Here is a 282,781-nt window from a genome sequence, read left to right on the forward strand (position 1 = left end):
CTACGACTCAGCTCCTTATGACCAGCTCCCAACGACTCAGCTCCCGACAACCAGCTCCCTACGACCAGCTCCCGACAACCAGCTCCCGACGACTCAGCTCCCGACGACTCAGCTCCCGACGACCAGCTCCCGACGACCAGCTCCCGACGACTCAGCTCCCTACGACTCAGCTCCCTACGACTCAGCTCTCTGCAACCAGCTCCCCTCGACCAGCTCCTGACGACCAGCTTTTGCAATTTTCCTTGTAATAAACTGCTCAATCTTTAAATCCCGACTCCACATCCTTTGATCCACCCGCAGATACGACGCACTGTTATCGGGAGTAAACGTGTGGTGTAAATGTAACTACCACCTCTGCTCGCACGAATGACACATTATAATAGACATTTTGAAACAGGTTTAAAAAAAAAAAAGGGTCATATATAATCACTGAAACGTGCAGGTCTAATGTTCTATTCAACACGTCCACGACACGTTTTATCGAATATTGTGCCACATCTAATGCATAACAAATCAGACTCTCTCCTCGCTGCTTCTTTGGTCATTCTGATTACTTCATTACGGCCAATACAGCCATACCAAGTCTCATTTATCATTTATGCGGCTAGATTAAACCCAACCCCGACGCCTTGAATCTACACACACTCTACTTTGTAAAGCAGCGACTTAGCAGCAACATCCCTCCCTCCTTTTCCAAGATAGAAATGCTAATCACGTTTTTATCCCCGCTCCAATCTGTCCGCTTATCTCTGAAGATGCATAAAATCTGCGACTAACAACTTTACAGCGCCGTAAGCCGACTTAACATGACAGCAAACAGTATCCGCGTAATGTAACATCCGCGTACCGCCGCTTGTCTCCCGAGCGACCGCTTTCGTTTTGTGTTTGCTTAAATCGGGATGTGACAGATATCAGGCCACGAGTGTTGTTTGCACAGCAGTGAGTCACCATAAGAAGAAGGAGAAAGCAGCAGCTGTGTGAGGAAGCGTTAGCACAGAAGCAAACACGTCTGAATCATAAATGTGTGTAGATGCTAAATAACAGAAGGGGGTGGGGTCGCGATGGAGCGGCGGCGTTGGTCCACAGCACGGCCCGGTTTTCTATAAGACGATGCATTTCTCAGGATGTGCACAGACTGTTGAGGTGACATTTTAACATCCTGCGTCAATGGACTTATCTCAGATCTTGACCTGGGCTTTGTCGGGAGAGTTTTACCCATGAGTGGAGCGAGCGCTGGAGTAGAACCTTCAGTCAGTCTGTTGCGTGCCGCTTGGTTCAGGGTTGGTGGCGACACGTAAACGAAATGACGTTATAAAAAAAGGGTGTGGAGCAAAACGGGAGCGTGGAGACGTGGTCCAAAAATGATAAATCAGATTTTATTGTCACGAAAATAACGCTCAAAAGGGTGTACAAATTAAATCACTGGGTAATATAAAAATAAAAATAAAAGATGGTGCAGCGGAGGACGCACTGGTCGCTGATGTCTCACCTGGAGAATATAAAATGCTAATGCTAATGCTAAGGCGCACAGGTAAAGTTTACTAAAGGAGGCCAAGAGATGTTCATTGAAAGAAGGTAAAATAGCAAAATATTAGTTCGAAATAACGCAATTAGACCAGTTTAACTTAAAATCCAACTATAAACCCTTATTAAAACCCATCTGTTGTAACCCAGCTCGTGTGGGGGAAGGGAAGCAACAAAAAGAAAACCAAATAAAGTAAGAAGTAATTTAATTAACAGGAAAGTAAGAGTAAACTAAACATGTATAAACAATGGTTCCTTGCAAGGGGTTAAACCAAATAAAACAAAGGTAAAGTGACAAAACACAAATTTTACAGGAACAAAATCTCAAGAACAAACACAGTCAGAGTGTCATAAAACAAAACCCCCAGCAGGTGGCCCCAATCTTCTGAAATGAAAAGGGAGGCGGCTGGAGGGGAAAATGTTCCTCCAATCACGGCCCAGGGATCCGGCAGCCATGTTTAAGGGGGAAAAAGAAGACTTGGGGACACACACGATAAATAAAATATACAAACACAAATAACAAAAAGGAACCAACCGGACAAACAAACCAGGGAGATGAGACGTTTCTGGACGGGAGGGAGGGGAGTAAGTGAGGAGGAGACTTAAACGTAAATAACAAACGGAAAATAACCACCACCTGAACAAGAAACACCAACAACACCAGACCAGACACTCCTGGAAACAAACATCAGAATTAAAATGGGAGTTTTCAATGATATTTCTAAAAATAAATACACCCGAAAAACAACAACAACAACAACAGTCCAAATACACAAGTCTGGGAATAGTCCGTGTTCAGTGAATTGTGCCACTAGCCCATTGTCAGATAGAGCGGTAGATCCAAGGCGAACGGACGCACACAGCCTTTCAACGCGGTGCCGGTGGACCACGTGCACAGCGTACGGCGAGAACGAGCAGCGGGCAGTAAAAGTAGCAGTACAACAGACAGGATAAGCGAGTATAACGTCACCCACAGCGTTCAGCTCCACTCAAATGAAGCTAATTGAGGCTAGCAGTTATAGCGGCTGAATTTGGAGTCGAATTCTACATTTGGAATCTGAAATCTGGAACGCAAGTGTCATAGCAACGAAAGAGCCAATCAGGAGCGAGGCTGTTGAAGGTAACGCCTCTTCCTGGCCGCAGCGCTTAGCAAAACTGTCAATCAAACCTATTGCTAGCGCTAACGGGAGGGACCTCGGGGAAAGAAGGCGCCTGATTTGTGTGTTATTAATGTTCTTGATTTATGGAAACAAAAAGGATCACGTAGAGCGGGTTAATACGAACATTTAAGACCGAAACGGAGAGTCTGACAGCAGCAGTTACAGAGAGAGGGGACAGTTTTTCAATACAAAGTGGATTGGAGCCAGAGTCGATCACTTTCTAGTCGGAACGCCGCGGCTAGCAGGTTAGCTATGTTCGTTTATATACAGTCTATGGGTAAACGGGACTAAACCGGCTCAGAAATGGAGAGGATCACGCAAACTCTGCACAGATTCAACGCAAATCTGGAACCTTCTTGTTGTGAGGAAAGAGTTTTAGCTGCTCAGTGGGTCAGATGGACGACTGTAATTAATAAAATGCAAAAAAACTATAGACTATACGTTTTAAAATTCCAAATATGTGAATCTCCAACCTTTCCGTGCCACATTCACACTATGCACGATGAAGGACGCAGCACAACTCAGGATCTGCGCGTTAAACATGTGTGAATGAAGAAAAAAACACAAGTCCGGGTCTGTTTTTGGATGAGGAAACAACATAAGATACATCAGAAAATAGTTGTACGATGTGTCGTTTCATCCGGCTGTCAGTCACGCCCTCTGAAATCGGGAGACAGGACGTGGCTCCAGATCCACTCGTCTTTGTAAAGTTTTGTCAAAGCAAAGATTTGGCGGGGCAGGTGAGTCAGAAATGGGGTCAAACGGTAAAAACGGGTTAAAAAATGAACTCTACTGACGGCCTCCTTGTGGTACAATCGCTAATGTCTCATAATTACAGCAGATATTGACTAATTAAATGGATTTAAAACAGGACTAACGATGGATTAAATGCAAAATCTACATAAAAAAAACCAGCTTGAAACCGAATTCATGTGCGAGAAACCAGCCTAAACGAGCCCACTCCAAATTTATTCTATAATTGCAGTGTCATTCATTTTGTCAGCCAAGGAAATACAAATCAGCAAAGTTTTGACAGCGAGCGCAGGTGTGTGTGTGCGTTGTGTTTTCTCCTCCGCTCGCAGCAGAGATGTTGGACGAGATGCAGAGGGGGTGTATCTGACAGAGCCTCCAGTCATTCTGAAGAGGCTTTGATGCCTCACGGAGCGGCGGGAGGGGGAGCTGCTTATGACGGACACTGATACGCCACTGTCAGCAAACAAGAAAGACACGAAAACGCACTTGTTCTTAAGAGCTGGATATCGCGCGTTATGTAATTAAGCAAACGCACGGTGTTAAAAACGTGAAAAACTGGACTAGTGCGTTCAGGGGATAGCTAGTTATTCACAGAGATGCATTTATAAGCACGTTTCACAGCTTTCAGAGCGGAGTTTTGACATCAGGGTAACTAATATGCTAACCGCGCACTTCCTCTTTGTGTATGAATGCTTTAAACCAGGGGTGTCAAACTCATTTTCACCGAGGGCCACGTCAACAAAATGGTCGCTCTCAAAGGACCAAATGTAACTGTAAGATAAATGTCACTATGTTTTAATTTTGTTAATTAACCGTTTCTATATTTATTACAAATATTACATATGGATTTGCATAGACATGAAAAAATATCTGTTTAACTGTGTATCTCCTGATAAACTGACATTTTAAGACAGTCATACCTTTTAATTTACTTTGTCACGGGCCGCATAAAATGATGTGGCGGGCCGAATTTGGCCCATGGGCCTTGAGTTTGTGTGCTTTAAACCTTTTAAATCTTTACTCGTCCACAGAAACTACCCAACACAGAACATGGAACAAAAACACTGCAGCAGCAAACCAAACATTATGAACGTTTTCTTCAACAATGCCATACTCTGGGACATTCCAAAGCTGTGATATCTCCATGGAGACAAGCAGGTGATGGACAATCTGCTGGAAAAGTTACGCAGTGCAGAGTTTTAAATGGCACTGATCGGAAAGTGTTTGTATGTGTGATTACCTGCAGAAATCTAAAGATAAAATAAGTCAGAGAGAAGCTGAACCCAACGGTGAACAACCAGAACACAGTAAAACACACACACTTAAACACACGCACAACTACACACACACGCACAGGGGGGTCATCTGTTCAGGTGAGGGACGGGAGGGTCCAGCTCCACGGAACAGGACGAGGGACAGAGGATCTAAGGGCCGGTCAGTTCCCCTCCCCAGAGAAAAGTGTGACAGGGAACAACATGTGAATAACAAAGAGCAAACTCCAGGTGAACTGAACTGGGAATGTTGTTGACAGGAAAAATAGGAGGAAACGGAGGATAGTCTCAGGTTTCCAGAGCTGCTCCTACGGCAGCTTCATTAAAACTGCAGGTTTTACTTCTGCTCCTCACTGTCCTGGTCTGGAGCTGCTCACTCAAAGACGAGATGATTCTATAACAGGAACTGGGAGCATTTTAACTCAAATCCTTCAGACTGATCCTAACCTTTTTTTTTGTTTATTTCTTTTTTTTTATGGTTTGCCGTGCTCCACTTCCAACTTATTCCTCACGAACGCATTCCCAACATCCTAATTATTCACTGAGACGAGTTAATAAGCACAGAAAAAAACAAAACAAACAACAAAAAACTCCAAAAACTTGAAATTGTAAATTGTGTTGATGTATTTTTGTGTCTGGAGCCCCTTGTATCAGCTCAAGTATCACCTGTGGAGTTTCTTCTCACACGACTTTCATAGAAGTAAAATGTATGAAGTGTTTTCAAATGTTTTATGAATAAATAAATAAATACAACAGCACATCAGTCTTATAGTTACTGGTTCATGAACGATAAAAAACCCTTAAAAATTGGACAAAAGGGATGTTTTTTAGATGGATTTCACTGGATTTCGCTTCCCACAGTTTCATAAATACAACAGCTAACACACGCTAACAGCACACATGCTAAAAGTCGCACACACATGCTAACCGCTCTCATGCTAACAGCGGCGCGGCGGCTCACACAGGAGCTCTGCAGTGTTTTTCCTCTTGTATATCTCAAACCGGGGCATCTGGAGTGTTGTGGGCGCGTCATCGATTAGCACAGCGGGCCGTGTCGGGAGGGCATCTGTGGAGCACTGAGTCAACGTGGTGAAGAGCTGATTCATTGTTTTTCGCGAGTTATTCAATTTAGTTGTTTCACCAACTCGTGTCTCATCTCGTCCGCAGAGGAGGTCAGACCAGGCGAGCGTTTTAAAAGAGTAAACGCCGCAGAGATGATGATTGTTTATTATTAGAGCCTCCAGTCGAGTTTATAGTCGTGGACTCGGCTGTGAACTACGTGGGAGCGGCTCAGATCCTCGGGGACTGTTCAAAATGCTAATTACCAGTGGTTTATTTGATACTGGCCAAAGTAATAACGGACTGCAGCGTTTGTGCGAAGGTCGGCGTCTTTTTAAAAATATTATCTGTGAAAAGTTTAAAATAATCCACTGATTCAAGTCAAAAGGGTCACACAAGGACTCACTCATGTTCACACGTGGACAAACTCATTATTTATTGAAAAACAAACTGCACCTGATGTTTAATCTTTTCATGTGGAGACAAACTAGTTTTGCTTAAACACAAAATCTGGAACAACTCAAACTTGATATTACAGAGAAATTACATTTGAAAAAACAGATAAAAGAATAAAAGAAAATGAATTATGCGTCTCTCATTTGACTGAAGTGATTTGTAGCTCGGTCGTTAATGAGTCTTAACAGAAAAGGACGAGCACTTTCTGGTCTCGACTACACGTCAGCGTATGAGCAAAGCACTCTGGGATTTGTAGTATTAGTGGTACGTGAGCTGTATACCGGCGGGCCAGCTCTAATGCACATGTGATATGATCTCACGGGCCAAATATAAGTACACTGCGGACCAGATTTGGCCCCTGGACCTGAGTTTGACATATGTGATCTCTGGAGAGAAACAAAAACAAATGTAACTGTCAATGTCAGTGATTCCAAAAGTAGTGTCCAGAGTCCTAAAAACACTTTACTATGTGAGTTTCTTTACAAACTTTGAATCAGCACTGAGCCCGTGGGTTTGTTAATGTTTGTAAAGATGCAATGTGGAACTTTTCTGATAGGGGACATCTCCATGGACACCTGCTGATGTTGGTTTGCATGAAGTTGAGCAGGTCACGCAACGAGACCAAGTTACACGTCAAAATGCACGATTTTTGAGTCATAAAACACTTGTGATAATGTAGGTAAGATGAATACTTTTAATGCTCATCTGTGTAACATTACTGGCAAAGCGACATCATCTGCAAAGAGACAAGGAGGTGGGAAGATGAGTCATGGGTTTTCTCACCTTGACTGTATGAATAACTTGTAACGCAAACGCTTCACTTGAGACTTTTGATACAAAAAAAAACAAAACAGATTTATTTCAACTATACAAGGCAAAATATGTATAAAAAAACAAGTATAGTATGAAAAGAACTCGACATGTACGTGACACAAAAACGCCAAAACAACACCTGCCGTCGTCTGAACGCGGATCTGCTCCTACAGTAAAAACACTTCTTCTCTGGGAAAATCTCCGGATGACAAAATCTAATGAGCGCGGCTTGAAAACGCTGACATCACATCGTTCTGACAGACAAAGGCGGGAAGAGAGAGAACGGAGCGGAGTTTAGTCTAAAGGCGACAGATAAGGTATAACAGGATTGGGTGTGCGGGGACGCGCCGGAGGTTCGGGTGCGGGCGTGCGCGTCGGATGTTGAAAGTCTGAGAGACACGAGGAAGTGAAGCTGGAGCAAAAAATAGCACCGGCTCAATTTCTCCACCTCCACCTGTCTGCCTGTCGCTAATTATCGCCGCGAATAGCTCCAGACGAATTCCTCTACGATTTTTGTGTACGTTTCTTAGCGTCACCGAGCGTCGTGATTGTGTGTTTGGGGGGGGGGGATTATAGCTCTTCAGTTAACCACCTGGAGAGCGGAGACGAGCTTAAGGACAACCTAATCCCCGGCTTAATGTGACAGCAGCGTTTTCACACAAACTAGCGTCGTTACTAAACTGTTGAGCTTTGAAAGTAGAACGCGTTTACGCACACGCAGACAGACGTTTCAAGGGCGGGAGATGCAGCTACCAGTGGGCTCGTGTGTGTGTGTGTGTGTGTGTGACTTCTTAGGCGTAATGTAGGTCAGGCGTATTGTAAACCAAATGCTACCGAGCGATTAGGATGCAGACAGAGGCAAAAAGAACCAACAAAAAACGACGCGCAGCCCAAAAAGAACAGCGCAAGACGACAATGTAAAGGGATTTTTGAATCTAGGTCACAAAGTAAGACTCGGCGTGACGTCATTACAGCGACAGAGTTTAATCTGTTATGAAATAAAACGCCGTCGCTTCAGAAAAAAGTGCTCGTTTGAACGCAACAGTGAGCCCGATGAACGCGGAGGGCATGCGTCTGAAGAGTTGTTGGTGCAATTCCCACGAGTAAAAACACTTGAGCTTCCGTGTCCGCGCAGTACGAGGTCGGAGGAGTGAGTTTTGTGCTGGTCGCGAGAGGATTCTGCAAACTGCGACGTGAACGAGCGAACGAACTGAAATTAATATTATGTTTGCAGCTAAATCAGTGTTGCCCGAGTGGATTTAAGAACCTAAGTCGTGTTTTTGGTTTTGATTTGGAGTAACGTTGTTGTAATTGCTTTTAATGTTTGTGTCATGATCCGCATTGTCTGCTCCTGGTTTTCCTCCCTGTGTGCTCTTCCCCCTCCCTCACCTGCCTGTACCTGGAGCTGGGCGGAGCTCTCGGCTCCTCCCATGCACACCTGCTCCCCATCTGGCTAATCACCACACCTGCCCTGGATAAGAGGAGACGGGGGAAGACACTCGGGGGAGATCGTCTGTTTGGACTCACCCTGTCTGTGCTGTGTTTGTCGTCCTCACTTGTTCCTGTCGTCCCTGTGTTCCTGTCGTGCTCCGGCCCTGGATGTCTCCTCTGCTCTGCCCTACGCCCGTCTGGTCTGCCTGTTCTTGTGTTCCTGTGTTCCTGCTCCCTGCTCACCTCCGGATCACCTGCTGTTCGTACTTTGTTCCATTATTACAATAAATAATGTAAATCTGCCCCGAGTCTGCATCCCTTGGTCCGCTACACACACCCGTTACGACAGTTTGATTTTATGTTGTAAATTTTGTGATATTTTATTCTTGTTTGTATTGTGAAGCGACTTTGAGTATCTTGAAAAGCGCTATATAAATAAAATGCATTATTATTATTATTATAATTGTGAAGGAAGAGACTGCAGATTAGGTTAGTTTGTTAGTTACTTTATCGTAAAAAAATGCCATTTACACACAATACCACACAAACACATCACATACACTGGACAGACCCAAGGCAAGTAAATAAATAAAAGTGCATCATAATAATCAGAGTTTCGTGGTCTATAGATTGTTCAGGTTAATAACGGCTGTGGGTATGAAACTATTTTTGAAACGTGCTTTATTACGTCTGAGAGTCCTGTATCGTCGACCTAAAGGCAGTAGAGTAAAGTAACGGTGCAGTAGAGTAAAGTAACGGTGCAGTAGAGTAAAGTAACGGTGCAGTAGAGTAAAGTAACGGTGCAGTAGAGTAAAGTAACGGTGCAGTAGAGTAAAGTAACGGTGCAGTAGAGTAAAGTAACGGTGCAGTAGAGTAAAGTAACGGTGCAGTAGAGTAAAGTAACGGTGCAGTAGAGTAAAGTAACGGTGCAGTAGAGTAAAGTAACGGTGCAGTAGAGTAAAGTAACGGTGCAGTAGAGTAAAGTAACGGTGCAGTAGAGTAAAGTAACGGTGCAGTAGAGTAAAGTAACGGTGCAGTAGAGTAAAGTAACGGTGCAGTAGAGTAAAGTAACGGTGCAGTAGAGTAAAGTAACGGTGCAGTAGAGTAAAGTAACGGTGCAGTAGAGTAAAGTAACGGTGCAGTAGAGTAAAGTAACGGTGCAGTAGAGTAAAGTAACGGTGCAGTAGAGTAAAGTAACGGTGCAGTAGAGTAAAGTAACGGTGCAGTAGAGTAAAGTAACGGTGCAGTAGAGTAAAGTAACGGTGCAGTAGAGTAAAGTAACGGTGCAGTAGAGTAAAGTAACGGTGCAGTAGAGTAAAGTAACGGTGCAGTAGAGTAAAGTAACGGTGCAGTAGAGTAAAGTAACGGTGCAGTAGAGTAAAGTAACGGTGCAGTAGAGTAAAGTAACGGTGCAGTAGAGTAAAGTAACGGTGCAGTAGAGTAAAGTAACGGTGCAGTAGAGTAAAGTAACGGTGCAGTAGAGTAAAGTAACGGTGCAGTAGAGTAAAGTAACGGTGCAGTAGAGTAAAGTAACGGTGCAGTAGAGTAAAGTAACGGTGCAGTAGAGTAAAGTAACGGTGCAGTAGAGTAAAGTAACGGTGCAGTAGAGTAAAGTAACGGTGCAGTAGAGTAAAGTAACGGTGCAGTAGAGTAAAGTAACGGTGCAGTAGAGTAAAGTAACGGTGCAGTAGAGTAAAGTAACGGTGCAGTAGAGTAAAGTAACGGTGCAGTAGAGTAAAGTAACGGTGCAGTGGGTGAGTGTGGTCCTGTGTTATATACGAGTAATGGCTTTAGAGTTTAGCTGTGACAGACCGGGAGGAGGGAGACCAATGATTTTTGCTGCTAAGTGGGTTATTTTTGTGAAAGAATTCGGGTTTTTAACTGTGAGCGCGATAAGAAAACACGGTGGACAGTACAGTAGGACAGGTTGGACGATGCTGGTGGACAGAATACGCAGTAGATGTGGTGAAACATGGAGTCCTTTTAACTTACGGATGACAGAAAGTCTTTTTGAAATGTCCAGAGTGTGAAAGTCAAAAGTCAGTTTATGATCAATTGTGAGTCCAAGATATTTGAAATGTTGAAATGAAAGGTAGAGAGTTGAGAGTCAAGGTACAAACATCAGCACGTTTTACATCACAAATGAGCCTTTCCAGTACTTATACTCTGAAAAAGGTACTATGTATAGAAGGATAATTGTACATACTGTCCGTACAAGGTCATACATGGATAAACTGTTAACTGTTACCAGAAGGTAGAATACATCCCTGAAAAGAATCTCACTGAAAAGATGTATCTCAAAAACCTCTTGGTGTCACTGAGCACATCTTAAAATACACATATGCAGTATTTTTACTCAGAAATAAGTTTATCTCAATGTCCCAAACTCACAGTATTTAACACAAGGTTTAAGAGTAAAGAAATGAAACAAAAATCATGCTTTCAGTTGTATCTAAGGCGATTTTGGACAAAACTAAATAAATTGTTTCTATTTGAATTTTAATAATAATAATAATAATAATAATAATAATAATAATGATATAATATTTTTTTCTTTTCTTTTCTTTTTTTTTTTTTTTTTTTTTTTTTTTTTTTTACATTTTAACATAATGATAACACTATTAGTTAGGATCACTATGTTAAAATGTCAACCTCCATTTTGAAACTAAAGAAAAGGCTTGATTCAATACTTAAAGTAAAACAGATCTGTTCTGCAAAATCAACTTTTCAGAGCTTTTAACTGTTATAGTTGTTTCTCTGTTGTAACGTTTGGCACGAGGGACCAAAAGGACAGAACTCAGGGAAGTTTTAACAGTGTTTATTTACAAAAAATGCAAAAAGGCAAATGACGGTAGATCAGACGGTGCGTCGGGAGCGAGGAGTTTGCCGTGGTCCAAGGGAAAAGCGTGAGCAGCTGAGTCAGAGACGGGGAGAACAGAACCAGGACAGGGAAGCAGGGTCGAAGACGGGAGAGCCGAGCTGGTCCAAGGAGCGGAGGTGAACACGTGGACGATCTGGCGCCGAGTGTCGGGTCCTGGCTCCTCTTATCGACCGCAGGTGCAGCTGATGATGATCCAGGTGAGCACGGGAGGAGCCAAGATCTCTGCCCAGCTCCAGACTCAGACACATGAGGGAGGGGGAAAGGACAAGAAATACGACAGGACAGACAGGGATCGTGACATTCTCCTTCTCGTTCACCTTCTTGAAGTCGTATTTGGAGTGATTCAGGCGTGTTTGAGCACTCTGTAATCACTTATTTTCAAGACCTTATCGCCAATCAACCCCCGTTTTGTGCAAATTATAACAAAAAGATCCATGACTGTTGTAGATTATAACTATAGAGCAGCTCGAGCACGGTATGTTCTTTAAAAAACGTTTCATTTTATCATTTTCAGCCCAAAATATTAATAGTTAAAGCAAAATATTATGTGATGATGTGGTTCAAAAACGATGTAATTTATTCCTGCTTAAATATTTCCAATACTAGTTTATCTGTGAATTGATTTATTTATTTTTCGACGACCAACGACCGGCTCTAATCCCCCCTCATCACTGTCCCGTCGAGCTGCCGCTGATTCTCCACCCAGCTGTTTTCTTTCCATCCATCTCTTTTGTCCAGCGCTCCACCCACACACACACACACACACACACACACACGGACCCTCACTATCGAGACGGAGGCCTAAACTACACCCAGTCCTGATGGATGAGTGAAACACCTTCAGGAGACAAACGCCGAGAAGGATCCGGACATTAGCTCGCCGTGATAAATCGCCGTAATGACCGTAGTAAAGCGGCAACTCAAGTCTATCCGTCATAACCTAATTTCACTAATAGGATTTGCATTGCTATTAATGTTAATTTCGACGGGTGGTACGTAGCAGCAGGCGCCGTAATCGTGCTAATGTATGTACGCTAGCTCAGTGTAGAGTGAAAACTGGAGCTTAAAACAAAGAAACGAGCGCAGGGCAGTTACACTTTATCTAGGAGAAAATTTATAGTTTGGAGTAGTTTTTTTTTTTTTCATGAAATCTGAGCCAGCTGTCCTGTCCTCCAGTAGATTATTTTTAACTGCACTTGGCACAAAGGCTCATATAAACTATTTTCTATTTTACTTTTTCCACAACTCAAATGCTTATCTTCTGCTTGACCAATTAAAACAATTAGAAAGTTTAAGTATTTAATCTACACTCTTAAAATAATCAAATTTTTAACATAATCCTGGACTGAACCAACAAGATTTGACCCAATTTGCAACATTGGATTAAAGTTAAACCAGTTGTTGTTGTAAACCAGTTCCACTTTTGCTGTAAAAGCTTCTATACGGAGCTTTCTTTGCTGTGGCTCTTCAGGTTAAGTGTGAATCACATTGAGAATTTGGGAAAAGTTTTGCTGCTAAAATCTGACATTTAGTTTGTGTCAAATGTTTAATGTTTGACCCACAAATCAACAATGCACTGATTCTCTGGAGGCTTTAAAACGACATTGTACATCCAGAAATTATTTACATTTTTTAAAATTTTCTGTCAAGATCAGCAGCTCCTGTGTAAAGTGATACAACCTGAACACGACAGCGCCCACGGAAACTCCCACAAGAAGAGGTTGTCTATTTTAAATATTCGATTTCAGTCATGTTTTAGAATTAAACAAACATTAATTTACTAATATAGTGATTAAAAAGATTCACACAGGATAATATGACTACAAATATTACTTTTAAAATTTCAGTAAAATGATGTGTAAAAGTGATCAGTACATGTTGTTTTCATCGCTGTTTGTCTGTTTTCTTACAGTTGATGTATTTTGTGCTGGTATAAACTGAACCTCCTGAGGCCCGAGCTCTGGCAGGACTTTATTTTGCAAAAACTATTAAGAGTTTGAACACAGACATTTTGTGTAAAAAAACAAAATGAGAAACAATTGTGCCTCTAGGAACAATGTGTCTCATTTGTGCTGCTGACAGGAGCAGGAAGACATATGCCTTTAAATAAAAATAAAAATAAAATGTAATTATAAAAATAAATAAATAAAATAAAAAACAAATTAAAATACAATAAAAAAAAGTAAATTGAAAGATAAAATAAAAATACATAAAAATAAAATGTAATTAAAAAATAAATTTAAAATACAATAAAAAATAAATAAAATAAAAAATATAAATTGAAAAATAAAATAAAATAAATACAAATAAAACAAATAAATAAATAAATATTCTAAACTCTTAGAAATATTCAAAATTGAACATGTTCTTGTTGCTGTTCTTCTAAAAATTTGCACTGTGGCCTAAACAACCCAAAATGTGTTGTCCACAGATGAGGACACCAGGACTCAGGAGGTGTGAACCTACATTCAGTCACACTTTCCTGTTTTAAGAGTAGCCTACCGAGCCTACTGAGCCAGACCCGCCTCTTTTCAGCAGGTGGAGGGACAGAGCTCAAGGCTGTGGTCACTTCAGTCTGTTCATATTTACATTAAGTGCAGTTTATTTATTTATTTATTTATTTAGTGCATAAATATCGTCCTTACACGAGCTCAGGCCTGTGCTGTCACATGATGGACTGTACGTCGTAAATCTGCTGACACTTTTCTTAATGACATATCTGTTTTCAGTCACTGCTGCTGACAGTTTGCCCCGGCGGCTCTGGGTGAAGGATGGGTCAAATGCAAAGTGTGAATTTCCCTCACGAGAGATCAATAAAGTAATATCTATTCCTCATCTCGGGTTAAATGACTGTTTAGCTGAAATTTGATTGAAACAGTGTCCTTCAGTTTCCTCTGACGCTGCACGGGGAATTTTTATTTGAATCGTTTATTTAATAGATATTTTGGAGTAATTATGTCACTTACTGCCACTCAATTTAATCTTTTGGAACAATAAAGTTACGTCAACATGTCTATAATATCACAGCTGTCATATTTATGTTTCATTTATAAACTTTATGAGGATCATTATTGTAAGAAAATGCTGTTGTGGTTCTGTTCCACCTCCGCGACACTTCAGATCCATCAAATATTAAACAAATCAAATAAAAAATAAACAGAAGTGCAACATGGACATTTTAACAGAACAGTCACAGATAAACGCTGCATAAAACTGTTTCTCTAAATACAAAACTCTGTCCTTAACGCCGCTGCCTCAGTTTTATGTGAATTCAAAACATTTTACAAAACCAGAATTATTTTAGGCGAGTGTTTTTTTTTGTAAAGATTTGTTTTTCTGAGTAAAACCAGATTTAAACCAGATCTAATGAGTCACAGATCAAACCAGGGACGATAATCTGATCACTCCAGAAATCAGATTATGATCAGATTTCTGGACACTCACAGCAGGACGGTTCTTATGTTTTAGTTCTGCTGCGACACAGAGGAGTAAGTTTTACATTATTCAGCTTTTTTCGGCAAAATTAACCCATTTCATTGGCTCTAGAATCTTTGGGAATAAGAAATGAAGCACAAGTTTGAGAGGAAAAGAATGTGGTCATCATTACTCACTGTAGAAGGTTTGCACTGGTACAGGTGGAGATGCAGTTTATTGGTGGTCACTTTGTTTAATGTCAATAAAACAATAAAACAGAGGGAGGGATGGAAAAAAAAACAGGAGCAGAAGGAGCGAAGAAACCAACTCCAAAAGAAATCACACCCTGATTATTACCATCAGTTAAAAGAGACATGTCCCAAACACAAGTGGGACGTGTGTGTTGTTTTAGTGTGTGTGTGTGTGTTGTTTTGCTGTGTGTGTGTGTGCTGTTTTGCTGTGTGTGTGTGTGTGTGTTGTTTTGCTGTAGGGGTGTGTGTGTGTGTGTGTGTGTGATGTTCGTCCTCTTCGTCTCTTCTTCTGTGTGTCTCCCTGAGCTTTTCTCTCTGAGTCTGAGGACAGAGGACGTAAACAGAGTAAACGACCTCGTGTCGCTGCTTCATTCATGTTAATTATTTTCACTGGTGCTAATTTGATTCTCCAATGAAGGTATTAATTAATTAATTGAGGTTTATTAATTAAGTAGTTATTAAGCATGAAGCCTGTTAAAGCCTGAGAGGATCTGACAGGCAGAGGGCGCTGTTCCATAGTGTGGGCCACAGAAAAGGCTCTGTCTCCTCTCGACCTCCGGCTCTGGGTGGAGCATGTGGCAACAAAACCATATTTCTATATATTTTGACTGAAAACCGCTTCACTGCGTCGGCCTCAAGCGGGAAAACTTCACCTGGAGCATATTTTGGACTGAGGAGCGGCTTTGGCGGCGACGCAGGGTCCAGCCGTATTACAAGTCAATGCACTGGATCAATGCAAAACTTTATTAAACAGACAGTTAGCTCCAGTTGGGCTAAAGCAAAGACTTTTTACACATTCAGATTAGACTTTTCTGCGAACTTCAGCACATCTTTATTTTTACGTTAGCCTGTTTTATGAAAATGTCCATCTTAAGGCAGCACTTCTGCTCATTTTGTTGGTCATAAGTTTGTCCTTTTGTATTGAGAACAGTAAACCCAGGACGAGTTACTACGACTAACAATTATTTAACAAACAAACAAAAAGCAACTTCACAAACATGTCCATCAGTCCTGCCTCACAGCGTCTGGTCTCAGGTTCCAGTTTTTCCCCCATCAACCCAAAACATACACGACAGATAAACTCTTAGATAATTATACACCATTTTATAATCAGGAGGTGCCGTGTTAGCATGTTACTTGTTGTTAGCTTTACTGTGACTCCGCTCTGGTCTGAAAGTTGTAAAAAAAAATCACTTATAAACTAATGGTGTTGGATCATTTGGACACTTTGATGCATAAGGTAAATGAGGAATAACTCTGGACACTGCAAACTGTTTCAAATGAACTTTTTAGTCGTTTTTAAGACGGTAACGATCAGGCACAGCGTCTTTTAACAAGCCTGAACATTTCCTCATAGGTCGGAGTCTATGAGATCTTCTTTGTGCAAGTTTAAAGTTTAAAAAAGTCAAATATTCAGAGCTTGTACAGAAGCATTAGTCCCCACGGGCTGCAGGTGTGGCCTCAACTGCCTCCTGCTCCTGTAAAATAAAAACTCTTCTCCTCCTGCGCTGCACACGAGAATTTATCGTCCTCTTAAAATAACAGGGATTTCCATGTTGTTCATTAAATCCAGGCCCCGCAGTGTAAATCAATGAGTCTGTTACTGTGGCACTTCAGGAAACATTTGTCATCTTCTCTCAGATCAGGGCTGAGAGTTTTCTGTTTCTGTTTCTGTTCAAAAAGTGAGTTTTTCTCCATCATTTCTCCATTTCTCCGTCATTTGGCTCCAGTTTTACAGGTGAAAATCCGTCACTGTGGCATTAAAATGTTAAAAGTGTGGTACTCTTTGGTCGTCCTCGGGAAATTCCTTGTCTGTTGTGGTCCTTTCTTGTCTCTAGTTCCTCTTTGGCTTCGTCTCTGCTCTGAGAAAACCCCCTGACTGAAAAATAATGACGTATTTAAAGGTGCATTGTGTAACTTTTCTGCTTGGAGATTGAGCTGTTTTGCCTGGAATGTCCCACAGTACATCACATTTATTTATTTGCTCGTAAATATCTTAAAAATGTGCGTTTATTTCTTACTTTCTGACCGTGAACGGGGCGGCCTCGGCTCGTCTCCATGGAGATAGATCGGTAATGCCACACACTGGAGCATCTTGGCAAAGCAGTAACATCCTCATGGAGACAAGCAGACGGTCGATCCTCCACCAGAAGTTACACAAAAGCATCTTTAGCAATACTTTTCGACACCACGGCCACAAAAATATGTAGAACTGAAATGTCTTGCCCAAGGACACAACAGCAATACACACTGACTAAAGCTGGGATTGAACCAACAACCTTTCACTCTGCGCACTCTTGCTACACAACACAATACAGTGGCACAATCTGCATAACTGAAATGTCTTGCAGAAGGACACAACAAAAACACTATACACTGGTTCCAGCTGGGATTGAACCACCAACCTATCGCCGTACACAGCCTGTTTACACCAGAACACTAAATTGTAGCACAATCTGCGTAGTTTAAATGTCTTGCCCAAGGACACAACCACAGTGCACTATTTAGCCCTGGGATTGAATTACCAACACAACTCAACATTAAACTCTATCATAATCTGACTAAAACTGGGATTGAACCACCAACCTACTGCCGTACACAGCCTTTTTAAGCCAGAACACTAAACTGTAGGACAATCAGCATAATTTTAATGTCTTGCCCAATGACACAACAACGATACAGACTGGTTGAAGCTGGGATTGAACCACCAACCTTTCACTCTGCACACCCTTCACACACAACACAATACAGTAACACAATCTGGATATATGAAATGTCTTGCTCAAGGACGCAAAAACAATACACACCCGTTCCAGGGGATTGAACCACCAACTTATCACCTGTTTACGCCAGAACACTAAACCGTAGCTCAATCTGCGTAGTTTAAATGTCTTGCTCAAGGACGCAACAACAAAACACACTGGTTGAAGCTGGAATTGAACCACCAACTTATCGCCGTGCACAGCCTGTTTACGCCAGAACACTAAACTCTATCACAATCTGCATAACTTAAACGTCTTGCCCAGGGACACAACAACAACAACACACACTCGTTAGACCTGGAATCGAATTATCAACCTGTCGCCAGCACAAACTGTTTATACCAGAATACAAAATGTCTCGCCCAAGGACACAACAACAACAACAACACGACTGATCACCGCTGGAATCGAACCACCAACCCCCACCGTTAGCTTACGCCCGAACACGTTAGCGCCGCACAATCCGCGTCACCAACATTAGCGAGACGAATGGCGAATGTGGAAATTGGTTTAAAACGCGAGCGGGGTTCACGGTCATTTTCCCGCCTGATCCGTCATTACGCACAAAGACACATCAAAGACTCCCGTTTACGCCGCGCTCGCTATTTCCTCCTGCGATAATTCAGCGTGACAGGTAGTTTTTTTTTTTTTTTTTTGGCGAGTACGCTCCAAATGACGGCGTTTTCCCTTCACGACTTTACGGGGAAGATAGGAGCCCGGCGAAAGTCCCGCTCGCTCTGTTAAAATCCCATTGTCGGAGAGATAAGGCGAGGAGCGAGGGATGATGCGGAGGAAGAGAAAGCGAAATAGAGGAGCGCATTAGCGAATCAATGCGAGGGTTTGTTAATGTCGGTCGCCGTGGTGATGGCGTATCTGCGGAATGGGGTTTCTGTTGGACATAATGAACCGATTGGCCGTTAAAAGGAAGAGGGTTTTTGTTGGGAATTGTGATTTATTTTTGATATGACAAATGGAGCGTGACGTTTTATCAGACGTTTTTTTTTTTTTTTTTAATCTGTGCGGATATACAAACTTGGATTATTTTTAAAGGTGCATTGCGTAACTTTTGCGGTTTAGTTTCCGTACGGCTGCTCATCTCTGGTCCGTGGGAGTGGGACATGTTCAGGAATTGACCCAAAATACAAAAAAAAAACCCTGCTATTTATTAAAAAAACGCTCCCTTACGTAAATTAACTTAAACCAGGCATAACCAAACTGCGGCCCAGGGGCTAAATGCGGCCCTCAGACCAATTTTTCTTGGCCCTCGCGCTTCCAGGTGAATTGGCCCATATGACCTTAAACCAGGGGACTCAAACTCTCAAACTCAAATTATCTGGGGGCGGAGGAGGCAGAGTGAGGCGGGGCTTATCCGGTATTCCACAAAAAAAAGCTTTGTTAAAATTTCCTCAAACATCGTCGCTGTTTTCAACATATTCGAGGAAATATCCCAATTCTTGTGGATTTTACGGATATACGTCTTTATTCGTTGAATCTTTTGCGACAGGAGGACACAGCGCGAGTGACACACGGTAAAGCCACACTAACGTTAAACTTTCATATTGTCCCGCGGGCCACATAATATCCTCTCGCGGGCCGCAATTGGCCCCCGGGCCGCGAGTTTGAGACCCCAGCCTTAAACAGAACTTTTGACTTTACTGAACATGAAGAAAAGTCGAGTGCAGAGGAGTTAAACACATTTTCACTGAGGGTCATATGAGCAAAATGGCTGCCGTCAAAGGGCCAAATGTAAAAAAAAATATGTTACTACTTTTTAAAATTATTAATTAACTGTTTCTGTATTTTTTTACTTCAGAATCAGAATCTTCAGACTTTTACTGCCGTTGTCAGTGAAAACAACTCACAAACTAGGAACTTGCTTCAGTGACAAAGTGCAACATAAAACACTGAATAATAATAATAATAATATAAAAAAGTAGAAATTTAGCTATTAATAAAAAATATACTAATAAAAAATATACACAACAACATCAACAACTTCTACTTCTTCAAGTTTACAAATATTACATATGTATTTGCAAAGATGTAAAAAATATGTCTGTGTAACTGCGTATCTCCTGATAAAACGGCATTTTAAGACCATCATACTTTAATTTACTCTGTCGAGGGCCACATAAAATGAAGTGGAGGGCCGCGTTTGGCTCGTGGGCCTTGAGTTTGACACATGTGGTCTAGTGGTTCAGTCGAACTTGTAATAATAAAAACACAGATTTGAAGTATTCACTGTATTTGTGACGACTCTATGGCCCTAAATCGACCCTCAGCTGAGTCTGTGTTTTTATACGTGGCCCTTGATAGAAAAGTTTGGACACTCCTGATTTAAACGATCCCAGACGTTCCAGATGTTCCAGATGTTCCAGATGTTCCACAGACACATCTCCAGATCAGGAACGTGAACTCACTTTGACACATTAAGGCCTTAAAGGGGGGGCTGTAAGGCGCACGAGCATCGAACAGTCCACACCAGATCCCACACTTTTTCTGATGAGTTCTGCCCCCGTTTGTTTCCATGGACGTGTTATTTCTTTGCCTGGAATGTTCCCGCAGTAGAGCATTAACTCAGACTCACCCGGTCCAGCTGTGGCTCCTGGTTTTGAGCTTTGACCTGAGACGTCCACAGGTTTAGACACTGGCTGGACTTTGCTTTTTAAAAACATTTATCCTCCTAAAACCTGAGCTCTTTCGTGGATTTATTAATTTTTCTTTGTTTTTTGGGCTGATTGGACCTGATGATGTAAAAACAAAGAATTACCTTTTTACATGATGTAGATTCTGAGAAAAATGTGAGAATATTTCTTCTATGTTTTAATAATTTTGATAAAACATTTGAATTTTAAGGATTTGCACAAACTATTTATTAAGAGCCTGAACAGACATTTGTCCTGATGTAAAAACAATTGTGCCTCTTGGAACAATGTGTCTCATGTGAAGAGCTGCCTTTATAAAAAAAAAAAAAAAAAAAAAAAAAAAAAAATAATAAATAAATAAATAAATAAATAAATAAATAAATAAATAAAATATATATATTCTGAACATTCTAAACTTTTAAAAATACGTTCATGCTCATCTACTAAAAATTTGCTTTGTGGCTTAGACGAACCAAAATGAGGCTCCAGGTCCCAGGACAGTGGCTCTTGTTGGACTGAACTCTCCAGTTTCATCTGCACATTCACCGAACCCTTGTTTATTGAAAAATGAAATATTATTTTTTTCAAATTCAAGACATATGTGTTTTACTGGTGCACAAAATGAATCGTGCATTAACATCACTGTGTTCAAAGAATAAAACCAGGACAACAGATGACACACAATTACATCACAGAGACATGACCTTTTTTAACACTACCACACTGAAATTATTTACATTTTTAACCTCATGTATTCCAATAATGAACTTATTGTATGTGTGGTATTTATTGATATTTTTGTTGTGAATTAAGGTTGTGATTTAAATGGGTTTTTATCTGTGTCTAACAAAAAACATTAATTATGAAGATTATGAAGTAATAGCTGTTTTCCGAATAGCCAAAATTCCATCCGTTTCATTCCCCACATGCTCCACACAGGCCCCATTCCCTGCTGCTCCTTTCTGCTCCTCCAGATGTGACGAGAGCGTGAGCGATGAGGACATTTGGCATTTCCGGAAACAGCAGACGGGGTTTCCTCTCCGTACACTACAGGGATATTGGAGTGCTCTGTTGCAGCGTTGTCCGCACACTCATTGATTTCCGATGCCTGCGTCAGCACAGAGGTGGACAGGAGCCAAGGCAGCGTGCGGTTTAACCAGTGGGCAAAGTGTCAGGAATACACAACAGAGAGGATCAGACGAACGAGCGAGAACGAGTTTATAACAACTGTCTGCGGCTGGATATAGAAGATTTACATGTGAACGCAGCAGCTGAGTTTGTTTACTTCATACAGAACTTTGGCAACCTGAGCACTATCCTCTACTTTGCCCTATTTTCTCATCAGCAATGCTATTCACATGTTGTCCCCTGTCCCACTCCCCCTGTGGAGTGTATCTCTTTCAGATGCCCCGATGACAGTTGGATCTCCTCCTTGCCTGGCTCTCCTCCTCCTCGCCCGGCTCTCCTCCTCCTCGTCTGGTCTCCTGGCCGATTTCTTATGTTGTCTGATTTTTCCTGTTGTGTCTGATTTTTCTTGTTGTGTCTGATTCTTCCTGTTGTTTTGTTTTTTGTGTCTTGGCGGCACGGTGACTGAGTGCCATCACTCATGTCTCACAGCAAGAAGGTTGGTTCGATCCCCGGGTCACCAGGCCTTTCTGTGTGGAGTTTTTCATGTTTCTCCCCGTGTCTGGATGGGTTTCCTCCGGGTACTCCGGTTTCCCCCATCAACCAAAACATGAACGCCCTTCGAGACAACTGTTGTTGTGATTTTGGGCGTTACAAAAATAAATGAATTGAATTGAATTGAATTGAACTTTAAATATAACATTTTAACCTCCTGAGACCCGGTGGACTCATCTCATTTTGGGTTGTTTAGGCCACAGTGCAAATTTTTAGAAGAACAGCAACAAGAACATGTTCAATTTTGAATATTTCTAAGAGTTTAGAATATTTATTTATTTTTTATTTTTATTTGTATTTATTTTTTGTTTTATTTTTACTTTTTTTAAAAAATTATTATTATTATTATTTTTTTGTATTTTAATTTATTTTTTCATTTTATTTATTTAGGCCTCAGGAGGTTAAACAGGCCAAACGGACAATTCTAAAGTGAAAAAAACCCACAGATTTTTTCCTCTTTTAGTTAAAGATGCACTATGTAACTTTTCTGGAGGTGTGTACCTGCAGGTCTCCAGATGTTATTGCTTTGCTTGGAAAGTTCCACAGCACAGCATTAAACAATTTTCTCCAAGGAACAGGTGAAGTTGAAGTTGAACAGGTGAAAGCAGGTCAAGTTACAGGCCAGATCTGTGGAGAGGTGACCCTGCTGACAGTAGAAATGTAAACCTCGTAAAACCCCAGTAAAACCTCAAACTTTAACCCTAAACGAGCCCAAACCCTAACCCTAACGCTAACCCCTAACCTGGTTCAGTCTTGGTTTAGTCCTGGTTTAGTCCTGGTTTAGAGCTGGTTTAGTCTTGGTTTAGTCTTGGTTTAGTCCTGGTTTAGAGCTGGTTTAGTCCTGGTTTAGTCCTGGTTTAGTCTTGGTTTAGTCCTGGTTTAGAGCTGGTTTAGTCTTGGTTTAGTCCTGGTTTAGTCTTGGTTTAGAGCTGGTTTAGACCTGGTTTAGTCCTGGTTTAGTCCTAGTTTAGTCCTGGTTTAGAGCTGGTTTAGTCCTGGTTTAGTCCTAGTTTAGTCCTGGTTTAGTCCTGGTTTAGAGCTGGTTTAGTCCTGGTTTAGAGCTGGTTTAGTCCTGGTTTAGTTCTGGTTTAGAACTGGTTTAGAGCTGGTTTAGTCCTGGTTTAGACCTGGTTTAGTCCTGGTTTAGCCCTGGCTCAGTCCCAGTTTAGTCCTGGTTCAGTCTTGGCTTCCATTAATAAACTTTATAAATATTTTCTTGGATAGATGAATAAAATTGATTGGGTAGATGATAAAACTTGATTAAATTTATGTCGAAATGTTCTTAAATATTTCAGAATCACTTTCTTTGTGCTCCCAGAAATATATACTATTAATTTATTCTGAACAACTGATTTTACGTGTTGATTTAGTCAGAATTACAAAAAACACTTTGGTTCTCAAGCCAATTATCCAAAGACAAATCAGACTGAGGTTGACACTTTGAGTTGCCAGATTCTACAACTGAAACCAATGCAAAAGTTGTATTTATCATATGATGGAAATGTCTTTATAGATTCCTTTTAGACGCCCTGATCACATTATTCTATCGTAGCAGAGTTTTGTTAGCAAGTGCAGAATTACTTAACATTACGTTGGGAAAGCAAAATCTATACATCGCCTCATCCTCCCACTGTCCTACTTCCACCGTTTTACGCTAATTAGCTCCATTTTATGTCTTACAAGTGGCACGAAACGAAAACTAATAATATTCCCCTGCAAACCTCAGCGCTAAAACGTTAATCACGCAAATGACGGACAGACAGGACGACCACCGCGGCGCCATACGTCTTCGGCAGCGGGCAATGCGGCATGCGGCCCTCGAAAACGCTGACACAGAACTGGTGAAGAAGAGGAGGAGGAGGGGGGGTCGGAGCGCACGAGCTAGCATTGAAAAAATACTCATTAAAGCTATTAGCATCCGCGTGACCTCATTGGCTTTGGTTACGACACGCCGCTATGCTAACGACTTACGCTGGGAGGAGAGGGAGAGGTTACAACACCGCGCATTATTTATACCACGGGAAACGCGGCCGATGTGCGATTATTCCCCAAGAAAAACGGCGAAAAGATGAAGCAAAAAAGTAAACGCAAGACCAGAAAGTGGATAAACGGTGAGAAGGTGAAAGGCTATATTTAGAAGAGGAGATATTGTTTTCAGGTTAGAGGAGAAGAGAGTGGGGGAGGTGCCAGATTTGACAAGTTTTTCTCTCTCTCCGAGCCGCTCCGAAGTGTAAAGTCGTTGGGTACGTGCGAGAAAAATAAACCGCAGAACAGATGCGCGACAACGAAAGCAACAGCCTGTGCAGGAGCAGCTGGGCTCTGATGGTGGGATTCTCAACGGTGGAAAAAAAAGAAGACAAGACATATGCGTTTTTTCTGGTGTTTACGGATAAACTAGCGCATAAGTAGATTTATATTTGTGTTTTATTAATGGAAAATGTGATATCGAACACAAGTCGATGAAAACAACTCAGATTAACAAATGTCTTTTCGTATTAAGGCTGTGGATCCAAACATCAAGTTCGTACGGGAAGAAGCCAAGGAGAACGATCTGGTCTTCTTAGATTGTGCAGGAACAACAGGAGAGGACCGGTGTCTCCAGGTAGAAGTCTTCAGGAAGTCCACACAAAGTGATTCGGACACTACAACACGGAGCTCGAGTGGTTCGTACAAGCGCAGAGGGAAAAGTGAAGGAGGAACAGCACGTGAACAAAGCCCTCTTGACTTGTGGATGTCCAAAATGGGTCTTCAATAGATCTAAGAGAGCTAAAAAAAACAGGACAACGGGGAATCTGAACCAAGAAGGAAAAGTGTAACTACCCCTACTAACCCTCCAATACAGACAGACAGGGGACACTTACAACACAGTATAACTAAAATAACTAGTGCCAGACATTAAAACATTAAAACACCCCGGACTACAACTCTCAGTCAAAATGTACAAGTAAATACTGCAGAGTCACATACTGCACTTGCTCGAGTATTGCACTGTGATAAAAACAGCGGGTGTGTCCGAAAAACTTCAGAGAATCTTCAGACAGTGTGCGATTCCTGTTTTTGTTCAAACCTACAAACACTTTAAGACAGAAGCTGGTTCACCCAAAGGACAAAACCCCGAGTCATAAATAAAGAAATGTGTCTGCTCCATTCAGTGAAGAGTGAGCGTCACACTGGAGAAAGAAACACCGAGAGAGAGCAGCTCAGGACACAGTCTGCTGTTCATCTGCATCTCAAAGACGCTAACCACAACTTTGAAGAGGGAGAGGTTCAATCAATCAATCAAACTTTATTTGTATAGCACTTTACAACAGCAAAAACTGAACCAAAGTGTTTTTCAAGTGCAGTAAAATGTAAAATGTAAAAACAACAACAAAAATTCTATATACAAAACAACAAACAATAAAAACAGTCATTAGCTGAAGGCAAAAGTGAACAAACGAGTCTTTAGCTTTGGCTTTGAACAGAGACAAAGTAGTGACTGAGCGTAACTCCAGGGCCAAAGTAGTGACTGAGCCTAACTCCAGGGCCAAAGATTTCCAAAGTCTGGGACCAGCCACAGAAAATGAACGGTCACCGCACTGTTTCCTTTTGGTTCTGGGGACGTCCAGCAGGTGTCGACTGGCCGACCGCAGAGCTCTGTTTGGGCGTTAACAGCTCGCAACCGTAAACAGCTATTTTCAGTTCAGATCTGAGCCAGAGAAAAGAAATGGTTTTAGAGGAGAGTTAAAGAATGGATTTTTGTTAGGAAAGACAATCCTTCCTTGAACCAATATATAACTCCATCCTTAGACCCAAAGCAAAGAAATGAAACAAAGTGAACAATAGGTGGGCCATTGTTGAAACTGGAGAAAATATCTGTTTACGGTTTCAGTGTCGTTAGCGCCTCCTCCAGACAGATATAAGGCAGTGTCCAGCAGGAATCTGACCAGAACTGAAGAAGAAGCAGTTGACAGATTTAAACTTCGTCTTTTGCGACAATAAAATAATAAATAAAAAGTTTACACAAATCAATGTACCTTTATATCATGTTTTAGCTGCAAAACCTTTTCCCAAATTCTCAGCTGAAATGAATGTGATTCCCGGTTTGGAGCATTTAGATAAAAAAGTGGGCGGGTCAATAACATCCAATCCAATCCACTTTATTTATACGGCACATTTCACAAACAAAAGTGCTGCACAAATACATTATAAATAAAAACAACATTTAGACTAGAATCAAATAGCAAAATTAAAATGATAAATATGTATATAAAAGCAATAAAACAATTACCAATAAAACAATAAAATCAAATAAAACAAGCGAATAAAATCAAATAAAACAAGCGAATAAAATCAAATAAAACAAGTGAATAAATTCAAATAAAACAAGCAAATAAAATCAAATAAAACAAGTGAATAAAATCAAATAAAACAAGTGAATAAAATCAAATAAAACTAGCAAATGAAATAAAATAAGCGAATAAAATCTAATAAAACAAGCGAATAAAATCAAATAAAACAAGCAAATAAAATTAAATAAAACAAGTGAATAAAATCAAATAAAACAAGCGAATAAAATCAAATAAAACAAGTGAATAAAATCAAATAAAACAAGTGAATAAAATCAAATAAAACAAGCAAATAAAATCAAATAAAACAAGTGAATAAAATCGAATAAAATCAAATAAAACAAGTGAATAAAATCAAATAAAACAAGCAAATAAAATCAAATAAAACAAGTGAATAAAATCAAATAAAACAAGCGAATAAAATCAATAGGAACAAATCAATAAAAAACAACAGAGGACCATACGACTCACGCCGAGTTAAAAGCCACAGAGTAAAAGTCTAAGGGTCTTAAGACGAGACTTAAAACTCTCCACAGTGGAGCTGTTCAGACGTGACGAGGCAGAACATTCCAGAGCTTTGGACCGGCCACAGAAAAGGCTCCGTCTCCTCTGGTTTTAAGTCTCGTCTTAGGCCCCACGAGCTGGAGCTGGCCCTCGGACCTCAGTGTCTCAATTTGGATGAGGTCCGAGATGTACGGTAATCTGGGGCCGGTCCATTCAAAGCTTTAAAAACAAACAATAAAATCTTAAAAATCAATTCTAAAATGAACAGGGAGCCAGTGCAAAGACGCGAGAATTGGAGCGATGTGTTTGTTTTTTATTTCCTGTTAAAAGTCGGGCAGCAGCGTTTTGGACTAACTACAAGTGATAAAGAAAACACGAGAAGAAATCGTTGCTTCGAGACCTTTGCACGTTTGAGTTGTAGATTTGATTTGTCCGTGTGACCAACATCATAGTTTGTTCCCAAAAAAACCCCACAAAACCAACTCCAGTCTTACTAATGAAACTAACTATTCCACAGCACTAAATATTCAGTGTGCGATGTCAAATCTTCGCCCTGTCGCAGCTTGTCCAGTCGCTTATTAAAAATGTATATGACAGTTTCGTTCTAATCATTTCGTGCCCAAAGGAATGTCTGGCGGCTCTGGGTCTCCAGGCTGGGACTCATCACATTAATATGACCATTATTCAGCAGCTGACCTTATCCACGTGTGATTTATGGTTTCCGTCCCGCGCGATATTACTACGAGGCTCGCCCATCGCGCTGATCCGCTCCCCGGGCAGATCCTCAGTCCTCTGTTCTTATAATGAGCCGCCTGCACTTTGGCTGGACCATTAAGGTGTTACTGTTACACAATACGAGCGGGCGTATTGTCTCAAAACATTTTCCAAGTATATATATCACACAGGATCTAATTTAAAGGTCGTGTCTGTTTCTGCGTTAAAAAATAAATAAATAAAAAATGACTTTCTTTATTGTCAAAGGTCACAAGGGCAAAACATTGTCTGGGGGATTTGATAAATATTTATAACAGATGCTTCTCTTTTGAAAACTTTGAGGAACACGCAATTTTTTTTATATGCTTGCATGTCGATAATGTTGTAAAATGTTACTTTAACGTATAAACAGGACCGGCTACCATCTGGTTAAAGGGCAGATAATGATACTGCATGTGTCACAGTTGTCCCTGCTTGAAAAAATATACTGTATTTTTCAGATTATAAGTCGCAATTCTGCCTCCTGTGTTGTTTCCCTCTGTGCTTTTCCCCCTCCCTCGCCTGCCTGAACCTGGAGCTGGGCGGAGTTCCTGGCTCCTCCCACCACCTGCATCCCATCAGCGCGATCAACGCCACCTGCCGTGGATAAGATGAGCCAGGACAAGACACTCGGTGCCAGATCGTCCGCGTGTCAAACGTGACTATTCCTGCTCGTCTTTTGTACTCTCGTATTACCTTTTTGATGCTGATTGGATTTTTGCTGCTCCCTGGACCGTCCCAGCTCCTCTGTCTCTGGCTCTGCTCCTAACCCCGTGTTCCTGCTCCGTTATTGTCTGTTTTGTCTCCACCTCCTTGTCTCGTCCTGCACCCCGGCTAACTCCTCGCCTCCTGCTCTGGTTCCCGCTCCCTGCCTCCGTTACCCCCGGCTCCGTCCCTGTTCCTGTCTCCCGCTCCGGTTCTGGTTACTCCCTGTTCCTGTCCCCGCTCTCCGCGACGCATTCCTGGACTCTGGCTCGCACCCGGCACCTCGCCCCTCGCCGGTCTAACCTATACTTGTCTGATATTTCACAAACTGTAAATAAACACGGTAAACTTGCCCCGAGTTCTGCACTTTTTGGTCCCACCTGCACCAGCGTTACGACAGTTTTGATATATACGTGTGTTGCGCCTAAGAAGCTTTATTACTTGATATATCTGTCACAATCCGCACTTTTCAGTTCCTAGTTTTGCCTCCTGCCTTGTTTTTCCCTCCCCCACTGACCGGAGCCGGAGTTGGGCTGATTCCTGGCTCCTCCCGCGCACACCTGCAGCCCATGAGCGCAATTACCTCCACCTGCTGCCGTGTACAAGATGGACTGGCTCAAGACACTCGGTGCCAGATCGTCCGTGTGTCAACGTGACTACCTGGTTAAAGTAATTTTGTTTTGTCTCCTTGCTTCTTTGCTGACTGGATTTTTGTATGATGCTCTTCAGATTACGTCTCCTGGCTCCTCCCAGCTCCTGCGCTCCCGGCTTCCAAGTCCTGGTATAGTCCTGTCTGGTTCTGCACATCTCTGGTCTCCGTTCCGCACCCTGCTCGTCCTGACTCCGCCTCTACTCACCCCGCTCCCGAATCCCGGCTCACACTTGGCAGCTTCTCTGGACTCTGGCCTGCTCCTAGCCCCCTGTTCCCCGTTAGATCTACCCACTGTCTTGTTTCACTTTTCACAAACTGTAAATAAACACCGTAAAACTTCCCCGAGTCCTGCACTTTTTGGTCCAAATATCCTTCTCCAGTTACAGATTTTACATTTGGCTTTTACTTTGGATCAGACCTGGACGACTGAGGATCACACAGACGCACAACGCACAACAATAACACATAAAACCGACAACGCAACTTGATTTTATGTGAGGGCAACGGGGAAAAAAAACAAGTGCAATCTGAAGCTAATTAACTTTTCGTGTAATCTACGGTCGCGCGCAGACACGTCCACAAACAGAAACATAAACATAAACTTATACAAACGTGTTGCGTTTCACCTCGTCCAAAAGTGAGAGCCGAGCTGACAGAACAAATTAAAATCTACAATAACAGAAAGCTCGTACCTTATGGGCACATGCTCCTCTGATTAATAAAGTGTTTGTGTGTAAAGATCTGACATTTATCCCGCGGCAAAGGAGACCCGCCGCGCAAATCAAAAGTTTCAGCTGAATAGTTTGAAAACAAAAAGTGCAGTAGATGACGTCTGCGTGTCCTTTTCACTACATTACTCACAAAACGGCTCCTTATTTCTCCTTTATTTTGCATCTTTGTGGCATTTTTCATCTTAAAGGAAGTACACACAAACATCTGAAGTGAGCTCGGTTAAGTGTCTTGCCCAAGGACACAATTTGACTTGATAAACTTGATAAATACATGACCTGGTAGGTGAGGATAATGCCATACTGTGGAACATTCTAGGCAAAGCGATTATTTACTGTTTTTTTTGAGTTATTTTGTAGTTTGTTTAGAGTTTATTCGGGGTTTTTTGGAGTTTAGAGTTTATTTGGAGTTTATTTAGACTTTATTTTTGAAGTTTATTTTGAGTTTATTTGGAGGTAATTTGGAGTTTATTTGGAGTTTATTTTGAGTTATTTAGAGTATATTTCAAGTTTATTTCTGAAGTTTATTTGGAGTATATTTTTGAAGTTTATTTAGAGTTTATTTGGAGTTATTTTGAGTTTATTTTGAGTTATTTTGAGTTTATTTGGAGTTTATTTCTGAAGTTTATTTGGAGTTTATTTTTTATTTTATTTTTTGAGTTTATTTACAGTTTATTTGGAGTTATTTAGATTTTTTGGTAGTTTATTTAGAGTTAATTTCTGAAGTTTATTTGGAGTTTATTTTTTGAGTTTATTTACAGTTTATTTGAAGACATTTAGATTTTTTGGGGGAGTTTATTTGGAGTTTATTTGGAAAAGTAACAAAGAACACATTTAAATCACCATCAGATGCAGCCGACCTAAACATATCTCACTTTTACAAGCAGTTTGATCTTATTAAAAACATTACCACAGCGACAGATACTCTTGGGCGTGAAGGACAGATTTTTCCCGGGTCGAACGAGGAGACAGAGGAGTGAACCGAGCGTGACGCCACCTTCACATGGATAAAGTCTTTAGTCTTGGGGCCAATCGGGGCCAAGCTGAAGCAAACTGCTGGAGGAGCTGAGGGAGGAAGAGCAGCTGCAATGAATAATACACTCACTGGAGCCTGAAATCACCCCAACACATTTATTACCTACACTATTTGACGTGCCGTAACTCACTAACGCCCGTACGCAGGGTTTGAGGACTTCTTACGTGCACTTATGTTGTGACGATGCAAAATCAATGCTGAAGCGGTTCAATAGATGATGCAGAGTCCCGTCAGCGGTGATGTCTTTGTGCTGTTCAGTTTCTCGTTCCAGTCCTTCCTTTTACTTTCTTTACAATTTTGGAGTGTGACACAAAATCGATCTCCACCCACAGACATTAAAATCTGGCGTCGCTGCAGAGGACCGCCCCAAAATACAATCGTTTGAGCGAAAGAGCGAGATCCTCACATCAGCGCTGGACATGTTTTTATGGGTTTAAGCTGTGGTCCGTGTAAGAAAATGGTGAAAAAGTGCAACGTGTTTTATTAGACATTTTTCACAAGTAAATGGAATGTTTCACAGTTTATAGAGTTTATTTAGAGTTTATTTGGAGTTATTTTGATATATATATATTTTTAGTTTATTTGAAATTTATTTAGAGTTTATTTGGAATTCATTAGATTTTTTGGAGTTTATTTGGAGTTATTTTAATTTTTTTTATTTTATTTATTTATTTTTTTAGTTTATTTGGAGGGTTTTTTTTGTTTAATTGGAGTTTATTTACTGCTTATTTGGAGTTTAATTTAAGTTATTTAGATTTTTTTAATTTTATTTGGAGTTTAGGTTTTTTTTTAGTTTAATTGGAGTTTATTTACTGCTTATTTGGAGTTATGTTGATTTTTTTTTTTTTTTTGGCGTTTATTTGGACTTAGATTTTTTTGTTCATTTTGAGTTTATTTTGAGTTTATATAGAGTTTATTTAGAGTTATTTTAACTTTTTTGGAGTTAACCCCGGCAATAAACGAGGGACCACTGTACCCATGTTTTTATTGCTCAAAAATCTCTAGAAAAACACGTCTTTGCGTAGATCTGACCTGTTTCCTGGTGGTATCATCTGTTGTCTCCATGGAAAAGAGTATTTCTTCTGGAAGACTTTCTACCAAATTTACTGCCACGTTTGGCGTAAAAGCCTGTAGCATCTCAGAGATCTACAGACTCCACATGCTGCAGTTTTTAGACGATTAAAATCCCATAATACAATGTTAAAAACTGAGCTCAAAACGCTAAAAGCTTAAAAAAACGATAATAAAAGTAAAATGACAAAATGAAACTTGAAAAACCTTGTCCCTGCAGGAGAAATACAAACTGTTTAAGCAAATTCCTACGAACTTCACGTGTTATTGAAAAGACGCCTGAAGAAACGCAGGAAGTTTGACCAAATTAGCTAAAACGTAAGATTCTGAGACGCGCTAACACGAGTGCAGCAGGAGCATCTCTACAAACTCTCCAAGGAGCGGAAAGCGAGTACACAGCTTATTTACTTAAAGAAAGAAACGAAAGAGATTGACAGAGACGGCTCGGGCGGCGTTTAAGAGCTAATCGATAGCATAACGTTTGGGCTGCACCACATCGTAAAGCCGTACGGGACCGCTACACCGTCTCCCTTTAAACTTCCTTTGCGACGCGTATCAACTCACGCCGTGCTGCTAATTAATTTACCATCGCTAATTAAAGTGAAAGGCACCTTCTCGGTCCCTCTCGTCCCGTGTTGTTCGTCATCCGTGGCTCTGATTCTGCGTTAGCGCGAGTTAGCGAGCGTTCACGCCTGACAGCTGATGCTATTATTGTGCTACGTGCCTCGAGCTAAAACTGAAACATCTTGGTATTTGTATCTTTAAATGCTTCCACCAACAGGGAATTGTTAGCAGGATGTCAAATATAATCACTCTAAATCCCGACTCCGCGCGCTTCCTCGTACCACACACTGATTATTACAGTATAGCGGCGTTTAAGAAGGAGCCGGGGGTGTAAGGATGTAGTTTTACTGTATTTATAATGAATATAACAATACTCTATACTAGAATTACTGTTGACAAGCATTAAATCTGTGTAAATGTATATATTTTAATAGGAAGTCATGAATAAGTGATGTTAAAACACTGTCTTGGAAAAGGAAACTAGTTCATTTTAATGATTTGCAGTGATCCCGTCTTATTTGTCCGTTTTTTAACATATTCCTTGTATATTAATTATTCACCGCAATGAGTTTATAAGTGATTTTCTCCACTTTCAGCGGCCGTAGCGGAGTTTTGCTGCTAAACCACAGCTAGCAAAAGCAGCGTACCAGCATTACTTCCTGATTCTCAAACACTAACACACTTTATAATTTAACGCAGTATCATTTTAGCTGCTTTTGTAATATATTTGCACTGCGGCAAAACAAATCCTAAATAATTACATTCAAAACAAAACTGATATGGTTCTTTTAAAAACCGACGAAGTGTATTTTCTTTTCACTGACGAAATCGCACTTACCTACAGGATGCAAATTTCAACGCTCCTACAAAAAGAACTGTCAAATTATCGTTTTATATATCGCTTTTCCAACCTGAAATAAGCAAACTGATCAATCATTTCAGGAGTTCAGAGTAAAACTTGCTTGCGAAACTGTCTCCCTTCACACTTTTTCAGTCCAGATTGAATCGGTGGATCGTTTTACGCCAAAGATTACACCTCGAGATTGGTCGACGGCAACAGATATTTGACAAACGCTAGCAACAACTTCATCTTTCAGTTCTGTTTTTGCGCGAGTTCAGTTAATTTCAGTTCAGTTGAGTCGTGGGCCTTCTGAGGGCAGTTGGACCTCCTGCAGTTCCACCGTCGGAGAAGGTTATCCGAGAGCCGTGTTCGTTTTTTTCCCCCCTGTGAGCGCACGTGTTCCTGGACGCCATATGTCCGCTCGTGAGTCAGGACGGATGTATGGAACGGCCTCGCTTGGATGAGTCCGGCGCAGCTCCCCGTGTGCACCACTGCCCTCTTCAACTCCCCATAATGGCCTTGTGATGGAAATGTATCGCACGTCCGAGGAGCCCTGTGGAGCTGAGGTTCACGCGCGGGACGGGGTCAGCGCGGCGTGTGTTTGTGACGGGAGTTAAGCATTCGAGTTCAAAGGTTAGAGTGATGTCGACTGTCCATAATGCGACACAGTAAGTAAAGCTAGAATAATAATCGGTGAACATGGAGGATAAAACGTAACACTTTATTAGATGTTTAGTGCGCGTCCAAAGCGTCGTATGTTGTAGGTTCATGTGTAGGACTAACTATTTGTACAGTGGTCCCTCGTTATATCACGGTTCACCTTTCGCAGGTTTTTTTGTGTTCCTCGTCCTGATTGGCTGTTGGACTGTAGACCAGGGGTGTCAAACACATTTTCACCGAGGGCCACATAAGCAAAATGGCTGCGCTCAAAGGGCCAGATATAAATTAAATGCAACTACTTTTTTAACTTTTTAATTAACTGTTTATGTATTTATTACTTTATTCAACTTACAAGTATTGCATATTTATTTGCATAGATGTAAAAATATGGCTGTGTAACATGTATTTCTTGATAAAATAACATGTTAAGACCATCATACTTTTTAATTTATTCTGTCGAGGGCCACATAAAACGATGTGGAGGGCCACATTCGGCCCACGGGCCTAGAGTTTGACACATGTGCTGTAGACCATTGTGTCGTGCGTCCTGATTGGCTGTTGGACTGTAGACCATTGTCCATCAGTCTCCTCCGTGCCGTGTCTCCTGTCCAGTACAGAATGTGTTCAGACAAATTCACATAAACGTTGGATCTCGGTGTGACTCTGAAGTGCTGTACGTTTGCAATTTGTTTTCTCCCCGACAAAACCCACAATGTCGATGAAACGTTCTGCACCGACAAAGATGACAAAAGTCCGAGGAAGATGCTTAACCATTGCAGAAAAAGTTGGACTTCTGGACACGCTGAGGGAAGGTAGAAGTTCAGCTGTAGGGGGCGCCGTTACTGAATAAATTAATCTTCGGTTCGTCACATAAAGAAGGAGGAAAACAACAAAAGAACGACAGCAGTGATAAGTTTGAACAAGGGGCAAAAACGGTTGTAACTGCAACAAGACGATCGTGCGGATGGAGTCGGGTTTAGCTTTGAGGGTCAGTAACTGCAGGAAAAAGAACATTACGGGACATTACAGCAACGCCATGACAAAGAGGCGCGGTCAGAGGAACTGTAAAATACGCCTGAGTCACTATTAACCATATACATTTGTTCCAGTATTTCTAAACACTGTCATTTTTATTCACAGTACAGTATAGTATTTAGTTTCGTTCTATAATACTGCGCTTATTTTTAAAAATCTACGAAGGTTTAAACTTTGAGAGTTTAAACGAGAGAGAAATGTGAGAAAATGTTAACGCCTGTGTGAGAAAAGTGTATAAAGTGTGTGGTGAGGGGTTTTACAGACAAAAACATAGAGAATAATGTACAAAATAAAGCTGATACTTCGCCGATTTCGCCTGTTGCGGGTTATTTTTAGAACGAAACCCCCCCCTCGCGATAAACTGCACTGTTGTAATTCCTGGTAAAGTTCGATCTCTTAACTCTTGATGCATTTTCAGTGAAGGAGTTAGCATTAGCGTTCCCAACATCGCAAACCAGAACTGTTTTGGCACCACCAGACCGCACACGATCAAAACCTTCTCAGAAAACATTCCCAAGAGCGTCGTTTAGTTTATTGACGAAGCAATTAGCGTCAAAATCAGCATAAACGCTAACGACCAACTAATAAGCATTTCTGAAACTTTTAGCGGCCCATAAACGCCAAAAAACACCGCGGGCCACGACAGTTTGACGATGACATTTTAAGTTTTATTTCCTCCAGCACCACAAATCCTACATGAATTAGTGAACTTTAAAAATCAGATTTGGAAGTTTGATATCGACTTTTATTACTCACTGGCAAATATAACGAACAAATAAACAAAAAGCATGAATGTTTTTATTTTGTGCTTCGCTGAAATGACTGAGATCGTACGTTTATATCCACGACAAAGGCTGGGAACGCAACTGTTATAAAAATGTCAGTCTCGGGAAGGGTTTATTAATCAGGTTAGGGTTGTGCTGTCTGCAATAAAGTAAATCCAAAGTGTTTTTTTTCGTCTATTTGTCAAGTTGTTCAGCAGAATCTCAAAGTTCAGATGGAGGAGCTTCTGTACCGCACCAACGAGAACCTACGCAGAACAGATTCCACATCGAAAGGCCCCATCTGGTTAAGAAATCCAAATCAACAAGAGGAATAACTAGTGTTTGTATCATATTCTGTGTTTCTCTGTTTTTGTATTATCCGAGCAAAACAAACTCCATGTCCTTTGGTAACGATTCGCTCAGTTTTCACACTTTTTCAACTCAATCCGTGCACAATTATTACACACAACTGCCACGATCCGCATTTTCCCGCCCCATGTTTTGCCTCCTGTCCTGCTTTTCCCGTCCCTCACCTGCCGGAGCTGGGCTGAGTTCCTGGCTCCTCCTCCTGGATCCTGTCCTCGCCTCCTGCTCCTGCTCACCGCCAGATCGACCCTCGTTACTGTACTACTTCGGTAAATAAACACTGTAAACATTCCCTGAGTACTGCACTTTTCGGTCCAATTGCCCTGCCATTACTACACAAAACTGCGATATATTACTACACATTTTATTCCAAGCGGCCATAGCTCTTCGAAGCCCGCCGTATCAGATTAGCCCTGCTCCGCCGCCGTAGTCGCTTGGCCCATGTAATTGAGGTGTGATAGCTCTTGTAGCAGTTCAGCTAAAGACTAAATTATCTTCTAGTGCTCTTTAAATATCCCTGCGCTTACATCAATAACAATTACCGCGTTGATTATCATGATAAAGGATCGGGCTCCACTTCTCCGCGGCTACGTTCTGATTACATTACCGCAGACGGAGACGACGAAAGGAGTCATACACTATTGATTAGCTTCAGATAAACCTCGATACAGCCAAAGTTAAACTCAGGGACGAGCGTGTTTTGCCGTACGATCGACTGCTACAGCTGTTTGTGGCGATCTCATCTCCGAATGTTGATTATATCTACAGATGGGTCTGATGGGGGTAGTAAAATACTGTTTACTTGGTGATTGGTGTCTGCAGAGGACTCCACAGGGAGAGCTATCCCCAAACCCACATCTGCTGCTGGACCACTTTTAACAGATGTGTCCTGGTTCAGTCTCTCCTCTTTGAAAAGTTGAGGCAGGAAAATGTCCGAAATGCAAATGTTCAAACAGTTTAGCATTTTACAAAAACACAGAAATGACACTGCGATAGTCGTACCGGGCAGGTGTCACATACTCACAGCTCAACAGATAAATATACTGCGTTGTGTAGTCAGTGTGGCTTTAATTTGCATTTTTTTCCTCACCCGAAACACTCCCTAGCTCTCGAACGCTCCCGCTCGCATAGCTTCTAACAAAAAATAAATAAAAACAACACAGCAAGGACAAAACTCTGAGCCATAAACAAAGTCATTCAATAAATAAGGTGAATTTTTCAGTATAAGGACTTTTAATACACATAGAAGCTTCCTTTTTTATTTGTTTTACTTGTTTTTCACATGGATTTAATTTCGTTTGCAGATAAAAAAACAAAAAAACGTTGAGAGTTTTGGCGATTAACAAAGATGGCCGACCAAGAAGCTCCAAAAAGTAAGTGTCTATGTGTATTAAAAGTCCTTATACTGAAAAATTCACCTTATTTATTGAAGAGTGCAGTGAACAGACACTTCATAATAGAATGAACTAACACCGGCGTGAGAGCAGCTCAAGACCCCAGTCTGCGGTTCATCTCCATCTCAAAGACACTAACGACTCCTTTGAAGAGAGTGAAGTTCAGATCTGAGCCAGAGAAAAGAAATGTTTTGAGAGGAGAGTTAAAGAAGCGATTTTTGTGAGGAAAGACGATCCTTCCTTGAACGAGAATGGGGCCTTAGACATTATCTCTCCCTCATCTATAACTCCATCCTCAGACCCAAACAAAGAGAACAATAGCAGGGTCGTTAAGGCTGAAACTGGAGATAATAGATGTTTACAGTTTCAGTGTCTTTAGCTCCTCTCTTCAGACAGATTTAAGGCAGTGTCCAGCAGAAATCTGAGCAGAACTGAAGAAGCGGCTTGGACGTTTCCTATAACGATTTGTCCAGTTGACAGATTTAAACTTCGTCTTTTGCTACGGATCAGACCTGGACTGCATGGGAAAAAATATATATAACTCAATTGATAAGATAATCCTCCAGCAGCGTAAACCTGACCATGAAGCCTTCAATGTTCGATGTCCGAGTCCCAGTTTTAAAGTACTGTCTGTATATTGCATAATACTCTCCCTAAATCCCTAAATCTTTCAACTACATTTCAAATATAATGTAAAAATCTGTCAATTATCTGCGTAATCTCTCAGGTATGATCCATGGTAAAAGAAAAATTCAACTGTCAGCTGGACAAAAAGACGTTTCGCTGCTCTATTATCTGTTGTTTATGTAATTTATGGGTAATTCTCGTAATATTTGGTCATAATACAGTATAAAAACAATGAAAACCACAATGAAAAGCACTGAGGTTTAAACTTATCGCCTTCTGACAATTAATGCTGGTTATATTTTACAATCCGTTCTGAGGGTAGAAAGGAAGTAACATGACCCTGGTTGTAAAAAGGTAAATAATAAGTGTCTCTTTTAATTATAAAGTAAACGAGAGTGTTAAATTGTCATAAATTTAGGATTACACAGCAAATTAAAGTAACAAAAGAAGGCTCAAAACTGGCACAAAGTAAAACACAAACGATTATAACAAAACTAATTAAAAGTACTTTAGGTTTCTTGATTTTTACAGGGTTTAAAGTTTGACGGTTTCACAAGCGTAGGTCACAATCCAGCAGCGAGTTTTCATTGTTTCAGCGAGTTTTTATCGTTTCCATGATCTTCCATAAAATCTGGGTAAGAACCGTTAACATATCGTCTCATAATTTTAGCAAAACTCTTGTCCACGTTTTACTGTTACATTATTAATTACACATTACAAGATGCTCGTCTACACAAATCCGTGAATATTACAAAACTTGTTCCTCTATCCACTGTAGATTTTTTCAAATGTAGAATCTGTACCTGAACCCTGCCCTCCTCCTCCCTCTTTTTTTAATTTTTATTTACTTATTTTTATTTATTTATTTTTGTTTTATTTATTTATTTATTCTCTTTAATTTGTTTTATTTTGGTTTTATTTATTTATTTATTTATTTATTTATTCTCTTTAATTTGTTTTATTTTGGTTTTATTTATTTATTTATTCTCTTTAATTTGTTTTATTTTGGTTTTATTTATTTATTTATTCTCTTTAATTTGTTTTATTTTGGTTTTATTTATTTATTTATTCTCTTTAATTTGTTTTATTTTGGTTTTATTTATTTATTTATTCTTTTTAATTTGTTTTATTTTGGTTTTATTTATTGATTTCATTTTACATCTGTTATCCTCTTTATGTATGTACATTGTATTGTTTGTTTGTTTTTTCATTATATATTTTGTTTTAATGTAAAACTTGAATAAAAAAAAAAAGTCCACCAGAAATGAAATACAATGATTGGTTTCAATGATCATGACAAAAGTTGGCAAATGCGTTGTCAGTAAAAATAACGAGTAGCTGAAGATGTTTTAAAAGTGAAATAACACAGGACTGACAGTAATCTGCAGGACGGAGCTTCATTAGACGAGTGCACGAGCGCGGGCAGGTGTAATTTTCAGATTGGATTACTTAAATAGTTCACATAATTGTACTTTAACTTGACGGTGTTATGACAAGATATTTCTCGCGCCGTTTCAATCCCAGCAGAACTGTCTGAAATGACTGAGGTAAATTGGCGGCTGAATAGATTGCGATTGTAGCCGATGTCGTTTTTCAGTCTTGTAATGGCACATTTCACAGACGCAGAGCTCGGGCTTGTTCTGATGGAGATTGGTTGTGATTGTGGAGATGGCTCCTTTAGTTAGATTATTCCATGGAAGCAGCGAGAGGATAATGAGGTCGCCACGCATTCACAACGTACATGTCATTGTTTTCAGCTTTTCTACAAAGAGGGAATTACTGGAGATGTTGGAGACTGGAGATATACGTGGTACAATTGACTTTAGTATTTAAAGGAACTGCCTTTGCCCTGAGCTTTTACTGTTATAAAAAGGTATTAAAGTCACGACTGAACCGGGGTGGCCAGTGTCTTAACCTGCAGATAGAGGACACATGGACATTTTTCTCATTTTCAAGACAGGCTGTATCCCGTGTGAAAGCTCAGAACAATAATTAAATAGTTAATAATTAATAATTGGCTGCAGGAGCTGGGGTTTAGGGAGTGACGATTCAGAGAGAGTCTTTTTCGGTATTAACCAATTGTATTTCTGTCTTAAAACTGGCAACACAAAGAAAGTCTCTGCTCTTAGATAATTGCCTCGAGAAAACACCAAATTATAACATGTATCAGTGGGACGTCTTCCGTTTATCCATCTGTTTTCTTCTGCTTATCTCGGACTGGGTCGCAGGGACTCCCAGACTTCCCTCACCCCAGACACGTCCTCCAGCTCCTCCGGTGGGACCCCAAGGTGTTCCCACGTCAGCTGAGAGTCCCTCCAGCGTGTCCTGGGTCTTCCCGGGGCCTCCTCCCAGTGGGACATGCCTGAAACACCTCCGCAGGTAGACGTCCAGGAGTCATCTAGAACAGACGCTCCAGCCGCCTCAGCTGCTCCTCTTGACTCCGAGCTGCGTGTCTGAGGAGTGTGATTCTGTAGTTGGAACACACCCTCTGATCCCTCTTCTTAAACAGAGCGACCACCACCTCGATCTGCAAATCCACAGGTAATACCACGTAAGACATGTCAACCAAACACAGCCCCAAAACATCCAGAAGATTCTCAGGACGGACCTCATCCTCTCCTGGAGTCTTGCCACCGAGAAATGTCCTTAACTGCCTTAGTGACTTCATGCTTCCTCCTCAGAAGATGTGGCTGTGGGATCGAGGAGAAATATTCCTCCCATCGTCCAAACACATCTCCAGTTGAGGTCGGCAGCTCTCCACCCCTCCTGAGGTGTCAGACAGTCGAGGCTGATCAATAATCCTCCTCCACCAAGCAGCGATGGCGATACAGTTCAATATTTAAGTTTGAATAAATGTTAAGAAAGTTTGAATATGTTTAAATCTTTTTAGAGTTTACAAAAACACAAAAATGATGCACTACACTGGAATATAGAGAAGGTTTCAACTGTGATCATCTGGACACCAGTGAAACCTTCTGTGCATTAAACCCTCCTGGACGAATGAGGAATTACACCGTCTCATAAGTGTAATAATATTTAACACACAGCTCAGCACATTCATCTACTGTAACGTTTGGTCTAATTAACTGGCCAAAATGAGGCTGCAGTGAGGCTTTAATTTACAGTCTGTCCTCCAGCAAGGTACTCCTGACCATGAACCCCAACTTAACCTTAACGTTAATCCTCTCTGATAACCCAGTCTCGTTTATGAAGCACTGTCTGTATATTACATAACCCAATCCCAAAATTCTTTCCACGACATTTCAGGTACAATGTCAAAACCCGGCAGTAGATGTTGCTCGGTCGGGATAAATATTTGAATGGATAGAGTGAATAATTTTGGCTAATTTTAAATATTTTAGCGATGGATTTGAAAGAACCAGCCGTTTGACTTTCCACGCTGCCTCTTCTTTCCGTTTAAAATGGGGATTTACTAACCCCGGCGTCGCCATAAGCCTCCTCCACTCCGATTTCTCTTTGAAGAAGTTTCAAGCATCAAATTAAAAACGGAAGGGCAGACTTTGATAGTGCGATCTCAGCATGAATGTTTTTTTGATTAGATCAGGAAAAATATTCTCCCCCCCGGGCAATTTGCTTTCCGACATGTGCCGTGTATTTACAAAGTCGGAAGGGGGGGTTTCGTCGGTGGATATGCGTCTGGGCGTGTAAGATGAGGGGTCCGTGTAGGTTATCGGCGGCACACGCGTCTGTAAGTGTGATGAGACGATAAATATAGAGGTGAAGCGCTCGAGGGAGAAGGCAGCGAGATGGTGATGTCAGCGCCGACTACGGACTTATAATGAGTCACACGTTTGGGAGGCTGGGATTTTTCGAGAGATATTATGCATTATCGACTATTTTGAGAATTATGTCACAGTTTGTTGCACCTTCTTGGAAAAAAAAATACCCAGAGTTGTCTCCCCTTCAGTCCAACATACACAATCCCAGAACTGTACTCGTTTTTCCCTCGTTTGTCGCAAGGTTTATGTTCTAAAAATAACCCGCAACAGGTGAAATCCGTGAAGTATCAGCTTTATTTTTTATGTTTTTGTCTGTAAAAACCCCTCACCACACACTTTATACACTTTTCTCACACAGGCGTTAACATTTTCTCACATTTCTCTCTTGTTTAAACACGAGAAAAGTGTTCAAACCTTCGTAGATTTTTAAAAATAAGCGCAGTATTATAGAACGAAACTAAATACTATACTGTACTGTGAATAAAAATGACAGTGTTTAGAAATACTGGAACAAATGTATATGGTTAATAGTGACTCAGGCGTATTTTACAGTTCCTCTGACCCCGCCTCTTCATCCTGGCGCCGCTGTAATGTCCCGTAATGTTCTTTATCCTGCAGTCGCTGATCCTCAAAGCTAAACCTGACTCCTTTCTTACAACTGTTTTTGCATCTTTGTTCAAACTTATTGCTGCTGTCGTCCTTTTGTTATCTTCCTTCTTCTTTATGTGACAAACTGATGATTCATTTATTCCGTGATGTCGCCCCCTACAGCCGCGGAACTTCTACCTTCCCTCAGCGTGTCTTCTGCGATGGTTAGCGTCGTCGTTGGTCTTTTGGCGCCTTTGTCGGTGCAGAACGTTTCATCGACATTGTGGGTTTTGTCGGGGAGAAAACAAATTGCAAACGTACAGCACTTCAGAGTCACACCGAGATCCAACGTTTATGTAAATTTGTCTGAACACATTCTGTACTGGACAGGAGACACGGCACGGAGGAGACTGATGGACAATGGTCTACAGTCCAACAGCCAATCAGGACGCACGACACAATGGTCTACAGTCCAACAGCCAATCAGGACGCACGACACAATGGTCTACAGTCCAACAGCCAATCAGGACGCACGACACAATGGTCTACAGTCCAACAGCCAATCAGGACGCACGACACAATGGTCTACAGTCCAACAGCCAATCAGGACGCACGACACAATGGTCTACAGTCCAACAGCCAATCAGGACGCACAACATGATGGTCTACAGTCCAACAGCCAATCAGGACGCACGACACAATGCACGTTCATATTCTGTAAAAAACATGCAAAATTGAGGCTGCAAAAGGCAAAAAAATAATAAAATTTGTCTTGCCCCAGTGCAGATCTATTGTAAAACCATCTCTTAGGCGCAAAATCAGACCACTGACAACTGCTGACAACATATAATTATAAACAGTTTTGTCGTCTGAGAACAAAAAGTAGTTAGCGTACGTTGGCAGGAATGTGTTTGGAAAGTGAGGAATTAATCTGTACCACTGCAAACACGTAAACATGTTCCACACAAAGGCAGTAAATACACGCTGTTCCTTGCCTGCAGTTGTATCGATAGCTACTACAACTACTAGATACTAGATATAGTGGTACTTTACTTTTTAATGAGTCTGCAAATGGACTGGATGCTGCTCCGACGCTCTGTTACTCCTAATGAGTTTCAGCGCTTAAATTGCTCGCATCAAAAAGAATCCATCAAGCCTTTTTTGACAACAGCAGTGCAGATCATTTTGGAGTTTAACGTGAGTCCCTTTCCCACTAAAGTCACCAGATGGTTTCAGATAAAGAGACGTACAATCACACGTTTTTCCATTCCACGTTTTTGGATTATTACCGTGAAATAAAAATGTTAAAGGTGCCCTCTTGGCGCCTTATAAAACGCCACAATAACCTGACATAAAACTGGTCTTCAAGGACACGTCGTGCTCACCGCGCTGAGAAAAGAGCCGTCTCTTCATTGAGGGTTATTACATGTGCTAATACATATGTGGATTATAGACAGGCGCTTCACAGATTATTAAACATGCTCATTTAGGGGCTTTACACCTCGCTCTGAGTGTGTGCGTCGCTGAGCCGCAGTGAGGCCAGTGGATTGTACAAATCCGCTTTGTGTCACAAAACTTCACCAGGCGAGAGAGAGGGAGGGAGGGAGGGAGGGAGAGGAGCGGGGTATCATCGCCAACGCTCAACATCTGACAGCGGCTCATTGCACAACAGTCTTATCCTCCAGCGAGGTACTCTTTGCCATGAACCTAACCCAGGATCGATTGCTCATTGCTGCTGACATGTTGCCCTTGGAGCACTGAAGGATGAAGTTCCTCGTGGGGCCTATGTGCAGTGGTCCCTGGTTTATCGACGGGGTTACGTTCTAAAAATAACCCGCAACAGGTGAAATCCACAAAGTATCAGCTTTATTTTTTTACAGTAATTATATGTTTTTGTCTGTAAAACCCCTCACCACACACTTTATACACTTTTCTCACACAGGCGTTAACATTTTCTCACATTTCTCTCTACGTCAAAGCAAATCTGAAAATACCTCGAGTATCTCTCCGTTCAAACTACTTATTACAGCCAATTACTTATAAGAAAGATAAATAATAGTGTTGAAAATGGGTAGTTTGGACAAATGTATACATAAAGAAATTGGCTGTTTCCCAGATTTTTCCAAACTTCTCCGTCTAATTCTACTTTTTAAACAAAAGTTGGGCTTTTATAAATACTTTTGTCTGTTGTGAGTGTGTTTGAATTACAGCACATGGCTAAAAATACATGAAATTTAATCAAACAACTAAGATATATGAGCGACAATGTACTTTTTGAGTAGTAGTAGGTGTTTATTTGTGGTGTTTGCATGTTCTTCCTGTGTCTAGCTGGGCATACAGTGGTTCGTCGTTTATCGCGGGGGTTACGTTCTAAAAATAACACGCAACAGGTGAAATCCACGAAGTATCAGCTTTATTTTTGACATTATTCTCTCTGTTTTTGTCTGTAAAACCCCTCACCACACACTTTATACACTTTTCTCACACAGGCATTAACGTTTTCTCACATTTCTCTCTCGTTTAAACTCTCTCAAAGCTCAAACCTTCGTAAATTATCTCCCTCTTCCTCGATGTTTCGCTTTAAACGTGTTGTTCACGCGCCTCTGCTCCAGCGGTGTCCACAGAGGCGCCTCCTCGTGCAGAGAAAAACACTTAAGTCCAAAACGTTTCTGCACACAAATAAACGTACGAAACTGCAAAAGGTGAACTGCGATATTTGATGAACAACTGTACTCAATTTTTTCCGCACGTATCCCCTTCAAAATTGGTCTTTCTCCACCTTCGATGTGTTATATAAACCGCTCTCGGGGTCAAAATGAGTCTGCTGCGCGTTGTCTACGTCTATAAAAACGTATTTTATGGTCCAGTAATCAGGAAGTGCACATTAGCGTGGTAGTTGTTAGCTTTAAGGTCTGTCATAGTTGTGAAAAGAGCTTATAAACTCATTGCGGTGAATAATTAAGGCGTGATTGGTTAAAGTAGGAGAGAAAGTCTTACTTGATCAGCCCGTCTTTTCTACTTTCGTTCTAAATTATCGTTAACGCGTTTTAGCGAGCCCGGCGCGAGAACAGCAGTGACATTTCGAAGACTTTGCCCTATGTGGTTATTAAAAATGCATTATTCTCAAAAAACATTATAAATAGTGTTGGATTTATTTAACTAATACAATACAACGCACTCCAGTCCAAATCTAACCGCGGTAACAGCCTGAATTCGTCTTTACGTACACGCATATTACCCGTGTCAAACATGCTATACCGCACTCGTCGTCTTTCACCTCCACCTGACCTCTTACCCAATCCCTCCATCCATCCGTGAGCGGCCCGAGCGCAGACAGATCCCATCTCTGAGCGGCGGGGTTGACTTACCGCAGCTTTAGTCCTGATGGCACACGCGGAGTCCACAAATGGCATCGCGGGGGGGAGGAAACTGACACGGCCGATCTAATAAAGACGCAACCTCCCTCCCCGCTAACGCACACAGGCTAACGGCGGGGCTAGCCAAGCGCTCACCTGTCCCGATAGCGCCTGGCCCGTCCTAATTTGCATTTATTATCTGATGACACGGCGGGGTGGTTAAAGGCTCGTCGTCGCTCGCGGGGATGATACAGTCGGACGTGTTTCGCAAAATCTCTCGAAAGGGAAGACGAGGACGTGAGGCCAAGTCGTCGATCGAGCGCCGCAGATGTCCGCCGCGACGCCTCTGAACTGCGAGCGAAATATCACAGTGCTAGCGTAGCGTTAGCCGAAGTTGACGAGTTCGACGTGGAATGCGCTGTGGTAAATCGCAATTAGATTCTCCAGCACAAGCAGATCAATACACGTGATTATTAACACACATAAATTATTCATTCATTCATTTTGTATTGATTTTCGGAGCGTGGACAGGACAGGAGCTCGTCCCGGCCGCTCTCGTGTGATTGACGGTTAATTGTTTGACCAACACGAGGCGACTGTTCTCTTTCACATTCAGGATACGTCAGCGGGAATGTGCAGGCGTGTTTTTAGACGTAACACCAGAAAACCAAAGCGTTTGTGCAAATACGACACATACGACGGAATAAAACTGAAGATAATATTGGAAATTTAGTTCTGAAGGTATCGGAATCATCTGTAATGAGCAAACGTATCTAAATAAAGACTAAATAAACTTGTAATAATCTTCCAAACAAGTGTTGATTTTGCAGTTAATCCACTTTTTCATGCAGTATTTATATAGACAGGGTTAGTCCAGTATTGATTTTTAAAAAGTCAATACTCATATTTGAGAATTAATGGCAAGTTCGACAGATTTAAGTTTGTATAGTTCACAAATTAACCTTTCACCTTTTGGTATAGAATTATAACAAAGTGTATTTATTCTCACATCATATAAATGTTGTACTTTATCATCTTTTATTTCTGTTAGAAAAAGAAATGGACCTCAGAAAGAAACAAAACTGAAAACATATGAAACCCATATGACTGAAATATTGTCCCATCTTTTTTTATCTGCACATTTTAGCACATTTCCCTCCTGTGATCCAGAACAAACACGTCTTTAATACTTTATGAAGATGTGAGTGTGGTCAGAGGTGAATCTCCCTGTTTTCAGATGGGCGTGATTGACAGGTGGATCAGAGAATCATGGGCAGGAAAAGTCCGTCCATATCGAAAAAAAACATCACAGAGGCTGAAAAACATTGGAGATTTCTGCAGAATCAATGAGCGAAGCACAAAACTCTGTTAATCTGAGGTGAGAGAAATGAGGTTTTATTTAAAAATGTTAAGTGACCAATGAGCTCCTTCGTTTCACATGAGTCACTGAAAAACACAAATCTGATTGGATGATCATGTTACGAGGACGAGGACGAGGGGACTGATGTCAATCTGTATAAAAAACACAGAGATCATTCTGGATGAGCACATTTCAGATGAACTGTAAGAATCTGATTATTGCCATTATGAGCCTACCCAAAAATATGAGTTTGTTTGTTAATATTACTCTTTACACTAATATGCACCTGCTCAGCTCCTCAGGGTCGGGCAACAGCTGAGATTAACAACTGAACTTCACCAAACACCTAATTCAATTTGTATTTATTTATTTTTATGTTTTTATATTATTTATTCATTCATTTTATTATTATTATTATTATTATTATTATTATTATTATTATTATTATTATTATTATTTATATTTATTTTATTTTTTTATTTATTTTTTCCTATATTCTCTATACCTTCCTTTCTCACTTACAAATTACTAGTACAAGCACTCTCCTCTGCCATCTCCACCTGACCACGCTCCAAAATCATGGAAATGTCACACACACAACACACAGACACACACAGATGCACAGATACACATAAACACACATTTACACACAACACAGACTTGTCACATACAACTGTAAATATCTGTTATGTTTATAGATCATGTTATATCTTGGTGTGTCTTATTACCACTCGTCACAGTTGTATATATATATGGTCACTGTTTGTATGTTTTTGCATTAAATAAACAAAAAAAAGAAGAATTTACACTAATATTAATCTGTCCGTCAACATCTTTTTTATGTTAATTCAATCAGTCAGAAATAAGTGTTGAAACAGGATGAGTTTTGGGGTCACTGAGAACATTTAGTACACACTATTTATACTCCATTGAAATCTAATACGCACAATAATAAAACTAAACTATGTCCTAATAATAACCCGGATCAATTCACAACAGGAAACCAGAGTATCCCCATAGATTTTGGTCTCGGCGTTTCAAACTGCCCTACATTGTTTCACAGTGAGGTTAGACGCCAGCTCCCGTTTCACTCCCGTATCCATTTGTTTTTTGTGCCACACTCGGGCGACTCTCTCAGACGAGCGGAGAGCCGAGGGGGTCCGCCGCAGAGAGAGCCAATCAGAGAGAGCCAAAGAGGGAAGCATCAAATGAAAGTTGAAAGGAGACGAGCCGGGGCCTGGGTGAAACTCCGCTCTGATGTGTGGGTTTTAATGACACAGATTGTTGGATGTGCGTCTTCAAAAGTTGCTGTGGTGTTTTATGGTCGTATTTTATGATGCGTGTGGAGGAGAGATATTTGTATTTTTAGAGGCGTAAAGAAAAATAGTTTTCCTCTTGTACAGATAGACTCCAACAGCAGCTTTTTCGTGCAAAATAAGTCTGCTGCTCGCTTCAGTGCGAGTGTTTTAGTGCGCCGTTAGCATGCTAGTTGTTTTTATTATTAGTGTGATGATAAAACTGCAGTGAAAGTTACGAAAAAGCATTTATAAACCTGTTTTTGTCAATAATTAGCAAGGAATAGGTTATGAAAATGATGCATACGTTTGTTTTGGTGTAAACTGTTTGAACTATTTCTGTTTTTTCGTAAAAATCAGGTGCAGTAACAGGAATATTTTGTGCAAAAAATGACAAGAACTCTATAGGTTAAGGACTGAATTATTGAAATGTATGTAAAAAATAAAATTAACAACTGTAAATACGTAATATTACTGTAAACGAATGTGCAACAAGTACCAAAAAGTGGCATTTCATAACAAAAATTGTGTCTGTTGCTTTTATATTTTCTCCAATCAGCCAATCAGGATGCAGAACACAATGCACGTTCATACGCTGTAAAAAAAAACACGCAAAAACCCGAATTTACACAAATGTTGGATCACAGTGTGACTCTGAAGTGCTGTATGTTTGCAATTTGTTTGTCGATGAAACGTTCTGCACCGACAAAGACGCCTACGAAGGTTTGAACTTTGAGAGAGTTTAAACGAGAGAGAAATGTGAGAAAATGTTAACGCCTGTGTGAGAAAAGTGTATAAAGTGTGTGGTGAGGGGTTTTACAGACAAAAACAGAGAGAATAATGTCAAAAATAAAGCTGATACTTCACGGATTGCTATGAAAGTGGGGCAAAAAACTTCGGGGGGAGCTATGGGGGAACGTTGGCCATTCTAGCGGAGACTAGCGCCCCCTCAAGGCCCCCTCTGGCACCGCCCCTGTTCTATAAGCATCAGCACATTCACCTGACGCACTGGGATTACGTAAACTCCTCCATCTTCTCATTTCACTTATTCCAAAAGCCGCCAAGTGGATTATTTGTACCGAGACAAAATAAACGACGCCTGTTGTTCCAAACTTGTCTATCAGTGTCGTCGTGTGCGTTAGGACTTTAAAAACCGTCAACATCAACTGCGAACATAGTCTGCCCACAGTCTCTGTATTTAAGACCAGGCTTAAAACCTTCCTCTTCGGTATAGCGTATGACCAGGTTACTTAGTGAGGGAGTTAGGGTTATTAAAACCCGGGATAAGATAAGCTGCAGTAGGAGTAACTAGCTGGGGGAAGTATGGCAACCTGAGCACTATCCTCTACTTTGCCCTATTTTCTCATCAGCAATGCTATTCACATGTTGTCCCCTGTCCCACTCCCCCTGTGGAGTGTATCTCTTTCAGATGCCCCGATGACAGTTGGACCTCCTCCTTGCCTGGCTCTCCTCCTCCTCGCCCGGCTCTCCTCCTCCTCGTCTGGTCTCCTGGCCGATTTCTTATGTTGTCTGATTTTTCCTGTTGTGTCTGATTTTCCTGTTGTGTCTGATTTTTCTTGTTGTGTCTGATTCTTCCTGTTGTTTTGTTTTTTGTGTCTTGGCGGCACGGTGACTGAGTGCCATCACTCATGTCTCACAGCAAGAAGGTTGGTTCGATCCCCGGGTCACCAGGCCTTTCTGTGTGGAGTTTTTCATGTTTCTCCCCGTGTCTGGATGGGTTTCCTCCGGGTACTCCGGTTTCCCCCATCAACCAAAACATGAACGCCCTTCGAGACAACTGTTGTTGTGATTTTGGGCGTTACAAAAATAAATGAATTGAATTGAATTGAACATGAGGAAAAAGAACTTTAGAAATTCCCAGGAAGCATTCTGTTGTGAGTGAGGAAACCTTATTCTATTCATAATCAAATGTGGCATCTTTCTGTCCTACTTTTGCTGGGTTTTTTTTCTGTTTGAGAGAGTTTAAACGAGAGAAATGTGACAAAATGTTAATTCCTGTGTGAGAAAAGTGTATAAAGTGTGTGGTGAGGGGTTTTACAGCTGCAAAACATACAGAATAATTGTAAAAAATAGCTTTTTAGTCACCCCTGCGATAAACGAGGGACCACTGTATTACTTTTATTAAAAACTGCATAAATTAACCTGTATATTGCAACTATTAAATGTATTTTTCCATTTCAGCTGTGCCATTACGCTGCACCGTTACATTTCGAGCGACAGAAGGTGACACCGCGATCAATATATATTCTCCTACGGCCGTCACTACTTACACATTCCTTCGCTCGTCCAGCACAAGTGTTCAGATATAGATTGAAAAAGTAGGGCCTATTCCCCCGACAGAAACTCAGCTCAAATGATTCAGCCTGATACGCAATTTGTTCCCTCTTCCCTCCATCCGGGAATGCTTCTCCTCCATCATCCCTCTATCCGCCTCTCCTCTCTCTCGTTCCCTCTTTCTCTCTCGCGTTCTTTCAGAAACCTACTGACAGTGATGTGTTTATCTCGAGACCGGGCCAGACTAAACAACTTTCATTTCTTTCTATTTCTTCCAATTTACACACACTGCCTTCGAAATGTGCTGAGGACACTTAAAAGTCAGACTACGGGGGCGGAAGAGGATTATCCGATTTGGGGCGCGCGCCATATTGTGAAGTCACGGCACAGCGTATTTGAATATACGACAGTCTTTCATACGTTCTTGTGTGTACGCGCGTTTTTTACTTGACAAAACTCCACACGTACTTCGCCAGAGATTTGGAGCAAATTTAGGCCACGAGCGCAAAGAGAGAGAGCGTTTCACTTGTAGACATAACAACAACACTGACTTCACTGACGAAAACTGGCAGAGGACAAAAGAGGGTTTTAAAAATGAGGACGGGGGAATCGTGAAATGTCTTAACTCTTTATGCAAAACAGTGGAATATTTTGAGGCGTTGAAATATTGAGTGGTTTCTGGGGCTGCACGTTGCCAGTTCATACGCAGAAGATTCTCGTGTGAAACCGGCAAATTTTAAAGCATTTTCAAACATTTAGATGCTTATTTTCATTGTTCGCAAAATGTATAAAGGTTAAGGTTCGCGTTATAGATCCGTTTATCGTAAATTTTGCTCTACGTTTGACCGATCTTTCACTGCTTCTAGAGAAACCTGTGAGCAGTACCCGGGGGCCCGTCTCAATTTGGAGGGAGGCTGGGTCAGAACTACTTTATTTGGAGGATTTAGGTGGATGGAAAAACTGTTTGCCTGCAGGAAACGAAGGGAAAAACACAGAGAAAACCCTGGAAATCCCACACAGAAAGAAGCAATGGCCCTGGAGTCGAAGGAACTCACTGTTTGAGAGCGTGTAATGTACATTTTACCTGAAAACTATCACAATCTTCATTTAATCCTGCACTGTAAAGCAAAATATGTATCTGAAATGATTTAATAACACAAATTAAACCTTTTTATATGACCTAAAACCTGCATTAAATCTACAATCTGTAATTAGATATGTCCGTTCTTGTTGCATTCTCACAAATCGCCACTAGATGCTGTCTACGCTACTGCTGTCTGATAATGTGAAGCTTTGGTCTGACAGAAGAAGAGCAGAGAGCACAGGTTTCTACAAGGGAAAAAACAAATAAAATTGCAGATGGTTGCTTCAAAAAACACAAAAAAAACCACAAAAATGTATGTTCGTAGCTGTGGGCGAGGATAAAATGTTCTGAAGATATGATTTCTCAAACATCCCTGAATCACTCAAATCCAAATCTAAGTGTTTTAATGGCACGTGAACATTAAAACAATGATAACAGCTCATTATTGCTTCCTTTTCCTAAAAAAAAAACACTTAAAAAATGACGACACGTTTCATTTTATTGTAGTTTCCGTCATAAACCAAACTGCGTTCTTGTTTTGCGTCCCACACCGTCTCTCTTCCCCTCCCTCCATAATCCCGCTCCCTCATTCCTAATTCCTCTTTCACTCCGCTCTTCCTTCCTGTCTTGCAGTGTTTATCTCGCCCTCCCTCCCCGTTCCTCCTCCTCCTCCTCCTCCTCCTCCTCTCCTCGCCGTCTCCTAAATCAGAGCTCTTAGACTGCAGTGGCACACGTGTTGGCGCGCACACAAAGATTGAAAAGTGCGGCAAAGCAACGGCAGCAGAAGCGAAGCCAGGCTCCTTCTCACACAGGAAGGAAGTGGAGATATCAAAAGGTGGTGCATGAGCTAAAAATACACCTGTTATGTCGTCAGGAAAGCTTTTTGTTTCGTGTATCGAGCAAATCTGTGACAATATTGGCAAACTGACTGCTGCTGGGTAAAAAAAGACCAGCCAAATGTAAACGAGTGTCTAATTTACAGCACTGCAACAACATAAGGCAATGTTTTTTGTTTTGTTCACATAGAAAATAGAAAATAAGAGTGAAATACATTTTGTGAATATTCATGTTACTCCAAATATTTGAGCCACAATGGGATTTATGTGGAAATTAGCATAAACGAGGATACTGCATCCACAAACATGGTGCTCTCCATGGTGCTGAAACATAAAAACAAAACAGTGAAAACGTGTGGACGATCTCAGAAGGTTGAGTTGATCTTTAAAATATGCAGCCAGCAAAGAAGAGAGTGAAAAAGAGAAATGCAAAAAGAAGCAACAATGGAAAGAAGTGTCAGTGACATATGAGGTACAGAGAAAGAGCTCGGCGCATTTGCTGAAGGTGAGAGAGAGAAAGAGAGAAAGGAGGAGAGGGAGGGGAGCGAGAGAGCGGCGGAGGGAGGAGTGAACGCGTGCCTCAGTGGATGTGTGTGCGAGAGCCTGTCATTGAGTCCTGTACAGCCCAGCAGCAGCAGTGAGGGGAGCAGACAGCAGGACCACACGGAGCTACGGAGCAAACACTGGATTTACTCCCAGGAACCACGACAACGCAACCACGGAATAACTGATGCCCAAAGCAGAGCACCAGTGAAAACACATACATATGATATATATATAAAACTCCTATACATATATATCAAATTATGCCTGTTTTCAGAGAAGCTGCAGCCGGACAAGGACTAACTGTCAGCAAAACAAATTTACTGCATGAAAAATGGGGAATTAATATGCAGCATTTTCCTGAAACTGTTGCATATTAATGCACTGAGCTTTCTGTCCGTTTTTTTTGCTTTTAAAAAAGGTCAGATTTGACCAGAGAATATCTCAATTTGGAGAACAAGTCTTCCTTGCTGCAGTCCTTTATTTCCAGAGGGGCTTCTTTTGAAAACAGGATATTTCCCCCGTGCGGCGCTGCGCTGTCGCATCTCCACTTGTCTCTGTCGTCCCCATGAGCCGGAGCAGTGCACGTGTAGAGCCCACAGGCTTCTGCCCTCTGCTCACATCTCTGTGAGGTAAGCCACAACAAAACACAACATTTGTATCAAGTCCCCAAACTGGAGACAAAAGAAAAAACGCAGCAAAAGATCCGTTATGTGGGACAGTCCGCTCTAGTGAAGTCTCTGCTCTCAGTGAGTCTGTGAAGGCAGAAAAGCAACAGCAGCAGTCAGATCTGAGCGTCTGCAGCCGCCCCCCCGTCCTGCTCTAACACTCCGGGCAGAGTGAGGGACAGAGCGGTGGTCCCGGGACGCTCCTGGACCCCCACAGCACACTGCACATAGGAGAAGACAGAAGAGCAACAGCTGCAGGTGAGCCCAGGGACAGCACACAGCAGAGGAGGTGTGAGCCAGAGCCAAAGCAGACGGACCACAGCAGACACACGTGAGCAGAGCGACTGGACGACACTGTTGATACGTCTGACACACAGGGAGGATCTGGGACTAACCGTGTGGTACAGAGGAACGCTCTAGTGCACTGAGGAGGAAGGGAAGGATGTGCACCTGTAAACTGAAAGAGCTGAGAGAGAGTGAGAGTTGGAGGATGGTCGGGTAAACTCAGAGGAGGAATAACTCAAGACTGGACACACTTTTTCTGGGAGTAATAACTTATCTTCTACTCATTTAAGACTCTGTTCTGAGATTTGATTTTTCTTTTGCTGCCAGGTGCCACAGTTTATGGATTATTGACCTACGAGCTGGACGTCAAAGACAAAGTTCATATGTGACCTGCCATTGTAACTGGATTTGTGCTTTTGGAGCCGCCTGCGCCGCCTCTGCTGTCTGTGGATGACATATGGCTTTATAAAAGGTGACACTTTCTCGATAGTGCAGTGTTTGTTTACGTTGGGTCTCATGCACACGCCCCCCTCACACTCTGTGCACGCCTGTGGTTCCCTGGGGACACATTTCTCCCTGTTAAGAACATGCTGAGAGCCAGATTGATTTCTTTGACTCATTGGTCTGTTTCCTGATGACTGCTTGAACACCTCCAACGGCAAACACCTGTTTTTGTTTTTTTTCTAATGGAATGAGAGAGGCCCCACTGAAAAGCTGTGTGCTGCTTTTGCTTATGAAATTATTCTGGTTTTGTGCTGATTGACTCCCTTAGTCAAACATTCTCTGTGGAATTTTTATTTTTGGCGTTTCCACAAACAGCTGAAAAAGTGCAGTTGATGAAGTCCATTATGGCCCCTAACCTGAGCTCGGTGCTGGTCAGCCTCAGTCTGGCCGCGGTGCTCGGGTTGACCTCGCTGGGGGGGTGGGGTCAGCGGTCCAAAGGGGCGCTGGCACAGGCCATGCCCAATAACCAAACCGAGAGCTCCCAGCGGCTCACAGACGCAGCCGTGCCCACCCCCACATCAGACACTGAGGAGCCCACCGCCCCCACCAGCACCAACCGCTGCTGGGGCTACTACGACGTGATGGGCCAGTGGGACCCTCCGTTCAACTGTAACGCAGGAATCTACAGTTTCTGCTGCGGCTCCTGCTTCTACCGCTTCTGCTGCCAGTTCAAAGTGCACAGCCTAGACCAAAGGTCCTGCTCCAACTACGACACCCCAGTGTGGGCCAACACGGGCCGCCCCGCCCCCCCTGTCACCGAGGTGCAGGAAGAGCCCTACCGCGACCGCACGCACATGATCGTCTACATCATCTGTGGAGTGGTGGCCATCATGGTCCTGGTGGGAATATTCACCAAGCTCGGGCTGGAGAAGAGCCAGGGAGGACAGACAGACATGACCAACTCCAGGTAAGAAGTTTGAGACGACATTTTAATATGAAATTATGCACCGGTGTATGATTCACACACAAGAGCACACACTTACAAATCAAGATCATAAACGTCATATCATAAAAGCAGTGTGTGTGCAGGGCTTTAAAGAGCGACGTTTGCTGTCACACATATCACACGTCTGTTGTTGCCAGTTATATTTTTCACTCTATCCCATATTAATTGTCCTGAGTTTGTCCAGTAGCAGCTCTCACACCTGTTGTGTTCAGCCCGGGCCTGTGTGTCTCATACTGTGTGTGCGAAGGGTCACCCCAGAGCCATGGACCATTCACGAATCACACAGAGGTGATAATGGTCGTGAAGTCGCTCTCCTCTGACTCTGAGCTGTAGCACGTGACTGTGGAGATCCTGCAGGAGGAGGAGGGCAGGTGTGGAGCCACTTAAGCTGTTTCTAATATTACATTTCATCTAAACTGCTTGAATGAAACTGCCCGTAACAAACTGGAATATTGGCTTCTGTGCAGTTTGACCTGATCTTTAAAATCCTGCAGAAGTACTTGTGAATGCAGTACCTAATCCCCCATAGTCTCACACTATTTTAGCTATAATCTTGTTTGTGTCCAAGAGTTATTTTGGTGCTAATGTAATTAAGTAAGTAATTTCCTCACAGATCGATAAAGTCTAAAGAGCAGTTAGAGGAAATACAATTAAAACAGTGGAAGTTAGAAGAGACCTTTCAGCTTTCAGTTTCAGTAACAGAGCAAATCTCCTATATTGCTGCTCCAAAGAGTATTTATTTGAAACTGCATTACGTAACTTCTCTGGTGTTGGTCTGCCATCTGTTTGTCTTCATTGATATGTTATTGTTTGACTGGAATGTTCCACAGTAAGGCATCGAATGAATCCATCTTGCATTTCTTCAAATACAGGTGTTGCTATAAGACCTTGAAAAAACATGAATGGGATCGTTTCTCCACAGATCTGACCTGAAACTTGATGTGATGGAGTATTGTAAATGGAGATTAATGAGAGAAAACAACAGACGTAAGACATAACCTATGCATTTTACGAAGCATTTTGTTGGGTGATATTTAATAGAGACGTTACTGGCAAGGGAACATTGTTTGCTAAGAATTATGGGCACAGCTACAACAACTACAGTGGGGCAAAAAGTATTTAATCAGCCACCAATTGTGCAAGTAAAAAGACGAGAGAGGCCTGTAATTTTCATCATAGGTGCATTTCAACTATGAGAAACAGAATGGGGGGAAAGAATCCAGGAAATCACAAGAATTTATTTGCAAATTATGGTGGAAAAGAAGTATTTAGGTTCATCTCAATACTTTGTTATATTCCCTTTGTTGCCAATGACGGTCAGACGTTTTCCTTAAGTCTCCACATGTTTTCACACTGTGGCTGTAGTTTGGCCCATTCCTCCTGCAGATTTCCTCTAGAGCAGCGACTAGACATGGACTTTCAACTCCCTCCAAAGATTTTCTATGCGGTTGACATCTGGAGACTGACTAGGCCACTCCAGGACCTTGAAATGCTTCTTCTTGTTTGGGATCATTGTCAGGCTGAAAGACCCAGCCACGTTTCATCTTCAACGCCCTCACTGATGGAAGGAGGTTTTCACTCAAAATCTCACAAAACATGGCCCCGTTCATTCTTTCTTTTACACGGATCAGTCGTCCTGGTCCCTTTGCAGAAAAACAGCCCCAAAGCATGATGTTTCCACCCCCATGATTCACAGAAGGTATGCTGTTCTTTGGATGTTACTCAGCATTTTTCTTTCTCCTCAGAAAACAGACAGAGGAGCCTCTTAAAGAAGTTACAGATCTGTGAGAGCCAGACTTCTTGCTTGTTTGTAGGTGACCAAATATTTATTTTACCACGGAATTCCTGGATTCTTTCCCTCCATTTTGTCTCTCATAGTTGAAGTGAACCTATGATGAAAAGTACAGGCCTCTCTCATCTTTTTAAGTAGGAGAACTTGCACAATTGGTGGCTGAATAAATCATTTTTGCCCCACTGTATGAGACCGTCCCAGGCAGTTGTTTTAGTCGCGGTGCAATATTAAAGTGAGAGAAAGGACTAAGTGGTCAGGGCTACAGTTCACACTCTAACATGTTCCTCTCTCACGGTTAAAAATCTGGTTAATATTGCATTCTTGTTCTTGTTTTGAGGTTTGTTGGTTCTAAAGGCACGGCTGATGATGGCGAGGTGTCCCATAGCCGCTGAAGGGTTGTGTTTAAGCACTCACTTTGACCTTCCAGGACAAAAACACCACCTCAGACAGGTATAAATAAGACACCAGGATGGAGAGGCAGTGGTGGAGGAGGAGAAGGAGGAGGAGGAGTGGGGCTCTTGCGTCAGAGCTGAGGTGAAAGCTCACGAGAGACAGAACCCAGGCAACGGGGACGAGACACATGAGCCTAGTGCGGGGGTGAGGCAGGACAGGCTGAAAACGAGGACGGAAAGAGGGAAGGACACAACACTTAAGTCCAACAAGAAATGCAAAAACAGACAGTAATGTTCAACTTAAAAACTGAGGCTAAACCAGGGGCTAAAACTGGGCCAACACGAACATGAAGACCTCAAGTTCAAACTCACGTCATGTTTTCAGAAATCAGAAATCAGGTATAGCTTTAAGAATAAAACGTTTACATAATGAGGGCTATAAAAAGCAAAATTGACAATGTACAGAGACTCCTACAGCGTTTGTGCGAGTAAATAACACACACTAACGTTTTTAATTCACTCACAAGTCAATAAACCGACGGCAAATGTGTGCTTTGTGATATAATAGTTGTGTGTCCTGATTGGCTGTTGGACTGTAGACCATTGTGTCCTGCGTCCTGATTGGCTGTTGGACTGTAGACCATTGTGTCGTGCGTCCTGATTGGCTGTTGGACTGTAGACCATTGTGTCGTGCATCCTGATTGGCTGTTGGACTGTAGACCATTGTCCATCAGTCTCCTCCGTGCCGTGTCTCCTGTCCAGTACAGAATGTGTTCAGACAAATTTACATAAACGTTGGATCTCAGTGTGACTCTGAAGTGCTGTACGTTTGCGATTTGTTTTCTCCCCGACAAAACCCACAATGTCGACGAAACGTTCTGCACCGACAAAGACGCCTACGAAGGTTTGAACTTTGAGAGAGTTTAAACGAGAGAGAAATGTGAGAAAATGTTAACGCCTGTGTGAGAAAAGTGTATAAAGTGTGTGGTGAGGGGTTTTACAGACAAAAACATAGAGAATAATGTCAAAAATAAAGCTGATACTTCGCGGATTTCACCTGTTGCGGGTTATTTTTAGAACGAAACCCCCGCGATAAACGAGGCACCGCTGTATTTGTTTATCGAAAAGAATCTTTAGTTTACACACATTTTTACTCGCAGCGCTAGGATTGTCAAAAGTATCGAAAATCAGACACTAACCGATACTCAAACTTGAAAATTAGACACTGATTTGAGCAAGAATCGATACTAAAAAAGTCACATTCACAAATATAAACGCCACATGGGAATATAAAATAAAGTACAACCATTTAACGTGATAAATGATATTCTTTTTATCGTCATCGTGGTATCGGTTTTGTGTATAGAGTCTATGCTTTAGTATCAAAATCCAGTTCGAAGTTGGAGTATCGAGACCCCACTTCGCTCAATTGACTCCTTCGATTTGAGCGATAGAATCCGTCTTTTTTACACACAAAACCGCTCTTTCTCTCCTGCCTGTATCTGAACAGTGTTTGCTCTCCACAAATAAAACCATCCACTTGGGCATTTAGGTGGTAATGTTGTGTAACCGTGGGGGTCGCACACGTCACACACACACACACACCTCTCATTACACTGCTCTGCTCCTCCACTCCCACGAGTCCGCTCCACTTTTTGTTTTCCTCCCCCCTCCGTCTGTCTTCTACCGCAATGAAAAATGTATTTTAGTCTTTGATACATGATTCAGTGAGGGGAATTAGAGGCTTTAATTAATGTGTCTCGAACTCGTACTAAGAGGGAAGAGGAGTTCAAGCGAAGAAACGTGGCTTGTGTTAAGTCTTAAATGACCTGGAGTCGCTTTTTTCTTTTTTTTTTCTTATGTATCTGTGCAACATTTGCCTTGCCCCAGCACAGATATAGCGTATAAGCAGCTTTTTACGTCAAAATAAGTCAACTTTTTGCTGTTTGCGTCTAATTATAATGCATTTTATTGTTGTTAGCTTCACCGTGACGGAAAAACTCCATCTCTGAAACCTGTGAAACGCATTTATTAACTCATAGCGGTGAATAATTCGGATCTGAATGTATAACGTAAATATAACTGTATAACTCTGGATCAATGCAAACTGTTTAACGCAAATTATTCCTGTTTTTCGTGCATTAAATCATTTACGTTCAGCCCTAACAAGTAACTGCTGTTGTGATTTTTGGGGCTTTACGACAATAAATTGACTTGAATTACGTTTCTTTTAAGTATTAGACAAACCTAAACAACAGAATACGACGCTGTTTTGTCTAATTATACTGTGCAAACAACATTAGCTAATCTATTCAACATATCTATTTTTATTAAAGGTAACACAATCAGTCACTCAACGCACAGAACAAAGTGTTTTAATTCACAGGCAATAAAAGAATATGTTGCCGGCAGCGTAAACAAACACGGTGTCAGGTGCCAAAGCATAAATTACGTTGTACACGGATTCATCTTAATACCTGCTGAAAATGTTATAATAAATCTGCGTTGTTTCCAAATGGCACGCATCAAGTGCTGTGACATAAAACTGTCCGTCAGGGGCGCACATGTCAGGTTTTAGGCCAACAAATTTGAGAAAAACACGATTTACGATTACGGTATTGACAAAATGAGCAAGTAGCATCAGATAAACCTTCCTCTAGTGTCAAACTCAAGGCCCGTGGGCAAAACGAGGCCCGCCATGTCACTTCCTGTGGCCCAGAACAAGGTAAATAAAAGGTTTGACTGTCTTAAAATGTCAGTTTATCAGGAGATAGGCAGTTATACAGCCATGTTTTATTACGTCTATGGAAAAACATGCGCAATATTTGTAAATTGAGTGATAAATACAGAAATTTAATTTAAGTAAAAAAAGTTGTTACGTTTATTTTACGTTACATCTGATCCTTTGAAAGTGATAATTTTCCTGATGTGGCCCTCGGTGAAAACTAGTGTGCTAACTAAAGCTACGCAGTTAATCAAATTTATAATCATGATTTAAATTCAATTATTGTTGTATTAAATCATTGAAATGTAGATTTGACTGAAAATGAAAAGACAATTAACGCACTTGTGTGTTTATTCTACGCTACAAAGCTTTTTTTTTTCAATTTACACTGGCTTTGAAAACAAAAGTGACATGAAACATTATTAATAAATTATATTTTTTTAGATCTATATTTCCAATTTTCAGCTTTAAAAACACAAACTCGATTATTTCAATGATTTGCAGGAGAAAAATGGACTTAAAATGGCTGCCCTGTTTAGTTTAGTTTGTTTTTTCTTTAATGTGTGTCGCCTGCATCTAAATCTAAACCCTTTTATCGTCCGAGAATCAGGAAGTGTAGTGTTCGCATGCTAGTTATCGTGATGGCAAGTCTCTGCTTTAGTTTCTGTCGTAACCAGCGTGGCGTAAGGACCAAAGGTGCAGACTCATGGCGTTTAACAATGTCTTTATTCACACAAGTGACCACAAAAGTAAGAGTTCAAAAAGCTTAGTTCATAGTCCAATAAATCATAAATCATAATCCATGGAAGTCGGGGAGCGTAGGTGCGGGTCCGTGAATGTGGAGAGACATAGGTGCACGATGAGACGGGGAGAACACAAGACCATACCAGGACAGAGGTGCAGGGGCTGGGAGATCCGGAGCTGGTTCTCGGGCGGGTTCCTGGAGCAGAGCAGAAAGGTTCCAATAAGACACGGGAATACAAAGATCAAAAAGTGTTAAGACAAGAGCATATTCACGTAGAGCACGCGGACGTTCCGGCGCCGAGTGACTGGTCCTGACCCCTCTTATCCACGGCAGGTGGTGTTGATTGCGTTGATGGGAAGCAGGTGCGCGCGGGAGGAGTCAGGACTCCGCCCAGCTCAGGCAGGTGAGGGAGGAGGGAGACGAGAATGCAGGGAGAGCAAGACAGGGATCATGACAGTTTCTCAGTGAAAAACAATTAGAAACTTATCCCTGGTGAATAATTAGGACACTAGAAAGGTGAGGACCACTGCAAACTGCATTTTTAAGACACCAAAAATCAGGTGCAGTGCCTTAAAATGAAAAAAACAAACAAATAAAGAGCGATTTGTCGTACGAGTTCATATAAGTCTGTTAAACTTACGTCTTTTAACCGTAACAATCAGCTGAAATGACACACCGAATCGTTTCTATCAAAGCTCAGACTGTGACTTTCTGTCCGGTCTGTGCTTCACGAGCGAAAAAACAGCCCTAACCTTCTTGTCACAAATAAAAATAAACAACAGAAGTGAACTGTTTCTCACACCCGCGTGCCCTCTCATTCCCTATTGCACTATTGTAGCACTTATCATAAGTTATTCCACTAAGCAGCCATGTGTTCAAGGGCACAGCAGATTGAACGAGCCGCTGGGGATCCGAACGGCCCCTTTCATTCTCCGCTCTGTTCCTTTACTGTACTGTGGCCATTCTGTTTGCTTTTTTATTCGCGGGGCCGTAGTTGTGCTTTTCATCACCGCGTCTGACAGGTGTTTAGAGGCCGCCCATAAACGCACGCAGTTTGAGCAAAACCAGCGCGACTCAAAGCGAACGACGGAGCGGGTTAATGGCAGATAGCTTTGTAGTCGACATTGAAGGATCCTTTCACCAAAACTGGAGCCTGTGGGGAGTGAGGACACAAAAGGATTTGAATGGGACGACTGAAAAGAGCGGCGTTTAGTAATGATCTGAAATAGAGCAAAAATATTAAATCTTCAGATAAAAATGAATTGGGGAAATGGACTTTTAAAGGCCCGGTACTCGATTTTTCACATGTGTTTGAGCTAAATTTGCCTGGGCCCTGTTCATATTGTCAGTTTCTGTTGGATGAAGAAAAGACACAGAGGCTCAGGGATCGTTCTGTAGAGTTTTATTATTACAGCAAAACAGGCGAGTTAACGGCAGCACGGCAGATTGTACCAGGGTCTGACAGAGTCTAACAGAGTCTAAGAGAGTCTGACAGAGTCTAAGAGAGTCTAAGAGAGTCTAACAGAGTCTAACAGAGTCTAAGAGAGTCTGACAGAGTCTAAGAGAGTCTAACGGACTCTCATGGAGTTTAACAGAGTCTAAGAGAGTCTAAGAGAGTCTGACAGAGTCTAACAGAGTCTAACGGACTCTCATGGAGTTTAACAGAGTCCAAGAGAGTCTAAGAGAGTCTAAGAGAGTCTGACAGAGTCTAAGAGAGTCTAACAGAGTCTAACAGAGTCTAAGAGAGTCTGACAGAGTCTAACAGAGTCTAAGAGAGTCTGACAGAGTCTAAGAGAGTCTAACAGAGTCTAAGAGAGTCTGACAGAGTCTAAGAGAGTCTGACAGAGTCTAACCGAGTCTAAGAGAGTCCCACAGAGTCTAACAAAGTCTAACAGAAACTAACAGAGTTTAACAGAGTCTAACAGAATCTCACGGTCTAAAGAAGTTGAGCTTGCACTAGTGTTTTATATTTCTTGTGTGGTAGTTAACATTCTATAGGTAAAAATGTAAAGCACAGTCGAACAGTGTGATAGAATCAGTGTTCAATAAAACCTCAGAGTGGGGGGGATATACAGTCACTGCCGCGTGGTAAGAAAGTGAGAAAGATTACGTTTATATATTGTCCACAAAATGCATAAAAGCATAGACGGTCTAGACGGTAAATGGTCATGTTTTATATCGCTTTTTTCCACCGTGAAGACACTCAAAGCTCTTTACATCAAAGAATCACTCACCCAATCACACGCCGACCTGTGGGTCACTGGATCTGACCCACGCTCAACCAACGACGTTTAAGTCGAGAGGAAGAATCGAACCACCAACCTTCAGGAATAATCAGGACGTGCGTGTTAGTTCCTGGTTGTTGTTAGCATTACCGCGACGGCATAACTCTAGTCTGGCCGCTGGAAGTTTTTAAAAAGAGCTTATAAATTCAACATTGTGAATAATCAGGATGCTCAAAACGCACAGGGTGAGTGAGGAATAACTTCATCAAACTGTTTTTTAAGACCATACAAAAACAAATCAGGTACAGCGCCTTTAAGGGAGTTAGCATTTCACAATCTAAGCTAATAAGCGAAGATCATTTTTAGCAACATGGCATTCGCTATACCCCCAGCGACTAATCTGAAATGAAAACATCCACTTTCTTTGATCCTGGGATTCCAAAATGCGGCAATTATTTGAGTCTTTTATCAGTCCTCGCGCACTTAGACGATGATGCTAGCCGAGGTAATTTTCCATTCCATTCTTCATTAGCGCCTCCGCCTGATTGCGTTTCTTCTCTCATCTCTGCAAAAACAAACCACTTTTTTTCTGATGACGCACACATCAACTGACTCGGCTCCGGTCCAAGGCTCCTCGGCGGTTTGGGGATTTTGGTTGTCGGTTTTATTTATGTCCGGTTGTGTGTCCTAAAGTCTGATGTCAGTTGAACCATTAGAACTCCACACCACGCTTCGGTGCAGCAGAGTCAACAGAGATAGATCACTGCAGTCTCCGAGTTCCTGCGTTCAACTGTTGGTGCAGTGTTTGGACTCCAGGGCGTCCATGATTAGCCTTCGACACTCGCGCATTAACGTCCTGAGACCCGGTGTCCTCATCTGCGGACAACACATTTTGGGTTGTTTAGGCCACAGTGCAAATTTTTAGAAGAACAACAACAAGAAGATGTTCAATTTTGAATATTTCTAAGAGTTTAGAATATTTTTTGTTTTTAATTGTATTTATTTTTATTTTATTATTATTTTTTATTATTTTATTTATTATTATTGTTATTATTATTATTTATTATATATTTTTATTTGTTTTTATTATTTTATTTGTATTTGTTAATAATAATAATAATAATAATAATATTGTATTTTAATTAGTTTTTTATTTGATTTTATTTTATTAAAGCTCGGGTGCATTGACCAAATCTCTCACTTAAAGGGGAGGAGTGCTGCGTGGTAGTCCTCTGAGTCATTCCCAACTCTTCACCTCCGTTTAACTTTTTTTCACTGGTTCTGTTCAATAAAAGCTATGGGGTCTAAATTTAAAGCCCCACTGTGTAATATTTTCACGAAAGATAGACTAAAAGGTGTACAGTTGTCCCTCGCTATATCGCAGTTCACTAAATCACTGTTTCGCAGAGTTTTTAGTTCAATTTTAGATGTTTTTTTCCCAGTGTATGAACGTGCGTTGTGTCCTGCGTCCTGATTGGCTAAGGGACTGTAGACCATTGTGTTCTGCGTCCTGATTGGCTAAAGGACTGTAGACCATTGTGTTCTGCGTCCTGATTGGCTAAGGGACTGTAGACCATTGTCCATAAACGTTGGATCTCAGTGTGACTCTGAAGTGCTGTACGTTTGCGATTTGTTTTCTCCCCGACAAAACCCACGACGTCGATGAAACGTTCAAAAAGACGCCGACGAAGGTTTGAACTTTGAGAGAGTTTAAACAAGAGAGAAATGTGAGAAAATGTTAACGCCTGTGTGAGAAAAGTGTATAAAGTGTGTGGTGAGGGGTTTGACAGACAAAAACAGAGAGAATAATGTAAAATAAAGCTGCTACGTCGTGGATTTTGACTATTGCGGGTTATTTTTAGAACATAACGCTGTATTTTGATTGGCTCAGTTGAGTGTTCATCCTCTGATCTGAAGGTTGGAGCTTCGAATCCCGCTCTCGACATAAAAAAAAACAACTAAAAACACACACACACAGGTTGGCGGTGCGATTCCAGCTTCCACAGACACTTAACACACCTCGTCCCCAGTGTCTGTGTGTGTTTCCTTGATGTAAAGTGCGTTGAGTGACTTGAAGGTGCAGCCATTTACCATTTTAAAATAAAAGCGTGTGTTTTTTTTTCATTTTGGATGTTTTTATTGCGCCGTAAACACATGTATCTTCACTGTGAACGGGCTTACATCTCCAGAAAACTACCTTCCTCTCCTTGTTTCCATGGAAATATTGTTCTTTTGGCTATAACGTGGCATAAAACTCATCTGACTCGATGGAGAATGATCCTACGTATGGTTTTAACTTTCTATTTATACACCTGCATCAGAAAGTTACACGGAGCTGCTTTAAATTTAAGATTGGTCAGGGATTTTCCACTGTTTATGTTTCAGTTCGGAAAGGAATTTGATGAATAGGTGATGTACAGTTCTGTTGTTACGCAAACAGAACAACTCTCACTTTTTTATGATGCAGTTTTCCAATAAAACATTACAAAAACATGTAAATAAAAGAGAATTAACCAGATTTAGGGATTGTACGAGAGCGTAGTTGAAGGGCGGTTACTTAAATGATGCAGTTTTCCAATAAAACATTACAAAAACATGCAAATAAAAGAGAATTTACCAGATTTAGGGATTGTACGAGAGCGTAGTTGAAGGGGGGGTTACTTAAAATGAGTTAAAATGCAACTTCAGGTATATTTTGACAAAGGAACTACGGTAAATATTGGTTAAAAGCTCCAAAAATATTCTTGGATACGCACTCCTTCTAAGACACAAGGTTGCACTTTCCGGCTACAGCTCGTTTTTACTACATAAATTTAGAAAATGCCTCCAAAACAACCTGAAAACTGTCCCTAAACACGACCGCACACGCCGTGAACGAGCTACAGAGAGTAATGCTAATCGCTGTGTCGACATTAGCAATCAGCGCAACGATTATCTGAATTATTGAAGCCCTGAAGTTTGAACGCAGACTTAATATCTTTCTGTCTCCTGTTAAGACGTGTTTATGGTCCAACACAAATCCATTTTTCAGTCTTGTGCTTACATCAGACTCATTTAAAACACTTTTCTGAGCCAAAAACATCCTAAAAACTCATCACGCTTCCCCCTCACTGCCCCACTTCACTCTCTTCTGTCAAACCAATTCAACATCTCACTTTTCATTACTGCTGCACACTAAAAAATCCAGTTAAACTTATTTAAACGAACAAGTTTCAAACGGAAGCAGTCGATTAAATGATCTTAATATGACACGTGCTGGATCTGATCACTGCTTTTACTCAGATTTATTCAGAAGTTTGATGAACGTAATGTCTCATATCTAATGTAGTGTAGGCTTCACTTCAAAAACAAAACAAAAAAGTAATGTTTGGCTTGAAAAGATGGACGCCACGTGACGACATGTGACAGGGACGCCGTGTTGGCAGAGGTGGGAATGAACGGCGTCGAGTCTGTTTTTGGAGGTTTTTTTGGCTTTAAATGAAATCGTAAACAATGATTTATCTTAAAAGGCAAAGCGAGTTTATTTGTACAGCACGATTCGTACACAAGGTAATTCAAAGAGCTTTACAGAAGAAGAAAGACTTTAAAATAAAACAATAATCATCATGAAATTAATATTAAAAGAGGAAAGTGCAGAATAAACCCCTTTCAGTCACATTCACAGATAAACAGAACCGTTTGAGTCTGGATTTAAACTTTGTCAAAGTCGAGGTCTGAGTCACATCTTCAGGAAGAATGATCCAGGTTTTTGCTGCAGAAAAATGAAACACTGATTCAACATGTTTAGTCCTGGTTTAGTCCTGGTTTAGTCCTGACTCTGGCACCAGCAGGAGGTCGGTCCCTGAAGTCCTCCTCATGTGAGATGGTTCATGTGGCTCATGTGGGAGATGTTCTTTGGCGCTGGTCCATGGAGAGACTTGTTCACACTGAGCTGCTTTAAAGTCTCTGAGCCACAGGAGCCAGAGACCTGAGCCACAGGACACATGTGTGAAGTACTTCCTGGTTCTAGTCCTGACCCGAGCAGCAGTGTTCTGGATGTTCTGTTCTGTCTTAAGGCTCGTTTGGAGAGTCCAGTGAGCAGGACGCTACAGTCGTCTAATCTACTGGACACAAATGCAGGATAAGTCTCTCTAAGTCTGGTTTTGACAGTTTACCTTTGACTTTTTACATGTTTTTAGATGGTAAAAAGCTGCAGATGTTACTGATTTGACGTGTCTGTTAAAGTTCAAGTCTGAGTCTATTATTACCTCTAGATTTCTCACCTGACTTGAAGGTTTTAGAGAGAGAGACTGGAGGTGACGCTGACACTTTCTCTATGTTTCTGTGGGACAAAGACTACGACTTCAGTCTTGTCTGAGTTTAGCTAAAACTAATCAGATTAAACATTAGTGACTCTTTCGTGGCGCGGATGTTATTTCAAAGCGTTTATGTCACATAGATTTCTAACTTAACTCTACCATATCTGGACATTTGGTTTATTTTCATCTTCTTATTGAATCCAAAATGATCCGTGGAGATGTTTGTGAAAAATACACTTTATTAAAACACCTCGTACTTGTAACATTCACTGATATTGACAGTTTAAACGAGGTGAAACTGATCAAATAACAAAAACACGATGATGCGCTCTCCCCGGATGTGCGGATGTCGTAGCCCGTTAGCGGCTAAATCACTCACGTCAACGTAATAAACCCTGAAAAAGCGTTGATTTAACTTGAGTTTGTGATTTTATTTTCTACTGGGGGACATTTCTAAACAGTCGATTAACGTGACGCAAATGAAGAGTGTTTAGTGAAAAGCATTTGGGATCGTTTCTCTTCAAACTGCTCTCTCTTTCTGACTAATTAACAGACGATAATACTAACGACAACACACAGAGTACAGTAAAAACACCTTCACAGCTTAATTAATGTGTATTTATCTGCAAAAGTCCAGTCAAACGCTCAGGTTTTCTTCGATTTTTTGATATTTCCTTGATTCCTGCTGTGCAACAATCATCCACAATCTCTTCCACTTATCTATTACGTCTGTTTCTACGAGAATTCCCCGCTGCTCCTCTGTCAGTTTGGAGTCTGGAGGTGCATGCTGGGAGTGCGTGACAACCGCAGGAGCTTTGTACGTTAAATATTACGCCGCGTTATGCTAAATAGACGTGGAGTAATGAGTCCTGTTGTGTTATGTTGATATGACATGTGTAATTAATCCTTGCTGGGTTTGTTTTTGTTTTGTTTTTTGTTTGTTTACTGCCTTTTTCAGAGATCAAAACACTTGGTTCCAGCTTGTGATGTCATTATGTGGTGATTTAGGTCGTCCTGGAGCTAAATGCTACATCAGCTTTTTGGTTTGACAGACTACTATCTACTGTTCTAGTCTTTTTTTTTTGGTCGTTTTTGCGCAAACCAGGTTTATTTGCAGCTCCGTGCTCAAAAACGTACATGAATGAATGAATATATTTTATTTTGTAATGGATTTATGAGACACTTTTAACAAAATAACAATAAAATACAACCGGTCAGCTACCAGACGTGCGCTACAAACACCGACGGACTCATTTAAACAAACACATTCTCCGCTTTTTCCAGGCTTTACGGAGAAACGACCCAAACGTATAAACATTAGAATGAAACAACCTTTTCTCATTGTGTATAAACGTGCGTCCTTGCACCTGTGGCCTCTTCCTGTTTCAGGTAGTTGGTGACGTCACACGCCTCTGTCTTCTCTGCAAAAGCTGGAGTTTGGAGTGTTGATGCCAGTTAGACCAATCACAGCGCTCCTTATACATCCAGACTCCGCCCCCTTCCTCGTTTCTCACGCTCTTCCCTCTTCTGTAGTCGTCCAGGTGCTGCCCGGTTTAGCAGCTCTATGTGAAATGTGGACAGAGTTTAGAGTGTGTGTGTCAAACTCAAGGCTCAGGGGCGAAATGCGGCCCGCCACGTCATTTTATGTGGCCGCGAGAAGATAGGTGAATACAAGTTTGTGCTTTGAGGAGAAAAACCTGTGTGTTTTTTGTGTTATGAGGTGAGGTCGGTACAGTCCACGTCGACATTTTGACACCAAACACGGAGCTAAGTGTGAAAAAGTGAGTCTGCGAGAAAAACAACAAATTGTCCAATAATTAAAAGGCTGTAAAAGTCTGTATTTGAAGCAGAGCTGAAGGTCTGTGAGCAGGTGTGTCCCGACCAGATACACACTTTAAAAATGTCAGTTTATCACAGAAACCATTATTTAACAAGTTTAAAAGGAATTACATTTATTTTACATGACATTGGGTTACATTTAGTGACTTTTACACCACCGCACAGTTCAAATTTAGCAGTTTTAGCAATTTTTTTTGTAGTTTTGTCAGGGCTGAACTACTTTTTCTTGCAGTACAGTAAACGCAACCTGAAATACAAAGACTAAAGTATCGAGAAGTGACCTAGAAACCACGAAAAAACTGTAAACTCCCGGGCGTTTTAACCCATCCTCACTCTGATATCCAGGGTCATTTCAGGATCGTAATCGTATCACTCGCCGCGCTCCGTCTTAACCGTTTGTACGAGAGCGGCGTCGCCTTTAAACTCGCGCCGTCTTCGGGAACATGGCGTCCAGCCGGGTCCTCCATTCTCACTCCACTGATCCTGGTAATGGTCTCGTCCCCGCTGAAGATTGACGTGGACCCAGAGTCGCCGTGACAGAAAATCAACCGCTTCTACGTCGCTGTTTGCTGGAGCGAGCGCAGAGCCGGGGCAAAAGCGAGCGCCGTGGCGTTTAGACGTCTCGCTCTCCTCAGATCTTACCACGAAACTGCGTAACCGCGTTTTATCAATCGGAGAGTCATCGCAATTCATCGCACGTTTACCGTTTTTATTCGTTTGTAATCTCTGGCTTTCAGAAGCTCACGTTCGCTCATTTTCATCGTCGAAAAGAAACCCGATAAACACGTATTGACCTTTCACCGAAGAGACGCCACTTCTGTCAGAGACGACGGGACGAGTGGAAGAAAAACAAAACATATGAAGAATCCCCGATGGCTGTTATTTACCACCAAAACAACTTAATGTGTCTAAAATTATAGGTTTTATTCTGATATGATTGATTTGTGTTTTGTGAGTCGGACAAAGGCGACGGGTAAAGGACGTTCAGACGAGTTATTACACGTTCAGGTTTTTACGTCGTGTTCTAGATGGAATATTAACAAATATGGAAATAAGAAAAGGAAATGTATCTGGGACATAAAATAATGTGTCAGGGTCTTTGTTAAGTTTGTGTAAATGTGCAGTTTTATAACACGCTTGTTTTTATTTTGACCCATTTGTTCAAAAAGTGCACACACACAATTGGGCAAAGGGAAAAAAAACAAAAACAAAAGAAAAAATCATTATGGGTATTGAATTTTGATATCGGTTCATACCAACGAATTGTACTAATATCGATACGATGAACTGTTAATATCGTGTGATACTGAAGCTTTTGCTGGGTCGGAGGCGGAGGAGGTGCAGGATAGTTCATAGATCATGGAGGATACTCGGACGATACTCGGACGATACACGGACGATACTCGGATGATACACGGACGATACTCGGATGATACTCGGACGATACACGGACGATACTCGGATGATACTCAGACGATACACGGACGATACTCGGACGATACACGGACGATACTCGGACGATACACGGATGATACTCGGACGATACTCGGACGATACACGGAGGATACACGGGCAATACTCAGACGATACACGGACGATACACAGATGATACTCGGACGATACACGGACAAGACTCGGACGATACACGGACGAGACTCAGACGATACACGGACGATACTCGGACGATACACGGACGATACTCAGACGATACACGGACGATACACAGATGATACTCGGACGATACACGGACAAGACTCGGACGATACACGGACGAGACTCAGACGATACACGGACGATACTCGGACGATACACGGACAATACTCAGACGATACACGGACGATACTCGGACGAGCTGGCGGCGTAGGTGTGTAGGATCCTCAGTCCCTTTTTCACTCTCGGGGTGCAGGTTTAATCGCTCACGGGCTGCGGGTGTGTAGTGGGCGGTGCCAGAGTCTCCGCCCAGCTCCAGACGGGGACACAGAAGCGACGAGTAAAAACCGAAGCACCGAAACACGAGGACAGACTGGGATCTTGACTGAAGCTGAAAACCAATATATTTCCGTTTCTTTTTAACAAATTGGGGCGAGAGCGGTTAAAACGTTCAACCACTTAATCTGAAATTTGAGTCCTTGGGCAAGACATTTCATGATCGCACAACAAAAAAAGCTTGTCCGCGTAATGTGTAATACGTAATGACATTAAGCTGGTCCATACTGTTGTGGCGTCGTTGGGCAAGACACGTCACCCACTTGCCTTTGCATGACTGTGCTATGATCTTAAAAGAAGCATTTTTGACGCAGTTTTGACATCAGAGATCGACCGATACGGGGTTTTTTTTCATGGCCGATGTCGATTATTTGGAATCCATCTGATCCAACCGACGTCTGATCAGCTCTACCGACGTTTTTGGACTGATACGTTGGTGCAATTAAGATTATTTTCCCCCAAATTATGAAGTTTAATGCAATAAACTCATCCCACAGCTCTTTTTTTTTGACTCCAAACCGTCGCACACTTATCTCTTTGCAGTAAATAAAACTTTATGTGTTTTCTTTACACAGCAAAACGAAATATCGGCGTGTGCTGGAGATTTAACTGCAAATATCGAGCCAATTCGTCACGCTTACTTTCTGTTGTTTGATTGTCCGGAAAAGTAGGATAGCGTCTTACCCTGGATTCAGAAAAATGAGAGTTTATTACAAAAAAAACACGCTCTCCGTCAAATATTCTCCCCGTCCGCTCACATGTACTTCCAGCGTCTCCGTTCATGTTTCACTTTATCTCAAAACACCATCACGTCTCCAGCAGCACGGCGTCGTTAAACAGGAGAACCGCCATCTCCAGCTCCCATTTATCTCAGCCCACATCCCAGCAGCCCTCACAAAAAGCTTCTTATCATGTTTTTTATCACTGTTCTTTCCGTTTCCATCAAAATAATTACAACATCATTCACCTTCTTAGAAAGCGCAGGACTGGGGGATCTGCACCGTAACTTAAAAAAAATAACACTTAAAAATCCTCTGCTTCATTTTTGCCGTGGTGCATTGATCAACTTCAAGCCTGGTGTGATATTTGGTGACACGAACTGCGTTTTTAAAGTTTTACAAAACAATAGAAAGACGATCCTTTGTCATGTGGAGGCCGGACAGGAGTTTCTCACCTTTTTGGGCTGGAAGTGGCTTAATTCGTCGTCTCTCTGCGGAGAAACACGACATCAAGGTTAGAACGTATAAACTTTTCTGTACGACTGAAGCAAACAGCAGTGGTCTTCTTCTCATGTCACGTCCTAGACTAAGAATGGTTAATATAAACAGATTATTCAACTACATGGTGTTCATATTGATTAAAAAATGCAATAACGTATTAGTTTTGTGCTATTGAAGTGTAAAAAATAAAAATACGTTACTGTCTGACAAGCAGAGTTAAGGACAAATAAACAAATCGACTATTTCACCAACACTGTTTACAGTGCGGGTGGAGAGCTGCTGACCTCGACTGGGGATGTTGTCGGGCGGTGGAAGGAATACTTTGAGGATCTCCTCAATCCCACTGTCACGTCTTCCGAGGAGGAAGCAGAAACTGGGGACCCAGAGGCGGACTCGTCCATCACCCTGGCTGAAGTCACTGAGGTGGTTGGCAAGCTCCTCGGTGGCAAGGCTCCGGGGGTGGATGAGATCCGTCCTGAGTACCTCAAGTCTCTGGATGTTGTGGGACTGTCTTGGCTGACACGTCTCTGCAACATCGCGTGGCGGTCGGGGACAGTACCTGTGGAATGGCAGACCGGGGTGGTGGTCCCTCTGTATAAGAAGGGGGACCGGAGGGTGTGTTCCAATTACAGGGGAATCACACTCTTCAGCCTTCCCGGTAAGGTCTATTCCAGGGTACTGGAGAGGAGAATCCGACCGATAGTCGAACCTCGGATTCAGGAGGAGCAGTGTGGTTTTCGTCCTGGTCGTGGAACACTGGACCAGCTCTATACTCTCCATCGGGTCCTCGAGGGCTCATGGGAGTATGCCCAACCAGTCCACATGTGTTTTGTGGATCTGGAGAAGGCATTCGACCGTGTCCCTCGTGGTGTCCTTTGGGGGGTGCTCTGGGAGTATGGGGTCCGGGGCTCTTTGCTAAGGGCTGTCCGGTCCCTGTATGACCGGAGCAGGAGCTGTGTTCATTGCCGGCAGTAAGTCAGACCTGTTCCCAGTGCATGTTGGACTCCGCCAGGGCTGCCCTTTGTCACCGGTTCTGTTCATTATATTTATGGACAGAATTTCTAGGCGCAGCCAGGGGCCGGAGGGGGTCTGGTTTGGGAACCACAGGATTTCATCTCTGCTGTTTGCAGATGATGTTGTCCTGATGGCTTCTTCGAGCCAGGACCTGCAGCAGGCACTGGGGCGGTTTGCAGCTGAGTGTGAAGCGGCTGGGATGAGAATCAGCTCCTCCAAATCCGAGGCCATGGTTCTCAACCGGAAAAAGGTGGTTTGCTCTCTCCGGGTGGTGAGTCTCTGCCCCAAGTGGAGGAGTTCAAGTATCTCGGGGTCTTGTTCACGAGTGAGGGAAGGATGGAGCGTGAGATTGACAGGCGGATCGGTGCAGCGTCTGCAGTGATGCGGTCGCTGTATCGGTCCGTTGTGGTAAAGAAGGAGCTGAGCCGGAAGGCGAAGCTCTCGATTTACCGGTCAATCTACGTTCCTACCCTCACCTATGGTCATGAGCTTTGGGTAATGACCGAAAGGACAAGATCGCGGATACAAGCGGCTGAAATGGGCTTCCTCCGCAGAGTGGCCGGGCGCACCCTTAGGGATAGGGTGAGGAGCTCGGTCACACGGGAGGAGCTCGGAGTAGAGCCGCTGCTCCTACACGTTGAGAGGAACCAGCTGAGGTGGCTCGGGCATCTGCTCAGGATTCCTCCTGGACGCCTCCCTAGGGAGGTGTTCTGGGCATGTCCCACCGGGAGGAGGCCCCGGGGAAGACCCAGGACACGCTGGAGGGACTATGTCTCTCGGCTGGCCTGGGAACACCTTGAGGTCCCACCGGAGGAGCTGGAGGACGTGTCCGGGGTGAGGGAAGTCTGGGAGTCCCTGCTTAGACTGCTGCCCCCGCGACCCGGCCCCGGATAAGCGGAAGAAAATGGATGGATGGATGGATGGATGGACTATTTCTGAAACATCATGCTCCGTATTTTCCGGAAATCGCACTTTTTTTCAGTTTGGCCGAGGGAGTGACTTATACTCGGATGCAATTTAAATCTTCAGTCGCTCCTATAATTCTTAAGTTAAACTCACCAAATTTTAGCAGTAGATAAACTGAACCTTCTGATTTTTGGTGATATATACGGTTAGAATTGTCACTTACACTTGAACTTATCACGACTTAAACTAGAGGAAGTAAAAATGACCTAATTTGATCCTCGATTTTACGTTTTAAGTCGTTTATTAAGTCGTCTGAGGTTTATTCACAAACACCTTTTCTTTAAGATCGTCCCACAGGAAGAAATCAGGACTAGTCAGGTCTGTGGAGATACTGCCCCCTGTCTGTGAAAAACACTTATTATTCCTTTAATGGCGTTTACGCTCGGGGCATTTGACCCATGTGACTCAAAGTTCCACTGTACAATGAGGGTTTGTTCCTCGGTGCTGGATTTGCTCAGATTAATGTGGGAAGAGTCGTTCTAAATGCTCTGGAAAAATAAAAGAAAAATATTTAGAAACAAAAGAGTTATGAGTTTTTTTCAACTGTCAGTGACTTCGTAAAAAAATAGAGTTAAGGTCAAATAAACAAATCAACTATTTCTGAAACATCATGTATCGTATTTTCCCGAAATCGCACGTTTGACCGAGGTGTGACTTATACTCAGATGCGTTTATTTATGTGAAATATGTTTTTTTCTTCATTGTTCTGTATTTTTTGGCTGGTGCGACTTAAACTCCAGAGATTACGGTGAACGCTTTTGTTCAGTTCCTCCTGTATATTTAAAAAAACATCTATTTTTTGTAATATTTAATGCATAATAACATCTAACACTAAATAATCAAATGATGAAACTGAACGTCGTAAAACACAACAGGACATTAAAGATGCTGTATCTGATTTTTACTGTCTTCAAAACATTAAAAACGAAAAAATAAAGTTAATTTTAAAAGCTTTGAAGCGGTCCAAAGTTAATCCTCACTCCTACGATGCTAATTATTCACTACAATGAATTTATTATTGCTTTTCACAACTTTTAGAGGCCAGAGCGCTGAGTTTTCGGTCTCGTTTTTACCGTAACAGCTGCGTTTACGTTTTATCTGTACTCGAGTAAAACGAGTTCTGCTCAACTACATGGATAAAGTACAAAAATCCACTCCAACGGTGTCTATAAAATACCAACAATACTGTAATTCTTAACCATGTGCCTTTGAGCGCGGAGAGTTGGTCTAATGAGGTTGTGAGAGTCGCCCATTGACCTTGGGGTCGCAGGTTCAATCCATTATTTTCACGTTGAAACACTTGACATTCCCCCAAGAGCCTGTGATATTGATGTTTGACGAGGGAAATAGAATACTTGAAGTGAAACGGCTCTGGATGGTTCCTACAGGCCATTTACTGCCAGTGTGGAGCCCCCTACAGGCCGGATTTGTATTACAGTTGTCCCTCGCTATAACGCGGTTCACCTTTCGCGGTCTCGCTGTTTCACGGGTTATTTTAGTGTAATCTTTCATGCTTTTTTACAGAGTATGAGCGTGCGTTGTGTTCTGCGTCCTGATTGGCTAAGGGACTGTAGACCTTTGTAAGTTTTCTCCCCGACAAAACCCACGATGTCGATGAAACGTTCTGCACCGACAAAGACGCCGACGAAGGTTTGAACTTTGAGAGAGTTTAAACGAGAGAGAAATGTGAGAAAATGTTAACGCCTGTGTGAGAAAAGTGTATAAAGTGTGTGGTGAGGGGTTTTACAGACAAAAACAGAGAGAATAATGTAAAAATAAAGCTGATACGTCGCGAATTTCGTCTTTTGTGGGTTATTTTTAGACTTGAACTGTTGATGTATTTAAAGATGTTTTCATATAAGTCTAAGTATCATTAGACGAATGATGAGCGTGGAGAGAACAGAGGGACCAGGGGTTTTGTCTGTGTTTTGCTTGTGTTTTGTCTGTGTTTTGTCTGTTTTTTCTGTTTTTTTTTCTGTTTTTCCTGTATTTTGCCTGTGTTTTGTCTCTGTTTTGCTTGTGTTTTCGTTGTGTTTTCTCAGTTTTTTTCTCTGTGTTTTGTTTGTATTTTGCCTGTTTTTTCTGAGGTTTTTTGCCTGTGTTTTGTCTGTGTTTTGTGTCTGTTTTGCCTGTGTTTTCTCTATGTTTTTCCTGTGTTTTTCCTGTATTTTGCCTGTTTTGTCTCTGTTTTGCCTGTGTTTTGTCTGTGTTTTGCTTGTGTTTTCGTTGTTTTCTCTCTTTTTTCTCTATGTTTTTCCTGTGTTTTTCCTGTATTTTGCCTGTTTTGTCTCTGTTTTGCCTGTGTTTTGTCTGTGTTTTGTCTGTGTTTTGCTTGTGTTTTCGTTGTTTTCTCTCTTTTTTCTCTGTGTTTTGCCTGTGTTTTGCTTGTGTTTTGCTTGTGTTTTGCCTGTGTTTTGCCTGTGTTTTGTCTGTGTTTTGTGTCTGTTTTGCCTGTGTTTTCTCTATGTTTTTCCTGTGTTTTTCCTGTATTTTGCCTGTTTTGTCTCTGTTTTGCCTGTGTTTTGTCTGTGTTTTGCTTGTGTTTTCGTTGTTTTCTCTCTTTTTTCTCTGTGTTTTGCCTGTGTTTTGCTTGTGTTTTGCCTGTGTTTTGTCTGTGTTTTGACTGTGTTTTCTCTGTGTTTTTCCTGTATTTTGCCTGTGTTTTGCCTGTGTTTTGTCTGTGTTTTGTCTGTGTTTTGCTTGTGTTTTCATTGTATTTTCTCTCTTTTTTCTCTGTGTTTTTCGTGTCTTCTGCCTCTTTTTTTGCCTGATATGAGCTTGTTTGGCCACAGTTAATTGGACCTTTGCCTGATGGCGGTGCGGCTGTAATATGATTGATGAGACCTCGGGGCTTCGGGGCCTTTACAATCAATAAAACACTCTCTTTTTTTTCCTTCTAAGCTCCCATCAGCCCCCTCTGCACACAGGGACCATATTTAACAAGAAACACTGTCAAGAGCAACAAAAGGAGAGAAAGGGGGAGGTGCTTAGAAGCCGCTCTATGTGGAAACACGGGGAATAGTTTTAACGGAGACAGTGCAGTTCATGTTGTTTTTTTGTCTGTTTTAGATTGAAACTCTGTTGTACAACGTGTTTTATTGTCACAACAAACTTACTTTACTAGTGGAGAGTCCGCTACCTACTTTGCCTGAAACGTTCCCCACAGTAAGGCATTCAAATCTCCATGGAAACAAGCAGATGCAGGTCAAATCTGCAGAGAGGCGAGCCCACGTACTCCCGTTTTTTTGTTTTTTTTTAGCAATAACATCTCCACCAACCAATAAACACAGATAATGCCAGACAAGAAGGTGACGTACCCTCCAAAATAAAGTTGTCTGGGGATTACTCAAGTTCCTCCGCGGTTTTAAAATCTTTTCACTTTCCACCAGGCTCAGTTTTAGCAGCTTCTATTTTTAGTAGCGTCTTCACTCTTCAGCGCACACGCAGCTGGAGACCGTGCGCCCTCTGCTGTTGTTTGTCGTCACATTTATACCGACTAAAGCCTCATCGTTTTTGCTTGGTGTGGATCTAAACCTAATGCCTTGGCGGGGGTCTGGTCTTACTTAGTGCTTTTCATTTTTATTGTCCTGTTGCTCTGACCTGATGGTTCGTTTAATTCTTCCCACATAGACCCAGCGCTAAAACTGTTAGCTCAAAAGTACGGACGACTCTAATGCTCCACCGTCAACTCTCTCCAGAATTTATCTACGTCAGCTCTTATATTACTTCTACGGCGTGAAACGAACTGCGATTCCCCAATATGTCCCAGGTTTAACGCTGTTTGTGATGTGAAAACTGCAGGTAAAACGCACAACGGGTTTTCACGTTTTTGTCGCGGTTTGTCTGTGGAAAAGTACAAAAATACAGGAACTAGCGCTGATGTCGAAAAAGGGAGTATCTCTTCCAATTCGTGCACAAAAAAGGCGTTTTTCTGGCATTTTTTTAACAAAATAAAGGTGTTGTTATTTATTTGTATTAGTCGAATCATAACCATTGTGCAGTTTGCTATATGTTTGCATTATGGTCGCTATAGCTAACAGTTTACCAAATTACAGAAGTATACAATTTACAGAATTGCCGCCAAAAAACCCCCCAAAATCCTAGAAAACCTAGAAAAAAACTGCAAGATTTTTGGTAAATTGTATGTATGTTAAAGGGCGAATATTATGGTATTTTTATTTATTTATTTATTTGGTATTTTCTGAGCTGTTCTAATGTTGTTTCCTCATCACAAACAGACCTGGAGTTGCGTTTTTTTGTTTCATTCACACATGTTTAACACAAAAACCCTGCAGTTCTTCGCTCAAACTGAAAACACTCTATTCCACATTGTGATGTCATCATGTGGTAATACAGGAAGTGCTTTTTTTAAACTCCACACACCTTCAGTAGAATCATTTGGATCATTTCAGCCCCTGGAGTCGCTCATTTCTACTGAACTAAAGGTAAAATGTAGCTGCTAACCTGAAAACTACCACTTCATGACATCACAAGGTGGAACAGAGCGTTTTGAGCTTTGGAGATAACGGTGCGAATGAAACAAAACACAACTCCAGGTCTGTTTTTGATGAGGTAACAGCTTTATAACACAGATTAAAAGCTAATATAAGACTTTTGCGTAGGTTTTTAGTGAAATTAATCATAGTTTATCGCGCAGGACTGAATAGTTTCCGCGTGTGCCGCTCGTTATGTCCCGAGTTACAGTTGGCATCGAGACAGGAGTCGATTTGTGCAGCCTAATTATACCAATGTGGCACCGACGCTTCAGAGCTGAGGTGACGCGCCATTTTTTATTCCGCAGAACCGAGGAAAAGCGAGAAGAAAGAGATTTTTGACTTTTTGCCCTTGAAAACAATACAATACTCCCCCGTGGGCAGCGTGACATAACACAGGGTGGATTGAAAATGACAGGGGAAGTGAGATTTCTCATCCTGGAGTGACAGTCGTGATGGTCAAAATACAGCTTACCTGATGCGGGCACTCCTTCCCTTCCCGGGCCATCTTTGGGGCCATCTATCACCTCTCCTGGCTGTTTTACACAATCCTTTCTCTCCTTTTTTTCCCTCTCTCCCTGGTGTAATCTATCTCCGCCGCTGCCCCACATCCCCACGTTTATTGTCGAGCAAGAAATCGTTCATTTTTTAAAGCTGAAACTCTGGAGATCTGAGTCTTTCACAGGCGTCTCAGCTCAAAAAAACAATTAACAATCACACTGCGGTTGTTTAAATGTGTCGTTGTAGAGATGAGATGATCGCTCTCCAAAAAAAGAAAAGAAAAAAAAGGTCAAAGTGTGCGTTGGGGCGCGAAAAATAAAACAAAAGTATCCTAGAGAGCGAAGCGGTTAACAGATAATGGGGTGCTTGGCTGTTTCTGAAAAGTGGAGCATGAAGATACAAACACAGTTACATAACGTGAGATGAGAGATGAGTGAGAGGAGGGAGGGAGGAAACGGAGGGAGGAGGAGGACGAGGAGAGCAGCTCTGGGGACAGTCATGGGAGAGCCAAACACAAAAAGAGGAAGGTTGGTGTGAATCCAGAATTGTACGTATAAATAGTCCGCTGCACATCACTAATGACGTGGAGCTGCAGAGGTCACGTTATTCCGTTATTATTGAACTTTTGTTTGGACCAGAGCTCATTCTGTCAACGAAAATATGTCATGACGAAGTATAAACTAAAAACTGAAGATTAAATAAATGTGTGATCTTGTAAAAGTCTAGTAAAAGTACAGATGTAATAAAAATTACTCTGTCTGTGCATCAGGGCTCAGGGTTTATTGAATAATCTAATGACGTAATAACAGCTTGAGTTTATTTTAACGGAGTATTTTTATAGAGATATATATTTATTATTCAATTTAATCCATCTTTATTCCAGATTTATGGTCCATTTTTAAAAACAGTGACAATACAAACACTGACATTTACGTTTTAATGTCTTGGACTGAAGCAAATCGCACTGAATCTTATGTTTGTGAGGGATTATATTATTATTATTTCATTTTCTGATGTATTCAGCTGCAAATAAAACTGTACTTTAAAGTTCTTAGTGCAGCAAAGTGTTTAGTCGAGCAGTGACAAACGTCTCAGTCACATCATTATCATTTGATTTTGTTTTATTTGAGCAAAAAGACTAATTTTCCACATCACAAAGTCTCTTATCTGAGCACATGGCGTGTTTTGGAGTTCCCATATTATTTTATATCTATTATATTTATTTATTGTTATTTATTATTATTTATTTATTGTTATTTATTATTATTTATTTATTGTTATTTATTATTATTATTATTATTATTATTATTATTATTATTATTATTATTATTATTATTATTTTTATTTATTTATTTTTATTATTTTTTTATTATTTTTTTATTTATTTATTTTTTCACAGTCAGTTTGGTCACATATTTAAGACATTAACATTTCACACTCACCCTCTTCATATTTTGCCCTTATGTACAAATATGTCTCTATAATAATAGCACAATTAGATGAACACTTTTAAGCCATTCCTTAATCACATTACATATAAATGCACTCTCTCTTCCCTCCATAACCTTCTCATTCCAGCTGAAGCGGGACAAAAAACCCCAAACTGTCATTTCAGACTTGTCTTTATCAAATTGTTCATTAAGTCTGACATCACCCATAAACTGAGAATCTCAACAAAAACATTTAAGCTTATTTTCAGTTTTATGGCGTTAAAATTGGTATTTTACTGCCAACAAATGGAGTTGGCATGAGTGTGTGTCTGTAAAAACATAAAAGGGCTGCATAAAAACTCTAATCTGATAACATAAAACTGCGTAAAACAACCGAGTTTCCTCCTCGTTTCTCTGTGTCCTGGTGACAAAGTGTAAGACATTGCCATTCTGTCCATAGAGCCGCTGACCTGAAGAACAAATGAGAGCGATAAATCCTGAGAGAAAGACTGTGGACGGCCTGCTGAACACACACACACACACACACACACTGCACACACGCTGTCACTAACACTGGACATTTTAGCAAAAGCACAGAGGAAAAAGTCAAATAGCACCTCATTTGGTAGGAATGTTTTGAGAGGTAATTGACAGACGTCCTCTTCACATAAACTGCAGCGTAACAGTGTTTGCCAGTGGCTGCACTTTCTCTGTGGCAGCAGAAACACTCACTTCAAGGGGACTTCTACATTGTAAACAGCATCCAGCTCTTCTGAGAGCCAAACAGCCGACTGTGTGGAGGAATGCAGCTCTTTAAACACGGCTCGTTTCAAACATAAATCGCTCTGTGATGTTAAAATCATATTTCTGGAGCAAATCTTTGAGTAAATCAGGAGCTGAGCTGAAAGGCAAAGCTCTCGATTTAACGGTCAGTCTATGTTCTTACCTTCACCTGAGCTCTGGGTAATGACCGAAAGGACAAGATCGCGGATACAAACGGGTGAGGAGCTCGGTTACACAGGAGGAGCTCGGAGTAGAACCGCTGCTCCTCCACATCGAGAGGAACCAGCTGAGATGCCTCGGGCATCTGTTCAGGATGATGTTCTGGGCATGTCCCACCAGGAGGAGGCCCCGGGGAACACCTAGGACACGCTGGAGTCTTCCCCGGGTCTCTCTTGCCTGGCCTGGGAACACCTTGAGGTCCCACTGGAGGAGCTGGAGGACGTGTCTGGGGTGGGGGAAGTCTGGGAGTCCCTGCTCAGACTGATGCCCCCGCGACCCGGCCCCAGATAAGAGGAAGAAAATGGATGGATCTTTAGTGACACTTTAAATTTCACTACATTGCTTCTGCCTCAATAAATCTAAATGCTTCAGTGTTTATCCACCTGCAGCAGAAACGTGTGAGATCAGTTTGAACGTGGATACGGAGCGTGTTACATTCACGTTACATCTGTTATATGTGGTTACAGTGTGTTACATCAGAGTCGCACTTTGTTATCGGTGGTTACAGTTCATTATGTTTGAGTTACATGTTATTATACACGGCCTAACAGTGTGTGGGGTTAAAGTTACAGGTTGTTACAGTTGTTACAGTTGTTACAGTTCATTATGTTTGAGTTACATGTTATACACGGCCTAACAGTGTGTGAGGTTAAGGTTAGAGGTTGTTACAGTTGTTACAGTTGTTCCAGTGCTTTAAGGTCAAGTTACATGTTATTATAAGATGTTAGACAGTGTTATGTGTTATTATAGATAGTCATGCAATATGTTATGTTTGAGTTACATGTTATACACGGCCTAACAGTGTGTGGGGTTAAGGTTACAGGTTGTTACAGTTGTTACAGTGCATTATGTTTCAGTTACTTCAGTTACATGTTGTTATACATGCTTCAACAGTGTGTTACATTACAGTTGCATGTTATTACAGTTGTTACAGTTGTTACAGTTCATTATGTTTGAGTTACATGTTATACACGGCCTAACAGTGTGTGAGGTTAAGGTTACAGGTTGTTACAGGTTATTACAGTTGTTACAGTGCATTAAGTTCAAGTTACATGTTATTATAAGATGTTAGACAGTGTTCTGTGTTATTATAGATAGTTATGCAATATGTTATGTTAGAGTTACATGTTATTAAAGGTTTATTACGTGCTTATAGTTCAGGTTGTTAAACAGTGCGTTACATGGAGTCACGAGTTGTTACAGGTGGTACTTTCTGCTGTTTGAGTTAGATGCAAAAGGTTGTTATAAAATGTGTTATTACAGATTGGCACAGTTGATTAGGCCTTTTTTCACACTAGTGGGGATTTTTTTGTCTAAACTTGATGTAGTATTAGGGCTTTATGACGACATGTGACTTGCAGACGGTCCAATAATTAACTTAGACGACGCATTATGTTATGTCAGAGCTACATGTTGTTACAGATTGTTAAACAGACACATATAAAGGCACAATGTAAGAACTGTAATCATAAATATGTGTTATTAATCGTGCTCTTTGCTGTTTCTGTTGCTTTAGCTGTTTCCCAGTCTGACGTCGCCTCTGTCTCCAGCTCTAACTCTGCCTTTCCCATTAAGTGATGAGCATCTCAGCTTAGCCCATGCTAATATCTCCAGTCATTAAGTGGATTTATGGTCTTCTTCTCAGAGAGCTAGTGCAAGCCAAGTCGAATCAATGCGTCTTGTTCCTTTGTGCAGGAGTCCACATGTACAAACCCTCCACTCCCACTGACCAGGCGTTTCACCCGGGCGCTACACGACTGTTTCTGTGTCACTAAATGGAAGAGGCAAAGGTGTAAAATGATAATTACTCAGCTTTATTCAAAAACAATAAAGCCTTCAAGCATGATTTATGGACTCTTGGAAAATGTCTTTCAGAATGCCAGCTCGCAGCAGCGCCCGGAGAGTAAAATGACCCCAATTCCACTGGGCCGAGCTCTGAGTGTCTGCATAATACATACAATAAATATGGATGGCCATGCATTACTCACACTATTGTGGAAAATGGACTTTTGCTGAATTGGAAGGTGAAGTTTGAGGCCAGACGTTTTCGTTAACTCTAGACCTCTATTTGTTAAAACCAATTTGCACATATTGTTGGTTCCCATAGTAGAGCTGCAGTGTGGATGATTGCAGGTAAATGGCTTTCAGCTTTAGTCTTTAGAGGCACATAAATTAGCCGTTCTTTCCTGTTCAGCGACTTCTCTGACTGAGTGAAGACGGAACACAAGAGACTTGAGAGCAAACACTGACACTTTGTCATGGTAAATAAAATTCTAGAGCCTCACTTGCACTTCTGAAGCTGCTGCTGTGACGTTATAATCAGAGCAGTGTCTCAACACTTGTGAACACCGGTCGATTTAGTGATTAACTGTTGAAGTATCGAGCTGTATGATGACGAGGGGAACAGTACTCACTATTTACCAATGGCGTTCGATCAGAGCAATCAAAGGAAGGAGCGTTTGTCCGATAAAAAATCATCACATGTCAAAAGTATAATTAAATAGTTACACATTACATCCAAATAATCCCGTTTTCGCTGCACTTCTGCCTGTTTTTAAGCATGATTGAAGTCACAGCGTCCTTTAGTACACCCTACTGGTCACTGAGCAGACTGCAGCAACCGCGTTTTCAAATGTTTTTTTAACTTACATCGTTGTGGAAACTCTCAGCATGGCGGCGGTCGTTTTAGAGGCGTGCACAAGTGGACTGAGGAATGGAATCTGGAGGAATCTGGAGGAATCTAAAGGAGCAATCGGACATCTGAGGACATTTCTAACGAGTGCGCAGGAGACGACAACAGCAGCGCCAACTTTCGATATTCCGAACGAGGCAGTGGAGTGACATGAGAGCCGCCAGGAGCCCGTCTCGTCTGTGACCTTTGTGTTTATGAAGGAGCGACAGTGTTAGTGGAATAACTCGACTATTACAAATGTGCGGAGAGACGTGTGGCTGCTCGACGCTTCAGGGAAACGCACGACGTTTCTTCGGGACGTGGTTTTGTTTTGCATTTGTGAGAGGAGAGTGTGAGCGCTGGGGCCGTGTTTAAGGGGACGTTTTTGACCCACGAGGCTGTAATATGAAAGCACCTATCACATGTCTGAGCAGTGTATTGTTCTTGTTAGCGTCTCTGAATGTACATTTTGCGGAGTAAGTGCATTATCTGTGCCGCTCATATCGTTTCTAGATGCAAAATAATAATAATCACATAGATAATAACAGTACTGAAGGCTCAGCTGCAAATAAACGTTCAAAAATTTACAAATATTAATAAACTATGTAGGTCTAGGAATCTGTAATTTACTCTAAAATAGCTCAGCGTTTATGCGTCTAATATGTCAGTAAAAATAAACACACAAATATCGACTAGTCCGCTTCCTTACCCATAAAAGTCACCACATGCTTCTGCTATTTACGAGTTACGTTTACAGACATACATGCGCTTGATCGGAGCTGACAGGTGAAGCTAAGCGCGGCTAAACAGGACACGTAACCCGCGGAGGTAACGCTGAGGAGTAGTAAAGTGACAGCGCATAGGAGGACGACGCAGCGTGTGAAGAAACGTGGAGAGGAGGGTCAGGGATGAGGTTTTAAGGAGTGAGGGAGCGGTTAACAAGACGAACAGGGTGGCTTTATTTTATGGCTGATAATGTTGGAAAAACAAGAGGCAGATGAACTGTTTCAAGCATTTTTAAAAGGCCTTATTATGCATCATTTAGGCTTTATAAACGTACTTTAGTTTGGATATCGTAGCCATGTGTAAGCGGTTCATATATATCTGTATAATTACATAAAATGGTGCTTTTGTTTATTATAATTTTGCTCAGATGTTTGATTTAATGTGCAGCCTTGGTCCTCCAGCTTCTTCTTCTTCTGTGTTTTTGTTTCTTCTTCGTGTGCCCTTAGTATAAATGTCTTCTCTTTGTAAATCCAGTTTTGGGAAAAAGTCAGTCGTCCATCGCAATCCCATGATTTAAGTGTCCTTTTGTTAGTATTTCTGGTTGTGTTTAAGTTGATATTGAGCTCTGATGTTGCTCCGTTGTTCTTATTTATTCATGTAAACACGTGCGGGGAGATGCTAACTCTGTCTGTTTTCTTCTCTTCTGTAGTTTGGGCTCCACCGACAAATACCGGCACATGTTTAGTACCGTTTTGTACTTTTGTGGAGCAGTTTTGTTGTTTAGCCGTTTAGCAAATCCAGTATCGGGAAGAGTACGAGCTGCACCGACACATAACGGCACATGTTTAACACCGTTTTGGACTTTTGTGACGCAGATTAAACGGAGAGCGGCTCCAAAAGTGGCTCCTGAACACATCACAAACTGCACAAAACAACACAACGCAACTGTAATTCTTGTAGCATACGTTGTTAGACTAATGGGTAAGACTTTATTATACCTGCACCTTGATAAAGTATGAAGAACTGTTAAGAATGACAGACTTTATAACATTACTCAAACTCTAAGACATTCTGTGGGTTTTGTTACGCCTGAATCGCTCTTTATTAACTATTTGTTCATTATTATTGACGTTTTTCTTCTTAAAAACAGTGTAGAGTTATTATAAAGTGTTTCTGAGCAGCGTATGCATCTTTGGAATACCTCAAAGCCGTGTTCTTTTGAGATTTGTCTATATAAAACACCAGCAGAGGGCTCTTGGACGGAGTTTCCTCGCACTTTCAGATAAGAATTTGTTTGTACGGAGCTGAAAAATATGATCAGAATAAGTTTGGTTATGTTGTGTGGACTTTAAAAACAGGGAGGAGCTTCGTGGATGAAAATATGTTGACGTATACGAGTGAGGTATCGTGTTTTGATAAAATAACTCTAACATTTCTAACCTTTTTTTGAATTGCACCCAGCTCCAATCAAAAATCGCTCAGATTCAGGTGTGATTTTCTGGGTCATGCGTTTGCTCAGGTGAGTCCACTTTTACCAACCAACCCCAAAAGTTCCATAATAAAGCCAGCGTATCTTTGGCCGTGGCTCATGACAGCTCGTCCCAGTGGCATTAGGAGATTGAGGTCATGCACAGAACAAAATGTGCCTGTAGGGAGGAAAGTCCACCTGCAAATGTTTCTCTATCTGGGCTTTTGTGTCGTTATATTCTGTGCTCAGAATCAAGGACTGTCAGGAATGTCTTCAGTGTTGGTTTGACGATATGACATTTGATCAGGGACTATTTATTTATTAAATACTAACGGCTTGGAAGTCAACGTAGGCTCTTAATCCTGCCACAGAACCGACGTCTTAAAGGTCCTGTGTTACGCAAAACTGACTCTTTTGAGCTTTTACTCGTAGGAACAGACCTGCAGTTGTGTTTTGTTTGTGGATTATTAGTCTGTCTACATCTCCAAACCTCAAAATGCTCTGTTCCACCTTGTGATGTCATGAAGCTGTAGTTAAGAGTGACCACAGGGCCTCGCTCTTTTGGCACACGAGGCCAAGTTTCTGATTTATTCCACCTACAGTAAAAAAAAAAAGTTTAAAACTGTGTATTTTTGCCAAGACCTTTGTGGCATTAGTCCATGAATTAGGGGCCCTGAATCTAATCCTGTATTGATTTTGTATCTGGTCATTTTAAAAGCTCAGGTGACTGAAGTTCCCTCAGGATATTCTTGAATAAAACTGAAGTAATTTCCTGAAATCTGAGGTGAATAAGATTAACAAATCAATTTCTTAGAGTGCTCACTGTGCTCCACCCCTGCTCTGCATCGCCCCCTGTCTGTGAGCTGCTCTAGTCTAAAACGTTTGTCCTGACTCCAGTCCTCATGTTTTATGTCACTTCTACAAAAATTCACCTGAAATGTGGAGAGAAATCCCTCATGCTTCGGAACAGTATTTGCGCTCTTGAATCTATAGATAGTACCGTGTTTTTCGGACTATAAGTCGCTCTGGATTATAAGTCACATTTTTTGGGAAAATTTATTTTACAAAATCAGAGACAAGAACAGACATTTTATCTTTAAAGACAAGTTATAAAATGTGGACCAACAGGCTGAATATCAGTACATCACGCTAACGTAACACATTTATATTTATTCAGCTCCATGAAGCACAGACAGAACTGAACACGTGTCTGGTTTGTTAACGTAAGATATTAACAGTTAATCAGATAAATAAAGCAGAAAAAACACAACAAGTTTACTCTGGATCTCACTCCAAATCAATAAATCCACTGAATTCTTCATCGTCGGTGTCGCTTCAGAACAAATCCACCAACTCCAGAGGAAGATGTTGAAATTTTAAGTTTTCTTTGATACAGGAGGAGTAAATACTTGTACACCAGCCTAGAGCGCCCCCGTGTGGTCGTCACTGTGACAATAACGACGACGTGAAATTGTACATTTTAATAATTTCTCATATAAGTCACATCCCTGGACAAATTATGAAAAAAGTGACACTTACAGTTCGGAAAATATGGTATTAGTTTTAGTTCATCAGGTTTTTGAGAAGACGAGGCGGATTGTTGAAAAATAAAGACTGACTAAAAGCTCAATGAAACTACTAACTATTATTATTATGTATCACACCCGAGGATCGTAATGTTATATTTTGGGCATTTTAAATCACAATATTCATGGAAAACGACTTAATTAGAGAAATAAGTAAAACTACGGTGCCCAATGGGAACCGACGTCGCCATAAACGTCATCACAAAGCGCCGTGCAGCTGTCGACGCCTCCAGTGAAGAATTTTTGTGGGTTTTTTTTGTACCAACATGACGACACAAGAGGCCGAAGTCGTCGTTTGAATCGGGACACAACGAAAACAAACGACCACGTGCATTTTCTGTAAGTGAAAGTTCTAAACGACTGGGCGATCGTTTATACGGAGGAGACGCGTGAAGATAAACGCCTGATTATCGAGCGCGGATCAATGTGACGCGTGTTGGATGGAGCGGGTCATCGGGGGGAACGTTTGACGAATTAGAGTCATTGGAGTGACCCTTACAGAAGGTGTCCGCTCCATCACAGCGTCAGCAGCGCCACAAAAGACCCGACAAGAGGCTTTAGCGGCTTTAACCGGAACTAGTACGATATTCAAACACATGGCGGTCGTAGCCTCGCGCTGTTAGCTGTACGCCGGTGAGCGCTAGGACACGACAAACTCCATATTGTAGCCGAACTTTGATCTGAATGCAGACTGAAGGGAGGAGCTGTGTGAGCGCCGGAGTGCACCATGAGCTAAAGAGGGGACGACTGCTGCGCCGCAAAGCCCCTCTGTTCTCTCGCTTTGTGCAGCGCGATATTGTACGGACTTCAAATGGAATCAACAGATCAAATAGAATCGCTCCGGTCCATTTGTTCTGGCGTAGAAAACAGCGATCAGACGACGCTATGACCCAAACAGGAAAAGTATTAATTTTGATTTAGTAAAAGTGTTTCCCGAGGCGATCGTCCTGACAATAGACGTGCACTTTTATGAGCTGTTTGCGGCTCACGCTACTCAACAACTGGTGTTTCAATCGTCACTGCTACATTTACGACTGTTGTGTTGCGTCTTTTTATTTTATTTTGTTCATTTCGAGCACACGCATCAGTCACACCCAACGCACGTCTCACAGGTTTGTTCCTATACAAGCTCGAAAAGGAGTGAAGAAGAAAACTTGAGGTCGCGCTCCTACGTAACATAAAATAAATGCTTCGTTTAAACATCCTATTCAGTTTAAAAAAGAAAAAAGGAAAAAAATAATATATATAAACGTACAGGTCACTGACAGTTGAAAAAATTAATAACTTTTTTGTTTCTAAATATTTTTCTGTTATTTTTCCAGAGCATTTAGAACGACTCTTCCCACATTAATCTCCCTCATTGTACAGTGGAACTTTGAGTCACATGGGTCAAATGCTCCAAGTGTAAACGCCATTAAAGGAATAATAAGTGTTTTTCAAAGACAGGGGGCAGTATCTCCACAGACCTGACTAGTCCTGATTTCTTCCTGTGGGTCGATCTAAAAGAAAAGGTGTTTGTGAATAAACCTCAGACGACTTAATAAACGACTTAAAACGTAAAATCGAGGATCAAATAAGAGACATAAGCCGGAAATTAGGTCATTTTTACTTCCTCTAGTTTAAGTCGTGATAAGTTCAAGTGTAAGTGACAATTCTAACCGTATATATCACCAAAAATCTCAGAAGGTTCAGTTTATCTTCTATTAAATTTGGTGAGTTTAACTTAAGAATTAAAGGAGCGACTGAAGATTTAAAAGTGTCAGTGACTTTTGAGCCGCCCTTATGCAAATATATACACACATATATATACACACATACACACATGTCATATACACACACACACACACCCACACACACACCCACACACACACATACATATATATACAGGTACACACACACACACAGACTCATTCCATTCGTGCCGACAGCTGCAGCACAGGGTCACTGACAATAATTTAGCTGCACAGTTTTACTATAAGAAACACGAGGAGTTTCTAAATTGCCACAGAAAGAAAAACAAACCAACAACAGAAAGAACAAGAAAACAGAAATGAAAAAGAAACAATAAGCATAAAGTAGAACCAAAATGACACAGAGAAAGTGAGATGTGACTTTATATTTACTCTGTCCTCTCTCTGTATCAGACCAGACCATGTTTTTATATAGAAACTTACATTTATGAAACTTTTGGCTTTGCTTTAGTTTTAATCCAGATCTTTCCAGTTTCATCCCACACACAGTCACACAAAAACTTTTACGAGTGGTTTGAACATTAGGTAGTATAATATTTCCATCGCCTCTCAAATGGTAAGTTCTTTCTTTAAAAACAAAACACTGTGTCACGTTACATGGTCATAACTAACTAAAAACTAACGCTGAATGATGTAATAAGACTGGGAAAGTTAAATAATATGGACTGGATGAAAAGATCGTGAGTATGTTCTAGAAAACCGGCTTTGTGAATGATCCGCACTGCTCGATTTCATGACCAAAACCTGCTTTGCCTTTGTGAAAGTGATTTTTAATTTATTATTATTGATCAGTGAGGCTCTTGATAATATTAAGACGGGACGTTTGTGGAGCCAGTGACTAACAAATAGAATAGAATAGATCTTTATTGTCATTGCAACATGTGGAAAGTGTTCATAATGTCACGATTTAACATTTGTGAGTCGTAAACTTGGATATTTCTTTCAAAAACAGTGAATCTCGAATGGAAGTGGGATAAAAATATAAAAAAATATAAATTTCGGACTATAGAGTGCACCTGAATATAAGCCGCACCAGCTAAATTTGAAAATATAATACATTTTGTACATAAATAAGCCGCACCTGAATATAAGCTGCAGGTTTTCATATTGTGACGTGAGATATTTACACAGAAAGACGATACACGTACACGTTTTTTTAAACTGTGCCTGAAAATTGGCACCAACACGACATCAACACGGGATGAACACACCTGCAGGTTTAGAAAATAAAGCTGCACCAACACAGGCCTCTGCTTTTATTTCCTCTGAAAACTTTTGTCGTCTTTTTACATTGACCAAGTTGGATTCATTGATGCCGAGCTCACGTGCAGTGGCTCTATTTCCTTCTTTAATGGTCAAACTTACGTGCAGTGGCTCTATTTCCTTCTTTAACAGCCAAACTTACGCGCAGTGGCTCTATTTCCTTCTTTAACGGTCAAACTTACGTGCAGTGGCTCTATTTCCTTCTTTAATGGTCAAACTTACGTGCAGTGGCTCTATTTCCTTCTTTAATGGTCAAACTTACGCGCAGCGGCTCTATTTCCTTCTTTAACGGTCAAACTTACGCGCAGTGGCTCTATTTCCTTCTTTATCTTAAAAACTGCATCATATCCATTTCTTCGCGTGTTTTCCATGATGCCCAAAATAACAGTTCAAAATCAAAACTAGTGAATTCTTCAGCTCATAATCTTTCCCCAAGTCTGTCTCACTTTTACATTTACAGCTAGAGAGCGCCCCCCGGTGGCCCTTATCCAGTAAAATTCTATAGATAAGCCACAGGATTCAAAGCGTGGGGGAAAAAGTCGCAGCTTATAGTCCGAAATTTACCGGTAGGTGTAAAATGATGGACACCTCCCAAGTCCGGTTGTCCTACCAAAAGAATCAATAACACTCACTATTGTCATTGTCGCAAAATAAGCACCACTAGAGCAGGAATTCAGCCAGTCCACCTTAAAAAAAACGTACTTCTGATGACATTCCTAAACACCGTAGCCTCGCACACCCTCCGTTAGCGTCTAATCGAGTCGTGGCCGTGATCACTGATGGGAGAGTCCAGCTGCAGCCCCTCGGTCATAAATAGCGCCCATCGAGACGAGGCTGTCACATTTGGAAAACACAACCTGTCATCTCGCCATCAATCTCTCCCCTGGGCCGCCCCCCTCCCTCCTCCCAATCCCACCGTCCACCGCCGCCCGCACCTCGCCGTCCGTGTCAGCGTCCCGTTCAAGGTCACCTGACTGCGTTCCCCTGCCTCGACGGCGGAGCGTGGGAGGCAGACAGTCGTGGCAGTCGTGGTGTTGCTTTTTCATCAACGCTGCCGTGACCGTGACGTGTTTATACGACGGGAGCGGGGCGGGTGCGGCGGGCGCGGGTCAGCCGTCTATAACCGACCGATGTCTGTGTCAAACGCGTCGTCAAGAGGCGGGTCACACTCGGCATGGAAAGCAATACTAACCTGAATGTCTCGTCCTACTCTTCAGCCTCTTTTGAGCTTTAAACATCAATATCAGTTCGTTTTTTTACGGGAAAAACATGAGAACTGCAACGGGATTCGCAATTTGTGTTCTAAAATCAAGACTGAGTTTGCGGTTGACAGTTTAAACTTTTTAAAGCAGCAAACTATTATGTTAAATGTGTCAAACTCAAGGCCCGTGGGCCAAATGTCGCCCGCCACGTCGGTGTGACTGTCTTAAAATATCAGTTTATCATTAGATACACAGTTACACAGACATTTTTTCATATTTATGCGAATCCATGTGCAATATTTGTAACTTGAGTAAGTAATAAATATAGAAACGGTTAAATAACAACATTAAAAAGTAGTTGCATTTATTTATTTGGTTACATTTAGTTACATTTATCTTACAGTTACATCTGACCCTTTGAGAGCAGCCATTTTTGTTGACGTGACCCTCTGAAAAAATGAGTTTGACGCCCCGTTTTTGAGCTTTTAACCGTGTTGTCGTTGTTTCTTCTTCTCATTTTTCCCTCACGAAACTGTATTAAGCGTGATTCGTGCAAACCGCCGGCGCACGCCCACTGCTCTGCACCAATTTTATTTCCTTAATCGATGATACACGTCGCATTCAGCAGCGTCGTGTGGTCATTTTTGTTCTTAGTCGTCCGTCGCAGCCGCAGACAAACGCACGGCTCTTTGTTGTTGACGTTCACAGCGTGTCAGCTCCATTATCGCTTTAATTTTCTAACACTGACGTAAACCGACTTCTTTCTTTTATTAAGTCATAATATTGGGATTTTAAGATGTCCAAATTATAACAAAATGAGCAGCAAAAGCATAATATGTCTTAAAAACTGAAACATGAACTGCAAAACTAATACAGTCCCCACATGTTTACAGAGTGTGTTTGTAGAGTTTAATCTAAATAACTGCAGCTGATTTGCAAATTGTGAGTTTTGATTTGATCCCGGCTCATATTATAGTCCTATTTTCACACCTAATAATCCCTTTTCCAAATAAACACTACATTTTGTTGACATAAATTGTATAGCTGTATAAATAAAGTCACAAAGGCAATAAAAATACGACATAAATATAAAAAAATCCTCCATATTTTCAAGCATTTCCACAATAAACCATTTAGACACGTATCGATTCCGTCTAATACCGGATCAATACCCCCACGTCGATCATGGGCCAGTGATTGATGAGGTTATGATGCAGCCGCCGCCGCCGCCGCCGCCACCATGTCGTCAATATCACTGGAGACCGGCGCCCGCTGACAAACCGAGTGTACGTGTGCCTGGCGTATGTGAGCGCGGGCCAGGCTACGTGCGTCACCCACATGAACGCGTGACAACACATCCCTGGAAGAGAGAGAGAGAAAGAGAGGGTTTGTTTTTTTCTCTCTTTTTTTGGTGCTTTCTTTCTAAAATAAAATACCAAATAATGAGGGCAGACGGTGAGTCACAGGCTGACATATGGCAGTGTGTATGACATCATCTTTACCAACGACATCCTGCCAGCAGCACATTCGGCCTGTAGTGCTCACGTAAGACCGGAGCTGGAACCGCGACGCAAACGGACCGATGGGAATATACTGAGGAGCGGGGGGAAAACAAATACAAAGGCAAAATACTGCACGCGGTTTCACGTAGAGCGGATAAAACAGGCTGCAGTTAGAATGGACGCAATTAGCACATCGCAAAGGCTGCAAGTACTGGCATTTTCTCCATAAACAAATACCGTAAATTTGGGACTATAGAGGGCACCTGAATATGAGCCGCACCAGCTAAATTTGAAAAGATAATCAATTTTGTACATAAATAAGCTGCACCTGAATATAAGCCGCAGGTTTTTGTGTTGTAACGTGTGATATTTACACAGAAAGACGGTACACAAAAGGTTTTTTTAGTTGTAATTTAGGATTTTTCTTTGTTTTTGTTTTTTTTAACTGTGTCTAAAAAGCATCAGTTCATAATCTTTCCCCATGTCTCACTTTTGCATTTACTGTTAGAGCGCCCCCCGGTGGCCGTTAGGCAGTAAAAATCTATAAATTAGCCGCACTGTTGTATAAGCCGCGGGATTCAAAGCATGGGAAAAAAGTAGCGGCTTATAGTCCGAAATTTACGGTAGTAAAGTGGACACGTTTTTGTACCTTTAAGTCACTCAAAGGGCTTTACGTCAAGAAAACACAACACGCTAACCCTGTCGTTTAGATCTACACAAGCTGAAATGTGATTCTTTTATTACACTGCCTGGTCAAAAAAAAGGTCACACAGTCTAATACATGTGTCAAACTAAAGGCCCGCGGGCTAAATCTGGCCCTCCACGTCATTTTTTGTGGCCCTGGACAGGGTAAATTAAAGGTATGATGGTCTTAAAATGTCATTTTTTCAGGAAATACACAGTTACACAGACATATTTTTACATCTTTGCTAGTGCATATGTCATATTTGTAACTTGAACAAGTAATAAATCCAGAAACAGTTAATAAACAAGTTAAAAAAGTAGTTACATTTATTTAATATCTTTGACGGCAGCCATTTTACGGATGTGGCCCTCGGCGAAAATCTGTTTTGTCGCATCGCTGTCACGACCCCGGTGGATCAAACGTATTTAAAGAAGACACAGGAGTCAAAATAGTTTAAGTTCATTTTAATTTACTTTAAAATGCCCCAAACCCTCCCCCATGCCCCAAAAAAACCAAAGTAACAACAGAAATGTGGACCTGATGAGCCAAACAGAACAAAAGGACGCAGCAGCAGGTCGACCTCGTACAGCGTCGCAGAAGCCGATGTGACGTCTCTGACCTAAAACCAAAACCATCCCCAAAGTAACCTTATCAAACAAAAGACGAAAAACAGGACAGCCGCTCCCACCAGGTCAAATACAAAAAGACTAAGTGCAGCTAACAGGTGTGGAGCAGCAACAACCCGACCCGTGGAGCCCAGGTGAGAGAGCAAGACCAGCCACGCCCCAAAACCAGTAGAAATATAAAAAATAGGGAAGATAATCGGGGAAAAAGGGGACGCCAGCACGTGACAACCGCCTTTAGCTTTGTGTAAGAACTGTTCGTTTCTGGTGCAAGCGTCAAAGAGGACAAAGAGACTGAAGGTTTAATGAGCTCCACACTGGTAAAATGAACAATGAAGCAACGGACTCTCGGGAAAAGACAGAAGAGAGAGAGTCCTGAGATGTGCAGAGGTTTACAGCTTTTACAGTGTCTCCCGGTGTTTGTGTTTGTGAGGCCGGTCTTCTTCGTATCAGCAACCAACGTCGAACGAGGTGAGCGTTTTTTGACCCTCTCAGAGTCGGGGGTCACGCTTTACTGAGATGTGGCCACAGATAAGAAGTGGCTTTAATCACAAGACCAGAACTTTGGGGTTATCTTCTTGTCCACACACGTCCTCGTAAACCCTCACTCTGGTCTCTGTCTTTCATATCCACAGATGGACATGTGTTATTTACCTCAGTGTGGGTAAATCAAGAGACCAGTTTGGAGCAGTAACGTCACAGATTTATTTCCATCCAGTTGTTGCTTTAATGTTTCTCCTGTTTCATTGATGCTGGTCGAGTCTGACGCTGCTCAAAACTTCTCCAGCTCATCCCAAAGATTCTCAATGGGGTTAAGGTCTGGACTCTGTGGTGGACGATCCATGTGTGAAAATGATGTCTCTCCCTCTCTCTCTCTGCTTTCTCTCTCTCTCCCCCTCCCTCTCTCTCTCCCTCCTTCTCACTCTCTGTGCACCTCTCTCTCTGCCTGTTTCCCCCCTCTCTCTGCTTCTATTTCTCTCTCTTACTTTCTCTCCCTCTCTCTCTCCCCCTCTCCCTCTCTGTTCCACTCTCTCTGCCTCTGTTTCTCCCTCTCTCTCTCTGCTTTCTCTCCTTCTCCATCTCTCTGTCTTTCTCTGCTTCTCTTTCTCTCTCCCTCTCAGCCTCCCTTTCTCTCCCTTCTCCTCTCTCTCTCCCCTTCTCTGCTTCTATTTCTCTCTCTTCCTTGCTCTCCCTCTCTCTCTTCCCCCCTCTCTCTCTCCCTCTTTCTCTCTCTCTGTGCCACTCTCTCTCTGCCTCTGTTTCTCTCTCTCTCTCTCTCCCTCTCTCTCTCTGTGTTCCTGATTCTCTCTTTCACACTTTAATCCTGTTGAATCGTGGCATTTTCATCCTGGAATCTGCCCAAAAATCCTCTGCTGTAATAACCTGGTCATTCAGTTTATTCAGGTGTCAGCTGACCTCACTCTGCTGAACCTGGACTGGACCGACTGCACCAACGCCGACATATCTGCTGAGTTAAATCGAGGTGGTGACTTTTTTTTTGTCCAGACAGTGTAGATCATATTTTAGAACTGAATACAGAAGTGCCATCATTTCCTCCACAAACAAATAGTAAAGTCTTGTTTTTCTATAAAGCTTTTCCACCGTTTAGATCTGTACAAACTGAAATGTGATTCTTGTTTTAGTTTGTCAGTTCATATTTCAGTCTTTGTTAATTCTTCTGGTTGCATTTTGTTGTGGAATTTTGAAAAAAAAACAACAACTTAAAACTATAAAATAAACAGAGAAGTTGTCTTGAATCTAACAATTTCTGAAGTTCCTCTGCGCTCAATTTGACCCCAATTTGTTTCTCTTATAACTCAGCCATAAAATAACATCCTTTTCTTTTTTTATATATATAATTTGGAGCTTATTTTCAGTCTCACTTCAGACTAATGTACTGATACCAAATGTATTTATTTATTTAATTGTGGTTAGTAGGCCAGATTTTAGTAAAGATTGTGCATTTTTGGACGTCAAAATCTTCATTTCCATCACTGTCCTGTGTTTCTCTGAGTTATAAGAGAAACAAACGTAACTTTAACGTAACTTGTTTTCCAGACATTTTTTTCAAACTTTCATTTTTGAGACAAATCATCCAAATGAACAAGTGGCTCAATTTTCAACCCTTTTGATGAAGAAACGACCTTCTTCTTCTTCTTCTTCTTCTTCTTCTTCTTCTTCTTCTTCTTCTTCTTCTTCTTCTTCTTCTTCTTCTTCTTCTTCTTCTTCTTCTTCTTCTTCTTCTTCTTCTTCTTCTTCTTCTTCTTCTTCTTCTTCTTCTTCTTCTTCTCTTCTTCTTCTTCTTCTTCTTCTTCTTCTTCTTCTTCTTCTTCTTCTTCTTCTTCTTCTTCTTCTTCTTCTTCTTCTTCTTCTTCAACAACAGCAGAATAGAAACATTTTAATCAAGAATCGAGATAAATAACTTTAAATCTAACACGACGCTGCAGGAAAAGCACAAATACAAGGCCACAGCTCGATTATGTAAAGTAAAAGGTTATGACTAAGGCTGAAGTGCAGTAAAACAAATGGATTTCTCACACACTCTCACACTCTCTCTCACATTCTCACTCTTTCACTCTCTCACACTCTCACACACTCTCACACACTCTCACACTCTTTCACACTCTTTCACACACTCTCACACTCTTTCACACTCTCACACTCTTTCACACTCTCTCACACTCTCTCACTCTCTCACACACTCTCACTCTCTCTCACTCTCTCTCACACTCTCTCACTCTCTCACACTCTCACTCTCTCACACACTCTCACTCTCTCACACACTCTCACACTCTCTCACACACTCTCACTCTCTCACACACTCTCACACACTCTCACACTGCCTTTACTAAAATGTATTTCAGTTTTATTTGTCTAGTAGTTATAGTTTTTAGCTTAAAGTGATTCCGTTCACATTTTCCCTGACACTATGTGGAACTGTGGTGTTTATTTAAATGTAAATCAAGGCTGCAGTACTTTTAAACGTTACACAGGTATGATTTTAATGATTTTAAGATGCAAAGAGCTCCAAAAGTACTTCATAAATCTTGAATAATGGACAATATGGAGACACAGTTTTACATCACGCTGCCTGTGAACCTCATGTCATTGTTGTGTTTTAAATTTTTAATTTGGGTATTTGTACTTTCTACTTCACTACATTTCTGAACAGAACTGAAAAGCAAAAGTATTTTTATTATAGTTTGAGAGCTGCTGAAAAAGCTGAGTGTTTATTTTTAACACGTTTTGTAATTTGACCAAACAAAAATACAGATCAACTTAACAAAATTCGGCACAAATCTTTATCAAAATCATGATATTTGAAGCTCTTTTAGATCTCAAAATGTGCGTGAAATATTTTTACTTTTTACTCCTTAAGCACATGTTTAAACAGACACTTTAATCATTTCTTAATTAGATTTTTTCACGTGATACTTTTACTTTTACTTGAGTATTTTTGCCCTGATTTCTGAACTTTCACTTAAATAACAAACCTGAGTACGTCTTCCTCCTCTGCTCATGGTATAATTTCAACCATCGAGCGCAAAAGTGTGAGTTTCACGATTAAGACCCTGAGACGCCCTTGAGAGTTTGCCGTTATCTGTCGTCTCGGAGTTCCTCGTCGGTTCTGCGGATGCAAACACAGATTCTTGAGTGGCTATGTGCACGGACAGGGCCTGGCGTGGCGAGCGCACAGCCACGCCAAGGGACATTATTTGGCAGCTGTCAGCTCTAATAGGAGTGAAGCAGGGTGGGAGACAGATTGAGGCTCCGGACCAAGCCTACCAGGCCGATCTGGCACATAATGTATACGAGAGGAGGAGGGACGTAATACTGAGGCCCCTGAGAGTCAACGGTGCAACAACAAAATGACCTTAAGTTATTTGTGCAAGGTGCATATGGCAGGGCTCCGCGTTTTATAATCATGATGTGTTTTGGTGCGATTGTATCTGTGGTAAATGTCATAGTTTTACATCTGTCAAGTGGCAAAACTTTAAGAAGAAAAGTACAACACAACAGCAAGAACCTGTACGTCTCCTTATGTGATCGACACTGGACGTTCAATCCAAAACGCTGCAAGAAAACGACTTTTCTCACAGCTGGAACCTTAATTTAACTAAATAAAAGCGTTGTCTTATATCTGTACAGTGGTCCCTCGTTTATCGCGGGGGTTACGTTCTAAAAATAACCCGCAATAGACGAAATCTGCGTTATTCTCTCTGTTTTTGTCTGTAAAACCCCTCACCACACACTTTATACACTTTTCTCACACAGGCGTTAACGTTTTCTCACATTTCTCTCTCGTTTAAACTCTCTCAAAGTTCAAACCTTCGTCAGCGTCTTTGTCGGTGCAGAACGTTTCATCGACGTCGTGGGTTTTGTCGGGGAGAAAACAAATCGCAAACGTACAGCACTTCAGAGTCACACTGAGCTCTCTGAACACATTCTGTACTGGACAGGAGACACGGCACGGAGGAGACTGATGGACAATGGTCTACAGTCCAACAGCCAATCAGGACGCACGACACAATGGTCTACAGTCCAACAGCCAATCAGGACGCACGACACAATGGTCTACAGTCCAACAGCCAATCAGGACACAGAACACAACGCATGTTCATACGATGTAAAAAAAAGTATGTAAAATTGCACACAAAAAAAAAAAAAATCTGCGAAACAGCGAGACGATGATACAACGAGGGACAACTGTATTAGTCTAAACCTAACTATTGTGTATTTTAGACAAGTTTTGAGTTTCATTTACATTACGGTTGCTAGGTAAAAGTTGAACCAGGAAGTAAAATGATAAAAGTCAACAAAATGTAAAAACTATGAAAATCTAGGCAAGAGTTTTCGTAAAATGTTTAATTTAATGATCTTAACTATGCTTTTTCAAAGAGTAGTCTGTCATATTCACGTTTACTAAAAAGTGTTGACACGATTTAGTGAAGCTGCGGCTCATCGGCTGCGTTGGCCTAATTGGTTGGTAGCTCTGTGGATATTTTTGTTGCGTCCTTGGGCAAGACTTTCCACCCACGTTGTAAATGTGGTGCATGAGTATCGTGCTTATGGAGCTATAATCTACACCTGTGTATCATCAGTGTGTATTAAACATGAGTAAATGAAACAAAACGCAACTCCAGGTTTTATTTTGATGAGGAAACAACATCATAGCACAGATCAGAGCGTTAAAGGGGTAATACGTCGTCTTTAACGTTTCTCTTCTGCGTGTCCAGTGCACATAAGTGATAATCTGCATGTCGATGAGGCGGAGGAAGTATCCCGTGTTGTGTGGGCCATTGATGCCGCGCTCCATGTGGGAAGTGGAATAACAGTTTTCAGCATTGTCATGTGAAATGAGTGGGTTTGCGTTCCTGCTCAGATCCACGCTCCGCCCCGGGCCCCTGGAATTATCTGTTGGGGGTCTTGTAATATACACTAACCTGCTGTGACAGTGAGGAGTGATTCAGGCTCCAAACGCAGCCCTCGCTCCCCACAGAGGAAGTGCACTGGGATAAGGTTTCAGCAGAACAATTCTCAATGTATTGTCTGATTTAGTGACTGTGGGCTACTGATGTGAAACAATAAAACACAACAGTGTCGACAAGCAGCAGTGCAGAGCTGTGCCCTTAACAGAATTAGAGTGAACAGACAAAGGGGCTTCATTATTGGTGCTGCGCTCTGACCAAAACAAAGAGAGAACATTCAATTCCTCTCAGGACGGCGGCTGCTGTTTGTATTAGACACAATTGTATTAATGAGCAGTAAGTGACTGGGTAAAGGACAGGTTAGAATTCAACTGAACATAAACTCCACATCATCCTAACGTCTTAAAATGACTTTAGTGTGATCTGCTCATAAGTGCACAGCCCAGGGCTCTGCTAAGTGCACATTTAGCTCGTTTAGTCCTGCTTTAGATCATGGTGTTAAATAGGCTGTGGCAGCAGAGCTGCTGTGTGCAAGTGCCTCCAATTACATTTGTCACATTTGGAATGAATATACATTCATTATGTGCAATGAATGACTGTGTCAGCGTAGATTTAGATCTGCATTCAGGTTGAGAAGGGCTCATTTGTGCCTAATCCTTGTGAGAAAGATAAGCTATTGTCATATTATTAGACTCATCAAGGAAATGACACAGTTTCCCACAGATGTATTTCTGCACATGTCTGTATATGTGACTAGTCCTACGTGTTTTGAAGAATAGTCATTTATATATAATATATAATGTGCTGAGTGTCACGGGCCATTCTGTGTCCACCATGACACACGATATTTTATAGACCAATAATATTTCATGATGTGCAGAAGGTACAATGAATATAATTAAAATCCAGATTTTTGTTGAAACATTACAGGTTCCAGGGGTTTAATCATCAGGACAAATGATCAAGTCCAACATTTATTTTGTCCTTCCAAATGGACATAAAATGCATCAAAAATGTAAGTACATACAGTGTCAGACAGAAGGCAGACATTGTGTTTCCTTTAGAAGAGAATAACAAAGCTCAGCATCAGCACATGGAACAGGAATAGACAAGTGTAAAACCACAGATGTCCCTGCAGCAGCTGGTCGACCACGCCCACATAAAACCAACGAGGACAGTTCATACGAGTCAAACGCCGCCACGAAAAAACAAACGGAAAAAAAGAAATCTAAATCTAAAAAGTGCCTGAGGTTGAGAAGCTTAAAACGATCCTCCAAATGACCATGGAGATCAGATAAAACACGGATTAAAGAGACAAAGGAGCGTCCGACTGTGTTAGTCCTGCCCAAAACGATCTGACCAACAAGACCAAAGCTGGAACGAGGCTAAGGAACAAAGTGCAAGACCCGTAAAAAGACTGAGGAACCTTCAGTGAGAGTCCAAACTCCATCAGTAAAGACTAAAAATAACGTCCGAGGGAAGTCTCCTCACACTGTAGACGTAGAAGACACATCTGAGGAGGCTTCAGGTAGACTCAAGATGGCAAACGTCAAAAATTAAGGACTCAAAACCGGCAGAAGAAGACACAAGTTAAGCCCAAAGAACCAGTGATGGGCAGAAGCAAGAGGCAGGAAAACTTTAAACTCCCTGAACATTTGGGGAACGTTGAGGAACCCGAGGAGAAGCACATTTCAGAGACTCGTATTTTCAAAGGATTTTCAAAGCTTCCTCCCAGCGTCAACAACATCGATGGTGATACTGATGCTTTTTTGGATAAATATTTGAACTCGGGCCCCAAAGCCAACGGAAAATAAGAAAAGGAAAAATGAGAACAAATTGCTGAGTTGCATGTTTGAATCCAGAAGCTCGTCACGGAACTAAAACAGATCTGACTGGAACAAAATCATTACAACTTTTAACCAGTAGGATTAAAAGATCTTCAGGATTCTGAGTCGGGAAAGGCTGGAGGAACCTGGAGATGGAGGCGCAGATGTCAAGAGAAATGAAAACCAATTACACCAACCGAAGGAAGAAGAAGAAGAAGAAGAAGAAGAAGAAGAAGGAGGAGGAAGAAGATCTAGGACTGGTGTTTTCTCTCAAATGTCACATAAATATTTAATTAGCAAATATCTGTTCTCGTTGTTGATTCTTAAAGTTACAGACAGGGCCAGCTCCAGCTTTCACGGGCCCCTAAGCTGAGTTTGTGAGGCCCCTAAGCTGAGTTTGTGGGGCCCCTAAACTGAGTGTGTGGGGCCCCCTCCTGGTTCAGCTGTTGGTGATGCACATTTGACACATTCTGACTCTGCTCTCGTCACTTTGTCCAGTTGTTTTTGTGTTTATCAGAACAACATCAGACTGAAAACATCCAGAATGTGACAACTACAACAACACAACAACAACACACACATATAAGAACAACACACACATATAAGAACAACACACACATATAAGAACAACACACACATATAAGAACAACACACACATATAAGAACAACACACACATATAAGAACAACACACACATATAAGAACTACACACACACAAGAACAACACACACATATAAGAACAACACACACATATAAGAACTACACACACACAAGAACAACACACACATATAAGAACAACACACACATATAAGAACAACACACACATATAAGAACAACACACACACAAGAACAACACACACATATAAGAACAACACACACATATAAGAACAACACACACACATATAAGAACAACACACACATATAAGAACAACACACACATATAAGAACAACACACACATAAAAGAACAACACACACATCTTGGGGGCCCCCTGCTGGCCTCGGGGCCCTAAGCAGCTGCTCATTCTGCTTATAGTCTGGACCGGCCCTGGTTGTAGGTTCTAGTTGGGCGACAGTAGCTCAGTCAAACGAGGATAATAGTTTACGTAAATAGGAAAGACGTTTGGGGCAGTTTGTGTTTACTGCGGTAAAACTGATATTAAGTGGATTTCCTCTGATTTTAAACGGTCAGTTCTTACTCACGACTGGACGACAGCGGCTCAGTTGGTAGAGTGTTCGTCTGGTGATCCAAATTGGCGATTCAAATCCTGCTCTCGACATTAAAAAAAGAAAAGAAAACATAATTGGTAAAGTGCTCAGATCCAGATGTGTTACTGACATTTTTTGCCCAATATGAGCTTTTGAAATATTCTTGTTCCTTATGTTTTATAAATATAACATCATGATTTCTGCAGATTTTATAAACAAAATGAATTCTAAAAATCTAAATTAGACTTGGTTTAGTGTTTAATTATTCCTCGGTTAGTTCTGGGAATTTGCAGCTGTGAAAATCCCGTTCCATTTTTGTTTTGGCCTCGTGTTTTGATGCATCATTTCAGCTAAACCGACGTAACGAGCTGATGAGTTTATGTGACAGTGACCGTGGGGAGAACAACACAGACCAAAGCGTCGACTGAGAATTCTGCAGCGGAGACGTTAAAAGAAAAGTGGGCCAAAGGGGCGAAGGGTCCGGGAGGGCACACGAGAGCACATCAGGAGGATTAATACGGGAAAAAAAAAAAAAAACATGGTTGAAGATAAGTCGTGGAGAGATATACAGGCCTACCAGCAACAACAAGAGAGCGGGATTCATGAAGTTGAGCAGATTAGACAGAAGGGATTAGAAAAAGAGATGTTTCCTCTGAGATGGTGAGCGGAGATAACAAGCTAGCCTGACAGTTAGCGCTCTTAAGCATTCTGAGGGGGTGAGGGCGCCGGGACGGGAGGAAGACTGATGCGTTTTGGCTGCCGGGGAAAGCAAAAAGAGTGGACAAACTTTAATGAGAAGGAGCTACTAGACAAAGTGGATTGGTTTACCAGTGTAAAACGCAAAATATATGGGTACAGTGTGTCCCGGTGATGTCCTCGGTCGTCCTTTTAAAACTTATACTGTTCGGATTTTATTAGCCGTGTCCATTAGAGCCGTTGTAAACGTTTAAATATGATCACAGCATCACTAGAGGTGGAATTAAACTGCAAAAAAAGTGAAATAGTCGAGTTAAAACCACCTGGATTAAGAATGTTTAAGGATTATTATTGATTTAGGCAGTTTTGAAGCGTTTTAGAGACAAAGTGTGTGATTTTTTTTGGAGAATTTAAGATGGATTATTTGTTCATAAAGAAAGTCCTGTCTTGTATCTGCTTTGGAGGCAAAAAACACGCTTAGAAAACTTAAAAAATCTAAATAAATCTAGTAAAAAAAGGCCAAACTTCCTTATCAAAGCCGGATCTCGTCAGATTTCTGAAGCTAAACAGAGTCGTGCCTGGTTAGGACTTGGAAGGGAGACTGCTGGGAATACAAAGTGCCACAATAGTGTTTTTTTTTGGCAGGACGTTTTACCCTCGTTGCCAAGTGGTGTGTGCGTGAGCGTCGATGGCGTTCGGAGGAGTCGATGGCGCAGATCGGCCGCCTCGTTCGCCTCGGTCTACCCCAGGGCGGCTGAGGCTATAACCTGAGCGCATCATGATTAAAAAACAAGACTATTATTTCTGAGTTTAATCTGTTTGAACTGTGCTTTTATAGTTATTATTTGCAGAGTGCTCCTTATATAACAGCGTATGTAACGGCTGTATAAAGTGTTTGCAGCAGTGGTAAACATTAGCAGGCGTTTTAGCACCAAAGAGCTTAAAAATAGCTGCAGATTTAACGCGGCTATGTTGAATTCATTTTATGGTGCGGCTTTTTCACGCTCGGCGCTCTCACGGTCGTCGTTACGCAGCGGGCTAATAAAAAGACAATTGCTGTGGTGTATTTTGAAAGGCCTCAACAGTGCAATTAACACAGAGGGAATATGCAGCGCTCTCCTGGAGGCGGCGCCCGGGTCAGCTCAGATTAGTTGACTGTGTGTCGGTAATGTCCTTGTGAACGCTGATGCAATCGGCTGCGAGGGCTTGTTAATGTGACAGATAGTTCGGTGTGGGGAGAAAACGATCGAAAAAATAGCAGAACATGTTTCCAGCACCGTGGTTCTGCAAAACAACTTGAATATTTTACTGTAGGTCAACATTATCTTTTTGTCTCATTGCGCATTTTTGAAGCTACGCGTTTTTCTGCACCTCTGCTGTACCAGATTTTTAAAAGCGTCAACATTTGAAACATCAAACTAGTTCATTTTAAGTTATTCCTCATTTATCTCCTGCATCGCTTCCTCATTTTTCGCCGTAGTGAGTTTATAAATGTTCAGAGAGGACAGAGTAAAAACAACTAGCGTGCTAACTTCCTGATTATCAGACAAAAAAACATAAAAAAAACTTGTATAAATAGTTGCAGAAAGCACACAGTGATTTATATTATCTTAAGAGCTGCCCAAAAGTCACTGACGCTTTTAAATCTTCAGTCGCTCCTTTAATTCTTAAGTTAAACTCACCAAATTTTAGTAGAAGATAAACTGAACCTTTTGATTTTTGGTGATATATACGGTTAGAATTGTCACTTACACTTGAATTTATCACGACTTAAACTAGAGGAACTAAAAATGACCTAATTTCCAGGCTCGATATTACGTTTTAAGTCGTTTATTAAGTCGTCTGAGGTTTATTCACAAACACCTTTTCTTTAAGATCGACCCACAGGAAGAAATCAGGACTAGTCAGGTCTGTGGAGATACTGCCCCCTGTCTTTGAAAAACACTTATTATTCCTTTAATGGCGTTTACGCTCGGGGCGTCTCTGGTATTAAACCCAGTATTTGACCCATGTGACTCAAAGTTCCGCTGCACAATGAGGGTTTGTTCCTCGGTGCTGGATTTGCTCAGATTAATGTGGGAAGAGTCGTTCTAAACGCTCTGAAAAAATAACAGAAAAATATTTAGAAACAAAAGAGTTATGAGTTTTTTTCAACTGTCAGTGACTTTTGGGCCACCCAATCTGGGGCAAGACACATTTGGCTCAAAAACATGGCAAAAAACTAATAACTAACTAACTAACTGTGTACACGACCCCAGTGGTTACAAAAGGTAAAGAACGGAGTCTATTCTAACGATGCAGAAAAATGTGCCAAACAATGAAGTAAACTGCAGCACTAAGTAAAACATACAGTGTCCGAATCTGTGGCAGAGAATTACTGTCACTGTTTGCATGTTTTTTCCTCAGTCCGGCTCCGTTTTTCAGCCTGTTCTGGTCCTTCTTTTGTTTCCTCCCTGGTTTTGCAGCAGCTGCCCCTCGTTTTGTTAATCAGCCCTGGGTCTATATAAACTGCTTCTGTTCAGTTAGTTCTTGCTCGATCGTTGAACAGTCAAGAGCAACATTCAAGCTCCTCTGAAATACTCTGTTTTTTGCATTTATGTTTGTTTGAGTTACCTGTTTCTGAGTTTATTGGTCCAGCCTGTTTCCCCATTTGAATCCCCAGTGTGGAAGAGATTTTCATTGACATTAAGTAAGACATTATTCCTCAGTTGTTTAGTCCCTGATTTACCATATTCCGAATTTCCTCCTTAAAGGCATTTCTGTTGTAGTTTGAGACATTTGACGGTTCTTTGTGTTGCGTTTGAGTCCAGTTACCCGTGTGACAATTACTACAAACATATTTTGACCACAGACCGTATAAAAATGTGTTACGAGTCCCTGCATGTGTTTTCGTTCTGTCTTACTTAGTCGAATCTCAATATAACCTTGTGTTTTTGACCTCGCTAAACCCTGATTTCGAAACTATTTTGCGATACCAGATTGAGAGTTAATTTAGTTGACCGTCTGTGGGTCTCAAACACATGTAATGGTCTTTTCCGGTCTTTGTTTCAGTTTTGCAGTCGTTCAAAAGCTTCAAACAACAGAGACGGGATATCTTTTTGTAAGTGATTGACGCTCCAACTTGGCGAAGCTCCAGACAGTCTCTTTGTGCTCCATTTGAAACACACTCAGAGCAGTTTTTTTTTGGTTTATAGAGAGGAACCATCTGTCTCTCACTGCGCTAAGACTGCGAGGGAATCACACTTTTTAATTTTCATTGATCAACCCGCTCGGCCTCTCCGTCTCCGTTTCAGCTTTTATTATTGTTGTTATTGAATTTACCGTGAAAGTGTCGTTTTTTGTTTTGTTTTTCTCTTGCTGCAGGACTTTAACGGAGTTGCTAAAGCAGCCGGGAGAGGCGGGAGGAGTACTCGACGGAGGAGGGGTCCATCATCCTATAGGGACCAACGGGATCTCTGCTCGGGCCCTGCGCTCCAACACTGGTCAGTTACACCCACACACACTCACACACTCGCAGTTACGCATGTGCTATCCTTATGGGACAGCCCGCTTGTATTTAATTAAGCTGTAATTAGCCCTGTTCCACTCCGGCCCCACTGAGGGAGCACTGTGACCCATCTGTCTTCTTCTCACACACTTACAGCGCTCTCACTATAACCCTCTGCGTCCTCCGAGGGCTCAGACGCACCACTTCCTTCATTTGTAACACGGCCAAAGCCATTTCTAAAGGATAAAAGAAATGGCCTTTTAGTTAAAGGGGAGGCATTTTTATAGTTGAGCAAAACAATTAATAATAACTACACTATTTATACATCCTTATAAAGCATTAAAGTGAACGAAGAGATTATTAAGAATGATCTAGGATTGTTTTTTTAAGCAACAAACCCGGAAGTAGCTCTGTTAGCAGTAGAAATAGACGGATATATTGCGATTTTGGGTAGTCGATATTTGCAGTTTTTTTATTTGGCCGGACCACTTTTTCACCGAAACATATTTGAAGCGGAAGTGTCGATACGGCGAGTCAAATGGTGCGTACGACATCGAAGATTATTTTTTTAGGTCTGTGTCACGATGCAGTGTGATGTTGTTCTGGTTATACACGTAGAATCTCTTCAGTTTGTTGTAAAAAAAATACTTCCTGATCAGTTTGGCTAGTTTAGGAGGAGCACGAGGGCCGGCAAAAATAGGTCTGAGGTGCCGCGTTTGGCTCCTGGGCCGTAGTTTGGACAGACCTGATGCTCATTTTGCTCGTGTTGAAACGTTCAGTCCAGAGCTGGGCCTCTTTTTAGACTTGGTTTGGACCCAGTGACTGTTTATATAAATGGACAGAGCTAACCTGCCGTTGCAAATAGGAACTGGGCACGGGCTTCTGGCTCCATCGACTCTGGCTCCAATTCACTTCCTATTGAAAAACTGTCGCTCTTCTCTAACTGCTGCTGTCAGGGTTGTTAGTTTGGTCTTAAAATTTTCATATTAATCCGTGCGACGTGATCCTGGTGTTTTTATTTGGCTGTTCTGTCTGTAAATCAAGATATGAACATTATTAACTAAAGAGGCGCGTTCGTTTGGAGAGATTGTCTCCAAAAAAGCCTTAGCAACAGGTTTGATTGACAGCATTGCTAAGTGCGAGAAGGGGCGTTACCTTCAACAGCCTCGCTCCGGATTGGTTCTTTTTTATTTGCTATGAAACTCGCGCTCGTAATTACAAACACAGTGGTCCCTCGTTTACGTTCTAAAAATAACCTGCAATAGGTGAAATCCGCGAAGTATCAGCTTTATTTTTTACAATTCTCTGTTTTTGTCTGTAAAACCCCTCACCACACACTTTATACACTTTTCTCACACAGGCGTTAACATTTTCTCACATTTCTCTCTCGTTTAAACTCTCTCAAAGTTCAAACCTTCGTAGGCGTCTTTGTCGGGGCAGAACGTTTCATCGACGTCGGGGAGAAAACAAATTGCAAACGTACAGCACTTCAGAGTCACACTGCGATCCAACGTTCATTCGCTGTTAAAAAAAAACAAACACGCAAAATCCGCGAAACGGCAAGACCACGAAAGGTAAACCAGCTCTAAAATCGCCCTTATAACTTCTAGCTTCATTTGGTTGAACATTAAACTCACGTGGTCCACTTCTTCACGTACAGAGTCTACGTTTGGACCTCAAAGTCAGATCCTGGAGGAACTTGTGACCCTGAATACACGATGAGGTAGTACTTGGTATGAACAACTGCACACGACCAGCTCCGTCCGATGAATAAATCACAATTACACAGACTAAGTAATCGTACAATGAATGTATTAAACATCTTATAGTCGCACTCAGCAGATACTTTCCACATTAAGTAAAAGTAGCAGGTCTTGGCTGGGGAAAGACGTTCTAAACTGCAGTTATACCACCCAACGAGTCCACGCTGAGCTACACCGTATTAATAAACATGACTCTAAGGAGGTTATTTGGACAAACATAAAAGCTGTGAGAATCTTTCATATATGCGCTGTTTCATGCATAAATGATGACGCGCTGGAGTTTGTTCATTCCTCACGCTGTTACCGCCGCCACGCTCGCATCGACAAAAGGCAACGCTTTTATCCTCCTCCTGCATTACATTAAACAATACGTGTCCCATTCTTCACCCCAAACCCGCTCCAATAAGCTCCGCAGTCCTCTCGAAAATGAAGGCAATTTGTGCTCGGCAACTTACATGTTTTTTGTTTTTTTTTCTGTTTGGAAGAAAAATGAAGGAAAATGTAGAAAAACATAAGAGGGTTGAGTCGTTGGCTTCGTCGTTTTATAGACGCTGCACTGGATTTTTAAAGAAGTAGCTCATTTTTAACATTTTGCAGCAGTTCAAACCTACTTTTTCACTTTAATTATTCGACGCAATGAGATTATAAGTGTATTTGTCAACTAGCATGCTAACGGCTTTACTTCCTGGTTTGCTGCAGATAAAAAGGTTTTATAATTCATACAGTTCATATACTTTTTTTTTACAGTCTATCTCTACCAAGGCATAATTCAACTTTATTACATTAAATTGGAGGGTTTACATTTGGATTATGGGCCATTTAATCCCTCAGTCCTGTTAGACAGAAGCCATAGAAAAGTAATTAAGGTCAATAAGCAGATTTTTACTGTATTTTTGACTCATGTATTAAAGATTGCAGCACATTAGCTTCAGTTTAAGACATGGTAATAAATAATTATGCTTTGTAAAACGCCATTGTTACAGATTTTTGCTCAATTCTGCAGTATTTGTGCATGAAGACGTTATTGATGTTGCAGATATATTCTACTGTAGATGAAATGGAGCACAGGAATGTGAAAAAAACAATTTAGATTTGAACGCATTGGCAGTGTTCTAACAATAGCTAACTGTTTGCATTTTGACGTAGCGGAAAATGGTTTAAAATGTCTTGTTGGTGGAGATGGATCGTGTCGTATCACATGGAACAGTTTGGACGTTTGACCGTGTCCATAGAGATAAACGGGTCGACCATTTTCATGCAGCAGGACACGTGCCCAGACGTTTGTAATGGATGTTTTGTCTGTTCAGTAAATGCAGCCACAGGGATTTTCTAATTGCAATTTTGATGCTTTGTTCAGTTTCGATTCTAAACAAAGGTGTGATAACATTATGGTGGCAGCGTTCAAACCTGTTTTGATCCTGATTTAGTCGCGCTCTAATCCATCTTTAGTTCCAGGTTTGATTGAGGGCTTATGTCAGAGGTGTCCAAACTAGGGCTCGGGGGCCAAATTCAGCCCTCAGACCAGTTTTTATTGGTCCTGCTGAACCGGCCCAATGTACTTTTAACAGCAAATTAAACTGTTTCTACCACTATAAACTCAAAAATCACATTTCACTGTGACGCAGACCTAAAGTGAAAGTGTTTTAAGCCTCATTAAAGCTGTGGCCCTCCGCTTCGAATGTTTTGAGATGTGGTTCTGGATTAAAAAAAAATAATAATAATTTGGGCACCTCTGGCTTATGTGCGTAACATCTGGGGGGTCAAAGATACAAACTCGGTAAAAGTTTGACAGAGTTTATTGCAAAAAGGAAATGTGAATGTTGGTTGACAGAACAGGTAGTAGATGGTAGAGAGCTGGATTGTAGGCTGAGGTGTCCGTACTGGTCGTAGGCTGAAGTCTTCGTACTGGTCGTAGGAAGCTGGGTCGTAGGCTGACGTCTTCGAACCGATTTTGTGGAGAGCTGGGTCAGAGGCTGAGGTGCAGGGTAGTTCCAAGAAGCGGAATCACGGAGGATACACGGATGATCTGGCGGCGTGTGTAGGATCCTCAGTCCCTTTTGTACTCCCGAGGTGCAGGTGTGTAGGGGGCGGTGCCAGAGTCTCCGCCCAGCTCCAGACGAGGACACAGAAGCGACGGGGAAAGACGGCACCGAAACACAAGGACAGACTGGGATCTTGACCGCTGGGGTTGTCAGAATTGTAAGAAGTATCAATACGCACACGCTACTCAATACTATTTTAATAGATTCTTTTTCCAGACGAAGGTTTAGTTTGTTTTCATACCTGACAGTTTGGAGTGATGGTCACGTGATGTTGCTGTGTCTGATCAGGTTTTCTGTATTAAGGAGGCGATTGAGTTACAGAAACGTGCCCATAGGACTTTAAACGGGGACGAGGGGGCTTTGTCAGTCTCACACACCTGGCGATACTGTCCTGAAGAAGTCGGACTGCAGATGGCGCTGTCGTCCTGCCTCAAACGATAGAAAGACGGCACCAAAACCTGTTTAAATCAGCTGATGGGACACGTCACAGCAACATGATGTAACCAGTTTGAGGAAGAGCGATGAAAACAAACTAAACCTTGGTCTGGAAAAGGAATCTATTCAAATAAACGAATGTAAGACCAGATAAAGAGTAAGAGAATTTGAACTTTCCTGAATAGTTTTGTGTTACAGTGTCTGTTTTTTGGAAATTAGTGATTAGAAACAAAATGGAAGCTGCAATCCCTGAACATTTAAGTGTGAATGCATCGTTGTACTGAGCAGGTCTGTCTGACGCTGACCCCCCTCCCGCTCTGTTCGTCCCTGGTCGGCCGCACGCCCCGTCACGTCTCTTTCTTCTGATGTCTCCATTAAAGCGACGCGTCTCTTCTAACCTCATCTAATCCCGCTCTCCGCCCTCCCATTAGCGTCCTCTGACTTTGGCTCGAGTTCTCCCTTGTTCTCTCTGCTTCTCCTGACCTCCCCGTCTCTCTCTGTATGACAAGTCTTTCTTCTCTGAACGGCGTCGCTCGTAGTCGCTGTTGTGTGAGCTTGTCTGTTCTTTAGTTCGCTCTGATGGACTGACCGCACACCTCAGATTTACAGTTCACTGGATAATAGACAGAAGAAAAGAAGTTTGATTTGACAAGAGCTGGGGCTGGATGGAATTTAAAATGGATTGATATTGAACACTTTATAATATCTTCTTTTGGCACATGTCGCAGCCGGGATACGAACTGATGTATTTGTATTTATGCCCGAAACAAAAAAAGACAATGTGTGTGTATGTTCTATGGAAGGTCAGCCACAAAAAAACAAACAGGGCCAGAGTTGGAGTTGTCCTTTGTCCGCCATTGCAGACATTTACACAATATTCGACAGTTTTCTAACAACGACACATTATTGCATTATTTATTTATATTTAATTACTTTTCTACTTCTTCCTCATTGTCTTTTATTCATATTTTACTTCTTTTACTACTATTATCATTATTTAACTTTTTTTTAAAATTCATACCAAGTTTATCATCATTACGTTTATGCGCCTTGTTTGTTCTTTGTTCACGTTGTTAAATTAAATGAAAAATCTTAATAAACACACACAAAAAACACAAAAAAACGGATGATCGGGATGCGTAAGCTACTGAGGAAAAACTTTGAACCACTGCAAATGGTTTAAATTGAACTTTTTGTTTTGTTTACATCTTTAAGAATCAGGTAAAATGAGATATTTACGGCGTTTAAGAGTAACATTAGGACTTTATCTGTCGACGTAGTGCAGAGCTGTTTTTAAATAATACATTTTGTTTATAATGCGCTCTTCATTCCACAGAATCCCAGAGTGAATCCCAGAGCGCTACAGCAAAAAATAGCTTTAAAATGCTAATTGCTAAAAGCTAAAAACATCAACAGTAAGCTTTTCTAAATAAAAAATATCTTTAGATTAGCTTTAAAAAGTCCAGACTCTGTAGCTCTCAGCTGGACACGGAGGTAAGTCCAGAGTCGTGGTGCAGCTGGACAGAAGACTCGCTCCTCCATCGTACGGCGCCTTGTGGGAGGGACCTGACGGAGCCACCTGAGGATCTGAGGTTGCAAAATTTTACTGAAATTGCAACAGCACTGCATAAACAACTTTTCAATAATTTAACTCGCGTAATCCTTAACCAATTCTAAACCGACAAGTTGCAAATTAGGAAATCCGACTGTGTATCATAGCAACCAAAGAGCCAATCAGGAGCGAGGCTGTTCCCGCCCACACCGCTGGTTTAGCAGGGAGCGAGCGTTTACCGACGCTGTCAATCAGACCTGTTGCTAACGCTAGCGGGAGTGACCTCAGGGAAAGAAAGCGTCGGATTTAGTCTGTTATTAACGTTCAGATCTTGAGTTAAGAGCACAATGGCGAAATGTAAAACCCCAGGATCATGTGGAGCGGGTTAATACGAACATTTAAGACCAAAACGACGAGTCTGACAGCAGCAGGTACAGAGAGAGGACACGGTTTTCTAATGTAAAGTGAAGTGCGCTCATGATCACTTCCTGTTTGCAATGTGGCGGCTAGCAGGTTAGCTACGTCCACTTATATTTACAGTCTGTGGTTCATCTCTGCTTTTTAAAGACAAAATATGACATGTTTTCGTGGGTAATATAAGCTACAGATGCTCTATGAACACGTCAATGCCAGAAAAGAGGAAAACTGAAAAGCATTATGAGGAAAATGAGCACAGAAAAAAAAGAAGTGGGAGTCGTTCCAAATGCAGAGAGTGGAGGGAGAAGTGAACATGTTGCTGGCTGCGAGGGGGACAGCTGGTCAGCCACTGCTCTGCTCTGGTGCGGACAAGCCCCGAGGACAGTCACCGGCTCTGCACACTGCACATGGACACACTACAAACAAGTGGTGTGAGCGGGACAACGGCACAACACCAAAACAAGGTCAATATTCACAGAAGATGTACTAGCTGCAGAGTTGTTGGAGTTGATTATGCACAGTACCACTACTACTAAAGCGTCCTGCAGTTAGCCACGTCTGAGAATATACTTTATTTTAACGTCTGCTCAGATATTTGACACTTTGTTTGATATTTGCGTTACAAAACAAGGCTGGTGTCTTGTAGTACAATTTAAAATAATGTATTATATGTGTCTTTTTACAAAATCAAAGCCTTACAAAACACCGTAGAACTGCATCCACTGGAATATTGAAAAGTAAAATGTTTTGTCAAATAGCTAAACTGCGCAGTGGAGCAATTTGAGCACTGAAAAAGTTTGCTAAAGGTGTATAGGCTGTAAAAAAAAACTGAAGAGCTCCATTTCTGCAGAGGGAGGTGGACTAAATATGCATAATTATGTAGGTTTTTGATGTGAAAAGCGCCAAAGATCAGCCTGGAATATAAATGCGGAGTGTGATGTTTTTAAAGGAAAGAGTGGGAGAATGCACGGTTTGATTATAAATGGATGGATACTTGGATGTATTTTAATTGTTTAACTTGCCTGGGGACTGTAGATGGAAATAAGCTTTAGCTAAATCTGGTGTAAAGTATTTTCTACCTTTATGTGTTTGTACATGGTCCCTGTTAAAATAAACTAATAAGCAAAACAAATCTAACAATATAGTCCCTTTCTAAGCATTTCTCGCACCAGAACTCTAATAGATAACGTCCTGTTTGTCAAATCTGTGCAGTACGAACCACTAAATTGTAGCTTCGCAATAAGAATTTCGCATAAGACACCCGCACAGCTATAAACATCCCCGGTATAATATCTTTAACATGCAATGGGAGTAAACATGAGACCAAAATGTAACAGGGTGAGGAGCAGATGGCAGAAAAGTAGAGAAAAAGAAGAAAAAACTCCTCACACACTCACAGCTGAGCCCCACAAACCTGCAGCCATTATCTGCCGTCAGCTGATTTCAGCACCACGGACAGCGCACTAAAAACAGCACTTTGGATCTGTTAGGATTTCCCTGAATTACATAACCCTTGCCCCAGATGTTTTGTATCTGCAGCTTTTGATGGCAAAATAAGGTTCTATGTAATTACGAAGGTTTTTATTGTCCGGTAATCACGGTAAACTCCACTCGTATCTCTGAAAGTTGTGAAACGTGCTCATAAATACGAAGGATGATCGGGTTTAAAGACCAAAAATGTCCCGTGTTTCATTGTATGTGGGAACGTCCCTCATTTTGTCATTTTGGGGTAACATTTTGAGCATCGTTAGTAGAAATGTGGGTAAGGACGTCCCTATAAATCTCCCTAAAATGTGTCTGTTGAATATTTATCCAGTAGATTTGCTTAAAAATATGGTATCTCTGCTAAATATTTGTTTTCTGGAAGCCAAACGTTCTACAGCGACATCGTGGAAATCAGATATTCCTTGTTCTGCGGCTCAATGGTTGAAAGGAACGACAAGTTTTGGGGAAATACGGACAATATTCTACAATTTTCTAACAACGTATCTGTTGACGGCTGAGTAAACGATACTGTTTAATTATTTTGCATCATTTATTTATATTTAATTACTTTTCTACTTCTTCCTCATTGTCTTTTACTCATATTTTATCAGTATTTAACCACCTTTTTTTGATTCATACCAAGTTTATTATCATTACCTTTCTGCGCCTTGTTTGTTCTTTGTTCACATTGTTAAATTAAATGAAAAATCTTAATAAACACGCACAAAAACACACAAAAAAACGGATAATCGGGATGCGTAAGCTGCTGAGGAAAAACTTTGAACCACTGCAAATGGTTTAAATTGAGCTTGTTCTTTGTTTACGTCTTTAAGAATCGGGTAAAATCAGATATTTACGGCGTTTAAGAGTAACATTAGGACTTTATCTGTTTATTTATCCGTGTGAATCTCTTGAAAAACATTAGGAAAGGACACACATGTTAAAATAAAAGGCCTCGCGCTGTGTTATCCGTGCGCACATTTCCTGTTTGTTCAGCAGGACTCGCAGGTAACCTTCAAACAATGGACTCCTCCGCTACAAAAGGAAACGCCGCTGCTATATCCAATCCCGTCGTATTCTATATTCTCCCGCGGGGGTCTCCTGTGAGATATGGGGAGGGGGGTTTGCATTTGTGGGGCATAATTTGCATGTTGTCGGTTTGCACGAGAGGGAATCGGGAAATAAAAACCATGAAAAAAAAGCAGGAGAGGAGGTGGAGAAGGAAGAGGGGAAGAGGTTTGGGAGAGGAGATCAAATTGGTGTGACACTGAAATCGAAACGAGGAGATGGGTGTCGTGGGAGCCTTCAGGGCGGTGTTAAGTGAAAAGGCGTACAGTAGAGCGCGGCGGCGGCGGAGGGGGGGGGTTGCATCTGTGTGGGAGAAGGAGCGTTTGTTTACATGTTACGTCGCACTACGAGACGCACGGGGCCGGTGGCAATTAGATCTGAGCGAGGAGGACGAGGGAGACGAGGGAGACGGGGGAAAGTGAAGTGTATTTTTCATACGTTAGCATGTGTGTTGCTACGTTGAGCGCGTGCATCGAGGCGTGAGCGCTGCTGTCAGGTGGCGGCGGGATGACTGACAGGACCAGAATGTTCTTCATAAAGCGGTTTATTAAAGAAGGTTTATTGTGGCGCTTATGTTATAATTTACACAGTTTAATAATATATAGATCACGTTATTCATCTAAAACATGTGTCAAACTCAAGGCCCGGGGGCTAAATGCGGCCCGCCATGTCATTTTATGTGGCCGCGAGAAGGTAAATTAAAAGGCATGACTGTCATTTTAAAATAAGTCTGTGCTGCTTTAATGTTTGCACTGATGATAAACTAATGAGACTTTCCCAGCAAGTGGAACTGAGAAATATTTGCAAATAATCATCACAAAATGTTCATGAAGAGGAAAACTGTCGGCGTGAAGAAAGTTGGAAGGAAGAAAAGTGAAGGTGAATACAAGTTTGTGCTTCGAGGAGAAAAACCTGTGTGTTTTTTGTGTTATGAGGCGGAGTCGGTACAGTCCACATCGACATTTTGACACCAAACACGGAGCTAAGTGTGAAAAAGTGAGTCTGCAAGAAAAACAACAAACTGTCCAATAATTAAAAGGCTGTAAAAGTCTGTATTTGACACAGAGCTGAAGGTCTGAGAGCAGGTGTGTCCCGACCAGATACACACTTTTAAAAATGTCAGTTTATCACAGAAACCGTTATTTAACAAGTTAAAAAGGAATTACATTTATTTTACATGACATTCAGTTACATTTAGTGACTTTTACACTGCTGAACAGTCACATCTGGCCCTTGATGGCGGCCATTTTGCTGATCTAAATGCCCCTGATCTAAAACAACGTAATAAATGCCCAATGTGACGATATTAAAGCATCACTGGCAGCGTTGCGTAGTCATGTTGGTACAAAATGGTCCAAACTGTACATGTATCACTGATTAACAAAATAAAACTGAAGAACAGAGTGAGCACAGAGCAGTGGGCGTTTGCCGCTGGCAGTAAAAACGGGGATTGATCGACAAAATGGCGATTAAAGATTACTCAAACGTGCATAAATCACTCCGAAAAACAACTTTGAGAGGGGAAATGACAAGGGGAGACAACTATAATACGGTTAAAAGCTCTGGAAAGTCTATTTTGCATAATAGGTCTGCTTTAAGAGGAGACGCTCCAGGCAAAACATCTCGGTTCAAAACATTTCGAGGGGGACGTATTATGTAAAAAAGGACTTTAACCGTGTTGTAAGAGTGTTCTTTCAGCATTAACTTACTCAAAGGTGTGTTTTTATTAATCATATTGGAGTAATTCTGTATTGTGCTGCGTTCCGGTGCTCAAAAAAATGTCTGTTTTCACCTACGCTCTGTCTGCACCACTGATCTACACTTGGAATTATTAAAAAAAACACAAAACTTTAGCGTCGTCCTATGAGTTTTGCAGGTTTGAAGTGGAACGCAGTGACTAATTACTGCGTTTACGATGATCAAAATTAAAAATACTGATCTTTCTTTAATATTTTGAGCGAGTTTTCTGTCTTTTAATCGCAAACAAACAGCTAAAGTTTCAGCGAGAACACGGCGTCGGCGCTACTTGAGACGCACAACAGCCTCCACGCGCTTTAGGTGACCCTCTCCAGCTAAAACCACACGGAATTGACTTTGGCTCTCACTTACTACAAACATGTTTAACTAAAGCTGGCAGCGGCAATACATCAAGCCAGATGCCAGCCCGTTGTTCGCCTTAATGTGCGTGAAAACAAGGAGGAAAACGTGGCAGCGCGCCAGAGGTAAAGCAAATGAGCTCTTCTTCTTCTTCTTCTTATGTGGAAGACGGGAACTCATTTACAACCACGAATTTAACTCATTTGATTCATTGTGTTTTTAATAATTGACAAGGTGAAAAACTGCAAAAATTGTGAAATTGAGGATTATTATGAAACAAGTTTACTCCTGACCTTCTTATTAGCACAGCAGGATTATTATGCAGAGGAGTGAATATACAGCAGTACTTCAGCTCGGCCTGTAGGGGGAGACAATAAAACTGAGGTGAACTGGAAAATATGGTCACAATTATGGAGCAAAGCGCTACGTTTACTTTGGAAAATAACAAAATATCGTGTCCCCGTGGGGTCTGATTGTGAATAACTAAAACTCTACCATCTCCGCTGCTACTACAACCTGATCGTTTTGTAGTTTAATGGTCAACACGGATAAATATCTTGGATTTTTTTGGCTTGATGAAAACGTATCCTTTTAAAAAACATAACTTAGAATTATGTTTTTGTTATTATATTATAACAGTTTAAAATCTAAATTATCAGTTTATTACAGAAACAAATATTTTATCCCAATGAGTTACAGAAAAGAAATAGTACAAGCGACTTTGCTATTTGTATTGGATTATGAGGATGTGGTACTTCAGACTCTACTTTGAACTACTGCAACTACAATAATGTAGTTTTAAAGTACAGTCTGGTGTCACTGGTAACTACTGCAGTAAGTACCAGTACAAACAGCAGTGAGTACTATGGAAAGTACCAGTAATTACCAGTACAAACAATAAGTACTATGGAAAGTACTCGTAATTACCAGTACAAACAGCAGTAAGTACCACAGAAAGTACCAGTAATTACCAGTACAAACGGCAGTAAGTACTACAGAAAGTAGCAGTAATTACCAGTACAAACATAACTTCTTTCACTCTGCTCTTCGTTTTATTCCAGGTGATGGATTTGAAACTTGTCTGTTTCTCTATGAAAAAGTGGGTTGTCCATCTCTGTCTGTTAGAAGAGAAAAGCTCTGTCTGAAGTTTATAAGAGACGACTTCACAAAGTGCCAGAATACTTCACCCGTTTGTTAATCATTGATACAGAACATTTAATTCCAGGTCACATGACGGCGTAAGTTTAAGGACGAGCTGCACCAGAACTGAGACGAGAAACGGGCTTTTAGTCGTTTTGCTGCAGAAAAATTGAATATACTCCAACGAAAAGCAAAACTGGACACGTTACTGACACAACTGTAGTTTAATAATCTGATAACACACTTTTATACACACACCTGCCCCTGGTTTTGATTTTTTTTTGATAGTTTTTCCAGTTTGTGTTGTATTTTAAACAGGACGCCCATGAAAAAGAGTCCAAGTGCTGAAGATAAATAATAAAAGATAAATAAATATAATAAAGATAAATAAATATAATAAAGATAAATAATACATAAATCAATTAAAATAAAATAAATTGTCACGTTTTTATACAGCGCCTTTCCACATTTTCATGTTTTTAAGCCAAGAAGCGCTCACTCATTCACACAAACACTGAGGGTAAAGGGGGATTAAGTCTTTTGCTCAAGTACACAACGAAAGAACACATCTGCGGGAGCTGGAATCGCACCGTCAATCTCTCGAGAACGGGATTTGAACCTCCAACCTTTAAATCAGAGGACAAACGCTCCTCTATATGCAATTTTACAGTTTCAAAGTCACGTCTTGCAGCTTTAACGCTCCTGATTTTGTTGTCCGTTGTTTGTTTTAAAATCTACTGCACGAACTGAATCTTCATTTCCAAAGATTATTTCCCAAACTCACTGAAATACTTTGAAAATAATTGGGCTCTACTTTTAACGACTTGTGATTTTTTGACTTGGTCTTTAAACGTCCTAGTTCCCGATCATTACACGCTCTCCGTTTGTTCTTTTGTTTATACTCCAGCTTTTACACGAACGGAAAAAAACGAATGTGCAGAAGTGGCTTTCGGATCCGTTTCGTGCATATTCTATCGCTCGTCGACGCCGTGACAAAGTACAGAACAGAGAAAGCGGGAGAGAGTTTTCAAAATGGAGGACTCAGGTGACGTTCGCCGTGGTAATCCTGAGGCACTTCACACGAGCGTTCGCTGCGGAGAATCTCTCATTAGCCGCGATATTTCTCCTCACTCTTTGGCCTCTTTCTGTCTCCCCGCCTGCTTTCCCTTGAGGTCTCTCTCCCTTTCTCTCCTCCCTCTCTCTTTCCTGTCATCCCGGTGTCCCCTCCCCTCCTCTTTCCTCTGTTTTCTTCCGCTCCGAATCTTTGCAGTCTGCGTTTTTGTGATGTCGGAATTTCGTTCTGTGCTTGAAAAGTGATCACACGGCGGCGATAACTGAAGACGATGTTTCTTTGGTGTTGAAAAGTCGCGTTCGTGGTTCACCTGTTCAGCTCCGGAGAGAGAAAAAGTAAGAAAAAGAGGGATTATTTCACTAGATTGGTCACGATAAATTACTAAAAACTCATGACAGATGGAACAATCAGTCAGTATTCATCGTGAGTGTATTTTCTTCGCACCAGTGTGAAAATTTTGGTTATTTTTTGTGCTGTGATGAGATTCGAGCTGTAGAAAGTTGAATTATGAACTTCTATGTCCAGGGCCGGCTCCAGTTTTCACGGGGCCCAAAGCAGAATGTGTCTCCGGGCCCCTCGGCAGTGACTGCACCTGGACTGAAATGTTTTAATGTAACTTGTAAAACAGCAGATATTTCCTCGTCTATCGCGGAGGTTACGTTCTCAAAAATAATCCGTGAAGTATCAGCTTCATTTTGTACAATTATTCTCTCTGTTTTTGTCTGTAAAACCCCTCACCACACACTTTATACACTTTTCTCACACAGGCGTTAACATTTTCTCACATTTCTCTCTCGTTTAAACTCTCTCAAAGTTCAAACCTTCGTCGGCGTCTTTTTGAACGTTTCATCGACGTTGTGGGTTTTGTCGGGAAGTGAGGGACAAATATATATATAAAAAAACAAATGTAATCTTTATAGAATGATATTTAGGCTGCTGTAAACATCTGAGCACTGTTTCTAGTATAACTTTACATATACTATTGTCAATATGAATGTATCGGCTCTTGGGGGCCCCCTGGTGGCCTTGGGGCCCTTAGCAGCTGCCTATTCTGCTTATACTCAGAGCCGGCCCTGTCTATGACTCATTATAGAGACAAACTAACTACTTAAGTGCTGCATTTTGTTATTTATTAATTGCAGTTTGTGTTTTTTTTAATACTATACATTAAGAATACTTTTTGTGAATATTTCTGCTTTATGTTTTGGCTTCAGTATCGTCGTTTATCGTCGTACTTCAGCAATATATCGCGCTTTAAAATGTGTTATTTGTGAGGCATAGTAAAAGAATAAATCCACATCTTTGAACAAGACAAAAAGTTGTAGTTTCTAGTTTCATTTCTACAACTTTTTGTCCAATTGACGGATTTGAATTTTTATTTAACTATGGATCACACCTGACGACTGAAGGATCACACAGATATTATTCGACAGGCCTAAAATTCATCATATTTTAGTCATTTTTTTTACACCAGTCCTTGATGTAAAGCGATTGCTAAGAAGAGCTAGCCACAACATAATGAATGAAAACCAAGCAGGGGGTCAAAGTCGTGATTGGAATTATTGGGTAATTAGTAGTATTTCGCCGAGCTTTGGGTCAGCAGCCGGGGTTAATGAACGACACATCGATCAAAGGATGGACACGAAGGACAAGGTCACGGCTCGTTTTGGAACACAACAGCAGCAAACCGGCTCGGTGCGTTCACGTGTGTACGGATAAGAGACGTTATTTGCGTACGTGCGTATTTATTTAGGGGGTGTACTGAAGGACAAAGCCCCCGCGGTGGAGCTCTCAACACGGATAACCGCGCACAATCCGGGCCATCGGGGGAAAAGTGTGGACGGGCGAGTCGCGGGACGAGCATCAATGGAGACAAATGACGTGGCGCATTAGCGGTGACAGTGAACGCGTCTCGGGGTGTGTGGGGAGGGAGCGTGGGGGGGTTTTACATGCGTGTGCTGTGACGTGGGAGGAGGCGGGAGGAGGAGGAGGGAGGAGTAGCAGTGGGTGGTTGTGTTGTGGCTGCTGCGTCCTCGCTTGCAGTAATCCAGCCGTTATGGATTGACATGTTTCATTAACTTGACTTCGGAAAATAGTTGTGTTATTTGGGAAGTTTTCAGGGACATCTCATCTTCTTGTAGGGTAATGCTTTATTCTGGATTTTTTTTACTATTTTTGGAAACCCTGGCCTTGGAGCTTTACGTTGTATTATACTGTCTGGCCAAAAAAAAAGTCGCCACCTGGATTTAACTCGGCAAATACAGAAATATGAGCCTCCTGCAGTCGGGCCGGTCGAGGTTCAGCAGAGTGAGGTCAGCTGACACCGGAATAAACTGAATGACCAGGTTATTACAGCAGGGGATTTATGGGCAGATTCCAAGATGAAAATGCCACGATTCAACGGGATTAAAGTGACAGAGTGGATCATGAACACAGAGAGAGGGAGAGAGAGGGAGGAGAAGGGAGAGAAAGGGAGGCTGAGAGGGAGAGAGAAAGAGAAGCAGGGAGAGGCAGAGAGAGAGGGAGGGGAGAGAGAGAAAGCAGAGAGAGGGAGAAACAGAGACAGAGAGGCACAGAGAGAGAGAAAGAGGGGAAGAGAGAGAGGGAGAGCAAGGAAGAGAGAAATAGAAGCGGAGAGAGAGAAGGGAAGCAGAGAGAGACAGAGAGAGAGGGAGGGGGAGAGAGAGAAAGCAGAGAGAGAGGGAGAAACAGAGGCAGAGAGAGTGGTACAGAGAGGGGGAGAGAGAGAGTGAGAGAGAGCGAGGGAGAAAGGAAGAGAGAGAAATAGAAGAAGAGAGAGGGGGGAAACAGGCAGAGAGAGATGCACAGAGAGAGAGAGGGGGGAGAGGGGGAGAGAGAGAAAGCAGAGAGAGGGAGAAACAGAGGCAGAGAGAGTGGCACAGAGAGAGAAAGAGGGAAAGAGAGAGAGGGAGAGCAAGGAAGAGAGAAATAGAAGCAGAGAGAGGGAGAGAGAGAGATGGAGAGAAAGGGAGGCTGAGAGGGAGAGAGAAAGAAGCAGAGAGAGGGGGAGGGGGGAGAGAGAAAGCAGAGAGAGAAACAGGCAGAGAGAGTGGCACAGAGAGGGAGAGAGAGGGAGAGAAAGGAAGAGAGAATTAGAAGCAGAGAGAGGGGGGGAAACGGGCAGAGAGAGAGAGATGCAGAGAGAGAGAGTGAGAAGGAGGGAGAGAGAGAGAGAGAGAGGGGAAGAGAGAGAAAGAGGGAGAAACAGAGGCAGAGAGAGAGAGACAGATAGGGAAAGAGGGAGAGGTAGGGAGGGAGAGGGAGCCAGAGAGAGAAAGAGAAGCAGGGAGACAGTGGCACAAAGAGAGAGAAAGAGGGAGAAGAAGAGAAAGGACGAGAGAGAAACAGAGAGAGAGAGAGAAAGCGGAGAGAGAGAGAGACAGAGAGAGGGAGAGACAGAGACATCATTTTCACACATGGATTGTCCACCACAGAGTCCAGACCTTAACCCCATTGAGAATCTTTGGGATGAGCTGGAGAAGCTTTGAGCAGCGTCAGACTCGACCAGCATCAATGCAACAGGTGAAACATTAATGCAACAACTGGATGGAAATAAATCTGACGATGCAGAAGTGAAATCGAAACAACGCCACAGTGAATGACCAAAGCTAAAGGCGGAACAACCAAATATTAGAGGGTGTGACCTTTTTTTGCCCAGGCAGTGTATAATTACAAAAATAAATCTTTGAGGCTTTAAAGTTGCGTAATCTGTACAACAACAAAGTTTTAGTGGTTGATGTGAGGCTTGTAACGGCGTCACGACATAAAATAGTTGATTTTTAGTCATCAAAACATTATAGATGGTCATATTTTTATACTGCGCTTTCCACTTTTGAAGCACTTTAAATCAAGGGACCACACATTTATACACCAGTGTACACAGACATCAGGGCAAGGTGGGTTAGGGTGGGTGTCTTGCCCAAGGACACAACAACAGCATTCATTTGTGGGAGCAAGAATCAGCACCGTCAATCTATCAGTGGATCTAGCCGCTCCACCGATCATGTTTATGTCGAACACTCAAAAAACGCTCAATTGACTGAGTTACTGTCACGTCCAGCCCCTCGCCGCTCCCCCATTCCTAGCATCGCAATTATTCACCATGATGAGTTTTTAAGTGCTTTTCACAACTTTCAGAGGCCAGAGTGCTAAAGCTAACAACATAACACACACAAATAGCAGTTTTCTTACATTTCACTGAGAGCAAAAGTAGCAACTGAGAGCATTTCTTTTACTGCAGCAAACAAACCCATCCACTGTCAGATCCGAGCCAAAATGGAAGCCCCACAACACAGTGCGGCTTTGATCAACAAGCTGGACGTCAACTTCAAGAACGTCGTTTCTGAAGTTTATTAACTTTGGTTGCCAGTTGAGTTTATCGAGTTAAAAAGAGAAGGCCCTCTCCACAACGCCACATTCTCCTTCAAAGTCACTGTGGGAGATTTCACTGGAGTAGGTGAGGGACGGTCAATACCTTTGGCCAAAAAACTGGCAGCTGAACAGGTGCTGCCTGATCTGCGGCGCCTGCCTGTCCCAGAGAACGTCCAGAAGCCACAGAAAGGAAAAAAGAAAGGCCAGGCTCTCTGCAAGGACGCACCTGTTTTCAACAAGGATAATAACCCAACCCAAGAGAGCAAGACCTCCTGTGTACACTGTGGTGGACGTGGACAGGACCACAGAGACACACATTTACCACGTGCAGTTAACATTTGGAGACAACACAGTGACTGCCAGAGGTTTCAACGCCAAGGACGCTAAAAAGAACGCTGCAGCCCTCATCCTAAACGGGTTTGGGTACAGTTTTAAAGTGGATGAACCTCAGCTTATGAGCATCTCTACTGAAACAAAAGATGCACCTTCAGTCACTCAGGAAGGCTCGAGTGACGAATCCATGACCCAAGCCCAGTCCTCCTCAGTGGACTCTCAGGCTCTACCAGCAGAGGGCACTAATGGAAGTGTAGAGGAGATTTTAAATGTCACTCAGGTTGAGTGCACAGATGACACGTCCACCCTGAAACACTCCATTATAGACTATGTACCACCTGAACTCTTACCAATGTTGGCTGCAATGGGTGTTTTGGAGAGTCTGAAGGAGCCAGAAGAAAAAACAACCCCATCAGAGTCAGCACCGGTGTGCCCACTGCCACAACAAGAACCTGAGGATTCAGTTATCCAGGAACCCGCACCTGAAAATCATGATAGGCCTGAGGTTCCTGAGACTGAGAAACAAGAGGTGACAGATGTTCCCGAGGTGGAAGCACTGTCTGTTCCAGATCGTCCTGAGTTGGAGACATTGCTGGTACCAGATCTTCCCGTGGTGGAGTCACCAGATGTTCCTGCGGTAGAACACTCCATTATCGACCATATACCACAAGAACTCCTCCCAATGTTGGCTGCCATGGGAGTGTTGCAGAGTCTGACCACATCAGTCAGCACTAGTGGACTCAGTTATCCAGGAACCTGAAATCCATCACAGGCCTGAGGGACCAGATGTTACTGTGGAGACACTGCAGTTTCCAGATTATACAGTCATGCAGAGGTCAGCAGATGGAGTCCAAAACGGGCTACAGACAAATCAACTGGAAGCTCAGACTAAAAAAAATCATCATTGTGGTCACTGAATTGGCCAGAGCTGAGCTGGTCTCCTGTCCTGAAGGAAAGCCACAAACACAACCAGAGACAAACGAGGCCTTCTCAACTGAAAGCAGCAGTTCACCTGTGCTTCAGTTTGGGCCCACCGTGTCCTGCAGTCTTACTTGCACCCTGGTCAAAAAAATATTAAAAAAGAACAAGGTCTACAGCCGGGACACGTGTCACGACATCGCTAACAGACTGGACACAAAGATCCAAAACCAACTTATCGTGGCGCCAGAAGCCAGCATCAGCGACATGAAACGTATGAGAATTGGCAAAAGGGCCGCGAAACATCTGCAAATAGTTTATGGATCATATGCCAATCCCCTGGAGGCAGCGTGTACCCCTGACCACGCAGAGTTTGAAGAGAACGTTGTTAAATGTCTGAACATGGAGCTCAGGGCGTTTCAAAACCGCCCGGAGTCAACCTGGTCCCTGGTTCCTCTCTGCTCTGAGGAGGACCAGGCATTAGGCTCCTCACCTGAACAACCAATAAACATCTAGGCATCATTCAGTGTCCGTCTTATTTCAATTCATTTATTCATTTATGGGCTTTTCAGAGCTTTTTACCATGTTATATTTGTTTTCTTGTTATTTACTCTCTTGAAGTTGTATTTGGAGTGAAATACTTTTCCTTTTTACCGTTAAAGTACATTTTTAAACGTGTACTAAATTCCACTGCATTCTATTTAAAAATGGTTTACTGGGATTATCTTGCATTATTTAAATCTTAATTAGTGGCATAACTACTTTCAATATTATCATTTATTGCAATATTTCTCTGTACCAATACATCGTGCTTCAAAATTTTATATTGTGACAGGTCAAGTTGGTGGTTTGAATCCTAGCTCCCACATGTAGCGATTGTTGTGTCCTTGGGCAAGACGCTTAACCTGTCCAGCCACTAAATATGCAGAGTTTGTGCGTTAAACGTGTGTGAATGAAACAAAACACAACCCCGGGGTCTGTTTGTGATGAGGAAATGACATCAGAACATGGATCATAAAAAGGTGTAACGTGGGACTTTATAGAGAAGTCGAGAGAAAGACAAGTTAGAAACCAAAAGTCTGAAGAGGAACCAACATTTTATATCCAAAAAGTGAAGTGTTCCGCTGTAAAATATGAGTCAGGATGGAGTATGGTGTCTGAAAACCACAAGTACGATCTTATCACTTTAATCTAGCCAAGTAGGGCGTACTTAAGTATTTAAATAATGTACTCGAGTATATTGAATGTATGATGATTATCCCTATGTGCAACAAGATTTCTGGTTTGGGAGTTTTAAGTCCCACAGCTCGAGAACAGCCTGACGATATAAATGTTTAAATACAAATGTTGAAATGGTGAATAGACTGTGGTGCATGATGTGATTGTGTCAGTGTTTTGGAGTAAATGTAATGGAGCCCCATGTGGAGTTCTCTTTTTGTTTTTGTAATGTTGATTTTCTTATTCCATAGCACAATGTTGTTGTGTCAGTGGGCAAGACACGCTCTCAACTCATGTATGTGAATAACTGCGGTTTGTGAGGGTTAAATGAATAATGTGCAACTGTAATCAACCGTCTGGAAAAGTCAATGATTTTCTCTATTTTAATTTATTATATTTCAGGGGTTCGGTGACACGGTTAAGTTTGGGAATAAATTACACCAACATTAAATCAATCACATGTTAAACCCTTAATAAAAACAATCCAACGTACAAGACTTTATATCATCATCATCCATCCATCCATCATTCATCCATTCATCCATCCATCCATTCATCCATCCATCATTCATCCATTCATCCATCATTCATTCATCCATCATTCATTCATTCATTCATCCATCATTCATTCATCCATCCATCCATCATTCATTCATCCATCATTCATTCATCCATCATTCATTCAGTCATCCATCATTCATTCAGTCATCCATCATTCATCCATCCTTCATTCATTCATTCATCCATTCATCCATCCATTCATTCATTCATTCATCCATTCATCCATCCATCCATCATTCATTCATTCATCCATCATTCATTCATTCATCATTCATTCATCCATCCATCATTCATTCATCCATCCATTCATCCATCATTCATCCATTCATCCATCATTCATCCATCCATTCATCCATCCATCCATTCATCATTCATCCATTCATCCATCCATCCATTCATCATTCATCCATCCATCATCTTCATCACACTGAACAATGTTAAAACCACTAAATTACAAATACAATAACTGCACTGATTTGGTTTAAGTTCTTTTTCCAGCCGTGTGATCAAAACGAGAGTGATTATCTCCGGGCACTGAGGCGCTGGAAAAGAGGGAAGGGGATTTCATGGAAGGAGGGCAGCGTGACAAACTCTACAGAAGTGTGCTCTCTGGAGTGAGGTGCACTACGTGGCTATACATTAAATGGCATGGATAATCCCCAACTGCTGCAGGCTAACTGATAGTATTAGCTACGGAGCGACTGAGCGAAATTCCGACTCTCCCCTGCTCACGTAAAGAGGCAGAACTTATGCAACAGACGTTTAACCGTTAAAGTGCGTGACAGGTTTTCATGCTTTTCTAATTATTGTTTCGTGCAGCGGGATAGAACCTGCGCTAAATATTTATCATCGTTTTACATCGGTTAAGTGGCAGTTTGGGGGAAAAAACGTGCAGAAATACAGGAAGCGTACGGTGATTCCTAAAACAGAATAAATTCAGTCTATACTTTCAAAAATTCTATCAAAAATGCTGCTCATTTCTAACCAGAAACTAAAATAATTCCTTTTTTTAGTCAAATCTGAAAAATAATTATGTTACCTATAATTTAGTGAAAAAGTACGTTAGGTTGTGCGTTAAAGCCCATGGTGTCTGTACGTATGCTGACTAGCGGGAAGCCAGAAGAGACAGAATTGAGGGGGCGGTTAGAGGAAAAAAAAACAGCAAAAGTAGGACAGAAAGATGCCACAAGAGCGAACCGCCTCCCACATTTGATTATGAATAGAATAAGGTTTCCTCACTCACAACAGAATGCTTCCTGGGAATTTCTAAAGTTCTTTTTCCTCATGTTCGCAGTTGATGTTGACGGTTTTTAAAGTCCTAACGCACACGACGACACTGATAGACAAGTTTGGAACAACAGCCGTCGTTTATTTTGTCTCGGTACAAATAATCCACTTGGCGGCTTTTGGAATAAGTGAAATGAGAAGATGGAGGAGTTTACGTAATCCCAGTGCGTCAGGTGAATGTGCTGATGCTTATAGAACAGGGGCGGTGCCAGAGGGGGCCTTGAGGGGGCGCTAGTCTCCGCTAGAATGGCCAACGTTCCCCCATAGCTCCCCTAAAATTTCAATTCAATTCAATTCAATTCATTTATTTTTGTAACGCCCAAAATCACAACAACAGTTGTCTCGAAGGGCGTTCATGTTTTGGTTGATGGGGGAAACCGGAGTACCCGGAGGAAACCCATCCAGACACGGGGAGAAACATGAAAAACTCCACACAGAAAGGCCTGGTGACCCGGGGATCGAACCAACCTTCTTGCTGTGAGACATGAGTGATGGCACTCAGTCACCGTGCCGCCAAGACACAAAAAACAAAACAACAGGAAGAATCAGACACAACAGGAAAAATCAGACACAACAGGAAAAATCAGACACAACAGGAAAAATCAGACAACATAAGAAATCGGCCAGGAGACCAGACGAGGAGGAGGAGAGCCGGGCGAGGAGGAGGAGAGCCAGGCAAGGAGGAGGTCCAACTGTCATCGGGGCATCTGAAAGAGATACACTCCACAGGGGGAGTGGGACAGGGGACAACATGTGAATAGCATTGCTGATGAGAAAATAGGGCAAAGTAGAGGATAGTGCTCAGGTTGCCATACTTCCCCCAGCTAGTTACTCCTACTGCAGCTTATCTTATCCCGGGTTTTAATAACCCTAACTCCCTCACTAAGTAACCTGGTCATACGCTATACCGAAGAGGAAGGTTTTAAGCCTGGTCTTAAATACAGAGACTGTGGGGGCCTGTTTAACATCAGCAGGGAGTTGATTCCATAGCACAGGAGCTTGGTAACTGAATGCTCTCCCTCCCACTGTACTTTTGGACACTCTAGGAACCACTAATAGTCCTGCATTCTGAGAGCGGAGTGCTCTGTTTGGCTGGTACGGGACAATAGCATCTTGCAGATAGGATGGGGCCATACCGTTTAGGGCTTTGTATGTCAGGAGGAGGACTTTGAATTTGATTCTAAGCTCGACAGGAAGCCAGTGCAAATATTTTAGTACAGGACTGATGTGGTCTCTTCTTTTAGTTCCTGTTAGGACTCTGGCCGCTGCATTTTGGACCAACTGGAGGCTCCTTATAGTACTTTTGGGGCAGGCGGCAAGCAGGGAATTACAGTAATCAAGTCTGGAAGTAACAAATGCATGGATGAGTTTTTCAGCATCGTTTTTAGGTAAAATATTTCTAATTTTAGTTATATTTCGCAGGTGAAAGTATGCGGTTTTACAAGCTAGGTTTATATGGGCTGTGAATGAGAGATTTTGATCAAATAGGACTCCAAGATTTTTTACAGTAGGGCTCGAAGCTATATTCACATTGTCGAGTGAGAATATCTGGTCTGACAGAGAATCTCTTTGACCTTTGGGACCAACGACAATGACCTCTGTTTTTTCAGGATTTAAGAGCAGGTAATTCAAGGTCATCCAGGTTTTGATGTCCTTCACACAGGCACTGAGTTTATCTATTTGATCAGTCTGATTTGGTTTCATTGATAAGTACAGCTGAGTGTCATCAGCGTAGCAGTGAAAATTAATGCCATGTTTTCTGATAATGTTACCCAATGGCAACATATACAGAGTAAATAGGATTGGACCAAGCACAGATCCTTGTGGAACACCACAGGCTACTTTAGAACAGGGAGAGGTGCTCTGGTTTATACTAACAAACTGGTACCTATCTGATAGATAGGATTTAAACCATTTGAGGGCGGTCCCTCTGATTCCAATGTCACATTCTAACCTCTGCAGTAGAATGTTGTGATCAATGGTGTCAAACGCTGCACTGAGGTCCAGTAGGACCAGGACTGAAGCCAGCCCGTTATCAGCAGCTAGTAGTAAATCATTTGTTACTTTAAGCAGTGCAGTCTCTGTGCTGTGGTGAGCTCTGAATCCAGATTGAAATTTTTCAAATATATTATTGTCCTGCAGGTGGCGGCAGAGCTGTTTCACCACAACTCGTTCTAGAATTTTTGAGAGGAAGGGAAGATTAGAGATAGGTCTATAGTTGACTAATTCATCAGGATTTAGGTTAGGTTTTTTCAAAAGGGGTTTAATCACAGCATACTTAAAGGACTGAGGAACGTAGCCATTTTCTAACGACATATTTAATATGTTATGGATGGAATCTATTATTAGGGGGAGGGCTTCTTTGAGGAGTCTGATTGGAATAGGGTCGAGCAAACAGGTTGATGGTTTTGACGACATGATGACTGAGGTAATCTCCACCTCATCAACAGGAGTAAATTTATCTAATATTATTAGAGGGTCCATATGGGATATTGGCATTACAGACTGGATTTGCTCAGAGCTGATTTTTGGAGTAGCTTTGTTAATTTTGTCTCTAATGGTTGTGATTTTGTAATCAAAGAAGTGAAGAAAGTCATCACAACTAATGTTGGAGGGGATAAGAGACTCATTGGCAGTGTGGGAGTTTGTCAGCCTGGCTACAGTGCTGAACAAAAATCTGGGGTTATTTTTGTTTACTTCTATTAGATTTGAATAGTATCTAGTTCGGGCTTTCCGCAGAGCGGCCTTATAAGTGAGCAGGCAGAGCTTCCATGCCTTCAGAGACCGCTCAGAGCGCGAGCGGCGCCAAAGCTTCTCTGTGCGTCTTACATGTTGTTTGAGTGTCCTGAGCTGTAACGTGTACCATGGAGCCGGAGGTCTTGGTTTAATGCTTTTCTGTTTTAGCGGAGCTACAACATCGAGAGCAGATTTTAAGGTGAGCATTGTTCTGTCAACCAATCGATCAGTGACAATTGGATTAAAATTATTGCCATTGTCACATGACATATCTTTCAGTAATGGCTCAATAATTTCTTTAAACTCTGTAACCGATTTATCTGATAATGTTCTTTTCATTATAGTTTTTTCTGTGGGGCTGGATAGTCTTTTAGTATAAATTGAAAGGTAATTAAGAAATGGTCAGAGAGTATAGGGTTTTGAGGAAGGACAATTAGATCATTAATCTCAATACCATAGGTTAGAACGAGATCTAGAGTGTGATTGTGACAGTGAGTCGGCTTATTCACACTCTGGGTGAAACCGATCCCATCCAGGAGTGCACCAAAAGCATTACTGAGGCAATCACTGCCGTTATCTACATGAATGTTGAAATCTCCGACTATAACAATCCTTTCCCAGTTCAAGACTAAACTTGAGATGAAATCAGAAAACTCTGTCAGGAAGTCGGCATATGGACCAGGAGGTCGATAAATTATTATAAATATAACAGCTTTTTGGTTTTTCCAATTGGGGCACGTAATGGAGAGTGCGAGGCTTTCAAAGGAGAGGTAAGTATAGTTGGGTTTGGGGCTGAGAATTAGACTAGAATGAGAGATGACAGCCACACCACCACCTCGACCTGTGCTCCGGGCACTCTGAAAGTTCATGTGACTTGATGGTGTAGATTCGTTTAGTCTAACATAATCATTTTCCTGAAGCCATGTTTCAGTTAGGGCTAACAGATCAATATTAAGGTCGCCAATTAGTTCATTTATTAAAAGAGATTTGGAGGAAAGAGACCTGATGTTTAGCAGTCCACATTTTACACACTTATCATTTTGTTTATTCGCGGCACATTTATTTATTTTTGTTAAGTTATGAGATCTGACAGCTTCCTTGTCAGAGTTTAGGGGTGTTTTATTTGTGCTTTTTGTACGTGGGGCACACACAGTCTCTGTCTGTTTGGAGCTGTTCCCTCTGACTGAGTTGTGCTTCACTGGTCTAAACTGCTCCCTAACGTCACTATCACTGTCACTGTGCTTCCCTGAGCTATTCTGCGTGCTAGTCTTACCTGGTCAATCTAGACTAGCAATCATATTCTGAGCTAACAGGGCGGAGCCAGCCTGCGTGGGATGGATGCCGTCTCTACGTATAAGCCTAGGCTTCCCCTCAAATGCCCTCCAATTATCTATGAAGACGACACCATTCTGCGGGCACCAATTGGTCAACCACTGGTTGACTGCTGAAAAGCGGCTGTACATTTCACAATTGGTGTAGGTTGGGAGGGGGCCAGAGAAGTACACGGACTCCGACATCGACTTAGCCAATTGACAGACTGCAGCTATCTGTAACTTAACCACCTCTGACTGACCGCGCCGAGTATCGTTACCCCCCGCGTGTATAACGATCCGGCGGTACCTATTCTTACTTTTCTTTAAAAGCCTAAGATTCCCCTCGATGTCACCCAGTCTGGCTCCAGGGTAACACCGCGTGGAAGCTGCAGGCAGTTCCACGTCCCTGACTATGGAGCTCCCTATGACTAAAGTGTCCCGGGTCCAGTTCAGGGGAGCAAACCTGTTCTGGACGGGGAGCTCTCTACTCTCAACCCTGTGTCCCTGGTCTGCTACAGTCCTATTCTCAGCCCTGTGTCCCTGGCCTGTCCTACGCTTTCTTCTAACCGTCACAAACCTGTCCTGGTCTGATCCCGGCTGCACGGGTTGCGCTGGGGGGCTAGTCTCACTAGCTACGCTAAAGCTACTGCGGTCCGCGGTCCCTACTGCTGCTACCTGACTGTAACTCGGGGTCAGAGCCTCCAATGAGCGGATCCGCGTTTCTAACTCTGAGACCCTGGCCTGCAGGACTGCCACTACACTACACTTAACGCAACTGTCCCTATCATCATCAAATAAGCCAGGGTCATCACTCCACATATGGCAACCAGGGCAGGGAAAAGCGAGAGAAGAGGGGGAAGGTTTAGCCATGATGCTAGTCGGCTAGGCTAGTTCAGGCTGAACCGAGAGATAGAGGGGATTAATCCACGAAGTGCGGAGCAATAGATGCTGAATGAAACTTCGGTGGTTTAGCGAAGTATTCAGGCACTAATGTAGATGTTAGAAACTGCTTTTTAAAATTGTAAAGATTCGTGGATTAACAATTTCAGGAGAGAGACGCTAGATATACAACTCGCAAAACAGAATGCACTCACCCGGAAATGACGTCACCCAATCTCGACTAAAAATGTTCAAATGGTAACCGCAGAGTGTTCAAAATGAGACTATAATTCAAAAAAAGAATTCCATATTAGGTTTTATACATCACTACAGGGGCTGAATACATTTAAACTGACTTAAAATATCGAAGCGGACGTGGCGGGGGGTGGTGCCAATGCGCTGCGTCGTTAAAAGGCTCTAAATGAACTTGTAAAGTGAGCACCTGCATAGAAGACCTCAACTTCCCCTGAACGTAGAAAGTCTAGCTCAGGTTTGGGAAGCCACATTTTCAGTATTTGAACTAAATATTGAAGTAAATATGTAAGAAATCCCTGATAGATTAGAAGATAGAAGATAGTTTTGGTCGCATTATGAAAAAGTATATAATATTCATTAACAATAGGGTCCAGGACTTATTATGGACTTACTTATTATGGTACTTAGTTGATACTTGACTGGTAATTACTGTGGTAGTTACTGTGGTACTTGCGAGGGTACTTTTGCTTGCCAGTACGTCTTTATCTAGTAATAGCATATTCTTTAATTTTGTACATTTTATTCTTTAATAAATCTTTTAACACCACCACTAAACCACACGCTCCAACAGATACCACTGTAAATAACACTATGATTAACCATATTATATTATTATTATTATCATTATTCATTCATTTCCACACTTGGTGAAGCTGCTATTGTAGTCACAGCTGTCCTGGGGCAGACTGACAGAAGCGAGGCTGCCAATCTGTGCCATCGGCCCCTCCGACCACCACCTATCATTCACACACACACACACACACACGATCCTCTGACCTTCGGGTTGGGGGACAAACGCTCTAACCACTGAGCCACGATCGCCCGACTGAAAGTATCAGCACTAGTACCAATAACTATTAGTGTAAGTACCACTATAAGTACCACAAAATACTGCTATTAGTTATACTGTATAAGTAAGTATCACCGCAGGAACTACCACAATAACTACCATCGTAATCTGCTAACTACCACTGTAAGTACCAAGTATGTTCCACACCCTGTTTTAAAGTACTACTGTTACTGCACCTGGTCAAAATGAAGTATTCAAAGTATCTCCACTTAAAAAAAAATGCGGTAAATGGTCACGTTTCTATCTAACGCTTTTCCACCGTCGAGTCTCGAGCCGCTCACACATTCATACTCCAGAGTACACGGATGCTGGGTGCGAGAAGGAAGTGTCTTGCTTAAGGACACAACGACCATCACCGACCAATCAGCGAACAAACAATTCGCCAACCGAGCCTCCGTCACCCCCAAATCTCCTCAAAAACTGATCAGAATCGCATCATTTGTTGAGTTTTACAGTCCATTTTGTTCGATCCTCAATGCTGACGCACGTTTGAGCACGTTTCTGATGGATGGCCGTAATATCGTCTGAATATTGTCATCGGGATAATCCAATTTTTGTCAATATCATCCACCTGTAGGAGCCAAAAAACGTCCCTAAACCTGACAGAGTGTTGGCGGTGGAACCCTGCTTCACTTCTATCAAAAGCTGTTCTAAAAATGCGCCTGTGTCCAAATATTCCTGCATCTGAAAATGAGTAAAGGGTTTGTGAAAGCACGGGGAACGGGATCGGCAGCTCGTGGTTTGGAGACGGGGTAATGCAGTTTTAATGTTTCTGAGTTTGTTTAAAACGTGCACGATCAAACTGAATCTTTTTATTCCTCGCACAGAAATATTTAAAGTGAAAATCGACTTTTTTTGGAGCTCTCTGCCGAGTTATAATGTTGTTTTTCGACGTGAAAAACATGCACCAAGAGGTTTTATATGTCATCCATGTCTGAGTAATGTAGAGATCTCTCCAGGGATCTGCAAAACTGAACTTATTCACTTTGTTTTCAGACAATAGCATTATCAAAACAAAAGGTAACACGGTGATTTAAATATGTTATGGGTAAACGATTAGTAGAACATAGAAGTATAATATCACGTCTTTAAGGACACGGATAAAAACTGACAAAAAAATGATATATACGCAGATAAAAACGGACGAAAATATGTTTACAAAGTCATTTTTTAATACTACAACACATCACAAAGACAGGTTCTCTAAAGGGGAATAAAAAAATGTATGAAAACTTAGAATTATTGTGTTTTAAACTTACATTTTTACCGTCCAAACGTCGACTTCCTCTTGTACTTCGGGTCTAAATCGAGGTTTTCCAAGCAACACACGTAATTTCACACTGGGATCAACATACAGAGCTAGAAAGACTGAAAATCTCCCAGTCCACCAAAGTCCACCAAAATAGACGTGTGTGCGTTTGTGTAGGGGTGTGTGGGTGTGTGTGTGTGTGTGTGTGTGTGTGTGTGCGTGCAGCGGGGTGCCACCTCACATCACATCACTCCCGGAGCGTGTTTAACCTAATCACACTCAGCCATGCATGATCCTCCCAGGAGTCTGTTATGACAGGCCATGTGCTGTGGGACCAATACAGGCCGCAACACACACCGACGGGCCCTCTCCTTTAAGTCTGCACGAGGACACGGGCGGGGACGGGGAGGGACAGGGAGGGGACGGGGGGGACAGGGGGGACAGGGAGAACACGGAGCACACAGAGGTCAGGTATGGCAGGTCTACTGTACAGGCCGCAGCACACACCGACGGGCCCTCTCCTTTAAGTCTGCACAAGGACACGGGACGGGGGGACGGGGAGGACGGGGAGGACAGGGGGGGACAGGGGGGGACGGGGGGGACAGGGAGGACAGGGAGAACACGGAGGTCAGGTATGGCAGGTCTACTGTACAGGCCGCAGCACACACCAACGGGCCCTCTCCTTTAAGTCTGCACGAGGACACGGCAGGGAGGACAGAGAGGACATGGAGGACAGGTAGGGCAGCTCTACTGTACAGGCCGCAGCACACACCGACAGTCCCCCTCCTTTAAGTCTGCATGAGGCCACAGGCGGGGACAGGGAGGACACGGAGGACAAGGAGGTCAGGTAGGGCAGCTATACTGTACAGGCTGCTTTAAGTCTGCACGAGGCCACGGGGAGGACAGGGGGGACAGAGAGGACAGGGGCGGACAGGGAGGACAGAGAGGACCGGGAGGAGAGGGACGATAGGAGGGACAGGGAAGACAGGAGGGACAGGGAGGAAGGACACGGAGGACAAGGAGGTCAGGTAGGGCAGCTCTACTGTACAGGCTGCTTTAAGTCTACACAAGGCCACAGGCAGGACAGGGGGGACAGGTAGGGCAGAGAGGACAGAGAGGACAGGGGGGACAGGGAGGGCAGAGAGGACAGGGAGGATACGGAGGACACAGAGGACAGGTAGGGCAGCTCTACTGTACATGCTGCAGCACACACCAACATCCCCTCTCCTGTAGTCTATACGAGGTCACAAGCGGGACAAAGTGGACAAAGTGGACAGGGAGGACAGGTAGGACAGCTCTACTTTACACATATAGATTATTAATATCGAAAGCACAATGTCTAATGTCACTTCCACAGCGAGACTGGAAATAAAAAGTGTTATATTTGCTCAGCGTTTAGACGTAAACGTTGATGTGAAACAGTTTTAGGTTTGATAAACTGCAGTTTGTTTTGTTTTTTCTTCTTTGGGAAAATATCTAAATATCTATTAGATTTTTGTGACAAACTGAGATTGTGATAAGATTAAACGCTCCCAGAAATAGATTACACCAAAACTGCAATATGAGCTGACGTTTAATAGAAGAGCATGTTTGTACAGATCTTTTTTACGCAGAAAATGGTCAAGTATTTTGTCATTTGTGGAGGAAATTATGGTACGTAAAAGCTGCAGCCTGTGCGTTTGCTAACTGCTCCGATTCAAATTGGGATTTCGATTCGATTACGATTAATCTACAGTCCTGTCATCCACTGAGTTTTACTTTCGTTGTGGTTGTTGAGCTAAAATATCCCATAATGCAGGTTGATTTGTGTAAAAACGCTCATTCTTCATGCACAACAACAAGTCAAACAATGTATTTTCTCATGTACTTTCACTGCGAGGCTTGAAAATCGATTTGTAGTCCGCGCGGAACTTATTTACCGCGGCGCCGGTGGTAACTTCCTGAATAAGATCAACAGTGTACAGAAGTAATCACACTTTCTGCCGCTGTTTATAACTCGGAGATAACTTTTACACCTGGGCTTTTCTGGGGCCGCGCTGACGATCTGTGAAGTAAAAGTAAAAAATGATCCAGCCCTGCCTCTTCTGCTGGGCGAGGACGCAGGGAATGATGAAACATGAATTCAATGTCGGGTGTTGTTGGACGTCACACACACACAGACGCACACACACACACTCTCACCATATGCGCCGACACGCTGCGGTCTCGTCTGCCAAGTCCACCTCCGCACAACAAGGACAGACCCTCCGTCACGTTTTAGCATAACTACATCTGGAGTGTGTCTGCGCCGTCGGAAACACAATCTGACACAGGTCTCGTCTTTTCAAATGTGACACGAAACGACACAGAAAATAATCACCCTCAGATTTAACAACTGCCAGATCGTTAGCGTTAGTGATTCATGAACGGGTTTTATTAGGTTTTATTATGGACGATAAAGGCCGGGTGTGTTTAAAAGTGACGCAGCGGTGTGTTTTTAGCACTGGTTCCTTTTCACGTTTTGATTATTATTAGCATTATATTTTCTACTTTTAAAGCCTTGTGTCTGATTTTTCCTCAGGTATTTGAGCAAAATGTGTCTTGTCCGATATAAATATGTATAAACAGCCTCTTGACGTCAGAGTATGTGTTTGATTAGAAAGCCTGTTATTGTCCAGTAATCAGGAAGTGCAAGTGATTTAGCATCAGCATGCTAGTTGTTGTTGTTTGCCCTCATAGTAAAGCTAACAACAACTAGCATACTGGTGCTACTTGTTGTTGCTAGCTGTTGCTTACCCTCATAGTAAAGCTAACAACAACTAGCATACTGGTGCTACTTGTTATTGCTAGTTGTTGTTGTTGTTGTTAGCTTTACTATGAGGGTAAACAACAACTAGCATGCTGGTGCTAGTTGTTGTTGTTGCTAGTTGTTGTTGTTGTTGTTGCTAGTTGTTGTTGTTGTTGTTGTTTGCCCTCATAGTAAAGCTAACAACAACTAGCACCAGCATGCTAGTTGTTGTTAGCTTTACTATGAGAGCAAAACTTTATTCTGATCTGAAAGCGCTAATAAACTGAATTATTATGATGTTCAAAATGTAAAATGTAAGTGAGGAATAATGTCGGACGACTGCAAAACATTAAAAATGAACTACTACTGTTTTTATTTTAGTAACAACAACAACAACAAACAGAAATGAACACACACAAAAAATCTAATAATATTTTCTGCAATATGAGTAAAAATAACAATGGAGTATGTACAGTATGTGCTGAAAAGTGGGGTTTTCTCTTTTTTTTTCGTGAGGAAGACGTGAAACTTGAAATAACAGGCAACATTAAATAATATAAGAGAAATCTACATCTGACGTTTGAGGAGGAAGAACATGCACAGAATGAGAGATCTGAGGAGAGAAAAGAGAGGGAGAGAGAGGAGAGAGGGGGGATAAAGAGAGAACATGCACAGAATGAGAGATCTGAGGAGAGAAAAGAGAGGGAGAGAGAGGGGGGGATAAAGAGAGAGAACATGCACAGAATGAAAGATCTGAGGAGAGAAAAGAGGGAGAAAGAGGGAGAGGGAGAAAGAGAGGGAGAGAGAGGGGGGATAAAGAGAGAGAACATGCACAGAATGAGAGATCATAGAAGAGAAAAGAGAGGGAAAGAGAGATAAATAGAGAAAGCGAGGGGGGAGAGAAAGAGAATGTGCATCTGATGTTTGAAGAGGAAGAACGTGCACAGAATGAGAGAGGAAAGGGGGGGCAGAGAGAGAGGAGAGAGAGAGAGACAGAGAGTGGAGAGAACATGCACAGAATGAGATCACAGGAGAGAAAAGAGGGGGAGAGAGAGAGAGGGAGGGGGAGAGAGAGCAAGAGAGGGATGAGGAGGAGAGAGAAAGAAAGAGATAGAGAGGGGGGAGGGGAGAGAGAGAGAGAGGGGGGGAGGGGGGAGAGAGAGAAAAAGAGGAGAGAGAGAGAGAGAGAGGAGAGAGGGAGAGAAAGAGAGGAGAGAGAGGGAGAGAGAGAGAGAGGAGCAAGTCACTAGAGAACATCGCCGTCATGACACTGTGCTATTGATCTGAGAGAGTCTCTGAGATCAGCCCAGCGCTGACGCAGCTATCACAATGCATTATGGGGGATCAAAGACAGGCCAGAGGGTTGGCCACCGTACTGGAACCAACAGCCAGAGAAGAACGAAGGAAAGAGGAGAGGAAAGAGGAGAGGAATGGAGAGAGGAGAGGGAGGAGGAGGCACAAACACAATCTTAGATCATGTAATTTATGTCGTATATTAAATTCAAGATCAGAATCTAAATAATCACAGTCTGTATTTACGTTAAAGCTGCACTGTGCACGTACTTTCTTCTATTATTGCTTTGTCTAGAATGTTTCGCAGTACAGCATTGCCATTAAGCCGGATTACATGTCAGGTCTGTGGAGACGCAAGCCCACTCACAGTAAACATGCACATTTTCTAAAGTATTTTTGAGCAATGACATGTAATAAATAAATACAAGATGCATGTGTTTAATGCAATACTGTGCAACATTCAAGGCGATGCAATACATGCAGATGGAGATGAGAAAAGTTACATAATGTAGCTTTAAAATTAGGGCAATATTACAGCATAAATGCATGAATATGTATGCAAAATAGATCAAATGGAAAGAAAAATCCGAGGTTTAAAGAAGTGCGAGATAAAAGAGCAGTGGTTTCTCCTCATTCTCTTTGACAGAGAGTTTATTTAATCTATTGTCAGAGTCTGTGTGAAATGTCACTGTACTGAATTTACCATCTGCACAGAGTAGAAATGTCAAGCATAAGAATGTGTCAGTGCAGAGCTGACCGTCAACTGTACACTAAACCCGTGAGTATGTCGTATTATTGCTCATATACTAAGCCTGTGTGTGTGTGTGGGGGGGGTGTGTGTGTGTGTGTGTGTGTGTGTGTGGGTGTGTGTGTGTGTGTGTGTGGGGGGGGTGTAGAGCAGAGTGTGTGTGTTTTATAATGCGCCCTGAGGAGGTACACTTCACCAGCCTTTCTCCATCAATAACAAGCTGAATCACATGTTACAAATGTCAGCACAGTGACCTTGGCATATGAAATCACTTTGCTGCCTTTGCAAAGCACCGTGTATGAAACGGAAACAACAGCAGCAACAGCAGCAGCAACAACAACAACAGTAACAGAAACAACAACAGCAGCAACAACAGAAACAACAACAACAGCAGCAGTAACAACAACAGCAGCAACAACAGCAGCTGCAACAGAAACAACAACAGCAGCTGCAACAGAAACAACAACAGCAGAAGCAACAGCAGCAGCAGAAGCAACAGCAGCAGAAGCAACAGCAGCAGCAGAAGCAACAGCAGCAGAAGCAACAGCAGCAGCAGCAGAAACAACAGCAGCAGCAACAGAAACAACAGCAGCAGCAACAGAAGCAACAGGAACAGCAGTGGCGGAACTAAATTGACTTGCGGACCCTGTTATTATAATAATACAGAAGACGAGGCTCATAATGAAAAACAAAGATGAATGAGATGAAGAAAAGATGAAGAAAAGAAATAACCACAGTCGCACCAAGTGCAAACATCAGAGATTAAAGATTCTAACTGCTTGTTTCCATGGAGAATTATAGATGTAATTGCTTTGACAGGAATGTAGCATGGTACGGCATTAAACTTATCTCCATGGCGACGGCATATGACAGCACCAGGCCAAGTGACAGGTCAGATTTGTGGAGAGGCGACTCCGCTAATAGTAAGAATGAATTTTACATAAAGCACCTTTCCCTAAAAACGAAAAGTATGTTTAAAAAGTGTGTGTTAAACGGCTTTAAAATAAATGATACTGAAAATGTGTTGAGCCTGAACGCCCAGCAGGTCATTCTCAAGAAACTATCTGCTTTTCACCTCGTCTCCAGAGTGAAGTGTGCAAACTGACTTATGCGTCCAATGTCCAGGGGGTTAAAAATGCAATAATAATGATAATAATAATACTAAAAAAATAAATACAGCCCCAAGCAGCTGTCAGCCCTCACCCGCTGTCACCCAGAGGGGCGCCAGCGTGCCCCATTTTGTCTTTGTCTCTGGGCCAGATTGTTAAACTTTAGTGTGAACAGTTGATCCTGTGGTGCGGACGCTCTGTTCCTTTGTTGTGTTTCATTATTAAGTCCATTATTGTTTTATGTGTTTCATCTTTCACGAGTCGGAGGCTCTAACGTGGGCCACACTTTAGGTTCTCTTTATTTTAAAAGCTGATGGAACGTGGCCGTCATTGAGTTTTTTGGTTGAAACCATGTCTCAAATATCTGTACCAAATTTTGTAAAATGTTATTGTTCCATACAAATTCTCTAGGGGGCGCTATCAAACCCATTTTTGATTTTCTTATGTCAGTGTGTTCAGGGTCAGGGTGTTACCGACAGTTAGAGTTTGAGCGGGATTGGCCAAAGTTTGTGTAAATTATCACTTTTTCGAAGTTTGAACTAAACAATAACACCGTTCAGTCTTTTAAAAACCTTTTAATAAACTTTAATGCACAGTTTGTGTAGATGTTACAGAATGATTCTGCTGGCACTGGGTCAAAACCCTGGGACGAGTTTGTTAAATCACGGGGAAATGGTGCCTTTGGGTCAGGTCACATGATCCATCAAATACGGGCGACTTCCTGTTGGTTGCACTTCACTTCCCATCACTGCACTTCTGCACACTTCACTTCGTGCTTTGCATGGCCTTACAACACTGAGGCCCTGCGCCGACGCTCGGGCCTAATAAAAAGAAACTAATCAGGAACAGTGAGCAATTATAAAAGTACACGGAAAGATTCAACACCTGCCCAAGAATCGCTCGCTCACGAGGGACAATCTGGTTCATGACCTCAATCTGGGCTTTTTCTATTTGCCCAACTAAGTCCACACGGTCGACCATTTAAACCAACTCCTGCGGCCGACGGCTTTGAATTTCGCCATTTTCAGATAGTTAAGAATCCCATCCAAATGCAGGATCTGTTGGGGACACGATAGCGCTTCAAGAAACAGTGTGACTCCCACTGAATAAAAAGACACACAAAGGTTAATTGCTTGGACAAAGTGCAAAAACGCAACTCTCATTTGTCACCGTTCTTTTTGACAGTCCGTAGCTAAGGCGCCGTGTAATTAACTACTACACAATTAGCTCAAGTCAGGTGCGCAAATGTCATTGCCCTGAGATTAGCCAAACCTGTGATGATAAATTGAATCTCCTGCTTTGGGAACTGTGGCCTGTAATGACTGAGACACATATTTTGTTCTTTTGCTCTTGTTAAATTTGTCATGATGCTAAAATTCAGCTCGTTTTCAATCCTAAGGAAAAGCACAATCCTTTACACAATACCAGTTTTGATACCACAATGAGGAAAAAACAAAAATTGGACAATAGAATGTAATTTTCAGCACAAAATAATTGAAGTTTTAACCATTTATCTTGGTGTTTTATCGTTATTTTCGTCATGATTTGTTGACGACACACTACACAGGTGACAGAGGCGCTAAAATGGGGTTTTACTACGAAAAATTGTTCACGGTGCACACAAAACTGCTCAGACACACATCGACCCCGCCTGACGCTGCACCCCAATCAAACACCGGGAAAATGTCACCGAGTTACTGTCCTCTCTGTTTGGCTGCCACGTCCCATTTTCCCCCGTCACCACCTGCGAGCCGACCGGACGCCCCCTCGTAATAACACCGTAAACTCGAGAACTCTCCTCCTAGCTCCTCATGAACTGGAAAACACAAAACAAAATTCACATAAATCGATGGAAAAACCTACGCACAGACTCCAAACCCTCCCTCTACGGCACAAACGCATCCCCCTGAACCAAAACCCATCGAACTTCTACACCTCTGACCCTCCAACGCCTTTAAATAAATCCATAAAAATACAAATTATTATTATTTCATCTCCAATTTTACTGTCCTTCCTTCTCAAGTCAAGTCAAGTTGAGTCAAATGTATTCATAAAACAACCACAGCTGCTCAAAGTGCTGCACAAAGGCCTTAGAAAGTGTAATTTTATAAAACAAAACATGCAAAAACACAATAAAGTAACACAAATATAATACAACACAAGAGTCCTGCTCCGCTGTGTTAAAGCCCAGTGCAAACAAATGAGTTTTCAGCAAAGATTTAAACATATTTAGGTGATTAAGATGCTCTAATTCACAGAGGAGGATTGTTCTAGAGTCTGGGCTACAGGAAAAGCCCGGTCCACTCGAGGTTTTTAAACGGGACCTTGGAACATCTAAAATCATCTCAAAGTTCTACTGGGAACATGGACAGACAGAAGATCAGAGACAGAGAGGGACCGACCCGTGGAGACATTTTAAAAACATCATCGGAATCTTTTTTATTATTATTATTCATATTTTTTATTGCATTTTAACATTTCACAGCCCTGCCACGCCTTTTATGGGCACCGGGGGGAAAAAAAATTGATTTCTGATCTTGATTTCTGGTCTGGAGTTTGATTACCACATTTGAAACGTCAAAGATCAATAAGTCAACTCCATAAATCGTTGTACAGGTCTATTCTATGTTTTAAAGCGTTTGACACTCTAGATCAGGGGCGTCAAACACTTTTTCACCGAGGGCCACATCAGCAAAATGTCTGCGCTCAAAGGACCAGAAGTAAAATAAATGTAACTAATTTTTTAACTTGTTAATTCACTGTTTCTGTATTTATTACTCATTCAAGTTACAAATACTGCATATATATTTGCAAAGATATCAAAAATATGGCTGTGTAACTGCGTATTTCCTGTTAAAATGACATTTTAAGACCAATTTACCCTGTCGAGGACCAAATAAAATGACGTGGAGGGCCGCATTTGGTCCAGGGGCCTTGAGTTTGACACGTGTGGTCTACATGAAAAAAATCTTGTAGAAGTTGTTGAAATATTCCAAATGTAGAAGACTGTCTGTATTCCAATTAAGTAGAAAACAATTTTTGAAAAGTATGATATGATACCCAAGTGTTTCTGCGACAAAAAGCTTCGTACAGGAGATATTTTAAGGGAACTTTTGGCGATTTTAACCGTAAAGTCGTGTATTAAACTCCAGAACTCTCTTAACTGACTACCCCAAAACACGTGAAAGTAAGAACCTGTGTGAGACTTATTTCCGTTGCATTGAGGAGACGTGCTAGCGTACATTTTACTCAGAGTGGGGTCAGATATACTCTAAGCAAAAACGTATCATCCTGTTGTAATAATCTTTAGTTTGACGTTTTTAGAAAGACACAATCGGAGTCTTAAAGTCAGTCCTGAAGCTGATCCCTCTCCTCTCGTCCCGCCTCCTTCTATCCCCGACCAAGCGCCACAAAAACCACTAAACCGACAAAAAACAGACATTTTATTATTTAAATTTCCCCTAATTTTCCTCACGCTCATCTGCTCGCTGATTAGTAAACGCCTTGCTTCAGTATCGATACTCGTTCAGTTGTTTTATTATCGATTAATATCTGATTTTGACGGTCGTAGTAGAAGTCGGCAGCACAAGTTTCACCGACTGCTTTTAAGAATGTCCGTTCATTCATAAAAGCAAACCCCCGGGTCTGTGCTATACATTTTTCAGCCTGTGGCCTACATTCCAGAAACGAGGCGTCGAGGCGTGATTATTCAAAAAGTGTCTGGACCATTATGTACTTCCATTCTTTCTGTTTTGTACCCTACTTCCTGTCTGCGTCTTTATTCCTCGGAGAAGGGCCCAGACTGAGTAGCCGGCTGCCACGATGTGACAGAATCCACAAATCACGTCCTAAGGGGAACAGAAAATGGGATAAAGACAGAATATAGTTGGGCTAAGGTGGAATAGTAGTAAAATAAATACACAGGGAGGTGGATATTTATGTTTACCTGTTATCAGATACAATTCAGTGCAATTATGACTTCAAATTATAACAAAAAATAAAACTGTAAGGACTCCAAATGGGCCTGGACACGTTTTTTAACATATTTAATCCATTTGTTTTGCTCCAGTCCCGATATATATGTATGAAAATGACTTATGCATGTCATTTTGGTGAATAATTACGATGCCCTGAATTCATAATGTAACTGAGGTATAACTTTGGACGACTGCAAACTGTTTTTCATATTTTTAAGAGTGAAGTAGTTTATGTCAGGGTTGAGTGGGTTTCAAGGAACACTTTAGGATTATCACCTGAAGACAGAGGGCTCTGGAGAGGAACACGGACTAAATTACGCAAATACGCACAAATTATACAAAACACAACTCTTGGCATGTTTTTCCACGGGTGAATAGCACCGTGGAACAGTTAGTAGCTTAAAAAGTTTTGCATATTATAAGATCTACAATAGAATAAGTCTGGGCAACACGGTGATCTGCTGTTTTGATGTCGTCAGATTGATGTTTGGTAAAAGTTTGTGATTTTTTTTTGTCAGACAGGAGCATTTGTTTATTGTTTATCGTTTATTATTTACATGTTTCAGCTACTTCCTGTGTCCTTCAGAGGCGTCATGTGATGGTGCAGTGATACGTCTTGTGATCTGTTTTACTTGGTTTTGAAAGACAGTAGAGGAAGCTAACGCCCCCTACTGAAATCAGCCATATTTGACCATGACAAGAGACAAAACCAGATCATGGACTAGAACAGGGGCACCCAAACGTTTTTCGCCGAGGGCCATATCTTGAAAAATATTTGACTCAGGGGGCCACAGACCAGTGATCAATACAGTCAATAATTCAGACGGTGCATTTAGTGTTTAGTTTTTTAATTTTGACTTCATACTTTAGTTTTAGTGAATAATTCAGATGGTGCATTTAATATAGTTTTGACTTCATACTTTAAATAAGGCTTGAAATATGTCGTGTTATTTAGGTTATATTGGTGGATTACTCAAATTTAACATAAAAAGTACTGATTATGATCAATTGGGCCAGTTCACCTGAAGAAAATTGGTCTGAGGGCCGCATATGGCCCCCAGGCCGTAGTTTGGACACCCCTGGACTAGAACAATGCCACGGTCATCGCTACTGAAAGCAACAAATACCAGAGCTGGATCAGAGAGGCCATCGAGGTCCACACACGAGGTCCAACGAGCATAAATCGAGACGAGGGAGTGTTCACCTTATCACACACATGGATGCAGTTCTGGAGACGCCGTCAGTCAGTAGGGGGCGTAGTCAGTAGGGGGCGTAAGCTTCCCCAACTGTAAGAAGTAGTTGAATCATGTAAAGATAAACAAATGCTCCTGTCTGACAAAAAGAATCAAAGGAATCGAGAGCTTCATATTGATTTTTTCCCCGCTCACTTTCCTCTGTAAGGCTCTGAGTGAGTGACAGCTGGATTCAACCAATCACAGTGAAGTTTGAGCATTCACAAGAAGAAGAATGTTTTGTTTTTCATATTGTCGCACAGGTGCAGTAAAAAATGGTCTACGTCTGCTACACTCGGGCAGTACATATGTTTAGACGTAAGGATTAATGGATTCTATTGTGAGATATGGATTTCGTTGTTGAACCGGCTCTGACTGAGGAGAGAAAATCTTGGCTGGAGGCACGTGGTCCTTTCTCGGGTCTGCTCTTTGCGTTTTTTTTTAAAATATAATTCCGTTTTGTCACTTTCCCACGATGGGCCGTCGCTGTCATTATTCAAATGTAGTTTACGGCAGGTTGATTTGCGACGCGCTTTTGATTTTCCATATTGCCGTATATATATTTTTAAATAAAACGCCATCTGTTTCATATTTCCTTTACGTGCTCTCCGCCCCTTCTTCTCTCGCTCCTGTCCATCTCCCTCTGCAGGACACAATAGCCAATTAGCAGTCGGAGCAGGAACACGGACTCTGGACTCCCCCACCCCTGACTCCCGATGTCCCAGGTGGCCCCGCGAGCGAATGACCCCCAGCTCCACCTAAATAATGAGCCGGAGCTACAAACACTATAGGCTGTTGTTGGAGTCGCCGGTGGAAAGGTCGACTTGAAGGTCAAACCGTGAACAGGCTGCGTACGTAGGGTTTGTGTGCGAGCTCTCGTGTGACGGAGCATCAATCAGCGTTAGGCACGGTGGGTGGGTGGGCGCGCGAGGCAGGAGATTCACGCTTTAGGAGCAGCAGAGAAGAGCCGGCTCCACATCGACCAGACAAAGAGGCTGGAGCGTGCGGCGATGGAGGGAAAGCGCGCCGCTGTCCTCCGGGCGGCTCGCGTGTGCGTGTAATTGAAGCGTGTCCGGTAAACAGGAGCAGGGTCCGATGGGGGGGGGGGGGATTATTCAAGAACAGGACCGTGCAGCAGCCCACGAATAGAGACCCTCACTCGATATCAGCGCCGAGACTGAGAATTAGCTGGATCAGTTAAGCCGATATCCTGGTTCAACATATAATCAGCTGTAATTGGTCCAGAAAGTTTCATGTTTTAACTTTTATTTACACAAAACTGTTCCGTAGATACTTAAAATAACAGCAACATAACACATTTGGATCAGCTTTGGCGTATTTTATTTTTCTATAAAGGAAATAAATGTCATATCAACAGATGCTTAAAGCTATAGTATCGAAATCGGTATCGAAAAAGCTGGATCCGTGGGAATTATTGGTGGTTTTAAAGATTAATTCTAACGTGTATTCAAGATTTAAACCAGAGAATGATCAAAAATGGGAATCCTGCGTGATCAGCCTTTTTCCTTAACATTTGGAGCTTTTCTGTGACCAGTTTGCATGTTCTCCCAGTGTCTCCGTTGGTGTATTGCAGTTTTCCAGAGCTTCATTGCACTTAAAACTCGACGGGATTTATTGGAGCGATGCGCTGTACTGTGTTAATACTAATTTCACATCATTTTGGACATCGGTTGTTATTAAAACGACATCACGCATCGTTAGAAATCTCATATTCTTCAGCTTCTATTCGTAATGTTTTGTGTTTGACGACGCACAAAACAAAACGCTACAAGACTGAAATCAGCCAGCCCCGTGTCTTTTGTTTCTGACTGTACGTGGAGACCATTTTAAGCCGCTTCTCCTCCACTATAGGTCCTCTATTAAAATTCCCAGTGGCTCTCTCTGTTCCAGGAGCTGTAATGGGGCTGCTGAGTGAAGGACAGAGGGGCTGGCTCCAGGTTTTATGGTGCACTCACTTTGGGAATAGGAATGAGACCGGTCGTGTATGAATACCACCGTGTACCGCCGTGTACCACCGTGTACCACCGTGTACCGCCGTGTACCACCGTGTACCACCGTGTACCACCGTGTACCACCGTGTACATCCCACACTGGAGCTGCTTCAGAGCGTGTAAAGTTTAGTCCTGGTTTAGTCCATTCAGTTCAATTTGTGTTTATTCCAGAGTCATGGTCCATTTTTTTTAATTTATATTATTTATTTATAACTTTTCTTACTTTTTTTTTTTTTTTTTTACATACAACATGAAACACACAAACGAACAGTACAGGTTACAGACTGGTCTAGAAGACATCTATATAAAATATTCCAATCCAGGATCCATAAAAGTGTGCAGTAGTTCAAGTCCAAAGTGTCTGTCCATTCGAGTCTATTTGAGACTTAAGTCCAGTTGCTTCCAGTAGCTTCTTCCATCTGTCCATGAAGAGCTGAGAATTTCCATCAATATAATATCCACGTTTGATCATAGACAAGAGAGAAACGGAGGGAGGACGTCATGGTCCATTTTTAAAAACAAAACAAACACTCAACATTTACGTTTCCACCAGTGTCTCACATCTGGGACCGATTATTATTTCATTTTCTTACTTGTTCAGCTGCAAATAAAACTGTACATTAAAGCTCTTAGTGGAAAGTGTTGAGCCGAGCAGTGACAAACATCTCAGTCGCACTCGTCCATCAAGAGCACCCGCAGAGAGCACCTGTAAAGTGTCATTATAATCCACCCGCAGCCTCTGGAGACGGGCTTTTACAATGAGTCCAGAGGTGAACAATGTGATTTAAACATCAACTTTACCTCATCAGAACATGAACTAAACTTGAACATAAGAGGATGAGTGTGAATGAAATGATGCTTTTATTTTTGTCGTTAGTGAATTGTGCGTTTATGTTGTGTTACAGACGAACCAGGTGTGATGGAAAAGTACAAGTCGGTTTAAACAAGTCGTAAAGTAATTGGACTAAGTTGAAAAGTTGAATGGTCCACAGCTGGTGAAAGCATGTTTTTTTTCTCTTTACTCTTAAATCTTGAGTTGATTACTTTGTGTCTTAAGGAGGTGAACTTGTTTTTCTGTAGGAATGTGACACAAACGTATTTTAAGATGTCTGGTACTGGTGTTCCTCTTCAGGTTGACAAAAGGTCTAGTAATCCATCTTTTAGTGACTGCAGGCCTCTCTTTGTGACGTATTCTACCTCTCTGTAAACAGCTAACTGTACATCCCTTTGTGACCTTGTACGGACAGTGTGTAAATTGAGTCAAGTCCTTATAAGACCTGTCTTCTGTGGATAGGACCTTGAAGGGGCTTTAAGTACTGAAAAACTGCAGTACTGAAATGTATCACATGTGCCCTGCTGTCTGTAACTTCATTCATCTGATCAGATAAACTTCTTTCAACTCTCTGCCCGGTCTGCCATCTCTTCCTTCACGATTACAGCTGGGTAATATAAAAGTAAATATAAAATAACAGAAAGGCCGAGTGAATGTGGGGAGGGGACTGAGATGTTCTACTGACAGAGAAGGAAACTGTTGGAATGTCAAGCTGTTCATAAAAAGGCCGGTTTGAGGAGGAGACGGTGAAGAAGAGGAGACTTCATGAGAGCATGTATAGCACATATGTCAAACTCAAGGCCCGGGGGCCAAATGTGGCCCGCCACATCATTTTATTTGGCCCGTGAGAAGGTAAATTAAGGCTTGACTGTCATTTTAAATATAAGTCTGTTTGCATTAAATTTAATGTTTGCATTGACAATAAACTAATGAGATTTTCCCAACAAGTGACACTGAGAAATATTTGCAAATTGTTCAGGAAGAGGAACATTTTTGGCGTGGAAGGCAGTTTCAAGAAAGATGCTAAAGGTGAATAAAAGTTTGTGCTTTAAGGAGAAAATCTGTATGTTTTTTGTGTTATGAGGTGAGGTCGGTACAATCTACGTTGACATTTTGACACCAAACACGGAGCTAAGTATTAAAAAGTGAGTCTGCAAGAAAAACAACAAATTGTCCAATAATTAAAAGGCTAAAAAAGTCTGTTTTTGAAGCAGAGCTGAAGAAAAATGTCAGTTTATCAGGAAATTCACATACACGAATACGTAATATTTGCAACTTGAATAAGTAATAAATACAGAAACAGTTATTTAACAAGTTTAAAATTAGTTACATTTATTTTACATGACATTTGTTTACATTTAGTGACATTTATCCTGCCGCACAGTCACATCTGGCCCTTGATGGCGGCCATTTTGCTGCTGTGGCCCTCGGTGAAAATGAGTTTGACGCCTCTGATGTATAGTTTCTTCTTCTGTGCTCCTTCCCTCTGATCCGCTCTGATCAGAGTAAATGAAAGTCTAATACCTGTTTCTGAGTCTTTTTTGGTAAACCAGCGCGTCGAGAACAGGGTTTTCTTGAGCAACAACATCCTGCATAGTCTATAAACATCATCATCATCATCATCTGCCATGTCCACAGTGATGATCTGCCCAAGATATTTAACTTTATCTATAACCTTCTATTGTTAGTTGTTGTTTTAAGTTGCACTCAGGGAAGAGGAGTGAAACCAGTGCTATACATGTGCACAAAAAAAGGTGTAGTTCTGTTTTACTTGAATAATTCAGCCTAAGTTTATTTCTTTCGTCCTGGTTTAGTCCCGTTTTACTGAAAGAGGCCGTTCAAAAAGTGGCTTTTTCGGCGTAATTTTGGTCGACTTCTGGAAAAGGCCAGTGTGTGATCTCCCCCCGAGCGTAATTACACAGACTTAATCCTGTTTTTGAAAGCAGCGGGTTATCGGTAATTTGCAAGAATAAAATATGCACTTAATATGTCGAACTGTTAGACTTTTGCTGCACAATATTAAACGAGAAAAGTAAAGATTTGGGGGGATTTAAACGGTCAGTCTGAATGTGTTTAGTTGAGATTATTGTTGAGATTCATGTTTGTTCTTTCACTTTATGGCGTTCTGAATTAGTTTGATAAATCATCCTTAAATATATTGGTCATATTTAGCATCTCCTTGTTTTGTTGTGCTGGTTTAGCCCCCGGTTTTGTCCACGAAACTAGTCCTGCACTTACGTATCAACAAAAGGATTCGCAGATATCTGTTAGCATCAGGTCGCTCACTAAACGCTCCACTGTCCCTCTCTCATCACGCAGCTCTTGTGTGTTTCTGTGCGTCCCGTTTTCTCTCCGAGTGGAATCAGCTTTTCCTTCGTCTCACTTTCATCCTTTATTTCCTTTTTTTTTCTGCAGCATCAAACGTCTCTTCAGTAATATTTCAGAAAGACACAAATACGCACGACCCATGGCCTTACTTCATATCCGCGCGCATACATAAGTAATTAACCCCAGTACTGAAGCGTGATCTTTTTTTCAAACGGCTCTGAACATGGGCAGAAGTGGTCCTCCTCGCTGAGCTGTGGAAAATACTCCTCGACTCTTGATGATGATGATAAGCGAATTCTGTTTCTGCAGGTTTCCCTCGTTGACTCAGTGTGGTAATTTGCATCAATGACAGTTTTAGGAAGGTTTTTTAGTTCGTTTTTTGTTTGTTTTTTACAGAGCTTTTCATCTAAATTTACTGGAACCAGATAGTATATATGTAGAAAAGACTAAATTAAATCTGTTACTGGACAAATTGTTGTAGAAATAAAGATGTTTCGCTGTTCGTCCAATCCGCTTCTTCACTTCTGAACCAAAGAACTTACACTGATTTGTCCAGTTGACAGATTATTTTCGTTTTTTGTCGTGGATCAGACCTGGACGACTGAGGAATCACACAGACACATGTTTAGTATCTTTATATTGTCTTGAATATTAACCTCGATGATAAATTTAAAAGCTCCTACACAATAATAATAACATTTAAAAAGAGGTACAGTATAAACATGACTTTTTGAAAATGACAGTACAGGAGTGATTCATGTGAACTCTCCTGGTTTGTAGTTTTGTCTTTTGTTGCATATTGAGTCATTTGTTGTAAAACTGATGCTGCTTTTCTTTGAATTCTTGTGTGTTATTATTAAAATGAGTGAGGCATTAAAAGTATATATATATATTTTTTTTTTTTTTACTTCAGTCTAAACCCTTTCGGTCATGATAGAAATGTTATGTACAACGTGGTACAGTTTGAATAATGTTTGATTTGAATGCAATGACTGAATAAATAAAAAATAAAATAAAAAAATATAAATAAATAAAAAAAACATATAAAAAATTTATAAATAAATAAATGAAATAAAGTAAAATAAAAAAAAATAAAATAAAGTAAAAAAATAAAAAAATTCACACTTCTCTGACTGAATAAATAAAAAATAAAATAAAAAAATAAAAATAAAAAAAAATAAATAAAAAAAAATTCACACTTCTCTGTACTTGGTTATGTTCCCCTGTCGCTTCAATCCGCTTGTTTTTGATTATAGAGCTGGAGTAAATGTGTGAATGTAAATGTAATAGTTTAGTGAATCACTGAATCAGAATCAGAAAAGTGAAGGTTATTTCCATTTTCACTGAACAAAATGTACAAACTAGGAACTTGCTTCTATGATAATTTCAGGAAAACATCACAAACTTCACATCACAGTTTAACTTTTAACTTTTTTCATTTTTACTTTGCCACACATAAAGTCTTCCCTCTTAAAGTATTCGTCTATAAGCCTGTATTACGTAAACATACTATAAGTGCAGATAAAATGCTCCACTATAGGATGAGTCTGAGGTGAAGTATAAAGAGGCTTTGTCAGCGTTTGGGTGGATTTCATAGATTTGTAAGAAAAGCCCCAGGGTTTCGCTCGGCCTCAGTGATGAGTCTGTTTAACGTTCACACAACTTCAATTATTCATCAGCCGCATAAGTACAGGACGTACGCCACCTGTTAGTACGGGATATACACACGTTTACCCCGTATATTTACAGGATATACACACGTTTACCCCGTATATTTACAGGATATACACACGTTTACCCTGTATATTTACAGGATATACACACGTTTACCCCGTATATTTACAGGATATACACACGTTTACCCCGTATATTTACAGGATATACACACGTTTACCCCGTATATTTACAGGATATACACACGTTTACCCCGTATATTTACAGGATATACACACGTTTACCCCGTATATTTACAGGATATACACACGTTTACCCCGTATATTTACAGGATATACACACGTTTACCCCGTATATTTACTGGATATACACACATTTACCCCGTATATTTACTGGATATACACACATTTACCCCGTATATTTACAGAAAAAATAAAAGAATAGAAAAGAAAAAATTAAAGAATTAGAATAGAAAAGAATAGAAAATAAAATAATCAAATAGAAAAAATAAAATAAAAAATAGAATAGAAAATAAAATAGAACAAAATAGAAAAGAATAGAAAAGGATAGAATAGAAAAGAATAGAAAGTAAAATAAAATAAAAGAATAGAAAAGAAAAGAATAAAATAGAAAAGGATAGAAAATAAAAGAATAGAATAGAAAATTAAATAAAAGAACAGAAAATAAAAGAACAGAACAGAGCAGTGGTACCAAAAGTTATAACTGAAAACGAGCAGATCCTACTTTCACTTATTATACATCCAAAATGTGTAAATTATAATCTTTAAACTTGTCTGAAAATAAAAACATCTTGTGTTTTTACTGGTGCTGTCCGTGGTGCTGAAACTGTGGTATTTGTTTTACATGGAAATATCCCCGTGAACATATTCTCCACTCCCCAGTGTGTGTTTTATGCTCTCTCTTCCAAACAAAAGCCGTGTCACTCTGCATTTAAGCACATAGCTGTCCGCTCAATGATGTAACGTAGTAGATTTGCAGTCACCCAGTACAACGTAGCGGGTAGGCTGAGCTAAAGGCTGGAAGTAATGGTGTTATCCTGGGATAAGCCCTGGTTTACCCTTCACATGGGCCCACGGAGGCTGCATCGGAATAAGTCATTTTACTCCATTGAACACAGAAAGAGCAGCGTGAGGACAGAGGCAACGGAGGCAACGCAATCAGCTCCTCCTCGCAGCCATTTTGTCAGACTCTTTATACGTCCGTAAACACGACCAGTAAAAACACAGCCAGTCAACAGGAGGACGTTTATTACAGCAAAGCCACGTACTCTGAGCTAAAAGAGTGCACTGCGGAGACGAGAAAGGCTCTTTAAGTCGAGAAAGAGCACAGACATATGTAAAATACTAGATCTGTAATGATTATTATGAAATGAGAGACATGAACGATGTTGTTGGGGTTGAGTTTGTCTTGGAAATTGAACTGTAGAGGTTTGAATGGAAGTCAAATCTGTTTATAAAAGCAGTTCTTAGCGTCAAAATCTAACCATAAAGCATTTGTTTATCGTCTGAGTAAGGCTGCTGCGCTGTTAGCATGCTATTTATTGCTAGTTAATCAGGCTTTTTCAGGTTTAAAATGAACAAATTGTGTTTTTCATGCTTTTTTAGATGGTAAAAATCAGGTACTTGGACTATAGATACTAATGTACGGTGCTACAACTGCGTTCGTCGCGTCATTTAGTTACTGCATTGTATTGAAGATGTAGCTTTACATAGAAAAGGGTTCACTCAGGGGTGATGATTAATCCTAGTATTTTCTTAAAACGAAACATATCGCACTTGGAAAATGTTTTTAACGACCACCCAGTCCCCGCACGGCTTCACTTCAAAGAGCCACAGTCCTTGAGTTAATGTCGTTCGCCTTATTTTAACAACCTCAGGTCTTACGATTGCGTGCGTTTTCCTCGTCCAAAGCTCCGGTCAGGAGTGTAATTCGCCGCGTGGTTGAGGAAATAGTAGGATCTAGAAGAGGAGAAGAATCGAGAGTGTATTTGGTGCTTTGATGTGGAGCTTGGCTGAATTAGGACATCACCAGCGGAACTGCGTCAGCAAAACAAAACAAAACAAATGCGTGCTGGCAGAGAGCACGCACGTGAACGCCACAGAGTTCACGTGTACATACGGCGTGCGCGCGTAAGCCGTAATGTACGTGCACACATATTTACGCCCGGAGGTCCCGGAAAAACTAGTTCACTCCTTTTGTCTCGGCGAGATCATGCATATTCCAGTGAAGTTCATTATATTCACGCACAGGCGGCTTCTCCTGCTTAAACTTAATGATTTGGATTTTTACTTCGCGCGTCTCGGTTCATTTAGGTCTGGGGAAAAATTAAGCAAAACAAAAAAAAAATATTGTAATTTGATGAGATCTGAACAAAATGCAGACGTTGTAGGGATGTGGTGAGAATTAGAACCGCTTAAAAAAGATAATTAATTGTTAAAAAAAGAGTATTCTCCTTTAATTTACACCACGCTTCGAAAATCCAATTAGTTCTCCGCACGTGCCGTATCTCCGCCTAATATATTGTAATCAAATCAAAAGCGTTTTTTACAGAAATCGTGTTGCACCACCCGACCAGAAAAGACAACAATAGCGCCGCGGTTAAGACTTCAGAAATGCTTTTATGACTTTATCAGTTCACGTTTCAGTCTTTTCTCAAACGTTAAAGCGGAAGTATTACACAAAATTGGCGTTTTACAGCGTCCTCTTCTCGTTTACCCTTTCGAAAGTTGTATTTAGCGTGATCCGTTCATGCTCGGGTGACGTTTAAACTCCTGAAATCAAAGACAATCGATCACTATTTCACTGCCCACTGCTCTGTACTTACTTTGTTTTCCAATTTTTATTTATTATTCATTTTGGTCTACAGTGGTCCCTCGTTTACGTTCTAAAAATAACCCACAATAAGCGAAATCCGTGAAGTATCAGCTTTATTTTTTACAATTTAAGGCTGTAAAACCCCCTCACCACACACTTTATACACTTTTCTCACACAGGCGTTAACATTTTCTCACATTTCTCTCTCGTTTAAACTCTCTCAAAGTTCAAACCTTCGTAGGCGTCTTTGTCGGTGCAGAACGTTTCATCGACATTGTGGGTTTTGTCGGGGAGAAAACAAATTGCAAACGTACAGCACTTCAGAGTCACACTGAGATCCAACGTTTATGTAAATTTGTCTGAACACATTCTGTACTGGACAGGAGACACGGCACGGAGGAGACTGATGGACAATGGTCTACAGTCCAACAGCCAATCAGGACGCACGACACAACGGTCTACAGTCCAACAGCCAATCAGGACGCACGACACAACGGTCTACAGTCCAACAGCCAATCAGGACGCACGACACAATGGTCTACAGTCCAACAGCCAATCAGGACGCAGAACACAATGGTCTACAGTCCAACAGCCAATCAGGACACAGAACACAATGGTCTACAGTCCAACAGCCAATCAGGACGCAGAACACAATGGTCTACAGTCCAACAGCCAATCAGGACGCACGACACAATGGTCTACAGTCCAACAGCCAATCAGGACGCACGACACAATGGTCTACAGTCCAACAGCCAATCAGGACGCACAACACAACGCACATTCATTAAAAAAACAAGCAAAACTGTACAAAAAAAAAATCTGCAAAACAGCGAGGCCACAAAAGGTGAACAGCGATTTCGTGAGGGACAACTGTAAATGAAAAAAAAAAATAAATTCAGTGATTTGCTAACGCTCGCTGCCGAAAACTTTACTCATTCATCATCCGCTCCCACTGGAATCCTGACTTTTCTAACACAAAACTCTGACCCGAGTTTCTTTTCATAAGTCACTTGTGATTAAAATGCGATTTAAACTGTCCAAAGTATAACACGGTGATCTACAGCAGAGAAAAGCGCCGTATATCTTCTTTAACGCTCCTGGGGTTGTTTACAATATGCTCCCTGAACAGAATCCTACTTTTTAAACACTGACTGTAAATCCAACCGCAATCGCAATAGAAAAATCCTTCTATTTTTGTCTAAAACGACGCCGGCTCGTCTCCAGCTTTTGTTTCTTATCTGTCTCACATCCAGTTCGAGCCCGTGCGCCCCGTTTTCGTGCAAACAGACCCTGCGCCTTTTTCAAAAGTCATTTCATCTTTCGCTCTGCTGAAGGTCATTCACTGAAATATGTATTTTGAAGGTGTTGCTGGATGAATGGGCGGGCGGATGCGTGCATTAAATTACAATGCACATTTGTGGCTCTCTGCTCGTCGCTCCGGGGGGTCCTCGCTCTGGTGTCGCTGTTGCATATCAATTACGCGGCGAAGTGCGGATCCATTTCTAATTCAATCAGTCAGGGCTGGTGTCACGCCCCTGGATCGCTGCTCTGCCGTTACTTCCTCTTTTTTGCTTCATTTCAAAAGGAACTTGCACAGATATAAGGGAATATAAAAGAAAGTACTACGACCGGATGGTAAAAATTATGTTCTATTATGTAAAGAAAGTTTTTTTTAAATATAATCGTGGTATCAGAATCTGTATTGAGTATCGAGTTTATTCCTTAGTATCGAAATCAAGTTTGAAATTTTAGTATCGTGACAAAACTGGGTCACACGGGAGGAGCTGGAGGACGTGTCTGGGGTGAGGGAAGTCTGGGAGTCCCTGCTTAGACTGCTGCCCCCGCGAAGAAAAGAAAGAAGAAGAAAATGGATGGACGGAAGTGAAATCAAATAGTAAAAAGATATTTGTAGTACATTTTGCAGTAAGATTAAGACGTCGGAGTCGTCGTGACCACAGAGAAAATCGGTGTCACTAACAGAAAACGTTTGAGGTGATTCGGGGTGTGAAGGTCGTGGAGCGAGTGAAGAGTAAAAAGGAGGGATTGTACTTTTCCGTCGTTTGCTGATACTCGTCTGTCTCTTCTCTCCTCAGAGCACAACCATTTAAACAACGCGTCTCTGTCTCCCCTGGGCCCGGCCATGGCCCTGTCTCACCCCCACAACAACCTGGGAATGGGCTTCAATAAGTACACCAGCCTGAAGACTCTGGGTGAGTCCGCACGATACACGATACACGATACAGTACACGATACACGATACAATACACGATACAGTACACCAGCCTCAAGACTCTGGGTGAGTCCGCACGATACACGATACACGATACAGTACACGATACACGATACAGTACACGATACACGATACAGTACACCAGCCTCAAGACTCTGGGTGAGTCCGCACGATACACGATACACGATACAGTACACGATACACGATACAGTACACGATACACGATACAGTACACCAGCCTCAAGACTCTGGGTGAGTACGCACGATACACGATACAGTACACGATACACGATACAGTACACGATACAGTACACCAGCCTCAAGACTCTGGGTGAGTATGCACGATACACGATACAGTACACGATACACGATACAGTACACGATACATGATACAGTACACGATACACGATACAGTACACCAGCCTCAAGACTCTGGGTGAGTACGCACGATACACGATACACGATACAGTACACGATACACGATACAGTACACGATACAGTACACCAGCCTCAAGACTCTGGGTGAGTACACACGATACACGATACACGATACAGTACACCAGCCTCAAGACTCTGGGTGAGTACGCACGATACACGATACGATACACGATACAGTACACGATACACGATACAGTACACCAGCCTCAAGACTCTGGGTGAGTACACACGATACACGATACACGATACAGTACACACGATACAGTACACCAGCCTCAAGACTCTGGGTGAGTACACACGATACACGATACACGATACAGTACACGATACACGATACAGTACACGATACACGATACAGTACACCAGCCTCAAGACTCTGGGTGAGTACGCACGATACACGATACAATACACGATACAGTACACCAGCCTCAAGACTCTGGGTGAGTACGCACGATACATGATACACGATACAGTACACGATACAGTACACAATACACAATACAGTACACCAGCCTCAAGACTCTGGGTGAGTCCGCACGATACACGATACACGATACACGATACAGTACACGATACACGATACAGTACACGATACAGTACACCAGCCTCAAGACTCTGGGTGAGTACACACAATACACGATACACGATACAGTACACACGATACAGTACACCAGCCTCAAGACTCTGGGTGAGTACACACGATACACGATACACGATACAGTACACACGATACAGTACACCAGCCTCAAGACTCTGGGTGAGTACGCACGATACACGATACACGATACACGATACAGTACACGATACACGATACAGTACACGATACACGATACAGTACACCAGCCTCAAGACTCTGGGTGAGTACGCACGATACACGATACAATACACGATACAGTACACGATACACGATACAGTACACCAGCCTCAAGACTCTGGGTGAGTACGCACGATACACGATACACGATACAGTACACGATACACGATACAGTACACGATACACGATACAGTACACCAGCCTCAAGACTCTGGGTGAGTCCGCACGATACACGATACACGATACACGATACAGTACACGATACATGATACAGTACACCAGCCTCAAGACTCTGGGTGAGTACGCACGATACACGATACAATACACGATACAGTACACCAGCCTCAAGACTCTGGGTGAGTACGCACGATACATGATACACGATACAGTACACGATACAGTACACAATACACAATACAGTACACCAGCCTCAAGACTCTGGGTGAGTACGCACGATACACGATACAGTACACGATACACGATACAGTACACGATACAGTACACGATACAGTACACCAGCCTCAAGACTCTGGGTGAGTACGCACGATACACGATACGATACACGATACAGTACACAATACACGATACAGTACACCAGCCTCAAGACTCTGGGTGAGTACACACGATACACAATACAGTACATGATACACGATACAGTACACGATACACGATACAGTACACCAGCCTCAAGACTCTGGGTGAGTACACACGATACAGTACACGATACACGATACAGTACACGATACAGTACACGATACACAATACAGTACACCAGCCTCAAGACTCTGGGTGAGTACGCACGATACACGATACAGTACACGATACACAATACAGTACACGATACAGTACACCAGCCTCAAGACTCTGGGTGAGTATGCACGATACACGATACAGTACACGATACACGATACAGTACACGATACATGATACAGTACACGATACACGATACAGTACACCAGCCTCAAGACTCTGGGTGAGTACGCACGATACACGATACAATACACGATACAGTACACCAGCCTCAAGACTCTGGGTGAGTACGCACGATACATGATACACGATACAGTACACGATACAGTACACAATACACAATACAGTACACCAGCCTCAAGACTCTGGGTGAGTCCGCACGATACACGATACACGATACACGATACAGTACACGATACACGATACAGTACACCGGCCTCAAGACTCTGGGTGAGTACGCACGATACACGATACAATACACGATACAGTACACCAGCCTCAAGACTCTGGGTGAGTACGCACGATACATGATACACGATACAGTACACGATACAGTACACAATACACGATACAGTACACCAGCCTCAAGACTCTGGGTGAGTACGCACGATACACGATACGATACACGATACAGTACACGATACACGATACAGTACACCAGCCTCAAGACTCTGGGTGAGTACACACGATACACGATACAGTACACACGATACAGTACACCAGCCTCAAGACTCTGGGTGAGTACGCACGATACACGATACACGATACACGATACAGTACACGATACACGATACAGTACACGATACACGATACAGTACACCAGCCTCAAGACTCTGGGTGAGTACGCACGATACACGATACAATACACGATACAGTACACGATACACGATACAGTACACCAGCCTCAAGACTCTGGGTGAGTACGCACGATACACGATACACGATACAGTACACGATACACGATACAGTACACGATACACGATACAGTACACCAGCCTCAAGACTCTGGGTGAGTCCGCACGATACACGATACACGATACACGATACAGTACACGATACATGATACAGTACACCAGCCTCAAGACTCTGGGTGAGTACGCACGATACATGATACACGATACAGTACACGATACAGTACACAATACACAATACAGTACACCAGCCTCAAGACTCTGGGTGAGTACGCACGATACACGATACAGTACACGATACACGATACAGTACACGATACAGTACACGATACAGTACACCAGCCTCAAGACTCTGGGTGAGTACGCACGATACACGATACGATACACGATACAGTACACAATACACGATACAGTACACCAGCCTCAAGACTCTGGGTGAGTACACACGATACACGATACAGTACACCAGCCTCAAGACTCTGGGTGAGTACACACGATACAGTACACGATACACGATACAGTACACGATACAGTACACGATACACAATACAGTACACCAGCCTCAAGACTCTGGGTGAGTACGCACGATACACGATATATGATACACGATACACGATACAGTACACAATACACGATACAGTACACCAGCCTCAAAACTCTGGGTGAGTACACACGATACATGATACAGTACACGATACACGATACAGTACACGATACAGTACACCAGCCTCAAAACTCTGGGTGAGTACACACGATACACGATACAGTACACGATACATGATACAGTACACGATACAGTACACGATACATGATACAGTACACGATACACGATACAGTACACGATACAGTACACCAGCCTCAGGCAAAGAGGGGCAAAGAGGGGCAAAGAGGGGCAAAGAGGGGCAAAGAGGGGCAAAGAGGGGCAAGCAGCTGACTTGTTTTTTTATTAAATTGTTTTATGCAATTAAAATAAAAAGTAATAAATGTCCAAAAATGAAAACATAACGATTTACAGGTGTCATAGATTATAAGTCTAGAGCAAACACAAGCACAATTCTTTAAATTCATGCAACAAGCCATTTGGTATTTTGCCATAATATTTCAGTTGTAGTTTGAAGAGCGGCTTTTTACACAGCGAGTGATAGTCATGCTATAAGTCGTGTGTAGTGGGGGAGAAGTGTCATTATGTGATCAGAGCAGACACAGCGACACAGTGAAGTTGATGAGGAGCGACTGGCACATGAACATGAGATGTACACATGACGGCCACAGCATACAAGAGCTGGTCCAACCACAGCACGGCACTGACAGGCACGATGACGACTTGTCACTGTCAACGCTCAGTGTGGTGGAACTGCAGAATCAATGCACGCAACACGAAAATATAATACAACTGTGAATATAGAGAATGTTTGTGACTTGAATTCAGAATACAGGCTGCATCCAGTGGGTTTGATTCTGTTACCTCATCAAAAACAGACCCGGAGCTGTGTTTTGTTTCATTCACACCTTTATTATTAGTCCATCTACATCTGCAAAGCTCAAAATGCTCTGGTCCACCTTGTGATGTCATGAAGAGGAAGTTAACAGCTACATTTTACCTTTAGTTCAGTAGAGATTGACAATTCTAGGGCTGAAATGATGCAAATTATTCCAGTAAAGGAGTATAAAAACACAGTGGAGCACATTTTTTTTCTGTTTGGGAGAAGAAAACAGCCAAAACACAACACAACATTACAACATCGATCAGAAAATATCCTAATAAGGGCCTTTAAAAGTCATCCAATCGAACCTTAAATGGTCAAAGTCAACTCATTTTTAACAATATATTATTTTTTACCGTGTCTGGACTTAACAGACTGTATCATCCAATCATCTTTTCACGCATGTTTAGCGATTACAGCCGTGCGATAAAGCCCACTGCCCAAAAACATCCCTCGCTGAGTTCACAAAGTCATGGCTAGGACACACTACGAGGGCTGAGCGTGTGCCAGCTGATACTGCAGGTACCCGGAACACTGCAGTCGGAGCTTAATGAAATGTACAAGGCTTAAGATGGACTATGAGCAATTCAGTTTTGAAGTGACGCCAAGCCCACTCTTTCATAAACTGCCCTCTCCCCGTCCTCCACGTGATCAATAATGCAGCTGGTGTATAATAAATATACTTACATACAAAGATGGGCGGGTACAGGACACAGGACGGGAGAGAAAGAAGGGAAACATAGGACACTACTGTTGCCTTAAGTAAAAAGTATTTGGCAAATATTCAAGCTAAGTACGAAGTAACTGCTTGAACTTAACTTATAATTCATGATGTAGTGTAATTATTAGATGGTTTCGACCAAAAGTATTCGAAAAAGTATTGGGAATGTGCAAGAAAAACAACAATTTCATATTTTACATACCTTAGATTTTAGTCAAATACTGTTACTTCAAGATAATATGAAGTACAACAAGTAACCCCGCTCTAAAAAGTACAATTTATCATAAAAAAAAAGTGACTCAAGTTAATGATATCGGGGCGAAAGTGGCTCAGTAGCTAGAAAACACGTATACCCGAAGGTCAGAGGTTTGATTCCTGCTCTGTCCAAGTTCTGTCGTCGTGTTCTTAAGCAAGACACTTCACCCACATCGTCTAATATGTCTGCGGTGTGTTTATAAATGACTGGATTATGGATTGAATGAATAATTACTACACAGGGTAACGCTTTGAGAGGCTTTGTTGAGCCTGTGAAGCACATTTCAAGTGTAAGACGTTTTATTTCATTAATATGACATGAATGATGACTTACCCACCTTCGGTAATAAAAAAGGCTTAGATGGGTAGATGGATTTGGCTCCGCACAAACGGTACACGATATAAGTGATTTAAAAGGAGAACAGGAGGTGCAGACGTTTGTGGGTGAATCCGTAGCAGATGGGGAGTTGTTGAAACGGAGAGGTGCAGAGGACGGGAGCGTCAGGCGGTGGACACTTAAAACCACAGTTGTTTTGAGAGTCAAGAAACTATTTATGCACAGTTTATTCTGCACAATCTTATAGACGTGGGTGGTATATATCGCTTATACGGGATATGGGGAAGTGATGTTGATAGTTGTCTTATTATAGAAAATTTGCATATTGAATATCATCAATAATCATCAAAAGAAAGTTATCAAAACGCTGCAAAAATATGTGATAAAAAGAAAAAGACTTTAGTTATAAGATGACATTTCTGCACTGCACATGTTCATTTTACAGTTCATTCACACATTTCCTTGCATGTTTTAGCACTTTTATAATGTCTTGCAAATTATACATTGTTATTTTTTTTCTTTTATCACGCAGCTCAAACATTTTCAGCTTTAACTTTCACAAACTTAAATCCTCAAGACTTGTCTGACAGAAAACTAGACAGACTAAGACGTAACATAAATCATGTGTTTTTGTTCTCCATTTGATGCAGATGCAACTACAAGAGATTACTACAAAAGCTACCCGATGCTGGAGTATGCGCACCGCCAGTCCCCGCCCACTTTCCAGCCCATCAACTTCCACCCCAAGGACAAGCCGTTCCTGCCGCCCCCGGACATCCACGCCCCCCTCGCCATCACCATCAACGCCTCGCAGATCCCCAAGCCCAAGATCTCCAAGACCAACACCCACCCACTCACCACCAGCTCCGCGTTCAAAGCCTGGGACCCCAGCAAGAGTCATATCCAGCACAGCCACGTGGGGGCGCTGCACCACCCCATGCCCCAACAGCACCAGGCCCTGCACCCACACAACAGACGTCAGATTTACTCCAACAAGAGGCAGTTCAGCATCGAGACCCTCCCTGAGCTCTTCTCACAGCCGCTGGGCTACGGTCACTCGCCGCTGATGCATCCCAAGCACAAAGGACTGCCCACCAACAGCAAGACGGAGGTCACGGTGTAAGGGACACACGTTTTATCTGAGGCAAACTATTTCAACATATTCTCAGTGTACAAACATGAGGACGTGTGTTTTGGAGCCTGGATGGAGCCACAAGCAGATCACTCTTTGAACCTGGAGGCTGTGCTAAATAATTGAGTGTCCAGTCACAGTGTGAGGCTGCTCTGCTCACACCTCTGACAATCTATGACTATGACTGTGTAAAGCAGCCACTGCACCAGCACACACCTCCAGACTGAGGAGGAGGAGGAGTCTGAGTCTTATTGTGTCGTCAGCTCCCACTGGCCCCGAGCTCTCTGGGAGTGAGATATCAAAGTGGCACTTTGGAACACACCGGAGGGCCCAAAGAGGAACTGGCAAAGTACACACAACAAGTACACAAGGCTCAACAGTTGTGCAGTGACCGTAGTGATATCTATTAGACACAAAACTATCTTTGTACATCAGCATTTGTACTACTTATACTCTTTTCAAGTTTGTAGCATACACAAAGTATGTGTACTGACAGTGATGTGTCTCTATTTACAATCATCAAAGTATTTTCCCACATGAGAAATGTATAGCCTACTCTTCAATGTCCACATGATAGAAAAAAGGATCGATGTGAAGGAGTGCATGCATGCAGGAGTCCAAAAAGTTTCAATCTCTGAAAAAGTCAGAGATTGTCAGTCACTGGTGATGTTTCTGTCTTTCTCCAAAGGGCTGTTGTTACTCAAGACGACAGAAACGTTTAGAGTGCAGAAAATACTCAATTATAAGTCATTACGATATTTTACATCAAAAAGATGCCAACACGACAGAGCACAGTGCGTCAATAAAGAATCTAACTTCTATCATACACATTGTATTAGGGCCCTTAAATAACAGTGACGGTGTTTGGGTGGGTGCACAGGGCTAACTGTTTGAGCTTGAGCAGCACCGTGGTCCAGAGCCTGGCTCAGGCCCTGATAAACTCACCTTCATTTGTTTCCCTGCACAGAGCATATGCTTGGCAAAGGCAGAGGACAGCAGACAGGTGGTGAAGCTAATCATACAGTGGAGTTTACCCCACACACACACACGTTTAGTGCTTTTCTCTCTATTGAACTCATACTTGCTCCTCCATAATGCCTGACCTTAGTCCTCTGTAGTGTAAATAACAGTTTGAGTGCTGTGTACGAGCCACTTCTATGTCTGCCTGTTCACGGTGGCTGTGTGCCCACCAGAGGTAGTCCCAGTGGACTATCAGAGCTCAGACACTCTGAGCTTGCTTCTATCACATACAACACAGGCTCATGAATGGCCAGATGCTTCACAATATATTATTCACATCGGGAGATTTACTGCCTCCATCTGCCACTTTCACATGAGCCCAGTCGCTTTGCTATGGCTCAGATCCACTCTGCTGTTGGAGGACTTTCTTTAGAAGGACTTACTGCATCTCAGCTTCTTATCAATAATAATTAATGAGAGAAATCTCTGTGGCTGAGACATATTTTCTTTACCCCATTCTGAAAGCATACTTACTGGGCTTACACTGTGCGATTTTTGGGCCAATTTGACACAAATTTTGAAATGCACATGACAGTTTTCCAATCAGACCCAGTTTCAGCTCGTCCATGTGTCCGAGTCATGCAGTGTCCAGGTGATTACGAGCTATGATCACCTGCTCACGATGAACACATGACCGCTCATCACGTGGTCGCAGGGATATCAGACATGTTTCATATTTGTCACGAGTCGTGGGGTTCGGGTGAGAGCAGCATGTGCGTGTAAAATACAGCTGCAGACGTACGTAAACACAGCTCTAATGGGCTGGAGCGAGGAGGAGGAGGTGAGCTGGAGCAATAAAGCCCCTCTGACACGTAATCTGAACAAATCATCACACACAAGAGCCAGAAAAGTTTGATGACAAAAGCCTCGGACAAAAGCCTCATTAAACAAAGCACTGCTAAAGTTAAGTGTGCCAACAGTTTGCTAACATACTCAAATGATGTTTTGGGAGTTTAAACGTGCATGTACGTAAAGAGAACAGGATCAGCAGCATCTTACAGTGTGAGCAGGTCTGGACCATCACTCCAGTCTGCACACTCCCAATTTGAGCCTCGTATGTCACAAAATGGCACAGTGTCAGCCCATTTTAAGGCTTTGGGGCAGGGCTGTGGCTGACGGGTACGGCACATAGAGGGACATACATTAGAACATTAGCATTTGGATGTTTGCCAGAATGACATCAGCGTGAAAGGAGCTTAAGAACATTTAAGCATCAATAAAACAAGACGTAATACTAAACAAGCAATATGCAATGTAAGCAATAAGTCCATACATCCGTCACTGTGTCTTTGTGTTTGGAGGCTGTGTAAAATGAACACTGAAAACATAAGAGGTACAATATTAAGGGTAATCTTTCCTTTTACACTCTCAAATACCTGCCTTTGGTGTCGGGACATACTGCATGTCTGTACGTCCGTTTAGCGTCGGTGCGTCATCATTTCACCTCTCACTGGTTTTGGACAAACAGCTGTAAACTCATAGCAGAGTGTCAGAAGTGACTGTGGGACAATAGAGAAGTGACAGTGAACAGTGTGCCCCGAGGACGCAGCAGACAGGCGACAGGGGAAAGCGCACACAGATACACACTTTTACACATGCACACACACACACACACACTTTTACACATGCACACAGTATGCAGTCACCTCCCCACGGACACTTTTGGAGACACAATTCACTGTAGAGTTTTATTTAGTGCCATAAAAGCAATGACTCATCACAGATAGAAGGTAACTACTAAAAAAAATATGACAATTTGACATAAACCCTCCCTGTTCCAAAGTTTGTAAATAACTGCAAAGAGCTAAAATATCACACACCCTTTATAGTTCCCCAGTCGGGCAACATTTAGCGGGTTATAAGATCGACTTCCTTAGAAAAGCGTCTATGAGATGTGCTCAGTTCTTAAATCTGTGCGTTGACGTGCGGTGTGAGGGCGCTCCGATGCACTTGAGTCAGGACGCGCTGAGTCGAGTACAGTTCTGGGTCACAGATGTCGTTTCATCGCCGACAGACTTTGGCGTCACTCGCTCTAATTGACTGTTGTTTGTAAGACTTCCTCTATATTAAACAGTAAAGTATGCTATCAGGTATTCTGAATGCGACCTGATAGACATACTTGGGCTCTATGATCCCTAGCAATATAGATTCCTGTGTATGGTTCAATCGTTTTTGTCTGTTTTTGTACCGTGTTTTTCAAAGATTGTGCACTTGTAAAAAATAAAAATAAAGTTCATTTGACTGACTGAACATTTAAAGTGCTTCCAGATTTTAGAGTCATGGCCCAATTTTCACAGGATGTGTTTTTGCGCTTGTGATGCTAACTTACGTTGTCTGGTTTACACGCGCTCATGTATTAATGTTCAAATATTGCATTGTAACGAAGTGCTTCATCAACGCAAAAACTGAAAAATGAAGAGGTTTTCAGTGTATAGCTTTTGCATATGTAAAAAAAAAAAAGAGACTAAATTGTGTTGTTCATGATCATTTGTATCGGTGGCGTTAGGCTGCATTGGATTGCTCTGTTGTGTATATATGTATGCGGCGCCACGTGTCTGCTGCGAACTGTCGACGACTCAGCTAAAATAAGGGCTTTTTCTAGAGCAGACCTGGTGACGTCAATCTCTGTAAACCTCACTAAATTCCCCACTGTTTTTTAAGGGGTTGAAGGGATATATACTGGATTTTCATGCATACAAAATAACAAATAAATACAATGTTTGCGTCTGTTGGTACTCAGACATTAACAAAATCATGAGTTTGAGACGTTTCTTTTTAGCAGTCATTTTAAACTTTACTTTCTTTTTACGCTTTCATGTCGCTGTGTTGCGTCCTAATTGACCGTGACATCATCTGGAGCAGTCTGGGCGAGTGACGAGCTGGCGCCGTGTCTTTAAGAGCCCCCTAAGTGTGTGATGTCATCCACCGGAGAGACAAACGTGCGTGACCCCCCGAGCGTGTCACCGCGTCACAGCTTTGCGCTTAAACATACGTGTGCGTTGACCTGACAAAGGGTGATGGATGCAGCGAAAGGCCGAAAGGGAGCACGATTTAATTAAACTAAAAGATTAAATTGTCGCAAAGTTGTTTACACACCTCTGGAACGCGCTGGAATCAGGCCAAATCGATGTGAGTCAACACTACATTCGATCATAGTCGCTCTTGGTCGCTTTAAATTAGGCAAATTAGACAAGAAGATAACACAATGTAACAAGATCACATCTATTTTGTGTAGAAAACTGTGTAAAATTAGAATTAGAGATGGATTATTGGTTATTGGTGACGTAAACATAAAAGCGAAATATTAGAAACAACAACAAAATAAGTGTCATATATCGGTATTGGCTTAAAAATTCCATATTGGACCATTCATAATTAGAATATTGATTGTATATCCTATAATTAGAAAACAAATCAAATGTAAAATGACTGAAACTCGTGTCTGGAGAGATATTTCTGCACTATTTTTGAGCAAGACATTTATAGTTTAAGTTCTAGCACTTTTCTGGCGGTTTGCAAAAGTAGTGTCTAATTAACGTTATCAAGAGAATCCCAGCGAGATGTTCATTTTTTATTCCCTGCTCCATGTTACTATGCACTTATAAGCACCATAGCACAAAAAAACTAATGTATGCGCATAGAGAAGCAGTAAAATAAATGTAAGATGGTGCCGCTTTGAGGCGCAGCAGTGGGCTCTGTCTCCAGCTGTCACAGATGTCATAGTTCATTTGTGTGTCTCAAGGCGTTTGGTCCCAGTCCATCAAACAGAGCAGAGCCAAACGCCGCAAAGGATTTCTCCTACTGCTCCTGCTACTGCATCCCACATCCCTCTGTACAGAACTGCACCGTAGTACGTAGTATTCTCATGTACTCGTATTACATCCATCAGACTGCAGTGATTAGGTAACAGAATGTCCTACGCAAACGACAGTATCCAGTTTAATGCAAATGAATGAAAGTCCTGCATCAGCGTCACAGTTCACATTCAGATCTTTTCTCAAGTGTTAAAGGAGCACTAAGTAACTTTCTAGTGCGGATGGTCAAATGGTCAAATAATATAAAAAAAATAGATTTGAGGGGTTATTTTTACTACGTTCGTGGTAAAATCCTGACTCAAGTTTTCAAGTTCAAGCTTCGGCTTTGAGCAAAACTAAAAGAAATACACAAAATTCAGAAGAAAGATTAAGAAATTGATAAATACTGTGACTCTTAAAGTACATTTTTAAACGGCTACATAAATACTTTTACTTAAGTTGATGTTTTCATGTGATACTTTTACTTTTACTTGAGTAACTTTTTAAGCTAAGTAAATCTGAAATATCGATATCTGATATCTTAAAATCCTCCTATAGCACCGATATTACCGATAAGTGATAAACGATCCCTGCTTTTCTCTGAATGCTTTGTGCACTTTTTATTATTAAAAAACACATTTAAATTAATAAATGTATGATAGATATGAATTAATCTATTTTATTATTGTGTCTTGCAAACAAAAAATGCAGATTCCTTTAATGGATTTATAAGACACTGTTAACAAAACACAATAAAATACAACAGACCAGTTTCCAGACGTGTTAAACACCAACAGACTCATTTAAACAAACTCATCTGCTGCTTCTTCCAGGTTTTACAAAGAAATGACACAAACTTTTAAACATTAGAATGAAACAAACATTTCCTCTTGTCGTTGTCGTTACACCAGAACATCTCAGGGCTTTGGGTGAATGTTTCATTTATAAAAGGATTTATAAATTCATCACAAAACGGAAGAAAACACAAAAAATCAGCTTCACTTTACACTTTTCCAACTCACATCTGATAAGTTTAAAGCCACACTGTGAAAAATTCAAGGCAAAGATAACGACATCTCCATGGAGACAAGCAGGCGGCGGACCATCCACTAGAATGTTCCACAGTGCTGTTTTATTCCTCCTGACATGTACAAAACGTGCTTGCGAACATAATGAGCACATTTCATCACAACGGGCAAAGCTTTTCCCACAAAACTGTCACTGGCGCGAAACGTGAGGCCGAGCAAACGTCTTAATTAAACAATTTAGCAAACGCAAAAATGACACAAATGACACAAATGGACACACTCCACACAAACAAACAGGTTTCAGCAGAAAGCGTTTAGCACATTTCTATTCCTCCCAGTGTGAACGGAGGCTCTGGTGACATTTGAGCAGCCTACCTCTGAATCCTGCACAGAATGTTTTTATAGACACCTGCCAGGAACAGATAAGGCCGGGCTGCAATACAAAGTCTCCCGCTGCAGGCATAATACCCAAACACCCCGGCAAAAATCTGGTTTAGTAGCACTAAAATACAGCTGAATGAATACAAGGATTTGCTCTTAGTAAATGAAAAGCTACGTGACAATAATGGTCATTTTATATTATGTCTTATGCTAATATTATGATGGTAACAATAACAGCACATAGGCCTAAAATATAAAAGAATAATACAATGTCCTCTGCAAAAATCTAAATATCCTGTTGCTATAGAAACATCTGCTTGACCTCGACAAACATATTCTGAAATGCATGCGTTTTTTTGGGCTTGTGTAACACGTCAGAATACGAACACAATCCCAAATCTTATCGCAAAACTTGTATTCGATCTTCTTTTTTTTTTCATAAATTATGCAGTTCTATTAGCTACGGGATAGTAAATAGTCTTTGTGAAAAAATACCACAGCGTAACATAAGCTGCGGTGAGGAAGAGCACGTCTAGGGAGTGGAGAGGAGCCAAAGGAAAAGCCTGGAGCTGCAACAGAGGCGAAGAGGAAGAGGAAGAGGAAGAGGGAGAGGGAAAGGAGGTTAATCCACCTAATGCTGTGGACGACTGGACGGAGCAGAGCGGAAAACAGGCCACGACGGGCTCGGGAAGTGCTGACTGCATTAGACTGTTGTTCCTTTTTGGAAACGCACCATAGGATCATTTTACAACTACATTTGGGTTTGTTTTGGCAGATTCTACCTTTTGTTTGCTGCTTGTCTAAAGATGAACATTCTACAGATGAACCAGAGCGTAACAGCAGATGGATGTGTGCAGATGTGGACTAAAATAAAAGAAATAACTGCGGTATTATGATTATTGCTTTAAATCGATGACTAAAATTATGCAAATGAGTAATCCAAATCATTAACATTAACTTAGATCACAGATTGAACCTTACTTTTTCTGTTATTTCTCTTCAATTTACACATTCTGATGCCCCGTCTCGTCTCTAGGGCAGGGGCGTCAAACTCATGTTCACCGAGGGCCACATCAGCAAAATGGCCGCCATCAAGGGCCAGATGTGACTGTGCGGCAGAGTAAATGTCACTAAATGTAACTGAATGTCATGTAAAATAAATGTAATTACTTTTTAACTTGTTAAATAACGGTTTCTGTGATAAACTGACATTTTTAAAAGTGTGTATCTGGTCGGGACACACCTGCTCACAGACCTTCAGCTCTGCTTCAAATACAGACTTTTACACACTTTTAATTATTGGACAGTTTGTTTTTTCTCGCAGACTCACTTTTTCACACTTAGCTCTGTGTTTGGTGTCAAAATGTGGACGTGGACTGTACCGACCGCGCCTCATAACACAAAAAACACACAGGTTTTTCTCCTCGAAGCACAAACTTGTATTCACCTTCACCTTTCTTCCTCCCAACTTTCTTCACGCCGACAGTTTTCCTCTTCATGAACATTTTGTGATGATTATTTGCAAATATTTCTCAGTTCCACTTGCTGGGAAAATCTCATTAGTTTATCATCAGTGCATCAAAGCAGCAGAGACTTATTTTAAAATGACAATCATGCCTTTTAATTTACCTTCTCGCGGCCACATAAAATGACGTGGCGGGCCGCATTTGGCTCCCGGGCCTTGAGTTTGACACACGCGCTCTAGGGAATTATCAGTTTAATAATTGTGATGTTTTTTCCATAACTGAGCAGCTCTAGAAGATCCCCATTAGTGAGTATATATAAAAGGAATCAGAATTAACTCGTAAATGAACTCTTAATAACTTGAAGAATCCTGAGAGAACACACCAGAACTAACCACGTCTGAGGAGTCGCTGCGTCTGATGTCCTGAGATCTCGCAGGACAGTCCGGCTCAGCTCATCAGGCTTAGATTATACGTTTAAACATAAAGGTCCAGTGGATTTGAAGAGCAGAAGACACATATTCACACAGGGCACAGGCAGGGCTCTATGTTTCTATGTGAAAGGAGGAAGAATCGGTGACAAAGCTCAGGTGAAAGATGGAGATCGAGAGAGAGAGAGACAGTCCCCGAGAGATTACGCTGCTCTTAGACGGATGTCCCCCATCAATCTGCTCTGTCCAGCGCTTCATAAACTCAATTAAAGCGCAGACCTCCCGAGAACACCTCTCCGTTTCTCCATCTATCTGTCTAAATCTCACAGTGCAGCGGCGCCTCTAATCTGACGGAAAATCTCCCGCTTTGAGACAATAATGTGGTGCCCTCCTCCACACCGCGGGACTATCGAAACGAGGGAGGTAAAGTCGACTGCTTAACTGTGCGGTCCGACTGATATTAGCTGCTGCGAGTGTGTGTTGCAGCTTTGGACACACACGGAATGATCACACTTTTACTAACTGTACGTTTAATTCACAAAAAACACTGATTATTAGGTCATTAACGATACACTCTGACCTATTTACACCACGTCACTTTATAATAACTGCACTTTTAATAGCCTTAATAAAACATTAACGAACACTTAATTAACAAATAATAATTTAATTTCATTTAAGTGAGAATGATTCGATTCACCCTTTTAACGCTGCACGATGGAACTTTTCTGCTTTCCGTGGAGATGTCATTACTTTGCCTGGAATGTTCCACAGTTTTGCTCAGTCTCATCCATCTTCATAAAGACGAGGACGTGACGCTGTACGGTACGGTAAAGTTATAGGTCAGATCTGCGGAGAGACGACGCAGCTCACGGTTCGATGCATGTTTTTCGAGGTATTTTATAACAGTTTCTAGCCAGTAGTTACAAACGTTGAATCTTAATAAACTATTTGTTCATTCTCACTGTCTTTGTTGCTTTTTTTAGGTGTATTTATTATAAAACGGTGCCGCGTGTATAATGTAAACACAAAACTGAGACAGAATCACTCGAGAAAAGACCAAAATCAATGTATCTCTTCTAAAGGACAAACGATTAGAGGAGAGTGGGCGTAAAACGCACATAAAGATGATGAACACACTGTCTCCACCCTATTAATTAAACTCAGGTCCATTTACAGAGATCAGCTCCTCTGTATTTACTTAGACATAATCTGTGTGTACGAGTCACGATGGTTTTAAGGTTTTAATGTGAACATGTTAAGAGCGTGATCTCAGTTCTGGTCAGATCTATCTATCATCTCTCTAAAGGGAGGAGCTAACTACACTGAAACTACACCCACCTCAGTCGTCTCCACGCTCAGCAGAATAGACCACATTACTTTGTTTATGGCTCGGGGTTTTGTCCTTTGGGTGAACCAGTTTCTGTCTTAACCTCCTGAAACCCGAGCTCTTGCAGGACTTTATTTGCAAAAACTATTAAGTGCCTGAACACACACATTTTTGAGTGTAAAAAAACAAAATGAGAAACTATTGTGCCTCTAGGAACAATGTGTCTCATTTGAAGTGACAGGTGCAGGAAGACATATGTCTTTAAAAAAAAAAAAAATAATAATAATAATAATTAAAAATAAAAATTCAATAACAAAAAATAACAATCAAAATAATTAAAATTAAAATTAAATAAAAAAAATTAAAATTAAATTAAAATTAAATTAAAATTAAATTAAAATTAAATTAAATTAAAATAGAATTAAAATAAAAATTAATGAAATAAAAAATAAATAAATTAAAATTAAAATTAAAATTAAAATTAAAATTAAAATTAAAATTAAAATTAAAATTAAAATTAAAATTAAATAAAATAAAAAACAAAATAAATAAAATAAAACAAAAAATAAATACATGTTCTAAACTCTTAAAAATATTCAAAATTGAACATGTTCTTGTTGCTGTTCTTCAAAAAATTTGCACTGTGGCCTAAACAACCCAAAATGTGTTGTCCACAGATGAGGACACCAGGTCTCAGGAGGTTAAAGTGTTTGTAGGTTTGAAGTATTGTACCTTTATACTCGGACTGTAGTCAGAAGTAAAGTCATCCATCTTCTGTGACGTCTGACCACACGACGTGCTCCACACTGCAAACCACCCGGGACCTGGGACGACACAAAGGACAGTGGGACAGAGGCCTACAACTGATTTGGGATGTGACTCCAGTCTTTTTTTTCCCCCAAAATTCAAATATGTATAATAAGTAAAATAAATAAAACTGTGAATTATAATATTTTCAAGCCCTGGGAGGCGACTGCTGTTGATTCGGGTCTATATAAAATAAATAGAAACTGAAGAGAAAAAAACAATTGTAGACCAAAATAAAACTACCCCACTGCTCATCTACATTTTCAATACAAATATTTGACATCAGTGTTGAATATAATTGCACATACACACAAAAACAAAAGCATAGCACAGGAAACTTAAGCAGTGGAAAAGCAAATTTGAAGCGGGACTTTGTAAAATGATGAATGGTAAATTGTTACATTTTTATACAGCGCGTCTCCAACTTCAAGGCTCAAAACGCTTTACATTAAGGAACCACTCACACTTATCCACACACACATCCACACACACACTGGGGGCGAGGTGGACATAACGACAGTAGCATCTTTGGGAGCTGGACCGCTCTACCAACGATGTTTATGTCAAGAGCGGATTTTGAACTGCCAATCTAAGCGTCAGAGGATAAACACTACCAACTCCTAAACTCTGCCCTAAAACATATTTCAAATAAAGATACTAACTTAGGAAATACCCAGAGGACTCAAGAAGAAGTGATGCTGCATTCACGTGATCTCGGAAACTCAGGGGCAGCTACGTAATCACCATCCGACTTCCTAAAATCAGAGTGTTCGTGGGAGCAGCTGGTGAGACGCACGTGCATCTTCAACAATAACACATTTGCATAACTTGATTCTCTTTGCTGATTCATTGGAAAGTTGTGCAAAAACCCTGAGTTGCTGTGACAGAGACTTATGTGACGGGATATGTTGTTTCTTGTTGGCAAATTGTGGATAAACTAAATTATTTTCAGACGTTTTTTGCAAAGCTGTATTGCTGAGTACTTTATGAATGACAATATACAGCTGAATTTTGTCTTAAATGTGTTTCATTTGTGTGAAGTAAAACCATCAGTGTAAAAAGAAACATATCCCTGTCAGTTTGTCACCACACTGTCCTCCAAGAGCCGATACAAAGAGCCGATACCACTGTAGCTGTTCTGCCTCTTGTTCACAGAGGACATCAGCTCAGTGCTTGTGTTTACAGTAGTAGTAGATATAAATTATAAATATCATAGGCTCACGATCTCTTTGTCATAATGTGACTAGGACCTAAAAAAACTTAACCCGCTCTAGTCCAAACCTGCTGAATTCTTGACGTGAGCCAAAGTCAAGGCAGCAGACAAATGTGTAGTAAGTAAAGTAACGTGCATCACTCTGTCCTCGCGCTGTCGCTGAGATGAGTTTATGAGCGAAGGAGGAGGGAGGGGTCGAGACATGACATATGCTACTGTGATCCAATCCAATCCACTTTATTTATATAGCACATTTCATAAACAAATTGTTTCCAAAGTGCTGCACAGAGACAAAGTGACATAAAATAAAAAGGAACAACAATCAAAAATGAATAGGTGCTCATTTAATTTGACTAATAACTAACTGTACATAAAATCAATAAAACACATAAAAATAAATAAAAAAACACAGAGGACCACACAACTCACACGGTGTTAAAATGTATTTGATGAACCCATTTAGCCAATCAGAAAGAGATATTCACGTTGAAGAGTAAACCAAGGCCCTGTTTTGTCATAACTACATATATATGGACAGATAGACATGAGTGACAAAAAATATCAGGACTTCAGAGGTGGGGCCCTTTGCAGCTGTGGGGCCCTACACAAGTCACGTAGTCTGGAAGATCCTGCTCTGCTGAACAAGTCTCTCCAAATATGGACTCTGGCCTAACGCCAAAGTATAGATCTGATATGTAAGTGCCACATGAAACATCTCACACTCTGAGGACGTCAGGGACTGACCTCCTACTGGTCACAGAGTCAGGACTAAACCAGGACTGGAACCAGGATGAAACCAGGATTAAACCAGGACTAAACCAGGACTAAACCAGGACTAAACCAGGACTAAACTGGGACTAAACCAGGACTAAACCAGGATTAAACCAGTGCTAAACCAGGACTAAACTAGGACTAAACCAGGACTAAACCAGGACTAAACCAGGATTAAACCAGTGCTAAACCAGGACTAAAGCAGGACTAAACTAGGACTAAACTAGGATTAAAGCAGGACTAAACCAGGACAAAAACGGGACTAAACAGGGACTAAACCAGGACTGCACCAGGACTAAACCAGTGCTAAACCAGGACTAAAGCAGCACTAAAGCAGAACTAAACCAGGACTAAACCAGGCCCAAACCAGGACTAAAGCAGGACTAAAATCGTGTTATACAAATAAACTTGCCCTTGGTAATCGGACACCTGGCTGTAATCAGGACAGTCTTGTGTGATATAACCAAGTACTTGAAATTGCAATGGTCACTGGAGCCAGGACACACTCACTTTTACAAGTTTTGGACCACAAACTGCAAATTTACCAAGTTAAACCAAAATATCCAAAAGGGTCTAGTAGCAGTACACAATACCAGACAAACACCATATACACACCGTAGTTTTTTAAGTGAAAAATAAGATGATTTAGTGTTTAGTTCCACTGGAAAACAACGACAACACTGCAGCCATTTTGCCCCACCCTTCTTTGAGACAATTCCTATTCACATTAGCTTCTTCCATTTTACCCCTACGTCACTGGGATTAACAAAGCACCAGTCTATGTTGAGCTTCCCTCGACAGGCTCCTCCTTTTAATCAACCTCTCAGGGCAATACATCTGCCCCGTGTGAGCGCCTGAATGAATTTATTACTCCTGCTTATTTCACTTAGTCGGCTCGCCTCTCCCCGTGAGCCGCAGAATTCGATCCCCATCACTTTCGCTTTAAATCAGTCGTCTTTGTGATTTGCTGAAAGAAAAACAACAAAGCCGAGGCATTCCAGCACATTATCAGCGTCGTTTAGAGACAAAGCTGAGAGAAATCAGGAGGCTGCTTTTAGTTTGGGATTCTGAAAATAAACCATTCATTCATAAATATTGTCTGAAGCGTTACAGATAACTCTAAGGACTGGTAAAGACTGGGCTAGACTTTATCTTATTTTTGTACAAAAGAAACAAAAATAATGAGGGCTCGTTACATTTGAGATTAAATAAGGGCATTGTCAAAGTGACCTCATTACCACACATTCTTCTGAGTATAAGTCGCACCAAAAATGCATAATAATTAAGAAAAAAACATATATAAGCCGCATTGTTTGAGGGAAATTTATTTTACAAAATCCGAGACCAAGAACAGACATTTTATCTTTAACGTCAAGTTATAATAATAAGAATAAAATGTGGAACAACAGGCTGAATATCAGTACATCACGCTAACGTAACACATTTATATTTATACAGCGACATGAAGCACAGACAGAACTGAACACGTGTCTGGTTTGTTAATGTAAGATATTAACAGTTAATCAGATAAATAAAGCAGAAAAAACAACAAGTTTACTCTGGATCTCACTCCAAATCAATAAATCTACTGAATTCATTATCCTCTGTGTCGCTTCTGCACAACTCCAGAAGTAGATGAACGATTTTCTTTTTGGTGCATTTTTGTTCAGTGTTTCTCAAATGTCTTTTAAATTACCATGATGTTGAAATTTAAAATGTTCAGTGGTTCAGGAGGAGCAGATACTGGTTCACAAGTGTAGAGTCCCTCGCACGACTGTCACTGTGACAAGACGAAGATGAGAAATTATATATTTGAATCATTTCACATATAAGTCGCATCTGAGAATAAGTCGCACCAACGACAAACTGAAAAAAGTGACACTTATAGTCCAGAAAATATGGTACATAAAGGTGCATTTTCTGAGATTTGGGTTGTTTCTATTTAAAGAATTATTCACTATTTTTTGCTATTGTAAATTAACTCTGTAAATTTGCAGCGTTCTGATCAAAAACTGCCCCTGCAATTTCAAGTACTATGCGACGTCACGCAGGACTTCCCCAGGTGTTTCTGATTACACACACCTGGCTGCAGGGGTGAAGTTTGAAAAAATGCAGATGTTAAACCAATTCCACCTTTTTTATACTCCCAGCCTCCACCCATCCTCCTCACTCTCCCCTTTAGTTTAGCTGCTCTATTTGAAAAGTGGTTGTAGGTGTTAAATCCCACTTGAAAGTGTGTGTAAAACAGAAAATAATGGGATCATTTTCCAGCAAGGGACTTCTCCTGACCATAAACCTGTACCTTAATATATAGAAATGGTGCTTGCTCTGGTTGCCTGGGGACTGTGAATAAAAATACTAAGTGCATAGGTGTATTTCTTTACATTTTCTTACTGTATACTGCCATATCCTGTTTCATTGCTGGAGACTTTGTTCCTCCTCTTTCCCGTGTGCTCTCTTATCCTGTGTTTGTGTGGGCGGCTTGGTGGGCCTATCTGTTATTTTGAGGTCATGTTGACTGCTGCTCTCAGCTTAGCTTGGCTCCAATTAAAAGAATACCACTTGACAGCAACAGAATACAAAGTCAAAGATGAGCTAGAGCTCTATTTCCCAGCCAAGCACTGCACCTTTTTGCTTCCAAGAAAGAGCTTGCACTTTCCACACGGAGAGGAAGAATAACGTCTTATCACAACTGCAACTTGTAGGAAAAAGAAGGACTGTGCAATGAATCTAGGTTTAATAAATCAGGCTTTAATAAATCAGGATTCATTGTTTGCAAATCAGTGGTCAGTCAATGACCAGCTTGAGGCTTTTTAACTGAGACGTCTGCAGCCGATTTTGTGACAATTAAAAAAAAGAATTCTTTGGAGAAGAATTCAGATTTGGAGGAATAACTTTTTGTGACTGGTGACTCTTTAGTTCTCATTTATGAAATTAATATTCAAAGTCATTTTACTTTATTTAACAGGAAAAACTTGTGATCCATCAAAGTGAGGGGAAAATGTGATAACTTTTTTGTGTTATTGCCCTACCTCTAAAAAAGTAATAATAATCACACACACACATACCAGGCCGTGTAGGTAGATCTAGATTCACTGTAAAATAATACAAAACAAATACTTTTGCTCACTTTTCTTTGCCTTCCTTTTGACTTCTGACTTAAAGTTCTCTCTCTGTCTCTTCCTCTCGGCCTGTGTTGCTTTTGGTCACTGCACTGTCAGTAGCTTGAGGCTAAACTCAGCTCATCTGTAAAGTCACAGGGCTGGGCTCACTGCAGCCCACTGGACTTTACAAAACCTTTCCTCTTGACGCTCACATGTATCTGTGCACTTAATGATTTGGTTTAGTAAGGTCAGGTATACTTTATTGGCCCCACGGGGAAATTTGTCCTCTGCATTTGGCCCGTCCTTCATTGCCTCTGGAGATCTCCTCAGAGCGGTGAGCTGTGCGGCGCTCGGGGATCCATCTCCGTGGTCTTGTTTTGGTTTGGGTCTACCTTAGCCTGAGGACTTGACCTATGCTGCATGTTTTGGGTTGATGGAGTAAAGCGGAGCGCCTGGAGGAAAACCCGCCCAGACAGATGAAGTTTTGACTTGTAACCGCCAGCTTAGGACCACGGGAGGAAGTCATAGAATAGTAAAATACAAAAGGTCATTTAAATATGTGACCTCCATAGAAAGTAAGCTCACGAAAAATGATGATACTGAACTGGTGAAGACAACATACTGCTATATGTCATATCCCTGTTTAACCGCCTGATTCAGAATAAAAAAATGCACAAACATAATATATAGTAGCAAAATAACTTATCTTACGCATTAGTATAGTTCTTAGGTCTAATATTATATGAGTCGAAATAGAACTGTTCAGCTGTATTAGAAGTACCAGGTTGACTATCGCTAGAACGGACTATTTCTGCAGCTATTTGGGAGCAGGACCAACACAATAGACTGTGGCATTGTCTGTGCTCAGTCTATTATTGGTCCTTATTGTAAAGTTGTCCCAGAAGAGGCCCTGTGTGCGGTGCAGATTTTACCTTAATAAGAGGTGCCAGTTGGCGAGGGCTCCCTTCTCTCCCCGAAAGCACACAAAAACAGGCCTACTTCTGAATTTCAGGTTGGTTTTTTTCAGATTTAGCTGAAAAAGAAACAAGAAAAGCCCTAATATATGACATGTAATTTTCTATTTCTGATCATTAAGACAACAACTATTTATTAATCTTTCTCAATACATATTACTCTCCATAAAGGATCCTTTTTAAAAATAGGACCAATGCTAATAAGCCGTGTCCTTATAGCCCTCCTGTTGTTTTGTCCTCACACAGGTCGCTCCTCATTACACCGAGGGAACGCTGCAGTGACATTTGAAGTTTTTCCTGAAGTGATAGAAAAAGGTTGGCAAAAGAAGACTGGATGTGTACTCTGACGCTTTATTGAATGGGACCTCAGATCGATTAGGCTTTGGAAGTTTGTGGACAAAAGCAATTTCCTCAAACACAATTGCTTCGGAGCGTTCCTGTTCCGACTGAAAAAGCTCTTGTGTAATTAGCGCTGGTGGCTCCTGTACTTGTTTGTAAATCTGGAAATAGAAAAGTAATCAATGCGGGTTTAACAGTGCAGGTAGTACACAGAGTATAACACTACAGCGACGCTATGTCCAGATGGCCGACCGAAGGGCATTCTGGGAAAAGGCCTTGGACGGTGACCAGGGTAACAGAAGGTCATGTGTCTTCGAGTATTTATTCATCTATGGATTTATGCATGGCCGTGTCTGTTGGAGGGGTCTTGGCGCCCCATAGACAGGCAGCACAAAACGGTGACCTGGCCAGCTGCTCCCTGCGCTCAGCTGGAGGCCTGAGGGTGCACAGACACTCACACAGGGCGAATAAGGAGAGGAGGTGGACAGGGCAAGAGCAGGAGCCAAGATAGTTTTGTGGATGACTGTTTGAAAGGTATAGTCAAGAAAGTTTAACCACCTGTATAATCTGGTGTGTTTCAAGGCGGGATAGGACTGTCACGATCATTACTATATCGACGTATTGTTGATGATAGATGGAACAATAATTTTGGGGGATGAATATTTATTGTTCTGCCCCAGTGGAGAAAGATATTCCTTTTTTGAGTTACTCTGTTTTGTCTATTCAGAGCCACCGTAGTTGCCATATTGTTTCAGACTTTTAACAGTTCAGTCATTTTTCTCTGTGTTTAAGTCCTGTAAACTATCCTTTGGCCCCATGTAAATATCTGTCTGTGAGTATTGTAACGTTATAACATGTTAGCTCGCTCTATAAACTCATTTCAGGCACTTTAAGTTGATTTTACAGTGTATATTCGCGCTAAAATAGAAGAGGCTAATAGCGGTAGCATGTCTATGGGAGTTTCCATTCGTGTTAGCATGATGCTAATCAACAGTTGTACACATGTTTTCATTAGCTGTAGCTACTTTTATGTTAATGTTGTGCATATTTTATATTATAATAAGCTACTATATGTTGCTTTATGTAGCTCTGCATAATATTTGTTTATAGAAATATAAAAACATGATTGTAATATGCAGATATTTCTTTGTATGTTACAGTTTTACAGTAAATCTACTCTTGGTTTCCTGGTGTTTATTGGAGAAACTGTTGTCTGTCACTGTCACTGTCTGTAAAGATAGTTCCCAAACACTCGTAGAGACAGAATACTTATCTTTATTATTTGGTTATATTTCTCTACTATTTGAGCTGTAAAGGGTTGAATAAATAACTTCTATGATTAATAATAATAATCATCATAATAATGCATTAGTCATACAGTATGTGGCGCTTTTCCAGTCGCTTTACAATTCCGTGCATTATTCATTCCCTCCAGACTTGGTGATGGTGAGTGACTACTGGAGCCACAGCTGCCCTGGGGTAGACTGACGGAATTGTGGCTGCCAATCTGAGCCATCCGACTACAACACACACACACCACTCTGGGCAAAGTGAGTGAAGTGTTTTGTCTAGGATTTGCCGCTCAACTGTGGATTCAAAATCACTTAAGTATTACATTCTGTTGTTAGTATTGCATCTCACATATTTTAACAATATTCTACATTTAGAATATTTTTGGGGGATAATTCAGCTGGTTTCACTATTATCGTTTATCGTCTATTAGGGGTGTGAATCTTTAAGTTCCTCTTGATTACATTTCGATTATTGGTCTTGATTCACTTCAAAAAATGATCCTTGATTCTAAAACAATTCTATGTTAAATTCTGAAGCTGTTTTTCATTCAAAAACAAAGACCATGAGCCCAGGAAGAGCAGCTGACACAGAACGCTGCAGATGGAGATCAAAATAAATAATAACAATAAATACTAAACATTTATTTTACACAGTTCCCTGTTGTAACAATCTTTTATGTAAACTGTACATCCATACAAAATAGACGTTTAGAGACTAGACAAGAGTCAGAAAGACTGTACCTGTAATTTTATTCGCATTCATTTCAATAAAATAGGCCTAATAGATCATCAATCATTATCTAGGCCCAGTTCATTCCATACAGCAGTGATTAAACTTAAATATCCATGCCTGTTAGTCAAAAATAAAATGCATAAATATTTTTCTAATACATTATAAAGCTATTTACGATGAACAGGGCTCTGGTCCTTTAACTGCGACATGTTGTGACTGTAGTTTGTGCATTAATTTTCTTTCACTATTAACAACAACAACAGGGCAAAACCAAAAGTGATTCAAAGTAACATTAATATCCCGTTCATCTCTCCTAGAAGAGAAAACCCAGAGGCAAACGATGACTTAAATACCACAAAAACATCCAAATTTAATGAATCTGTGGCAGAACACGTGATTTTAAACATATTTAATAAGAGGTTTATTCCCAGTTTACTGATGAAGAGAAACATGTGTAAACTCTACAAAGACGATGTCAGGTGAATTTTAAGTGGCATTTTACCGTGGAAACACTCTTATTAACATAGCTTTAGATCGATTTTTGAGATTTTGGAATAAATCCAGAATCATTAACGCACAAAATTGCTATCGCTTTTAAGAATTGATTTTTTTCAACACCCCTATCGTCTGTATTGCACTTCAGAATCTTATTAATGTGACGGGCCTAAGCTGCGCTCAAACACAGCCAGGCAATCAGATCTGTTTATTTCAGCGGCTGCAGTTACAATCTCACCAAAATCTGATAAACATCAGATTTTTAGAGCTTCACAAATAGACCTACTTGAACATGCAAACTGCACAATTGGATGTGAATAATAAAAGGGACCATGATCAGACAGAAGTTACATGATTTTGATATTAACATTTCATTTTAAAACCCATTAGCTCCAAAGATGTGATAATAATAATTTTTTTCATCTGCATGTAACCACAGCTTGTGAAACAAATGAGCTCGTCCTTCACTCATCACTTTAAACAAAATGAAATTTCTATCACCTCCTAACTCCTAACAGAGTTTAATGTTTCGCTCATTGATTCTACAGAAATACACAGTGTTTTTCCCTTTCTCTTCATAAGAAGCTACATTTGTCTAGATGGACCATGCACATCCCTTATGGACTAATCCACATGTCAATCATGTGTCTGAACACGATGGATTCAACAGTATTTCAGTCACATGCCTGAGCTGGGACGGTCATGTAAACAGTGAATGTGTCATTACAGCGTGGCTCGTCCAGTTCACACAGTAAACACTGTGATGGACACAAAAACTCCTGTGCTCCAGGGTCACAGGACTCCACAGGACACTGGAATAACATTTACACTTGACAGGAGGTGAGAGACATTTGTGTACATGAAGAGATTGGATTCAGTACAAAAATATTTACTTTTTTGATTTCCTTTTAATGTAAGAAGCAGAAGCAAACGGGGCTTAACATTGCTGTTGTATCTCTGCTTACAAGCTCATGTGCTCCACATTTATTACACCAGCCAGTCTGCACGGGCTTGAAATAAGATGTATTCTGGAACACGAAACACTGAGATAGTTTGGACAGCATGAAACTAATGCTGCAGGGACACGTACTCACTCATTGGATATGGAGACACTGTCTACGTGGTCGACTGTGGCTGAATTTGTCGTCCCACACGACATCGACCAAACCCCTGACAGACCTCGTCATCAGGGGCTGGCACCATCTGTGTGGTCGACCGTGGCCGTCCAGGTCGTCCCATGTGACATCGAGCAAACCCCGGACAGACCTCATCACACGGGACCGCCCTGCCTTCAGACAGCTGGCCGCCATGGTCACTTAGTTTGGGCATGCGAGGTTAAGTCGGTGTCCAAGCAGAAACACCAGCAGGTCTTCAAGAACCAGGGTGAATGCATCAGTCACCAACCACATGCAGACTTATCTTTGGCTTCTGCTGATCCAAACTCGAAGGACCAAACCAGCAGCATCTGTCACACACAAGAAGAGAAACCACCAAGAGACAAACCATTATCGTCCATATGTATATATAAAAAACTTCACTTTTCTCCTTCTCTCTGCCTCTTTTTCTGGAGAAAGAAAAAGAGATAGAAGAGGAGAGAGGGGAAGAAGTATTAGATTCACTATTAGATTCACTTCCTCCTGCTCATCATCCTCATCCTCCCTGCCTCTTTTTCTAGAGACTGAGGAAGAGGAAAAAGAGGAGACAGGAGAAGAGGTGTAAGATTCACATACACACAACTTCTTTGCATCAGTTTCCTCCTCATCGTTGTCCTTATCCTCTCTGCCTCTTTTCCGGAGATGGGATGGGGTTTGACTCGACCTCTTGAAACCAAATTCCTCTTCACTGTCGTCACTGTCCTCCTCCCTCGGTTTCTTCTGGCTGGTTTCTAAAAACATGTATAAAATTTCAATTCATTATGTACCAATATCTATGATGGGTGTGCACAATTTCTATAATTTTACGGTGTAGTCTGATTTGTAGAATTGAGAATAAACCAAACCTTGTGCTGCGAGGGGCTCTGCTGGAGCTTCATCGTCCGATCATTAGCCGCCTCGTCACTGGCAGATGGAAAACTGAGACGATGCCCCTCATGAAGCCAGTGCTGTAGAGCTTCAAAGTTATCAGGGTCTACAAGGTCTGGGCTGGAAGGGAGGAAGAGGAGAGGGCTGAGGGCTGAGCGGAGACACCGGAGAGGAAACAGAATATGCAAAATCACTACCACTGCTACAGGACGATGGTTTTGCAAAATTATTGGCCACTTACTTCTTTCTTTCTTTCTTTCTTTATTCTTTATTTGACAGGGACCATGTACAAATTCATTAATCTTACAAGGAAAAGATGATTTGCACCAGATTTAGCTGCTGCTACTTTCCATCTGCAGTCCCTGAGCAGGTGAACACACATTAAAAAACACATATCAATTAACAATTACAATATACGACGACCGATCTGCCGTACATATGTCCCCCCCAGTCCAGACTAATATAAAAATCATTATGTGCAGGTTTATACAGTGAGCACAGAGCAGCACCAACTAACTCGACTGATGTGGACACGTTTGATTATTTAAAATGGACTTTTTCAAATTTCTAGTAAAACTATTAAAATCCACAGACAATTTCAGACTGTCTGGAAGCTGACACACACACTTTAACACATTCAACATTTTCCATTGTTGAAGTCAAGGCACTGCCAAAAAACAAAAGACATGACTTGACTTGTGACTTCACGCTTAAAAAACTATCATCTATAATTCTCAATAAGTCCTCAGTATGGGACATTGCATGGATTTTATTGGCGATATCACATAATCCATTGGTCACTTTGTATAAAAACTACTTATGCCACACGACCGCCAATTGAAACGTGTTTGCTAATTGGGTTTTGGCAGAAAAACGGAAAAAAAAAAACTTGTTGGGAACATCTTAAAACAGACAGTGTGCTAGTCTCAAATAAAGTTAGCATTTTTTCTTTTTTCCTTTTTATATTTATCATCAAAAACTACTTCATACTGTATTTAAATTATATCTACTGCGCCTCCATGTGCTGCATCAGGACACGGGCAAAGTCACAGTCCTAAATTTCTATTGTAAGTTTATAAACTCATAAAAACTCCAACTAGAAATGCAGGAAATGCTTCCGGCGTGTTTTCCAAGAAGTGGGTTGAAGATTTGTACGAGTTTGTGAGTAGCTGAAGTTCACGCGGAGGGAGTTGTGTGTGTGGCCTCAACAAGTGTCAGGGAGATAATGAGCTGAGACTGGACTGTGCTGGAGTTATAGACACTGACACTTCAGGGACATTAGCCCGCGTTATCAAACTAAAGATTTTTATTTTGTTTTTTTCATTTAAGTGGCAAACCAGAAAAATGTGGTAAGATATTTATGATGGATTTACATATAACTACTATGATATTTACTCACAAGGGATTTACAGACTAATCCTGATAAACCAAGCTATGAACAAAAAAATGATTCAGATTTTATAAATAGAAAAAGACGTTTACATTTATGTGTTCAAATGCCCAAAGCATTGACTCCAGGAATCATTCGATCTGACATTTTAAGTGGACATATTATACTGTACACTGTATATGCCTCGGTTGTACATTTTGACAGGGTCTGTATTCTGATTTTCTGGGAGATCACATAGTTTAGGCTTCACAAGATTTTGATTTATCAGCGATTTATCGGGTGTAGGCCTATTTCAATGTGAATTAATCCCTGTTAGGTGAAAAATGTAGGATACTCAGCATTTGAAGCAAACTGTGGATGATGTGAGTGAACTTCTATGACTACTGCCTTTCAGAAATGTTAGACGGTTTCATGATGACTGAATAATGCATTCTGCTTGTTAATTAAATGAAACATAAGACAGGCTTAGGCTTAGGTTGTCAGCACGATGTCAAAAGCTGCACCGTGTAGTGTTATAATCAGAGGATCTTCCAAGCAGCAGTGGACAACAGGCTTGTCTTTTTCGTCTTCCACATCTAGCCTGACCAGGAGTAGATGAAATGGATGATTCAGCAGGACTGAGGCCTATAGGAGCTGTTGAGTCACCTCTGTGGAACAGGGGCTGCCCCCACAGCAGGAGGGTCACAGTGACTTATATGAGGAAGAGTCATATCCCAACTGTGGCCCTGTCTAATGGAAGCATTTAAGTGAAGAAAAAGGTTAACGGTTGTCAAATGTCACATTATTCTTACAGTAACTCAGCTGATTCAGCAAGTGGTGGTGAAGGGCAAGGTCCAACTGTGTGCATTTATTATGGCTGCAGATGGAAGGGGCCAAAGACCAGGACCACCTCACAGCCTTTTATTTCCAAGTCAGAAGAGTGCACGATGACTGTGAGTGTGAAAAAAATTGAGAAATTATTAAATTAATTAGTCACAAACAGAGAGAATTGTAAGGTATTGACTTTTACAAGAGCAGAATTATAAAGACAGGATCCACATGTTTTTGTTTCTGCATAAAAAAACAAATAAAGCAAAAAGATAAATTAGTCCATTATGCAGACTGACAGGAAATGAGAGAACCAGTCTGAATACCAGGTAACCTTTAATCTCTTATACCAGAAGCTGTGGGAAAAGCAACATTGCCTCTTTGTGGACATTCAGAGAACTGCATCACTGTTTAGCTTTCTTTTTTATACATATTTGTTTAATCATGTCATTTATTTACCTAAGTCTTGATGTTTGCTCTTGGTGGGTTATTTAAAAATTTAAGATCGTAACTTTTTGTCATTTTTTCCTCTATTTGCTTTCAGTGTTCTGCAGCCTATGCTAATTAAGTTTGTCTGAAAGAAATTAAAATAATAATTAAAAAACCCTCATTAGTTTTGCAGTTAATGATTTTATAGAGTTTTACAAATACAAAAACAATTACACAAAGGTACAAACAATAACACTAAAACATCTGTGGTCAAATATCTTAAATAAAGACTAGGAAAGGTTTAAATGCGATGTTACAACAGAGAACAAAGGTTGTGCAGTAATACATTTCAGTGGTCAGGTAGGTTGTTAGCATGTGTGTTAGCAGAATGGCTACATCACAAGGCAAAAATCACATCACCTGAGCTTTGACAATGTACTCAATGCAGTTTAGACACATTTGCACATTCACTGTTCCAGTGTGTGGGTTGATGTAGTTATTGCAGGAGGCAGAAAAATGGAAATGCTGGTTTTAATCACGCTATAATCTCTCATTTGTCTTTTACAGTGTGCATCTGGTATAATCCAACGCATTGTTCAAGATGCAAAGACTATTGAGGTTGAGTGAGGAGATGTGTAAGTGTATTCATGGCATGGTGCTTTGAGACTGGAGTGTTACAGGCAATTCTTGAACATACACAATTATATTCCAAAAACACTGGGACATTGATGTGTCATAAAATGTATTTAAACTATAATAAACCAGGTTAATACTGACAGGCATCTTTTATGTTTCTTTTAGAACCACTTAAGATTAAAGTTTGAGATTTATTTTAGTTTATTAACATTCTGTACAACATCCCAGTGTTTTTTGAGTTAATAAATTATAAATAATATAAATTTAAACAAATAAATTAGAATAGATTTGCATTGATAGATATAAATAGCTTCATACACATCGATATATATACGTGTTGGCCAACTTCAAAGGAGAGCACTGTAGCCAAGAATAAAGTGAAGGCACAGAAGTGTTCAGGTCTGAACACTCTGGAGGCTACGAAAAACAATTAGTACTTGTTATGTACCAATAGTGCCTACTTCTTAAGAAAATCATAAAATTGGCAAAAGTAGTCATGTGTAAATAAGATGGCGACACTGACGGGAATAGTTATGCAATATGAAAATTCAATAAATAAATAATATTAATAGCCAACTGTGTCATGTGATTGTCTAACAGACAATGCTTTAAAATACTGCACAAAGGAGCTAAATGTGGGACAATGTGTGGGTGAAAAAAATGGTGTTGTAGAATTAAACTGAAACACAATGGTCCCATATTTCATCAATCTGCAACTTTGACATTTTTTATATCAAATAGTGTGAAGATTTTTTCCACTCTAGTCAGTACTGCAGTGGGGTAGAAAATTAGACATTAGAAATGAAAATATTAGTTTAAATATTGGGTAAAAATGGACAACTGCTTAATCATTTGTGTGCCTAGTTTGCTGTTTACTGATGATGAACAATAACAAGACTAAAAAGATACATATTCTTACATCAACTAACTACAATGGAAGTAACCTTGAACTCTAGGCTCTGCTTGGCTCGGCACCTCCTGTCAGACGTTTCTTCGTTCATTGATGGCATTTCCTCCAGGAGGGGCAATATGAATAGAATCCAGAATAGGCCGCAGCATCTGGCCAAATGGTCTATGGAGACATGTATATTAAAATATTAAAATGATATTGTATCTTCATCCAGTCTTAAGTCTTTTATTGCTGCTGAGCATTTGAGTAACTACAGAGTTGTTGTTTTAAAAAATGTATCTAAATTCATAAGAGATCCATACTCACGTGGAAAGGACTTCAGATGGGAGGTCAGTGATGTAAGAAGGTATTGTTCTGCCTGTCAGAAACTGGGAAACTTCATTGGTAAACGTGTTGCAGTTGTGCTCAAAAAGGCGATATTTGTCACCCCTAAAACCCAGACTAGTCAAATATAAAACAGCAAAAAAACTAAAGAAAAGTAGATTTATTAAAATGATAAAACACCTGTATGTACTTTCTCCCAACGAGGAAAGATAGTCCATGAATATTTCCTCTGATACTTCAGTTTCTCCCAGCTCTACGACTGTATCCGGAGGACCTAACATGGTCCCACCCTAAACACAAACACACAGACACACGTATGTTACATGGACATAAAAAGTCAAGTGGTCTTCTATGTGTGACATAAGAGACATACATAAAAGGGATATAAAAAATGTATAGTGTCTATGCTCATGACGCTTAATATTAAAAGCTACATTTGTTTTCAATATGAGTAAAATTAATCATGATTGGTCAATAAGAGGCAAACAATAAGAGGCAAACAATATAAATGTGATATTTTTGCCATATTAACACTTCATTAATCATATCCTTACCGGTGAACAGCTGGAAATTCCTTCTCCACCAAAGAAAAACTCATCACCGTATGCCACTATAGCTGTATGCCTGAAAGACAAAAATATGTTTATTACATCAAAGCTCTTTAAAACTAATACAATTAGACTAAATACTGCAGGTTATAGAGAAAACTGTGTAGAAAATTACTCATAAAAAATCATTTACAGTATGTCAAATCTAATAGAGAGCTACTCACCATATACCATCGAGTTGCTTTCCTGAAACATAAAGATATCTGTTATTAAACACACTGGAAAACCTTAACAAAGCTTTTTTTTCTTTTTTTTTTCTCTCACATTTGATTTAATAGCATGTCAATAATGTTCAATGATGTCACAAAACATAATCTAACGGACAGTAGTCGTGTCTTTGAGGCAAAAACACACCCAGATCCTCTGTGACAGGCTCAGCAGAGATGTCAGTCCTGGAGCAGAGTTACTATCATCACTTTATTATCTCACAGGCCACAGCAGCAGGAGGAACTCACCTAACATGATGGGACTCAGACTGCGCGCCATCCCTCGTGATAAATCATAAATATATAACTGAACATTGTATCTTGTCGGAGTTTTATCCATTATTTGCAATAACTAGTATCCGGCGGCTTTTATTCGTGGTTAGCTAAACCGGGCACCTTTAGCAACACAGCTGACCGCGAGCTCTCAATGACGTCATACGCAACAGAAAAACACAGCGCATTTCCGGTTCTGACCCTTCAAAATAAAACACACGAATACACACGAACTACAGACCTTGGAAATAAACTTTTTTTTTTCTTTCTCTTTTCTTGTTTTTAAATTTTTGATTTCATTTTTTAAATTTCACTTGACAAATACACAAATTGTTAGTACACTGCTTATCATAAAGATTAGCAAACGATTTACATCAACACAGAAAAACAGTGTCGTCGTCATGGTAACAGTGACTGGAGCAGTAAATAGACTATGTTTGGGTAGCAAAAGACAAAGTTTAAATCTGTCAACTGGACAAATCGTACAGTACAAAGGGTCAGCAGGAGTCTTGTAGAGTATATGTTTGTAAAGTAGTTTTGCAGAGTATTTTGCACACACATCGTCCACCCTTTCCCTGCCTTACTCCAGGCGGCAGGTGGCAATGATGTGCCTTAAACGTGTGTGCAGACAGAAGAGGCTGACAGAAGAAGCTGAGACAGCGGCTGAGAGCAAGCTGGTGCTGGTGTGGGTGTGATACCAGCCTCAGCCACACACAGGACTGGTGGAGGCTTCTGCACCGGGCTAAAATAGTCCGAGAGCAGCTGACGTCCTGCTGTTAGAGAAATGGCTGCCACCGGAGTCCTTCCCTTTATCAGGGGGGTAGACCTCAGTGGAAATGACTTTAAGGTATTCTTTTATATTCTTATTATTAGCCCTTCATGTTGTATTTATACCACAGATTAAGGCGAAGCTAAAGTAAACTGTTCACACGTTACACGAACAACAACAAAACACTAGCTAGCTTAGCACTAGTACTAGCACTGTTAGCATTGGGCGTTAGCTTGTGGGCTGTCTGTCTGAAGTGTGAGCCAAGGTGTTGTCTAATCATGTCTGAAATTGCTAGTTTACTACATTAAATCAATAGTTAAATCGTAAACTATTCTGTGTGTTTTTGTGAAGGACAGTAGTCAGTTCACAGACACGACGTGTGACTTGTTTGATGGATAACTTTTCACAGATCACGTTTTAACTGTCCCAGCTGTATATTATGATGAATAAACCAAGCAAGACACTGTAATAACGCTGCTTTGGGATACTTCTTTAGTTCTCTCTCTTTGTACTTGTAGTTCCTAGTTTTACTACCATGACAGCTGCCGCCTGGGTGTGTTCTGTCTGTGGCTCTGAACAAGTTGTCTGCTTACATCATGATCCTGTTATACAATAGAGGAAAATTAAGCAATTTTTTATGGGTAATATTAATTTTGCTTTCATAAATCAACTTGACTGATGTCCCTTGGCTCATACTATTAATGGTTTCTTTCTATCAACAAATGTAAATAAGAAAAAAATCCACTGTGCTGAAAATAACTGAGAATTATGTCATGCCCATCTGAACTGTTTCTCAGAATAACAATAGCCAATGAGGTCAGTTTGATCTTGTTGTTTGATACTGATGTGGAATACTTAACTTATCGTGTATTCACCTTTTATAGGGTGGTTATTTTCCTGAACATGTCAAAAGTATGAGCAGTCTGCGATGGCTGAAGCTCAACAGAACAGGACTGTGTTACCTCCCAGAAGAGCTGGCCTCTCTGCAGAAGCTGGTGAGTGTGTGGTGAGACTATTATCGAACAGGGAATTCTGTAAAGTGAGTTGAAAAATATTATGTTTTGTAGGAGTGACAGGATTATTTCATTTACATAGAAAGAGCATCAGTGCTGTAAATGGAATTAGGCTGTCATGGAGTGTCATCATAGGCACTGTTTCAAGAAAAAGGTTTAGTCCAAGCTCAGGGTTTGTTAACTCTGAAAAGAGGTCATCAAAAATAAAACTGTTAGTTAGTGTTTCTTTCTTATTAACTCTCTCTGTGAAACAAAGTAATACAAAAAATAGCATTTAAACTAGATGTATTGTATTGTATGTATTGGTTGACTGAAAAAAATTCAGCTGTATAATTTTGGATATTTACAGAATAGTTTAAAAATGATCTTTTATCAGACGGAATACAAGACTGCATATTTCTTTCCTTTTTTTTTTTTTTTTTTTACTGTGTTTTTAGAAATTAGACATTGTATTATGGAGAGGTTGTAAAGGAGACAGGAGTTTATTATAGGACTACATCAACATTTTTTCTTTCCAGTGTTAAGGATTATTCAATCTAGCATCAAGCTGTTTATATCGTGACAACACTATAAACATCACACGTCCCAGATGATATTTCAATTAAAACCCTTTTTCATGTTTAGGAGCACCTTTCAGTGAGTCACAACAGCCTCACTACGTTACATGGGGAACTGTCCGGCTTGCCAAACCTAAGGGTAAGTGATTGACTGAAAAATTATATTCTTTTTTCCATTAAAATTGTGCTGTCAATCCACATTAGTTGTGGGAGATCAATGAATTCTTTCATATTCCTACAGGCGGTGGTGGCTCGAGCGAACAACTTAAAAAATTCTGGCGTCCCAGATGACATCTTTCAGCTCGATGACCTCTCTGTGCTGGTATGTAAAAGTCACACTATATCACCTGTCCTCATCGATATTTCTATCTAAACTATATTCACACAATATCTTTAATCCTGAAGGATCTGAGCTTTAATCAGTTGACGGAGATTCCCCGAGACCTGGAGAACAGTAGGAACATGCTGGTGTTGAACTTAAGCCACAACAGCATCGACTCCATCCCCAATCAGTTGTTCATCAACCTGACAGACCTGCTCTATCTGGACCTGAGCGACAACAAGCTGGACAGCCTGCCCCCTCAGATGAGACGCTTGGTGCACCTACAGACGCTCATCCTGAACAACAACCCACTCATGCATGCACAGCTGCGGTAAGCAACAGTGTCCTTATTAAATTATTCACTAGTTATAAGTTTAGTTGTTGACTGTGTGGGTATGTTTGTGTGAGCAGACAGTTGCCAGCCATGGTGGCGTTACAGACTCTGCACCTGCGAAACACCCAAAGGACCCAGAGCAACATGCCAACCAGCCTGGAGGCCCTGACACATTTAGCAGGTAACATGTTAGATGTGTGTGTTTAGAATCAGTGACTGCTTGTATTCGTAGTAAAACAATAATAATTACTTAGGGTTAAAGAATGCAAAAGTTATTCCTTTTGTTTGTTAGGCATCTTGAAAGTTCACTTGCATTTTTTTACAAACTTGGTAGTTTACTGCCAAAGCAGCAATAGACTGCAGTCTGTGTTTACATGTATCTAAGATGGTAAATATTTGATCCAAATATTTGCTAAAGTCTTCTGAAAATCAACTCTGAAAAAATCAAATCAATTTTTTTTTGTGAATAATCAGAAATAAATTGAAACTTTGGAAATGATAAATGCATGTTTCTGATTTTGTACTTTTACTAATGCTGTTATTATCTCATCAGAAGACCTCCTGAGTCCTAACGTTGTACTACTTTGTCCTCCTTGGTGTTTTCCGCAGATGTTGACCTGTCATGTAACGACCTGACCCGGGTGCCCGAGTGCCTGTATTCTCTGGGGAGTTTGAAGAGACTCAACTTGAGCAGCAACCAGATTTCTGAGCTCTCCCTTTGCATTGACCAGTGGACACAGCTAGAAACTCTAAACCTGAGTCGCAACCAGCTCACCTCTCTGCCAGTGAGTACTTTTATATCAAGTTTGAGGAAGTGACTCACAAACACTGTGGCACTTTATAAAGGTAAGATCTTTATATCTGACTCTCTTTGTGTTTTTCTATCCAGTCAGCCATCTGTAAATTGTCCAAGCTCAAGAAACTGTATGTAAACTCAAATAAACTGGATTTTGATGGCGTTCCTCCTGGTGTGGGCAAACTGTCGAGTCTCACTGAGTTCATGGCGGCTAACAACAACTTAGAGCTTATCCCTGAAGGCCTCTGCAGGTCAGTACTAAATACAATATCATTACACTAACAATATGTGTCTAAAATGTATTCATCTTTATTGTTTTCCATTGTCCAGGTGTGGAAAGCTGAAGAAACTGGTTCTTAATAAAAATCGCCTGGTAACACTGCCTGAAGCAATTCACTTTCTGACCGACTTGGAGGTACAACCATTTTTTCTAACTTTATACTTTATCCATTTTAACAAAACAATTTACATAATTTAGTATTTTAATTATAATTTAGGTCCTTGATGTGCGAGAAAATCCAAATCTAGTGATGCCACCTAAACCAGTGGACCGGGGAGCAGAGTTTTACAATATCGACTTCTCACTGCAGAATCAGCTCCGTCTGGCTGGAGCTTCTCCTGCTACTGTGGCAGCTGCCGGCGGAGGTGGGCACAAAGGACCACTTTAATTGTATTTGTTCATCTTATAGTTTAAATGTGAAAGTATGTGATATTTCTGTATACCGGAAGTAGTGTTATCACAATATTAAAATTTCACAGCCTATTACAATATTAAATATAGACTCAATGGGATTTTCAGCATTTAAATCATAGTACTTTATTTTATATTAACATTCAGTCTTTTATCTGTATAATACCTCAGTCGTTCAGGTAGGTTTCATAGTGATCCATGGGTGTATACTCCTCTATGTGGTCTTATAAATTAATATCTTTAGAACGTTTCAGAAAAAATATATCTGCACTACACTAGTTTTAGCATTGATTAGTATCTGATTTGTGATATATGATGATGTATAGTGTAAGAAAATGCTTACAATTTCCTCTAATACTGTCTAATGAAACAAAGAATTAGAAAGCAAGAAATGTCATGTCTTATGGTATTCTTGAATGTATTTATCCAGGAGCAAATCCGCGAGATCATTTGGCAAGAAAGATGAGGTTAAGAAGAAGAAAAGACTGTTCTCAAGATGACCAAGCCAAACAGGTGCTGAAAGGCATGAGCGACGTGGCACAAGAGAAGAAGAACATGGAGGAGAACGGAGACCTGAAGTATGGTGTCTTGAAGATCCGCCGCTGGGACCAGAGTTTGGAGAAGCCCCAGCTAAACTATTCTGAGTTCTTTCTGGAGGACGTGGGACAAGTAATACCAAGAGCCAGAGAAGGGATTGCTAGTGTTTATTTTTTTGTTATTAATTTTTGGTTTTCCTATAGATTCCAGGCGTATCAGTGTGGCAGATTGAGAACTTTATCCCGGTTCAGATCGATGAAACGTTCCATGGCAAATTCTACGAGGCCGACTGCTACATTGTGCTCAAGGTATCTGACTATCAAACCTTTCATACCAAGTACCACCAGATCTGAACCAGGTCTAAATTTGAACTATTCTAGGTGTAATCTAGGACAAAATCTTCTAAAAATGGATTACATCATTTCCACTGTAGTTCTAAACAAGAAATTATCCAAGTAAACCAATATACTGAAGAGCTATCAAAGTACCACTAGTTTGAGAAACACTTTTCTTGTTTTTCTAGACCTTCCTGGATGATAACGGGGCATTGAATTGGCACATCTACTACTGGATCGGTCAGGAAGCCACACTGGACAAAAAGGCCGGCTCTGCCATCCACGCTGTCAACTTGAGAAACTTTCTCGGAGCGGAATGTCGGACAATAAGAGAAGAGATGGGAGATGAGAGCGAAGAGTTTAGCGCTGTATGTACAGCTAATCAAAAAATAAATAAATATTGCATTGAATTTGGCATTTAATATATGTTTTTTGCAGGTGTTTAATAATGAGATATCGTACATTGAGGGAGGGACGGCGAGTGGATTCTTCACTGTGGAGGATACACATTATACAGTCAGGTAGTAATTAATGACATCATTTCAAGAGGGAGTATTTTGCAAAATCAACTTTTTAAAGCTTTCTACAATGTTTTAACGATGTTCACTTATCAGAAATATTGATACCTCCTGGGCACTATTTGAACCCTCCATGCGATTAGCAGTACAGTTCTATCCAAGACTCACAAGCCTATGTAACCCAAGCTCCCATACGGCAATTTTTATAAATGCATAGTACAAAATGATACACTTACAAACCTGAGAAGTAGTTTGATTAGTGGAATGCGTCCTGGTTGTATTTAGTTGTTAGTGACTTGGATTATTAGTTGGATTATACTTCCTGCATGTAGATTGTGCACGTAAATTAGATGCATGGAACCAAGTTAACAGTTGAATTTGAAAGTAGCTACTAGAGAATACTGCTTGTTAGAATATTTGACTGTGTGGACCTGCTCGGACCGTTGTAGACAGGCGCGTCAAGCATAAATCAGTGTGGGGAGCAAGAGGAGGGGAAGCTCAGAGCATCACAACCAGAACTGAACATTTTAATACATTGTTTTCTGTGAATATAGCTTTTTTAAAACAATAAAAAGTAACTTTGTGATCTAATTATGTGTTGGCAATTAATCCCCCTTAGAAGTGCAATACCCTCTCTTTAATACCTTGTCTTTATTTTCTTTTAAAAGGTTGTATCGAGTTTATGGCAAGAAAAACATCAAATTGGAGTCTGTTCCAGTCAAAGGTTCCTCGCTTGACCCTCGGTAACTCTCACAGCCATTAATTTCTTATATTCTAACTTTAAACTCATTTTAAAAGCACTTTTTAATATATACGTTTTGATTCTTTGCAGATTTGTCTTCTTGTTGGACACCGGACTGGAAATCTTTGTCTGGAGAGGAGCCAATGCTACACTTAGCGGCACCACAAAAGCACGGCAAGTCGCAAATCAAACCTCAAAGCGATCGCACATTAACTAAGCATTACCCTAACTCTCCGTCTAAATCCCCGTGTTCTGCTCGCCCCTCAGGTTATTCGCAGAGAAGATTAATAAAAACGAGCGCAAGGGCAAAGCTGAGATCGTTACGCTGATGCAGAACCAGGAACCTCCAAACTTCTGGGAGGCCATGGGGGGACAGCCCGAGGAGATCAAGAAGCACGTACCCGACGACTTCTCCCCCATGAGACCCAAACTCTACAAGGTAATGCACTTTATACTGTTTCTTTTTAAATAAGAATGTGTTTTGTTCTTTTTAATTTATTTTTGTGTTTTATTTGTAGGTGGGTCTTGGCCTTGGATACTTGGAGCTTCCACAGATCAACTACAAACTGTCGGTTGAGCACAAAGATCACAAAGTCAAGCTGGACACTTTACCAGAGCTGAGACTGGTAAGTACATTTGTTATAGCACTTTTTACTTTGATGGTTAAAGATGCACAATCTATCTTTTCTGCTTGTCTGCATAGAGATGTTATTGCTATGCCTAAAATGGTCCACAGTATGGCATTAAACATATTTATCTTGTCTGTGTAATCCCTCAGTCGTCCAGGTCGGATCCAGAGTAAAAACCAAAGTTAAATCTGTCACTGGACAAAACGTTGTAGGAGTGAAGACGTTTGACTGCTCGTCCAAGCCGCTTCTTCAGTTCATGAGAGGAAGAAGAACTGGAGACGGAGGAGAACTGGAAGAATCTGCAACTGAAGAAGTGTCTTGGATGAACAGCGAAACGTCTTCACTCCTACAACGTTTTGTCCAGTTGACAGATTTAACTTTGGCTTTTACAATATTTGTCTTGCATTTATTAAATTACACGTGTCTTTATTGCTCAACCTCTTACTCTGAGTGGGGCTTCCTCTCATAATGTGTAAAGCTTTTTCAAGCCAATCAATAACATCTCCATGGAGACAGACCATTCAACAGAAAACTCACGTAGTACACGTGGCTTTGAGTTTTTGCTCAGGGGCAACATAAATGAGTAATGAGTAAATGTAACTATGCTCTTCACATAACAAAGGAATATGATGTGATTTTATTTGTATTATTATTGTTATAGTTCTTGACATTTCAAATCTGAAGAATAGTATTTAAAAATAATGTCTATAGAAAATGTCTGTGTTCATTTAACTGTTGTGGCTCACTGTTCTCCCCTCTGTGTGTAGATCCAGTCTTTGCTGGACACAAAGTGTGTGTACATTCTGGACTGTTGGTCTGATGTGTTCATCTGGATCGGGAGGAAGTCTCCACGCCTGGTCCGAGCTGCCGCTTTAAAACTGGGTCAAGAGATTTGCTCCATGCTGCACCGCCCCAAGCACGCCTGTGTCACACGCAACCTCGAGGGCACAGAGACCCAGGTAGTACTACTATAGACTACTTTATACTACTATAGACTACTTTATACTACTATAGACTACTTTATACTACTATAGACTACTTTATACTACTATAGACTATTTGGAATACTACTAACTGAATGTTCTTTAGGTGTTTAAGTCCAGGTTCAAGAATTGGGACGATGTTCTGAAAGTGGATTACACCAGAGCAGCAGAAACTGTCCAGCAGAATGACAACCTGCAGGGCAAGGTCAGTCAAGATGCACCTGTGTTTGTGCTGCTACTAAACACATGTTCAGTGTGTTTAGTAGCAGCGTAAACACAGTGGGTCCATTTACATCACAATCAGATAAACCAATGATTAGATCTGACTTTTGGAGTGATATCATACTCAAGAGAAATCTGCTCATCAAAAACATGTGATAGTTTATCAGTGGAATGGAATCAATGAAGTTTTTGAGTTTGTCTCTTTCGCTTTTGGCTTTGTTACATTAGTTTTCCCTTTTTTATTGTTTAAACCAAAACAGGTGTGAACAATCAGACTCAGATTTTTGTTGTGCACTTAAACATGATGGTACTAGTGATGTTGTTTTGGTGTTTATTTCAGTGTACAATAATAAAATGTATGTATAACGTAATATAATAATATGTTGTGTCCTATTCAGGTGAAAAAGGATGCGGAGCAGAAGGACCAGATGAAAGCTGACCTCACCGCTCTGTTCCTCCCCAGACAACCAGCCATGCCACTCTCTGAGGTACATCAACAGTCTTTATTTTAGCCTTTTCTTTGTTAAGCTGAACCTTGCTTTGCTTTACTGTACTGTACATTGTTGTTTGCAGGCGGAGCAGTTGATGGAGGAGTGGAACGAGGACCTGGATGGAATGGAGGGCTTTGTGTTGGAAGGAAAGAAGTTTGCTCGTCTGCCAGAGGAGGAGTTTGGACACTTCTTCACTCAGGACTGCTACGTCTTCCTGTGCAGGTAAGTGTGTACAACCCTGTTAAGTGTTTGTTTTTTTTTTGTCTTGAATTCCATTTAAAGTGGACCTGTTATGCTAGATCAATGTTTTAGTCGTTTCCTTTTCTTATTTACCCTGTCGTTTTAGATCAAATTTGTGATTTACAATGTGAAAATTATAACGTAGTCCTCAAGTGTCATATATTATAACTGTAAAAAGCTGTATTTGTAGTTGTATTTCTGCCCGGTAATGTCGGTAACATGTCGGTTTAATGTCTGTCTTAGATACTGGGTTCCTGTTGAGTACGAGGAGGATGAGAAGGACAAGGAGAAGAAGGAGGGAGAGGGAGCGGGGACAGGTACAGGAGCAGAGGAAGAGGAAGAGGACAAGCAGCCCGAGGAAGACTTCCAGTGTGTGGTGTACTTCTGGCAGGGCAGACAGGCCTCCAACATGGGCTGGCTCACCTTCACCTTCTCCCTGCAGAAGAAGTTTGAGAGTCTCTTCCCTGGAAAGTTAAAGGTAAATACTTTTATTCTGCTTTGGTTCATTTTAATTGCTTCATGGTTCAGCTTCCTGTTATATGCAACGTTTTGAGCATTTTTTTTTCCATTCAAAAGATAGAATATTTTGATTTAAAATAGGGCTAAAAACCTAAACTCCTCCCACAACCACATTTCAAATTGAGCTGCTGAACTGAGAAGTATCTGGAAGAGTAAAGAGAGAGAGGAGAGAGGAGGGGCGGGGTCTGGAGGTGTAAGGAACCGTCTAATTGGTCTGACAGTTCTCCACATTTCAAACTCCGTCCCTGCAGCCAGGTGTTTGGCTGTGATCAGGGCAGTCTTATGTATTGTCACATAGTACTTGACAGGTAGTACACACTCTGTTTTGCACTTTTTTTTCTCCACACAAAGCTACAAAATAACCTAATTTGCCCTAAAATTTCCAAAAATTGACTATTAAAACACCACACACAGTTTAGTTGCACTTGATTTATTGTTTAGTTCAACTTAAAAGTTTCACAGTTGTTAATCGTTATGACAACGGGTCCTAATTTTTTATCTTTCTACTCCTGTGGGTAGAACCTGTTGTAATTAATCTGTGGGGGCTGTTGTTTAGGTGGTGAGGATGACCCAGCAGCAGGAGAACCTCAAGTTCCTTTCTCACTTTAAAAGGAAGTTCATCATCCACAAAGGCAAAAGAAAACAGAAGATCGACTCTGCTCAGCCGTCTCTGTACCACATCCGCACCAACGGCAGCGCACTTTGCACCCGGTCAGTCTTAGTTTATCGCCCGCGGACAGTGTTAACGAGCAACAGTAACATCTTAAAGTATAAATATGTCGTGGTTTTTTTTCTACTTTTCTAGAACCATCCAGATTGGGACAGATTCAAGTCATCTCAACTCAGAGTTTTGCTTCATTCTCAAGGTTGGATTACACACACTCACACACACACTCACACACTCACATGTTGTATATTTTGTTTGTTAAATGTGTTACCGTTCTGTGCAGGTACCATTTGAGAGCACAGACAATCAGGGCATTGTTTACACGTGGGTGGGCCGAGCTGCAGACCCCGATGAGGCCAAACTGGCAGAGGACGTCATGAACAGCATGTTTGACGACACGTACAGTAAACAGGTGTGTGGTGCGTACTTTACATACTGACAAAAGTGAAAATCTTGATGTTTTGGGGCATTATTCTGATGGCGATTTCCAAACAGTATTTTGTCAGTCCATCGGAAATGTTTAAATGGACCAATAAATGTTTCAAAACAGATTGAAACTGCAGAAATACGACTTTACCATTACCTTTATTGGACAAATGACACTGCAATTTAGTTTAATATTAATCAGCTCTTTTTGCAAACTTTGAAAATATTTATCTAGTAAAAGTGATAAACTGATAAAAATATTGGTTGACTAATTATTTTATTTAGATTTTGAGGATTTATATGTCCAAGAGCAGAATCTTCAGATAATCCACCCCGAGTTTAACCTGTTTTTATGTAAATATACAGTGTCCTAGTCCTTTTTTTCTGCGTAAATGGTTGTTTTTGTATGAACTCCCATGTCGGTGTCGTCCTGTGAGTGCAGTTTGGGTCTTGCTTTATATATGTTTAAAAGGATTGAAGATAATTCCCTTGTATGTAGATTATTATGTGAGCTAATTCAACGTTTCTTATGTCTTTTATAAGGTGATCAATGAGGGGGAGGAGCCCGAGAACTTCTTCTGGGTCGGTATCGGCTCTCAGAAAGAATACGATGAAGATGCAGATTATATGAAATACGCCCGACTCTTCAGGTGACTCTCACTGATGTTTCCTCACAGATAAAACAAACTGGACGCTCGTTAACACTGGTCCTGTGTCTTCTCCAGGTGTTCCAATGAAAAGGGTTATTTCTCTGTATCTGAGAAGTGTTCAGATTTCTGTCAGGACGACTTGGCAGACGATGACATCATGCTGCTGGACAATGGGAAAGAGGTGCGGAAAACTCTTTTAATTTGATTCTATTTCAGTACATTTTCAGTCAGAGGAAGTGGAACTATTCAAATTAAAATTGTTGCCGCAGAGGACGGTGTTGAAAGATTTGACGTTCGGGATTACAGACTCATCATTCTGTTGCTAGTATTGTCAAAATGTACTTATACTTGAGTAATATTATTTTGAACTAACATTACTCTTACTTAAGTAATTCTTTGGACCTCTACTTTGCACTTAAGTAAGCGTAGAAGAGTATATGGGAAAACTACTACTCAAGTAAGAATAACCTCGAGTAACTGGGATGAAATGTCTGATTTATAATTTAAAGTTAATATAATTGGAAGGAAAAAAACAACAACATTAAATTAAATTATTCACGTGTCACAGTGGGAAGAGTAACCAAAACTTTTAGTAAGAGTACTGCTACTTTAATACAAATATTACTCAAATATCAATAAAAGTCTGCTGCTAGAAAAGTACTTTGAAACGTGCAATTTATTAAAAAGTTACTTAAGTGCAGTAATTGTAACTGAGTATGACCCACTTCAGCTTGGCAGTCCATATGACAGCTTTTTAATGTATTTATTATTATTACTTTGTGAAATATTTACCACATGTACTATAGCCCATCAAAGTGGCAGTTTGAGGGAAAAAAAAACTTACAGGAAGTAGCATTTCTATAAAGGACTTTATCTGAGTCATGGCACAAAACTCTATTAAACGTATTGTACTGTAAAAGCACTTTTCTGGCTGTTTAAACATTTAAGTTCTTTATTGTAGAAAAGTATGAATTTGAAACACTGCAGTATATGTTTTACACTATGGATCTTACATGTTTGTTTTGTTTTTTGTGTATTTTTTAGGTGTACATGTGGGTCGGCACACAGACGAGCCAAGTGGAGATCAAACTGAGCCTCAAAGCCTGTCAGGTGAGACGTCTGTTATTCTCCATTCTTTTTTTTTTTCCCCCACAATAATTTCTGAATAAAACATTTTCAGCCGAGCGTGTCTTCCTTTTCCTCCTCAGGTCTACATCCAGCACATGCGCGCCAAGGACAACGAACACCCGAGGAAACTGCGTCTGGTGCGAAAGGGGAACGAGCCTCACTGCTTCACTCGCTGCTTCCACGCCTGGGGAGCGTTCAAAACCCCCCTGGCTTAAACGCACACTTCAGCAACAACATATCGCTCGCATATGAACAACAACGCTTCCACCACAAGAACCACAACACAGATACTGGCTGCCATGCTGTTTTTACTGAAGATGATGTCTAAGGGGAACCGCGCTTTACTGTAATGGGTCTAATGTGTAATATCGATGCTGTAGGAAACAACGGGAGCAGAGACTTGGTGACACTTTAACTGCACTTTGATTAGCCTTAAAAGCATAAATACATAATTATAGTGAACATATGGTTTAAAAATGACTCAAATCCACAGCGTTTTGATATGAAACCTGATGCATGACTCACGATAATGGCGATACACGCAGAAATCGATATATTGCACTTGATATTCTCCGATATCACTTTGCAGCAGTATTTTTTCAAACCACACCCTTGAAATCCACCTTTTTAATCGTTAAAACAGTGAATATGTGAAATATGTAGTGTATTTCACAAAAAATCTTTAAAAAACATTGTAAAATATACCAACAAAATGCGATATATCGATACAGCTGCCAACAGTAACGATAGTGTATCATCAAATTTAGTATTGTAATCATTATTGTGGGCTGATTTATCGATATTTTGATATTTCGGCACACCCCTACTACTTTATAAGGCATTAAGAGGGTATTAATGAAGTACTGAACTAAACCTGGTCATTCTTAATAAACTAAGTCTTTGTTGCTGCTGATTAAAGTTTTTAAAGTGTCACCAGAATCTTTGAACATATCGATTCTTAGCTTTTACCGATCGATCGATGAATAATATTTTCTTTTTTATTTAAAGTGGCTAATTGCTCACCGCTAATGTTTTTGTGCCATCGTGTGCGGCAGAACAAATCTAAACCCACTGACGGTGTGTTTTTTCCTCTTTTCGGAGTCGTGGGTTACAAAACGGCACTATATTTTTTCTAATGAATGTGTCTCGTCAAGTTGAGTCCATTTTTACGTCGTGTACGTGTTGTTCTGTCTCGTGGCCTTCTCTTTGTCTTTGAGTTTAAAGGTGCAGTCTGTAACTTTCTGGTGAGTCTCGACAGCTGCTTGTCTCCATGGCGACGTAATCTGTTTGTCTGTAATGTTTGTTTTGTTTGTTTTGTTGCAATAAAAAACACCAGAAAGCGAGATGAAGGATGACGTGTTGTGGAACAGTCCAATAACATCTCCATGGAGTCAGCAGGTCCTTAGCTCTCCTGCAGAAAAGTTACACAGTGCGTCTTTAAACTGGAGATTGTAAGACAGCCTGATTTATGATTGTAGGGAACTCATTATGTGCAATCATTCAAGGCCAGGTGTTTTTCTAACCAAAATACTTCAAGTTGTGTTAATTGTCATGTAATTCTGGGAGACTTTTATCAAACAGAACATAAAGTTTTGTTTTTTTCTTTCACGTGGCATGAACTAAAGCTCCGTCGTTGGGAATACTGCCTTCCTGTGGTCAGTCCAGGTAATGCTCGTCCTGAATGGTTACTTGTGCATTTTCAAAAGTCTATTTTTGGTGAAGAGATGCTTGAGTGTGTGGACTACAGATGTTATAAGAAATGTGCACATGCTCCTGGTGACTCCTGCAGATGCTTTATTTATGTATTTTATATATTAAATGCTATCACACAAGAAACTCTGGTTAAACTTTATTTTAAATTAGTGTTGGTACAATACTAAAACTTCAGACTCAATACTGGATTTTAAAGGAATAGACACGATACTCAATACTGATGCCACAATAACAAAAAAAGTTCTTTAAATCATAGAACTTTCTTTTATATTAATCTCGTCCAGTGGTCCATGGGCAGATACTCGTCTATAGTTGTTCTGATAGTTCATCATTTTAAAGCTTAAAAAGAGGTACATTTATTTAATTTAAATATAAACACACATCAGTATAGTTAGTTCAACTGGTAAGTCACTTGACTTTCACATGGGGGACCTGGGTTCAAATCTCCCCCAAGCTCAGTAGCTCCAACATCTGCACATGGCACCTGCTCACAACTTGAGATTGACAAGGTACAACACAAAATGTGCTACGGCGAGGGGGAGCCAGGACGCCAGGTCAGAGGGGAGTTAATGTTAACTCCCCCAACATGAAGCCCTAATAAGTATCATGCTCCTAGTCTCCCTCAACCATCACAGACACTGAATATTCATAAACTTTTTGAAGTGTAAGGATCCTAGAGGGTGGAGGTTCTGATGGTGGAGGAAGGACTTAAACTGGATGATCCAATGATTAAAAAAAAACAACAATAGGAGAAAGAGTAAATAATTTTATTAACATTCACAATTGTTCAGCCAAAAAGCTAAATAAACACCATTAAAATCCTACAAACTGAATGACAAAGTAGAAACAAAGTCATTGTATTGTGGAATTAAAAAAACAACCAAAAACATCATTGTGCCAGTTATAGCATGATCATAATAAGCATGTTAATATTATAATCTGTGTTAACACCAAGTAAACATTGAGCTACATCAGTTAGTAGTGAGGTCCCTTTGCTCGTTTTAACAGGTGATTAAAAAGCTTTAATTTAACTAACGTAACTATCGTCGGCTTGGTCTTTAATCTGTCTTTTTTCATTGCGGATAACCTATAATATACAACTGTGTATTCCCATTAACACATAGTAAAACTGCTGTATATAAACAAAAAAAAATGGGTGAATGCTGATCATTTTACACAGAATGTTCCATGATTTCTTCCTCTTTCCCACTTCCCTGAGTCCCGTTATAATTCTCTGCACTGACCGCGTCTTAAGTACCAAACCATCGTACGCACGCAAGATTAAACTATATTTTAAAAAAACTTTCGGACTGGCCTTTATATCGAGCTCAAATTGCGTTTCACACTTAAATTGCGATAGTTTTCCATTTTCTCAAAGCCTGTGAGAACCAGCCTAACAGTACCTTTGTTTTCTCCGGGTGGATTCTTTTTAAAGACATCTGCGTTAATAAAATATACGTCTACATTCCCAAGAAAGCTATACAAAAACATGATGCGTTAACTGTGGATCGACAGTTTTATCAAGCAGGTTTGGCAACGTGTCAACACCAAATGAGTTGTTTTTTTTTAAGTGGGGCCCATAACAGACTGGGTAAGGCAATTGAAAATATTCATATTGGCACAGAAAAGAGAGATGCTACAATATGTAATACTCAATCAGTCCTTTTTCTTTATGGTTTTTATAGCAGTGATGTGTAAGCAGCGTGCACAATAGTCCATCACAACCGCGAGTGAGTGTGCACCGGAAAACCGTCAACGCAAAAAAATACACCAAGTTCAGTCTCGGGAAGCGGGAATGTAGTCCACAACGGGGTTCCACGCTCCGGTCAGTGGCACAGCGGACTACGATTCCCATGTTCCAGTTTGTTTGCAGCTGAAGGTTCCTCCGCCTCAGTCTCGGTCTCGGTCTCGGTGACGCGTTTATAAAGATGTGTGGTGATCGGTGTGTCCCAGTGCAGTGGCGTTCACAGTGGGATGATGGGAGATCCAGCACACGATTAAGTCCGTGAAGGTTGCGTGAGCTCGTCGTCGCGCAGGACTGGAGTGGAAAAAGGAAAAAAAGAAGAAAAATGATGAATATAAGCAGAGGTCAAACAATTACAATCATTACAAATACAGTTGATTTTGATGCTCATTTAATTTGAGTTGATCCTTTGACTAAAATTACAAGTTTCAGTCAAGATTCAACTTTTTTTTTGTTTTGTTTTAGTAGAAAATAATCTATAATAGTTTTAATCAAGCAAAAAATACATCATTTTTATAACGTAACTCTTTGGACATAGATTTTTTATTTGGTCTTGTTTGACGCTCTGAGATTAAAAAGTGGAACTCGAATCTAACCTCAACTCATTCCCTTTAATTTATCCATTAGTTTATATTATTTGCCAAAAATATCAGAGCTTTTAGTCAACGGAAATATCTAGTTTTAGTCGTAGTTTTAGCGTTTTATGTCATTTTAGTCATTATCGTTACTTACGAGTTTTTATAGTCTGCAAAAATATGACATTGACAAAAACAAAAATATAGTTGTTCACTGTTTTGGCCCAATTTATTCACCAAATCTGATTCAAGACGATATTCTAAAAATGCCTAGAACGACGGACGATACGACAAACGGATCGGGACGTCCTGTTGGAGATCTGGTGAATAGTAGTGCTCGTATTAATAGTAGTAATTAGTACTCCTCAGATTAAAACAAACTTTAAATAAATAACGTTTTATATGAAGTTTGTGATGTTTCGTGTGATTCAGCTCGTGTCACTGAACCTGTATTTTCCATTTGAAACCAGCAGGGGGCAAAAAAAGGTGCCAAACAGAACGTAAACAAAGAGAATAGTGTAGTGTCAGTAAACGCAGTAATAGTCCTGATTTATGACGCATCGTAAACATGTCTGAATGAATAAATAAAGTAAGGAGTTTAGGATTCCACGACACAAAGAACTTTCCAACACAAACATCCACACAGACAAACACTGTGCAGCTTCAACATAAAGAGCTTTTGTTGAAAACCAACTCGGTTCTGATAGAATTCTACACAATTTATCGCTGCAGAGGGTTGAGGGAGGACGCGCGGGATCCAGGGGCTTCAGAACGATGAGACATTAGGACGATTAACAGTTTAAAACTAAATATTATATCTTTTGAATGAGGAAAAACTTGCTTAAAATGTTGCGTAGAACAGGAAGCTGAAGCCAATCAAAATGGAGAAAGTTTACATAATAATACGGCATTTTTATTTCTCCCTTAACTAAGTGGTTTAAAGTGTAAATGAAAATAAAATCACACTGAGTTGTAGAGTTGATAAACAAAATTCTATCCAAAATGCAGGGACTATTCACACACACATTTGTTTATTTTTCTTCTGACAGTTTAACAAAATAGAGGTGATATTGTGTGAATCAGACGAGCTTTGGTCTTTGTTTACAGTTCGGTTGCTAGGTAGAAGTTATGGAAATGTCACATGTCCAACCAGGAAATAAAATGATACACCACCAAAACTGTCAAACCAGGTCATTTTTTATTTTGAAGTTGATTATGTAAAATAAGTTCTATTGAAATGAGTCAAACCAGTCGTGTGCACACAGAAACCTTTCACAAAAATGACTTGAAATGCAAAATTAAACTATGCTTGAACACTTCTAGGACCTTTTAGGACCTGGCATCCACATATTTGGACACATTTTGGGTTGTTTAGGCCACAATGCATTTTTTTTTACTCTACATGGTCCTGGTGTCCACATATGAGGACATTATGCTGCCCCTTAGTGGTGACAGGAGAGTATGACACATTATAGTTTAGATTCTAGATCACATATGTCAAACTCAAGGCCCGGGGGCCAAATGCGGCCCACCACATCATTTTATTTGGCTCACGAGAAGGTAAATTAAGGTTTGACTGTCATTTTAAAATAAGTCTGTGCTGCTTTAATGTTTGCATTGACAATAAACTAATGAGATTTTCCCAACAAGTGACACTGAGAAATATTTGCAAATAATCATCACAAATTGTTCAGTAAGAGGAAAATTGTCGGCGTGGAAGGCAGTTTCAAGAAAAGTGCTAAAGGTGAATACAAGTTTGTGCTTTAAGGAGAAAATCTGTATGTTTTTTGTGTTATGAGGCGGGATCGGTACAATCTGCGTCGACATTTTGACACCAAACACGGAGCTAAGTATGAAAAAGTGAGTCTGCAAGAAAAACAACACATTGTCCAATAATTAAAAAGCTAAAAAAGGCTGTTTTTGAAGCAGAGCTGAAGAAAAATGTCACTTTATCAGGAAACTCACGTACACAGATACGTAATATTTATATTAAATGTAAGTTTAAAATTAGTTACATTTATTTTACATGACATTCAGTTACATTTAGTGACATTTATCCTGCCGCACAGTCACATCTGGCCCTTGATGGCGGCCATTTTGCTGCTGTGGCCCTCGGTGAAAATGAGTTTGACACCTCTTTTCTAGATGGACTTCGTTAAAGTCACATGTCTCCTGCTCCTCCAGCTCTTCAAATGAGCCACATTGTTGTTTCTCTCTTTTTTTTTTACTTAGGACAAATGTGTCTGTCTGAAGTCACTCAAACAGTTTTTTTCAAATCATTATTCATATGTGACTTGATTTTGTTCTATCAAAACATTTAAAAGGTCCAATCGGCTCAAATAACAAAAAAAAAAAAACAACAAAAAAAACATGTCATGCAAGAGCTCGGGTCTCAGGAGGTTAATGTTTTTACCCACGTAGTCCTGAAAAGACAAAGAGCTGGAACGTAAAGTCCAGACAGTGGAGCTTTGAAGTGTGCTCTGGTTTAGCTCCATTAGAAACAGGTGCTGGAGACATGTGCCGCTCGTGTTATTGCGTTCTGTCTGAGCAGGTAAAAGCCTCTATAAACATTATTTTACAAGTCCACTTCCTCACCTCTTCAGTTGATGAGGATACCAGGAGATCGCCCGTCCTCTTCTGTGATGTTCTTCAGATTATGCTCGGCCTCGTCCACCGTCCTGAAATCAGACGTTAGAATGAGTCACTCGGCACGTTTACGTTTATGTGCCGAGTAAAATGAGATAACTAGAAAAATCAGACATTAGATCAGATAAAAAAATGATCTGTTAATCCAAAAACAGCTGGAGACACATCAGTTTATCAGTGGATGTTTAGAAGATAATGAATTTTAAAATAAACTCTTTCAAAGTAACATTTTCACTTTCATTTTATCTTCGCCATATTAGTCTGCCTTTTTTTTTTTTTTACATTTTTCCATCAGCATCTGCACAGGTGTGAACAACCAAAACAAAATAAATCATATCACTCACATCTGCTCAGACGACGTTACAATCATCTCCAGAAATCAGATAACGATCAGATTTATGTTGTGTATTGATCCATGAGAACAAGATGAGACAAGATTTTCACATCATTTATTGTGATTTAAGTGTAGGATCAAGTTTTGTTCAGTTACTGTATTTTTTAAACATATTTTTGACATCATAGTAGCACTTTTTTTGGTAACTACAGCTGCTCAAAAGGTGGATTCGGTTTAGAACAAAAGCATTTTCCTCGCGTGTTCACAAACTCGTCCCGTGTCTAAAGTATTTGTTGTATATTTGAACGTGAAGTTATTATTCGGTCATACGTGAGAAAGTCCCGGACGTCCTCTGCCGTCAGCTCCCCGGTGGTGTCCAGGGTGAGGTCAGCACAGCTCAGGGGAGAGTCCAGAGGAGTGTCCAGCACCGGAGAGGACAGGCCACTCAGAGGCTCCACTGTGTGTCCTACAGCGACGAAAACAAAAGGAGTTATACAATTTAACGTTAAAATGTTAGTAAGACATGAGCTGAAAGGTGCCAAAAAGCTCAATTCACTTGTGTTTTTTCTGTTTGGATATTTATATTAACACATTCGTTGGAACTTATGGTGTCAAGACTTTTCAAATGATAAAATTCAGGGTAGTGCGACTGAATTTAAGTTTTGTTTTTTATGTGAATATGAAATCCAGAATATCATGACATAATGTGGCTAGAATTTAAGCTAGAGCGACTTCAACACTCACTATAGAGGCTCTGCAGAGAGTAAAAACTAAAATAAAAGCGATAAAATGTGAGGAAGAAACAACAAATACTGCAAAAATACAGTCTTAAACAACATAGTAAGTTAATATGTTCAAATCAAGTAGCAGTCATCTTGATTTGAGTCCATTTTGATTCAAACTAAATGCCTTGTTTAAGAAAATAACTATTGTCTCATTTGACATAAAGAACCAAATGCTACTGCACTTGAAATACGACAAAAACGACTTGTTCTATTGGCAAATCTTGTTATATTCTCAAATCAAGACAAATCCTACTTAAATCAGGCACTTAATCACGTATTTTCTAACTTAATATTGTAATTTTTTTATTATAAAAGGCCACTATTATGTTAAAAATGTGATCATATTGTCCTGCCAAACACAGATAAAAAGGCCGGCGCTCGCAGAGAATAAAATATAAATTAAAGCCGCAAGCGGCGATGATGGCCCTCGCCCCCCGCGCGACCGCCCCCCCATGCGACCGCCCGGGGCCGGCCACCGCCCCCACGCACCATTTTCCCCGCCCGGCCACCCCACGGCCGCAATCCGCCCCCCTTCAAACAGTTTCTATATAAATATGTGTGACCAACACATTACAATGGCTGTGCAAGGCGTTGAACCGGCAACCGCGTACATAATACAGGTATGGTGTATTTGACTTTTTCGCCCCTTTTAATGCCCACAATTATCTCCCCAAGTTTCATGCCAATCGGACAAAGTTGAGAATTTTACCAATACTGTAGGGGGCGCTATAGTGTTCATTTAGATGACAATTAATAGTGCATTCTTTTAATACCCTGATATCACATGTGTGATGAGAATTTCAGCTGTCTATAACCATGTATGTGCGTGTAAGAAATTTTTTAATGATTTTTTTTTTTGTATTTGCGCCCCTGGTGGCCAACCGTGGAAAATGACTCATGGCCATAATGTAATTTTTTGTTTCTTCTGATGCCACCAATTTACTCCCCGAATTTCCAAGGAATCCGATAATGTCGGCGATTCACCCCTATGGTAGGGGGCGCTATAGTGTTCATTTTTATTACAATTAATATTGCATTCCATTCATGCCCCAATCTCGCATATGTGATGTGAATGTGAGCTCTGTAGGGCAACGCCTGTGGTCGTGAGAGGACATCAAAAAAACAGGAAACGAAGGCATATTTCGGTGGCGGCGTACGGGCGAACCGTGTGGAATTCGGAGAAAACGTGGATAAGTTCTGAAAACCCATGTGTCTGGATGTGGCATGTGAAATCTGAGCTCATTTGGACCAAAAACCTGAGACTAGTAGCGTTTTGAAAACACGCTGCGAATGAAGTGGCGAATTTTTGACCCAATATGGCCGATTTCCAGTCTGTCATAGAGCGGTGCTTCAATTCATTTTTATGCTTGTCCGATGGTGCTCTATCACTGTTCTGATTTTTGTGAATGTATTCCAAAATTAAACAGGCTCCTCTCCCATAGGGGTGAAATTTTAGGTGGCGCTGTCGAGTCAGGGGGCATGGGACATTTTCCCGAAACCAATTTTATGAAATTTTTCACAAAGCCGGTCGATCCTATACCCCCATGTGAGACTTTTCGTGAATGTTCAGGGGGTGAAAAATGCGATTGTTTTGGCGGAAAAACGAAGAACAATGTTAATATGCTGTGTGGCCCTGAGCTGTGTGGCCCTGACTCTATATGAGAGGGGTCTGTGGCTTTGCACCGGCAACCACGTACATAATACAGGTATGGTGTAATTGACTTTTTTGACCCTTTTAATGCCCCCAATTATCTCCCCAAGTTTCATGCCAATCGGACAAAGTTGTGTATTTTACCAATACTGTAGGGGGCGCTATAATGTTCATTTTGATTAAAATTAATATTGCATTCCATTCATGCCCCAATCTCACATATGTGATGTGAATGTGAGCTCTGTAGGGCAACGCCTGTGGTCGTGAGAGGACATCGAAAAAACAGGAAACGAAGGCATTTTTTGGTGGCGGCGTACGGGCGAACCGTGTGGAATTCGGAGAAAACGTGGATAACTTCTGAAAACCCATGTGTCTGGATGTGGCATGTGAAATTTGAGCTCATTTGGACCAAAAACCTGAGACTAGTAGCGTTTTGAAAATGCGCAACGAAAAATTTGGCAAATTTTCGATTCAATATAGCCGACTTCCTGTCCATCCTAGGGCCGCACTATGATTGGCTTTTTTGCTTGTCTCCATGAGCTCTATCATTGGTGTCAATTTCGTCGAGCTAGGGCGAAAAATGCGTGTCGGCTCCCAATTCATTTTAAAATTTTGAATATTCTAGGTGGCGCTGTCGACCCGGTGTGCTTCGAACATTGTCCCGACGCCAATTTTATGAAATTTTTCGCAGAGCCGGTCGATCCTATACCCCCATGTGAGACTTTTCGTGAATGTTCAGGGGGTGAAAAATGCGATTGTTTTGGCGGAAAAACGAAGAACAATGTTAATATGCTGTGTGGCCCTGAGCTGTGTGGCCCTGACTCTATATGAGAGGGGTCTGTGGCTTTGCACCGGCAACCACGTACATAATACAGGTATGGTGTCATTGACTTTTTTGCCCCTTTTAATGCCCACAATTATCTCCCCAAGTTTCATGCCAATCGGACAAAGTTGTGTATTTTACCAATACTGTAGGGGGCGCTATAGTGTTCATTTAGATACTAATTAATAGTGCATTCTATTAATACCCTCACATCACACGTGTGATGTGAATTTGAGCTGTGTAGACCAATGCATGTGCGTGTCAGACATTTTTCAATGATTTTATTTGGAGTCTTTGCGCCCCTGGTGGCCAACCGTGGAAAATGACTCATGGCCATAATGTAATTTTTTGTTTCTTCTGATGCCCCTGATTTATTCCCCGAATTTTGTAGGAATCCGATAATATTGGCGTTTCACCCCTATGATAGGGGGCGCTATAGTGTTCATTTTTATTACAATTAATAATCAATTTTATTAATACCCTCATATCACACGTGTGATGTGAATTTGAGCTGTGTAGACCAATGCATGTGCGTGTCAGACATTTTTAAATGATTTTTTTTGGAGTCTTTGCGCCCCTGGTGGCCAAGTGTGAAAAATGACCTATGCCCGTAATATTATTTTTTGGTCCACGTCATGCCCCCAATTTATTCCCTGAATTTCGTAGGAATCCGATAATGTTTGCGTTTCACCCCTATGGTAGGGGGCGCTATAGTGTTCATTTTGATTAAAATTAATATTGCATTCCATTCATGCCCCAATCACACATATGTGATGTGAATGTGAGCTCTGTAGGGCAATGCCTGTGGTCGTGAGAGGACATCGAAAAAACAGGAAACGAAGGCATATTTCGGCGGCGGCGTACGGGCGAACCGTGTGGAATTTGGAGAAAACGTGGATAACTTTTGAAAACCCATGTGTCTGGATGTGGCATGTGAAATCTGAGCTCATTTGGACCAAAAACCTGAGACTAGTAGCGTTTTGAAAATACGCAGCGAAAAATTTGGCAAATTTTCGATTCAATATAGCCGACTTCCTGTCCGTCCTAGGGCCGCACTATGATTGGCTTTTTTGCTTGTCTCCATGAGCTCTATCACTGGTGTCAATTTCGTCGAGCTAGGGCGAAAAATGCGTGTCGGCTCCCAATTCATTTTAAAATTTTGAATTTTCTAGGTGGCGCTGTCGAGCCAGTGTGTGTGGGTCATTTTCGTGATGCATATTTTCTTGAATTTTTTGCCAAGCCGGTCGATTTGATACCCCCATGTGAGACTTTTCGTCGACGTTCAGGGGGTGAAAATTGCGATCCCAGGGGGAGAAAAAAAATAATAAGAAGAAGAAGAAACCCAGGAAGAACAATGCCCCTCGCCATCACTTCGTGAGTGGCGAGGGCCAATAAATAAACCGCTGGGCTGAAAAAGTTGCCAAGAAAAGACATCTTAATATCCACCTAATAAAAAAAAAAGAAACTGATCAGACTTGTCCCGTTCCCTAAAGCAGAGTAGGGATTTTTTTAGACCCGACTCTGCTCCAGTGCAAGTTCTTACAGTGACAGATAAAGATAATTCGAACTAAACAAGAAAAAATAGTTAAGTCTGTGGATTAACTACTTTTCTAGAGGAGCACTGCCGACTTAATTTAAAAGTACTTGGCTTAAAACGTTGCGTCATCTCCTTAAAGCATCATATAGATAAGAGTTTATTTTATTCTGTTAAAGTACACAGACGTCTGCTTAGTCCAAATACGCCCCAACGGTAAAAAAAACACACAACGTCCGCGTCCTGTCGGTGACTGGACACAAATTCAATCCGCTCCGGTCTCCACAACAACCATTATCCCCTGCCAGGACGAGGCTGCCGGGCCAAAGGCAACTGGGTCACGCTGAATGGTCGTCATGGAGACCAGAGGGGAGCCCGACAAAAGGCCCGGTGGGGCTGGAGGGGGTCAGAAAAAAAGAGAAAAAGTGATGAAGTGGTCCCAACTAAGAGCAGAGGAATGTGGAGTGTACCCACCCTCGGCCTGTCCCAGCTGGTTCTTGTGGGTTCCGTTGGCCTTCAGTTTACCGTCGCTGCAGAGACACACAAAACCAACATTTACTTTATAAACCACATAGTAAATACGAGCGAGTATCCATTTACTGCTTATCATGACAGGAGAAACGTGTAGTACAACTCTGGGTACCCGCAGTAATCAGAACTAAACCTCACCAAGTGCCCAAGGGTTTTACACAGAACGACAATTTCCACATTCTCCTTTAAAGACGCTGCTTTATCTTTGCCGCCTTAAATATTCGAACGTAGAGCGAGTTTATATTGAACTGTTGCATAGGATCAACTTCACTTTTCTTTGTCGAGAAAGAGGATCTAAGGACGGGGGATGTCCTGGGACAGTTTTAAAATTAGCTTGTTTTCTGTGGATTACTTCTGTTTCTCTTTCATTGTTGATTTTCTAATTTTCTGTTGGTTAAATTAATTGTCGTGTTCAGTCCTAAGAGGAAACTACTGTTGATTTTGGGCTTTAAAAAAAAAAAAGTCAATTCATTTCAGTTTATTGTTGTATTTATTCTAAGCTTCATATTTCACAGACCTGTCCTGCCACTGCTAACAACAACTAGCATGCTAACACTTCAGCCTCTGACTGTGAAAGGACGGCCTTTATCTTACAGAGAAATAATTCAGACGGAGCTTTATGCTGCTTCAATGAACGGAGCAAAATCCAACAACATTTCCTGCTGGTCCAACCTACCAGACAAAATGGAGATCTGAATATATTACGTATCTGTTTTTGTGTCATGTGGACACTTCTGTCAAACTGTATATTCACGAAACATGCACAATATGTGCACGTTCAGCTCTTTTTTTGTTTTTATGTATAGCCCATAATGAACATGTATAATGCAATTTCTGCTGATATGTTTTGATGGAGGAAATTTGCAATTATTATATGGAAGGAATTCAAACCTGGATGAGATTACTATTATTATTTGTATTATTATTATTATTTGTATTATTATTATTTGTATTATTATTATTTGTATTTGTATTATTTGTATTATTATTTGTATTATTATTATTAGTAGTAGTATTATTATTATTAGTAGTAGTATTATTATTAGTAGTAGTATTATTATTAGTAGTAGTATTATTATTAGTAGTAGTAGTATTATTATTATTAGTAGTAGTATTATTATTATTATTAGTAGTAGTATTATTATTATTAGTAGTAGTATTATTATTATTAGTAGTATTATTATTATTAGTAGTAGTATTATTATTATTATTATTATTATTAGTATTATTATTAGTATTATTAGTATTATTATTATTAGTATTATTAGTATTAGTAGTAGTAGTAGTAGTATTTGTATTATTTTTATTATTATTTGTATTATTATTATTATTTGTATTTGTATTATTATCATTATTATCATTATTATTATTATTATTATTTGTATTATTATTTGTATTATTATTCTGTGTATATGCCCATCGGGAGAGTTTGAAAAGGCATAAAAATATGTAATCAGACTGTAACCTGTATAGCTGCAGTTGAGATCAATACATGAATAAAAATGTGATCACAAAAAAAAACAAAAAAAAACAACTAGCATGCTAAAAGTGTACCAGCCCTACTTTTTTGTTCGTGGATGTTTAAAATGAGACGTAGACAGCACACAGTTTCACCCTGAAAAGCTGTTTTTACAATAAATCGCTACTGGGGAAAGTCAAATTTGACTCTTTCATTAGAATAATATGTACCTCCCCTTTAAACGCAGCTGTTAATGTGTCTGACCTGTTGTGTGTGAGCTCTAGGGGGCGCTCCAGCTGAATCGAGCAGAGTGGTTCTGTGATAACTTTAGCTGAAAGGGAAAATCTCTCGTACTCCGACGGTGAAATCAAGTAGAAACCTGTGACGAGACATGAAAAAAAATGTAATCGGCGATAGCCACAGTCCCCCACGGAGATGCTATTGCTTTGCCTGGAATGTTCCACAGTAAAGCTTTAAACATATCTATCTACACGGAGACAAGCAGGTAACATAATGAGGCCAAGTTAGAGATCAGATCTGCGGAGAAGCGACCACACTCAGAGTCAGAATGAGAGTTTATTTTTTATGCAATGTCATTTTTGCCTGTAATTGAATAGCTGCGAGATGGACAAGAAGTTTAATGCCATACTGTGGGACATTTCTCACATAAAAAAACATCAAACTGATAGCTGACCTCCACCAGAAAGGTCACTTAACGCAGATGGATCAGCCAAAAGGTCACACGATTTTGTTAAAACTCACCTTGTCCATTTTTAGTAAAGACACAAGACGCGATCCCACTGATGTCTTCTTTACGTATGCAGTCGTAGCGCACCTAAAAAAAAACAAAAAACATTTATTAGCGTACAGAACAAACCGAAATCATTGAACGCCGCCGTGTTAGACGCTTGCGGAGCTGTACCTGCGGTCGGAGGGCTGGGATGTTGAACAGGTGCATGTCTCCCAGGTTGGTGAGGCAGACCAGGGTGTGTTCGCTGTAATCCTCCTGAGCCGTGGAGCTGAACACGACCAGGGCCACTTTACGCACCCGACACCCCTCATGCGCCGTCAGCTTGAACTTAGTCTTAGCGCTCACTTTGGGAAGAGAGAACACCTGGAGAAAGCGGACAATCGTTTTAAAATTGACGTGGACAAGTCGATGGAAAGATCAGAATTGGGGTTGTGCAAGATATCGCAAAAGTATCGTGACGCTGATTGACTTTATTAATCGATATCGCAACGAAATACTGAGGTTCTCCATCTGACAAAAGTGCAGTTTAGAATATGTATGTGAATGTGTTAATACAGCTGGCCTAGTTTTGTTTTTTTTTTATTCATTAGTTTTACGAGTGTCACAAGTAAATTAAAGCGTGTCAGTTTTGTTTTAGAATTGAAAATGATTGAGTCGAAAAGTTATTAAACTATTTTGTAGTTCTTTAGTAGTAGTATCGTGCAGCTCTAATCAGAATATCAGTGAGTTTTTACAGTACAGTCGTCCCTCGCCTCGTTGGTTTGCTGATTTTTTTCGTGCAATTTTTCCTGCTTTTTTACAGAGTATGAACGTGCATTGTGTTGTGCGTCCTGATTGGCTGTTGGACTGTAGACCATTGTGTCGTGCGTCCTGATTGGCTGTTGGACTGTAGACCATTGTGTCGTGCGTCCTGATTGGCTGTTGGACTGTAGACCATTGTGTCGTGCGTCCTGATTGGCTGTTGGACTGTAGACCATTGTGATCTGCGTCCTGATTGGCTGTTGGACTGTAGACCATTGTGTCGTGTGTCCTGATTGGCTGTTGGACTGTAGACCATTGTGATCTGCGTCCTGATTGGCTGTTGGACTGTAGACCATTGTGTCGTGCGTCCTGATTGGCTGTTGGACTGTAGACCATTGTGATCTGCGTCCTGATTGGCTGTTGGACTGTAGACCATTGTGTCGTGCGTCCTGATTGGCTGTTGGACTGTAGACCATTGTCCATCAGTCTCCTCCGTGCCGTGTCTCCTGTCCAGTACAGAATGTGTTCAGACAAATTTACATAAATGTTGGATCGCAGTGTGACTCTGAAGTGCTGTACGTTTGCACTCGGAAAAAGACACCTGCACCAAGACCTTAGTGGAAAAAGACACTAAAGCAGAGCGGTGCCAGGACAAAGGTACAGTCAGAGGGAACTGTGAAATACGTGTGAGTCACTATTCGTCATTTCTTATGTGTCCAAACTCGTTGATCATTAAAATAAAATGTTACAGTATTTCTACAAGCTGTCATTTTTATTTACAGTAAAGGGAAATGTTTATATTTTTATTTCTCGAATAAATATTTGGGCCTGAAAACAGGTCTTGATGTTAGGTTTCATTCTACAATACTGTTTTTTTTTAATCTACGAAGGTTTCAACTTTGAGAGAGTTTAAACGAGAGAGAAATGTGAGAAAATGTTAACGCATGTGTGAGAAAAGTGTATAAAGTGTGTGGTGAGGGGGTTTTACAGCTAAAAAAAAATAGAGAATGGTAAAAAATAAAGCTGATACTTCACGGATATCATCAATTGCGGATTATTTTTAGAATGCGACCCCCGCGATAAACGAGGGACCACTGTATATAAAACTGTTAGCGTCACGGTGTAAAATGTATTGTTTTAACTGGGGATAGATCTGTGTTTCATTGCAACCAATATTAAAAAGTATTGCTAAAAACAATTAAAAGAAGAGTTACTTTTGAAGATTTTACATATGAGATTTGGATATTGTTGCATGAATTCCCAGTAGTGAGCATTTCTTTGCTTTGACTAAACGAAATTAAGGGAAGAACTTGAATTTGAACTTGAAAATGAATTTATAATGCAATTGCTTGTAAGTCTGAATAAAACAAATAAAGCAAAGTAAACAAATACATTAGTTATGAAGGCAGTGCTTTAACATTTGAGCATTTACCTTGAGCTGCTCCTCTGACGCGATGAGGACTGAGTGAGCGTTTGTCATGTCCGGAGCGATGGCCAGGTCCTGGGACGCCTCGTAGGGGTCGGGCAGAGGCTTCCCCCTCCCGTCCAGGACACTGATGGAGACCACAGGGGCGCGGTGCATCAGCTGGATCTCCTTCCCCAGTACGGCCTCCACACAAGCGCTGTTATCGCTGTGTCCTCCTCTCTCGCCCGCACGAGCCACTCCCACCCCGGGGACCTCCAGGGCGTAGGCGTAGACGCTGCCCGAGTTAGTGCCCGCCCACAGGGTAGGACCGTGGTGCGTACCTGGGGCAAGAAGAACAGAACAAGACGTTATAAGCAGAAAAAGCATCCATCATTTCAATTTAATCCATATGTTTGGACTGTGTAGACTCTCAAATTTGACATTTCAAGGCCATTGCCACTAATCCAAACTTTCAAACGAACTCAAAATCATAACTGACAAAGTACGCTACAGAAAAAAAAACTTCAGTTAATCATTTCAGTTTGTTACGTCGCAGTTCAAAAAGCTGAAGAGTAGTTTGTCTCGGGTTCGTATCTGTTCTGTCAAGTTGAGTTTGCCGTACCGTCTCGTAGGAAAGTGTCGGCAAAGCAAAGACAGCGGACGACTCCAGTGAGAGAGTCGTCTGCTGAACGCGGTTCAATTCTCCTCTGGATGGGAGCCACATCCTCCTGCTCTGCTAAAGCTGCGTTGGCTTCTTGAACCTTAACAATAAAAATAAGATTAGATTATAAACCTTTTACGTTCTTTATGAAATGACGCCACTTTCAAACTTTTTTGCAGCCTTCTTCTAACATAGACGAGGGAAGCAACCGTTCTTTACCTTGCTGGTTGGCGTGGTGATGGCACGTTTCTTTCCAGAGACTCTACTCTTGCGGATGCGCCTGAAGCTCTGCCGTAAGGATTTCTTTAAAGACTTGACTCTGGAGAGGGGACCTTCCATGGCCAGGGAGTCGTTTGGATGGAGCGTACACCTGGAACAACAACGTGTGATGAAAAGGTTGTGGAAAATTAAAGTACAAGGGGCTAAACAGATATATACTAAATGGAAAGCCACAAATTATCATTGGTAGTGCGTCCAAAAACTTGCCTTATACGTTATTAGTCAAATGGTTTAAAGTTTTTTCAACTGAGAACAAATCAGACATTTGTGGTCGACTAATGCCACCACTTTTTCAAGCAATAAATAAAAATTAAAAAATGTTAACTGGAGAGAACTTTGTAAGAACTTTGTAAAATACCAGGAATATCCACATAAAACAAAAACTTGCACAGATCTTGACCATTAACACATTTTAAACTATGGAAAAAGGTTGGAAAGCCCTGACATCACCTATAAAATACATCTAAATAATTACTCACGACCTTCTTCGCTCACCTGGCCAGCACGGCGTTCCTCCTGTGGTAGTCGAACAGACCGAACCCGTGGCTCGTCCCGAAGGCGATGAGGTTCCACTCCGCATGTAGAGCCACCGCGGTGACGGAGGCCGGGGGCATGCACTGCACCAGCACCAGAGGTTGAAACCCGGGAGGGAAAGGCGGAGGTTTGAGCCGCGGGTCTAACCGGTCGTGTCCTTTCCACGTGAAGCCCTCTCTGTCCTGCAGCAAGTCCACCACAGCCACGTCCACCAGGTGATCCGATCGCTCGTCACTCAGCCCCAAAACTATTACCTTTTGAGAGATTTGTCCGGTAAGTTTTGGTTTTTAAAAGGTCCTATATTCCGTCAAGAATTTGGTAGTACAACATGTTTTCAGTTTGAGAGAAAATCACAGTCTAAATATGCAGGATTTGGGTGTTAAACATGTCCAGAGTTGTTTTTTTTTAATTCATTCACACATGTTTTTGATGAGGAAATAACATTATAGCATAGATCAGAAAAGAGCGTGATATATACTCTTTAAACTTTTTTGTTTTTATACAAGTTCTGTACCTGTCCAGCAGTTCCAGCCACCACCAGTTTGTTGCTGTACTTGCACAGACTGATCTTCTGGATGCCGAGTCTGGGGTCATCGCTGTACGGGTCAAAACAGCCAACCTGCCAAAAAAAAAAAAAAAAGAGCACAGGAAAAATTTGAGTTGTATGTCAAGAAAATGTGACAGTAAATAAATGATAAGTAAATAATAAATCACCAAAAGATGACCTGTTACTTACACCCATCAGAGACATTTCCAAAACATACTGCATAAATTAGATATTAGGTTCCCATTTTTGTATTTTTCTCAAGTTAATGCATCTCAAAAACAAACCCACTCTACACTGACCTCTTCAACTCTTTACAGATTTCTTTAATTATTACAGCTTGCTTTCAAATATGTGTAAGCGCAACTTCATTTTTCATGTCTTACCACTAGGACTGGGCGTTATGAAATCAACCACAATTCACTCCTCGCTTTCAATATTAATTTTCTGAACCGTGAACTTAAACAGACGTAATACAGACTCTAAACGAGACGGTATTGTACTTAACTGCTAATACAAGACATACTTAGATCAAAGTGTTACCTTTTATTGTTTTGAAAATGCTATAATCGCGGAAAACGGTGTACGAACATGTTTTATGAGTCTAACTTTCTTTTTTTTCCCTGCATTAAGACACTCCCGTTCAGAGTGCAATCAACACAATCAGCGTACATCCCAATAATTAAACTACTGCACATCACATCAGGTTTGTGAAGTTGTTGCGTACAGTTTTGCGTGACACGGGGTTGTGGGCTGAGCATTGGACAAAATCTTCCAGCTAACCGTGAGGCGGGGTCGAATATGGCCCAGGAGAGATCATTAAATTACAGAAACACCCACAGAAGACATCCAAAACCTCTTCTGGCATGAGGATGAATGAATGAAACAACGTTAGAAAATGGTAGAAAGAAAATAAACACCTTCTAACAACACCATATTACACAAATTGTTACTTCCTCCTCTTTGGAAACACATGGTTTTGCTCAATTCAAAATATCCAAGTTGATCTGTGACAAGTAGAAATTATTAGAAATCTTGATCTCAGTTCAAGTTTACACAGCTGTACCTCCTACTCGTTAAAAACATGTACAGATAACCCTATAAATCCTAATAAAAAGTACATGGGCATTAAAGCCATAGTATAAATCCATACATTTTAAGCTAATTACTTCAGGGTGGAAAAGCAGGAGATTCACCGCCAAAACAACCAAACAACTTCTAGACATTTGACAGGTATGCAAAGATTGTTTATTTTTCCTTTGGCACATCTTTACTGCGCCAAGCTAAAATCTTCCTGACGCTCCTCCCTTCTCCCTTCTCCTTTTATTCTCCTCCAAACTCCGGGGCAGCCTCTTGACTCGCGGTAATAAAAACTCAGCAAAACACGTGCATCAATCTGTCTCTCGCACACAGCCCGAGACTCCAGCTTGTACTTGGGAGAGGAGGAAAGAGAGGCTGGTCAGAAAAGAGTGGGATGATGGGTCTGGTTTTCATTATAAAGAAAAAAAAAAAAAAAAGGGAAAGACTCTTTATCCCATACGAGGGCTGCATTCCTGAACATGTAGCTCGGCAACCGCAGAATACATGGGAAAAGGTGGGGGAAGCGACAACAGGAATGAACCGCAAATTAGCGAAACCCGTACGTACGCGAAAACAGAACTCGTACTGTAAATAATTTGACTCGCCACAGAATTATTTGAAGCCAACGCGACGCTAGAGACGCTACTTGTTAATATTCATCGCGTTTTGCTTCATGACTCATCATTCTGTAGCCTCCAGCGCAGCCTGCTTACACTTATAGTTCCTACTTCCTGATGGGCATCGCTTAGCTGCAGTTGTGCACAGAAAAGTGGGCCAGGAAAGCAGAATGTGAAATGTGAGGGGCGGGTTTGTCTGCGGCGCCTCTCCAGAACAGATGGGAGAAAACCAGGCCACAGATGTACTCGTCACTGTTCCATATTGTTTTCATTCTCCTGTTTGCAATGAAAAAGACGCTCTTTTCCAAACTGACCTAGAGTGCGTTTCAAAATGTGATGGAATTTTGTGGAAAGATTCGAAAGAAGAGTCGATGGCGTGATTTTTTTTCTTTCAAATTAGAAACATCTACAGTTTTTGTGTTCCTCATCTGCGTTAGGGCTGGAAAAAGTATTGAAAATCAAACACTAATCAACACTGCACTTGATCAAAGCGAAACAGGAACAACGAAGTTTACCATATCTACACATACATAAGGAATTAATCTACTCCTAGGACATTTGGCGTATGAACCTGTACATAAACATTTCGACTTAACATCTTGTTCTAGTAAAAGTTGAACCTAACTTAAGACGATTCGCAAACATTTCCTCACAAAAATCGACGGTGCCAAAGTAAAATCCAGTCGTTTTTATCAATTTTGTGCAGAATTCAGATGCAGCTGTACCTTTCTGAAGGGGGGCCACTCCTCCTCTTGTTGCATGTCGGGGTCGTCGCAGGGGTCGTGGGGGTCGTCGCAGGGGTCGCAGTCCGTGTGGAAGACATTGGCTGTGCTCAGTTTGTACAGAGGGGTGAGCGCCACACCTGAAGCATCCCAAAAACGCACCGTCCCGTCCTCATGACTGTGGAGACGGGAAGAAATGACAAGCTTGAATACATTAGCTGAACAACTACGTGTTTATTCCTGCTACTTCTAACATGTTTAAGCGATTCCTGAAGTAGATTAAGAGTATCCATGTGGGTTTAATCAGATGTATTTAGTCACTTCCACTTTCTAATTAGAATCAAATGTGAACCAAACTAAACACTGAAATAATTCCACCTGCTTTTCTGTATCCACATACCCGGTCAATAGCAGCTCTTGCTGTTTAGGAGGAGGCGCCAGGTTTTTCCCTCCACATATGGGCCAGCTCTGCACAAAGAGAAAATTTCACACAGATATAAACACTATAGAACACATACCTTTTGGAAAAGAAGATGTGACATGGAAAACATTCCAGGGATTAGATTTGACTTGAGTAGTTTCACACATCCAGATATTCAGTTTTATGATCTTATGTAAAAAGTTCAGATGGTGTTGCACGGTGTTTTTACAAAGTTCTAGACCGTCGGTATGTCATTTTACCAAACTTTTCGATATCTGTACAAACGAATAGTCTATAGTTGGACATTTACAAGTCGGAACATTCAGAGTCGGGATGTCAAAAGTATCGAAAATCAGATACTCTTCAATACCCACCTTCAACATGGAATAATTTACAAAAAGTCTTGAAATTACAAGAACGTAACAAGAATGTTGAAAGGTTTGGAAATTAACTCTATGATTTGTAATTTGCTTTTAAGAATCAATTTTGTGATGTGTTGAAATGTGTGTGTGATGTAACTGTGCTGCTGTCTTGAACAGGACTCCCTTGAAAAAGAGATTAGTGATCTCAATGGGACTTTCCTGGTTAAATAAAGGTTAAATTAAAAAATATATATATATTAATTGATACTAAAACTAGTATCGAAACTAGATACTCATTTATAATCGACACTGAAAAGACACATAGACAAGTTTATGTCCATGGATCACTGTGAAACCTAACTGGACAACTGAGAAATTACACAGATATAAAAGTCACAAGATGAACTACACTGCCTGGCCAAAAAAAAAAAAAGTCGCCACCTGGATTTAACTAAGCAAATAGGTCGTCTCCTCCTGCAGTTGGTCCGGTTTAGGTTCAGCAGAATGAGGTCAGCTGACACCTGAATATACTGAATGTCCAGGTTATTCCATCAATGGATTCATCATTTTCACACATGGATCGTCCACCACAGAGTCCAGACCTTAACCCCAGTGAGAATCTTTGTGCTGGAGAAGCTTTGAGCAGCGTCAGACTCGACCAGCGTCAATGCAACAGGAGAAAAATCGAAACAGTGCCACAGTCAGTGCGTGACGTAATAAAAAGCTAAAATTAAAAAGCTAAATATTAGAGTGTGACCTTTTGTTTTGGCTAGGCAGTGTATAAAAGAACGTACTACCATTTAATGTTGAAAATCACATTCTATTTCTAAATAAAGAGTGTATTTGATCATCACTGTGGTATCAGACTTAGTATTGAGTATTGAGCCTATTCCTTAGTATCGAAATTGACTTTGAACCCTGAATTAGTGTTGTCACGATACAAAAATGTCAGAGTAGCCACAGGAACACAAAGGCACGAGCTATAATTGAATCCGTAGCACGACTGCCAGCGGCCTGTAATATTGGCTATGGGATTGAATTAAAACAACTGATGTGCGAAGCTGGTAACTGCCCTCACCTGCTCCTACACTTAACACATTATCACATTATTATGCACTGACGCTTAGGCTAGCCTCTTCATAGTTGAAACATTTACAGTTGGCCAGCGCATATGGCATTCACAATCACAACCAAAACAATCCACTTAACTCACGGGACACAGACAGTACACGGATCATATCTCATATCAGGCTACTCGCCGTACAGTGGGTAAGGTGTCCTTCTCATGTTAAGCAGAATCGTTATCTGATATGCATAAAGAATAAACAAAACTGTATGAAATATTAATCTTGCTAGGCTTATAGAACAATGAGGACATGCAATATAGAAATTCAAGGCTGCATATTGTGTTGCAAAGTAATATTAACACAATCTGTGCTTTTTATCTGTATTAAACTTTTTGTGGTTTATGTCAATCCAACTGAAATGTGTCAACTAATGCATATGCTTAAATATATGCAGATAAATATTACTTTTTACCCTTATTTAGACAATTAAAAGATGTTTTTTGTTTGTTTTTGTTTTAAATTAGCTCTTTTTGCAGAGTTTTACAATTACAAACAATATACTCAACATTCAAATTTAACTTCTCTTCAAAACAACATTCAGGAATCAGATAATAGTGATATTTTTGATAGATTTCCCGCCTCTAGTAACAGTATAAAGTGTGTAGTATGTAGTGTGTGTGGGTGTACTGTAAATTCTAAGCACTTCTAAGCTCTATGAAGCCAAATATAAACTTGAGTAACGCGCTAAAAAAAAAAAAGTTATATAAATCCAACTGGGTAACCAAAACCAAAGCTGCTTCTTCTCACCTTGGTCGTCTGCTGGCGGCTCTGTTGCGCTTTACCCGCATTGATCAGCCGCTCCCAGAGTTTGGGCGGCACGTTTGCGATGTGACAGGAGCAGGTGATGGCGGAGGAGTGAAGGGGAGCCAGGTACGGTGTGGGGAGGGTGGGCCAGCCGGGGGTCTGTAGATCTATGACAACCAGCTCCTCTTCGAGTAAAACTACCAGCGCGGTGGGGTCATCACACTCTGCAAACCAAGAAATATCTCAAAAATCATGAAATCCTGAGTGTATATCTTCACTAGGGCTGTAGGCTTTTAGTATTTATTCGATTAATTGAAGTCTTAGTCGAGCAAAATTTGTTAGTTGACCAATCATTTTATTTAGATTTAGAAGTTAGTGTGTGAGAGTTAGCTGAAAATTTGGTATTTCTTCATATTTCTAAGCAAAAACGCAGATTAAACTCACAATTTACAAGTTTATCTTTATATAAATAAATAGTTTCCTGGTACTTTTCTGCATAAATAGTTGCAGGGCATGAACTTCCAGGTAAAGTCTTGAAAATGCAGTTACATAAAGATGTGTAATCTTTCTGAAAGCTTTTGCCACAACACCTTTTTAGCGGACTAATCAATTTGCAATTTTTGTTTCTTTAACCCTTGTTCTCACCATTCTCCTGCTCTATACAGTGAACAGTGAAGAAATCGATGACTCTGGATGTGAAGTCCAGCGTGACGTGGTCTTTGTCTTGCTGAATGGTCAGACAGTGGCGATCGCCGTAGCTGGCTCGGGGCATCCCTCCACTGTATAACAACACTGGGGACCTGAAAACACATAGAACATATTAACTGCTGATCAGAATTTACATATAACTGCAAAATTAATAGGTGTACTATGTAAATTTAAAGGTAGAGGGTTTGCCACACGCTTGTTTCCATGAAAAAGTAACTGCAGTACGACATTAAACTTGTCTTTCTCGCATTTTTTTTTTACTTTTGGTGTTTTTTTTATTAGCAGATGCCTTGATAAAACAGGCATTCCTACTGTGAATACTAGAGTTAGGGTTAAACCATGACAGACCCTCGAAATAGGAAACTGACATAATCATTTCAATACGGTTTCCAATATAAAATGTCTTACCCCGTCTGCGTTGTCCTCCATAAAATCTTGTTAATAGCTTTGCACGGAAATGGCCCTAAAGTGACAACAAAACACAAAACGTTCAGATTATAAACTATAACATTTTAAGCCTGACATGTCGTGATTATTAATGCGTGACTTCACTATTTCTGGTCGAGTTCTTTATCATTGTCAGGCCCAGACGCATTAATTGTGAATGAGTTGCAGCTATTATGGAAAGTGTGATTAACTCCTTTCCGCTTTATGTCAAAGTTCTCACCGTATGGCGTCGTGGAGGAGACGGGCTGTGGGCTGCAGGTGTTGCCGCTGGTAACAGGCCAAACAGAGTAACTTCCATCGTTATGTGAACTGACAAACAGGTTACCCGAGCGTTCCCACACTAGACTCTCCAATTGCTGCAGACACAAGCAAATAAAGCCATTAAAAAAAAAAACCCGCTCTCCTGACAGGGCGTATTTGAATTGTCTGTGCGTCTCAGACAATTGGACACATTTACCCATCACAAATATGAGTTCATTTGTGTTATGCATAAATGAAATACCTTATTCCCCAAAAAGAGCTGCTCTACTTTGCACTCGCTCAGGTCCCATAGCACGACCAGGCCGCGGCTGTAGCCAATGAGGATCTTCGCCGGCTGCTGAGGATGTTCCTGAAGAGACTCGACCGGCCCCAGTGACTTCCCACATCTGTAGTCCTCCGGAAGACTAAAAGAAGACAAAAAAAAGACAAAAAACAATTAATACACTATATTTTTAATCTGTGAAGTGATGGAACATGACAACCTCTGGAATCATGCTAAACCGAGCTCGCGCCTGAAACCATATGTCGTTCCACATGGTTTCATTGTATGAGCTCATCCTTATAGAACTTTTTAAACAGTTTCAATGTGCTCTACAGACCCCCATAGTAAAGTGGCTGTGTATAAGGGAGTTTTTATGTCCAAAAGTAACATAGCAGGATTTAAGTATCATTAAGACCAAATAATAGACCTAATAATACTTAACATTTTAACTTTTACCCTTAACAAATGGGATATCAAGGTAGAAGAGCAGTTCAACAGGAGAATTTCTCACGATATTTGAGTTCACAATCTCACGACTCTCTTGAGATACTCCCGCTGGTGGAGCAATAACAAAGCAGCATTGAGGTTTGTGCTTTGGAGAAGCGTCTAAACAAACCAAAACAAACATGGCGATGTCGACAGACGTACACAGATTACAACCAAACCGTCTATTTAAGCGAAAATATAAGCTTTTTTGTTTGTGCTAAATGTGCAGAAGGTGAGGATTTGTGCATTTGTCCCACACTTATCAAATCAGGCCTGAGCCAGATTACAAAAAGTAGTCAATACTCCAGACTGTCAACAATTAATAAGTGTAAATTATAGAGTATTTCACTTTTATTTTTAACCCTATATCTACCTACATACATTTTGTCAAAGCATCTGGAGATTACAGAAGATGCTCGGGCTGGGAAAAAGAGAGGGGTAAATAAAACCACTGATATGACCAAGCTGCCTGCGGTCAACGGGGACTCGGGTTTCTATCCATGAGCAGATAGATATGAAAGAATAACAAAAAGCAACAACATGAACTCCTGGAGAATGTGAACGAGACATTCCTCTGAGGCGGAGGAGGAATGTAGAGAGAGACACGCCCAGAGGATCCACTCAGATGGACAGGAAAATGATGAGTGTGGAGCCTTCGCAAACAAGATTGCACTTTGTTGGATATTTAAATAGGACCTACCTCACACACACACGCACACAAACACAGATACACACACACACACTGATGTCTGACTGCGCTGCCCGGGTTCAATCTCTCCGGAAGCAGAGAGGCTGAAACATTCCCAACAAAGCCCTCCATTGTCTCTGTCCCTCAAGTATTTTTAGGGAATCCTGCATCCTGCCGCATCGCTCCAGTGATGAGCCCCAGACAGTGTGTATGAACGTGTGTGTGTGTGTGTGTACATTGGAGATTCAAGTCCGACACTTCCTCCACCGGAACAGTTCGTTTTTTGGCAAATGGTACAAAGCCACAGTGTCCTCCTCACTGATTTGCACACAAGGCGTTATCAGGGTGCTCATTAGGCCTCTGTTCTGCCCGCCTCCTCCACAAGTCGAGTTAATGAGAGGTTTGAGAAGAGGGAAAAATAACACAGCTGAGCCTATGGTCTGATATGCTGCCAGTTATTGTGAAAGAACTGAACATCTAAAGTTGACTTAATGTAATCATTATGAAACAGCAAAGGGTTTTATCATGTTTGTGTAATAAATTCCCGTGGATCTGAGCAGTTACAGGTCAAAAGGTTTAAGCTTTGAACTTGCACATAAGCATGACCTGCTCAGCGGGAGAGGTCAAAGGAGGAAATTAGTGTTTACAAAAAAGAAGACCACTATTCTCAGTCTGTCAGTCTTGCAGAGTAGACTGACAGACTGAGAATAGTGGTTGAAGTTACACTATTCTGCTCTGCTCTGATGTAAGAGAAACACATTTTTCTAGGTTAATGCAGGGTTTTAGGGCTGTGTCTTTTAACTAGAGCTTGACATATTAATGGTGGGAGATTTCGTCCATTTTGTTTTCAGGTTTTGTGCTTTTAAACATTTTAGAGAGAGAAGGAGAGATTAGAAATGACCTGACACAAATGCACTCCAGGTGGGAATCAAACCCAACTGCAGTAGACAAGGTGCAACCTCTACTGAAGCAAATGATGAGGTCATGTTAAAATGATGTGCGACAAGGACAAAGAGTGTTTGTGTGTGTGTGTTTTTAATAATATTAGCAACACAGTGTCAATAAATATGATATGTGAAAAGATTGTTGTTCACACCATTGTAAACACCAGAAACTGAGGAAAATAATTATGTTTTTAAAAAATGTGTGAAAGTATTTCTCACCTCTGCACCACCAGATCCTGCAGTAGCGTCTGGCTGTCCTTTAGTGTAAAACTGGAGAGATCTAGAACATATACGCCCCCTCCCTCTGTCCCGATGCACAGCAAGTCACATGGTCTCAACAGGAGCAGCACCGTCACCCGGGTGGCACTGAGGGACAAAGTTTGCATTTTTGTCAGTTTTTAAGAAAATAAATTGTGGGTGTAAGGGGTTACCATTTCCTCACCTGCAGCTCTCAATGCCCGGTCGCCCTGGGAGCACGTAACTTCCCACTTCCTGCAAACAAACCACGCCCTGTCTTTTAACCCCGCCCACTTCTTTAGGCGCTCCGGCCGCGAGCTCCCACAGGTGGATGGTGTTGTCGTCCAGCAGGGACAGCAGACGACCCTGATAAATATAAATAAACACATTCAGCACAAGATTTGAATAGGAATTTTGAATGCACTTAAAGCAGCGACGTGAAAGCGCTTACCTGTCCGGGCAGAAAGTGAATTTGTGTAACAGCAGTGGTATCTTTGTGCAGGCCGGTGAACTCCACACCTGGGGCTCCATATCTGTAGGAATGTGGTTAAGGACTTGGAGCAATGGAATTTATTAAACTGCAAATTTTAGTGGGTGGCTTGGATGTAATATTCAACTAGCGAGGGTTGGGTTTAGAGATACTCAAATCTAAAAATGTGTCACTTTGATTTTTTATTCAGTAAGTAGCACGCAAGATACTCAGTTAAAAGTTAAAAGCAGTCACCGAAAATGTGAAGAAGCGTATTAAAAGTGCAGATTTCTAGCTATAAACAAAGTGAATCGTGCTTGAACCAAATCTAAAAACGAAGATGGAATAAATATTTTGTATTTAATGTTATATTCCGTAAGCAGCACACAAGATACCAAGTTAAAAGCAGTCACTGAAAACGGGAGTGAGCCTATTAAATGTGATGATTTCTAGCTATAAACAAAGTGAATAGTGCTTGAGTGTCATAAAAAGGGGAGAAATTAGAATGCTGCAAATAAGGTCTGGGTAATTTCCAGCAGCAGATGACGCAGTTAGCCAAACCACTGCCGCGTATGTGCACTCATTACGGGCGCTCTCGATTGTTAGCTTGCTAAATCAAGCTTAACTGATAGAATAAAAGAATATATAGTATTTACACGAGACTAAGCTTCAATAAAATGTTTACACCTTGGTACAACCACACACTGCAGAGGACGCACTTCTGTAACTTCTAAGTGGTGGAAGAAGTACTCAAGTGTGTTAGTTAAGTAGAGAAACAGCGGCTAAAATGTTTAATTAAAAGTAAAAGTATCATATGAAAAAATATGCTTAAGTAAAAGGATTGATGTATCAGTTTTTGAAGTACCTGAGTAAAAAAGTAAAAGTTTTTCAGGCAGATTTGGAGAACCATTTAAAACCTATTTGCCTTTTTTATTTAGAGATTCCACGTACTCAAACACGCTCAAAAATAATCCCTCAAAACAGCAGTAATCCAGTTAAAAACGTAGTGGAGTAAAAAGTACAGATACCTACTTTCAAATGTAGTGAAGCAAAAAGTACAGATACTCGTTTTTGAAAGTAGTGACGTAAAAATGATTCAGTGTAAAATGTAAACGTGTAGATATCTTTAAAAAAAATTTACTTCAGTACAATACTTTTCCTTTTATACTTTATTACCTCCCACCGCAGCGTTGCTTACATAAGTCTGCAGGAATGTGGATAAAAATGCAGATAAAAAGGTCAAAAAACACAGTATGCAGCAAAGAGGTGCAACAATACTTTTTGATAAATACATTCCCGCGTTATAACTGGTTAAATTCCAACCAGACTTCACAGACAAAGACTTGCGGGTGCTCTCTTGAGGCCACTGATGTGTTTATAGTAAAATTCCTGGGCGCTGTCACTTCCCATAGGAGTATCGCACTGGTGTATCGCTAGTTTTATTCACTGCAGTAAAACATACCACGGACAGCTGGGGTGGAGGTGTGAGGAACCTATTCACTCAAAGGTCACAACCCATGTTCAGAATGTTGAGACAGAAATGTAAATCTAAAAAGGACACAAGTAGAGACTTTCTACCAACTTGACAGGGTAAGTTAAACACAACGTTTTGCAGCAAGACTAACAAACTCGGATACTATTCCTTAGTTTCGAAATTGAGTTTGAAATTTTTGTATCAACCCCAACAGACGAATCCGACCTCTTGAGTGCGGCAAAGAAACAATGCAGTGTACATAACTCAGAAAGTCCAGACAACAGTGGTTTGTGAGTGTATTACAGCTATGTAGCAACCGCCGCCGCTCAGTCATCACAAAACTACACACACACACTAGTCTTTAGTGTAAAAGCATGCTAGAGGAGCTGTCACAAACTGGAATAAAAAAAGACCACTAATGACTATTTAGGTCTTTGTCAGGGGAGCCTTGACATTTGGCTTGGTCCTGGACTGCAATCGCACCATTAGCTTCTCGGGTTTCAGTCCATTTTAGACAGAAAAGTAGCTGACGGGAAGCTACGCAGGAGATCAGCGGGATGGGTATTGCTATTCGAAGGAAATGCAAACTCGGAGGGCACATTTTGCGGCGCTTCCTGTTGATGATGTCATACTTCGCCGCAGCTGTTGAGGGATTTCCCAGTTGTGATGTCACCTGGAGTCCCCCGGGTTCTCAATGTAAACTGTAAAGCTCCATCAAATCCTCCCCAGGCCACAGGAGCTTACCAAGTCCACACTGTGAATCGTGCTGGACAACCATGTTAGCGCCCGTACTGCGATTTTTAATATACTTTAGCTAGCTGTAATGCGTTTTGTTTAAAAACCCTGTACAGAACTCTTTTTTTTCCATGTATTTGCATAAAATTTATCTTGCCCCACTGCAGATAAATTGTATAAGTAGCTCTTGAGGTCAAATTATATTCACCGTGTGCTGCCTGCATCTAATTTAGCATTTTATTGTCTGATAATTAAGACGTGTATGTTATGATGCTAGTTGTTAGCGTTACCGTAACCACAAAACTCTGCTCTGGTCTTTGCAAGTAATTTAAAGCACTTAAACTCATTGCAGTGAATAAATAAAATGTGAGGAATGGATGTGAAGAATAAATTTGGACTGATGTAAACAGTTTAAAATTAACTAATTCTGTCTCTCACATTTACAAGACAGTAAAAATCACAATTTTAATTTTATTTCCTACATTGCTAAACTATAGAATGTCTTGCGTCCCTTAAAGATAATTAATAAACTAAAAGGACAAACTGTTTAAATGTACAAAAAAGTACAAAAGAAAATGGCAATGCTCAAAAAACTGTCTTTTACTTATCGCATACAGCAAAATAAACATTATGTGAGGTGATGATACGCATTAGATAAGTCTCAAATTCTAATGATAAGAGAAAAAAAACAAAAAACAGATGACAGCAAAGGGTGTAAATTCCCAGGATGCTTTGCCAGAAACAACAATAACCACAGTTCAGGAACGCCAGACCCTACAGGCAGTTGGGTCAGTGCCCGGCAAAAAAGATTCGATCTCCCAATCAAAAGCGGCTTTCATAACATCAAAAGCCAGTATCTTTTGCATGCTCGAACAAGAAGAACCAAAAACAGGGGAAGGTAGTAGCGGATTCATTCAGCCAAGTCTTCTGTACACACAAACTGTTCTGAGGGAGTGATATGCAAAGATATGACGCAGCAGCACTCCCAAGAAGGCTCTAAAACTCAGACAAAAGAAGCCTACAGTAACTTGTAATCACTGAATCAATGTCTCCTCCTTCCACACACACACACACACACACACACACACACACACACTAGGGAGAGTGTGATTGCCCGCTGAGGCAGAGAGGGGGAGCGTTAGCCGGGATAAAGCGATTTCACGGTCTGAATACGGACTAACAGAAGGCATTGTCCTCCCAGGGACATGTCGGCAGCAGCCAGCGCACCCTCCTCTCACACACACTCACACACACACACACACACTCACACTCGTATATAAATCTATGAGGTGCTCGTGAAGATAAGAGTGGACAGTGGACAGGAAGATGGGGATGAAAGCAGGAGATGACCACACACAAAGTCAGACCAGTGTAGCCAGAGAGAAGTTCAAGTTTGCACAGCGTAGACAAACAGTGGGCTTTAAATCAGGGGTCTTCAACGTGGGGGTCGTGACCTAGAGGCGGGGCATCGGGGGTTCATATGATACTTAGATCTGCTTAACATATTTATAATGCTTTAACTTACCCAAAATGTACTCCTAATTACACTATAGAAGCATATAAAATAATTCTAAACGTGGTGTATTGTGTTTCTGTGCCATTATTATTATTTTTTTTAACTGTCACACATCTGTAAACGAATAAAAGCAAGATAGAGAATGTCATACTGTGGAACATTACATGAAAAGCGAAAGAATATTTGGTGTAAAAATGTTTAAAATGAACCAGATGCCACACCCTCTCACAAACCCCGGGGCCTAAACATGGTCGCCCATTGAAGTCAATAGACCGGGTTCAATGGAGCGTGTCATTAGTTTAGCCTTTAGCGGCTGGGTACATAGGTCCTGCCCTGCCCATCGACCTGCCCATCGACCACGCGCAACTGAGGAACCGCCCTATGAGACTTTGTGCAATGAGAGCGTCGCAACCAGGAGGAACGGTTGCAAAGGAGGGAAGGGAATAATAAATAAATGATAAATGATAATGTTTATGCTTCCCCAGAGTTTCTGAACCATGTTCTAAAACTCCGGTTTGTTCATGACTTCGGCTCGTTCACATCGCTCGTACGCTCGTTCATGTCGTACCACATGACCGCCCTAACCAATCGGCGCTTGAGTTTAGCTAGAGCGGGCGTAGAGCTTTGCCGAAGCTAACAACTAAAATGTGTTTAAGACAACAGAACTGCGAAAAGTGTGATCTGAAAATAGGTAAAAATTCCCACAAAATTTATCATTTGTGAAACCTGTAGGTGCCCTGTCACTCCCTGTCACTCGCTGTCACTCGCTGTCACTCGCTGTCACTCGCTGTCACTCGCTGTCACTCGCTGTCACTCCCTGTCACTCGAACAGTTTGTGATCACATTTCACTCTATGAGAAAAATCCTTTCTGGGCAGGAGGGTTTTTTCCTTGTACCAATGAGTGTCCACTAATGCAACTCGAGGCAGCTCTCATCAGCAGGAGCCTATACAGTCATTTTAATAGATCCATGCCCCTCCATCAAACAGGCGCACGGTAAACTTTTAAATAAAATATTCTTTATAAATAGAGATGGGATAAACGTCACTACTGATCATTACAATATACTCAATATACTCTGTCTATATTCAATGTCTATTACACTTCAGTTTTATTATTTAAATGATTAGACTAAACCTGGATCTGCTCCTCTGTTCTCTCCATCGCTCCAGCTCCTCCTCCGTCTTCTCTACTGCTCTCTGCACTACAGGCAGACAGAGGAGGAGTGCTTCTGGCTCCTTTTTCTTACTTTAAACTAAGTTATGGATAAAGAAACCCTAAATATTTACTGTTGCATATTTTCCAATCAGTGTTAAGTGTCGAAAGCGGCTCATTTTCCTCTCTGTCCGTGGGTGAATTAGACGCGCGTATTGTATTTCACATTTTTTATTTATATTTTTTACCAACTTTAGCACTGATTATTTATGTCAACACTGGTCCTACCACTACAAAATAAAAACTGGGGCAGAGTTTTAAGTGTTCTCTCCGAAAATGTGAGCAAGTGTCTGTGTGGAGGAGTTTTTTAGCTACAGCTGCTCAAAGATGTGCAACTTTCCAGAGCTTGAGCAAGACATAACCCTTTCACGCCTGTGCCTAATGTATAGACGCAGGACAAATACACGCGTAAGATCATTTTCCCCATGTGCGCACAGTCTCGTGGCAAGGTCTTGTCCCAATCCTTATAAATATGTATACTTTTTGATTAGTTGCAAGCTGCAGTAGTGCGCACCTTCCCTATTGCTGTGGATTTCTAAAGAATGTTGTGTTTGTAAGCCTTTATACTTCATCCTTTCTTTTTAAATTACTATCAAAAAGGTACAATTTAAACCTCTTCAGTTCAAAACGAGCCAAACATTTCCACCCACCCGCTGAAGACACAATACCAGCTCATTTGCATCCTCTTAAACTGGCACCTCCCACATTCACCCACTCCACACTTTTCTATACATTCAACCTACTTATTCAACCCTATAACCACAGTACTGGTACATGCAACGAGCAAACGCGAAAGAACGTGACAAATATCAGCTACATTTTCAACGATACACGGCTCATTCCTAAATGCTACAATATAAATGTAATATCCACTTAATGAGAGCAAACAAACAAACTCTGCAGGACAACTCACAGTCCTAACGGCCTCCAAACAAACTAATGTGAAGCAATAGAAAATTAACTGCCAACTGTGACACGAACACACAGTCGTTTAATTACGACTGAAAAGAACTGGACCAAACAAGCAATAAAACTGTACTATAAAAACGCTCAAGACTAAAACAATGGAACTTTCAGCTGGCCTCACTGGAGGGTGGTGTCATTTTAGATATTTTTGAGGTCATTGTGAGTCATCGTGCAAAAGTCCAGATTTATCCACAATGTGACACAGACTAAAGATCAGTTTGCAGCCAACAGGAGACAGACAGTGTGAGCAATACACGTACGCTCTGTGTGCAAATATTAGCAGAGTGGAGAAATCATGATACAAGCCTCAAGGTCGACGTGGTTTTGGTGTTATTCAGCACGTACGGGGTTTACCGGACATGACAAGGCGAAGATTATTATGTACAAGTGCGACCTGTTTGTGAAGTGTTTATACGTGCGGGGGAAAGGCGAGACTAGGACGTCCATCATGAAAATATGGAGCTCGACAGTCCCACCCACTTCAAAGTACATTCTCCATTCAGTTTTCCCATAGACTTTTCGAAAAATTTAAATATCAAGAGCGTGACAAAGGCTAGTTAGCAATGTGGTAACTAGTATCAATACCGCTGTTTCCAAAAGGCACATTTAAAACACAAGATTCTGCAAAATGTGTTAATAATATCCATCCCTTTTTTTCCGTTTATCTGGGGCCGGGTCGCGGGTCAAACTTTTAAAACTGACTTTTTTTTTTAGGACAGTCTATGAAAAAAATGAATGGGAAATTTACTTCTGGAGCTAGGATTCGGGCAGTCACTGTTGAGCTCCATCGATCTTATTCTGCACCACACACTTTCGTCACTAAATACTACGAAACCGCGCTTTCATTGTGGTCGCACTCCCAGATAAGCGGAAATCGCATTCATTTAAGAAAGGAAAAGGTTCTGCGGATAAAGTATGATATAAAGTAATTTCAATGTTCATGTGCATCAAGAAGACAACAATGCACTGATTCTCTGCTGATCCCATGCAAAATAATACAGCCTGAACAAAGATGCCAAACAATTTCCAGAATAAGGTGAAAAGCCAGATCTGCTTCAAAATATGGAGTAACAAGTTCCAGGATAGTGCCTCAAAATTAGGCCAATAAAATCAATACAATGTTCTAATGTTTGACCTTTATTTGTGCAATGCAACAGTTACATAACATATTCAGGTCAGTGTCATCTCTAGTCAATATTATGATTTTTATGTTGATGAATTATACTTTTTGCAGTCAATTATATCCACCTCTCATAAGTTAAAAAGGCCGTAATACCAACATCTAAGAAAACTCACAAATTAAGACTAAAACATCCAATTTGTCAGCTTAAAGTTCTTTTTTTTTATACTTTAAAACACTTCATTTCTCCAAGCGCCTCTCATCCCAGGCGAATGCAGAGGTCGTCATGGAAACCAGCAACTCAAAAGCCTTCTTTATTAAGACGAGACTCCGCAACAAAGCCCTTACTCACTCAATCTGCACATCGCGACGCACGGGGAGGGTTAACCCGGGGCAGCACAACATGCATTCCACCAGAGACTGACTCCTCAAGACCCCCCCTCTCCCGCTTTCACCCCCCTCCGTCCGTCTCTCCGCAACAACACGCAAAACTCCACAGCACATTGTCCCCATCTCTCATATAAACCCCCCCTCTGTCGTTCCGAGCCAAAAACTCTCATGGTGTAATATGACGCTGCTTTTGTAAACACTGAAAAGAACATGTAAAAGAAACGAACTGGACAGAGGGGAGTTCAGTTGGCAGAAAAATTTTAAGACAAATCTCATGTGAACGAGAGCGTGCGTGCCGGGATTTCAGTCAAAGGAAGACCGCAAATGTTGAAAAATGTTCCAGTCTCTTTGTAACTGTGTCAATAAAGTGCAGTTCAAACCCGGGCTGGACTCACGCGCTCCACGGTTCATGAGTCTGAAGTGTAGAGGCTAAACACAAACGAGCACATACGGTCACAAAACTGTTAGTAAAAATGTACGGAATATGGAGCTAAACGCGCGATGCCACACGACTGTACAATTCTGAACATCTCTAAGCTTGATAACCTAAAAGTCCTTTCATTACGGTACCTGCCCATCTGTCAGAAAGATCCAAACAAGAAAGAAATCCACGAAATGATGCCTTTAGAGTCGATCTGTCATAATAAATACAATATATCAACTTATTGTTCAATACATAACAGATGGAACAATACTTTTTGGGGGGCAATATTTATCATGGGGACTTTTTCTTTGTACTAGTGGGAAATTTGTGGGTATTTTTCGATACTACGATGAGATTTAAGCTGTTGAGGTTTGAATTAAACTTCTATGATTCATAATATATGTAAATTACAGGTAACTATGTGTTTCATTGTGTTATATCTTTATTGCTGTTCATATTTTTTACAATTTTGTACATTTAGAATACTTTTTGGGGGATTATTCTGATTTATGGTTTGGTTTCAATATTACCGATTATCCTCCATATTTACTTCAGCAATATATTATACTTTATCATGACTTTAGAGATTTTTTTTTAGAGTTTTGTCTTGCTAGCTGCTACTCATCTTCAACAATATGCCAACATCAGGACTATGCTCGCCACAAATACAAAATACAATTACACAATGCTGTTTTAGCATAAAAACTAGTGCTAATAAATGAAAGACGTCACAAATTTGCACTTTTCCTTGATTCATCAGCGTTCACCACAAGCGCCTTAGCATAACCTACACTTTATATTGTTTTTAATATTGCTTGCCATTGTTCAAAGTGTATCGTTTATATTCAGCTTGTAAACCACTTTGCTCAATTGTCGTTTTTATATGTGCTATAAAACAAAATATGCTTGTGTTTATTAATAAGCCACAGCAAATTAGACGCATAAAAATGATTGCGTCAGCGTCAGAACGTCAGAAAGTTGTGCCTGCCCAGGTCTGACGTGCATTTCCAGGCATTTCAGTACGATTTACATTAACTTTGTTCAGTATAGGACTGTAGTCGACTATAAATTTAAATTATCTTTCGTCTCTACGCAAACTACACTTTCAAAACTCAATGAAAACTACGCACACAGAGAGGTACTAGTGAACCGTGTCTTCATATGTAAAAAGGGAGATTAAAAACTTGATTCACTTCAAAACTCCAGCTAACTCAATTCTCTTATCTGCCATTGCGCTTTAAAGATCTTTATAATCCCAATAAAACAACTGATTTAAGACTACATCAACTGATTCATCAAATAACTGCATCCCTAAATCCCTAAAAAATATGAATTTGTTCAGTAGGAATTTGTTCAGTACGTATATTCCCTCAGGATATACATTCCAACATTTGTTTTTTACATTCTAGCGGCAGAAGGGAGTAGGCTAAAGAGTAGACTAAACTGCTCCTACTAATCAGTCATGGTGTAGAGCAGGAAGAGTAGCATGGATGTACTTTAGCCTCCTCCGTCTTTTCACACTCTCTGCTCTTCAGTGCCACTGTTTATCTGCCCTCCTCCTCCTCCTCCTCTGCCGCCTCCTCCTCCTCCTGCTGCTGCTTCCCAAGTGCCTGGTACGGCCTGGTCTGTGAGAAAGACAGAGGAAAAAAAAGAGAAGGAGAGAGCGCCCATTCTCCAGACTAATGCATTACCAGCATGTAGCGCAGATAAACATGCACCTTCATCTAGAATGCATGTACACTGATGTTTTGACTGAAGTTAAAACGCCGAGAGGTTCGTGGCGTTCATTCCAGCTACGCGGCTCTGCACTTCACACATTCCCCAAGTCAGACACGCGAGACAAACCTGAACCATGTGAGCAAAGCACAAAAGCTAGAACCTCAAGAATCTACAAATACCACAGTTTCACCTTAAAGCGTGCGTCGTTTCACCTCATGAGTGACCGAGCATTCCAACTGCACAATATATCGCAAAATTATTGTTATCGAGAGTTTGGCTTACGCATCGTTCATATAACAGGAAAATCAAGTCAAGGTTCACCAGGTTTTAGGCATGAGCTTCTTTATTTTGCTGTAAATTTAGCTTAATTTAAGATGAACTAAACTGAAACCAAAACAAATCTAAAATGGCTTAGAAATAGAAACGGGTATGTTGACCTGCTGCACTCAAAACAAGTACGTACAGAGCTGTGGGCGGGGATAGGGGGCAGCGGAAAACATATTTTGTGAGCGATCAAGCCTCAATTTTTTTTTTTTTTAACCTTTATTTAACCAGGAAAGTCCCATTGAGTTCACTAATCTCTTTTAGAGTTACAGTTACATCACACACAAATGGATTCTTAAAAGCAATTACAAATCATAGACTTAATTTTCAAACCTTTCAACGTAGATTTAAACTGAACTATTGAAGTCAGTTCTTGTCATTTCAAGACTTTTTGTAAATTATTCCATGTTGAAGGCGCAGAATATTGAAATGCCACTTTACCAGTCTCTGTGCGGACACTCGGGACAGAAAGAAGCTGCAGTTTTGTGATCGCAGAGCGTAACGTCCATCTGTTTAATGTTGAATATACGTACATAGATATGGAGGGAGCAGACCCATAATCCCTTTGTAAATGAGCATGTACCAGTGACTTAGTCTGCGAGTGTCCAGTGCTGCCCGACCAACAGCGTGTGTACAGTTCACAGCGTTGTGTCCGAGGCTTACAGTTTGATAAATCGTAGAGAGGAATGGCTCAAATCAAAATATAACTGCGTAAACGAAAGATTTAAACCTGATAAACGTTGATTTTTCGTATGTTTCGTATGACACCTTGATACAATTAGACTAAATGAAGTAATGAAGTAATTTTGGGAGTATTTTTTGTCTGATTTAACCTGCATTTTCAGTGTCAAACCATTGCTCCACAAAAAAACAAAAAAAAACCCATTATATTGTTATGAAATACTGCCTTTGTGCCCCATATTACCAGACAACTAGACAACTGTAAAAGCGTCTGAACAATCCTCTGGGAATCTAATGGAGCCCGCTACAATCAATAATGTCACCAGGCATACGCGGCGTGGACAGGCCATGAGCTCATCGAAGCCGCTGGAATCTCTGACACTAGTGACAACGCCGGGCCAAATGATGGTTTACCGCAGAGGCCAAACCGGCACTCATCTCTGCGCACTAACTGTTACTCAATGTTCCATCTCGTCCTGTGTTCTTCTTTAAAGGCACAGTCGTAACGTGGGGGCATGGGAGGGGAAACGTTCCAACTGGTCTGGCCGCAAAGTCACGATGCATTTGTGATACTGGAGCAGATACGTGAGGTTTTTAGTCGGATGTTGCATTTCACACAGGCGTATAAAGTTGCTGGGTGAATCAATCAATCAATAAAAGGAAGTGATGCATTATTAATCAAAACTTTTGCATTGCGGCCAAGTTTAAGCATGTATGGGGTTGACGAGAGTAGTTATAATTAGCATTGGCAAAGTTGTTAATACTAATAATAATAATAAATCGATGTCGCGCAGGTGTGATCCATCGCAAAAGAAAAATAAACTCTGTAAACTGCGAAGTGTCCACAAGTAATCTGACCAGAAATGAAGAAGAGGCTTAGACAAGCAGCCAAACGTCTTCACTCCTACAACGTTTCGTCCAGTTGACAGATATTGTTATTATTCACAAAAGAAAAACAAAAAGACTAATAATAATAATCGTGAATGAGTCTTAAAAAGCACTTTTTCGGATGCTCAAAATCAATTTACAATAAAAAAAACAACTGCAAAATCTGTTACCGACACCAGTGTAAGCCAGGGGAGTGAACTCTTGCCCAAAGAAACAACAACAACAACAACAACAAATTTACACACTTTAGGGGCAGTTCAGGGGCAAACGTCTCAACTCTGAGCCATCACTGTCCAAACAGTTGCAATCACAAATACAAACTGCCTATAGTGAAGCAGGTTCCATTAATATTTACTGCACAGTTCACCAACCTAAACCCTGAGGTCTAAGGTGTGACCATGTTTTCTAATGGAGTTAAATTACAGTGTAGCTCACTCTTTGCACAGAGGTAATTGGTACTGTCTGTCAACTACCAACTAAGTGTTCACCCGATGCTTGAGTGTAGACAAACCATTTCGGGTTCAGACATAGCGAGACTTAAAATATTAGCGCTTTAAGTGACAGAAGAGATGCCAGAGTTGATGACAAACCAGAAGGATACACTTTGATGGCTCCCGACTTGGTACCAATGGCCATAAGTTGCAGCTTGGGGTCAAAGGCCAAAGCGCTGGGCTGGTGGGGGAATCCATGCTCCACAGTCTGCAGGAGAGACACAGGAGACACACGAGAAACAGTTTAACGCATGAAAGTTGAAAGTGTAGTGCAGTTTTTAGTTTGCGAGGATGTAGAGATGTAACTATAACCTAAATATTGTGATGTTGTATCGTTAAAACTCTGCTAATAGTATCGTGGGATGTCTAAATATATTAAATCACAAGCTGTTTTAGCTAAAAACAGAGGAAACTACATAGACCATGGTCCTTTGCTAAGTTTCAGTGCAGACAGTGTGATGAAGTAACTGTTAATAAGCCTTTAGCATGTTAGATTATCACAGCAAGACTCTAAAATATCTCAATAAATATCCTTCTACGAGATGCATATTGTGAGATTGGACATTGTTGCATCCCGTCTAAAATGTCCCTGCGCGTGCATTAAATGTCCTGTGCTGTCAGACTGTTTAACCAGCGAGGCGTCTCAATGGGAGGACTCCTTTTAATAAAACTAGAGAAAAGTTCCTAAAAGCTCCAAACGCAGACGCATGACCTTGTAAAATGGAATTAAGATAAATTCACGACTTTTGCTTGAGTTCTTTTTAAGAGACGGAAAAAAAAAACAGCTGGGGAACGCGTGCAAATCTAAAAATAACAGGAATACACAGTAGGAATAGGGCTGCAACTGCAATATTAAGCACTGTCAAAGTGGAATTTCAATTTGAATGTTCACAAATTGTAAAAACGACTTATCCCTTACAAAAAAAAAACATAAAACTACCGGTAACTAAATATTTTGCCTTAATGTAGCGTACATAACCAGCTCACCCTGTAGTTTAGACCACTATAAACATGTTGGAAATGCATGAAATTCTTAAATTGGTTAAAAATTAATATTTTCCAAGCCTTCTCTCAAATGTTAATGCTTCAGGAGATGTTTAAATTCTGTTCTGGGAAATGAACGTCGCTTTTAAAGATGTTGTGCCTTTGTCTGTGATCTAATGATAATCTGTGACACCTGTGGATTATTATTTTATATTATGGACATTTTTAAATTGCAATATTGATGTAAAAACAACTTACTAAAACAAAAAGCCTGGTAGCAAACCGCAGATTTTTATTACTTTTTTTCCAGGCTGTCTACAAAACGATGCTAAATCCTACAAAGCATGTGAAAATTTATAAGTACAGAGCAATTTGTGTGTGGTAGAGCTGTCTGAAGTTTGGAAAATAAGACACTAATCTATACTAAAAATAGTATTGAAACTAGATCCTCATTTGAACAGGTGTCGATACTAAAAGAGTCGCATTCACAGGACAGAAATGAACCTTTCCTGAATATCTTTAGAATGATCTTGAGCTGTATCAGAACACATATAAGACACAGATACAAGGACACATAAGAATATAGAAGAAAAGTACTGCCTTTTAATGTTAAAAATCACATTCACAGGGTCTAAAGAGTCTGAAATTTTAGTATCATGACAACACTAGTGTACAGGGGGTAGGGATAAACGTACATTTTGAAGCAATGGCATCTTGATTGCAGAAGATTACTCAAGCTTACTCAAATATGACTCATTCTACATGCAGCTTTGATTGTTTTCCTTGCTCATTTACCCAATCAAAACATGTTTAACAGCCCTCAAAAGTCGATTTTTGTATAATATATCCTCTCTAATTGCAATTGCTACGAAAACGCAATTCACTTTTTCCTTCTTCAAACTTCCCAGACCCCTGACAGAGCTTCGGGATCAAGTGAGGTTGAAAAATTAGAGCTGGACATAAAGAATTAACCCTTTTCTTTTAAGTCTAGACGTGAGCGTTCATATACAAACAGGGATAAACCCGATAAAGTGACATCAAAGTAGCACTCCTGTTGAGAGACCACCTCTGATAGTTGTGGCAGCTGGTGTCAGACCCTAAACAATGCGTGAGTGACCCAGCACATTGCAACACATAACTGCACCAGATCGGGACAACAATGAACCGACAGGACCAAGAAGCACAATGGACTCGCTACTATCAGGTTTAGGAAGGATTCAGCCTGTACTTTACACCCATGGACGCTGAATTTGTGATTAAAAATGAAACAGAGCTGCAAATTTTAAGTCAAAATTCGTTGCAATAATCAAATCACAAAAGCTTCAACTAATTATTCAATGAAACAACAAAATATTCTGTCAAAATAAAAGGAAAAACTGCTGACACTGCAGTTTAGATCTCAAACAAATGTTCTAAAATGAATGTAATTTTTGTATTAATTATCTGATTAAAACATCTTCTATTACTGGACATGTTGAAAATGCGTAATCTGAAAAGAATTCTGACTTAAAATTTGTCACAAAATTAAAACACTTCCTCCAAAATCCTCCCTAGCTTCCAAAATCTGTCCAGTCATTGAAAACGTACAGCTAATGTCAGTTTACATCATCGGTGCAAATGTAAAATTATGCTTAACACATTAACACACAGACACGTCTCTGTGCTGTAACTCTGTGCTCTACTTTCTACACGGTGACACAGACACTGGCCTCACCTCAGGTCAAGGCCACTGGTCACTTCAGGAGATATAGTTGGCAGCAAATCCTTTCAAAAGCAACTGTAATACGATACACAGATACTAATACACCCCTTCAACCAACAATGAGTTTTGTCAATGACCTTTGTGTTTCCCAAACCAGTTTAGCAGCAGGTATGAACATGTACACCGGTATAAAGCTGAGGGAAACGGCACAAGCATAACCTGGACAATAAAGTGCATTTATGTGTGGATATGACGCCTAGAAGGTCAATAGTGGTCAGCACAAGTGGACCTGGATACCTACTGGGTCAATAGTGGTCAAATTTGATGCCATTGGGGTCAGTATTGTTCAGATATGATGACTACAGGGTCAATATTGGTCAGATAAGATGCCTACATGGTAAATAGTAGTCAGAAATGATGCCTACACGGTCAATAGTGGTCAGAAATTATGGCTAGAGGGTCAATACTGGTCAGATATGATGCCTACAGGGTCAATACTGGTCAAATATGATGCCTACAGGGTCAATACTGGTCAAATATGATCCCTACAGGGTCAATACTGGTCAAATGTGATGACTACAGGGTCAATACTGGTCAAATGTGATGCCTACAGGGTCAATACTGGTCAAATGTGATGACTACAGGGTCAATACTGGTCAAATGTGATGACTACAGGGTCAATAGTGGTAAAATTTGATTCCTAGAAGGTCAATAGTGGTCAGCACAAGTGGACCTGGATGCCTAGAGGATCAATAGTGGTCAGATATGATGCCTACAGGGTCAATACTGGTCAAATGTGATGCCTACAGGGTCAATAGTGGTAAAATTTGATGCCTAGAGGATCAATAGTGGTCAGAAATGCAGCACAAGTGGACCTCACATTGACAGCCATCTTAACTAAAGTGTGGGATATAGGTCATGATCTCAGTGAAGCATCAAACCCCTGTAAGACTTTGAGGCTCTAATCCTGTAAAAGTGAGGCTTGGTAATCTCCACATAACACAATCTGATGCTCGTTAGCTCAGCTCGTGTAAGTTTGTGCCTCTGCTGCTGCTGGTTTGGGTCTTTAACACGCCATGAAACCCACTGGACCAGAGGGACACATCCACACAGCACATGCACGCACATTTACACACTTAAGGGCTAATTTAAGACATAAACGTGCATTTAATTTAAGATGAGTGAAGTTGCATGTAACATAAGTTGAATAGTAAGAGACAATAACAGGCCCTGTGTTGAGTTAAAGGGGCAGAGGGGAGTTTGAGCCCCTCTGTCCCGTTACTTTACCTTGTTAAAAGCGAAAAGCTCCTGTTTTATCTTCTCTCTCTGCGGGTCTGTGCCCTGCCGACGAAACCGAAACTTCATCATTTTGAGGCTGGAGCAGAGAAAAGAAGCTGCGGGGGAAAGAGGGGACCACCCGGGGGAGAGAGTCCGGGATTCACGGGGACAAACACGGCCGTGGCGCTCTGCAGGCGATGCTAAGATGCTAACGGACTATTAGCTCAGAATTAGCCCGGGCTGCAGCTGGAGCGGGGCTGAGCGGGGCTGAGCGGGGCTGTGCGGGGCCGTGCGGGGCTGGAGCTGCTGCTGCTGCTGCGGCTCGGCTCGGATCGACTCACCGCCCTCCTCTTTCCCCTCCTAAAGCTGCCTGGGTCGCAGTGGGTTTGACCACAGCCCCCCTTCCACTCGGTTCACACGGACCCCGTCATTCTTAACCAATGAGTGTGAAGAAATCTGCTCCCAATTATTCAGAAACACCCACACACACAGGCAGCGGCGCGAGGGGCGCTCGATTTGAAGCGCGGGGTACGCCGAATAAACGCACGCGCCGTTCGAATAGAGATAAACGCACGAGCGACAAACACGGGCGGTCCCGTGTATGAAATGAAACCACTTTATTTCAACATAAACATTTTGTAGTAAAATATAGGAATAAACATTTAGGAGAAACATTAACAAGTAAACAAGGTTAGTTTTATATTGTTTTTTTGTTTTTTTAAATACAGATACTTACATTTAGGAGAAATAATAACAAAGACAATTTAACTTTTTTTTTTTTTTAAATAAATACAGATATATACATTTTGGAGAAATAATAGCACATAAGCAAAGATAATTTTATATTATTATTATTTTTTTAAATACAGATATTTACATTTAGGAGAAATAATAACAAAGACAATTTTACTTTTATTATTTTTTTATAAATACAGATATATACATTTAGAAGAAATAAAAACAAGTAATCAAGTTTTTCTAGATACACATTTTATATACAGCATTTTCCATATTATATTAAAAAATACAATATTTACAACAACAGAATAAATACATTTTACGTTAACAAACCTATAGTGCAAAACATTTTAACTAGTTGTCGAATAGTGAATGCAATAGTTCCTCTCTTTACTACTCATAAACTCATAAATTTTGTGAATGACAATATGCTGCTTTTAAAATAACTAAATATTTGATTCTAGTTTAGAGGTAGATGTGCAAGAAGTGTGCTACAGCAGGGTGATCTCACTTGGGGGCAGGGTGAGTCTCTTTTCTCTCACTGACAGCAGGTTTTCCATGTGCATTGCAATGATTCGACATAACTCCAAGCCCTAGATGAAAAAATGGAACAAATGTAGTTGAGCTGCATGAATAATAAATGGACAATATGCCCACACTGAAACCACACCTGCTCCAGCTGCAGCTGTGTGATCCTCTGATTTAACAGGTCTCCAATCAGGATTTCCACATACGGATAACTGGAGCCAGAAGTAGGTCTCTGGGTTCGAGTTGACTGGACTTCCTTCAGAGGGGTACGCACCATAGCCTCCTGTTTTAAAAGATGTTAAAAGTAGATTTTTAAAAATGTAATAAAAATCAAAAGAAGAACTTGCAAGTATTTGTGTCTAAACTAAGTGAACATTAATCAAATCATAATGTGGAATTTGAGATGGTCATTATACGTCCAACAGGGGGTGCCATATCCTAGTCTAAAATCTATGTGAACTTCTATGTAAAGTTGGATATTTGCTGCATTTACTAAAGCTGTAATCCCCTGCTAAAAGTTTTCTTACATGAGTGTCTTTGTGGAGGAAGTGTAGTCCGTTCAGATTTACCGCCAGGATGCACGGGGCTTGGACAGAAGCAGAGCTGGAACTCTGAATGTAGAAAAACGAGGAGCCAAACATCGGGAAGGCACTGACCAGGCCTGAGGATTAAAAGAAAAACAAAAATAAACATGACATGATGTAGTTCATACATTTCACATCTGCTATCAGGATTGTACTTTCTTTCTTTCTATCTTTTTTATGTATTTATGTATTTCTTTATTCATTAATTAATTTATGTATTTGTTTATTTGTGTACTTGTTTATTTATTTATTTATTTGTTTATTTGTTTATTTATTTAGTTAGTTAGTTATTTGTTTATTTATTTATTTGTTTATTTATTTATTCATTTATTTATTTATTCATTTATTTATTTATTCATTTAGTTATTTATTCATTTAGTTATTTGTTTATTTATTTATTCATTCATTCATTTATTCATTTATTTATTTATTTATTTATTTGTAAGGGACCATGTACAAATTTATTAATCTTACAAAAGAAAAAGTGATTTGTCCCAGATTTAGCCTCTGTTACTTTCCATCAGTCCCTCTGAGGCTAATCTATGTTGTATAAGGATAAGAAACAATAGCTTGGAAAAAGGTGAGTGTGTTTAGGATAAGAAATCAGTACATCAGGTCATGTTGGGCAAAAAAGGATTAGACAAAATGAGAATTATGAAGGAAAAAAGAAAAAAAAACATGAAACTAGTTGAGAGAAAAGTATAGCATGTGTATTAGTCTGTATTATTTTACTCTGACTCAAAAGGAAAAAAAGGCATTTACCCAAAAATTGAGCTCTGGCTTGATGTGGGGTTAATGGCTGGACGTGCTGCATGTGTTGAGTCACCATGTTCAACCAAGGCTGTGAACCTTGTTTGGAGTAAAACTGTGGGGGGACAGACTCCTGCACTTCACGGCTGCACAAACATTAAATCACAGTTAAAAACACACAATAACAGGAGTAAGTGTAGATACATTTTGTTGACTCTAGCAGTGGTTCTCAAACTGGTGGTATGAGAAGTTATAAAACCTTCAAGGAGACAAGTAGATGGTGCACACTCTCCTCCAGAAAAGTAACATCGTGCACAGACTAAGACTAATCCATATTTTTATTCACAATTGAGTTAGTCATCACTCACAACTACTATAATTAAGTCCCATTTCTGACATGGTTTGGCCCTAGTTTAGGCCTAAAGATATCGTCTCACTCCTCGCTTTTGATCTGGTTGTGTTTTTCTTGGGTGGTACTTGATGTGTAAAGTTTGAAAACCACTGTTCGAGGGTTTTACGTGTCTTTTATACGCGCTTACAGGGTTGGCAGGTAGATGGTATCTTTGGCACGATGCTGCAGGGCTGATAATCTCGCGATCTGCTGAAGATGTTGATCGCTAACATTACCTTGAGGGACCACACTTAACAAAGCTTTCAAGTAGTCTGGCAACACCTAAAACGGCAAAAAAATACAATCAAGACAATGTAACAGAAAGTATTCAAGTGTAAACATTTGTAGTATGTACCTGGTTGTAATGCATGGTGACGTAAAGTTCATTGTCCAGTTTTAGCGGTAAACTCCATATGACTCTTCGGAACCACAGACTGTAGTTGGCGTCCACTGTCTCGGCCTCTGTAGTAATGTCCAGGATGTATTCGCGCTTGTTTAGAGGCCGCACATTCTGACCTATAACGCAATGCAGTTCAATATTAAACATCAATTAATCCATAACTCATTTATTTCTGTTTTTATACCTTTGTGTGTGACTAAAAACACAGCGTATTCATCCAAAGCTTCCTCCCTGTGCAGCTCCATCTCAAAACAAAGCTCTTCAATGACATCCAAAGCAACCTAAGGCAAGTTCGGTTACAGATAAATAACTAATCAAACAAAACTTATTTATAATTTACAGTAGAGTTTAGATTATTCATCATCATACAGAGCATGTCTTGATTTTTAGGTGCCTCTCAATTCCACCAGGCAACAAGAACAGCTGCCTCTTGGAGCTCCTCCCGGCCTGTAACACACAAAAAACAAAAATGAAAGAAATTACAAATGACTTAAGAGGAAAAATAAACAAAACGCAAAGGGAACATACGAGCATTGCTTTGATTTCCATGTTGTTTGGATATTTGATACGTCCGCCATATTGAAAAGTCCTCCGCAGGTTCTGCTCGCAGGCCTTCGCGATACCTGCAACAAAAACATAGTCAATGTACTTTAAGAATCTGAACCTGTTGTATTTCTATTTGTTTTTATTGTACCTTGATATTGAACACTAGGACCAGAACATGCATCGAGTAGAAACTTCATGAGGAAAGGCTTCATGACATCGGAGCAGCGATGAAAAGCTGTCAGGATGTACAGCAGCCTCCATCCTTTCTGACAACTCTCCCTAAACTCACAAACACAAAGCAATTCTTCAGGATGGATGTTTTTTTTCATGTCTTGAGGTCAGACTTGTAACGTGTTGTTTGTCTTACGGTTTGGAGCTAGTGTTGGCCGTGACCTGCTTCATCACTTGACAATACGCTTCATCCTTTATCAGGCCATGGTCTCCACTCAGCTGGTAACAAGTTATTGGATTTATTATTAATTACAAGTAGAATTAAATGTATTATTACCATTTACCTTCAGAATTGTGGTGACAACCTCCTGTTCTGTTAAACCTTTTAGTGGATAATCTCCCATAAACTTCATTATGGCTGAAAATTAAACATTGTTAAAAACCGTATTCTGCGACTTCCATAGAATTTCGATCTTTAACCCTCTGATGCATGAATTATGAAAGCCTTGGTCAAGATCTTTTTCAGAAGCGTTTTTATTCTCAGGACATGAAACAACATTGTGAGCTGCCTGTAAAAATGAATTAACTTGTGTTCTATTTGAAATAAACAAACACAATGTTTCTTTTTATGCTTTGAAAAACATTTCAACAATTTGGGGGGAATTTCAACACTGTATAGGTGCAATGTTTAGGCCTGAATAAGAAAACCAATCAAAACTAAGGAAATGTACTTGCAGTTACACCGACTGACCACTGAATTGACCTCAATGGAGTGTGGCAGCAGAGAGCACTCTAGAGGCTGATATGCAACTCCACCATTTAAACCAATGCATTAAAGAGAAAGTTATGTTTTAGTAGCTGTCCACTGCAGTGACCGCTGTGCACCAGAGGGTTAATACTCTTCACTCACCTAAAAAGATATCTGTGGCCACTCGATTCATTCCACTGTCTGAGAAATCAATCAGGGATTCATGTATTGGGGACTAATAAAATAAGGACGACATTAGCACATATTAGAGAAAGAAAGAGAAATAAACAGTACGTGTCTTGTTTACCTTTGAGAATTTCACCATATCTGCTGGGTCCTTAACCTCCTTACCCTTCTTTGCTTTCTGATCACTGTGGGTAGTTTAGAAAAAGAAGTTTAAGCATGATTTAGTAACATATATGTTGTTGAAGCCTGTGCATTTTCTGACCTGTTCCTCTGCGCCTCTCTGAAGTACTTCCTGGCAAACTCAGACATGTTATACTGACTGCTGTGCACAGGCAGATCATCCAGGTCACTGCTTTCCACAAACATCTTGGCCTAAGTAGATGATGTTTATATTTAATAACACGTAATTCGATATGTACCGGCAAACATCATGAGTAATAAACGTTATAAACCTCAGTGGAGATGTCAAGCTCGTTCGCTGCCACTGCTGAACCCAACGCCACAGCAACAGTAGCAGACGCAGCGACCCGCCCCTGTCTGTCTCGAGGTTCCACTCTCTCCGGAGGCAGGACGAGAAAGTCTGGGGCAGCCACAGGACGCACATATTCACTCGGGAACACGCCTGACTTCCCATAGACAGCTCCAAATCTCCAGCCTGGAAGCAACCACAGGGTATTTAGTGAACAGACGGCAAAGAATTACTGGGTTAAACGTCCAAATAACATCGGATTCATTTTGCAAACATTCTAAACATAATTTCCAAGGGTCTCACTGCTATAATTAGTCGTGGTTCCAATCTATCCACATTAAAGCGCTAAGTTAAGGTCATATTTTGATTATATTTCCTGTAACGGATATTTTTACAGTAATGGAACTAATAGTAAATACCTTTTTTTTTGCGTTCTTACACTTTTTGTCCTAGGCAGATTTAAATAAAGCATTTTTCAAGAAGTTAAAGAAGCAAAGATGCGTTTAAACAACTTAGAAAAGCATAAAAAACAGCCAAACCACCAAACCATTTAAAAAGCGAGAAGGAAACCAAACCACAGCGCAGCAAAGCCAAAGCAGACACCATCCTAAACGCACACAAACCCACCAAACTCCGGAGTGTCCCGCTTTAACTCCTCTAGAAGCATCACCTTTTTTCTTACTATGCAGCCATAAGATTTGCCTGAAGAGACAGAGGTGACAGGAGCGGAGCGTTAAGCGAAGAGAAGCATCGGACAGGTGCCCCGTGAGAAACGTATGTCTCACCAGAGTCGAGGCCATTCATGTTTTGTAGTTTGATGATGTCGCCTTTGTGGAAGCTGAGGAGGTTTCGGTCTTCGGTAATGTAGTTTCTTATGGCAACTACATACTCAGAGTCCTAGAAATCACATTAACAACATGTGAAAACGTACAAATGGCAAAATAATTAAGTGAAATTAGTTATTATATGTGGTATGTTTCTAAAAAAAAATAGGGCAGGGAAAAATGTGTCCAAACCATAAACTGAATATTTATGAACAAAGACTTTATCAACATATTGTTTTGTCGACATTTGACCTTTTTGAGCTCCGTGAGGAAATAGTCAATCATATGTTTGACTTGTGGGGCTTTGGCAGAGAACAGGATCAGCTTCTCGTTGGTCAAGTTGAACTCCAGCATGTTATTTGACGGAATGGATACAAACAGGATGTCCGTGTAGCTGCGCAGGAAGTGAGGCACAAAAACGGGACGTACGTGAGACGATGAGGTTCAAAGTCAAATTTTTGGTCGCTTGACGGTCGATCACCTGTACGGTCGCAGTACTCTGAAGTAGTCTGGGGAGTTAGAGCTGCTCCTCACCATTTTCAACAGTTTGATGCCTTTATGGGACACTGAGAGCACTTGTACGCCTGTCCCTACACTGCCCTGAAACACACAAACAAATTTAAAGCTTGTAGAATCATGTAACGTTTCGCAATGTGAAGATAAACTCACAGAAGCTGGGAAAAGTCGGGAAAAGTAGATCCCCCAAGTGTCTTTTGCCATTGTGACCACCTTCTTCTTCACGTTGTCGTCATACTTTTCCGATGGTTGTTCGATCTTGTGTTCGGCTTTTGTGTGGGAAAAAAGTTACGATAATAATAGAGCGAGTGTTTTTTGTTTTTCAAGATTAAATTGAGGCAAGAGTTTATACCGAAAAGAGCTCGCATCTTCTGCCTTTCCTCTTGAGTGATGCGAATGCAGGCCTCTGACTGAGTATCATGCACAATCTAAACGGATAAATATCAAAGCAAAACCATCAATCATGAAATAATAAGGAAAATAACTAATAAAATATCTACCTGTCTAAATAACAAGTCCAAAATCAGGGGGTTGTTGAATGTTTCTTTGGGATAAAACACCTGCAGACAAAATTTAACAGCTTTGGTCACTTTGTTGAACGTTAAACATATTAAATAAATCAAAAACTAGTCTCGATCAACACCTCTTTCCTCATGTAGAGTTTCCACGGCACATTTGTGTACGTGTAATAATCCTCACTGGTCCGACTGTGGAGTTGAGTCTGAACGGGCTCTTCTTCAACCGGCAGCTCTCTAGAGACTGGGCAGAAGTGTTTTATTGCAGATTGTGCGCATTTTTGCTTTGCCATTTTAATAACATAATAACATTAGCTCACCTGGAGGAGGGGCGGGGCTTACAGGTACAGTAGTGATGGCATTAGATTGCGCTTTGGCTGGTTTTGAGGCTTTTGGTCCGTCTTCTTTTTGTTGAGTGGGTGATGTTTTTCTTGGACTCTATAAGAAATACAGGGGGTGACTGGAATATTGGAGTATTTGTTCGGAATATTTTGATGTCCTGTAGCACGATGGATTATATTTGTAGATAAATGTGCTTTATTTTTGAGATAAGGTTAAGCACAATAATGCTTCAGCCGATACCTGACCAAACGTCTTTATTTAACGTATGTAGGCGTCAATAAGTTCTACATTTAACAAACAATAAATGAATGAAAAAATGAAGTTAAATATATACCGGTTGTGGTGGGTTTGCCATTTGGTCTTTGAGGATCTCCATTGCTTCATCGTGAGGGTCTGGCTTCTTTGCAAAACCTTTTCCATCACCTTTTCTAAAACAAACAAACAAAAATCACAGAAATATTAAACTTTACAAATGCCTGATGTGTGTATAATCTATAATAATTGTCTAGTTGTTTTGCAGACCCAGAGGACGTGGTTGAACCCGCAGGTTGATGCTGTTTGATGATGTCTTTAATGTCATGACTGGGCTCTGTGCGTTCAGTGTTATTAGGACTGGAGCGCACTACATCCTCAGGAGGCGGACCACGTGTTGGACCTGAACAAAGACGAATACGTTTTGTGATACATTAAATCAATCGACACAATAAAAATTAAAAAAAGAAACGATTTTGACTGAAACATACTCGTCCTCCTCGTGGGTGACCCTTCATTGTCTTTTGTCTGCAAACATAAAAGTGTGAAATGTTTATAGGCCATAAGAGTCATAAGAACAGCGCAGTGTAATATGTTTTTTTTAATTATTTGTCTTGGGCAAATGGACATCTTTTCTCTTTGCATAGCCTAGGCAGCCACAATCGATATCAATCAACACAATGATACAAGAGACAAGGAAAAATAAACAAAAACAGACAAGCAAAACACACACACAAAAAAAGAGTACCTCCGATTGCCCAAAAAGGAGTGGGAAGAAGAAAACTTATTTAATCCCACCCCCTCTGTTATTATTTCTTAACTTTAGCATACTTTACTTCCTTTTCATGATTGTATTACATGATTTGAGGTTTAATGTTTACTGACGGGGCTGGCGGTGTAGGAGAGCTGTGCAGAGTACGTGTGATGGTGAGTGGGAGGTGACTGAGGAGCTGGTGTAGATGGAGGAAAGGACGACAACATCTGCTGCTGAATGGCCATGGCCTGCATAGTCATCTGCTGAGCCTACGACGACATCATAGGGAATAATTACAGCATCAATATTTGTAAAACTGTTATGTGCCAGTAAATGCAGTTAGTTCATTGTCATATTATAGCCATAGACATAATAACGTACCAGTATAATGGCTTGCTGGTTGATGATGGCTTGCTGCTGCTGTGTCAACACCGTTTGTTCTGATGCAAAAAACACATTTATGACAAAATTATGTGACGAGAAAAAGAGCTTTCTATAAAATGTGATCTGGAAAAAGTCAAAGGGCAATAAAATAATCGTGTGAATAAAATATTACCCAAATATTTGCTTTATTTTCCATTGTGTTTTTGGCTCTCTGCATTACACTGGAAATTCATGCTGTCATTATAATTGCAATTTGAGTCCAAGAAAATAGATTCACCTAATTGAAGCCCATTTGTTTTAATCTATATGATATAAATGTAGAATATGGGCACCGTCATGTCTGAATAATGAGACAGTCGGATGCACTGCTCCAGAAAGAACGTGGTTTGGACATACTTTAAGCGTACTTTATATTGGTTAACCCAGACATAGATGAAGCTGAGGTGGGATCTCGTTTTATAGTTAACCCAAAGACAAGCATTTTTTCACAAACATGTTCTTGCACAGTATTTCAAACAAATCACACAAACAAAACACTGTTCATCCAACACTCATTTTATGAAGAGCACTTCACCACGTCAGGCCAAACATGCAGGACAACCTGGGTTTTTGTACCTGGCACACCTGTCATCACAGGTAACCCAGGAACTACAGACGAGGAGGGGAGGGTGCCCATCCCTGACAGCCCAGACACACTAGTCACATCAGTGTCTAGGACCTGAGCTGCCGCAGAGGGGGCTGCACGTGGGGGTGATGAGGAGGGTGAGACATGGGAGGGAGGGGTGTCAGAAGTGAGAGTCCTCTGGCGGGCGGGCTGTGGTCGGTTGTACTGGTGGTACGTGGGCGGCTCTGGCTCCGGTGGAGGCGGCTGCTGCTGCTGTTGGTGGTATTGTTCATGGTGGTGGTGGTGGGAGGGGATGGGCATGGTGGGAATGGGTGGCATCATTCCTCCTGCTACTGGGAGCACTGGCACAGCTTGAGGACCCACAGGTAACAACTCAGCATTAGTCATTTAAGCTTGTTAAACTTAAAACTTTTATTAGATTTTAATTAGTCTGGTCTGGTCCCTGCCTTTTTAAGTTGAACATCATCAAGATCATCATTACATCATTACAAAATAAAATAATTGTGTATGAAACAATAATATATGAATAGTATGTTTACAATATTCTGGAATTATTGCTTTCCCGTGTAGAAACTGTGTTGCATCTGCCAAAAGAGGTCTCTTAAATGATCTCTCTAATGCAGTTGCAAAGTGGACAAATTAGTTAGGCAGACTTCAAACTACTGGATCACTTGCTCCAGAGAAGAGTCGGAGGAGAGAGAAGGAGACAGACAATGACAGATCTCTATGAGCCAAGGTTAAATGAGTCATCTGTGGTTACAGTGAATGACTGTCCATACATTATGGATGTGGCCAGACTGCTCATTACAGCCTCTAAGTGACAGATTAAGTTTTGGCAGCTGCATAACTGTTTCTTTTACACGTTACACTGCCCTGTTCGTTGAGTATCATGAGTAACAAAACACATTACATGGATTAGTCTGAACAATGAAGAACTTGGTGAAATCAATGACAAACTCAGTGTAAAGTTCTGGTTTTACAAAACATTAAGCAAGTTAAATATTTTAGTGCAGAAGAAAAACAATCCTCCGCGTTTACCTCCAGGGTGTATTCCTGGTGGATACGGCCGAGTGGGTGCTCTGTTTCCTCTGTCCTCCTCCGTGATGCCAATGCCACCTCCTCCTTTCATTCTGGCTGACAAAGATCTTTCCATCTCCTGAAGTGCACACGTATAATTCATTACATAACAGAATGACACGGAGGAATTTGGCTGCACTATTCTCTTAAAATTCATCTTATATTTTCGTTTTGATTGTTTTGATTTGTAATTTCAGTGTGTCTTTCTTTCTTGTTCTGTAAAGCTCTTAACTCTTAAATTAGTTGTGCTTTACAAATAAACTAGCCTTACATACACTTTTCAAATTAACTGTCTGTTTTTTTGTTTTTAAGAGTAAAATATAATGGTTAAGACCATCCTTTTTCACATTAAACAACATATTTTACATTTTTAAACCCAGGCAGTGCTATAGCTCAACTATTATTTAATTTTTAGAGCAAAAACATTTGTTCCATTCGTGAAAATTAAATCCAAATTGAACAAATTGACACCCGAACATAACTTTCTTGGTAATTAGACGACAAATAGATCACACCAACACAGAATAACTCACTTACTTACAAAACATATGTCTAAATTTGATGTCATTTCTTATCAAAGGTCCTCAAAAACACGTCCATAAAAAGCCACTGTTTGCTCCTTGTGTCCTTCATGTTTCTTGGATTTAAAACACTTCGTCATGTACCGTGCCCGCTGTACGAGTCAGATACGGTATGAGGCTCGGTAACCCAATCATCCTTCTAACCGGGTGATAAAGTCTGCTCCATTCATACGCCAACGCAGGAAAGGTCACATGGGCAACCCGTCTATCATCTCTTTACTCCATTCACATACAGGGAGCTTAACTGGAGTGGAAATACACATCGTCTAAATACCGGCCAAATTACTGTGTCATACTGCGTACTATCCGTAATACCCACAGCTACTTCAGTAACATAACACAAGAGCAATACAGCTAAGTAAATATGGCATACAGCATTGAAAACATTATGAAAACGTGTTTGTTTGACTTAAATAAAAATTATGTTTAGGTGCAAAAAGGAACGTGCAAATAAAATTGACAGGGAAAGTAATAATACAAATGTAAATCATAAACAGGTGGCACGATAGTTAGAACTAGTCACTTTAATAAGCCATGTTTGCACTTTTTATTTTATTTTTATTAAGCATAATCTTTGTAACTTTATGCATGCCCTTATTTGTACTTATTCTGTGTTTTTATGTTGCACTTTATCACCAAAAAAGTTCGTAGTTTGTGAGCTGTGTTCACTGAAAATGGCAATAAAAGTCTTCTGATTCTGATTCTGATAATATTTCAGAATCAGAATCAGAAGATGTTGCCCTAATTATCATCTGAACATTAAGTTTGTGTTTACAACTTACAAAGGCTGCAAATTTCAAAAAGTGTGCTTCTTAAAAATGAGAAAAGTGAGGTTTCTGGCAGCAAAGAATATACCAATTTGTGGAATTCAAAGTGCACATTCGTTGTACTTACTGTGCTACTATCAGACAGAACAGGGTCAAACAGAGAGTCCAAATATCGGTCCATGCCTCTTTGAGTTTGACCATCACTGAAACCGTCAGATTCTGCAAAAAACACCCAAGTATTTTATATTGTTTAAGTTAGAAAATAATGTTTGTACTGTATATGACACCATGTATTTGTAATATATGCACCGTGACTATAATAACCATCAGATTCAGGGAGACTACGTGCAGGTCTGCTCCCACCCGGGACAGAGAAAGGAGAAATTTCCTCATCTGAGTCAAAGCCGCTGCCGACCATAGCACTGAAAGGTAAACATATATAATAGTTTTAAACATGTACAGATATTTCTTTAAGATAAATGTGACATAGTGTGTGCTTACAGGCCAGCATTAGCTCTGACTTTCGCTGGGTCGTCTGTGCTGATTATGAAGTAACTCTTTTGCTTGGGAAAATGTGAGGGAAGTTCCAGGTCTGCAATAAGGTCCATCACATAATCGTGCCCCGCCAACTCCACCCACTGGCCGTGTTCTTTCATTAAGACGGAGCTGCCCTTCCACCAGTCGGACACACCCCTACACACGCACGCACGCAAATAATTAGTAACTGTATGTAGCCGAATTGCTTTTTTAAAACTGTTTTTTGGCACCTGTGTCTCAAAATGTCTCCCGCTAAGTCCTCCCCACTGGTCCATGAGTGCACTGGACATAAGAAGGACCCACCTGGAAAAAAAGAAATATATGTGATTCGAATATTTGTGTGTAGTTTCGAAATTTTAAATGTTTTGACTTGTGGAGTTTAAAAGCAGAAAGCAATGAACCAGCATCACCTGATCCTGACAGGCAATAAATAATCAATGTCTTTGTGGAGTAACTGATACCCACAATAAGCGCTCGTGGCAAACTGAGTACTAGAGTTGGAAAAGACTGTTTACTAAATATGATATGACAAATGCATTTAACAAGACACCTGCGTTCTTCTTGTGTAGTAATTGAGACTCACAACACCATTTAAAAGAGCATAAATTATAACGCAGTTTCCATCCTGGTCTCGTGCCTCACCGTCAAAGCAGTGCACATGCAGCGCCATGTTGGCCTTCTTTCTGTTGGCCGTCCACTCCAGCAGGGACAGAGGGTAAGTGCGAGCGGTCTCTGTGCCGTCTCCAGAGCTGAACTGAGTCTTCTGACCGCCCTGGATCAGCCGGTGTTGCAGCATGGCCTGGTAACCGGCAGGAGCGTGGTCAGACACAAACCTGCAGTGATAAAAGATCTAGTAGTTACAATCCATAAAAGGACTATTTTCTTTTTTTAATAAATATGAAATCTCCTACTTGAGCAGATATTTGTCCATTTTGGCAGAAGGAGTGAAGCCGCACACACATCCCAGCAGCAGCAGCCAGCCTCTCTCGGCATTGTCAGGATTGATGTTTCTCCAAACCTGATTGACCACCTGAGCAAAGATCTCATCACGAACACCGGGCGAGACAATACCTCTCTGGATGATGTAATTCCCAAACATATTCTCTTGGGCTCCATTCAGATGAGGGTCCCCCATGAACCGTAATATCTGTAAATGCAAGGATAAAAAAATAATAAGCCAAAAAATATGTCGAAAAGAGGAAGGCATTTAAATACTGTAATGAAGACAACACATCACCATAATGAAGAGCTGGAGAGCTTCTTCTTTAAGATCCTCTTCAACTCGAGTTAAAGGCGTCTCTAATGGGGCCATCAGCAGACCAAACTTTGGTTGCTAGAAAGAGAAACATATAATGAAATACAGTGATCACAATATTGTGATCTATATACAGTATATAGAACTGTCACAAAGTATTTAAAACAAAAGTCACCTTGAAGTGAATCTGAACATAGCGATAGAAAGTGAAATTATTGATGTCCAAAGGGAGAGTGAGTTGAGTTTGTTCCTGAATATGAGGAGCCTGAAGCAGAGCCAGACAGTCCGAGTGCAGCTCCCTTCTGGCTGGAGACAAAATAGAAATAAAATGGTGTATGATGTTAAAAACCATGACATTTTTACAACAGACCAGGACAGTAACATGTCCTGGTCTATTAAATATATTCAAGAGCTATACAAGTCTAATATGTCATTATAAGAGACATGAGACATGAGACATGAGACATGAGACATGAGACATATGCATCTACATTAACCTCCTGCTGTCTGCAGTAATGCGCCCAGCTCTGCAGGGATCACCAGGTGTGTGACGTTAACCACTTCCCGTTTGGTCAACTCCTAAAGGAACCAAAAATATTATAGAAAAAACACAAATCTTCTCACTGTTTTATGATGTCCTTTTTTTTTTTTACCAATTCTCTTTTCCGTCTTTCCTCTTCTGCCCTCCTTTTTGCTGCAAACTTTCTCTGGAAATAAGTAAAATAAAATTATATGAATTGTAAATATGTCTTTAATTTGTGAAGTATTATAAGAAAAGATGTTTTTTCATGTACCTTGATGTACTGTTTGCGATTCACATACATATGGACTAGTGATCGGAAACTAACCAGACTTTCTCTCATTTTCACATAGCGCTTCCTGGAAAACAAATCATGATTTACATTCATTTTAAAAGAACATTATCTAAATCTAAAAGTATGAAAATACACACAGAAACATATTACTTTATAGTGAATTTTATATAGAAGCCAAATCAAATAAATGAGTAATAATCAGTGATGTACCTGGCGAGATAGCCTCTGCATCGGGCCTGGAGCCGGATCATTTTGTTACGAAATTCTTTGTAGCGTTTTCGGACAAAGAACATACGAGTGTATCGCTGCAGAGTAAGAGCAGCGAGGTGACGGGAGCGCTCTCGTTTACACTCCAACAACTGATAAATGTCTTCTTTCAGGAAGATCTAGAGGCATAAGTCCAGCCAATATTATACACAAATAAATCCTCATCACTATGTATTTTTTGTTTTCAATAGATAAAAACTTGCCTTTGTGACCCCCACGTGGTACAAGCCTGGTCGGAGTGGACACAGTTTGCTCAACATTAGGACACAGTTCTCTCCACTGGCTGCAGGAATCTGATGCACCCCCACGAGAGACTTGTATCTTCACAGCAACAAAAAATGTAGGTTAAGACAAAAGAGGCTTATGAATGACACATTTATATATGAGTAATACCTAAAGAGAAAGACATCAAATTGCATTCTGATAGGATATCCCTCTCTCCGGATCCTAATTGTCTCTAAGATACCAGAATGTCGAAGCTGGTGACTGACCAGTTCATCCTCAAACACACGCGGGTCCTAGAAAAAAAAATACTTGTGAAATAACAAGCAAAACAAGTTGATTAAATATATTGATCAATAAACTACCTTCAGATTATTTGGCTTGATACAGCGCACAAAAAACGGATTGCACCTGAACAATAAAAAGGACAAGAACAAATAAGAAACGTACCATAAAATGACCATAAAATGTTTCGTTACCTCTCCATCTTCTCCACCAGCTCCAGGAGGGACTGCTGAAACTTGCTGCTGACAGTAGACGCTTGGTATTTCCGTGTGACTGTGCTGCTCTTCCTCTTGTGACCTTTTTGCTGACCTATGAGCTCCAGGTGCGCCACAAAGATGTTGGACACCATCTACACACAGGCGACACACATTTATAGAAACAATTTGCGCTTGCTGTGCAGATGTTAACCTTAGATTTACCTTATTCTTGCTTTGAATAAACAGATCGAGAACATCTTGCCGGACCTGGTCATAGTTTTTATCAAGAAACTTATGAACCTGTATCAGTAACAGAGAAAATTACTAAAGAAACAGGCTTAAAATTTAATACTGTCCTGAAAATAATTGTGCAGATGAATGAATATGACGTGAAAACATACCTGATAAGTGACCCGTCCTGCGTAATGCTTGATACCAAACTCAGGAGTCGGCATCTTTGGCTTAATGTACAGAGGGTTGTGGACGTGGTGATAATGACATTTTTGTAGAAAGGTGTGGTCTGTTGCCTGACAAACAATTTAAATAGAAGATTATGAGCACAATCTAAAATATTTGTTTCAAGTTTATTGTTTTTCTTCTGTACCTGAGGAAAACAGCTTTGATCATCTAAAATTCTCAATATCCCATGAGGCTTTGCAGCAACAAGATCAATGCAGGGCTGGTTGTCACTAAACGGGATGTCTTGCCAAAGGACCTGTTCCCTGCTGTATTCTTCCTGAATATAACACACAAAAACTTATCAAAAGCTCTTTTTTTTTTAAACTTTGAAATGAATGGATCAGATGAAAACGCAGTAACTTTGTGCTGTATTTTTATGTCACCTGTTCTTCTCTGAAAATGATCCGATTAAAGAAAAACTGCAGGTATTCATTTGCATAATTGATACAGAGTTGCTCAAAGCTGTTGAAGGTCAAGTCCTGAAAATAAAAACAAAAATAAGTATTAGTTATTAACAAATTATAAGTGTCTAAACTACGTCACACTTACCTCAAAGCCATAAATGTCCAGGATAGAGATGGACAGTGTGTGTTGATGCGGATAAACCTGAGAGTTGATCTTCTCCGTTAACCAGTGGAAGAGCAGTGAGTACAGGATCTTGGCAACTGCATCTCTGAAACCAAAGAAACAGGCTAAAGCACAAAGGGCTCATGATAACAGCACTTCAGGCTATCGCATCTGCTCTTTCTTACCTGGCATCAATAGCACTTTCTACAGTAAGTGGTGTGAAAATCCTATCCCTCATTGTATCCTGTGGGGAAAAATGTGCAAAAAACACATTAATAATATGATTTAAACAGTCTAACATCATGGGTAGTGTTAGTGTCTGTAGTTGAGATGACAAAAACTATGTACGGACCGTTACTTTGTATGTGATGGCTTTCTGCAGCCCTTCAGGAGAGATCTGCAGAAGCTCCGACACCACTCTGATCTCTTGGGCACTGATCACTGTCGCCACCTCCTGGCCATCAGCCTACAATGCACGAGTGAACAGACGTGCCATTTAAACACGAGATACAACATCAAATAGTATGACAAACCAAATGCATACCTCATGTCTTTGAAAGAAGATATTTCCCAGATGCAGAATAGAGGCAAGAACTCTGAAGATGGAAGCCTGGTCCTCAGCAGCAAAGTGAAGGATTTCCATGGCAGCAACAAGTCGGCGGTAATCCTCTGCATCATTTTTTCCTGTAATCCCACAATCCCCTCCCTTTACGAGAAGCAACACTACAGATTTAGTTATTCATAAACGTCCCAAAGTGCAGATTTGGTGTAGTTGTACCTGATTGAGGTAATAGTACGTCTCGGCATCCTGCAGGTAAAAGGCTCGCTTTTGCTGTGACGGAAGACCTGCCAACATCTCGTAAAAGATATGATAGTTCCTCTCATCTTTGGCCTTGAAGTACAAGAACATCACTATCACATGAATAAATGACACATAGCATAAAGTTACATAGATAAGCTTCAGACAAAGTAAGTTACCTGAAAGACAATACGAGACTTCTCCAGCAGATACTGAGAGGTTATGGCACCACTGATCACTCCGCTAAAATTATAATTAATAGGCTACATTGATATATAAAATACAGAATTGAAAAATCTAAATGGAAAGGATATATTTTATTACACTTACTTTTCTAAAAATACTTCAATGTATTTTCCAAAACGACTTGAATTATCATTTCGCACAGTTTTGGCATTTCCAAAAGATTCCATCAGAGGAGCTGCCTCAAGTATCTTTAAGAAGGGAAAAAAAACTCAGAATCATTAAAGATTTACTGCTATGTGCTACTTAAAGACAACCACTCAAAAAAAAGGTTATTTTAAAAAGTGACTAATGATTGATTTATATGTCATTTTCAAAGCAAATCAAAACTAACAACAAAAACATTACAAACAAAGCAATGAGCCACTCTACACAGATACACCTCTACTAAACTACAAGTCGAGAAGCACAAGTCATGCAATGGGGCCACGCTACCTCAATCTTTGATGAGTCAGGTGAAAAACAGAATAAGTTGAAAATCAGGTACAGTTTTTAATGTTTAAAGGTTAAGAAATGCATAAGATTATACTAATGCATAAGACATGTACATACCTGTTGTGCAATGTTACTCGTGTGCTGAATTGCTGCGAGGTAACGAAGGACTAGTTTTGTCGCCTCAGTTTTACCAGAGCCACTCTCTCCACTAAACAAAAGATAGAAAAAACAAAAAAGCACCTTAGGGATAATAAATAAGCTATTCATTAAAGCATTGAGTTTATTACTTTTTATTCAGAGTTCATTACCCAAGATAATGTGGCCATTTGTCTAAATATTAGGCTGAAGTGATTTCCATTTTTGCATTGAACAGCTTGAAAGACACACTTGTTATATTCTACAGCTTAACACTAAATAGCATCATTATACACGCACGGCCGAGGATGGAGGTGGGGCTGGATTGGTGTTTAAGGACATTGGCACCTTGGACACATTACAGGATTTAGTTTCAACTCACGGGCTGCGAAACTAAAAAACTGGGCCATTATTGGTCACTGTACACCAGACCTCAGTTACCCCTTAACATGCGCTCACGATCACATGTACATGTAGCAGGCGTGCACACAGTACACACATGCTAGAAAGCTGATCTGCTGCTGGCCTAGACCGTGCTGGGCTTTCCTTACAGGGCCCATATTGAGCCACATGGAGCCTCACTGTGCATGTGAAGCGTTTGTGGCCTAATTGGAACAGCACATGTTTGTGTCCAGGTACACATGACTGTTCTCTACTGTATATGATTACATCTAAGTGCAGTTCCAGCAGATTTGCTTACTCTTTCTATATGCATGTGTGCTTTACTCATTCAAGAGATCAGTTTTTGACAGAAGCCTGATAGAAAGAGCAGGGCAGGAGTGAGAGATGACTGTATTAAGTTTGCTGGCAAGTAAACCACAGACAGAAACTCATGAATTTGCAAAGACAAAGTCAACTGGAGATGGAAAATGTCCTAAGTTCCATCCACATGTCTAAACAAGGTTAACCCCATGATGTACAGTGTACCGGCTGCAGCGCCACTGTTGACTCGTACTTTTGATCTATGTGGACTATGTGTAATAATGTACTGTAATGTAATCCTTTAAATAGCGCCAGTACAAAATGTAAATGCCTTTCTAATTATGATACATAATATGAGCCTCAGTATATTTTTCAGATGAAGTACAAAAATCACAGTGAAATACCTGATTATTATGACCTGGTTGTGATTGGCATCCATCAGTTTGGAATAAGCAGCATTTGCTATGGCAAACAAATGCCTGGAAACAAAAAATAGGAGAAACAATTGTTTCCAATTTCTACATAAAATAGATGGAAACCATGTTTGATGTGTACTATGAATCTAGAACCTATAATTACAATATGATTAAAAGTCAAACTTACGGAGGGTTCTCCCCAAGAGCATGGCCCTTGTAAAGTAGCACCATGTCGGTCCCATAGATGTTGTACATCCTGTAGGGGTTCACGGACACCAATATACTCCCAATATATGTCTGGCACAGAAAACAGATCATCAGCCAGTGTCTTTAGAGGACTGCAGTGTGTAGTGTCACATACATAAATGAGCTCCCTCTGAAATCTTGTCTTTATATTCAGCAGAACAGCGCCTTCGTGCATCTCCCTGTATAAAACATCAAAACATAATCAACACATAATAAGCCAACGTGGTTTAAGATATTTCTGTTCTATTTAAGGCAGCTATGTGATACAGAAATATGCAGGTTTTTAAGAATGAGACGAAGAACCCAGGTCAACTTACTCCAGTTGTGTCATATCCTCCACACCATCTTCTTCTCTTTTTTGCCGCTGAGTCACAGATGACAAGCTTCGGATAGAGTACATCTATAAAACACACACCTAGTTAATAATTCATTTTTGTTAGATATTTCACTTGATGCGACCAAAAATGTACTTTCCAGGAATGCAGGTTTGCAGATTGTAACATTGATGTTTTGAATGTGTGTTTGAAACAAAGTAATTGCAATACTGAATATTGAAATATTTATGCTATTCTAAATGTAAACATTTGTTTGAATACATTTATGAACTAATTAAGTTTCTTTTACCTTATCATACCAGTTCCCCTCCGGTTCTCCCTCCCTGCTCAGATTCCACTGTCCTTGATCCTGCCCCATTTGTCTTTGTTCTCGGAGGTCGTGTGGGATCATGAGCTCTCCGTCTCCATACATTGCCCATTCGTCTTGCATTTCCATCCCCTCCATTCCTGGACCATAAGCCCAGTGCTGTCCAGACCCTGCTCCTTGGACTTGTGGGGACACTATGGCATATGAAGGCAGGCGGTATGAGGCCCCCCGCAGATTAGTGTTTAGTAAGGCACCAGAGAGGTTAAGGCTGCGGGGTTCTGGGGTTCTTGGAGCACCAAGCCTGTTCATTATGTTGCCATCAGGAAGACGATATTTAGCTTGGCGAAGGTTTGGGTTTTTAGACAACGCATTTGACAGGTCAAAGGAACGGGAGTCTGAAGCTTGCTGATTTGGATTCATTAGGGATCCATCAGGCAGGCGATACGAGGCCGACCGAAGGTTCTGATTGCGTAGGGCATTGGAAAGATCAAGGGAACGTGACCCAGATGTTTCACCAGAACCAGGCTGCCTTAGGAAAGAGGTGTCTGGAAGTTTGTAGGATGCGCCACGGAGGCCTGTGTTTAGTAAGGCACCAGAGAGCATTGGCCCTGAGGGAGCAGGGGGAGAAGGTTGGTTTCGTGAAAACAATGACGATGCACCAGGAAGCTGAAACTTTGCCATCCGCATATTAGCATTTATTAAGGCACCAGATAACCCAGGGGAGGACACGGGACTTTGGGGAGTTGGTTCCTCCCTCCCTGGACGAGATAGAATGGAACCATCGGGTAATCGGTAAGAGGCCATTCGTAAATTAGAACTGAGGATAGAAGAGGAGAGCATGGGAGAAGAGGGAGTGACAGGCTCGGACACAGGCTCCTCTCTTGAGACTAAAGTTCCGTCTGGTAGACGATAGGTGGCTTTGCGAACATTGGGGTTTAGCAGTGCTGAGGAAAGCATTGATGACATAGGGGAAGGAGTTGGTGCAGGCTCTGTTCTCGTAACCAGTGATCCATCTGGCAAACGATATGTAGCCTGACGCAAACTGGGGTTAAGCAAGGCAGATGAGAGCATAGAAGAGGACAGAGGGGAAGGAGCTGAAGTAGGTGCAACAGCAGCTGCAACAGTGCTCTGGGGCATCCTCAAAGTGCCACTTGGAAACCGGAACATTGATCCCTGGATCTGGGAAGTTCGTAATCCACCAGAGAAAATAGGAGTAGTGCTAACACTGGCGTCTGGCTGATGAGTTGAAGGAGGAGCAGAAGAGGCAACAGACATTGGGGAAAGATGACGCTGAAGAGGTGAAACAAAGGAAGCATTACGCAGCTGGGATGTAAGCATAGTTGAAGACAGTTGTGGTGAGGATTGAAGAAGGGAGGCAGGGACCGTCGCTACCTGTGGGGTGTAAGAACATTTGTAAAGAGGTTAGAATTGCGCAGTAAAGGAGAAGCACTGAGAACAGATGAATTCTGCATTGACACATTGGACTGACCAAGAGAGTCATTGGTGTTCACCTCTTGGCTCACCTGTTCGTTGGATATAATTTGCTGCCCATCAGGCAGTGGTGAGGTGCTTTGTTGTAGAGTAGAGGATGTATTGTTGTTCTGCAAGTAAGGATTCTGAAGAGCACCTCCCAGAAGAGATGATGCAGATGCAAGGGGTGAGGAAGCTCTAGAAAGAGGAGATGGAAGTAAAGGAGCGGACATTACTTGCGGATTTGGTAAGGGATTTGCCAGCATCGGTGATTGTCCTGGTTCCATCATAGCTAGACCATGCTGGGGTACGCTTTGTAATGGTGTTTGGGGTGCCATGGGTAAAATAGGCTGGGGCATTTGCAGAGGTTGTACAAACATTTGTGAATTCATGCTTCTAAGGGGCAGTGGAGATGGAGGATGAGAAAACTGGTGCATGGGAGAAGCTGTACGTGTGGGAATCGGAGATGCGGGATGGCTCTGGAACCTGCGCACTGATGGTTGTGGAGATATAGGGCCATTGTGTTTTAAAGAGGGCTGTGGTGAAATGGGTACGGCATGAGGGGCTCTAAATGACTGTCTAGATTGAAGAGAGGACTGGTTTCTGGCCATACGGAAGGGTTGTCCCCTTCCCACAGGTCTATGAAAGACTCCTTGAGAACTACCAATCTGATGTGGTCCTACTAACCCTGTAGGTCGCGAGCCTGACCTCGCTAGCATGGGGGGTCCACCCCCCATCTGAGCTGTTGGTGAAGTGGGACCACTATGAATGGATGATCTAAAAGGAGCTACATGCGTGACAGGGGGTCCATGTCTACTCCGTCGGTTTGGATAGGGATTAGCGGGAGAGGGCTTGACCGCTCCCATTGGCACCTGTGTTCGATTTGGTCCACCTCGGAGCCTGCGAGTGGAAGCCCTGGTGGGGAGTGGACGTCTGGTAATCTGTGAGGGGGAACTGGAGGGTGGGCGATGAGGTGAGGCTGGTCGGAAAGCACGGGGTGGGGATTGAGGTCTGTCAGATAAAGGGGGGCTTCGCCTTGGGAGTGAGGGAGAAGAGGAACGCTTCTGTCTGGTTGTTTGATTTCTTCCTTTAGGTCGTGTAGATGGAAGGGGCACCGCATCCGGAGGGGGCTGCTGTCTAAAAGAAAGTCTTGGAGAAGGAGGCCGGCCTGCTCTTTTCCTGATTGATGCTCGGGGAGAGGATAGGGGGCTTGCAAGTGGTGATTGAGCCCTCTGTGTTGGAGCTCTTTGCAGACCGTTGCCTCTTCTTCCTCGTGCCAAAGACGGCTGTGTCCTTCCTGATATTCCTCTTCGTTGTTGAGGGGGAGAAGGTGGCGGACTCGGGGACCTTCGCTGCTCTCTTGGGGACATCGGTGGACCCCCAACAACTGAGGCACGGTTTGCAGGGTCTCTTCTATGCAAACGAGGAGAAAAACGAGGTTCGGGTTCCATGTCAGCTTGAAAATCCATATGACGGCGCGAAAGGCGTGGGGAAGCGCGAGGGGAAGCTGGGGCTAATGTTCGTACAGATTTATTTCTCCGTGAAAATTGTGGTGAGGGAAGAGGACTGCGTCTCACTGGCCTTGGTGAACTCACTGGTGAATGAACAGGAGAGCGCATTAGTGGGGGCATTGCCGGAGGGACAACATGCGCCATTTGGAACATTTGTGGATCTTGAGGAAGAAATGATGGCTGGTACGCAGGTGAAACCATATGTGCGGACATAGGAGTTGCAGGAAACTGACTTGGGGAAGCAGCCAGTGGAAGGTGAGCAGTCTGAGGAGGAAGAAACTGATTTTGCTGAAACATAGGAGAGGGCGGGAGAAGTGGCTGCTCATACTGCATATCTAGCATCATATCTTGGTTGTTCAGTGCAATTGAGGGTGACATGTGAGGAGGAGGAGGTAAAGTTTGCACATCAAGTCTCTCTTGTCCAAACATTCTCACCTGGGGTCTGGGGACTTTAAATTGTTCTGTTGTAAAGGGCTGGGGCACAGCATATGACAACTGTTCCTGTCCATAAAACGGTTCCATTTCAGCGTGATCAACATACAAAGATGGCTGGTATGAATTGTACATAGCAGATTGGTCGACGTATCCCATCACTGGATCAGCATATTGGCCCATAAATTCACCATAACCTCCATTCATCATGTCATAAGTGTCTGCATAGGTATAACCCATATTTGGATCAAAATAATCCTCGTATTGATCATATTGCTCATAAGGATTATGACCGTTGGCATAATTATAACTATATGGATCTGGCTCCATTGGATAGAGCATTTCATTATCACCATAGTAATAATCCATTTCATCTTCATAATAGTCTTCATATTCGTCATCATAATATCCATCAAATTCGTTGAAGTAATCGTCGTAGTACTCATCCTCGTAATAAAAGTTTCCCTCATCGTCATAGTACCCATACTCATCCTCCCACTCCTCATCATCATAATAATAATCCATGTCTTCTCCATAAGGGTCATAAGGGTCATAAGGGTCGTAAGGGGCATAGGGGTCATGGGTCATAGCGCGTCTGTGTAAGCCTCTAGGTCTCCAACCATCATGGTAATCTTCCTCATACTCATATTCATCCGCATCGAGGTCATAACTTTGATTGTGATAGTACGACGGCCTTCCCTTATCGTCCCTGCGGATATATGACAAGCGCTTTTGGCCCCGTTTTACTCCCGCTAGTCTGCCGTGCCCTTTCACCGTCAAGAATCTCCCTGTCAACCAGTTAGTGGCTGCAGCTATCTTTCCCAGTAGTTTGCTTTTAGTCTTAAACTCTTCTTCTTGCCTCTCCTTTCCAAACAACCCCTTGAATTTTCCTCCCATTCCCTTGGCTTCAGCTGCCATTTTCCCACTTTTCCCGCCTAAACCCGAAAGATTGAGTGTCTTTTTCTCTGTGTCTTTAGCTGCATCTTTTTTACCAAACAAACTAAATCCAGAAAGGCCAGGTTTTTTGTCCCCAGATTTACCCCCGAGCCCAGCGAGAAGTTTGCTAGCACCAAGGTTTGGTTTGTTCCCTGCAGCCGGCTTTTTCTTCTTGGAGAGTCGCAGGAATAGGCGGGAGGTGCTTTTAAGGTTTCTTTTAGGCTTTGCTTTTTCTGGTGGTTTAGCAGGTTTCGCCATGGCAAAGGGGGATGTCTTTCCTGCGATGCTGGTGAGAGCTTTGGACGCCCCTTTAAGTTGAGCTGCTGATGGCTGAGGTTTTGCCGGCGTAATGGGCTTTTTTGGTGCTTGAACGGCAAACCCCATCATTGCCTTTGAAGCCCCTTTAACATTTATATCAGTCATCTTTTTCAAGTTAACTGCACCCATCCCTTTCTTCATCTGTGCCCTCCTCGGATCTTCTTCTTCCTCATCATCGTCAGACGCAGCTGCTTTGGATGAAGGTTTAAGATTCTTTACAGCCATGGCCTTAGATGCCCCTTTCAGCGCAGCTTTTGCTTTGCCTTTATCAACCTTCTTGGGTGCCACCTCTTCTTCGCTCTCATCTTCACTTTTGACATCGTCCTCAGATGCGTCCGACTCACTGGCAGGTTTTTTACTCTTTCCTTTACTTTTGGGGTCTTCTGCCTTCTTCCCCCCCTTTTTGTCTTCTTTTCCTCCCTTTTTCTCATCCTTCGCCGCCTTCTTTGGCTCCTCTGATTTGCTTTTCTTGGGAGTAGATTTTGAGTCACCCTTTTTGGGAGCCATAATGTTCTTCTTTTGGTCAGATCATCTCCAGTGATAAAAAATCCACATCGTTCTAACTTGTAGATCTACAGACGGCCACAAACCGTAGTCTTTTAAAACATAATCCAGTAACAGGTTCTGCCATTGGAAGTCACTCACATTACAGCATGAAAAAAACAACACTTTAAAAAGTTTGCTCATTAATGTTGAAAAGTATATCACTTTCAGTTCTACCTTTACTTTCATCCAGTGAATTCCTCAAACAGCTTTACAAAAGAAAAACACAAACTTTTCAGCCTTGGCTTCAGTGCATTGTGCGGAGAGTCAAAAGTAAATCCCAGGAGTCACAGAAACAATAAATGCCGGTGCTATCCCTGTGACACCGAGTCTTTAGTCCTTTGAGTGTCTTGCATTGTCAGCTCATCTTGGGAGTCCGAAATAGAATCCTCATCTTGGCCGCTGCACAAACTTTGGCAGGAGGTCCCCCTGTGAGGACAGCTGAAGTTTGCCTGTGTGAGCCTTGGCCTTCGGGGGAGTCCTCCTCTTTGTCTGAGCCCGGAGGCATGTGTGTGGTTCCCATTTGTGCTGGTATCCTCCCCTCGCACACGTCAGTTTGCCTTTATGACCTGCTGCAACCTCCTGTATCTCTCTAGTTACTACGACATCAGCCCTCAGCATCTCAGCTTCAGCTCCTGTCAAATCCACTGCCTGTGAACGTTTGCCAGTATTATGTATAGTGTTTATACGGAGGAGTCAGATTTTAGGTACGCCTGGTTAGAGTTGCAAAGGGCACATAAATGTACCAGCTTAACTGGCACAGGGTAACCCAACCTGCAGGCTCATTCTCAAATCAATAATGCAAAATAGTTGAGCTGTCGCTAAACTGTGTCTGAGAGGCAAAGCCAAAACACACGATGCAAATAGGTCAAAAATATGCACACGCCAGAAATGATATCTGAGTTAAACTATCGTAACAACTGACACAAAGCATGCACTGCGTATTTTTTACTAGAACTAATATTTTTTTGCGATAACGAGTCTGTGTCTGCATGATAAGTGAGAACAACTGCTTTCGAAGAACCATTTAGTTAATCTAATTGGACATAAATAGTGGAAAAGCAGAACAGTTACACAATTAGAGAGTCAAATTAAGCAAATACACTGGCTGTAACTCAGGGTACACAAACAAATGGTATAGATTCATTGATAACGGTCTAATGCCGGTACTGGACGTAAACGCATTGATGCTCAGCTGATATTCCACTAGGTCATCTCAATGGCAGATATGAATGTTTAATGTCTGTCCTCCGTTCCGCCTACGCAGCATAGATAAAACATTAATCGCTTGGTGATCTAAATATATCGCAGAGGGACATCTTCGCGCTCGACTGTACCTCTGCCAATTTATAATACATTGAGACTGAGTGTCAAGGGTGAAAAAGATCAACTCAAGGGCAAAACATCAGGATAACAAGGTGGCTATCGAGAGCTTGGTTTACTCTGACTTTCTGATCATTTGAGCTGGATTAAACTTCTTGACCTGTGACAATGTTTAAGCAGGAAACTGTATCGTCTGTCCCTCTGAGGAATGGCTCTAACAAATCACTAAATTGACTGTAACTGTCTGCACTGTAAAATCCACGTACTACCAATCCGATATAATAATGTGAGCAGCAATTTAAGGATTCAAGGATGTTGTGAAGACGAACTGAGGTAGTCTGGGCGATTTGATGTGTATGATATGCAATTATCTAGCAAAAAATAAGACAAAAAGTTGCAAAAAGAGCGGCTAAAAATAATAATATTGCAGAGAAGGGTGAAAGGTAAATAAATCTGCATATTCAAACCTCAGCCAAGACATTTACAGACGCGTTTTAGCCCATTTACTGCAAAAATATAAGTTGGATTTACATCAATATCGCTCATCGTTGCTTCCAAAAATACAGCAAACGGAAATACAAATGTATATCTTTGAATTATAACTGTATAAATGTGCAAAGTGCTTGGTTGTAAATTGTTCAAAAGGGACAGAACTTGTAATTAAACCCCCAAAAAAAGACAAAAATACATATCTCTGTGAGGTGCAACAGTTTAGGTCTCATGCAGAATGTCAGGAGGAAAGAACGGATAGTGATGGTACAGCGTCAAATATGATTGCCTGTGCGTGCCGATGACTGACAGTGTCCTTTCAGCGAAGATACTCAGCGAAACGCAATAATAAAGAGGATCACCTGAGCAGACACGCTCCACACGCAGCCTGTAATGACTCCAGACAATAACTCATCAGCTACTGTGCATGACAAAACCTGTACGATCGCTCACTCAAAACACTCTGCAGCATCTAGACAACGTAACGAGCTCAATACCTGCAAAATATGACAACAGAAATGAACGACACGGTGTAAGATAAATGAATAGAGGAGAAATAAAGGCTGAGAAGGTGAGACCATTGGGTTACGATGAATAGGCTCAAGTTTCCTCTAAGCCGTTAAGCCCTATTCACATTAAACCTTCACTGTCAGGTATTCTTGAGTCTTGACAAAGGATCAAGGGTGTTCAAAGACCCAACAGAAGATTAAACACCTCGGTCACACTCATAGACCTGATTGCACTTTAATAGCTTATGTACAGTAGTGTGGAAACTTACTTGTAACTGTGCATTACATTTTAGTAAAGTGAAAGGTAATACACAGTTTATTTTTGTAAAACAACTGTACATTTATGATTAAAAACTCTCATTTAACAACTTGAACATATTAGTTGGACAAAATATATCTGGGGGAGTCTTGTCCCAACTTTATTTTTTATTTTTTTCAAATGTTTTTATTAGAAACACCAATAGAAAGACAGATTACATTGCGATATAGTTTAGTTGTCCCTGTGTTTTTTTGTTTTGTTTAGTTTTTTCCCCAGTCGCACAATCACAATGTGGTAAAATTGTACAAAATATGAGCGCTTAAATATAGAAATATCACCTACCCTGTACAAGTGCTAAAACAAATAACAAAAAAAAATAAAAAAATAAAAAAATAAAAAATAAATAAAATAAAATAATAATAAATAAATAATAAATAAATAATAAATAAATAAAATAATAAAATAATAAAAAATAAATAAATAAAATAAATAAAAATAAAAAAATAAACAAACATCCCCACCCCATCTCAGCCCAACATATATAGCACATACCACCAACTAAATATTTAAAAATATTACAGACATCACAACAGCTTGGTCCTGGCACATCACAACAACTAATGCAAATTTGTGAAATAGGAGATAAACCATTGCCACACCTGGAAAAATCTATCTGTACGTCCTCTTAATGTGTATTTAATTTGTCGCGTTTCAGAAAACACATTATATCTCTGAGTCATAACGAGAAAGAAGGACATCGAGGAGATTTTTAATGTAGTAACAATAAGTGTCTTGCAGTTAGAGACGTAAAAGCTATTATGGTCCCAACTTTTACGTCTGACTTCAATTTTATAAAGTGAAGTAAGTAAAATATTACCTAGTACATGTTCTATTTTGCAGATATCAGCGTCAGGAGTTGATACACAAACCAGTGACACGGATTACTACATTGTTAAACCATTTAAGTAATTTATTTGTTGAGCTTTAGGAGACAAAGTCAGAGCGTAACAGCAGCATGTATAGAGTTGTATGACACTGCTCTCTTGTGTTGGGATGCAGTCTGTACGAGCGACTGACAAAAAATAACAGTAAATAATGTAGATTTTACAATAGTTGCATGAAAATATTAAACAATTGTGATAAATGCATTAAATAAATTGTTTGTCAGGATTATAAAATATGAATAACACATTTGAAATTGATTTATATTGATTTATCTTTATAATAAATGTGAATAAAAGATTAAATAAGTGAAGAAAACTGTTTCGGGGTATACAATATATTCATTTTGGTAAACATTTGAAGCCAGTAGTAACATTCGATAGATAAACTGACTCTTTACACTTCAATAACATCAGTGAGTGAGGCCAAAATGCATATTAATTCAGCATAAATGACCCAAAGTTAGCAGTTTTGATATTACTAATTAAATATAGTTAAAAGCTATATAAATAAATGTTTACAAACTCACAAAATCACATCTTAATCTTACCTTATCGGGTCTAATCTACTCCAAATGACAATATAAACTTCCAAATCTTTCCTTCCAGACAACTGCACTTGCTGCCGGTCAAAGTCAAGCGGGTCTGAGTCCTGGTCATCCTCAGGTCCTTTGTCCATCATTTTATAGCCTTCCACCCCACACACACTCCCCTGTTTCTAAAATAACATGGACCATTTCAACACAATGGGCTTCAATCACAAACCAAATAGTGTCTTTGGTTTGGTAAAGCTTCAGTAAATCTTTGTACATTTCAGGACAAAAGAGGAACAGCACAAGGCTTTAGGTAAAACTACTGCAATTACATCAAACAAACATTACAAGAACCGCGATTGGGTTTCATATTCAACATTCATTTGTTCATCTATGTACATTATTTGCTTTTCCTCTCTGCAATAGTAAACAACAAAATGGCTCCATTGTTGGTTAATGGCAGGCTGACATAAGCACATGCACGCAGCCAGATCACGCTCTCAGCACTATCTCCACACTCACACGAGGCCCTGATGTCACTGTCTAGGTGGATTCTCTTAGAGGGATAAAAGGTGTTTGGGTCTGAGTCAGACGCTCTTATCAGAAATGCCCACACAAATAAATAAATGCTCAGTGTTTTTTTACTTTCAGCCACCCACCTCTCAGATACAACCCTGAAATGTTCTGTAGGCGCCTCCCTCCTCCAAAAAATGTATCAATACTTTTTAAAGCAACAGTCTGCCAATGGACACACACAGACACACACAGACACAAACACACACACGCACACAGACACGCACACGCACACAGACACACACACACATTCTTCTCAGGTCAAAAGTCACAGTGAGTGATCTGCTCATCTTTTTAGTCAATTATAAATATATTTGCTTGGCCACGTACATTTGTTGTCATATTTCTTCTGTGTACTGCCCACAATTGGAAAGCTACGCAAATTAGAATGTTATTTAAACTATTTAAGGATATTATGGGTGCTTTTGTCATTTTTTATTTTTATTTTATTTTCTATACTTTGTGCAGAGTCGTGTAATGAGCACATATTGTCACTAGGGGGCAGAGGAGACAAAGATGACCCTTCAGCCCAAAAGCCTCCAGACCTGAATCTGATGTTGTGTGAACATTGACTGTTTACATTTTGTTTCTTTTACACTTTTCCACAAATGTTTAATCCTGTAAATCCAACTATAAACTCATCATAATGTCTGAACAGCAGAATCTCAACCTGCCCAGAGGCGCCTGATCATGGTGCCCTTGGGCAAGACACCCCCAAACCCTCCTCGCCTCTGTATGAATGCTGCCCCAGGGCAGCTGTGGCATAGCCCCACAAGTTGCAGGGAGTGAATGAATGATTCAATGTAAAGCCCCACTATATAAGATGTTAACATTAGTATATTTTTCTAATAACATGAAGCATTCAAAATACATAGAGTGGATTAAAACACCTGTATTCATAAAAGGACATTATACGTATCAAAAACGAAAACTACTGAGGTTAGTTGCACATGTGCAATTAATAGAAGTAAAATCATTGTAAAGAAATCTTTCACATCCTCTGTGTTACAACTTCTCAGTTTCACCTGTTGTGGAGTCAGTTTCATTCAAAGAACAGTGACGTAATGAGAGAAAAGAAACAATGTTAGGTCTGATATGCAATTATCTGTTATTACCAAAATCTCACCCTCTTTGATAACAAAATCATACCATACATTTATCATACAAGAATCAACAGTTTTCTGTTGTCAATCGTTTTGCCAATGCCTAGATAGAAGAAAATATCATTAACAAAACTTCCATGTGTCTTTTTTGCACCAGATATTTGTTGTTGCAATAGAGTCTTGTGTTTTGTAAAGACACAAAATAATTACATTGCCCCTGGACAATACCAAAATATTTCATAAACTGCATTGTGCTTTTTTAAAGTTACACAAAGTTAGACAAAGTTACATTTTGCCAGTTTAATGAGAAGAACTTAAGACACTGAGCTCAACTTTCTCTTGAGTCTTGACTTTACTTCAAAAGCTGCTGGTGGACAACACTCTAATTGGAAAACTGCGAGACAATCACAACACCATTTTTGCCGCTACTCACTGCCCACCTCAGTCAACCTAGTGTTCATATGCCATTTTATTTTCCACAATTACTATAGTATATTTATTTGTTTTGTTTTCATTTTTATCAGATACATTATTCAATAAAAATGCTCTACTGTCAAATTCAAGCAGATTTTAGAGACAAATGGGTCACAGAAACTTTTTTTGTGCATACTTTT

General features: G+C 41.0%; 5 protein-coding genes across 5 annotated transcripts; 2 read left to right on the top strand and 3 right to left on the bottom strand.

Annotated features, from left to right (window-relative positions):
* Positions 1–55,026: 55,026 nt before the first annotated feature.
* On the top strand, positions 55,027–167,309 carry LOC117375109 (protein shisa-8). Its single transcript, XM_033971365.2, has 4 exons — positions 55,027–55,589; positions 108,254–108,372; positions 160,340–160,456; positions 166,837–167,309. The coding sequence occupies exons 1-4, from the start codon at positions 55,027–55,029 to the stop codon at positions 167,307–167,309; spliced, it is 1,272 nt and encodes a 423-aa protein (XP_033827256.2).
* A 24,017-nt stretch (positions 167,310–191,326) lies between these two features.
* desi1a (desumoylating isopeptidase 1a) lies at positions 191,327–194,268 on the bottom strand. Its single transcript, XM_033970561.2, has 6 exons — positions 194,074–194,268; positions 193,783–193,804; positions 193,565–193,634; positions 193,191–193,300; positions 192,993–193,115; positions 191,327–192,848 (listed from the first exon to the last, which is right to left on the bottom strand). The coding sequence occupies exons 1-6, from the start codon at positions 194,162–194,164 to the stop codon at positions 192,758–192,760; spliced, it is 507 nt and encodes a 168-aa protein (XP_033826452.1). The 5' UTR covers positions 194,165–194,268; the 3' UTR covers positions 191,327–192,757.
* A 459-nt stretch (positions 194,269–194,727) lies between these two features.
* Positions 194,728–208,502, top strand: flii (FLII actin remodeling protein). The gene is made up of 30 exons (XM_033970559.2): positions 194,728–194,944; positions 195,751–195,861; positions 196,504–196,575; positions 196,678–196,758; positions 196,842–197,089; positions 197,170–197,273; positions 197,702–197,877; positions 197,982–198,139; positions 198,219–198,303; positions 198,386–198,533; positions 199,010–199,248; positions 199,320–199,424; positions 199,640–199,819; positions 199,890–199,972; positions 200,638–200,712; positions 200,802–200,885; positions 200,979–201,150; positions 201,230–201,337; positions 202,108–202,299; positions 202,430–202,528; positions 202,944–203,033; positions 203,119–203,258; positions 203,520–203,754; positions 204,352–204,506; positions 204,601–204,661; positions 204,746–204,874; positions 205,432–205,538; positions 205,614–205,719; positions 206,583–206,648; positions 206,747–208,502. Exons 1-30 carry the CDS (start codon positions 194,882–194,884, stop codon positions 206,879–206,881), a joined length of 3,807 nt encoding a protein of 1,268 aa, XP_033826450.1. The 5' UTR covers positions 194,728–194,881; the 3' UTR covers positions 206,882–208,502.
* A 1,300-nt stretch (positions 208,503–209,802) lies between these two features.
* llgl1 (LLGL scribble cell polarity complex component 1) lies at positions 209,803–251,354 on the bottom strand. Its single transcript, XM_033970615.2, has 24 exons — positions 250,867–251,354; positions 247,004–247,101; positions 234,934–235,015; positions 234,688–234,848; positions 234,465–234,611; positions 232,107–232,269; positions 231,825–231,960; positions 231,566–231,620; positions 231,095–231,249; positions 230,453–230,673; positions 228,196–228,263; positions 227,799–227,973; positions 225,347–225,451; positions 224,794–225,086; positions 224,239–224,389; positions 223,981–224,119; positions 223,386–223,699; positions 221,384–221,575; positions 221,224–221,296; positions 220,726–220,840; positions 218,946–219,001; positions 214,009–214,144; positions 213,294–213,376; positions 209,803–210,417 (listed from the first exon to the last, which is right to left on the bottom strand). Exons 1-23 carry the CDS (start codon positions 250,945–250,947, stop codon positions 213,298–213,300), a joined length of 3,195 nt encoding a protein of 1,064 aa, XP_033826506.1. The 5' UTR covers positions 250,948–251,354; the 3' UTR covers positions 209,803–210,417; positions 213,294–213,297.
* A 684-nt stretch (positions 251,355–252,038) lies between these two features.
* Positions 252,039–276,401, bottom strand: myo15aa (myosin XVAa). The gene is made up of 68 exons (XM_055223767.1): positions 274,442–276,401; positions 273,570–274,110; positions 272,751–272,895; positions 271,210–272,619; positions 270,903–270,985; positions 270,701–270,764; positions 270,527–270,636; positions 270,328–270,402; positions 269,200–269,294; positions 268,739–268,862; positions 268,588–268,651; positions 268,388–268,501; positions 268,154–268,315; positions 267,962–268,075; positions 267,795–267,853; positions 267,592–267,715; positions 267,426–267,521; positions 267,188–267,319; positions 266,985–267,110; positions 266,806–266,883; positions 266,581–266,735; positions 266,467–266,512; positions 266,273–266,397; positions 266,083–266,200; positions 265,823–265,998; positions 265,592–265,676; positions 265,451–265,504; positions 265,295–265,376; positions 264,973–265,103; positions 264,780–264,875; positions 264,454–264,689; positions 264,185–264,375; positions 263,773–263,845; positions 263,507–263,698; positions 263,315–263,427; positions 263,133–263,224; positions 261,619–261,736; positions 260,571–260,930; positions 259,953–260,011; positions 259,703–259,840; positions 259,309–259,345; positions 259,075–259,220; positions 258,900–258,995; positions 258,544–258,661; positions 258,352–258,467; positions 258,209–258,268; positions 258,061–258,136; positions 257,862–257,977; positions 257,674–257,792; positions 257,445–257,586; positions 257,154–257,265; positions 256,996–257,070; positions 256,352–256,554; positions 256,162–256,271; positions 256,021–256,084; positions 255,876–255,948; positions 255,310–255,383; positions 255,162–255,244; positions 254,943–255,073; positions 254,777–254,871; positions 254,618–254,695; positions 254,433–254,529; positions 254,204–254,364; positions 253,997–254,130; positions 253,470–253,603; positions 252,651–252,784; positions 252,266–252,406; positions 252,039–252,188 (listed from the first exon to the last, which is right to left on the bottom strand). Exons 1-68 carry the CDS (start codon positions 276,399–276,401, stop codon positions 252,087–252,089), a joined length of 11,343 nt encoding a protein of 3,780 aa, XP_055079742.1. The 3' UTR covers positions 252,039–252,086.
* Positions 276,402–282,781: the final 6,380 nt, after the last annotated feature.

This window comes from Periophthalmus magnuspinnatus, chromosome 8, assembly GCF_009829125.3.
Source record: "Periophthalmus magnuspinnatus isolate fPerMag1 chromosome 8, fPerMag1.2.pri, whole genome shotgun sequence".
NCBI lineage: Eukaryota > Metazoa > Chordata > Actinopteri > Gobiiformes > Gobiidae > Periophthalmus > Periophthalmus magnuspinnatus.

Excerpts from the sequence above, each read along its gene's own strand:
- LOC117375109 (XM_033971365.2), top strand. The coding sequence starts at position 55,027 with ATGGCCCCTAACCTGAGCTCGGTGCTGGTCAGCCTCAGTCTGGCCGCG. Across the intron at positions 55,590-108,253 it reads ACAGACATGACCAACTCCAG|GACTTTAACGGAGTTGCTAA; the intron begins GTAAGAAGTTTG and ends CTCTTGCTGCAG. Across the intron at positions 160,457-166,836 it reads CACCAGCCTGAAGACTCTGG|ATGCAACTACAAGAGATTAC; the intron begins GTGAGTCCGCAC and ends CATTTGATGCAG.
- desi1a (XM_033970561.2), bottom strand. The coding sequence starts at position 194,164 with ATGGATAAAACTCCGACAAGATACAATGTTCAGTTATATATTTATGAT. Across the intron at positions 193,635-193,782 it reads AAGCAACTCGATGGTATATG|GCATACAGCTATAGTGGCAT; the intron begins GTGAGTAGCTCT and ends TTTGTCTTTCAG. Across the intron at positions 193,116-193,190 it reads TTGGGAGAAAGTACATACAG|GGGTGACAAATATCGCCTTT; the intron begins GTGTTTTATCAT and ends TCTGGGTTTTAG.
- flii (XM_033970559.2), top strand. The coding sequence starts at position 194,882 with ATGGCTGCCACCGGAGTCCTTCCCTTTATCAGGGGGGTAGACCTCAGT. Across the intron at positions 199,425-199,639 it reads ACTGCTACATTGTGCTCAAG|ACCTTCCTGGATGATAACGG; the intron begins GTATCTGACTAT and ends TTGTTTTTCTAG. Across the intron at positions 203,034-203,118 it reads CAGCCATGCCACTCTCTGAG|GCGGAGCAGTTGATGGAGGA; the intron begins GTACATCAACAG and ends TGTTGTTTGCAG.
- llgl1 (XM_033970615.2), bottom strand. The coding sequence starts at position 250,947 with ATGATGAAGTTTCGGTTTCGTCGGCAGGGCACAGACCCGCAGAGAGAG. Across the intron at positions 225,087-225,346 it reads TGGCTGGAACTGCTGGACAG|GTAATAGTTTTGGGGCTGAG; the intron begins GTACAGAACTTG and ends ATCTCTCAAAAG. Across the intron at positions 214,145-218,945 it reads CCAGCTGGGACAGGCCGAGG|GACACACAGTGGAGCCTCTG; the intron begins GTGGGTACACTC and ends TCGTCGCTGTAG.
- myo15aa (XM_055223767.1), bottom strand. The coding sequence starts at position 276,401 with ATGGCTCCCAAAAAGGGTGACTCAAAATCTACTCCCAAGAAAAGCAAA. Across the intron at positions 264,376-264,453 it reads ATGGACAAATATCTGCTCAA|GTTTGTGTCTGACCACGCTC; the intron begins GTAGGAGATTTC and ends TTATCACTGCAG. Across the intron at positions 252,785-253,469 it reads AGCCAGAGCTCAATTTTTGG|GCCTGGTCAGTGCCTTCCCG; the intron begins GTAAATGCCTTT and ends TTTAATCCTCAG.